The following is a 232,500-nucleotide window of genomic DNA, read 5'->3' on the forward strand; positions in this document are numbered from 1 at the left end:
GTATTTCACGTCTGTGTAGAACCTATTCAGTGTTGCTGATCTGACAGAAACCGCAGTGAAAAAGCACACACGGAAGGCAAACACTACTCTGCCTCAAAGAAGAGGGCGTGCGAGAGCCCACGGGTCGGGTTTATGCTTGTTCTGTCTTTGCTCTTCTTCTATTTTTAATTCTATATCCAAGCTTAAAAATGTCTCAAAAAACAAGGAATATAAACAAATCAACAGCAATTCAACGTCGGACAGGTAAAGTAACCTTTTATGTGTTTGTTGTTCTCTTTATACGTCCGTGGTTGTTACGCAGATTATCGCGGAATCTCACGATTTTCGCGGGTGGCGCCTGCGAGCGCTCCGCTTCTGAAACGCTCCCGGTGGGGCAGGTCGCGGCACACACGCTCCCGGTGGAATCAAATATGTACCTGCAGTAGAAGACATTAAGGTCGTCAGCCAGTTGGTGATTCTCCTCAGTGTGGGGGGATGGTCTCCTGTAGTTGGTGAGGTCCTGCAGGCCTCTCCACACTGACGCAGGGTCATTGGCTGAAAACCTATCTTCCAACTTTTCAGTGTAGCTCTTCTTTGCTACCTTGGTCTCCTTTGTCAGTGTGTTTCTGGCCAGGTTGTACAGGATCCTGTCACCACTTCTGTAGGCCTCCTCTTTAGCCTGACGAAGCTGCCCCAGTTTTGCAGTAAACCAGGGTATACTGTTGTATGTGCAGAAAGTTTTAGTCGGCACACGTGTGTGATCGTGGCAGCTGAGCTTGCAACAGGAAGTGCCGCTGCCACAATTTGAGCCTGCTCTTTCTCCAGGCGGCTCCCTCAGTGCAGTTACGAAAGGTCTCACTTCCCTCTTTTTCCAGCTGCTAAAAACAGACAAATTGCAAGGCAAGCAGATGGACAGACATGCAGATGGATATGTGCAGTGAGCAGAAAATTACAGGAAAAAAAGTAGGTAACTGTGGTTGGAGATCACACAAGGACGCCAGAAAAACAACAAAACTGCTTTATATGGGGAAGTAATTTTGTAAAATGATGTAAAAAATTACCCCAAAAAATGGAACGATATCAGTAATTTGACTGGAAAATAGTTGCTAATTGTGACCAATGTAGGTAACCTTTATTTTGCACCACATATTTTGTCTTCTATCATTTAAAGTCACTCAAATATATCTGAAAGATCTACATTACCATAAAAACCCAGACAAAAAAAAAAAAAATTGGATTTCTGATTTACTGCCGTATCCACTGTATGGGTGTTGACTGTTAATAAGAAGTGGGCCTAGTTGCCATGAGGTCAACCATTGGCTTATGGAGTACGGTTTTTGAAGCCTCAATTTTGGCATTTTGGCCATCACCATCTTTGTTTTTGGAACCAGAAGTGACACGATAAGGTGCGAGCTAAGTACAACCAAATACTGACTAATACATTTTAAGTCGACCAAAAGGTTTCCATTAACTTTCATACCCTGCTTAATGGTCTATTTGACTCTAAATGAACAACATGCTGTATTGAAGACTTGAAACTAGAGATTAAGAACATAAACTCATGTTTACAATGTTTACTGAGGTAATAAATAAAGAGAAGTAGTCATTTTCTCATAGACTTCTATACAACTAGAGTCGCCGCCCCCTGATGGCCAGTAGAAATAATGCAAGTTTAATGAACTTCCACATTGGCTGAATATTGTGGAAATTTTCCTTTGTTTTCTCATGATAACAAATAAATCAATTTAGTGATATCCCACAGTTGAGGTCTAAAAATAAAATCAACTAAGTACTCTTTGGAGACTTCGACCATACGGAGTAAAAATTTGTTCAATTCCGAGATGAAACCTTATAACAGTGGCCATGAGACCAGGATCGATCTAGAGTACTACAACAGCTGAAAAGAGTGCAAACAGTCCGACTTTATGACGTGAACATAAGCAAAACCAAAAGTTATGAGGGGCAGAGACAGTGAACACAAACAATTTCTAAAAATTAAAGCTCTGAACAACCCAACGTAATTAAGAGACAGCTTTATTTCCTTTAAAGTGAGTGCAGCCGGTGAAATTCAACTTTTACACGCTCCAACTTATGAACAACAAATTCAGCTAATTTCAGGCAGACTTCCTCTACAACTGCCATTGGAAAACACTTGTTGGGCTTTCTTCTGTTTCCTGATGCTATTGTGGTTTTCCCAGAGAGCTGAGCCAACACACTCATGCCGCTCAAGACAAAGACGTATCTGAAAGTCACATGGAAAAAAAACAGGGGGAACAACAATAGGGGGCAGGAATAATAGATCTGCATGACCCCTCGTCACCAGCACAAGCTGGCAATGCTAAGCACATGGTCAGTCTTATTATAAACAAGGGCACTGGTACAGGACATTGATCTGTACGCACAATGGTAAAGGCAACCTCAACCCTCCACTTTGGCCACCTTGGGCGCCTGTGCGTCCTGGTCTTCGGCGACCTTCGGTCCCCTCCTCTTCCTCAGGCCCTTCATCTTACGCGTCTGCAGCTTGGACAGATCCTGCTTCTGCATGTGCACCCGGCCAAACTTGGTGCCAAATGCGTCGCGGGAAATGTTCTTCTTCTTCCGGACCTGTGTCGGTGATTAAGAGAAGCGTTAACGACATGTCGGTTTGAGAATTGAACTTGAGAACTTTTTCAGAGAACTTATTTTTTTTGCCAGATTTTGTGTCGCACTTTGGTCATTTTGGGGACATTCAAATGACTTACTCAACAATACACCAACAGAAATACTGACAAAGAAACAGTCAATTTGTACCACAAAGGTACAAGAATCCCAGGTACCTCTCTCCAAAACATCCAACCTCATTGTACATCATGACATATTTGTAAACTTCAGGATATCTTCAAGAAGCATTAAAAAAAAAAAAAAAAAAAAAAAAAACTGTGCTCATTGTTGGGCTGCACAGTATAGAGACTGACCCAATGGAGGGTCGGTCGGACGTTTAATTTTAGCATTAACCTTCAACACATAAGTAGAGCCCAGCCTGGTTAAAAGGTGGACCAAGCCTGACGATGTAGAGTGTTGGATGTTGTAAAATGGTAACTGTGTAGAGGTTAAAATCTGTTTATGCAACATGCAACAATGTGGTCTCTCCTCTGGCGCCATCCTCAGGACAAACTTTGTTTTTTTTAAAACGCACTGATGGCCAGGATCGAACAACAGCAGAATTACCTTTCTATTTTTCAATAATACATTAGATTTTTGGTGTTTAATGAGCAGAACAGCTTCATGGGGGCAGTAATGAGGTTATAAGAGACTTTTAGTATCAATAACTTGGTCATATATATAGATGACCGAACTTAGTGGAAAGAAAACCCCAGTTAGGTCATCCAACAATTTCCCAGAGCGCACACCTCATTTTAACTTCCTTCTCATGTCCCATCAAAGGGCAGTTGAGAGAGTCAGAGAAAGACTATCTTTACCTTCAGAGCTTTGGGCCGTCTGTGAGACAACTTGAACAAGTCATCTGAAGCCAGATGTGTTCTCCTTAGGACCAGGTCGAACGACGGCCCAATCTCCTCGAGCTCTATCCGCGGTGTGCGGCACCCGGACTTCTTCAACAGACTCCTGTAATGATGCATGACATCAATATCTCTGTAGTGGGGGGATGCTAGCTTGGCTCTTTTAGATGCAAACCAATTCTTAACATAATTTTTAACCAAATCCAACTGACCTGTAGCTGCGCATGTAGATTTTCCCCTCCAGGGCTGTGAAGTGCAGAACATGTTCCAAACCCGCCAGACGCACCGCAGTAACGGCGGGACCTCTGAAGAAGTCTGACAGAGAGATGGACGAGGACTGATGTTAGCAGTGGGATAAAAAGAAAGGAAACGTAGAGACACACAGAGTAGAATGAGTGCTCACCTATGAACAGACTCTTCAGACGTTTGTGTTCGTTGTCAGTATCGAAAGCCTCTCCAGCAAACACCAGCATCGGCTTGGTCCCCTCGGGACATTTGCTGGTCTGCAACAAAAAACAAAAACTAGATTTTAGCAGATCATGTGATATTTTTTATTATTTCGGTTGAGTGAAAAAAAGAAAGAAATGAGGTCGCCATTTAAAAAGAGGGTTTTTTTGGAGAATGTTTGATGGCTTGTGATGATTTTTTCTGACCAATCAGTGGTCTGCAGTGTTTTAACTCCACCTTCTAGTATTGGCTCAGCTCGCTTGGAACCTTGACCGAGGTGGTATCAAAAAAAAGTACCAGGTACTATAAACGACATGTGTTCATAAAACAAAGAAATCAACCGTTCTAATGTGCAACGAACTGAACTTCTTGGTGGAAACGTGGCTTTGGTGACCAGATTAAAATCTGTGTTAATTAGTGAGCATTAGAAGCATATTTATTAACTTTCAACGGAGCCAAGCTAGCCGTTTCCCCCTTACTTCCATTCCTTATGCTAAGCTAACATGCGTTTCCCAAAATTCCTTTCTCAGTTCAATCTGTTGTAAGACTCCATGTGTAGTCTCTGATTGGCTGGTAGGCCGTCTTCTAAAGCAGTGGTTCTCAACTGGTCTGGCTGCGGGACCCATCACTCCTTAATGACAAGCCGTGACCCAAATTTTCAACTTCTCAAATGTATTTAATGAAAAAATGGTGCAGTTTGAACCTGAGCTGAAAATGTCCTCTGCAGTCGTAGTAGTAGGAGCTCTCTTGTACAGAGAAATTGTTCCTATCAGTCCCTGTCCCACACGTTTTACGTAAACGAGTAAAACTGCTGTGTTTGTTATGTCTGTAGATTATCCATTTGTAATGCAAAATGACCACTTGCCTAATATTGAGCTGTGGTCTGTTTGATGTCATCTGACATGTCTTCAATTCACCTACTTATAGTGTCATTTGACAGAGGAATAGTTTTCAGTTTATCCGCTGCGGGTTGATCCAACAAATGCCACTTCAGTTTTGACGGCTTCATGCTTTCTTGTGCCAGAACCTCGCTGCACAAAACACACTGAGGTTTTTGCCCTCTTTTGTCCTCAATGTAAGAAAATCCATATCTCATGTAGTCGGTGTCGTACTTGCGTTTCGCTCAATTAGCATGAAAACAAACTTTGTGGGTGTTCTTCTATACTGTGAAATGGCGGGTGTGTATTAGCATTTCAAGGCATTAACGCCAAATACTGTTAAGGAGTGTGAATACCTCTGCTGCATAAAAAATCCCCCTTAAAAGCACAAGATTTTTTTTTTTTCCCCCAGGCAAAGGTCGAAAACGGGTCCGGGTAAAGTATACTGGGATGCCTCCAACAGCTGTAACCACCGCTCTAATCAGTGCTCAAGGTAAGTCAAACTGCAAGGTAACCATAGTAACGTCACAGATGCTTTTTGCCGTGTGAGCTGATGGAGAATTTACAAAAAGGACCGTTTAAACATGGCGGTCATACATTACCTTGATTTCACTCAGAGAGACGAACTTCTCAATCCCAAGTTCAATCATATCGAGCACGTGAAAGTCAAACAGACGACCTGCAGACAAACCAAAGGAACAATGACACAGTGTTTGGCCTGCAGTCCCAAATATTTTTGGAAGGTGAACATAATGTTTAATAAGTTTATGTGACACATCGATACATGATGTTGACTAGACCCCATACAAATCTACAGCAGGTGAGTTATTACAACATTAAATATATACAGAAACGCTGGCAGTCAAATTACAGCACATGCGTAGCATTGTGGGAAAAATAAATGGCTACACTACAATTCAAGTATGATTTATTGGAAATGTTCTACTGGGAATATGTACAGAAATTACATCTAACTGGTCTCTCAATGCTTATTTAAAACTGTGAGATATGAAGAGGAAAAAGAGTTTACCAAATATGAGGTTGTTGGGCCGTTTCTTGTTGTGGGAGCCGAACAGAAACAGAGAGCAGTCAGACTTCTTGGAGAAAAATTCCTGATTAAGAGAGCGATGATTAGCAAAAAGACTGGATGACGGACTACATTGAAATAAAGCGTTCGGGGTGCTTCTTGCACACTCACCAGTGATGTTGAATCCTCAAACGGACGTGTTATGTTCTTCCTGAAAAGCAAATATGCAGCAGTTAGCTCAACACTCAAAGACAGTTAACTTGCTCCGACAAATTTATGAATGATTGCTCGATCATGTAGGAGTCCCTTCCTTTGCGTCAAAACATATTTAAATAATTTTTAAGAAGATTTTTGGTCTACATCTTAAAAGGGAAGAAAACACCAATAATCAGAAAGGATAGGAAGTTCAGGAAAGTGTCATTGTTGCTCAAATAAATACTGTTAATTTGATTTCATTCCATTCTGTTTGTTTCATTCTCAGCAGAAACCAGGACATGAAATATCGACTGTGAGCCAACGAAATTAGATTACATGGAATAGTCATTTAAAATGCTCAGCTTTGAACTGAAGATTGTGATTTGAATTGTGAAGTATAGAATGTTTTTTACGAATGTCAAGTCAAAAGTATTTATTAATTCAGACTTAATATATCTTCTAAGTTATTTCACTTACTTCTTGTACAGCACAGCATTGGGCTTCTTCAGGGAATACTGCAAAAAAAAAAAAAGATTTCTGGTTTTAATTCATAATTGTTTTAGTGAGTACTGTAATGGTAATTTTTTACGTAGTATATATATATATTTCTACTCAGTATATTGTATTCATGCATAAGTAATTTTGCTCTGGACTTTGTTGAACTTCACCATGTCTCTGTTGTGCAGAAGAAGGACTCTCACTCTCTGTTCACAAAGATAACTAACTGTGTTGTATGAGAATGTTCCATGCCAAGGCCTTTGGGCCGCTTGTTTTGGTTGCTGGCCGTTTGCTTTTGAATGTTGTTCCTATCAGTCTGAGACCAAAAGTCTGAGACCGAGATGTCTGTAACGTTAGCCATCGGCCCCCACCTTTGCTCATTCTGTATAAAGAAAGCTTGTTCAGTTTTTTCGAGGTTCTTCCTCACTGAGACTGTACGCATTCTGTTGTGATGATTGAACCTTCTCTGCGCAGAGAATAAATACTTAAAAGACAACCTGGTTTTTGGTATTATGTATTTCAGCATGAAAAGACTCACGCAAAGCGGGTATAGGATTTTTTTCCACCACAATTGGCGTCACGAACAGGATCCCTTGTAAGATCGTCAGGAGCCAACAGGGATCAGTGAACTGGCCCTTCTGCCTCTGCGTACCTCCAGACAAAATTAAGAGAGAGAGGCCCGACCCCTGTCCTGATCGTCTTCACTGGGATCCTGAAGGACCCGTTGAGTCCAAATAACTACAAATTCTCATTTGGTGAGTCGCTGAAATTATTAAAAATAATCGTATGAGTGAAATTGATCCTGGAAGACCATATCGTGAGACTGAAAAGCAAATATGTCTATTATTGTTCACATTGGGGTTTTTAATTTTGTTTTGTGGGTTTTATTGAGGACGTTGGCGCAACTCGTATTTTAGTATTTTAGCGTTTTTTTTCTGAGCAGTGACGATTGGGTAGCTGGAAAACAAGGGTGAGTGTTTGGGATTTGGAGCTAAACACTGAAGTTCTTTGACCCGTAGATAACAAGGCAGGGATGAACTGAACTGTATTTTGTTATTTTAAAGATGTATCTAGAGTCCTCAGTAAACCATGTTTCTGATAAGCATGAATTTGCATTTATTGCCCTAAGTAAAGACAAATAATGAATTAATTTGTCATAGTTGCTCGGAAAACTTCTTATATTCAGATGACAAGTAAAGAATGTATTCCCTAAAACCGTCTGTGTTTTGAAATGTGATGCTCACACTAACGCTTCTGATCTCATTTCAACAGGAAATGCTGCAGCTGATGCTACGACTAAGCAAGCGTTTTTTTTAGGTTACTCTTTTTAGCTCACAACACTTATGCTAGGTGTGCCTACAGAAATATCCCTCACTTATGAAATTCAATTATTGCAGACATTTGCCACATGCTCTTTTCCAGTAGTACGCTAAATTAGCTCACAGCAGAGATAACATGGTACAGGGGGAATATGTAGTTTTAAGTATATGTGCTATCCACATTTTGTACAGAATTTAATATTTAGCAACATTGTTTAAAACCACAACCTTTGTCTAAATGACTACCAAAATCCCAGTCTTCTAACACAGTGATAAGAGATTGAATAAGATTGAATCTTATACTTTTACTTTGTAACTGTCCCATGCAGGTTATAATCCCTTTCTTCAACTGGTCATCAAAATCTTGATGTATCATCAAAGCAAATAAAAACACCACTTAAATACAATGAGTATAAATGTTTTAGAACATTTTGCATCTCTTATACTAAATCTAAATCTTTGCACTACTGTTTATTTTAGCTTAGTTAATGATACCATTCTATTTCATTGTATACACTACTGTGCATGTTTTTTTATATTTTATACTTTTACTCTGCTATTTTTATTGTATATAATGTGCATTTTTATACTTTAAACTTTTATTTTTTACTCTGTTACTTTAATTGCTTTAGTATATTTTCTGCTGCTGTAACAAACAAATTCCCCCTTGCAGGACGAATAAAGTATCTATCTACTATCTAAACTCTCAAGATAACATGATGAGCTGAGCCTCTACATTAAATAATATAAACATCACTGTATTCAAATTAGTTGTTAACTGACATTAAGGAATGTAAAAGAACTGCAGCGATAAATATTTGTGTTTTATTAAGTTATTATTTTAGGAATTACAATACAATACGTTATGATGTATCACAGCAGGGATTTATCTGAATAGACTGAAGTGGACAAGTAGCAGTAGTAGCATCATTCATCTGTAGATTTCAGAATTTTAAGACTAGACTTAAAGTAATGGTCAGTGGAAACAAAGCAAAGAAATATGGTATGTTATTTTATTAATTCAGCATGGTACACAAAAGAGTGCAGTTTTTTGGGTATTTTGTAGAAAATGTATTTTGTTTGCTAACAACGCATCGAGCACCCAAGTAACGGCGATGGAAGGCAGATCTCCAGCACCATAGCACATGGTCCGGGGGTGTGTGGCCTAAGAGGTTCAATGTGTTTTCTGTACCTTTGTGCAATAATAATTGTGTTTCCTAATAATTGATGCATGAGAAACCATGGCAACCAAATAACATAGAACCAAAAACCAGCAACCATCAGATTAAAGAAATGATTTGTAATTTAACTAAATGGCAAATAACATGTGACTTGTTTTCAATGCCTGACTGTTTTCCTCCCTTAGATGAGTAGTACTTTAATAGTGACATTTCTGTGTAATACTTATATTTATTATTACAGCTTGTTATCTGAGAAATAAGATCTCACAAAACAGCTAGTGCTTTTGTTTAGTTTACCTGATAAAGTAATCGATTAAACTGACACTTGATTCTGAATGTGCATTATGGTAATATGATATAATTTCTTACAAATCGTTTAAGTCGTTTGATTATTGTTTGTTATGAAACTCACTGATATGTTGTCTTATGATACAGTTCAACAGAGAGGTCCAGTGTCTGTTTCACATCATCTCAGGAGACTTATCTTCCCATGTTCATGTTAACATTCCCTAGCTTGCTACAACATAGAATTGCCTACAATTTGGAAAAAAAAAAAACAGCTAATGCCTTAACCTTATTGATTAATGATGTGCATGTGTAAACCATTTTGAGTATTATGTGTTGATGTTTTGATATGCCCCTGATTGACGACAGGCTACAACGAAATCTGTTTCAACACCTTAATTATTCTGTCCACACGTCAGTAAACTTCTCTAGTTTCGCCTGCCAATGTTAACCAAACTAACTAGTGAAATATCCAGATGATGGTACGTGTCAATCCTTTTGTTAGACTGTCCTTTAGTGCGAACCATCAACAAATCAGTGTCCCATCAACTCCTCCTGTATTCCCATGAGCACTCTGTTCAAACGACTGCACAATTAGACACTTTTTCCATGATAAAGATTTTGTTTCCTCCACAGGCTTGGTGTTTTCACAACACAAAAACAGCCCACCAACACCTAACACAATTAACCTATGCTAGGGGTTAATGATATCCTTAACTAAAATATTATTGACTTATGTTCTCACTTCTAGCGGGGAATATATACTATTGTAGTGATCTAATGTAATGATCAAGGGGAGGATTGTAATGGTAATTTTTTTACGTAGTATACATTTCTACTCAGTATATTGTATTCATGCATAAGTCATTTTGCTCTGGACTTTGTTGAACTTCACCGTGTCTCTGTTGTGCAGAAGAAGGATTATCACTCTCTGTTCACAAAGATAACTAACTGTGTTGTATGAGAATGTTCCATGCCAAGGCCTTTGGGCCGCTTGTTTTGGTTGCTGGCCGTTTGTTTTTGAATGTCGTTCCTATCAGTCTGAGACCGAGATGTCTGTAACGTTAGCCATCGGCCCCCACCTTTGCTCATTCTGTATAAAGAAAGCTTGTTCAGTTTTTTCGAGGTTCTTCCTCACTGAGACTGTACGCATTCTGTTGTGATGATTGAACCTTCTCTGCGCAGAGAATAAATAAACCTTCTCTGCGCAGAGAATAAATACTTAAAAGACAACCTGGTTTTTGGTATTATGTATTTCAGCATGAAAACACCCACGCAAAGCGGGTATAGGATTTTTTTCCACCACAGTATGCAGTTTTATAAATAAAAATGAATAAAAAAAGATTTGATATTTCAATTAAAAGGGTCAGTTTATCCAACCCCCCCCCCCCCCCCCAATAAATAATTACATAAAATAAAAGGGCTCTAAACAGCTATAGATTTATTATGATGTTAATACTGAATTATGTTACTATACACTGTCATTGTACACTGAAATAATTAACAAAAGGCCCCCAAAGCACTTAAAAAATATGCAACTCAACTGTATACTACTTACTGTGTACTTCTACTTCAAAGCAAAACATTGTACTAACACATTTACCAACCAGGCCATGGCAGATTCAAATTTTACCCCTAAAACATATAAAAACCAAATAAATATGATGAATCATTTTCCATTTAACTATCCAGTATTATGAAACTAAAAGCTCCACCTTGAACAGCCTTTAAGTACATTTAAGCCTCTGTCACTCTGCACTTGAAGCAAAAGGTGAGGTTCTTTTTTTTCTTGTATGTCACATGCGATATGTTGCATGAGTTGAAATATGTACTTGAAGTCTGTGTGTAAAGTAGCTGAATAATAAAATGGAGAGAACTGTTTTTTAAATCCTACCCTATTTGAATAACAAAAAAAAGGTTGATAAAAAGCTACTTAAAGAAGTGTAACAGAAGAACACAGTGTGATGTCATCATGTCTGCAGTCACCTTAACATCTGGACTATTAAACCGTTATAACTGCCCGTGTATCTGTGTGAAACAAGTCATGCCTGGAAGGTCTTGCACACCGAGAGCACCTTCAGGTCACTTACTATGTCTTTGAGGGCCTGAGTGACGGTCAGACTGGAGTTCCCCCCTTTCATGATCATGGCGGTCTTCACGTCCTCGGTCAGCTTGGGCGCTCTGCCCTCCAAGAAGCGCTTGGAGCGCTTCGTCTTGGGTTTTCTGAGGATGAATACACAAACAGAGGAGGGGAAGATGACAGTCTGCACACAGCAGTTCACCGCAACACAAGATCAAATAATAATAATAAATTAAAGCTGCAAGCAGCATTGATCGGGCCCTCGCAACTTCACGCACGTCGAGGGTACTGGCAGGACTCTAGTTGACGCTGCCATGCATTTCTGTGACCATCATACATTGCGTGCACGAGTTAAACAGTATTTCCTGCCTCAACCAGCAGCGTAGCAAGATCATGTTGCCAGGTCTTAACCCTCAAATGTTTTGAGTGTACCTCCGATACAATCATAAATGTAAGCCTGTTAAGATCATTAAGAAAATGAATGTGTGAATGTGTTTCACTGTTTATAAAATAACAGACCGTCAGTTTACTGGGATGGGGTTCAACTCCCTGCAGTGTCCTGCTGATTGTATTTGAACTTACATGAAAGTTAACAGAACAGTATTGTCATTTGCTTTTACTTGAACACTTTAATTTAACACTGTTTTCATTTTAAGCTCTTCTATAACTTTAGATTGTAGTGTGAAGCATTCATTGTAACATTTAACGTGATTTTCATGTAGAAGCTCTGGACAGATCATTTATACTATTGCCCACTGACATGGTTTGAGAACCACTGTTGTCTAACTTTTGCTCTCCATGCATCTTAGTTTGCACATATTTAGATCAGAGAAGTCTTTTTCTCATGGTGTGCACACGAACCCTTTAAATAAATTCAGTGTTTGGGCTGCTGTAATTAAAGAATCCTGCTTACTTCTGTGGTTGCCAGTAGGTGGTGCTATGACTATGAGTTAATATTGGCATGCAAAAGTCCTAAAATCATGACGGTAATCAAGCATGTCAAGTTTGGGACAGTTTTGTCAAAGTACAGTTGAGTTACAACAGCTTGGTGGATGATGGCGAACCATGTAAAATGGCTGCTACACCAAGTCCATGTTGTTTGATGGAACCTCAAGCTTTTAGTAACTTTTAATCGCTACGGTCTTTAGATTGTTCTGACCAAATTCTAAGTTGATCGGATTAATTCCCTAGGAGGAGTTTGTAGTACAGCACATGGAAATGGAAAAAAACAGGAGAAATTCATACAAAATTCAAAATGGCTGACTTCCGGTTGGGTTTAGAGCATGAACCCCTAAGACTTTTTGTTAAGTCTACATGTGATACATCTGCTTACCAAATGTTATACAGCTAGGTGAAACGTACTGCGAGGGCTGCATCGTCAAAAAATTGTAGGGGGCGCTATCGAGCCGAGTTGCCACTCTGAAGCATTAAAATCACATCAGATAACTACATTCAGGATTTTAAATGTGTGTGACAAGTTTGATTTTGTTTTGAGTATTTTTAGCCCCTCAAAAACACCTTTGTTTTTTTAATGGCGAGGAATGCATCGCCACGGCAACGGCATTTCACGAAACAACAAGCTTTGAGTAACTTTTAATCACAAAGGTCTTTACATTGTTCTGACCAAATTCTAAGTTGATCTGATTAATTCCCTGGGAGGAGTTCGTTAAAGTAGAGCGCCTGGAAATTGAAAAAACAACACTAGAAATTCAGACTAAATTCAAAATGGCTGACTTCCGGTTGGGTTTAGGGCATGGCCCCAAGAGACTTTTATTTAAGTCCACATGTGATACATGTGCCTACCAAATTTTGTTAATCTATGTGAAACGTACTGCGAGGGCTGCTTCGTCGAAATTTAGTAGGGGGCGCTATTGAGCCGATTTAACACTGATTGAATAAAATCATATTATAGAACTACATTTTGGCCTTGTGATCTGTGTGTCAAGTTTGCTTGTGTTTCAAGCTTTTTTAACCTCTCCAAATGACCATCGTTTTTCACGGCAAAGACTGCGTTACCACGGCAACGGCGTTTGACGAAACATCAAAAGCTTAGAGAACTGGCATTATGAATTTCTTACATTTGTGTGGAACAAATTTGATGTTGCTCTGATTTTCCAACTAAGAGAAACATGCCAAAGTATAAAGACTTTAACTTACTGTTGCCAGTAGGTGGCGCTATGACTATGATTCAAAATTGGCTTGCAGATGTCTTCAGGCCTGGAGTTTAATCAAACATGTGAAATCTGGTAAAGATCTGATGATGCGGAGTTGAGTTACATCAGTTTATTCGTTCATGGCGAAGGATCGAAATTCGCAGAGCCGCCACGTCGCCACGCTTCGACAACTTCCTACAGTTTTCACAATGAAGCATTATCAAGGTCTTAAGGCTTTTGTGACAAAATTTGAGAGGGATCCGATTAATCTGTGAGCAGTAGGGTGTCAAAGTACACAACCTATGACTTCCTGTTGCCACTAGGTGGCGCTATTACTATGATTCTAAATTGTCATATACATGTGTTCAGGGTCAGGATGTTATGACATATGAGAAATTTGGAGCAGATTAGGCAATGTACAGCCGAGTTACAACAACTTCCTGTTTCATGGCGAATGGTGTTTTTTTGCCGCCACGCCACGGACACATAGTTCGATAACTTTTTGATCTTTGAGTATCGTTTCACCGTCAAGGTCTCAAGAGCATACTGACCAAATCTGAAGGCAATCGGGTTTAATCTCTAGGAGGAGTTCGTTAAAGTACGGCGCCTTGAAACGGTCCAAAAACGTCATAAAATTCAAAATGGCCAACTTCCTGTTTGGTTTAGGATATACCTCCTTTGACTTTTTTGTACGTCCCATCACGTTCCACATACCTACCAAATTTCATACAGCTAGGTGAAACCCAGAGTTGGGGCTACTCTGTAGGGGGCGCTATTGAGCCAAAATGTCATGCCGCAGCTGGACACCCCAATAATACTGGAATTTTCACCACGATTGAATTTTGTGCCAAATTTCAAAAGATTCCCAGTATCCCAAGCACCTCCTTTTTGCGATGAAACTGGTACGATAATAATAATAATAATAATAATAATAATAATAATAATAAAAAACATTAGAATAACAATAGGTCCTCCGCTCCGACTACGTCGGTGCTCGGGCCCTAATTAAAGCTGCAAGCAGCATTGATCGGGCCCTCGCAACGTCACACACGTCGAGGGTACTGGCAGGACTCTGGTTGATGCGGCAATGCATTTCTGTGACCATCATACACTGCATGCACAAGTTAGATGATATGTCCTGCGTCGACCAGCAGCATAGCAAGACCATGTTGCCAGGTCTTAAGCCTCAAATGTTTTGAGTGTACCTCCGATACAATCATAAATGTAAGCCTGTTAAGATCATTAAGAAAATGAACGTGTGAATGTGCTTCAGTATTTGTAACATAACAGACTGTCAGGTTACTGGGATGGAGTTCAACTCCCTGCAGTGTCCTACTGATTGTATTTGGATTTACATGAAAGTTAACAGAACAGCAGTGTCATATGTTTTTACTTGAACACTTTAATTTGACACTGTTTTCATTTTAAGCTCTTCTGTAACTTTAGATTGTAGTGTGAAGCATTCATTGTAACATTTAACGTGATTCTCATGTAGAAGCTCTAGACAGATCATTTATACTAATGCCCACTGACATGGTTTGAAAAACACTGTTGATTAACTTTTGTTCTCCAAGCATCTTAGTTTGCACATATTTAGATCAGAGAAGTCTTTTTCTCATGGTGTGCCCACAAACCCTGTTTGGGCCGCTGTTATTATAGAATTCTGTTTACGTCCGTGGTTGCCAGTAGGTGGCGCTATGACTATGAGTTAATATTGGCATGCAGAAGTCCTAAAATCACGACAGCAATCAAGCATGTCAAGTTTGGGGCAGTTTTGACAAAGTAAGGTTGAGTTACAAAAGCTTGATGGATGATGGCGAATCATGTAAAATTGCCGCGACACCAAGTCCATGTTATCCGATGAAACATCAAGCTTTTAGTAACTTTTAATCGTTAAGGTCTTTAGGTTGTTCTGACCAAATTCTAAGCTGATCGGATTATTTCCCTGGGAGGAGTTCGTAGTGCAGCACCTGGAAAAGGAAATAAAACCACAAGAAATTCATACAAAATTCAAATTGGCTGACTTCCGGTTGGGTTTAGAGCATGGACCCCTAAGACTTTTTTTTAAGTCTACATGTGATACATCTGCTTACTTAATTTCATACATCTAGATGAAACGTACTGCGAGGGCTGCATCGTCGAAATATTGTAGGGGGCGCTATCGAGCCGAGTTGCCACTCTGAAGCATTAAAATCACATCAGATAACTACATTCAGGATTTTAAATGTGTGTGACAAGTTTGATTTTGTTTTGAGTATTTTTAGCCAAATCTGAAGGCAATTGGGTTTAATCTCTAGGAGGAGTTCGTTAAAGTACGGCGCCTTGAAACGGTCCAAAAACGTCATAAAATTCAAAATGGCCGACTTCCTGTTTGGTTAATAATACGATAATAATAATAATAATAATAATAATAATAAAAAACATTAGAATAACAATAGGTCCTCCGCTCCGACTACGTCGGTGCTCGGGCCCTAATAATAATAATAATAAAAAACATTAGAATAACAATAGGTCCTCCGCTCCGACTACGTCGGTGCTCGGGCCCTAATTAAAGCTGCAAGCAGCATTGATCGGGCCCTCGCAACTACGCGCACGTCGAGGATACCGGCAGGACTCTGGTTGACGCAGTCATGCATTTCTGTGACCATCATACACTGCGTGCACGAGTTAGATGATATTTCTGCGTCGACCATCAGCGTAGCAAGATCATGTTGCCAGGCATTATGCCTCAAATGTTTTGAGTTTACTCCGATGCAATCATAAATGTAAGCCTGTTAAGATCATTAAGAAAATGAATGTGCGTGAATGCACTTCAGTGTTTGTAACATAACAGACTTGTCAGTTTACTGGGTGCAGTGTCCTGCTGATTGTATTTGGACTCACATGAAAGTTAACAGAACAGTAGTGTAATTTGCTTTTACTTGAACACTTTAATTTAACACTGTTTTCATTTTAAGCTCTTCTGTAACTTTAGATTGTAGTGTGAAGCATTCATTGCAACATTTATTCTGATTCTCGAGTAGAAGCTCTGGACTGATCATTTATACTAATGCCCACTGACATGGTTTGAGAACCACTGTTGTCTAACTTTTGCTCTCCAAGCATCTTAGTTTGCACATATTTAGATCAGAGAAGTCTTTTTCTCATGGTGTGTCCACAAACCCTTTTATTAAGTTCAGTGTTCGGGCCGCTGTAATTATAGAATCCTGCTTACGTCCGTGGTTGCCAGTAGGTGGCGCTATGACTATGAGTTAATATTGGCATGCAGATGTCCTAAAATCATGAAAGTAATCAAGCATGTCAACTTTGGGACAGTTTTGACAAAGTACAGTTGAGTTACAACAGCTTGATGGATGATGGCGAACCATGTAAAATGGCCGCTACACCAAGTCCATGTTTGATGAATTCTAAACTTTTAATCACAAAGGTCTTTAGATTGTTCTGACCAAATTCTAAGCTGATCTGATTAATTACCTAGGACTAGTTCGTAGTACAGCACATGGAAATGGGAAAAATACCCGAGAAATTCATACAAAATTAGAAATGGCTGACTTCCGGTTGGGTTTAGAGCATGGACCCCTAAGACTTTTTTTAAAATCCACATGTGATACATCTGCTTACCAAATGTTATACATCTAGGTGAAACGTACTGCGAGGGCTGCATCGTCGAAATATTGTAGGGGGCGCTATCAAGCCGAGTTGCCACTCTGAAGCATTAAAATCACATCAGATAACTACATTCAGGATTTTAAATGTGTGTGACAAGTTTGATTTTGTTTTGAGTATTTTTAGCCCCTCAAAAACACCTTTGTTTTTCATGGCGAGGAATGCGTCGCCACGGCAACGGCATTTCACGAAACAACAAGCTTTGAGTAACTTTTAGTCGCAAAGGTCTTTAGATTGTTCTGACCAAAGTCTAAGTTGATCTGATTAATTCCCGGGGAGGAGTTTGTTAAAGTAGAGCGCCTGGAAATTGCAAAAACGACACTAGAAATTCAGACTAAATTCAAAATGGCTGACTTCCGGTTGGGTTTAGGGCATGGCCCCAAGAGACTTTTATTTAAGTCCACATGTGATACATATTCCTACCAAATGTCATACATCTAGGTCTAACGTACTGCGAGGGCTGCTTTGTCGAAATATTGTAGGGGGCGCTATTGAGCCGACACTCCACTCTAGAGCAATAGAACCATAACATGTAACTAAACTTTTGGCTTTAAATCTGTGTGCCAAGTTTGCTTATGTTTCAAGCATTTTTAGCCTCTCAAAAGCATCTTCGTTTTTCACGGCGAAGACTGCGTCGCCACGGCAACGGCGTTTGACGAAACATCAAAAGCTTCATGAACTGGCATTATGAACTTCTTATATCTGTGTGGAACTAATTTGATGTTCATCAGATTTATCTACTAAAAGAAACATGCCAAAGTATAGAGACTTTTACTTCCTGTTACCAGTAGGTGGCGCTATGACTATTATACAAAATTGTTCTGTAGATGTCTTCAGGACCACAGACTCATCAAACATGGGAAATCTGGTAAAGGTCTGATGATGCGGAGTCGAGTTACATCAGTTTATTTGTTCATGGCGAAGGATCGAAATTCGCAGAGCCGCCACGTTGCCACGCTTCGACAACTTCCTACAATTTTCACAATGAAGCATTATCAAGGTCTTAAGGCTTTTGTGACAAAATTTAAGAGGGATCCGATTAATCTGTGAGCAGTAGGGTGTCAAAGTACACAACCTATGACTTCCTGTTGCCACTAGGTGGCGCTATTACTATGATTCTAAATTGTCATATACATGTGTTCAGGGTCAGGATGTTATGACATATGAGAAATTTGGAGCAGATTAGGCAATGTACAGCCGAGTTACAACAACTTCCTGTTTCATGGCGAATGGTGTTTTTTTGCCGCCACGCCACGGACACATAGTTCGATAACTTTTTGATCTTTGAGTATCGTTTCACTGCCAAGGTCTCAAGAGCATACTGACCAAATCTGAAGGCAATCGGGTTTAATCTCTAGGAGGAGTTCGTTAAAGTACGGCGCCTTGAAACGGTCCAAAAACGTCATAAAATTCAAAATGGCCGACTTCCTGTTTGGTTTAGGATATACCTCCTTTGACTTTTTTGTACGTCCCATCACGTTCCACATACCTACCAAATTTCATACAGCTAGGTGAAACCCAAAGTTGGGGCTACTCTGTAGGGGGCGCTATCGAGCCAAAATGTCATGCCCCAGCTGGACACCCCAATAATACTGGAATTTTCACCACGATTGAATTTTGTGCCAAATTTCAAAAGATTCCCAATATCCCAAGCACCTCCTTTTTGCGATGAAACTGGTACGATAATAATAATAATAATAATAATAATAATAATAAAAAACATTAGAATAACAATAGGTCCTCCGCTCCGACTACGTCGGTGCTTGGGCCCTAATTAAAGCTGCAAGCAGCATTGATCGGGCCCTCGCAACTACGCGCACGTCGAAGACACCGGCAGGACTCTGGTTGACGCGGTCATGCATTTCTCTGACCATCATACACTGCGTGCACAAGTTAGATGATATTTCTGCGTCGACCAGCAGCGTAGCAAGATCATGTTGCCAGGCATTATGCCTCAAATGTTTTGAGTTTACTCCGATGCAATCATAAATGTAAGCCTGTTAAGATCATTAAGAAAATGAATGTGCATGAATGCGCTTCAGTGTTTGTAACATAACAGACTTGTCAGTTTACTGGGTGCAGTGTCCTGCTGATTGTATTTGGACTCACATGAAAGTTAACAGAAGAGTAGTGTAATTTGCTTTTACTTGAACACTTTAATTTAACACTGTTTTCATTTTAAGCTCTTCTGTAACTTTAGATTGTAGTGTGAAGCATTCATTGCAACATTTATTCTGATTCTCGAGTAGAAGCTCTGGATTGATCATTTATACTAATGCCCACTGACATGGTTTGAGAACCACTGTTGTCTAACTTTTGCTCTCCAAGCATCTTAGTTTGCACATATTTAGATCAGAGAAGTCTTTTTCTCATGGTGTGTCCACAAAACCTTTTATTAAGTTCAGTGTTCGGGCCGCTGTAATTATAGAATCCTGCTTACGTCCGTGGTTGCCAGTAGGTGGCGCTATGACTATGAGTTAATATTGGCATGCAGATGTCCTAAAATCATGACAGTAATCAAGCATGTCAACTTTGGGACAGTTTTGACAAAGAACAGTTGAGTTACAACAGCTTGATGGATGATGGCGAACCATGTAAAATGGCCGCTACACCAAGTCCATGTTTGATGAATTCTAAACTTTTAATCACAAAGGTCTTTAGATTGTTCTGACCAAATTCTAAGCTGATCTGATTAATTACCTAGGACTAGTTCGTAGTACAGCACCTGGAAATGGGAAAAATACCCGAGAAATTCATACAAAATTAGAAATGGCTGACTTCCGGTTGGGTTTAGAGCATGGACCCCTAAGACTTTTTTTAAAATCCACATGTGATACATCTGCTTACCAAATGTTATACATCTAGGTGAAACGTACTGCGAGGGCTGCATCGTCGAAATATTGTAGGGGGCGCTATCGAGCCGAGTTGCCACTCTGAAGCATTAAAATCACATCAGATAACTACATTCAGGATTTTAAATGTGTGTGACAAGTTTGATTTTGTTTTGAGTATTTTTAGCCCCTCAAAAACACCTTTGTTTTTCATGGCGAGGAATGCGTCGCCACGGCAACGGCATTTCACAAAACAACAAGCTTTGAGTAACTTTTAATCACAAAGGTCTTTAGATTGTTCTGACCAAATTCTAAGTTGATCTGATTATTTCCCTGGGAGGTGTTCGTTAAAGTAGAGTGCCTGGAAATTGAAAAAACGACACTAGAAATTCAGACTAAATTCAAAATGGCTGACTTCCGGTTGGGTTTAGGGCATGGCCCCAAGAGACTTTTATTTAAGTCCACATGTGATACATGTGCCTACCAAATTTTGTTAATCTATGTGAAACGTACTGCAAGGGCTGCTTCGTCGAAATTTTGTAGGGGGCGCTATTGAGCCGATTTAACACTCTGATTGAATAAAATCATATTATAGAACTACATTTTGGCCTTGTGATCTGTGTGTCAAGTTTGCTTGTGTTTCGAGCTTTTTTAACCTCTCCAAATGACCATCGTTTTTCACGGCGAAGACTGCGTTACCACGGCAACGGCGTTTGATGAAACATCAAAAGCTTAGAGAACTGGCATTATGAACTTCTTACATTTGTGTGGAACTAATTTGATGTTGATCTGATTTTCTAACAGAGAAATAAGCCAAAGTATAAAGACTTTAACTTACTGTTGCCAGTAGGTGGCGCTATGAAATGATTCAAAATTGGCCTGCAGACGTCTTCAGGCCTGGAGTCTAATCAAACATGTGAAATTTGGTAAAGATCTGATGATGCGGAGTCGAGTTACATCAGTTTATTCGTTCATGGCGAAGGATCAAAGTTCGCCGAGCCGCCACGTCGCTGCCCTTCGACAACTTCTTACGATCTTCACAATGAAGCATTATCAACATCTTAAGGCTTTTCTGACAAAACTTTAGAGGGATCGGAATAATCTGTGAGGAGCAGGGTGTCAAAGTACAAAACGTACAACTTCCAGTTGCCACTAGGTGGCGCTATTACTATGATTCTAAATTGTCATATACATGTGTTCAGGGTCAGGATGTTATGACATATGAGAAATTTGGAGCAGATTAGGCAATGTACAGCCGAGTTACAACAACTTCCTGTTTCATGGCGAATGGTGTTTTTTTGCCGCCACGCCACGGACACATAGTTCGATAACTTTTTGATCTTTGAGTATCGTTTCACTGCCAAGGTCTCAAGAGCATACTGACCAAATCTGAAGGCAATCGGGTTTAATCTCTAGGAGGAGTTTGTTAAAGTACGGCGCCTTGAAACGGTCCAAAAACGTCATAAAATTCAAAATGGCCGACTTCCTGTTTGGTTTAGGATATACCTCCTTTGACTTTTTTGTACGTCCCATCACGTTCCACATACCTACCAAATTTCATACAGCTAGGTGAAACCCAAAGTTGGGGCTACTCTGTAGGGGGCGCTATTGAGCCAAAATGTCATGCCGCAGCTGGACACCCCAATAATACTGGAATTTTCATCACGATTGAATTTTGTGCCAAATTTCAAAAGATTCCCAGTATCCCAAGCACCTCCTTTTTGCGATGAAACTGGTACGATAATAATAATAATAATAATAATAATAATAATAATAATAATAATAAAAAACATTAGAATAACAATAGGTCCTCCGCTCCGACTACGTCGGTGCTCGGGCCCTAATAATAATAATAATAAAAAACATTAGAATAACAAAAGGTCCTCCGCTCCGACTACGTCGGTGCTCGGGCCCTAATAATAATAATAATAATAATAATAAAAAACATTAGAATAACAATAGGTCCTCCGCTCCGACTACGTCGGTGCTCGGGCCCTAATAATAATAATAATAAAAAACATTAGAATAACAATAGGTCCTCCGCTCCGACTACGTCGGTGCTCGGGCCCTAATAAAAAACATTAGAATAACAATAGGTCCTCCGCTCCGACTACGTCGGTGCTCGGGCCCTAATAAAAAAACATTAGAATAACAATAGGTCCTCCGCTCCGACTACGTCGGTGCTCGGGCCCTAATAAAAAAACATTAGAATAACAATAGGTCCTCCGCTCCGACTACGTCGATGCTCGGGCCCTAATAATACCCCATAGAATTTCAATAGGGCCTTCGCTGGCCCGACGTTGTCGGTGGCTCGGGTCCTAATAAAGAGGCAGTCAGAGTCACAACATGTGACAGGTTTTTAGAATGAGAGTGTTGAACTGGATTGATTCAGAAGTGCTTTTAATTGTGTTTTCTATATTAAAGCTGGCTATTGTTGGTCATTGTCCTTTGCTAGTTTAATATAGTACATTAAATATAAAAACTTTAAGAAAGGTTTATTGAGCTCGAGAGAAAGTACAATGTGGTTGAAAAGGCAGATATATTGAACGTATCCTAATTGTGATCATTATTGGTCTTTAATAGAATAATCATAATAAATATTATAGCTTCACAAATTAAACAAAATTAACAGGATTTTCATAATACTGTTATGTTATTTAGGCTAAATGGCATATACAATAACTTAGATACAGTCCATATTAACATTATTACAAGACGGTAATATCTAAAGATAATTTACATTTCATACCTACCTACAAACAAATTTCCCCCTGGGGATGAATAAAGTACATATCTATCTATCTATCCATCTATACTAACCTGAACATGAGAAAAGGAAGCCATATTCCTATGATGCTCCTTCGTCCTCTCACCTAACAAATTATTGATATCTACCTTTTTTATTTAAATAAAATATCGACAAACTTTTTCCCCGCTATTAATTTGACCTTTATTATAACAATAGGATCATAGTTTTTATCGGACAGGTGAACCCAAACTCTGGATAACAGTGTATGGATGCATCTGAGCTAACCCATGTAACGTGTTACCGCTAGTTAAATCAGTTACGTGCTCACGTGACTGACATTTTAAACACTAGCTTGACATGATGTAGTTTGCACTGAATGTAGAATACGACCCGTGATAAATTCAACCTCACGTTATAAAAAGCTAAGTGAGGTAGCTTCTGTCTAAACGTTAAGCTAACGTTAGCTAACTTATCGCCACGCTGGGCTAACGTTAGCGGTCCTCACACAGTCAGTTTCACGAGCACTGAACAAAGGCGATACATACGGACGCTTAAACACAGTGAATTCAAAAGAGTACGTTGTCAAACTTACACTATACCGTCTAACTGCGTCATTTTTTAGTCTTTATTCGTCGTCCTGTCGGCTGCACGAGCGCTTACGCTGCGGTTCCTCCACGTGAATGCGAGCGGCGGAAAACAACATTGGCGATGTTCTTCTTCTTTGGTGGCGCGGTGGTTGATTTCCTGCTTCGAGTGAATTACTGCCGTCCAGTGTCAAAAACTCCACTGCACGTCTTAAACTGTCCACTAGGGGAGCTACGGAACGAGACAGACCAAAATAACTACAGAACCCCATCAGTAAGTCAAAGCGTTATAAGATTCTGTGGCCTGCTGGGAAGGGTAGTACTTTACAAGCACTGTGGACACACCCCAATTCTTAATGGCAGTTTAGCATGGGATTGTAGATTATGTAAATATTATTTTAGGAGACAGTGAGGTATTATCTCTTTTTCCATACTCACTGGTGTACTTGTACATAGCATTATTGTAAGAAACTGGAGTGTGCCCTACTAAACTACTAAGGATTGGGTGACAGAGTGAGAATAGAAAAGGGATGACATCGAATCAGGTTTAAGTAATCAGATTACAATTGGGGAAAAAAAGTTGCAATCAGAGTAGTTACAATAGTTACATGATTTATTGTCTTATTGCATCTTTAAAATATATGTTTATGTCATCATGTTTTTGTACAGGTTATTTGATTTGACCAATTTTAAATGCTGAATACATTCAACTGTTACTCCTCTGAGGCTCACAGTTTTGTTAATATTTGCTAATACTTGTTTATGTTTTAATGCTGATTTATGGAGTTTTTATTTCATTTCTATTTACAGTGAAATTGGGAAATGGAACATTTTGATTAGGTGCTTCGCCTGTATTACAAGAGCAAAGTCCTCAAAGTGACCTTTGACAAGAAAAGATGGCAGCAAAAAAAAGTGCACTAAAGAAACACCATCCCACGTGTTGTAGAATACACACAGTACACATGTTTGTGCCAGTACTGCATTTGTAAGGGTCAATAGTAATCCAGAAGTATTCAGATTAGATTATGTTTTTTTTGTGTTACTGATTACAAAAATTGTCACATAATTTGTCAGTAACTGACTACATTTCAAAGTAAATCAAACCGAAATCTGTGTATATAGAAGCATGTCATATAATATCTGTTAATTGGGAAGAAAAAAAGTTCCCTTTAAGGTAGAATCATTAATGACAATTATTTCCATGTGGGATTTATGTCTTTGAACCTTCTCTGGGGTTGTATTGATTATTTTTTTCTTTCCAGCAAAGCCACTTTTGGTCGACTCTTCTGTGTGTCTGAGGAAAACCTTTTTTTTAAATGAGCCTCTGACACTACATTTCATTCAAAGCAGCGCGTAGCTCTGCTCTGCACTCTGAGGGTAAACTCTCTGTCCACCAGGTGGTAGCATGTCCACATACATATAAGTGAGATGTCACAGCGACATCAGGGTTCACTCTATGGGGCTGCTGCTGCTGCTGTGAAGGAAACTTAGGACAGTGTGGTAGTGAGGTGAAATAGTGGGATATAAACAAACTAATTTGACCTAAAAATTACCTGACAGCAGTTTGATCGTCGCGATCAAACTGCTGTCAGGTCATTTTTAGGTCAAATTAGTTTGTTTATATCCCACTATTTCACCGGAATAATAACATTCATGTTTTGGTGGGGGTTTCTGTTTTTTGGCCCTGAGGTGATCAGAATCAGAATCCGGTCTTTTGCCATGTAGGTTTTCACATACAATGAACTTGCTGTGTTGCACAGTAGGAGAAAAGTCAAGGAACATTTAACAAACCACAATAAAACATTGAAGAAAATACCATAAAAATATGTAGGATACATGAGTTTTTTTAATGATGATTGAGTGCTTTTCTCTCCACTTGCAACAAGTGTACAGAGCATGATGCATTGACTTTGGTTCTTCTTGAGTGAGGAGCTCAGGTGAGGCACAGGTGTATTGATCTTGTTGGCATTTGGTTTAGTAACTATTGGCAGTCATGGAAATGAACTGGGTACATTTGCTCAAGTGCTGTACTTCAGTTCAACTTTGGAGTACTCATACATTCAAAAATAAATGTTTGAGTACAATAGTATAAATGTAAAAATAAATGTATTATTATTATTATTCATTTTCTGCTACTGTGAAGAATTTAAGTTTAGAAACATGTTTAGCTAATTAGTATGATTAGAAGCAAATCTTGAAGAATGTGTTAAATACTACAATGTATTAAAATGTCACAAGATATTGATTTATGGAATGTATAATATGTTTACAGTATATTTACATGAAGAAGATAGTATATGTGTATCATATGTTTACCTATTGAATGTATTAAACTAAGAGTATAGTGTTGAGCTGTAAGGGAGAGACAGGGACTTTTGATTGTAAGCTGGACCCAGCTGATTTTCTGGCCCTGCTCTGCTGACAAAAGACGCAGCAGTAGGAGACATGTGAGAGAGTTGAGACCCCAAACACTACTTTATACTTTTTCTCCACTACATTTTAGTAGCAAATATTGGACTTTTTACCACATTTATTTGACAGCTGAAGCTACTAGTTTGAAATTAATTAACTAATTACAAATATAAAATATGAAATACATGTTTAAGTAAGGAGTCACCTCCTTTAATGGGACTAAATTGTCAAAATTGTGTAGATGGAGATCCCCTGTGTGTAGTGGAGAAGTTTCAGGTGATTGTTATATAGAATAGTATAGTATAATAAAGTATAGAGTAGTATACTATAGAATAGTATAGTAAAGTATAATGTAGTATAGTGTAGAGTAGTATAGTGTAGTATAGTAAAGTATATAATAGGGTAGAGTAGAATAGTATAGTATAGTATAGTATAGAATAGTATAGTATAGTAAAGTATAACATAGTATAATATGTAATAGTAAAGCATAGTTAAGTATAGAATAGTATAGAATAGCATAGAATAGTATAGAATAGTATGGTATAGTAAAGTATAGAATTGTATACTATAGTAAAGTATAGAATAGTATAGAATATTTATTTATTTGTTTATTTATTTTGCAGGGACAATGCACACCAATCAACAGTGAAACTGTAAGTGAGCCAGAGTTAGCCAGAGAGGCTAGGTTTCATCTGCTGTCCCCGGCCAGATGTTCGAAGGCTGCCTAAAAATTACAAAATTTAAAATAAAATGGAATTAAAATTCATAGATAGACAGTAACGTATAGACAAAACCAATACACATGTAAGCAAAAGAAAAGTGTACGACACTAGAGCAGAGCAGAACAAACCCACCTACAGTACAAGCACATATATAACACTGAGACACATAACACACATCAAAAATAGAAAATAGCAACACTGAACAAGACAAATGCACATATAGGCAAAACAAGCAGGCAGGACAGACAGTACATCAATGCTTGCACACCTGATTGGCAACAAGCCCTTCCTTAAGGCTGTGTTTGAATGTTGTGTACATGTTTTGTGTGCGTATATGTGGTGGCAGAGCATTCCACGAGTGAGCTGCCTTCACAGAGAATGTAGATTTGCTAAAAGAGCTTGACCTATGTGAAATGATACAATAACCTCTTGAAGCAGATCTAGTGAGTCTGCTGCTTTGAGTGCTTTGTTTAATAAAATCACTAAGCGGAGGCGGGGCCATACCATGTAAAATTTTAAAAACCAGACACACATCAGTGAATTTAATGAGGTTCTCCCAACTGAAGATATGATGTTTGATGAGGATATTGCAGTGATGGTGACTTCTGGGTTTTTTATCAAGTGTTTTTAGAGCTTGTTTATGGAGAATATGAATAGATGTTGTGCTGCTGGCTGGTGACCAGCTAGTTAAGCAGTAGGTCAGATGGGGGACAATCATCGCATTAAAATACAGTTTCACAGCCTGCATGGTTAGACTGTTTCTTATATATCTGAAATTCATGACATTAAATTTTAAGACCTTTGTCACATGTTTTACCTGCTTTTTAAAAGAGAGATTAGAATCAATAAAAATTCCTAAATATTTAAAATCTGACACTACCTGTAGCCTCTCACCAGCAACATAAACATCTGGCTCCGGTGACACTTTGCAAGCCCTCTTTGTGAAGAACATACAAACAGTCTTTATAACATTCAGGTGAAAGCAGGAATCTGCAAGCCATTTAGTTACATTTGTCATTGTGGACGTGAGTTTAAGTGCAGCTTGTTCTTTGTTCTTTGCGTGCACATAAATCACTGTATCGTCAGCGTACATTTGAATACTACACCCATTGCAGACACCCGGCAAATCATTACTGTATAAACTGAATAATAAAGGTGGGGTACTCCCACATTAGATCTCAGAGTAGATGATGAAATATCACCCACTCTGACACACTGGGTTCTTCCTTCAAGGTAGGATTTCAGCAAGGCAAGAGACTCTCGGGAAAAGTTAAAATTTGACAGTTTATTAATCAGGACATTGTGATTAACTGTATCAAAAGCCTTCTTGAGGTAAAAAAAAACTGCTGCTACTACACCCCCTGTATCCATTTTAAGCTTCACATTCTCTAAGAGGAAGCAGTTGGCTGTTTCAGTCGAATGATTAGAATTGCTGTTATGTTTGTCTGTTAACTTCTTTAGATTATCCCATATTATTTTAGAATTACCTCCTGCTTCATCAATGATCTTAATAAAATAATTAGCTTTTGCTTTTCTAAGTTCTTTTGTTACCTGGTTTCTCAGCATTATGAATTTCTGCCTATCATTTCCTAATTTAGACTTGAGTGCCAGTTTTTACGCATAGTCCCATTTTTTCATTAAATTCCAGATGTCAGTATTTAGCCATGCAAGTGTGTTCTTTTGATTTTGTTTAATTTTGGCTTTTTTAAGGAAACTGTTAATTGTGGTCTGTATTGTGGATAAGAAGATGTTGCTGTCATCCTCCACACTTGCACCCGTTAAACAATTGCTCCAATCAATTCCTTGTATAGCATCCTCAAATGAATTTTGGTCACCTTTCGGTATTCTTAATTGATAAGCTTTTCTGATAGAAGAGATATTAAAACGTTTCTTTGTAAGTTTTCTTGTTAAAAGTATTAAATTATGGTCAGACATACCAGTTACCATATTGTGTGTTTTGATAATTCTTTCTGGTTTATTACTAAAAATCAAATAAATCTGGGACTGAGAAGAGTGGGTTATCCTTGTGGGTTCATTCACCAGCTGAGTCATATTAAAACTATCAATTGTACGTTTTAGGGATTTTCTTCCAGACTTATCCTCCCAATTTACATTAAAATCACCCATTAATATAACCTCTTTGTCAAATTCACATTCCTTTAACATGGAATTAAGCTGATCATAAAATTCACATTTGGACGATGGTGGTCTGTAGAGACAGATAAGAGTAATAGACATTTGAGATGATAGCGACACTTTCAGACCAATACATTCCAATTTGACATCACTTGACCACTCAATCTGGCTGCAGTTAAGGTGTTCTTTAACGTAAAACATTACTCCTCCTCCTTTACCACTAGATCTATCTCTTCTAAATATATTGTATCTACGTTCAAAGCAACAGAGGGCGAGTTTATATGTAGCCACGTTTCTGAGAGACATAGAAAGTCCAGGTTTGAATCCACAACAAGATGTGAATAGAAGAATAGTATAGTAAAGTATAGAATAGTATAGTATAGTATAGAATATTAAAATATAGCATAGTATATAGTATGTAATAGTAAAGTATAATTAAGTATAGAATAGTATAGTATAGTATAGTAAAGTATAGAAAAATTTGAATAGTATAGCATAGAATAGTATAGTATAGAAAAATTTGAATAGTATAGTATAGCACAGAATAGTATAGTATAGTCATACATCACTCTGACTGAACTTAGAGATGCCATTGCGGGGATGAAAAGGGAAAAATCACCGGGATGGGATGGTATTCCCCCTGAATTTTAATTAATTTTTTGGGATCTGTTAGGTCAGTTTCTAATGGACATGATTAACTGTTCTATTGAAATGAATTGCTTTTTAGACAACATTAATTTAGCTTTATTATTGGTATTACCTAAATCTGGCAAAGATCCTACCCTATGTAGCAACTACAGACCCCTGTCCATCTTTACTACCGAGATTAACGTGTATTGGCATCACGTCTTGAACCATATATGACCAGATTGGTTCACTGTGACCAGACAAGCTTTATTAAGTCACGATTGGCTTCTGATAATATGCGCCGCCTTCTGCACATTATTCATGCTACGAAAGATATCGCGTCCCCAAGTGCTGTCCTTAGCTTGGCTGCTGAGAAGGCTTTTGATAGGGTTGAATGGGATTATTTGTGGGAAGTGTTGGGAAGATTTGGATTGGGGACAAAATCTATTAAACTGATTCAGCTACTTTATAAAAACCCTATGGCTATGATTGTTACTAATGGGATTGCCTTAACAGATGGACTCACAGTTCAAAATCGCTATGGACTCGGGTTTCAATTGTGAAGCTGGATATTCTACCGAGGGTCATTTTCTTTGCATCTATGTTACCCCTTTCTCCACCATCTAATTATTGGAATAAACTTAACTCCTTAATTTCAAAGTTTATATGGGGAGGGAAACAACCACGGGTTAAAATGATTACATTACAAAGACATAAATCTAAAGGTGGTCTTTCAGTACCAAATTTTAAACACTACTTTTGGTCTTTTGTTCTGAGACTACTTTCAACCTGGTTGAATCCAGATTCATCAGTATCTTGGAAACCAATCGAAGAAAATCTTGCCTCACCACATAGGTTAGAGGACCTAGTTTTCTCTAATATTCCACTCAAGGGATCTAAACTCTGCCTTGGCCCAATTATATAATTTGTATTATCAACATGGCGCATTGCTGAAAAGGAGACCAAAACAAATCTCAAATGGCATCTCGATACTCCAATTTTAATAACTGTCTACTACTTACTGGTGGGGTCCCATTTTCATCAACAACATGGCCAAGCAAAAAGGTACATAAACTGGCAGATATCTTTAATGAGAATGGTCTGAGGTCATTTAGTGATATACGTAGTACCTTCAATTTACCTGGTTCATCATTTTTTCTATACCTACAACTAAGATCATCACTCAAAGCATATGGGGTACCATGGAATGATCCTTTGGGATCACATCACCTACATTCCATCTTGAATACACAAGGCCAAATGAAGGGATTAGTATCAAAACTGTACTCCTTCTTTTCTGTCTCTTCTTATAAACCTCTGTATATCGAACGGGTCTGGACTAAAGACCTCGAACACCTGACGGAGAACGTGTCATTGGACTGGGATTACATTTGGAAAACCATAACTGAAACCTCTAAAAATCCTAATCACCAACAGATACATCTTAACCTTCTTCACCGAACTTACCTCACACCAAGGAAAAGTTTCTTAATGAAAGTAATTCCATCACCAATATGTACTCTTTGTACAGAAGGACTTGCTGGTTATTTTATGCATATGTTTTTGTTTTGCAAAGATGTAACTCTCTTTTGGAAAATGGTATGCTCCTTTTTGACAAATGTTCTGAACTATGTAGTTCCATGCATTCCGGCTGTACTGCTCCTAAATGACATGTCCCTGCTAAAATTATCACAGCAACAAAAACGCACCTTACTAACCGGCCTAACAGCCGCAAAAAAAATGCTGGCAATGCGATGGAGTCCTCCACATACTCTCACAAAATCCCAGTGGTTAGCTAGTTATCTCGATGTGGTAAGTATGGAACTCTCAGAGTACATAGACTTACAGAGTAAAAGCATGTATGTGTGCATTACTTTGATTTTTTCTAATTTCTTTATTTCTTTATTATTATTTTTTTATTTTGTATGTGTATATATATGTGTGTGTATGTACATGTCTATATGTATATATCTGTATGTACATACAGTTGTGGTCAAAAGTTTACATACACTTGTAAAGAACATAATGTCATGGCTCTCTTGAGTTTCCCCGTTATTTCTACAACTCTGATTTTTCTCTGATAGAGTGATTGGAACAGATACTTCTTTGTCACAAAAAACATTCATGAAGTTTGGTTCTTTCATGACTTTATTACGGGTTAACAGAAAAAGTGATCAAATCTGCTGGGTCAAAAATATACATACAGCAGTGCTAATATTTGGTTACATGTCCCTTGGCCATTTTCACTTCAATTAGGCGCTTTTGGTAGCCATCCACAAGCTTCTGGCAAGCTTCTCGTTGAATCTTTGACCACTCCTCTTGACAGAATTGGTGCAGTTCAGTTAAATTTGATGGCTTTCTGACATGGACTTGTTTCTTCAGCATTGTCCACATGTTCTCAATGGGATTTTAAGTCAGGACTTTGGGAAGGCCATTCTAAAACCCTAATTCTAGCCTGATTAGGGTTCAAAGCAGCTGCAGGTCCCAAGAGCAACAGTGCAAACAATTGTTTGTAAGTATAAAGTGCATGGCACTGTTTTGTCACTGCCACAATCTGGAAGAAAACACAAGCTATCACCTGCTGCTGAGAGAAAATTGGTCAGGAGGGTGAAGAGTCAACCGAGAACCACCAAAAAGCAGATCTGCCAAGAATTAGAAGCTGCTGGAACACAGGTGTCAGTGTCCACAGTCAAGCGTGTTTTGCATCTCCATGGACTGAGAGGCTGCCGTGCAAGAAGGAAGCCCTGGCTCCAAAAGCGGCACCTTAAGGCTCGACTGAAGTTTGCTGCTGATCACATGGACAAAGATAAGACCTTCTGGAGGAAAGTTCTGTGGTCAGACGAAACAAAAATCGAGCTGTTTGGCCACAATGCCCAGAAATATGTTTGGAGGAGAAAAGGTGAGGCCTTTAACCCCAAGAACACCATGCCTACTGTCAAGCACGGTGGTGGTAGTATTATGCTGTGGGGCTGTTTTGCTGCCAATGGAACTGGTGCTTTACAGAGAGTAAATGGGATAATGAAGAAGGAGGATTACCTTCAAATTCTTCAAGATAACCTAAAATCATCAGCCCGAAGGTTGGGTCTTGGGCGCAGTTGGGTGTTCCAACAGGACAATGACCCCAAACACACATCAAAAGTGGTAATGGAATGGCTAAATCAGGCTAGAATTAGGGTTTTAGAATGGCCTTCCCAAAGTCCTGACTTAAAATCCCATTGAGAACATGTGGACAATGCTGAAGAAACAAGTCCATGTCAGAAAGCCATCAAATTTAACTGAACTGCACCAATTCTGTCAAGAGGAGTGGTCAAAGATTCAACGAGAAGCTTGCCAGAAGCTTGTGGATGGCTACCAAAAGCGCCTAATTGAAGTGAAAATGGCCAAGGGACATGTAACCAAATATTAGCACTGCTGTATGTATATTTTTGACCCAGCAGATTTGATCACTTTTTCTGTTAACCCATAATAAAGTCATGAAAGAACCAAACTTCATGAATGTTTTTTGTGACAAAGAAGTATCTGTTCCAATCACTCTATCAGAGAAAAATCAGAGTTGTAGAAATAACGGGGAAACTCAAGAGAGCCATGACATTATGTTCTTTACAAGTGTATGTAAACTTTTGACCACAACTGTATATATATATATATATATATATATATATATATATATATATATATATATATGTGTGTGTGTGTGTGTGTGTGTGTGTGTGTGTATATATATGTATGTACGTATTCATTATGTATGGTTGATTTTTAATGCATATCTTGAAAATCAATACAAATTTGATCACAAAAAAAAAGAATAGTATAGTATAGTATCGAATAGTATAGTATACAGTAAATACATTTACTTCACTTTTAATAATAGGTAGAAATTTAAAAATAGGACTTTTACTCTTTTTTTACATTAATATACTTTATTAATTATTAATATACAAATATTTTTTAGGGAAAGGATTTGAAAACTTTCAATCACTGGTTAAACCGAATGGAAAGCATATGACACGGCTGTAAATCTGCCCAGAACAGGAGGACAACAGAGGCACATGACGAGTCTCAGAGTCTCAGACTGTAGCTTTATGGGAGACGAATAAAAGACACCACAGTGCTGTGAATACATTACAAGAGGAGAAACAACTTCTACAAACAAATCTTCAGACGCTAATCATCCTTATTCATAAATCACTGAAAAAGCATTTACTATAATGGAAAAAAAGAATCAACCTTGCGTTCTTTTCCAGGCGTTTGGGAGAAAGCTAGCGAACTTAACTTTCAGTTTTATCGAGACATGTTATAGAAAATTTACAATTGAAAAGAAAATGGGACAATCTGTGTGACCTCCGTGACCAGAGGAACTACAGATTTTTAGCTTAGATGAATGAGATACAACATATGATTCAGGGCCAAACTTGTTTAGTATACATATATGTCAAAAAGAGTAGAGCTTTTTGTTTTTATTCCCCATGGAGAGCTGGGTGATTGACTTTATTTTAATCTCTGCCATGTTGATCAGATGATTCAACAACTGACCCTGGTACAGGCAACATCACAGAAGAGGCTTCTCTGCAGTAGCCTTTGCATTGTGGGAAATGTAGATTTAGTGTTTTATATTTTGACACATACTATAGATTATTTCTCAGCTTCTGCTGCTTTAATTTTGATCTGCTTTTTTTAAATCTGCCTTTCACAACTCCTTTGACTTCATTGGAGTGAAATAATAAACCTCTGGAGGGCTATTTAGCTTTTTTCAGACAAGAAAACATCCCAAATACACATTTAGGAGTTTAGTTTATTTATTTATTTTTTTATGTTCTCTTAAATTCACCTAAAGTTATTATTAGATAGTGCCTCATTTGCACGTTAAACAAAATTTCAGAAAACATGCAATACAAAAAATAATTGCCTCAAAGTGACTGGAGTTTCATGGTGAAATCTACCAGTTATTTCTTTTTTAATCCTATTCACCTGTAATGTTTCCCCTTTAGAGGAAATAAATTAACATGTCATTAATTCTACTACGTTTCTATTATTCAATATGCAAGCAGACTTTGTATCAACAGGCTCTTGCATCTTTCCTCAATAAAGACGATCTTCACTTTTCAATAAAGAACACGGCCAGTTGCACATATAAGCATCTTTTTTTATTGAAGCATCAAGCTCGTAGCACAGATATATTTAGCACATCTTGACCATTCAAAGAACAGCAAAAGAAAGAATTAGACAGCAAAGTTTCTCCTTCAGTACATCCTGCAACTGCACCCCCTTCTCTGACTCGAAGGGGGGGCTTTCACTCTCCCTTTCTCTGGAGAGAAGATTCACAGAGCAAGGGAGAGTGAAAATGAACACAAAAAAAAAAAAAGAAGAAAAAAAAAAAAAGAACATGAGTGAGTCAGCTTTGAAAAGGTCATCCCGTGACTTCAGAACAAACTGGTTTCACGAAAAAAAACCATTTGGACAAAAAAAAAAAAAAAGGGAGAAAAAAAAAGAAAAAAAATTTTTTACAAAGAAATTGGTCCGCAGCAAAAAATACAAAATATATATTTTTTTATATAAAATTCTATTACCATTCAACTGCAAAAAAATGCATTTTGAGTTCACTGTATAAAAAAAATAAAATAGCATACTGATCCACACCAACGAGGCTAAAATGTATGAGGCTTCATCCAATAACTGCTTTAAACCACTTTGCGTAATCTTGAGCAGTTTTAACATGTGCAACTTAAAAAAAAGAAAGAAAAAAGGAACCAGTAACAGTCATGGCGGATCACCTCAAGTCATTTGACAGCAAGTTGAGAGCAGGTTATGCAAGAACAGAGACTGGCTGTCAGGAAAAAGAATGTAACCAACTCAAAAGAAAAACTCTTCCAACTTCATCTACTGGTCCAACTGGTTCAAAGAGCGCCTCCGGTAAAGGACGCACTGCCACGGAAGTTGATGGAACCGTACGCACGTGCCTTCAAGAACAATGACGGCGTTGAGTCCAGAGAGCAGGTTAAAGGCCCCCTCCCCGCCGTGTCGTCGTGGTCCGACTCAAGGTTCAAAACCGCATTCTCTGGCAGGAGAAGCGTTGTGAACCGCACGGACCCCAATGCCAGACGAAGAGGCTTAAAAAGATAACTAGTAAGAAACCTGAACCTGCCTTCAGCACTCGTCCGCAACTTAAGTTAAACTTAGGGGAAGAAAAAAAAAAAAAAAAAAAAAAGAAAGAAAAAAAGTTCATGCGTATTCCAAAACATCAGGATACGCTTCAGCTGGTAAAACAAACAAAACAAAAAAAACATTTGGAGGGAGGTGAAGCACACAGACCTACTGACGAAGAGGAGGAAGAGACGGAGCTACGCTACACTGTCAAGCAACACGGCAATAGTAGTCACATGCACCATAGTGTCACAGGATCCCCCCCCCCCATGGACAAAAATAGCGTCAATCCAAACAAAGACAAAACTGCTAGGGGTGTCACATTTTGACCAACTCACAGCAAAAAAAAAAAAAAAAAAAAAAAAGTATATATATATATATATATATATATATATATATATATATATATCTGGGCACAATAAATGTAATTAAATGGCAGCTTATGCAGCGGTTACAAGTGGAATGATCCAGGATCACCCTGGCATGCTCAGACCGGTGGGCGTCTATTGTGCGCGTACAGATTTCTGTATGGGGGTGGGGGGCGGAAAGAGACAGAGGATGGATATTATATGTGAAACGCTTTGCTGGGCTAACTAAGCAAAAAGTGTCTGATTCGTTACTCCCCCCCACCTCCCCCATTCAGAGCTGCCATGGTCTCGTCACGGTTCGGGGGGGGGGGCAGACATGCTGTGAGCCTCACAATGATTGGTTGGCAGAGGGCATTGTGCGTGCTGTGTGAGGGAGGTGGAGAAGGAGGGTGTGCTCTACTGAAGTGGTACATTCAGCTCAAACCTGGTCCAGGCTATTCTCTAGGTATGTATACATTCGAAAGATGTGGGGGGGTAGGGGGTGCTACATTCAGTTTGAACATTTCATGTGAATGTGGAAACTAGAGTGCTGAATATGACTGTAGGGAAGACGGGGGACAGGACGGGGGACGGGTAAGACCCAGAGGCTTCCTATAGATACAGCATGCTGTAAAAAAGAAAAAAAGAGAGAGAAGCCTGGGTAAAACAAAGTGCGCATGTCTTCAATGATTCATACACATACATTTTCCAAGCTTTTAAAAGCCTGTCTATTGGGGGGGGGGGGGGGGGGGGGGCGGCAGCACATGATTGATTGTCTGTTTCTAAGTAGGAGCACAAAAATAAGTGAATGCTGGTGGGAGTCGGCATTAGAAAAAAAAGCCCAGCAAAGCGGAACGTCTTTTTTGTTTTGTTTCTTTCCCATTAGTGCACTTTGATATTCGACCAAATGAGAACCTTTTATCAAACAGTGCAACATTAAACAGCAAGTATGGCGATCGAAGGGACTCGAACGTGTCCTGACAAAGTGACGACGATTAAAACGGCCAAAAGCTTACCACGACTTAATACATTCAATCAGACAAAAAGAAAGAAAACTGAACAAAAAAGGTCGGCCTTCTGTTCTTTTTTCGTACCGTGAGCAAACAGGTTTTTAAAGTGCATTCAAAAACACTGGTCGTGATTCATAAATAAATAGATGAGTGAAACAGGTTGGTTTGGTCGAATTTTTAAAATTTAGGGGGCGGGTGGGAAACGGACGAGCTGAGCGCAGACTGTTTAAGGAGGGCGCGCCGATCTGAGCGTGCCAGGGGACCCGGCCTAGTGCGGGCGGAAACCTTGTCTGTGGGGGATGAGGGGGGACACCTGCAGGAGGGGGCCGTCGTGCTTGGCGGGCGGCCGTGAACGGAGCATGTTCAATTCCTCTACATGCACCTCAAGAGCACGGCAAGAGTGAGCTAGAATATCGAAACGGGGAGAAGAGCTTTCATGCAAGAGATCTAAGTCACGGGAACAACAATGCAAACAACTCAAGCTGGAGGTTAAGCCGGGGCAGAGGGCGGGAAGGGGGAGAAAGGAGGAAAGCCGGCCGCAGGAGGGGAGTGGCCCCGAGCGGCCACCTTTCTTTTTACGCCTCTTCTTCATCCTCGACCCTCAGCTCTGCTGGTTCTGCTGGCGGCTCTTGGCGTAGCTTGTGAAGACGAAATTGTACTCGTTAAATTGAGCCAGCTGGCGGTCGAGGCGCTTGTAGCCGTCCACTTTCTGGGCGGGAGAAAATACGCTGCGACATTTGGAGCTCTGCGTGGCCACAAAAAACAAACAAACATACTTTTTACTCAGTGGCAACTTTAATTTAAATCCCTCAATGAAAGCAGGCTTGTATTTAAAAGAACAAACATCACCACCACTTACCTGATTGACAAAAAGCGTTGTCACAAACTTTCCCGGCTTGAACACCTCCACCACCTTGCTGACCAGATCATCGTACGCCGTCTGGGAGAGGTTGGTTTCGAAGCTGACGTAGGAGAACTCCGGCTCCGGGGTGATGTGGATGGTCCAGTAAGTTCCCTGGAGAGGACGGCGCAAGCAGAGAGAGCCACATTACAGAGACGTTTGAACAGCTTGGCGCGATGAAGGCGACGGGAACTCGAGAGACAACTCACGTCAGTCTTCATTCCATTCATTGAGTATCCACATGGGTTGAACATTGTGGCATCGATCACAGAACCTGGTATCAGGTCACGAATTCCACTCATCTGCAAGCAGAGACAAGCACGTCTATAACCATGTTTCCATCACAGCTCCGGAGGGCTTCTGTGTGATGGTAAGGATCTACTTACACGAGTGACATCACTTGCAGAAACACCATCTTTCATATAGAACTGGTCCATAATGGCTGGATCGAGGTCGCTCATCAGAACTTCCAGCGTCTGATCCGCATGCTTGTTCTCCCAGTACTCTGGTAAGTCCAGGGTAAACAGGTACCTGCGAGTGGCAGACAGCGAAAGGTTATTGATTTAAAAAAGGGGGGGCTTTTATATCATGCTGTAGCTTCCCAGTGGTGAATGAAAAACATTTTGGTTGAAGTAGGTAAATGCTATTTTTCCTCAGGCCCTTCAAAAATAGTTTTCCCATGTGACCTGACGTAGGTTCCTGCATGATAACGTTCTACATGTGTCCTTATCCATAGTCAATGTGCATTACCTACAGTAACATGGCAGCCGCTAAATGGTTATAATTCAAGAGCGTAATGCCTCATCAATACATTGTTGTCAAAACGTAGAAAAAGCACGAGCGGCAACTTTGTTCGCCTCATTTTCTGTCACCGGTGTAGCACTAAAGCATGGTGGAATTAGCAAGCTAGCTAGTTTGTAGAAGCAGACGGAACCGGTACAGTGGCACAGCAACTTACTGCTGTGTGGTGGCCACAATAGTTTGGACGCGAAAGTCACAGCAACACAGACGTGTTGGTGGACCAGCAGCTCCCGCGTTTTGAGAGCTAAAATTACAGTCCCGCGGTCAAAATATTCTAAATATAGCATATACTGAAACTGATATTAATAATTGAGAATTTTGGCATCACCCTCTTCAAAGCCGTGTGTGTGTGCATGTATATACGTACAAACGTATTGATTTAAAACATAAAGCCCAATCTTTTCCTAATCCTAATTGCGTCAGTAAACCTAAAACCTAAGCAAACCTACGTTGAAAGTTTATTTTGAAAAGACACTGTCCCCGACACATCCAAACTGACGCTAGAGGGGACCCTAGAGCGTCGTAGTATGAAGCGTAGAGCCACTGATCAGGCGTAGGTGTTTGACGAGTTGAGAGTGAGAAACTAGCTAGTGTACGTAATGAGCTATCTAGCCGCTAAAGAGCCATATACACTCATGTATGTGTGTGTGTGTATATATGTATATCTATACATATACATACATACATACATACATACATACATACATACACACAATTGTACCAACAGTCATTTTCGCTTTCTAGAATGATATATTTATTTGGAGTTTTATTCAGAGAGAAACAAGAAAATTCTTACATGTTTCAAGGATAAAAATCAATGGAGTCCACAAGTTAGTCCTAGTTCCTAATGCCAAACCATCTAGTGATGATAGCAACAATGTGTGGACAATACATGAAGTTTCAACCAGTGCGGGAAATTGTGTGAAGCTTACCAGCAGTCACAGTTCAAACGTCCCATACAGTAGGCTGCACCATCTGGAAGAAAGAAAAGGGTTTGCTTAACAGAAGTTGGCCTTATGAAGGCCATACACGACAATCTCAAATATGGGATTGCATGCAGCTTCAATTAGACTTTCTTTGGCACAAGGCAGCTTCATTATTTTACACCACAACAGATATGCAAGAGGCTAAGGTCGGGCATTGAGAAATCATTCCAAAGGAAGTGGCAAGACATTTATATTTTGATTGTGGTTATTGGTTCCGCAACAACTAAAGTGTCGTACGACATGGATTGATTTCACCACAGGAGTGATATGCAGTTAAGATAATAAAATTTATTTTTGCCTCACTGTGGGGTGAGGGAGGCAATTGAAACAATTTACAGACTGCATCAACAGTCAGACTAACAATTGTCTGTAACATTAAAGCAATTCTCAGGGATACAGTATATGAAAAAAATAAATAAATACATTCTTATTGAATAATTAACAGGTTCCATAAACTTTATAAAGTGAATTGTGAATATGAATTTTGTAGCCATTATGTAAAAAAATAAATAAATAAATAAAATTCTTACAACCAGCATTGCTGTGATTGGCATATCTGGTGATAGCAATGTGCTTTCCTATGCTGTGACCAGTGTGTGTGGATGAAGCATTGAGTTGTTAAATTTGACTAATTTAGCAGCTGGCTAGTTAGCCATCTACCTAACCAATCAAAGCACAGTAGGACGGGATTGGTGGAAACTCTCTCTCGAAAAAAAAAAAAACAAAACCAAAAAAGCAACCGTAGTGTTGCTTACTTGGGAAAATCTGGCTGAGAAAGTCCACTTCCTCCTGGAAGTTTCGATGAGGGAACTCTTGTTGGGTTGGCTTCATAAAGTTCTTGCGGGAGTAGAAGAAATTCTGAAAAAAAAAAAGCATGTGAGAAAAATGTGAGAGATGAACAGCTGCAGGCATCAGGTAATAATACAATCTAATACTTTAGTGCTATGTCAACACAGTTGATAACAATTTGCCTCAGGGAAACTCTTAAAACAGACTTTAAAAACATACTAAATAAAAACTAAGATAAGAGCAGTGAAGACAGTTATCACATTTATACATTCAAACACATATTATAGTTACAGGATTTTTGCATTTAAGGCTCCAAATGAAGCGCCGTTTTTACATTTACTCAAAAAAGGGAGGTGTACCTCGATGGCATCGAAACCGCAGTACTCCCTGGCGAGTTCCAGCAGAGGCACCAGTGCTTGCAGTAAGAGGGTGGTTCCGCATGTCTTCAAAATGAAACGTCTCTTGGAGACAAACATGCTACTCTCACTGTGGAAGCAAATGCACAACATAGGTGTGAAACGTCTGTACCTGCCATCTAATGGGTTATACAAAATGATCATTCCGCTCATGTGCTGCTGTTTTTTTTCTTTGTTTTTTGTTTTAGGTTCACTGAGCTTACAGAAAAGGTCTCATCAATGGACATATGGATGTCAGCGAGAGGAGCTCAAACTTGCCACATTGAAACTTTACCACACAGGAGCAGGAATTACAGGGCAGGTGCACTTCGAGCACTGTTGAGCAATATGCTTGTATAAGATGGGTAACCCCACCCAAGTGTTTGTGAATACTACTTCACCCGTAGCATACGGTTTGTGGTCTGTGCGTGACATAAGCGCAGCCGTTTTAAGAAATCACATCCTCTTCACTAGGCATGACATATTTGAGTGGATGGTCACTTAACTGTACAACTGTTACAACCACCTTAGATACAATTCATACAATGGAGGTGCAGCATGTGAGCGCCTGTGACCGTCTCGTCACTTTGATGCGCTATCCAAAGCAAGCAGTTTACAGGTGGCCGCTGTCTAATCCCGCCTGTCGTGTACTCGGTTGGGAAAACACAGAAGACGTACTGCATGTAACAGACCCAGCACTCACCTGAGTATATAAGCTTCCTGCTTGTCAGACTTTGTCACACTTATGATCAAACAATGCACATTCTCCAAAAGTTTGTCCCACTCAAACCTGAGAGAGAGAGAGAGAGAGAGAGAGAGAGAGAGAGAGAGAGAGAGAGAGAGAGAGAGAGAGAGAGAGAGAGAGAGAGAGAGGAAAAGTTAGCACTTTGACTTTCATTTACTAGATTTTAACTGATAAATACATGGAATTAAATCCCCCCCCCCCAAAAAAAACCCCAGTCCACAAACCAATGGGTTTGGTACGTCCACTTCTTGAACACAGTCTATGAATGCAAGCCTAATTAAGGAAAATATTAAGTTGAAACCTTTGTAATTATGCTATTGCACTGATGTACATCAAGCTGGTTGGAAACTTAAAAATAAGGTGAAATGTCAACTCTTAAAATGTGCAATTTCTGTGTCAACCGTGTCACTCCTCCGCAGTCCAAATATGGTCACGTCATGTTTTTTGCTGTTTAAAATGTGCATGTAAAGACAGGAAATGGAGGACACTGTGGCAAATCCTGCCGCCACTCATTCTCATAAGCCTCCACTCCACCAGAAACACCAAGAAAAGGAGGAAAAAAATAATAATAAAATCACAAGATTATGGGAGCTTCGGGTAACCATGTGACATGAAGTGGAATTCGTCGCTGTGATGTCACTCATTGGTTAGGGGACTGCCGTTTTGAAGCCTCGAGTTCGGCATTTTTGGAAGTAGCCATCTCGGTATTTGGACCCTACAGTCTTGTTTTTTTAAACCAGAAGTAACACGAGAGGGAGGAGCGAAGTACAACCGTATCCTGAATAAGACTGTTTTTCAGTGACCAAAATGATACAATTAACTTTCACGAGCTGAAAACACACTGTGAAAAGGGTTGCAGTTGTCAGACAAAAACTGGGACAACAACGTGGTAGCGACCTGTCAATCACGAGGTAGCCACGCCCCAATAGCATTTACTTGAAATCTAACAACTCCCCACTTCCAGCCTGGCTAGGGACCCTAGATGTTGACTTGTCAGTAGTGATGTAACGGACCATTGTTGATCCTTGATCCATACGGATCCCCCCTCACGGTTTGGCACACATGTGAACTGCGGATTAATTACACAGTTTACCTTAACCACCACAGTGTGTAATAAAGTTTTACCGACATCATTATCTGCCAATATTCAGCAAAATATACGATATCAGCATTTATGCTTTCTTTTTGCCGATTTCTGATGTTACATGTAAACAACCAGTCAGTGTTTAAATTGACACGAGGAGAGCTGGTAAAGTGGCTAACGGACAAACGAACAAAGGTAAATTATAACATTATCATGATGTGTTCACATGTGATCTTGTAAAATGTAGTGTTGGTGAGAAACTTTAATAAATTCAGTTGTTTGAAGGAGACGTTTTCACAGCAACATAAATAGATATTAGATTATAATTATGACCCGTTTACATCAGCTCTAAGCAGCTTATTATACATCATTAAAACTACCAATGACAAGATTTACTTTAATCAATGAAAATACAATCTTTTATTTCCTAATCATTTGAATTGTGTACCTAAACACTAAAAAACACTTAATTTCTGATGGTTTACAGACTTCAGAGCGGTTGAAATGATTGATGAGACGTTGGCAAAATAGCCTGGAGCCATTAGACCAGCTGCTATAATCAAACAACAATGGGATCTCTATCTGACAATATGGATCATCAATGATCGGCAATTAGTATCCGCGGCAAAAAAAACCCATCAGGGATGTCTAAAAGTTATATTTGCTCCCTTTTTTCTTTGTGCCGATTGATTTTTTTTTTTTTATATATAGATCCTCGAGTTTTATAAACCCTTGCACCACTACTTGTCAGTGAATTCTGGCCTCTGACCTTTAGGAACACCTCAGACAAATGACTGTGTCAGCTGGCTAAAAGCAAATAAGATAGCTTTATAGTCCTAAATCTTACTTATTGACCGCTTCTATTGAAAGATTATTAAGTGAACTTATTTTTTACATTTACAGGGCTCAACAGTATCTTTTTAAAAAAAGACATCAGCTTTTTGTAGCTTACAACTACATTTACATTTTTTTCTGTCCAGTTCAACAGATGCCGGGACATTTCGCTTCCCCATTTTCCTTTTTGTTTTCTGGTTCACCTGGTTCTCTGTCAGTTGAATCACTTTGAACATTTGTTCCTGATGTTGGCTGGTAAGTCGGGACTTTTTACCCTACAGTCAAACAACTTTATTTGCTTCCCCATTATTATTAAAAAGTGTGCCTATGGCTCAACACTTCATTGTAGCCTGTATGTTGTGCTGCAATTAGGATGTGGCATTAGCATGGTGTCTTGTTATTATTGAATATTAAAACTACCACGTCCAATTGTGACAACAGCAAAGCATGCAGCCTCTCCTTTCTTTTCCAGCTTTAGCGAAATTAGCTTAGAGTAGAATCAAACAACACCGCGCCAGACTGATCGGCACTATAGACCCCTCAAGCATTTGACCCTCACTAGTCCAAATGTGGTTAAATGGTACACGTTTTGCCAGAGGAAAAAAGTACAGAGCTTAAACCCAAAGCTGAGTGAGTTCTACAAAATGTAACCCTTTTCTTGCCCTTCATCTTCTGGAATAAATCAACGTGCTGCCCCTTTATACAAACGAGAATAAAGCCCCCCACATGTACTTTTTTTTCCTACTCCTTGATGACATCAGAGCTGTTGCAACATGCTGGATCATACCAGAAGGACGACGTTACCGGAGACCTGGGTCCACTCCCGTTTCAGTGTGAAATGCACACCACGGCCTATTTCTGGTTGCTCAGAAGGATCAGATTCTCATCTCAGAGACAAGAGGACCAGAGAGTTTTTCATCCATACACCAGAGAAAGGAGGGGGGAATACATGGGGCAACAAGATGACAGATTCATGGAAGAGAGAGCGCTAGTAGCATAACTCTAAGTCACCTCAGATAAAATAAAACTCAAGATGAAGTGGCCTTCAGGAGCGGTTACCGACTGCTGCAGGACCCCGGAGGAAGGACGGCAGAGGTAATGTGAGCACGCTCCACATTTTTGAATCGGATGCCCTTGTGGACTTATTTGGACATTGGCCGACGTCCAGCGAGAGTCTGATCCACCCGACAGCGTCCCTCTTGAGCCGTTAATCTGCCCTCTGGCTGTAAATTAATGCCGGGCCTCATTCACCCGAACGGCCACACACTTTTCTTAAACCCTGACCTCTAGTGATCTGGCTAATGGCCACAAGTCACCCGTAGGCTGAGGCCATTTGCGTAACAATACAGTAGCACTGTAACAGGTGGTGTCAAGCGATTGCAATAAGTTCTTTGCAGATGACGTCACACATCAGAGTGCTTTCCAGATGGAGGGCAGGAAACTGGAGGCAGGTTCAAAATCTCCCGGTAGATAGCTAACTAGCATTCCCCTGCTAGCTTTGCTAAAAACCATGCAAAAAAACACAGCCTATGGTGGTGATATCGCTGGAAACTTAGCCAGACACATCTGCGATATTATCACCTTGTGGTGTTTGATCTGTAGTTAATGTTTCACAGTTTTAGCTAGCCATCACCTGGCAGCTAACTAGCTCATTGTTTTTAAGCGGGAGAAAGCTAGTTGGCCATCAACCGGGAGACTTGCTACTTTGGTTCAGAGGTTGTGGACCCAGCCGCTCACGAAATAGTAAGCCTCTAGAATCTTGTACACCTTCGTCTGGCAAGCCGTGTAGTAGGAGGTCTAGAGGACAAGGTAATTTTGCCTCAACACTGGGCAAATCGGTGAAGTTGTGGAAAAAATAAATAAAATATTCACTCTTTTTCATTTTGTAGGGATCACATCCAATATGCGTTTCTATTTTCTGGCGATACCTGCTTCAACCAACCCTTTTATTTGGTCAATTTCCTCCATTTCCAATTTGCGCGATATAGACAGAGATCCATCCATCCATCTCTCTTCCCTTTCTGGCCTCCATCTGAATTCTGGGCGTCATAATAGTCACGTGATTGCAAATAAGCTATAAGAGAACATTTTTGACTGCTTTTTAAAAACAGCCAACAAGCTGTTCCCAGTAACACATCTCCAGTTGCTCTACTCTCACACCGAAGGAACAACAACAACTACCCTCAGTGGGCATGTTGTTAAGCAGCAAAGCACCAAACAGTGACATGGCCCGCCATAGTAATTGCAATCCACCCACTCATGACTGACTTTGTTCTTGGTTTAGCAGAGAGTAATAAATAAATTACAACAGCGTTTTTAACCATTCATTTGTCTGAATGTCCCATCGCCCGGGCCAGACATGACTGCAGCCAAGTGCCTCTAAGCAAATCACAGAAGGGAAACCCTCTAACCAATCAGAGGGACTGGGAGGAGAGTGCTTACATGGCCGGGAACGTGACCAGAACGGGGGTCTTCATGCAATAGCGTCCAAAACCTACGGCTGCAGGTCTAAAGGGCCGCCATGCCACTGGACTGCGTTAAGACAAACCTCATGATAAAAAGAGTCACATTACAATCAGCCACGTGATCTCAACCCCCCCCCCCCCCCCCACCACCACCACACACACACACACACACACACACACACTCACTCACTCGGTGTTGTAACGTTAATCATAGTGATCGTGTGAATTCAGCCAAATCAACTATTGGTTGCAAAACAAGTACCATCTAGTTGGCACAAAGTAAAAATTGTTAGAGACCCGAGACTTGTACGAGTGACCCGTTGGAGTGGCCAGTTTCGCCGCAAGTCGAGGCAACACGCGGTGACGGCCACATGCTTGACATCTTTAAGCGAGCCCCCCCCCCCCCCTCGTAGTTGAATGACGCAGAACATAAAATTCCCCACGCATTTACAACAAAAAAAAGAACACAACGCAATCTTATCGAAGACCCATTGGACGAAGTACATAAAGTTGCGTCTTATATATTTTAGCACTTTAATGTAGCGTTGACGTAACGTAATCAAAAGGTGTCCCAACACCAATGCGGGGGCAATAAAAAACGCGTGCGTACCGATAGGGGGAAATACAATACGAAAAAAAAAAAAAAAAAGAATATAACCCGCCTAACGTTGAGTTAAAGTGAGTTGATAAACAATGTTAATAAAGGGTAACGTTACAGCCTTGTTCAAACAATAGTCGTGCAAGTGAGAAAAGAGCAGATGACGGCTGGATGAGTGTATGTTTTCTCCCTCGAAGTAGCCATAGTTAGCTAGCGTTAAGCGTTAGCTATAAACGGGCTGCCAACTAGCTGTCAAGAGGTTTGGGTTAAACGGTTCACCAATGCGCCTTTGTTTACCATAACAGGTGAGGGAGCATGCCGACATGTTTTAACTGCCATATAACGTTTTCTCCTTCGATGAAGAATGAATGACTCAGCTTGGAGGTGCCGCTGTTAAAGGGGGAGGTGGCCATTTTTGAGTGACTCCGTTAGCTAGCTCCCTGGTAGTGGCACTGGTGTCAAAATGTGGTTCCATAGCTAGTTAGCTAGCTAAGTGAGTATGAGCTCATGACTACATAGAATAAATTATGTCTGGATAAAAACAAACAAACCAAGTTATCGCATTAAACTGGTTACATGTCATTAATGAATTGCGGGAATGAAGCGAAGCATGTGGCCGGTGTTTCAGCCAACATGTCCATGAGCTGCTGAGGACTGATGCGACACTTTGAGAGACGGTCAGAGGACACAAACCTCGGGATGGTACGGAGGTCCCCGGTTCCTTTGGTCTCATCCTGCCGTGAGAACCACACCTCCAACAGCTTCTCGGTCCCCTCGAAGAAATGTGCACCATTATCTTCCATCATGAGACAACAGACACCCAACAACAAATATTAAACTTAGGTTGTAACGTGTACAACTTTATTAATCCTTCTTCGATCCGTTATAATTTATTGAGGTGCAGTCCTTTAAGCAATCCAGGTGTTGATTTTCTTGAGTTACCGTCTTCCCTTTTGCAGAGAATACCGTTAGCGAGTGCTAGCTAATATCGCCGGCCATACTGTGTAGAGCACTGAATAGAGATGGCGCTGTGAATTTATATGGTAGTCGCCATTACGTCACCCTCGCATTAGGCCAATCAGGTCGCAGGGCTCTGGCTTGTTATATGCGATTGGTTTAGGGCCCTGTCACTCATTGTAAAAACAGGGGTTTCCTCACGTGACGTTCTATTTATTTTCTTTACAGCCTGCACTGAGTGTGCAGTGGTTTTGTGCAAACAAATAGAGTAGACCAAATTACATTTAAGAGAATTATATTCACATTAGATCATTATATATTATATCAACAATAAGCGATGTTCATTTAAGACCCTATTTGAAAACGTGGGACTATTTCACCTGTTTTTCGCATGAATACAGTACTATAATTCAGAGCTTCAAAATGATTGGGCACATTTTTATGTAAACGTGCTTATCTGACGCTTGTGTACATGTACAATGTATGTTTGAATGTTATTACTGCCATGTACCGTTGCACGACTGTAATGCATTCATTTATTGTTTGTACTCCATGTTGACATTTACAAATACACAATGTTGTTGTTTTCACATGTGCATATAATATTACCACACATAGAACAGACATAACTGTTGTAAAATGAGCATATTGCAGTTGAAGAAAAATACAGAATGTGAATTTGGGATAATGTGTATTGTGTATTATATAGTCCATTGTAACTGCACACGTCCATAAGTAACAAAAATACTTTTGTGATGGATCTTGTGTTGGAAATTGTCATTCATGATGATAATAAATAAATAAATAAATGACAATTAAATCAAGTAACCAGGAGGGCGGTAGCACTGTATGTGTTAGTTTGCACCGTATCTGCCAATAATACACAACAGTATATTTTATATTAATTTATATATTTTCTGTAAGTATGTAATGAATGTATACTACACACATTCAATATATATATATATATATATATATATATATATATATATATATATATATATATATATATATATATATATTTTGTGTTATGAAACAAACATTTCTAAAAATGTATAATGAGTATAAAGTATATACTTTGAACAAACTGCCCTGTTAGTACACCATGAAATCCAAACCACTGTTCATGAGCGTTCGTGAGTACGCAAAGTACAACAAACTGCAGCGAGAAACACGGGCTGTAGTTTCCTATTTCCCCGCCTGAAGAGCCAGCGAACCGCGGCGCCTGCTCAAAAGAACTACCCTTCCCAGCGAGCCCCGCGCGCCAATTAGAAACGTCAACGAGCCAGTGAACATTAAGCGGAGCAGACCAAAATCCCAAACAAGGAAATGGTGGGGGAATAAAACGACCAGATTATTTAATTAATGCATGTAATAATTAATATTTTATTTTATTGTAAATTAAGACGTATTTATGGGTTGAAATGGACTACGACTTCAAAACAAAGCTGGCAGCCGAGAGAGAGAAGGTGGAAGATCTGTTCGAATATGAAGGTTGCAAAGTGGGTCGAGGCACCTACGGGCACGTTTATAAAGCTAAGCGCAAAGACGGGTAAGATAACCGTGAACGTTGTTGTTTGTACTGACAGGAAGCTGACCGCACGGCGCATTTTCTCCGGACACCGTGGCTGTGTGTTAACCGGGGCGTTAGATTTGGACCTCCCTGAAGCGATAACCCGTGTGTCTCTTATGTTTTTGTTTTCATGTAACGCACTCACTCACTCACTCGCCAACGGTCCCCCCCCTCCCGCCTCCTTTTCCTCCCCTCCTCCTCCTCCTCCTCCTCTCCCCCACACCCCCTAAACAACACTGTAAAGCAGAGGTGCTAACGTTACTTTATTTTATTTTGTGTTGTCTTTGCGGTGCCAGTGAACACAGCGTGATCGTAATGTCATGGGCAGAGCTGCCTCCCCCCATTTGTAGCACCGTGTGCTGACAAAGTTTTTTTTTTTCGAGACTCCTAGTTTAATGTAACCTATTTGCCATTCTATTTTGTATTTATTTACACTGCTACCGTCAAGCACGAGACAGTGCAACACAAGTGTGAATACAACGTAAATACCAGCAGCAGGAAGACGGACAGATATGCTCTCACATTTCTGCTCTGCTATGCCAGCAGTGTCACTATTTGTTGCTACAGTGGTACAATTGGCAAGTACCCAGTTGATAATGGTGTTTAATACTGACATTTGCCAATGTAGTGCATGCATTGCTCATATATATTTTTTTTTAAAACACATATCTTAGTTTGTCTTGTGCTGCTGGTCAAACAAAGTAAGAGATAGTGTGATAGTCTGAAATAGTGATGCACTAATCCTACATTCTAGATTGGTTTTGGCGCCTTTAATGACCTCAATACAGGGATCAGGTATTGGCCACATGTGGCCAATCCCCATCCACGTCACTGTTGTTATAAAATTGCAATTTTGTCATAAAATTGTAACAATGTTATTTAGATTTTCACAAGTTTAAAAGACAGGGATCGGGCATCTGCCAAGTGTGACTGATGAGGTTATGTGTAGTTACCACCTCATCTTACCTTACACATACTAGAATACTGTGTAAGGTAGGTGACACATAACACAAAAAAGAAAAAAAACAAAAGATCACTACTCAAGATTAGCGAATAGCCTTTGTTTAACTTTTTGTATCGGGAGGGAAAGAGTGGGGTTTGGTACGGCCATAAATTAGCAATTTGCATTAGTCATATCTAATCTCTGTCTCAGATAAGCCTTTCCTCTATTCTTCATTGACTCGCTGAGTCAGTGCTGCAGGCAGGGTCTCATCGTGTTCACCTCGACAACATTGGATAATAGAGACTTGACGTGAGGTCAAAAGGTGAACACAGGCAGGCAGTTGTCTCCACCGTAATGCTGAGAGCTTTGTTTAATGCTGTGAGGTAATAACATCCTCAAGGGTATTATAGATTTAGTGCCGGGGATACGATGTAATTAGCGCATCCGAGGGCTTCCTTAAAGGACGCTGAACAGATTAAAGAGGAAATACAGTGAGATGGTTTAAATCTTCCAACACAATCTCATTCCAACATGTCAAATACAGATTTTTTTGTTAGCACTTCTAAGTCACTGGGTGGCCCCAGCACACGGTCAAAGTAAACATGCGGTCAACGTTGTGAATCCCAGCAAAAACGCTTGCTTAGGTTTTGACAGCAAAATCTTTTAGTTACGTTTAGGAAAAAGTTCATTGTTGGACTTAAAATATGTACCTAAATTTAGGTTTAGGCAACAAAACAACTTATTTGGTTTAGGAAAATATCATTGTTAGGCTTAAAAAACATACCCAAACTTAGTTAGGTTTAGGAAAACATGTCCTAAGAAGAAAGTGATTAGCTATTAGCTGTAGCAGTGTTTTACTTCTTCATGCTTTTTCACGACACTACAAAATTATATATAAAATGCATAAAGAGATCTACTCTTTCAATTTGAGGTGACTGCACAGAACATAAAACACAAAACTTTGTAAAGACAGCAAGTAGATAACTTCACTTTTACTGCAGCGATGCAAATTCTTTTTTTTTTTGTTTTCAAAGTAATGGCTCTGACAACTAGCTGCTTGACCTAAATACTGTTGACACAATACTGCATCTTGTTACATGTTACATGTAATATTATGGTTGTTTCTGTCCTTGGCACTATACAACTATACAACTGTAAGTGGAATGTGGAGAGTTGCTGCTGTCAGCCTGTGTTTTTATTCTCAGAGGCTGTAGGCAAGGCCCTGGGGATGAATGGCATCCCATATTACTAGTGAACTTAACCTGCGGACTTTATTTAAATGAAAACTGAAAGGCGGCAAAACCAATTTCTGTCCCCAGAGCATAACGGTCCAGAAATGAATTATCACACATGCACGTTTTTGAATGTTCTCTGCTTCACACCTAGGGGATGTATGCACTTTAGCCAGTTAGTCCCAGCTGACAGTAAAAAGGAGAAGTGTGCCTTAGACAAGATGTGAACATGTATTGTCAGTGTTTTAAAGGAGTGTTTCCATATGCATACAATCCTAGTGCCTATGTAGGAAACAAAAGCACCAGTGTGGGTGGGTCTCTGCTGCAGACATGACTTCTGCGCTATAGTTGTGCACTGTTATCAGCAGAGTTGTCGTCATCTGAAAAAACCCCAATGCGACATATAAAAATCCTATGTGCTTAGCTTTGCGAATGAAATAATGCGCTGACTGTGGGATTTTGGTTGCCCGAGTTGAGGTCAGTGGTAACTTGGTATGTGAACTTGTTGTTCCAGAGTGAGTTGAGAGGGATCCACTCGTTTAACGTTAGCCGTTTGCTGTTGAGTTAAATAAGTCTTGCTAAGGGTGCTCTCAGCCTGTGTTCTCCCCGAGTGTTGGCATGGCATGGTCCAACTCTTTAGGAGTCAGGGTTTGGCTAAGTCTGCCAATGCTAATGTTAGCAGTGTGCCTTTTCAATACTTTCTGTCTCAGTTTATTTAGGTACGTTGGAGGAAGTCTCGGAACCCATTCGCTATCAGTCTGACGACGGATAAACTAATGCTAACGTTAGCGGTGCACCCGTACACTACTTCTTGTCTCCATTTAAATTGTTGCGTCGGAGGCAATCTGGGAACCCTTTGGCTATCGGCCTGATGACGGATAAGCAAATGCTAACGTCAGTGGTTCGCCTTTACGCTACTTCCTGCCTCAGTTTACATTGTTACATCAGAGGCAATCTCGGAAACCAACGGCCGATAAGCCTCTTGGGGCAAGGGGCTATAATTCTGGGGTTCCGGTGAGGCCAGCGGACGTCCAGGCCAGACGTACTTTCCTGCATGCTGGTTATTGTCTACAGTCTGATTACCAATTTCGCAATCCAAGTTGGAGTTGAGAGACAACTACAACCGGATTGCTTTTGAGGTCAATGCGTTCCTCCTCTATCGCTGTTCCACACAACTGTTTACCTGAAATATGAATGATAAACATTCACACTGCAGAATGAATGACTGTTTTGAGTGGCAAAAAATAACTTTCTTTGATTATATTTTCAAGTTTAGTTGCTTTCTATTAAGTTCTTTAAGTTTGAGCCCTGTCCATGTGTTATGTAGGTGTGCACTACAGTAACACACAAAGCGTTGCGTCGTCTGCACAGGTCCAAAGCAAACTTTGTTCAGACAGTTACAGAGCTGCTTGTCTCTGGTGGTTGTCTTAAGCATAGGTTTGTGATGCCAGTCACCAGTGCATCCGCAGACGAGAGTGATCCAAAGCTTTTGGAACAGGTCCGTGCTGCTTGCGTTGCTAGCACGCACTAAACCAGCAAAAACAGGCACGCTATGGGCTGACCCACCACGCCGACCGATCTCTCAGCAGCTGTTCCAGCATGTTGAATCGGCATCAGAGGGAGTCAGCGAGAAGGAGTTATCTGATTGGTCGTTTAGCCATCATGGTCGTTTTCTCTCCAACAATCAAGATGACAGACTGCAAAACCTTTACGGTGCCACATGAAACATTATTCTGAGAGATTAATCCGATTCGCACACATTTTGGTAATCAATAAAGCGTTTAAGAAGTTTTTCAAGCAAAAATGCCATTAATTCTCTGGCTGCAGCCTTTCAAATACTAATAATAATACACTTTATTTATATAGCATTAAAGACAGAAAATACACAGTGTAATTTCAAGCTATTGGATAAAAGACATTGTGAGGATATGCTGCTTTTTTGTTTTATATGATATGAAACAAAACATCTTCTGGATTTAGACTGTTGTTTTGAGAAAACAAGCAATCTGATGATGTCTCCTTGGACTTTAGGAAATTATGATCGGTATTTTTTAGTATTTTCTGACAGTTTAAAGAGCAAGAAATCATTAATTGATTAGTGGAGAAATGAATTGGCAGATTAATTCCGAAAATGAAATTTAACATGTGAGACGACGCAGCCGTCAAGACTCTTGAAGTTGGCTTCATGGTTCCCGCCTTAAAGGGGAACTACACTCATTTTCAAAATTCATACATGTTATTCCTCTGGTCTTAGACAGTCCAAACATATAAGTACACATAAACAACTCTCTCCCACATCCAAAAACTAGAGAGCTGAAACTCAAATGTGCTCAATGTTCACAGATATTGATTGAACGTTCCCACGCCATTGAGATGTTGGCGTTCTTCATTTAGGTGGTGTTCCCCTTTAAGAGAGCAGCGCTCAGCCTGTTAAAATAGCTGTAGGATTTTTGTGGAGGAGTTAGTTTTTTGCCATTTTTTTGCCCCTCTGCTTTTGCACAGCGGAGCTCCTATTTTATTATCTGAATTTGACTAAATTCATACAAGGACATTTTATTTGCAGACCGAAAGATGAAGTGTTATGAGCTCTTCTGAGCGTCTGTAAACTCAGTATTAGAGATGTGTGCCTGAGCGCTCCGTTAAATCTACGACCGTCTCCAGTGCAAATTAGGCTGAAGCGGGTTCGATTTTAGCACCGCAGGGACCTGTTTGAACTGTGCGCTGAATGAAGTTGTTATTGTATGCCAACAATGTTGTTATGCCGTCCACAAATTGTCTTTACATTTTAAAGTTTTTGTTTAAATAGAAACAGTTTCCTTTTAGCCCATGTTTCTCCACTGCTCTCTGCTCAGGTTGTATTTCACGAATCAGAACACTGCTTATCTCAAATAATCAATATCTGTCTGCCGAACATGTCTCACTTTTCACTTATGGATTGCTTTTCATGCACGAATGTGATTCACCAGGGCCTGGCCAGACGCCAGAAAGGGAAAGCAATGGCCGAAATGCTGCCAAGCTAAGCCGCTGTGTACTGTAGTTTTAATCATTAGCATCCGTCTTTGCATCAAGGGTGAAAATGATTCACACGGGGGGCCGTGACCCGGGCAACAACTGAGCACGTAAGATTGATGCTGAAAAAGCCGCAGAAAAAGAAAATCTGTGACGCCTCCAGTAATGTTGCTCCCAATTTTCTCTTTTCATCCCTACAGGAAAGATGAGAAGGAGTACGCACTGAAACAAATAGAAGGCACTGGAATATCGATGTCTGCCTGTAGGGAAATCGCTGTAAGTTCCAACTCCTTTTTTTAATTCTAGTTTTTGTTTGTTAGATCATAGTTTTTAATATTAAAAGAAAAGTTCAACACTTTGCAGAATATTCTACTTTGCTTTCTTTCTGAGGTAGAGATGATTATTTCATGTCTGTCTGTTTAGTCCAGAGGTTAGCCTAGTTTAGCCTTAAGACTGGAAAGCTCACGAATTAACACGTTGTGTCTCATAAAGTGCTATAGGGATTATGTACTGCCCTGATTTACTCCTCGAAAAGCTAATGAGTTTTTTCCATTGGAATTTTGCAGAAAATAAGCTCTGTCACAAGTTAAAAAAGTTAAAAACTAACATTAGGCTAAAAACAAGCTCCATACTCAATGCACAGACATGAGAGTGGTATCAATCTTCTCATCTGCCTCCCAGAAAGAAGCACACACGCGATTTATTTGCAAAACAAAACTGGTTTTGAAACCTGGTGATTTGTAGAGTGACTCAGAGGAAAGTGTTACATTTCGAGAATGTAGCTCTCACTTGTGCTATCGTTTAATGGGACTGCTGAACCTAGTGTTTCTTTCATTCGTATTTAATCAATTAACAGTACTGTACTGTATAAAGGAATCTTAAAAGCTCTACGCTCCATTGACTGTCTGCCGATGGTGGACGTGTAGATCAAGATGCGTTAAGCTGCTGAATAAACGGAGAGACAGCTAAAGCGTTACACTTAATTATCCTCTAAATGCACCACTCTCAAGGTCTCAGGTCAAACCGTTGGTGTTGGTGAGCAGGTCAAATCAGCAGGCCGAACGATAGCTGACTTCTTCGTTTTAGAACATCGGTATGCACCTGTCTCTCTGCCCTCATTCAGTATCTTTGCTTCATCGCGGCCATTAATTAAGGCCTAAGTGGCAAAATCCGTTTTGCACAAGACCGTCTTGCGATGTGATCACACCAGCCATAACGCCACATCGCGCCAGGGGTCGTAAAGTGTGTGTGGGAGGGGGGCAATGGCCCCTCCCCCACTACCTACCTCATACCTCGGACAAACAGACAGAAATGGAAATGCCAAAAATCCATCCGCGACGTAGCCCGACATAGAACGTAGCTTCATATCACAACTGTGTCAACTCGCTGCTGGAGACCACTGGTACCGGTGTCAACTATCACTTCCTATAACTGTCTTGTCTGAGAAAAAACCATAAAGAACATTTAACTGTGCCTTCTGTTGAATGACAAAAAGCCAGATAGTTGAAGACAACAATGTTCCATGCATGAAAGGGGCATTGCACCGAACCACATGTTGTTTTTGTTATGAACCCTAAGACTTTCACATGGTTTCCAGCTAGCACTGGAGTTTGAATCCATAGCATTTGTGGTTGGGGGGTGCTTGGCAAGTCAGCACACATCCAGTCCTCTGCAGCAAGAGAAAGAATGTGGCCCCCCTTAGACATGTCGACAGTCTCTGGTTTCCAGTGTAACATGTTCACCTGGAGCCAGGCTATGGGCCATAACACTGTCAGTGACACCGCGCAAACACACTCAGTAGCACTGAGCAAACCTCGCTGCAGTTTACCTCAGGAGTATGTTCCGTGACCTCGAGCCAAACATTAACATTTCTTTGTTGTACATTCAACAAGCTGACAAGATCTTAGCAGTTCCTCTTTTTTTGTTGCTGGCAGGTTCTTTAAACTCAAGTCATCCTTCAAGCTAAGTGTGTGCGAATTCATCGGGCGGTGGGGGCGCAGCTTTTTTTACTTTTTCGAATGGGCTTAAAGGAGCGAACCAGTGATTTTTTGCATGCTCAAGCCGGTTTAGTTTCAAAGCCCTAAGTCTGCAGGCTAATTTCCTCCAGAGTAAACCAGCGGCTGTCTGCAAAACACATTTCAGAATTCCCCCCAAAACATAATGGTATGCTTCAGAAAGGGATTGGCAGTAAGGTAAAGAATACTTGCAGTGCATGGGCTAAGGTATGCAAAGACACATTCCTGAATTTCCAGCATTAGAGCCGACCAGCAGAAAAAGGGGACAAAGGTCAGATGCACAGCTGGTCACACATGAAGCGACAATGTAGCGAGTACAGATACGACTCTGCATGTTTAAAAGTACTTTCTCAAGGGAACGAGGATCATTTCTCAAGATACGGTAGCAAAACAGACAAGTATTATGTAGACCTCTTTTTCTACTTGCCAGACAACCGTGTCAGATCAACATAGCGGCACATTTGTGGTGTGATTTTATCTTTTAATGTAAAAATAGTTCTTTTAAATGTAGCCCCAAGCGGTGATTCCGGGGGGTTCAAGCTCACACACCATCTGTGCTGGGCCATGCCCTTCGTTGGCAACACCGTCACCCCCTATTGGTCAATTTCAAAACATTTTCGGGACATGTTTCAATAGCTTAATTAACAATGTACCCACAAGTTTGGTGATGGTTGGACAAACTGACATTGATATATGGCCAAGTTTGTGTCGGGCCTATGCACATGTTTGGAACTGGTGGCGTCCCCTATTGGCCGATTTGAAAACAATTTGGTTCAACGTTGTTATGTAACATGTCCTGCGAGTTTTGTTATGATTGGACAAATACATTTGTGATTTATAGTCGAGGAATAATTTGGTACAAATCAGACTTGCGGTTTTTAGCAGATGTCAAAAAAATCTAAATGGCGGAAAATCTAGTCAGGGGGAGTTCAGTGGTTTTTGGTGCAAATTTGTTGAGTGAATAAAGATGAATGTCTCCGACATTAATTTTACCTTTAATTATAGCACCCCCGTCCCACAACCCCTGATCATTGATGAAAATATCATCTGACAGGAATTTGCGCAAACCTCTCTGAAGAAAAAATACTATGTCAGCACAAAAAACATTATAGTTTCAGTCTCTTCTGGGCTTGAGTGCCTAATAAAGCAGAGGTACTGTCACACAAGTTCAGAGTAATCTAAGGAAGGCTTTGTACATTTTTTTGTGACCGTCTAAGCTGAGTTAGAAAAGAAAAAAAGAAATCAGCTAGAGAACAAGATCAATCAGAAAGCAGATGAGGCTACAGAGACCTGCTTTTAATGCACTTGCATTTATTTATAGTGCCGTTTCGTAGGGCTCAGTATGCTTTACAGAAAACGGCACACTTAAATGGAGAGTAGAGTGAATAAAAGATAACATCATAAACACTGTTAGAGAATGCTTTTGCTGGGGTGGTATAAAGTTAACTCACTATTTGCTGCAGCTTCTTCACACTGAAAACCACAAGGTCAGAATAGACCTTTTCAGACATACCGACTCATCATCGTAGGAGAAGCGCAGGTAACACTGACGACTGCGCAGTGCTGTTAAGCGGCTTAGTCTGTGGTATAACTTGTCTTTTCAACGCCACTTTTGTCACCAAATCATGCCGGGACACATTAACTGTCAAGTCCATGCCCTCCAAGGTTGGATCTTATTCTCATTGGAAACCCGATCAGTTTGTTCAATTCAAATTGATCAAACGTGGGTCTTGATTCTCTTCCTCTACCGAGGAGAGCAACATGAAGAAAGGAGGAAAAAACAAGACTGAACCACCTACTTTTGGTTTTCAAATAGTTCTTTTGGTTTTGTTTGCTTGGACGAAGTTAATTGTTTTAACTACCACATTATTGGCTTAGCATCAGAATCTGTAATGCAACCACAGAAGTGATCAGACAGGTTGTTAAGCCTTGCATTCGTTGTTCACCTCTTGCACTTGGCAACAGGTTGACATTGAAATGGACAGTTGGCTTAACTTCCATGTGATGATTAACCTCGTAAAAATCCACTTTGAAATGTCAGACTTTGACCGACTCCTGAGGTGGTTTTGACACGTCCTTTCATTTTTAGGGCCCGAGCACCGACGTAGTCGGAGCGGAGGACCTATTGTTATTCTAATGTTTATTATTATTATTATTATTATTAGGGCCCAAGCACCGACGTAGTCGGAGCGGAGGACCTATTGTTATTCTAATGTTTTTTATTATTAGGGCCCGAGCACCGACGTAGTCGGAGCGGAGGACCTATTGTTATTCTAATGTTTTTTATTATTATTATTATTATTAGGGCCCGAGCACCGACGTAGTCGGAGCGGAGGACCTATTGTTATTCTAATGTTTTTTATTATTATTATTATTATTATTATTATCGTACCAGTTTCATCGCAAAAAGGAGGTGCTTGGGATACTGGGAATCTTTTGAAATTTGGCACAAAATTCAATGGTGGTGAAAATTCCAGTATTATTGGGGTGTCCAGCTGCGGCATGACATTTTGGCTCGATAGCGCCCCCTACAGAGTAGCCCCAACTTTGGGTTTCACCTAGCTGTATGAAATTTGGTAGGTATGTGGAACGTGATGGGACGTACAAAAAAGTCAAAGGAGGTATATCCTAAACCAAACAGGAAGTTGGCCATTTTGAATTTCATGACGTTTTTGGACCGTTTCAAGGCGCCGTACTTTAACGAACTCCTCCTAGAGATTAAACCCGATTGCCTTCAGATTTGGTCAGTATGCTCTTGAGACCTTGGCAGTGAAACGATACTCAAAGATCAAAAAGTTATCGAACTATGTGTCCGTGGCGTGGCGGCAAAAAAACACCATTCGCCATGAAACAGGAAGTTGTTGTAACTCGGCTGTACATTGCCTAATCTGCTCCAAATTTCTCCGATATTATAACATCCTGACCCTGAACACATGTATATGAGAATTTAGAATCATAGTAATAGCGCCACCTAGTGGCAACTGGAAGTTGTACGTTTTGTACTTTGACATCCTGCTCCTCACAGATTATTCCGATCCCTCTAAAGTTTTGTCAGAAAAGCCTTAAGATGTTGATAATGCTTCATTGTGAAGATCGTAAGAAGTTGTCGAAGGGCAGCAACGTGGCGGCTCGGCGAACTTCGATCCTTCGCCATGAACGAATAAACTGATGTAACTCGACTCCGCATCATCAGATCTTTACCAGATTTCACATGTTTGATTAGACTCCAGGCCTGAAGACGTCTGCAGGCCAATTTTGAATCATAGTCATAGCGCCACCTACTGGCAACAGTAAGTTAAAGTCTTTATACTTTGGCTTATTTCTCTTAGTTAGAAAATCAAATCAACATCAAATTTGTTCCACACAAATGTAAGAAGTTCATAATGCCAGTTCTCTAAGCTTTTGATGTTTCGTCGAACGGCGTTGCCGTGGTAACGCAGTCTTCGCCGTGAAAAACGATGGTCATTTGGAGAGGTTAAAAAAGCTTGAAACACAAGCAAACTTGACACACAGATCATAAGGCCAAAATGTAGTTCTATAATATGATTTTATTCAATCAGAGTGTTAAATCAGCTCAATAGCGCCCCCTACAAAATTTCGACGAAGCAGCCCTCGCAGTACGTTTCACATAGATAAACAAAATTTGGTAGGCACATGTATCACATGTGGACTTAAATAAAAGTCTCTTGGGGCCATGCCCTAAACCCAACCGGAAGTCAGCCATTTTTAATTTAGTCCTCATTTCTAGTGTCGTTTTTTCAATTTCCAGGCGCTCTACTTTAACGAACTCCTCCCAGGGAACTAATCAGATCAACTTAGAATTTGGTCAGAACAATCTAAAGACCTTTGTGATTAAAAGTTACTCAAAGCTTGTTGTTTCGTGAAATGCCGTTGCCGTGGCGACGCATTCCTCGCCATGAAAAACAAAGGTGTTTTTGAGGGGCTAAAAATACTCAAAACAAAATCAAACTTGTCACACATATTTAAAATCCTGAATGTAGTTATTTGATGTGATTTTAATGCTTCAGAGTGGCAACTCGGCTCGATAGCGCCCCCTACAATATTTTGACGATGCAGCCCTCGCAGTACGTTTCACCTAGATGTATGAAATTAAGTAAGCAGGTGTATCACATGTAGACTTAAAAAAAGTCTTAGGGGTCCATGCTCTAAACCCAACCGGAAGTCAGCCAATTTGAATTTTGTATGAATTTCTTGTGGTTCACACTACAATCTTAAGTTACAGAAGAGCTTAAAATGAAAACAGTGTCAAATTAAAGCTGCAAGCAGCATTGATCGGGCCCTCGCAACGTCACACACGTCAAGGGTACTGGCAGGACTCTGGTTGATGCGGCAATAAATTTCTGTGACCATCATACACTGCATGCACAAGTTAGATGATATTTCCTGCGTCGACCAGCAGCATAGCAAGACCATGTTGCCAGGTCTTAAGCCTCAAATGTTTTGAGTGTACCTCCGATACAATCATAAATGTAAGCCTGTTAAGATCATTAAGAAAATGAACGTGTGAATGTGCTTCAGTATTTGTAACATAACAGACTGTCAGGTTACTGGGATGGAGTTCAACTCCCTGCAGTGTCCTACTGATTGTATTTGGACTTACATGAAAGTTAACAGAACAGCAGTGTCATTTGTTTTTACTTGAACACTTTAATTTGACACTGTTTTCATTTTAAGCTCTTCTGTAACTTTAGATTGTAGTGTGAAGCATTCATTGTAACATTTAACCTGATTCTCATGTAGAAGCTCTAGACAGATCATTTATACTAATGCCCACTGACATGGTTTGAAAAACACTGTTGATTAACTTTTGTTCTCCAAGCATCTTAGTTTGCACATATTTAGATCAGAGAAGTCTTTTTCTCATGGTGTGCCCACAAACCCTGTTTGGGCCGCTGTTATTATAGAATTCTGTTTACGTCCGTGGTTGCCAGTAGGTGGCGCTATGACTATGAGTTAATATTGGCATGCAGAAGTCCTAAAATCACGACAGCAATCAAGCATGTCAAGTTTGGGGCAGTTTTGACAAAGTAAGGTTGAGTTACAAAAGCTTGATGGATGATGGCGAATCATGTAAAATTGCCGTGACACCAAGTCCATGTTATCCGATGAAACATCAAGCTTTTAGTAACTTTTAATCGTTAAGGTCTTTAGGTTGTTCTGACCAAATTCTAAGCTGATCGGATGATTTCCCTAGGAGGAGTTCGTAGTGCAGCACCTGGAAAAGGAAATAAAACCACAAGAAATTCATACAAAATTCAAATTGGCTGACTTCCGGTTGGGTTTAGAGCATGGACCCCTAAGACTTTTTTTAAGTCTACATGTGATACATCTGCTTACTTAATTTCATACATCTAGGTGAAACGTACTGCGAGGGCTGCATCGTCGAAATATTGTAGGGGGCGCTATCGAGCCGAGTTGCCACTCTGAAGCATTAAAATCACATCAGATAACTACATTCAGGATTTTAAATGTGTGTGACAAGTTTGATTTTGTTTTGAGTATTTTTAGCCCCTCAAAAACACCTTTGTTTTTCATGGTGAGGAATGCGTCGCCACGGCGACGGCATTTCACAAAACAACAAGCTTTGAGTAACTTTTAATCACAAAGGTCTTTAGATTGTTCTGACCAAATTCTAAGTTGATCTGATTAGTTCCCTGGGAGGAGTTCGTTAAAGTAGAGCGCCTGGAAATTGCAAAAACGACACTAGAAATTCAGACTAAATTCAAAATGGCTGACTTCCGGTTGGGTTTAGGGCATGGCCCCAAGAGACTTTTATTTAAGTCCACATGTGATACATGTGCCTACCAAATTTTGTTAATCTATGTGAAACGTACTGCGAGGGCTGCTTCATCGAAATTTTGTAGGGGGCGCTATTGAGCCGATTTAACACTCTGATTGAATAAAATCATATTATATAACTACATTTTGGCCTTGTGATCTGTGTGTCAAGTTTGCTTGTGTTTCGAGCTTTTTTAACCTCTCCAAATGACCATCGTTTTTCACGGCGAAGGCTGCATTACCACGGCAACGGCGTTCGACGAAACATCAAAAGCTTAGAGAACTGGCATTATGAACTTCTTACATTTGTGTGGAACTAATTTGATGTTGATCTGATTTTCCAACTAAGAGAAACAAGCCAAAGTATAAAGACTTTAACTTACTGTTGCCAGTAGGTGGCGCTATGACTATGATTCAAAATTGGCTTGCAGATGTCTTCAGGCCTGGAGTTTAATCAAACATGTGAAATCTGGTAAAGATCTGATGATGCGGAGTCGAGTTACATCAGTTTATTCGTTCATCGCGAAGGATCGAAATTCGCAGAGCCGCCACGTCGCCACGCTTCGACAACTTCCTACAATTTTCACAATGAAGCATTATCAAGGTCTTAAGGCTTTTGTGACAAAATTTGAGAGGGATCCGATTAATCTGTGAGCAGTAGGGTGTCAAAGTACACAACCTATGACTTCCTGTTGCCACTAGGTGGCGCTATTACTATGATTCAAAATGGTCATATACATGTGTTCAGGGTCAGGATGTTATGACATATGAGAAATTTGGAGCAGATTAGGCAATGTACAGCCGAGTTACAACAACTTCCTGTTTCATGGCGAATGGTGTTTTTTTTCCGCCACGCCACGGACACATAGTTCGATAACTTTTTGATCTTTGAGTATCGTTTCACTGCCAAGGTCTCAAGAGCATACTGACCAAATCTGAAGGCAATCGGGTTTAATCTCTAGGAGGAGTTCGTTAAAGTACGGCGCCTTGAAACGGTCCAAAAACGTCATAAAATTCAAAATGGCCGACTTCCTGTTTGGTTTAGGATATACCTCCTTTTGACTTTTTTGTACGTCCCATCACGTTCCACATACCTACCAAATTTCATACAGCTAGGTGAAACCCAAAGTTGGGGCTACTCTGTAGGGGGCGCTATCGAGCCAAAATGTCATGCCGCAGCTGGACACCCCAATAATACTGGAATTTTCACCACCATTGAATTTTGTGCCAAATTTCAAAAGATTCCCAGTATCCCAAGCACCTCCTTTTTGCAATGAAACTGGTACGATAATAATAATAATTAAAGCTGCAAGCAGCATTGATCGGGCCCTCGCGACTTCACGCACGTCGAGGGTACTGGCAGGACTCTGGTTGACGCGGCCATGCATTTCTGTGACCATCATACACTGCGTGCACGAGTTAAACTATATTTCCTGCGTCTACCAGCAGCGTAGCAAGATCATGTTGCCAGGTCTTAAAACCAGATACACCCGTAGGTCCCCCATTTGGACGCAGAGTACATCAAAACTTAGAGAGTTTTGTGTTAAAAGTAACTGGCAGAGAACCCACGAAGAACGAATATAGTGATGTTATAGTTCTGCAGAAACCTCAGCGTCCTGGGAACAACATGAACTAGGTCACTTCTACATGAGACAAACACATCTCCCATCAGCCAAGCAAACAAATAACAAAATATCATAAATCATACTCGATATGACTGGGACAGACCGGAGAAAAAGGCTGCTACACTCCGTTAGCAACGTGCTACCTACGAACATGCAGCATGAAAAAGCACGAGCGCCTGACGGAGATTACGGACATAGTTTCCATTTCTCTCCCCGGTAAACCATCGCAGAGATATTCAGCTTCGAACACAAAAAGTCACACAGCTTTCATCGAATATTGTACTTACTTTTGGTCGAATCTCAGCGAAAAAATGGAATATCTCCGTACTTCCACTTCATGTTTGTCCAGCTGCTGGTGCTCCGTGTGAATCCGTTCGATTCGTGTCTCTCCGACACTCCTCGGATTCTTGGGAGGGTTGGAAGCTCAGCAAATCAGATTTCAGAGCTGGACCTTTTTGAGCTTTATTGGCTAATAGTGCTGTCAATCATCTAGCTTTCAATTCCAGGCAATTCTATTGGCTCCTACGGTTCGAAGGATGTCTCAATGGTGAAAATCGGAGAAGGGGGGGCTGAGATACAGCCCTGAACAGAGAGTCGAAGCAGGATTTGACCTTAAACTAAATAACTAAAAAGGGCATAGAAAGAGCTTAAAACACTCAAAAAAGGTCCAATCTTCGGTCTATTGATTCAATGAACATCATGAGTGATACATAGAAGTGATATAGAGTGTTTTTGAATTTTAAAAATACTTTTTTATTCAAATATTGGAGTATTTGATCAGTTTTCTAATTTGAAATGCTCTATATTTCATAAATGTTTCACTGTATCTATGTATAGCTGTGTATATAGAGCCTATATCAGTTGTTCTAAGAGCCCAGCATATTAAAAGTCTTGGATACCCATACTTTCCAAAAAACAATACCCTAAAAGTGCTGTTTTTCAAGATCGAGCTTTTGAGTTTTCCAAGTTCTGCTGTGTTCCATCCTTATCTTATGTGAACCAGTAACATGTATTCTGATAGTTCCATGATTTTTCTCATCTCAAAAATATATATTAAAAAAAATATATATATATTTTTATTTTTTTTTATTTTTTTTTATACAATTAATTAGGTATTTCTTATCTTTATTCGAGCTGAGGCCTGCAAATAGGCCTCGTTTTTAAAAGGTAAGCCTCAAATGTTTTGAGTGTACCTCCGATAAAATCATAAATGTAAGCTTGTTAAGATCATTAAGAAAATTAATATGTGTGAATGCGCTTCAGTGTTTGTAAAATAACAGACCGTCAGTTTACTGGGATGGGTTCAATACAAATACTGAAGCACATTCACACGTTCATTTTCTTAATGATCTTAACAGGCTTACATTTATGATTGTATCGGAGGTACACTCAAAACATTTGAGGCTTAAGACCTGGCAACATGGTCTTGCTATGCTGCTGGTCGACGCAGGAAATATCATCTAACTTGTGCATGCAGTGTATGATGGTCACAGAAATGCATTGCCGCATCAACCAGAGTCCTGCCAGTACCCTCGACGTGTGTGACGTTGCGAGGGCCCGATCAATGCTGCTTGCAGCTTTAATCTTTAGATTATAATCTTTATTTTAATTTTGGTGACTATATTTTCTACAGGATCTCCTGGACATATTTTATGGCAAAAGCTGTAAAATCCAAACGGGACACAACTCAAATCACCTTCCTAAACTTAGAGAACAATTCATGCCTCCATCAAATCATCTGTATAGGAACCTTCCCTCCAAATAAGACACTATATTACAAGTCATAAAAAAAGAGAAACGGTCAGTGAAAACCCAAAGGAAATAGAGGATGACTTTAGTTGCAGAAAAACACTTTCCAACTAAAAATGACTGCCATCTCACAAAATACCTGGAAAATCAAGGAATTAGAGTTAAGTAGTATGATTGAAGATAACACATGGGAAGACAATCAAGCTGTCATAAAGGAATTAATAGCCAACTATGTAAATATTTGGACTGGAAATCAAAAATGTGATATTTTAATACATCTCTCATCACTTATTTCATGTGTGAAATAACAATCTGTGGAGTTATGTTGGTGAAACTGGGGGAAGATTGGGGACCAATAACCCAATCATTTAAGGCTTCTGGAGAAGAGTTAAAGAAGAAATTGGCAAAATTATAGACGCAGATGTCCCCTTAGATCCATTGTTATTTTTTTGTAAGGATCTTTAAAAAAAAAAAATACATATACATACATACATACATATATATATATGTGTGTGTGTGTGTGTGTGTGTGTGTGTGTGTGTGTGTGTGTGGCACAGATCAGAAGACTTTTATTTATTGCCAATAAAACGACTGGAAGGATGCAAAACCACCAACCATGAGTCAGTGGTTGCAGAGACCCAAACAGGTTTGCACAATGGAAGGAATAATTGCAAGTCTGCAACTGAAAGTGGACACTATTATACAAAAGTGGACTTGTGTTACACTAAACATAGGTATTTAACCAAGTGAGATGCGTTTAGGTAACAGAACTGTGGGATTATAATGGAGAACCACTGAAAAAGTCACTGTTTTGGTCTTTGTTATTATTATTTCTTAATTTATTTATTTTTAAAAAGGTCCGATGTCAGTGAATTTCCTGCTCTGTTGCAAGAAAAATGTTTTAAAAAAGCTATAAAATGGTTTATAAAACAATGTTACTGGGCATTCAGACCAAACACAGCTTAGTCATTAAGACAGATGATGAGTCAGGAGTCTCACATCTATTCTCTGTGTACATTGAGTCACTAGGTGTTGTCATGGATTCAACAAGGATGGGCTGGTAGCAATGCAGAGCTCTTACTCTTATGCCGAGTTACCCGGACAGGCGGAGAAACTCATGGCTGTTGATTCACTTTGGCTCTGAAGCTTTGGGGGAACAATCATCCCTTTCTAAAAGCCTCTGTTCATGGAAAAAGTCAGCCTGCTTTTTGGTATCTGGCTGATCCGCAGGGGAGCAGAAAATGAGACGGGATGTGTTTTTTTGTCGTGGCATTTTGTTGCAGCATTCCTTTCCCAAATAATCAAATCAGACCATGACGGCCTCTCCCGGGGGTGAGCAGTCAGAACAGAACAGGCTGCTAACAAATATTCATTATCTACTGATATCCACGAGGCCTACAATTCGGTACAGTAGTGGACAAAAAAACCCGACAACTTCCGTGTCCTGTTTCAGCTTTTTAAGAAAGATGGATCGGAGAAAACCTTGCAATTAGAAAATGAATTTTCTGGCCGAGGCTTGTGGAACGCTGACTTTGAAAAAGGGAGCGGAGCTTTGCTTCTGTGTATCAAGAGCCATTTGGTGTTCTGCAAAATGTTTGTGTGTGCTCGTCTCTGGTTCGTCCTTGAATTGAATTAAACACATACTCCAGCCTTTGCATAGCAAAGTGTTTCCATGGACGCCACTAATCTATTCATTGGGCGTTCAGACCAAAAACCAAATAGAAAAAAAGAATGCAACAGGCATGTTTGTTCAGACGCTGAAATACAATCTAGCACGTTATAGATAGGGATACACGCTTAACAATGCATCTCCTACGCAAGTGTTTTAAACTGGAGCTGCTAAAAGCTCATTGAGAATGAGTGCGGAAGCTCTACCCGAAAATGAATTGCACCGCTTTTTAGCCGTGTGATATTCGTGTTCTGTGTTAAAGTACTTCAAGGGTCATTTATTGTCATTGTGCCATTCCCACCCTTCCTTTTCAGATGTTGATGAATGTATTCTGTCATATGCCATGAGTGATTAACACGAAAAAAGCAAGTAAAGACAAAAATATATTGTTTTCGTACTTATGACGAAAACAATGAAAGAATTAATGGCACGGGAAAAAAACTCCCCCAGTGTTTCTTTCCCAGGCCATGGAAATAACTCCAAAACCAGGTGTCAGAACTACATGGAACCACCTGTATTCCACACCTATACTGTGCATGAATTTGATGACTACAGATAGGAGTTGGCCCTCCCGTCATTGTTTCCCCAGCAGAGATCGCCTCACCGCGCTTGTCTCCCCTGAACATTACAACCACCAGAAATTGTTTTTGCTAAAAGAAAAGAAAAAAATAGAAAGAAAAAAAGAACTTCTTGCCAAGCAGGACAAAGGACTCTTTGTGCCTCCCAAACCGCCACCTCGCTTCGTTTAGCAAACTGTGGAGTTCAGCAACTGGCATGCCACATGCAGTAGAATTGAGGCGGGAAGGGTGGAGGGAGGTTGGTTTGGCTGCAATGTGTTTTTGGTTTTTTTTGCAACATGAAATGGCCAGGGTCTTTTTTGATGTTTCCATGTTGATGTGCTCCTTGCAAGGAGTGCTGAAATATAAGGCACGAGCATTAAAGTAAATCAACACAGGTCCCCTTTACAGACAAGGTTTGTTGTTCTGATGACGTCGGAAATGTTCATCATTGAGCGAGAGCGGCATCAAATACGGTGGTGAAACTAGTAAGCGATGACTTTTGAAATGGTTGCAGTGTTGCCTCAGAAAACAGGGATTCATTTTCTATGTGATTTTTATCGAATAAAGATCACAAATTTGGTACTTTGTTGTTACCACGCATTCAAGTGCCTCCGCTGCTTCTGAGACGAAGCCTACCTTCAATTCTATTTTGGATGTTTGAGCTTGGATGAGGATCAAAAACAGACATAACTCCAGGTCTCGGAAAGAAAGTAAGAAGGAAATTAATATCTGAAGTAGCGAGTAAACAAGGCAACTATTTGCATCACTTAACTGATCCAGCTCATGATGTTTAATTTATTTTGCTCATTGTCCATCCTGCATTCTCTGTCAGCTCAACCCGGGCAGCAGGTTGCATAACACGGCCCACTTATTGCTTCACACGCCTTTAAACCTCCGCGACGGAAGCTCTCTGTGTTTTTAGATAATGCTCAGGCAACTTGGGATAAATCCTCTGCTGGACGGTTGTAGGAGGTCAACCGGCCTGTGTATAGGTTGAGTTCATCGAGTTGGAGCTTATGGATGGAAGGAGTCCAGGTAGTGTGGAAAACAGGAACTTTGTTTTTGGAATTTGAAAATGAGCTCCAGGTTGTTGGCTGCATTCGTTTTGAGTAGGTGTCAGTAATTATTGACATGGACAAATGATTATGAACAGGAACAGCAGATAATGACATGATGAAAAAAACAACATAATGTACCTTTAGTTAGTAATTGCTTAATGAATAAAGCCAATTTGTTATAATTGGGCCATCATTTATACGTGTTAGGATCACATTGTTCTCAGCAACATTTCTACATCCAAATTAGAAGGAGAGATCACGAGAGGTCAGAGGATCACCCAGATGATCTAGATTAGCTATGGGTAAGATTTGGAAGTGACGGCACCCAAACGCTCAGTAATAATCCCTAATTGCTGTGCGAACAACTACAGTAAGTACGGCAGGTCAAAGTTGGAGCAGCAAGTGATCTGTAAACCGGGGAGAGTCTCAAGCGAAGGTGTCAGTTGGCTACTTTACGGTGGCCTTGGACTTGCTAGCTTGTGTAATGCTAAATGGTGAATGTAAAATGGCACTTGTCCTAGTCTAGTGTTGTTCTAGTCTTCCGACCACTCAAAGCACTTTCACGCTACTTGTCATTCACCCATACGTATAATATATAAAGAATAATAGTAAGTTAGCAAATAGTGGTCAGCGGACAATAAAAATGCTAGCAAATTAGGTCGCTAACAGTGCTGCTAACTTGACTACTCCAATTGGTAATATGACCCCTTGCAGGGTTGTAGTGTCACGTAAACGTAGACTCTCATGGACCCAGATTGAGCTGCGACGTGAGAGACACGTGAAAGATAAAGAAAGCTAAAGGCTTCAGTTGGCTGCTGTTTGAATGCCGTGCTAGCTTGTCTTCTTGTATCGCAATAAAGTAGCCTAATTAGGAAGCAAGCCACCCACCCCTATCAATATGTTTTTGTTAAAGTTAACGCCATGACTTCATGAAAACCACATTCAAGGATCCTCTCAATAGAAATTATTGTATTATCACACATATTTTACTTCTAATTCTTTAATGTGCAGGTCCGTTGCCCAGCTAAAGACTTCCACCAGCTTTGTCCAGAATTTCTGTTGCAAAAAGACATTAAACATCATTTTCAACAATCAATTCCAACTGAAATGTACCCATTTTAACCTTTTTAAAAATACAAACACTGTGATAATGTAAGAAAATAAAGCGGTAGCTGGGCATAAAATTTGCCGGAAGATTAGCTCGCTTGCTAGCTTGCAGTGCTAGCTTTGGCTACATTTTTCTGTTTGCCTTCTGACCTCTCATTCATCCTTTAAGCGATGTCAACATGTTCCTAGCGCTCAGCAGTCCACCATAGTGATCAAAGTATTATTATTCACAGCACCAATGATACCAAAACTATGAAAAAAAAAAATTAAATCACTTGATGACATTGTTTCAACAGAATGTGATTCTGTTGAAAGACTTTAAAGGGTCCAAGACATTCTGCAGTGGTTTTAATTATTTTTGTGGAAAGTCCATTCATCCACCTGCTCCTGTTTCACATCTGTTCACTCCATTACGTTTGACCTCCCTGAATTGAAACATTGTTTGTGGCTTTCATTACTCCCATGAAATGAGTCTTGTTTTCCCTGTCGGTCACAATGCCTTTTGTGTGGCTAAATGTCCCCGACCTCATAAATTATTCCCTTTCTTCCTCTCTGCCATGTGGGCAGATATGGTGCGAATCATCATTTTGTTTAGGGTGGCCTATTTCCATGTGAGTGTGCAATCGTTCCCTCAGTAGTAATGATTTCCTGCAAGAAAAGGAATTGGCCGAAAGGTGCTTCCACCTCAGAGGTAGAAACATAAAATTACAGTCCTGCTCTGAAATCAGACTTCATTTTTTTCCATCCCGGTCTGCATAAAGGCGGCCTTCGTTTCCTGGCCTGCATCAGCCATTCTTCCCCACCACGCTGATCGCCGTGCAAGCAGCAACATATTTGCGTTGTATTTGCAGAGGGTGTAGGTTGAGAAGCTTTAACATACGGTTTCTAGTGATCAAATGATCGCCGTCAGTTCATTGTTTTTCCGGCATTGTTTGATTAAGACTCCAACAAAAGAAAACCTGCTAAAACATACAGTACATACGCACTAGTCAATCTGCTCCAACTGGTGTTGCAGTAAAATAAATGTAACTACGGACGATTCGTTCCGATCTGATGGATCCTGAACACTGAACCACGTCGTCTGTGAAGCTGCAGCCTAGTCATTTGTCACCAAATGGCTGCCCCTGTCGTGCTGATCTCTCGCCGGTGCCAGCGGCCGTCACTTTGTGCATTTTAGACGGGATAAGGCTTGTTGTGCATGCCACCCCGGCCGACAGCAGTGGCAGGCGGAGCCCTGCACAGAGCGGGCTGCAGCAGGTTTATTGACCCGCAGCTCCCCAGATACATGAGAGAGGCCATCAATCAGTCCTCAGGAGCAGGGTGATCCCGGGTAGAGCTGTTTTTCCTCATCCCTCTGCCAGTCTGAGGAGTCGGGGAAACAATTCCGAACCGTAAGAAGTGGGCTAACTTACACAAGTTATTTAGGGTTGTTTCTTAGAGCTGAAACCCCCTTTAAACCAGATATAATTCGTACACATTTTTATAAGTCATATTTTAGTCATTTTATCATAGTAAGTTTTAGACTAGTGGCTGTGAATGTAATCTAAACACTTTAATTGAACACTATTAATTTTATTTAGTGGATGTTGCTACAGTACTCGTTACAGCTGTCTCAGGTCGGTGGGAGGAAGGTCCAGCGTTGCCAGATCAAATTTCCAGACCTAATTGCAAATTAACCAGCCCAATTCAATAAAAACCAGCCCAAATAATAACCTTGCCAGAAACCATGTAAAACCATTAAAATAAAAAACATATCTTGAGCATGAGAAGCTTCATATCGGCATCAAATAACCAAAGATAAAATGTTAGATAAATAGGATATCGCGACCCACACACAATTCCAATGTCAGTGATGATGACATCAAGTTAAGCAGTTCCTCCGTTATTCCCCAACGACGACAAGTCACGTCAATCAAATATTTTCTCTATCAAAATGAGTCAATAATATGAGTGAATGGACACAACGGAGTTAACGGAATTTTTGCATCTGTGTTTATAAAATTGTTTCACTATATTTGAAAAGAGTCTGTAGACAAGTTTGCAGTTTAGCGGGCTTTGGTTGAATGCAAGTAACAGTTGGCATTGGTCGAAATGCAGCCTCGGAACCTGACGACAACTTAGCTTTTTATTAGCTCATGCCGACCTCCTTAAAGGTGGACTGGCCTTGAGGACTCCGGTTTAGCTGAAAATATTTGGAGCCTGTCCAGTGGGTGCTTTCTCTCTCGGGCCTTTACAAGAACATGACCTATTTCACTCAGAAGGGGAACAAACAAGCCTGTTCTTTTTATTCCTGCCATGTTTACAGTCTCGCCTCTTCTTGCTGATTTGAATACTAATTTAAGCATATGGATCAGTATTGCCGTATGGTGTTCTACACAGTTTTGGATTAGGTTTTTCAGCGGTTAACCTCGTTGATGATCAACATCTTTTTTTGCAGCAGGAAACAGGTCAATATGGTGCCAACGTTCAGAGGTCTGCCCTAAATCCTTCGCACTAGCTGGCCTTTACCTAATAGCACATTAAAGTGAGTCACAAGATTTTCTGCACATGGGACATTTATCTACAGGACACAGGGATTCCCATGGCTCAGGCCGGATTACAGACGTATGATAAGTGCTCGCAGTGTTTCCCAGGACTCATTGTTTGATATTATTATACCAGCGGCTTAAAAAAAAAAAAATTGTTTACTTGCGGCCGAGATAAGTACATGTTTGACATACAGTAATGCATCAGATGGCTTAAAGGAACAGTGTGTAGCATTTATATATGGAAGATAATATTAATAACTATGTTTTCTTTTGTGTATAATCAGCTAAAATACAAATTGTTGTGTTTCCGTTGGATTAGAATGAGCTGTTTATGTTTCTACAGTAGAATGGACAAACAGTAGAATGGACAAACCAAACACTGGCTGTAGAGAGGGCCATTTGCGCTTTCCCGCTTTCCTACACGCTCGGCTTTTGGGAGAAGTTTCAGTGGGTTGCAATCTGTGAACTAGGTTCCCGCAAATCCTACACACTGCACCTTTAAGCAAATAATCAGCACAACCCAGACAGCACGATAAGGAGTGTGTATGGTGAAAGAATGTGGTCAAGAAAAAACTGGCAGAGATACCAGGAACATGAACACTAGGGCAACCACTGGAACGTAAGACACAGAGGACGAAGACAAACTGGCACAGAGAAAGGGGAACACAGGGTTTAAGTACACTGGGAAGGTGTGGGTGATTAGACACAGGTGGGATCAATCAGGGGTGGGGCAGACAACCACATTGGCGTGAAAACATACAAAGGCAGAAAGTGAAGTGATCTGAAATGAGAGGAGAGGTGAGTAACACAAAATAAAACAGGAAATACTATAACTAGGGAACAGGACGAGACACGACAAACACAGGTGTTGCACAGAAAAAAAGGAGGGAAGACCACAAGACAGGAAGTCAAACAAACACTGGACACAAAAACTTCAAAATAAAATAGGAAACAAACTAAACCAAGATCTTGACAGGAAGTGGTGTGTACTGTATTTTCCGTACTATAAGGCGCACTTAAAAGCCTTTAATTTTCTCAAAAAACGACAGTGCGCCTTGTAATCCGGAGCGCCTTATATATGGATCAATTGGTTAATTGGTTGATCCATACTGGTTGTACACGGCGCTCTGTCAAAATGTTTCAGTACGACTGGTAAACTACAAAGCCGCACCACTTGCAGCATTACGGCTACCGTAGTCAGGGGCGTCGCCGAAGTAATAGCGGTAAACACCGGTACTGTGCTGTAGTAGCTTCTATTCTATGCGCCTTATAATCTGGTGCGCCCTATATATAAAAACAGTTCTAAAATAGGCCATTCATTGAAGGTGCGCCTTATAATCCGGTGCGCCTTATAGTGCGGAAAATACGGTAAGTAGAGCTAGGCGATAAATAGATTTTATCAATTAATTTGGATTCAAGGTTAAGGACGATTATGGAAAAATTAAAATTGATTTCTACTTAAAAGTTGGGTAGTTACGATATGAAACCACCACCGCTTCTCTGAGTTCTCGAGTCACGCAGGCATGCAACCGAAAAGAGAAGCACTTTGCACCACGAGTTGGGCGCCAGCTGAAGCCAAAGAACACTTTTGAGGTCATCCCCTTGGGCACTGGGAAATTGTGATGGCCTTTTTTTTCACGGTTTTCTGACATTATATTGACAAAATGATTAATCAATCGGTCGAGAAGATGATCAGCAGATAGCTGTTAGTTTCAGCCCGAGGTGATAAAGAAAAGTGTCACTCAAAAAGTGATGACATTGAACATCACTTCTTAAAGCTTATCATTTCAGTAAATAAACAAGCTTTGGTCAACCGTGTGATTAAAGGACGACCCGCCGCAGGCATTAACCCGTTACAGCACTTCTACACTGTATGCAGTAGATGCGCATTCAGGATCGCACGTCAAACGTGTGTGTGTGTGTGTGTGTGTGTGTGTGTGTGTGTGTGTGGCACTCAGGGTTGAATGTGGTGCCATAGAGCTGGGGGTGTATACAAGCCCTAAGACCACGGCTCATTATCACAATGCCCCATTATAGTCTGTGGATTAAGGTTGTGATGAAACACAAATCTCATTTCCACATCCAGAGCTCAAATCAAGCCGGCATACAATTCCCGCATTATTGCCCTCAGTTTGTCCCACTTTCCATTTTATTAAAATGTGAAAGTGCAGGGGTTCAACTTTATGTGTTTTGGGGTTTCTTTGCACTTGTGCAAGCAGGTCAGATCCTGATTCGGAGACCGTAAATTATTTACACGACTTTAGTTACTCTTTGAGCGTGTACGAGAATCACCAAGCTGCAGGTTCACGTCGCTATCCGATTGCCAAAACCACCGACGCCAGGGTTGTGTTCACTGCATTTCTTTTTGTCATTCAGTCCTCCTAATGCATTACTCGGTTACTAGGAAATAAAAATATAGGACTTGAGTCAGCCAGCATGTGTCTAAATGTGAAAAAAGGTGGAGCCAAAAAGCAAAGTGCACACTGAAGAACAACCACGTAGGTGTCACAGCGGTCGGTGCAGCTTACCGTGGGTGTAGTACAGTGAGACAGCCTGTGTAGGTGAATAATTCATTCGATGGGACGGCGTTCACTGCGTTTCCGTTGTGTTTGCCCCCCCGACTGAAACACCCTGCAGACACTGAGGCCCGTCTAAAGAGCACGATTGATTATGATGGTGTTTTAGGTAGGTCAGAGAATGCCACGTGTGTGAATGGGAGTGGGTGAAAACGATGAACAGTCACTGCCAGACTGTGTACAAAGGTTTTTTTTTTTCAATACACAAGTGTAAATATGATTTGAGAGATGTTTGTAAGTTTACTGTACATTTTTGGTTTTCATGATGATTGTTTACAAAGCTATTTTTGAGGGTTACAAGTGGGAATGAAATATACAGTATATACATATTTTCTTTTTTATATATTTTCTTTTCTTGAGGGTAGCTTAATTGAATGTAGAATAGGCATATATAAGCATTATGCTTTTGCCATTGCCTTTTCAGTCAAATTGTACAGACCATATTGTATTAGCTGTGATGGCTGAATAAAAAAATTGTTACAATGCCAGAGAAAAACCTCCATTATGTATCTGTCTCTCTGCTTACTTCCATTAGGCCTTCAGCTGCTGTGGGACTCACAGACAAATGAAAAGGAATCACATTTGATCATATGTTTACATGTGGCGTTCGTTGACATTATGACAATTATCAATTGAATAAATATGATAATACCACTGAGCAATTCAAAGCCTAAAGCTCTGGATTGCATGCATTGTAGGCTGAGGGTGTGAAATGTAAATCAGTGTTTCATTTAATTTGACTAATCTCTCAATGTCTTATTATAGCACGTCATAGTATAGTTTGTTAGTGTTCCACATTAGCATGATTTATTAGCTTTAAGTACAGCCGACAGAAATCGCTAGTTTTTTTAGGTACTGTGTTATTGAGAAAAATGACAAGATAAGTAAGATAAATGTTTATTTTTATTTTTATTTTACGATATATTATCCGAGAAATAACACACACAACTAAAACAATACGTAAACCCGAATCCTGGGCTATATTAAGCAAAAATTGCATTGAAATAAATATTAAATAACAATGTCCATCCCATAGTAATAACATATTTCCCTATGGCTCAAAGTGTTTGACCGACACAATGACATCTCTATTCCTTGGAAATGATATTCTCCATGCTTTTTATTTCAGTTTCATGTGTCCATCCAGGATGTATTAAAGAAACATGTTTGAATTGTTTGCAGTGATATATAATTAACAAAGTCAAGACAAAGAGCAAAACTCCCAGCAGTACTGGCATGTTAAAGTAGACATTCATCAGTTTTACATATTAATGTAAAACTGATGAATGTTTATGCGAAGTATGTATCTGTGCTGTAAATGGAGTAATTCATAAGACGCCTCCAAATGGCGTGTATTTCTTTACAGATCTCACTATTCCTTATCATTTGTGGCTGCTGCACAGTTTCATTATCAAGCAAATGTACTTGATCCGTCTGCATATTATATTATATGTGTTTGAGAACAGTGGACGTTGTTTGGGCTTGTGTGAAATTGTATTTTTCCTCACATTTTTGAACATCATGTAGAGAAATATTTTTGGATTGGAAAGCCTTGTGTGGAGTCATCTCCGTCATGATAACGTAATGTAAATCATGGCATCCTCCGTTATTTACCTAAGCAGGACTGTGCACCGGCTGCTTACAGCTAACAGCTAACATGAACTAGCAAAAAACTAACAAAGAAGAACTAGCTCTCCTCCTGCTGATTTCAACATATATTTGTTTTTTCACAATGTAGAATTATCAGGGTACACAAGAGTATTTAACCACGGGTGCGTAGTAATAGTTTACACGTGTGCTGTATCAATCGGGCCGGATGTATGATTGGGTAGCGAGTGACACTTGTTGTTCCTGTGCAAATGAGCTGATAAAGATCTGATTTTTAGGCTGTATCTGAACAACCCTATACAGGAATGTCACACGTCTGCTGTGCTAACACACACAGCTGGTGTTGAATTCAAATGTTAACACATACCTCGTCTCGTTTTAAAAGAGGATTCACGCGTTTATGTTCGTGTCTTTCAGCTGTTACGTGAACTGAAACACCCGAATGTGATCGCCCTGCAGAAAGTGTTCCTGTCCCACAGCGACAGAAAGGTTTGGCTCCTCTTCGACTATGCCGAGCACGACCTATGGGTGAGTCTCTCTGTGCCGCATGCAACGCTGCACGTGTGTATACACGATGTAACCCAATATTTTCTAAATAAAACAGATTTTCTCTGCCACATTAGAATTACAATAAGCATAAATCACAGCATTACAGTTTGCCTAATTTACCAGACACCACCAAGGTGTGGAGAGGTTTTTTTTGTGTGAATGTTGTAGCCACACAGTCAGAACTGACGTGCCTCACTGCCCTCGTAGCACATCATCAAGTTCCACCGCGCCTCCAAGGCCAACAAGAAGCCCATGCAGCTGCCCAGAGGGATGGTGAAGTCTCTCCTGTATCAGATTCTGGATGGGATCCATTACCTCCATGCCAACTGGGTGCTCCACAGGGATCTGGTGAGCTGCTATATTAGCTGCGCTGCTACAGTTTCCCTTCACAGACCCAACACCTCCAGCACACACTGCATTGCATCCCGGAGCCGTTTCTGAATGGGACAACGTTAACGCCACGGACACACCTATTTTGACACACCTATTTTGTCTATTTTGGCAGCCATGTGTGGCGTCATTACACCAGGCCACAAAAAGGAAACCTGAAAAATAATGGAGCTTTGTGAATGTGGTTAAATTATGATGTGTAACCATTTTAAAAGATAGATGTTTCTTAATTAGGTTAAATAACATTGTAATTAAAACTGTAAGGACTCACTCAAACAAAACAAAGACCTGGGTCTCAATATACAAACTCATGTTCCAAAGAAATAAGGGGCAGCATTTCACCTCTACTACTGGGTCGATACAATCTAGATTTATGTATTCAGTCATCACTTAAAAAATAAATAAATAACAGCACTGCAAGAATACGTTAAATTTGACTGCTGAAACTCTGAGAGCAGGTAATTATAAAACTGATATCATATGATCTTTACGTGTGGCGTTGGCCTGTAGTTTATGTTAGCCGTCTTTGTGTTTAGCATGCCACCAACCAGGGGGCTGTACGGTCTGTGTGCTTTTTTTGACACCCAGAGGTCTACCCCAGAGCCCTCCTCCCAGGGAAGTGGTCTCCTTAAAGACAAAGCAAAAATACGAGTCGTTTAATCGTATCTGCCACTACAATAAGCAAACTATCTAAACTTACATGGAGCCTGTACGTTCAACGTGAAGTGCCTTCGTAACACCTCCACTTCTACGTCCTCTCATGCTGGACTGAGGACGGGTCCTGGACTATGAAGGCAAATCACTGTCAAAATTCGAGAGCGCAAATGAGATTCACGCTCGCGTGCGCAAATCAAACAGCCACGCGCGTATTTTACTTTGTCGAGCGCTTTTACATCACTCTGCGAGCGAAAGTCCCTCTTGCGCGAGCGAAAGTCCCTCTCGCGAAAGTCCCTCTCCCTCGCACGCACGAGAGGGACTTCTGCTCGCTCGCGAAACTTTACTCTGCTCGGTCGCTCGCAGTTTTTCTTTTTGACAGTAAATGGGCGGACCCAGTCTCTACATCTAATTGGTTACAATCCTCATCTTTGGATAGACCGGATATCACTGTTACAGAGACTCAGACTTTCGCGAGCGCAAGAGGAAATTTTGCTTGTGCGAGAGGGAATTTTGCTCGCGAAGTGATGTAAAAGCACTCATCAAAGTAAAATTTGCGCGCGGCTGTTTGATTTGCGCGCATGCGTGAATCTAATTTCCGCTCTCAAATTTTGACAGTGATTTGCCTTCATACTGGACACTACTCTTTCCTTAATTACATTTTGGAAAGTACTTTGAAGTATTCCAAGGATTTGTTTACTAATCTAATTCCTAATCTACTAATTGTTTACTATAACACTAATAACAATTTAATGTCATGCAGCTCACGTTTTCTCTAAACTGCTACTTATGCTAATGTCTGCAAATTAGACGTTTAAATAAGAAAGTGATGGTAGGCCAAATAAATCAATAAATTAGCACACATTCTCTGAACACAGAATTAATCAGAGTTTAAAATGATAACATTTGAAGAGTTCCCATCACATGCTGAAGTTCATTTTGTTGATATTTCTCACCATGATAGTGGCTGAAAACCGAAACTAATTCTAAATCTTTGCCCCACTTTGGTCACACTGAGCCATTCCAACCAGCAGAGCTGTGTTATTTCAGTGAAGGTGTTGTTTTGACTACCTGTGGTGTATTATTATGAGTCTGATTGCAATGGCCAAAGAGCAGAACGTCCTGATCTCTGAATGTTGTCTGATTCTTGTCTAGCCTTTAACCTGGCTGATACACACTGCTGGTTCCTGTGAGATTCTCTCCACCTTGGTTTTCCCACAGTGCTTTGGTTTGAGGGAGCTCCATTCCGTGCAGCTGAGAGTCAGACTGGAGGCAGAAAACAGGGCCTCTCATTGTGTGTCTTCAAATCTCTGTTTAGATGGCAAATTGGCAGGAATTAAAAGAAACCGTTAGCCACTAAGACTTTAGCTAGTCGAGATAACCTTCGCTAAGCTAGTTGAAGTTTTAGCTCAATGGCAATCAACACTCTTATCTGGTAAATAATATCAATAGAAATATGAGGCATGTTTTTCTTTGTTATTTTCTTTGTTCATTTCTTCTGAAAATGCTGAGCAATGATAATAGTATTTAAAAAATTAGACCTTTTGGCAAGTGCATGCGAGCATTCCCCACTGGCTAGCTCATGGCCGCCGCTCTGCACTGCTCTCATGCGGCGGTTACAGCTGATAACGCTGTCCTGACCAACTACGGTATTGTGGAAGCGTAGCTCCCATCATCCGGTCCATCCTCGGTTAAACACTGTTAGCTTTCTCAGCACCGTCGTTGTTGTTTGCACTGTTAGCGCTGTTAGCACAGTGAGCTTCTAGCAGCTGGCTCAGCCGTCTTCATGTTCAGAGCCGTGCGGAGGCAATAGATATGCTCTGAATTTCGTATTGCGCACCTTTAATGTTTTATTTTAATTACAGCACAGACAAACTGTGATTTGAGTGCACAATTACAATGACTTGATGGAGAAGAGCTATATGAGTACTCCACTGATTGAGCATTGCACTACACTGTCAGACTTAGAACCAGAGATATTGACTCTTTCATACCACACATTCTTTTTCCTTGTCAAAACTTGCCGCTGAGGTTAACCACAATGCAACCTTGACAGCTGACCTTGTGGTTCAGAGATTTATTAGTAGCATATATTAGCATGATTCAGGTGTGTTGTGCTAGTAGCGGCTAATAGCCTGATTCAGGTGTGTTATGCTAGTAGTGGCTAACAGCATGATTGAGATGTGTTATGCTAGTAGTGACTAAAAGCATGATTCAAGTGTGTTATGCTAGTAGCGGCTAACAGCATGATTCAGGTGTGTTGTGCTAGTAGCGGCTAATGGCATGATTCAGGTGTGTTATGCTAGTAGTGGCTAACAGCATGATTGAGATGTGTTACGCTAGTAGTGGCTAAAAGCATGATTGAGATGTGTTATGCTAGTAGTGGCTAAAAGCATGATTCAGGTGTTTTATGCTAGTAGCAGCTAAAGGCACGACTTAGGTGTGTTATGCTAGAAGCAGCTAAAAGCATTATTCAAGTGTGTTATGCTAGTAGCAGCTTAAAGCAATTCAAGTGTGTTATGCTAGTATCGGCTAATAGCATGATTCAAGTGTGTTGTGCTAGTAGCAGCTAAAATCATTATTCAAGTGTGTTATGTTAGTAGCAGCTAAAAGCATAATTCAGGTGTGTTATGCTAGTAATGTCTAACAGCATAATTCAAGTGTGTTATGCTAGTAGCGTCTAACAGCAGGATTCAGTTGTGTTATGCTAGTAGCGTCTAACAGCATGATTCAGGTGTGTTATGCTAGTAGCGTCTAACAGCATGATTTAGTTGTGTTATGCTAGTAGCAGCTAATAGCATGATTCAGGTGTGTTATGCTAGTAGCGGCTAATAGCATGTTTCAGGTGTGTTATGCTAGTAGCGGCTAATAGCATGTTTCAGGTGTGTTATGCTAGTAGCGGCTAATAGCATGATTCAGGTGTGTTATGATAGTAGTGTCTAACAGCATGATTCAGTTGTGTTATGCTAGTAGCGGCTAATGAACCAGGAGCTGATGTAGTCTGATGTCTCTATAATGTCACTTGAGTCAGCGTCCTCTTGTGACACTAAAGGATGGAAGGCCTTGATCTACTTTATAAATGTGCAGTACCCAATACCTGAAAACAGACACTGATGTGTAGAATCAGTGGGGTTCTCCATTAAGATGTTAAAATGTCTTCCTTATTAATGTGGGCCAGATCAGAACTCAACCAGTGTGACTCCATTCTGCAGAACCATCAGATCTTTCTCATGTGAGATTCAAAAACAAACAGAGCTGGAACAATTTCTATTCTCTCATATCTGACTGTGTGCTATAAAACTCCCACAGCCCATCTGTGTGTGTGTGTGTGGCTCCCTCGCTCTTATCTCTCCCTGCATCTGTCACTCCCAGCGAGGAACATTTGTGCCTCTGCTTGAAAGTATAATCAACCAAACACATCCAATTATGTGGCAAAACTTTAATTTGATTATCGCGGTCAGTGCTTTTGATGTCAGATGATCCGGAGGGAGGCTATTTCTAGAATGAAATGAGAGAATGAAAGAGAAAGAGAGAATGAAAGACTTCAGATGATACGGTCCGACTGAAATGTAGATGAGACAACGGTTGATTTCTCTGAATAGACTGGCTTCAGAAGTCAGAAAGCAGTCACACAGTTCAGGCGTCTATCCATCTACGGGGTTCTATCTTCTTTGAACAAGGTTGTCCACTCTTATGCAATCCCTGGCAATCCTCAGTGATCATGTGGTGGCTGGACATCACATTACATAAACCTGCAGGGATCAGGGAGCGGGCTTTCACCCTCGGCCTCTCTCTGGTGATCTACCAGAGAGATCTCTGCAGGCATCAAATGCTCTGTCTGTACAGCGGCGCCAAGGAGGCTATTGTCGAGCTGAAATGACAATGTGTTGAATACAAATGTGCTGACTCTCCGCTTTTGAGGGATTCAGTCCGTTTTAAATGGTGAGTCAATCGAGTCATTCCCAGAATCTGACGTCAGAGAGTAAGTCCAGTAAATGACCAAGGTAACATACACTGTAGTCCTGTTGCACAAGTTGATCTCAAACCACTCTCCCTCCAGACTGGAGTTTTACATTGGCTGTGCTACTGCAAGTCATTTTGTTCACTCACTGGCTTTGGCACAGAATTTGATCACCTTTTAGGCTCAACCAGCTGTATCTGTCTAAATAGAGGGTCCAACATGAGTGACCAGCGTTGCATGCACGGGTCATCTCATGATCTTTAAATTAACTCAGGTAACAGTCTAAAAATGATAAAAGATATTTAGTTTATTCAAGGGCCAGAAAATATTCACATTTGAAAAGTTGGACCCAGTGAAGGTTTTGCTTAAATAATGACATGAATGATTATGTACATTGCCATCTTTTTTTTTGTCAGACGCCATCCTGTTAATTTATGGAACCAGAAGTGATATAAGAGGGAGGAGTTTAGTACAACAGAAGGCTGAAGAAGAATTTCTTTTGTCTCGCGCCAACTTGGTTTTCGGCTGTCGCCGTCTTGGTTATAAGCCATCACCATCTTGGTTTTTAGCTGTCGCCATCTTAGTTTTTTGGCCGTTGCCGACTTGGTTTTTGGCTTTCGCCATCCGGAGCAAAGTACAACTTAACTCTGAACAATAATTCTTTTTAGGCGACCAAAACTTTACAATTTCCTGTCATGAACTGGAAACAAAGGGTCAAAGTTATAAGATGAAAACGAGAGTTACGAATGTAACTACGGTTCTATGAATCCTGGATGACCGTCAGAGGCAGTGTTTAACACTGGATTTCTTCTGTCGAGTCTTTATATCAACAAAGTCACCTTTGACCTCGGATGACCCCCCGTCGTCTATAAGTTCCGGTGTCATCCTGAGATCAGTCCTACGAAATCTTCTTGCGAGCTCACGGGATTCCGAGTGACCAAGAACTCTGGCGGTCATCCAGGATTCATAGAACTGTAGTTACATTCGTAACTCTCGTTCTATTTCATCCTTACTGACCGCCAGAGGCAGTGTTTAACACTGGATGACTTATATCAACAGAGTCACGAGGAAGCACAAGTACCTACCTCATATAGCTCAGGCAGAGGAACTTGGCCAAAGAACCCTCCCCAGTGGGTGAGGGGTGGCAACGTTGACTCTGTAGTGTTTGGTAAATGTACTCGGAGATGCCCATGAGGCCGCAGCACATATATCCTCCACAGGCACACCTCTCAGGGCTGCCCATGACGTGGAGACACTCCTGGTAGAGTGGCCCTTCACTCCGGATGGGAGAGCACGGTCGCTCGCCTTGTATGCATAGGCAATGGCCTCCACTATCCAGTGGGACAGGCGCTGTTTTGAAAGAGCACAGCCCTTCTTAGGCCCACCATAACAGACAAAGAGCTGCTCCGTGCGCCGTATGCACACCGTGGCTTCCTCATAAGCTCTGAGGGCCCGCACTGGGCACAGCAGCCTTGAGCTCTCCTCTCCTGATGGGGGGTCAAACTGTGCAAGCTGGATAGGCTGGTTGATATGCGAGCGTCTCAGCACCTTTGGGAGAAACACTGCATTAGGCCACAAAGTAACCCCTGAACCATCCGAGTTCCACTTCAGACAAGATTCACTCTCCGACAGGGCATGCAGCTCGCCTACACGTTTAGCTGAAGTGATGGCAAGGAGAAAAAACATTTTGGTCGCCAGCCATCTCAGCTCCGCCTGTGCCAGGGGTTCAAAAGGCGGCAAGCATAGGGTGTCCAATACCAAATGTAGGTCCCATGCAGGGTCCCTCGGGGCGTTCGGGGGACGCAATCACAGAGCCCCTCTTAGGAAGAGGGACACCAGTCTGTGGCTCCCCACTGTGTCATTGTTGACCATAGCATGTTGCCACGAAATGGCTGCCACGTATACCCTCAGGGTCGAGGGAGACCGGCCCTTATCTAGGAGGGACTGCAGAAACTCAAGTACAGCAGGCACGGGGCACTGTACTGGGTCCTTGTTCCGAACTGCACACCAGTCAGAAAACAGCCTCCACCTGTTTTCGTACTGGAGACGGGTAGATGGTGCTCTGGCATTCAGGATAGTTCTTCTGACTGGTTCTATGCAGCCAGGCAGCAGCCAGTCGGGCACTCCAACGGCCAGACCCATAGTTGGAGGCGGCTGGGATCGGGATGCCCAATCCGGCCTCCTAGTTGCGACAGGAGGTCCCTCTGTCGGGGAGGCGCCAGGGTGTCCTGCAGCAGAGTCTGTGCAGTAGGGAGAACCAAGTCCTGGCTGGCCACAGGGGGGCCACTAGCAAGAGTCTGTGGCCCTGTTGAAGAACTCTGAGAAGCGTTGGCAAGATCAGAGGGAACGGTGGAAAGGCATAAATAAGCCCTTCTGGCCGTGTGAGCTAGGGCATCCTGACCCAGAGGACTGGTCCTCTCTGTCAGGGAGAACCAGTGGGGACAGTGGGTCGACGTCTCCGAGGCAAAGAGATCCACCTCTGCTCTGACGAAGAGACCCCAGATGTTCTGTACCACGTCTGGATGAAGCCGCCACTGGGAGGCTTGTGACGGGACAGGAAAATCTGCGACCTGGTTCCGCTCTCCGGGCAGGTACATTGCCCGAAGGCTGGTAAGGCGAGGGGCAGCCCAAGTCAGAAGGGCACGTGATACCCGTAGTAACTTTTGGGATCTGGTACCCCCTTGATGGTTTATGTGGAACACAGCAGAGGTGTTGTCCGACCGGACAAGCACATGCTTTCCCCTCAAGTTTGGTAGAAAATGTTTGAATGCTAGGTGCACAGCCCGTAGCTCTAGAACATTGACATGCTCCATGCAGTCTTGAGCAGACCACTGCCCTCGAGCAGTCCTGTTCTGCCACACTGCACCCCGTCCTGAGAGGCAGGCATCTGTTGTGACCACCTCTTGGTGGAATGGGACCGAGCCCATGGGGACACCGTTTGCAAGATATGCTCTCTCCCTCCATGGGGATAGAGCGAGTAGGCACTGTTTTCCTACTACTATTGCCCTGTGTCTGTGCCACTTGGCGTCCAAGTGAAGGCTGTTCAGCCATCTCTGCAGGGGGCGCAGTGACAGCAAACCTAAGGGAATGACAGCTGTCAGTTTGCCCAATAGGCGGAGAAAAAGAATGTAGGGCAACCGCCTGCCCCCTCGGAAGGAGGAGAGACTGTGGAGGATGTCGTCCACACGATGGGGTGACGGACAGGCACTCATAGTGGCTGCATCCAGGGCCACACCAATGAAGGCTATGCTCTGGGAAGGGGTCAGGGAGCTCTTCTCCATGTTCACCCTGAGGCCCCACCGGGCCACGTGAGAGAGGAGGCGAGCAGTGTCCTGTGCTGCCTGAAGACGGGATGGTGCACAGATCAGCCAATCGTCCAAGTATGGCAGTATTTTCATGTCCTGTGATTGCAGGGGGGAAAGGGCAGCAGCAACGCACCTTGTGAACACCCGTGGGGAGAGGGAGAGTCCAAATGGGAGCACCCTGAACTGGAAGTGACCGCCTTGAAAGGCAAAACGCAGAAACTGCCTGTGGTGAGGCACAATGGGAACGTGGAAATAGGCATCTTTCAGGTCAACAAACGTGAACCACTCTCCCCTGGAAACTGCCCGAAGGACGTCTGCTGTGCTCAGCATGTGAAATGGTAATACCTTCAGGAAGTTGTTGAGTCCCCTCAGGTCTAGGACTGGGCGCAGTCCGCCGCCTTTCTTTTTTACAAGAAAGTAAGTTGAGTAGAACCCCCCGGGTTGTGACAGGAGGTCCACCCTCTCGATTGCACCCTTGGCCAGGAGCGCGGCTAACTCCTGGTAAAGGGCTAGGGATTTTGCCGGGTCGGTGATGCTGGTCATTTTGACCCGGCTGGAGGCTGGGGGCCGGCGTCGGAATTGAAGCTTGTACCCCTGGGTTAGGGTGGACACCACCCAGGGGTCTGAAGCATGAGCTGCCCAGTAGCTAATCTGCTGCTGAGAGAAAAAGACGACGGCCGGCCCGGAGACATCATCTCCTGGCCCCCCTGTCTCTGTAGGCTCTGGGGGGGCGACTGTTAGTCCCCAAGTTCGGAGGTTGTCTGGGGGGGACGTAAGTAGGGTTGTCTGGGTAGCGAGCCGGCCTCCCAGCGGGACGCTGAGGCCTGTGATGGCTACTGGTGTGAGCTGGGGGCTGAGCACGGCCTCGGGGGGCCGAAGTGGGACCCCTAGGTCTGCGGTGTGCGGGCATGTCTCTGCGAAGACTAGAGAACTGCTGCCTGGTCTGGCTAGCTTCAACGGTCCGCTGAAGCGCCTGTATAGCAGATGCCCCAAACAGCTCACCAGGTTCTACTGGGACAGTACGGAGGTTCCTCCTACATGTCTCCGACAGGGGAGACTGCACTAGCCAAACCTGGCGGCGAGTCTGGACCAGGGTGGACATCAGACGTCCAAGTTCCCTTGACATGAGCGCAAACGCCTGCAGTGAAGCATCACTGAGGCTGGTGGGGGAAGCGTCGAAAGTAGCCTGCTGCAGAGAAGCTGAGAGGGCAAGCATGAGGTGGGAGAGGGAGTTGCCGATACGGCCCATGTCCCGGTGTCTCTCCAGCATGCATGCAGCTCCCTCAGATATTCTTCGGAGGGAGGAACAGAGAAGGTGGTGGGGACGGGAACGCCCCTGAAGAAGGCACTCGCAGGCGGAGGTTCCGGCTGCTGAGTATCTAACTGCAGGCGTGCTAGTGCCATGCGAATGACAGACCCCATGGAGCTATTGACTGCCCCCTCTGAAGAACTCTGAGCTGAGGAACGGGAGCCAGGCCTCGAAGCATGGGAGGGCCGCCCTTCACTGTACTCAGTAAAGAGATTGGCTGACGCTGCCAGTGAGATAACGTCCTCTTCTGGACCAAGCTCAGCCGTGGATGGATCTGGTGCTTCAGACCCCCCTGCACTAGGGTGGAGGGTCAGGAGAAGCGACTTAATTTGAGCAAGCTCAGCAGTCAGCAGATCCACTCTAGAAGACAGCCTGCTGGGCTTAGCCCTCTTGGAGGGAGCCCCTGCAGCTTCTGTAGCCCGGCGTTTGGAATGGGTAGGTTGGGCTGGATTCAGCTGCCCTGACAGGGGGAGGTCGCCCTCATCCATCAGGTGTTCCACCTCGGCGAGTCTAGCAGCCCTTACTACTCGAGGCATGATGCCACAGTTCATGCATGAGTTCTCCGAGAGGCCCTCCCTCAGATGCTCGAGGCCAAGGCAAGAGGGGCAGAGGTCATGGCCGACCTCCGGCTGAAGAGGAGCCATACAGGTCCTACAGCCGAGAGAGTTAAACATGGCCGCAATTCTGGAGGAACCCTTGTCCCACTAGTTGGTGTGGGCTGCTAAATCAGTTTGAGCGGGAGCGCTCTGCCGACGAGAACAGGCAGGGGACAGTCAGTGAGAGGGGAGTGAGGACACTCTCCACTAGGACAGTCGTCGCAGATATTGGTGTCCCACCAGTTAGCCTGAGCGAGAGCACTCTGCTACTGGGAAAAACAGGTCAAAAAAAAGAAAAGAACAGTCCCTACAGTGAGAGCGGAGCGAGGACACTCTCTTCACTCGTACAGTTGTTGCAGATATTGGTGTCCCACCAGTTAGCCTGAGCGAGAGCATTCTGCCGCTGTGGAAACAGGCCAAAGAAAAAAACAGTCCTTACAGTGAGAGGGGAGCGAGGACACTCTCTTCACTTGGACAGTTGCTGTAACTATTGGTGTCCCACCAGTTAGCCTGAGCGAGAGCACTCTGCTAACTTTGATAGCCGTAATGTGTTTACAAGACCAATGGACACCATCCGAGTATTAGCTTAGTCTAGTTAGCACCAAGGTAGCCGGAGCGAGGACGCTCTGCTCACTGTGACAGCCGTAATGTGTCAAGTCATCAATGGACACCATGCCAATGCCGATATAGTCTAACTAGCATCTCACCAAGTTAGCCTGAGCAGGAGCGCTCCGTTAACTGTGAAGGGCGGCCCGACAGCGTAACTCTATGCTCCCACTAGCACGCCGCCACTGGATTAGCTAGAGCGGAAGCGCTCTGCCAACCGTGGAAAAAAACGAACAATGGTTATAGAAACAATGTTAATCGATCTCACCGATTGTTGTCTTCGCGATTTAGGTGGCCCGTATCAGACTGAGTTTGGGGCCGAACGGCGAAACACACCGTTCCCTCCTAAGACGGACAGCTTGTCGCAGCCTTTGGAGGGCGAAGATCCGCAACTCCGACCGGTGGTCACAAGGCTACCGCGACAAACTCTAATATGTCTTGATCATAGACAAATCATTTTCGCTTTAAGCTTCTACTACCATGGTAGCTAGCCTGCGTAGCGAGAAGATGAAAAAGGACTGATCTCAGGCTACATCCACATTACTCCGTTTTCGTTTGGAAACAGAGTTTTCAAACGAAAACGATCTACGTCCACACGGCGTTTCAGCCATCGTTTCCGAAGTGATCTCCGTCCATATTACACGCCTGGAAACGAATATCACGTGACTCTTCACGTTCACTGGGCATGCGCTGATGTAAACAGGAAGTAGATTGTCGCATTTTGTAACTAAGCAACCAGAGTAATAAAGTAGTCTTTAATGATCGTAAGTATGTGTTTGATACTGAAGATCTTCTCTCAAATCTTCCTCTATAAACTCAAACAGATACAGTTCGTGGAAAGTTTAATACGTTTTATTTTTCAGACTTAAAGTTAGTTACAGCGCTGCCTCTCTCTCTCTCTCTCTCTCTCTCTCTCTCTCTCTCTCTCTCTCTCTCTCTCTCTCTCTCTCTCTCTCTGCTCACTGATCTCTCTCTCTCTCTCTCTCTCTCTCTCTCTCGCCGCTCACCGATCGCTACAATAACAGCTGTTTCCTCCGCAGACATGCAGACTTTAACTGGACAACAGCTGCTAGTAAAGACAACAAGGTCAGCAATGCCTGTAATCAGTTGTCAGTTAACCTGGTAGTCGATCGCGGGTGTTACGTCATCGTTTCCAAACGTATGCGTTTCCGTCCGTCCACATGAATACGCTACCCGGAGTTTCCAAAGTTATCCGGCTTCGGGATCGTATCTAAACTCCTCCGTTTACGATGCTCCAAAATGTCGGCGTAGTGTGGACGCTCAGTGTAACCGTAGTAAAACATATGCGTTTCCAAACGAAAACGGAGTAATGTGGATGTACTCTCAGGATGACACCGGAACTTATAGACGACGGGGGTCATCCGAGGTCAAAGGTGACTTTGTTGATATAAAAACTTGACCTGCGCATGCGCGAGACAGAAGATATCCAGTGTTAAACACTGGCGGTCAGTAAGGATGAAATAGAACACAACATGCAGGCACTGTAAATTGTGTTTAGAACATTTTTTATCTTAAACGATAATGACGCACTAATCAAAAATGGGCCAATCTACAAAAGGATTGCATGATTTTTTGTTTCAGGATTGTGCAAAAGAACAACAAAAAACCCCAAAAAGAAACCTTGTAACTCTCAAAGCACCCTCAAAGGGTGAAATGCCCTCGTAACTGTGCTGCCAAGCTAATAGCGTCTCAGTGCTCCTGTGCAGAGCAGAGTACTACGAGTGGGAAGCCCCCTCTACTTCACAACAACATAAACTCTCCCACAGGAGCGGTGCGGTTGTTTTGCTCCCTGAAGGTCACACCACATCTTATCCGAGCACCAACTCTTCCGGCCCCTTTATAACTATTTTCATTGCAGGCGGATGGAATTCTCCATTGTCACACTCTTATCTGACTCTGTTCTGATGTATGACAGTCGGTGTCGCTATTTTGCTGTCTCATTGCCAGGGCTTCCTGCCATTGTGTCCAAAGAGCTCCCTAAATTCTCCCCCTTCTATAACTGGGCCTTTTTTGGTTGTTGTTGCTGGTCAGATAATCAATCTCTGTGCAGGTGCCTGGCTCTTTGTCAGCTCTCTCTTTCTCTCTCTGTTAGTGGATAACAAATCAACATTCATAGTGAGCGCTTTATGGAAAATTCCCCCAAGGCCTCATATTGCTTTCAAAGTTTATCCATGAAAGCTGCACATCTGGCATTGAGTTATGATGTTAATGCATGTGAGAGGAGGAGCGTAAAGACAGAAATGTAATCTGCTGCTGTCTGTTTGAGCTGTGGGGAGAGGTGGCCGTACCAGCTCATCCTCCCGTGGCTCCGCTGCTTCTGCTGTTACGTAACTGCTGGTGTGCAGCTTGCTCTGCGTCTCTGCGCCACAGGTACCAAGCATGTGGTTTGCGTTGCACCACTGCATAGCTCTCCCATTCCCCCATTCGTCCTGCCACTCGTCCGCTCCCTTTTCCCCTCCCCGTCCCCACCCACCGCTACCCACCCCCACGGGGCTTATGTAACAGCCTCTAGCTAGTGAGCCAAGCCCACCGCCCTGCCTGGCTAGCTGAGTCAAGATACTGACTTAGCAGCTCTGCAGGCCAAAGCAGAAAGCTTCTCAGCAGACTGTACCAACAAATCTCTGCCCGGGGGGGGGGGGGGGGGGGGGGTGGTTGCGGTAAATCCAGACTATACTATATTTACTGTACTGTATACGTAGAGTACTCTATGCCTGCCGGTCACATTAGGGAGCACAGGACGGATGCTGATGCTGCTGTTATCAGGGCTGATGTTCTGTGCATAGCAACAGCACAGCTTCTCGGTGATGCATCAGTGCATTTTAGTTTCTGTTCTCAATGATTGAAATGAACAATGAGCATTATTTTCTTCATTTAATTTGTATGGAGAGAGAATGTTATTCCAAGTGAAATTACCGTCAAACATCATCCCAAGGACAATCATGTCTACCAACCGTAATTTTTTGGATTGTAAGTCCCTCCTTATACAGGAAAAACTGTACGAAAAAACAATAAGGTCATTAGGGTGTTTATGTCTGTCGCTATTTATTAAAACATATTTAGCTGATGCTGTTGAAGACTCCTCCAGTTGGGTTCACTTGGCCCAGACTAAGGAAAACAACGATACCTTGTTGCCTTTTAGTTGTAGTTTGCGTCATGGTCACACTCACTCATAACCAAGAGGAGTAACAAGTCACATGACTAAGAAAAGAAGAAGGTTTTATTTCCTTTCCATTATGTTTTTGGACGCTTCTAGCAGAAACAAGCACTTTTAGTGGAACGTTTATTGATGGTGAGGAGTTGCCCCGAGCGATGAGGGCAACTCCTCACTCCTCCTACAGTGTTCTTCCTCAGCACTCGACCAATTTCTAAAATCGTTGTCCCCATTAGTCACTTATACACCGTTTCCACTGAAATTAGTGCTTTTAGGGTTTTTAAACACAAGGAAGCCCACTAAAAATAGGCAATATATTCCTTTCCCAATGACAAGTATGACTTTCTGCTTTTTATCTCTGGTGTGTCACATTCAATGTCACGGCCACGCCGGCCGGTGTTACGTCAAATTCTGTTCCCCCGTCGTGTTTGTCTCTTGTTGTAACCTTTCCCACAGAAGACAAAAGCCAGATGTTAATACGTTTTTTGTTCAATGGGAAAGGAGCTTTATACACACAAAAACATGGTAAAAATAGGGTCCAGGTTGTCCAAGTTACTCCTTATTGCGAATGAACAGAACCAAACAGGTAAACACTTCAGAGTTGGTTTGAACTAAGAACAAAGCCTCAAGTTCGGCATTTTGGACGATGCCATCTTGGTTTTTTTTTGCAACCAGTGAATGGAAGTGACCATATTTGGACTGTGGAGGAGTGACGTAGAGACGCCATATACGGCTCTGGTAGTGTAGTGACCTGTCAATCACAAGGTAGCCCAGACCTAAAGCATACCCTGCTCTATGGTTTATTTTACTCTAAATGTACCATAATTTACTAAATGAATAAAACTAGCGATTAAGACCATAAACTCATGTTTACAATGTTTACTGAGGTAATAAATCAAATGAGAAGTAGAGTCATTTTCTCATAGACTTCTATACAACCAGAGGAGTCGCCCCCTGGTGGCCATTAGATGGAATGCAGGTTTAAGGCACTTCCCCTTCAGAAACGGAGGTTGCCGCCTGATAATGAGGCAAACTGCAAATAGAGCTGAAGAAAAAGACCAGTGCCAACTGGCTTTAGTTCAACCAACGGAGTTGGTATTGAAGGTTTCAAAAACAATTCGTCGCTGTCTATGTATTTATGTTAGATGTAAACAAGGGCAATGCTCTTGGAAGGAACTGCAGACGAAGCACCACATGTCGACGTGATCTTTTTAGACGAGGTTCAGAAAGTCATGCAGGAGATGCAGCATGATGAAAAATGAGTGCACCGCTGCCTGAACAGCGCACAGGGGTTCATTGTGACACTTGAAGTGGACCGGCGATTGTTTATGGCCCTGTCGGCCTGTTCAACAACAACTTGCCCAAACTGTTGTATAAGTGTGCCTCTGGCTCTTGAACTGGCCCAGTTTGTGGGACAAAAAATGTAGATGGTTTTGTAAAAGCGGGCCACGTCCCTAAAGATTGAGTTGAGCATACCTCAGGGGATGGAGTTTATTTCCCCCCCGGCTCCTGATCCATTTATGAAACTAATCAACTGTAACAGATTGATTTTAGCCAGATGAAGTCAAAAGGCAGACTCAATTTTGGGGGCATGAAACACAATTTGGTGCATATTTCCAAGTAAAAAGCTGCAATAACAACAGCAATATGTATTTTCGCTTCCTTCCCCTGACTGTAATGCTGCATGCTCATTTTGCATTTTGAAGAGGCATTGACGCTCACTTAGGCCTTTGACTGGACATTCGAGAGCTAATAACTTGTTGTTTTATTTTTCAAACGGCCAATATGGCGTATTAATTCAGTTCGGCCTGTTTACAATATGAAAGAGGAGCTGGTGAGCCTGAACTCCTCGGGCCTCTTAAGAGCCGTCTGCCTTTGTGTTTGCCATTCGCGGCGTGTCATGTTGCGGGCACGAATAATAGACCTCATTATTGCCGCGGTTTCCATTGGCAATGGGACGTGTTTGCCAGGCAGATCTGAAATTTGCCGAGCCAGAGGCTTCACGTTCGCACGGGCGCCCCGGGAGGGTCAACCAGCCGGTTGGCAACGAGCAGAAACTGCATCTGACCGCATTAGAATGTAAAACATCTCCCTCTGATTCAATGCGAAGCAAGCTGTGTGTGTTTGTTTGATGCCCATTCAGTGGATAACAACACAGACTGTACTTCTAACCCATAATCATATGTAGGATGCCTAATTGGTGCTCATTTCTTTATCGATCAAAAACACAAATATTCTCTGGTGGGAACCTGTGGCTAAAGCTGAACTCATTCATTATGTCTTTATTGTGGCAATAGATGAAATGATTGTGTAAATTAACTCAAATTGTGCTGCCCGTTCAGCGCCTTACCATGGACAAACAAAGTTTTGATGATGACACAGTGAAGCATTTTTAGCGATAAAAATGCAGATATTGGACTTGACATCAAGTCAAGTAGACAAAAGCAATGCTCATGTTGCTTTCTGTGTGCAGGATGTGTAAATGGAGTAAACGTAGAGCTTGTCCAGAGGTTTTATCAATCATATTGAACGTACAGGATTGGTGTTCATTTTGATAGTTTGTTTGTTTGGTTAAATTTAGGAATGCACCAATCGCAACTTTTTCTATCCCAATACCAATACCTGGGTGTTTTGTGTGTCGGCCCATACAGATTATCGATCTGATACCAGCGTTTCATCAATAAGCTGTGTGCCTCACTGTGTGGAGGAGACTGGGATCATTCTCTTATGTGTGAGGAAACATCAGACTTGACTTCAACATTCCTGACTTTGTCAAACAAAATGCAACAAATGCATACACAGATAGTTGGTATCAGAGTATCAGCCCAACATCCAATATCAGTGTCGATGCCTTCCTGATTCAATCCAAAGTGTCAGAAACGTGAAAACGACTTGTATTTTTCCTTTCGTCCTCGCCGACTCCAGGACGCGGATCCTTCAGTCAGCTGCAGCGACTAGCATTCAGCCCCCTAATTAGTTTGGATGTCTGTACCGTACGTGTTTCGTCAGTCCCTTTTTTTAAACACTTCTTCCTCCCTTTTCTTTTAGGTCAGTAGGCTCGCTCTCTTTCACACGCTTTTACTCCCATATGCATACTTTTATTTGTTACAAACTCCTCTGTGTGCCTGCGTGGGCTGATTCCACCGTAGTTTAAAGTGCACTTTCACAAAATGGCTAACTGACTGTGCACTCATTTACTTCAGTAACCAACTGGGGAAGCCAATGCAAGCCGCTGTGCAGAAGTATAACACGTGTAACAATAAGTGAGCACCAAAAGGTTCTAATACTTCTCTTCTCTGCTGCAGAAACCAGCCAACATCCTGGTGATGGGGGAGGGTCCCGAGCGAGGAAGAGTTAAAATCGGTAAGGAAGATTTCCGTGAACAGCTCAGATTTAAGAAGTTGTGCAAATTAGAGACATCGCCAGTTGCCGTGGTGACAGCAGATCCACGAGGCCGTTGACCTGTTTGAGCGTCCTGTGGCTGCAGTGTTTAACCTACTGGCTCAGAGGGAGCTCAGATCAGTGCTGTTGCATAAGCCGACTGGCCAGGGGACTGTTGAAGGGTAATGCTGCAACGCCCGTTGTATATTTATAAACCTCGTGCACACTGTGGTAGCACTAAGTTATTGTTTCAGTGCTATTACAGGCTCACATGATATTATATCTTACTTGTATTTTACATATTTTAGCTGCTGCACTATTAGATTTGTTATTACTGAAATGCTGGCTTTATTATTTTGACTTTAATAAAAACATTTTTACATTTTTTTTTTAAAGACATAAAAAGTTGACCTTTTCTCTGTATGACTCACTCTTACTTCAGTTCAGCTGAGAGTTTTGAGCTGTGACTTCTTGGCAGACAAGTACACATTCCTCTAAACAAGGCCGGTATTTATCAAACTGCTACAAGCGAAAGGACTCCAATTAAATATCAAAGAATTAAAGCCATTCATCAAATGTCTTATTGCTTGAAAATGCTCTTAAATTAAAGAGAGAGGGGGAGAGGAGAATTCGGGAAATGACAGACAGACCAGATCAAGCGAAAAAAAGGTAAAGAAAAAAACGCTGTTGATTGAAGCTAGTTTTCTTGCTGTCAGCTTTAGCTGTTGTGGTAGTTTTGATGGTTTTTGTGCTCTCTTGAGTGATTCAGTATCAGTAGGTCAGTATCTGGGCTCCGGGCGCCTCCTGAGCCGGCAATCCCCCGACGGCGGTAGCCCCCGCCACTGTCTTTGTTTTCGCTAACGTCCTCCGTCTTCTTCACACTCTTCCCTCAGCTGACATGGGTTTCGCCCGACTCTTCAACTCTCCCCTCAAGCCGCTGGCGGACCTCGACCCTGTGGTGGTGACGTTCTGGTACAGGGCCCCTGAGCTGCTGCTGGGGGCCCGGCACTACACCAAAGCAATCGGTGAGTTGTAGCACGTGTCGACCAAGGTCTCACAGTGTCAACAGGAACACACATTCCTTCGTGGCCAGCCCATGTGATCTATGGTACTTAGCAGGTGTGTCTACACATCTATATCTGTCATTCCTGGAACACGAGACAACACTGTGCCTGTGTGTGTGTGTGTGTGTGTGTGTGTGTGTGTGTGTGTGTGTGTTTGAGATTATCTCTAAATGTGTGTGAGGTGTGAAAGAGACAGAGAGACGTGTCGGATATGAAAAGGAATCGTCCAACGTTTTACACAAAATGACACAGAAGATCGATACCACTTTCAGATGTGAGAGTGCTATCGATTTTCTCATTTAACTCTCCGAGCCAGAAAGCACACGATCCCATTTCCCAAAATGACAATTTTTTTGCTTTAAAAGGTTAACCTCACCTGAAATTAAAAATGCCAATGTGTTATCTCCACGTTAAAACGTTCAATCAATATCTGTGAACCTGAGCTACTCTCTCCCAGAGCCAGAAACCAGAGAAGTAATTCTCATACTAAATGTCAACAAGGGTATAGTCTGGTGCTGCTCCATAGACAATGAATGGGAGACTGATTTTGTCTTCTTTTTTTTTTAATACCCAAATGAGCTTTATTCTATTGTAATCTTCTCAGTCAGAACATTTTCCTGAGTGCTCTGTGTCATCTAGAACAGTGTTTACCATAAACTTTTCCCAGGAACCAGCTTTTTAAAGATGAAAAACCATCGCAACCCAAGTCACAACATGCCTTATGTATGAATTTGATTAATCACAACTTTGCTTGATGCATGTGTTGAAAATATATACACATGTTCAATACTTAATAAATGAGACAAAAACTCAATTATCAGAACCATACGAACAGTCAGGCTCTCTCTTGAGGCATAACAGTGTACTGCAGATGTTAATATATATATATATATATATATATATATATATATATATATATATATATATATATATATATATGTGTAATAAAAGACAATGGAAGAAATTCTGCAAATTTATTTGGCGACCCTATAAAAAAAAAACTCCAGACCCAGTCTTTGGGAAGGACTGATGAAGAACATATTTCCCAATTCATCATCTTTGGAGCTGCTCCACATTTCATACTTAACATAATGTCCCACATTTGAGTTTTAACACTGTAGTTTTGGGATTTGGAAGAGAGAGATATTCATGTGTTTACTAATATTTTGTGGATGTTTTAGGCCAAAGGAATAACATATATGAGTTTTGAAAAATGGGCGGCAGTTCCCCTGTTAAATGTTCCTGAACCTTCATAGTTCAATTAGATTAATTAATCACTAAGTGGCATTTGTGTGTGTGTGTGTGTGTGTGTGTGTGTGTGTGTGTGTGTGTGCGTGTGCGTGCACCAGATATTTGGGCAATTGGCTGCATCTTTGCGGAGCTGCTGACGTCCGAGCCCATCTTTCACTGTCGCCAGGAAGACATCAAAACCAGTAATCCCTTCCATCATGACCAGCTGGACCGGATATTCAGTGTCATGGGGTTCCCTGCAGGTCTGCACACAATGCACAGAACCACAACCACACACAGGACCAGCGTCAACCACCGGCATCGCATCGGTGTTCACACTGATATCATTTTATTTTGTGCTGAGGGGATATGGTTTACAACTGCCACATAAATGTCAAGTGCACTAAAGACAAAGCCTTACAATTCTGCTGAATCCTTGCGGAGATTCTTGAAAGTTATGTTTAGATTCCATTTGTGTAAATTTGTCTGGATCCTAGAGATCTAACAAACATGTCGAGTACATTTTCCTCATTTGTAAAACACTTGCAAAGCAGTTGCAAACATTGCTCCATTAGTGGTCTAAAACTCCACAATATAGCTTTAAAGGACGGGTCCTTTATTTATTTATTTATTTAAATGACCCGTTAAGTCAAACAATAACACAAACAACCTAACCGATCGATGCAGTGGTAGACCAGCAACTCCGGTGTTCCGCGAGGTAAAATTACTGTTTTTGTCAATGGAGTCTTATGGCTTTGAAGACAGCGTTATAACGGTTTCAGTTCCCCCGACGGAAGGAGCTGTCTGACGGCAAGGTAAAGCGATGAAAATATTCTAAATATAGTGTTCACTTAAACTGATCTTGATATTTATAGGTGGGCTTGTTTCTTAGGTGGTAAAAATTTGTATTGCTGAGTAACATTGCTTACGGGTTTCTTGCTGACAGGACTCCGTTGACAAAAACAATGATTTTACCTCGCAGAACACGGGAGTACAGTAAAAATCCTTTCAGATATTTCCAAACTTAGCACAGCTAACGTTAACTTGGCTAGTGCTCGCATTCGCATTGTTCATGACATTATTGATTAGCTTACCTTGGTAACCTGCATCGCTGCTTCTTGCTAAAGGCTGAGTGGGCGTATACATTTGAAAAACCCAAAAAAGGCCGCACATAGAGTTGACCTTCAAAATATATAGCAATAAACATGTAAAAAACAAATGCTTGTAAAACAAATTCAGCAAGTGTATCTTTAATGCTATGTTACTGACATTGTATAGTGATTATGCTGTTTTTATATAATGAAGAATGATACCAAAGGAGCCTGGTTCAAGGCTTTTGGAGCTGCATGTGACTTCTACACACACTACAAAGTCAGGGCTGAGTGATGACGTTCCTCACAGTTTAGATTCAGACATCATTAGCTGTCTCTCAGCACCAGCAAATCAAGCACAGGGTCTTAAGACAAGCACAACTCTGTGTAAGCTTCAGCTTCACACACACTGTATATGAAAAATGTGCAGAGATCTCTACTTCCAAAACAAAAACGTCTTATACATATAGTTTATGAAGTTGTATGTTTATTGGAGCTATGAACTTGGGTGTGTGCCTTTGTGTTCCACAGATAAGGACTGGGAAGACATTAGGAAGATGCCCGAGTACCCAACGCTGCAGAAAGACTTCAGGAGGACAACGTGAGCAGATGCTGTGATGATCTGAAACTCATAGAGCAACAAACAAAATATGAAATACAGTCAAATTTTTTTTTTTTTATGTATCGTTGTGTTTCTCATCTAACAGGTATGCAAACAGCAGCTTAATCAAATACATGGAGAAGCATAAAGTCAAACCGGACAGCAAGGTTTTTCTCTTGGTAAGCACACAAGATCACCTGCACACATCTGAAAAGAAATCTTGAGTCTGTTCCAACATTTTGGAAATCCTGTTTGGTCCTTTCAAACTTTGCATATTGTGTAACAACCATGAGGTACGATAAAAGATAGATTAACCTTGTTAACAGCTCTGCTTCGCCTCGGGCTGCAGTCACTCCACATCAGCAGTTGAGGCGATTAGCGCAGGGTTGTGTGTGGTGGTGCCGCCTAAAGTCAAGATTAAATAAAAAATTATTTTAGATCATACCCTGTTAAACAATACATGCATAACATTTTTTATGCTTTATTAAGCATAACTAAGCATTCTTTTTTGATAGTTACTCTTCACTGTCATTTAAAGTCACTAGTTATGCAACATTGCCAGGTGCAGCTTCAACTCCAAAGGGGCCTCAATCAATTAACACATGCTTTTTTAGAAAGCTTGTTTAGTTAAGGAGGTTAGAAATGTGAATGTGGTCCAAACTCTACAGTGAGTATGTATGGAGTTTATTTTAGCATTCTCCAATAAAATAAATTGCACATACAATGTGTTTGTATGTACGCCTGCTGCATGAGAGGCCCATTGTGCAGCTAAACTGTTCCAAATTTGAGCAGTGAACATCCTTAAACTGACTTGGAGTTGAACCGAAACAATGGAGAACATGTCCTAATACTTTCTGACGACACTGTGAATTGAAAAGTTTTGCAGATGCTGAACTACCTCTTAACACTGTGTTATTGTTATCTGCTTTCAGCTCCAGAAACTTCTCACCATGGACCCCACCAAAAGAATCACATCAGAGCAATCGCTGCAGGACCCGTACTTCCTGGAGGACCCGCTACCAACCACTGAGTGAGCCCTATTACACTTTTACAAGAGCCTTTTCTTTTGCCTTGATTCAGCCAAAGTAAAAAAAAAAAGGCCTGTTAGTATAAGGAATTTGCTCTTTCATTTTTAACCTACGTACCTGTGTTTTGTCCTGTGTTTTTTGGTTGGTATGTAGGTATCTGATTGGTAACATTACATTAAATAACGGATTCTCTGCGATTGTCTCTAGTGTGTTTGCCGGGTGTCAGATCCCCTACCCAAAACGAGAGTTTTTAAACGAAGACGAGCCTGAGGAGAAAACAGAAAAGGTAATTATACAGCGCTGTTGAAAACAAGTCAAGTGTCTACTCAATTTCACGTCATTACTTCTAACCAGCTTTTATACTCAGGACACATGCTGCAGATTGTTGTTGTTATACTACGGCCACAGAGAATATTCAATTCTGATGGCTGGACCATTTTCAAATCAACCCTCATTGCTGGAGACAACTTTCAAATGTTACTTGTGATCTTGAATCTATATATTGCGAGCACAAATGTTATGTTATGGTGTGGCCCACTCTATAAAGCTGGGTAGGCAGGTTATTTTTGCCGTCCATGGGTAAAAATTCCATCATAACCATAGGCCTTTAAAAAATGTAGCCTGTGGCAGGCCAGGCAGGGACAGTGGCTGGTCCTGAATCTGTTGAGTCTGTTTCCCACTGTCTCCTTTTGGGAGGTTGGTGCCAGGGACCCGTCGAGCGGGGTCTGACACCAGATGTTTGTTTGGGACATCCTTGGTTGTCTAAATGGGAGACGAGCAGAATGTGGATTGAAGATGTCTGTGTAGATTGGTAGATGTGGGGGGGGGGGGTCTTTGACCTTTTGGAGCATCCTTTTGTGTTGGTCAAATCGTCCCAGTTTGTATGGAGTGACCCAGACCAGACAGGTCAAGTATCACCCTCAGAGAGGTCGGGTCGTGGGTGTGCTTCAGCTTAAGTCTGCTCGGTTGGATGTTAATGTCCATGGCAGCTTTTGCGCTATGGGGGTGGAATACACTGGAGACCGTTTTTGCTGAGCTTGGTTTTAAGGCACCAGGTTTTGCTAGAATTGGTCCAGTTTGAAGGTCTTCATAGAGCACATGCTATAGCGAATAAAAATATGGTGCTCGGGTTGCCAGGTTGGTGTCGTCGGCATAGATGAATTTGCAGGATTAAGTGTTGGGTAAATCGTTCGGATAGAGTTTAAACATGGGTCCTGATCCTTATGGGACCTTGTTTGTCTGTGTTCTCCATGTTACGTTTAATAAAATAGCGTTACATTAGGATGGTTTATGCTGCTTGTTTGAATCAACAGTGTCCTCCCTGTTCTTTGAACTATTTTTACAGTGTAATAAATCCCTATGTGACTTTGCCAGAGGCAGCAACGAGCCAAAACATGCAGAAGATAAGTGTCGCGGGATTGATTGCTACAGTTACTTTTCATATTCTATCACTACAGCTTTGGGTACTTTACATATTAACAATCAAACATCTGACAAGCAGACATGACATGATAAGCTTATAGAATACAACACATTGCTAAAAACTAAATAAAAATTCAGACAGGAGTTGCTCACTCCATCTGGTGAGCTGTTCCAAATGTTCCATCACTTATTGAAAAGATTTAGAGCCAAACCGAAGCAGTGTTTGGCTATTTAGGCATGACCTGATGCTAAATAGTTAACACTGATAGCAATGTTTACCCACATAAAGGGACAACTGTTTTTAAGTGGGGTTGTATGAGGTATACATAAAAAGTCAGTTTGGAAGCAAAGCAATGTACTGCTGTGGACGGGGGCAGTAGCAAAACCTATTTCAGACACCTAAAAATGCCCATTAAAAATCTCAATACCGGTACACACTATATTTAGAACATTCTTACCGTTAGTCTACATTTCTGACCGGGAACTGAAGTCGTTATCTATGCTCTTGCCAAAGCCACAGGACTTCATTGAAAAAAAACTGTAAATTTACCTCGCAGAACACACAGAAGTGTGTGTTGTCACTTTGGTTAGTTTAACTAACCAATTAGCAGACTAGCAACTACCGTGTTCTACGAGGTAAAATTCATGTTTTTTTTAATGGAGTCTGGTTTTTGAGAGCATGGATGGATACAACGGCTACAGTTCCCTGTTGAGAATTTTGGCATGGGTAACTGGTGAAAATATTTGAAATATAGCATAAACTTAAACTGATCTAAAAAAATGTTTAGGTGGGCCTTTCTCTTAGGGGTCTAAAATACGCTTTGCTGCTTCCCCCGTTGCTCCTGTCTGTTTCTCCAAACTAGGGGCGTACCATCATCTACACTGACTATGGATAAGCACCTCATACAACTCCACTCCAAAACATCTGCATTATCCCTTCAATGATTAAAAAATTCCTACTCCTAAATGGGTTCTTTTATCGTAATCCAAAATCTAGCATCTTATTTTGGACCATTAGTCATTTTTACTATAAAGACCATGGTATTAGAAATAGTTCACTAGATGAGGCAAATCAAATAAATTGTGTTGTAGGCAGTCGGAGCGAGAGTCTGTTGTCCTCTTATGGTTCAATCACATGGAAAGCTTAAAGGGCAGATTCCTAAAAAAACATCTCCAGGCAACAAATTCTGCAGCGTGACCCCGTCAGCTAGCTTCTTTTGAGAACGTCAAAACATTTGTGTAATAGACGGTGGGCCTGGGAACTTTCTGTTTAAACACACAAGCAGGTGGTTCTGAACCGAGTTACTGAGTCTTTCTTTCTTGTCCCATCAGTTGGAAAGTCATTCCTTTTGTTCAAAAGTTTCTCTCCACTGTGATTATGTTACTATTATGCTGTAAAGTTATAAGTTAGTATGCAACGGCCGAGTGGCACTGTTCCCCGTAGGTCATTAGTTGACTCCTGGGAAGTGAAGAAAAGTTTGGTTATTCAGAATTCCTGTAGCGTTAGTGTGCTGTACCCGGCATCCAGCAGCCAAATTGAGCAGCAGTCAATGAGCCGGACTGCAAAGTCTGCTTGTTTATTAATTTTTTTTTAATATCGAAGATATAGCCTGTCCAAATTGCACCAAATGCGACACTGCACTCCTTTAGGTCCCCAGTAATACACCCGCCAAGTGTAAAGTAGAACAGATGAGCGGCTATCGAGATATGCAAAGGACACACACACACACACACACACACACACACACACACACACACACACACACAGACAGACAGAGAGTCCTTGCTTTATAGTTAGTGATGTGTAGATAATAATAAGTTAGATTGCATTTCAGTCATCTCAGTGGTAAAGCAGAAACGAAAAGCTGACAGATAAAACTGGAGCGAGCCGACAGTAGAACAAGACTATTGTAAGGAAAGAAATAAACTGATTTCACACATGCTTCATTTTTTTTGGTTTCCTAATCAGCCAGACTCTTAATCACTTTTGCTACACTTTTTATCGGTTTCCATGTGTGTCCGTTCCCAGAACCAGACCCAGCAGCACCAGCAGACGACGGGTCAGACTCAGGCCCAGAACCAGCAGCAGACGGCAACCCAGCAGGCGCCCTCCCAGCAGAACTTAGCCCAAACCAACGGCACCGCTGGAGCGACGGGGGCCACCGCCGGTGGCGGTTTACAACACGGCCAGGACCAGGGGCCCTCCAACAAGAAACCTCGGATCGGGCCCTCTGGGGCCTCCTCAGGCACTGGGGTGCTACAGTCGGACTACCAGGTTAGTGGGATTTATTCCACAGAAGAAAGTCGTTGGCTGCAGATATGCTTTATTTCTCTTCTTGACAACAAATCCCATGAAAAAACCCAGACCAACAATGAATGTATCTACTTTTACACAATTGTTTGTGTATCAAATCCAGATCTATTTTCTTCCTCTGTTTTCTTCCACATCAGGGAGACAATTTTTTTTTTTTTTTACAATTTTTGGGCTATTTATGGCAAAATTTGACTTTTGGATTATCAGATCATTTAACAGAGTACAGGTGTTAAACAATGAAATCTTACAAGAACTGCAAAAATGCGGAAGTGTCTTAAACCTGCATTCTCTCTACTGACCATCAGGAGGCGACTACTCTGGTTGTATAGAAGTCTATGAGAAAATGACTCTACTTCTCACTTGATTTATTACCTCAGTAAACATTGTAAACATGAGTTTATGGTCTCAATCTCTAGTTTCAAGTCTTCTTCAATACAGCATGATGTTCATTTAGAGTCAAATAGACCACAAAGCAGGGTATGCTTTAGGGCGGAGCTACCTTGTGACTACCACGGTGTTGTTCGGACCGGGAGTTGTCCGTGTTTTCTTACAACTTTCACCCTTTCACAGTGTGTTTTCAGTTCATGAAAGTTGTTTATAACATTTTTGTTTGCCTAAAAATGTCTTGTTCAGCGTTTGGCTGTACTTGGCTCCACACTCTCCTGTCACTTCTGGTCACTTGAACCTCAAGGCTTCAAAACAGCAGGATCGCGGACCCATTGTCAGTGGTCTTGTGCTTTTATTTTGAAGGGGATTTCTTATGTGAATTTTTATTTATTCACACTCCTTAACAGTATTTGGCGTTAATGCCTTGTAATGCTAATACACACCCGCCATTTCACAGTATAGAAGAATGTGCTAATTGAGCGAAACGCAAGTACGACACCGACTACATGAGATATGGATTTTCTTACATTGAGGACAAAAGAGGACAGAAACCTCAGTGTGTTTTGTGCAGCGAGGTTCTGGAACAAGAAAGCATGAAGCCTTCAAAACTGAAGCGGCATTTTGGCTCAATCCGCAGCGGATAAACTGAAAAATATTCCTCTGTCAAATGACACTATAAGTAGGTGAATTATAGACATGTCGGATGACATCAAACAACAGACCACAGCTCAATATAAGGCATGTGGTCATTTTGCATTACAAATGGACGAATCTAGAGACATAACAAACAAAGCAGTTTTACTCATTTACGTGAAACATGTGTGGGACGAGGACTGACAGGAACAATTTCTCTGCACAAGAGAGCTCCCTACTACTACGACTGCAGAGGACATTTTCAGCTCAGGTTCAAACTGCACCATCTTTTCATTAAATACATTTGAGAAGTTGAAAATTTGGGTCGTGGCTTGTCATTAAGGGGTGATGGTGGGTCCCACAGCCAGACCAGTTGAGAACCACTGGACTAGACCATCTCGTTATTTTACCCACAGGATATATTCAAATGTATTTACCGATGGTATTATATATTATAAGTACATGATGATAATACATTTTTGAAAAAGTAATGATAACAAAATAACTAGGTGATAATAATATGGAAGGAATGAAAAATTAATGAGATAAATAAATAAATATTTAGAAGTGTCAGCTATTGCAGTACGGAGGGACCTGGCAGGGCTTGAGAGCGGCCTATTACGGTATGTGGAGTTGGCAGTTGGGGAAGGTTAGCACTGTGGTGAGGATATGTCCATGTGTGATTGTTTGTGTGAAATATGTAGGTGAGTGATATTGATTAGCGAACAACAACTTTGAATATCAATGATTTAAGTCATAATAGTCTCCAGCTTGAGGTTATAGATGCAAATTTTTCTTTTCCTTGGCTGTGTCTTTTACCTGCCAATGTGACAGATGGGGAAGATTTCTTCAGATGCATGCGGATGTTAAGGAATGTCAGCAGTGTAATCTACAGTGTGTGTGTGTGTATGTGTGTGTGTGTGTGTGTGTGTGTGTGTGTGTGTGTGTGTGTGGCAGCTGCGAGGAAGACATAGACACACCAGACAACAACAGCTAGCTGATAAGAACCGCACATTCCACATTGTCCTGCTGACAGCTGTAAGCGAATCGCTGTGGTGCCCGGCCGCTAGCTTCTGTTTCGTACTCTGTTCTATCTTTGGCTCTTATCATGGGAGATTTCTCAGGAGGGAGAGAGAGAGTGCGATGAAATGAGGGCAGCGACGGGGGAGAGAGCATGTGTCAATGAGAGTAACTGTGCAAAGCACAGTGGGATAGAGGTCACTGCCCAGCCCTATAAGTGTGCTGCATTGGTGAGGCCACATGAGGGCGTCGCTATCAGGCATACGCGTAAGTATATATATCACAGATAGGGGTGTGTGTATATATATTTATATATATATATATATATATATATATCAGTGGCTGAGACTGCATGTGAGACAGCTGCTCAGGCCTCAGCACATGTATAAATAAACCGGTGGAGCGGGCTGCCGACACACCAGGAGGTTCTTTAGCTGTCTCACTGCGCCGTCACTGTCAGCGTCCTACTTCTTTCCGACCACCACGCATCACTCTCCAATCATTCTCCTGAATAGATGCAGTGTACACTGTGACCAGGGCTGGGTAGTGCAGACATGTGATGAGTTCAGCTGAGGTCCCGGCTTCCTGTCGTCCTGTGACTCAACTGATTTCAGATGTCCGGCTTTACCCTTAGTTGCTTTGTTCTCTTTGCTGGTAAAAAAATAAATAAAAAAGGTTGGTAACACTCTTTGACGTTTGTAATCCATTATAAACATATTTTTTATTTCCTTCTGTGTGGCATGAAAGCATTGTGGATGGTTTAATCTAAAATGAGTTGGAAAAACAATCAACCCTAACATGACAAAGTATGTCAATTACCTTACATAGCATACTGTTGTATCGTTTAAGATGCTCACTGTCCTGTTTTCTCCCCTCTGTCTTTCCGTCAGCACTCTGGCTCCCGCCTCGGTTACCAAAGCAGCGTCCAAGGTTCCACTCAGCCCCAGGGCACCATGGGATACTCGTCATCGTCCCAGCAGAGCTCCCAGTACTCCCACCAGACCCACCGTTACTGAGGCTCCCCGTCACTCCTGAACTAGCAGGGAGGAGTCAGCTCCTCCTCCAGCCTTTCATCAACCTCAGCAGACGTCACCGTGCACCCCCCCCGCATGACCCGGTTCCTACCGTACCGGGTCGGACCTCCCTTCGTTCATTACATCATTCCAACTTTCAGCCCTCCCTCACCTTTGACCTCTTTCCCCGACGGCCTTCAATGGCACTGCAACATGAAGGCAAAGCAGACATAGGAACCGAAACAATCTTAACGAGAAGTTGCGTCTTGTTGGGCTGGTGAATATAATGTAAGATAGATGTGAAGGCGTCGCTCTTACACAGAGTCAAAACCATGGCACTTACAAAAACACCGTTCCTCGCCAGGAAGAATCGCATCTGTGTTCATATATGTACATTATATAGCACCTTTTTTCTATTTGATTTTTTTTTTTCCTCCCGTATTTGCTTAGTTTACCTTGATAGATGTCATTGTAAATGTTATTACACGTGAAACACAGGAGGAAGAGCCCTTTACCGTCATCTCTAGTGTAATATTTACCTCGGATAATCAAAAGAAGAGTTTGAGCTAACCCGGTCCTTTTGAAGGAAAAACACGGTCACATGTTTCTACACATAAAAAAAAATAAAAATCAGCACTTTAGCTGATGCAATTGCAGGGAAATAATAAATGCGCAATTTAACTTAATCTTCTTATTATAGGGTTTCTATAGTTAGACCTCTCTATATCTAGATTTGGGAAAGTGAGAAAAGAGGTAGTCTTTTTACAGCTCTCAGTTCTGCATATTCTGATTCTCTTGATAAGATATGACAGGCCGGTCTTCCTTTCCTTCGACGACAGCAGCCTTTTCTCTTTTAAGGAGGTTGGACTCTTCTCCTTTGTGGCCAGCAGCTCCGGACTGTTTTTCTTGTTCAGGAGCTGCCGGTGGATACTTTGCTCTGACAACCGTCTTACCGTGGACCCTCCTCACTTTCAAGGTTTCTGAATACGAACGTGCACATTTAAACGTACAGGGCAGCTAACAGTAGCCCCCCCTCCCCCTACTTATATGCTTCTTGCGACTGTTACTGCCTGATGTCAGATTGTTGTTTTTTTAAGGTTTTAATGATATCATTGTTGCCCTGTGTGTGTGTGTGTGTGTGTGTGTGTGTGTGTGTGTGTGTGTGTGTGTGTGTGTGTGTACACAGTATTTTTTTTTATGCATGGCGTTTATCTTTTGTATTACTAGAACTGCACTGACCGCTGGAACAAATGTGGTGACGAGTTCATCCTCTTCCACTCCGATCCTCCGGCCGAGCATTGGGCAGACAATTTGGCTGAGATAGGAGCTCACTCAAAGGCGATATGTGCGTTCTGTGATACATGCCAAAGAGGCGGGAGCAACAGTAATGACGTAATGTCGGGGGAAATCCTCATCACCTCCTTGTATGTTGTATGTCAATCTCTAAGAGAACCTTTAAAGGTTCTCAATCTGACATTCAGAGCATTAAAATAGCATCAAACTACTATTAGCTATGTTAAGGCAGGACCCGGCCCATAGACATGCTCTGAATATTAGCGCTAGCGGGATGGCTTCGTCGCAGAAGCGTAGCACCCCCCCCACTGTGGTTCCCCCACGACTAAACACTATGATTTCTGACTGCACTGTTGCCCTTGTTAGCACTGTTAGCACAGTTATCACTGTTAGCGGCCCGGCTCAGCCGTCTCCATGTTGAGAGCCGTGAGGAGGCAATCCTGGCTCAGACTGTCAATCACAGACATGCTCTGAATAAAGAAAAGCAGTTGCGAAATGTAATTAAGCATACTTACTGAAGTACTGCACTTAAAAGGAATAGCTTGACATTTGGTGCGCTGAAACATGAAGCTACAGCCGGTTCGCTCAGCTTAGCATAATTACGAGACACAGAGGAAGCCAGGCTAGCAGTTTCCAGGTTTCCAATGTTTGTGCTAAGCTAAGCTAACGGGCTGCTGGCCGGTACAATTTTGATGGTACAGGTGTTTTACTTGAGTATCTCCATTTCATGTGACTTACCTCTACTACACTATATTTATCTAAGATATTTAAGATAATTACTAGTTACTTAAAAAACTAAAATTGTATTTTTTCATTAAAACATCATTAAATTATGATTTATAATTTATTTTTCCCCGCAAATATCTCCTCAACGAGTTTATTTAGAATAACCTATTTCTTTTTTCAAATAATCAAGTTTTATTTGATTATAATTCTAGTGCAGAGACTGCTGCAGTCAGTTCTTTAAACATGTACATTTGAATTAAAAAGCAGTTAAAAATACTCTTCGTGCCCTAACAGTTTTTAGGACATAGTAATAACCAGAATTGTATTTTAAAGATTGAGGCTTTTATGCCGTTTGAGATTGAACTTCCGACAGCATATAAAAGTGTTCTGCACCTCAAACAGTTAGTTTGAAATAGTTTTCATTACAGCACTTTTACTTTTAATACCTTAAGTAAATTTAGCTGAAAATAACTCGTAAAGAGTACTTTTGTACTATTCTTATTGAGGAAAAGGTTGTTGTTTTTTACCCCTCCTCTATCCTTTTTTGTTTCCCCAAAACTTGCTCCATCCTCACTGGCCCTGCTCGGTCACGTGACCGGCCATCGTGCAGATTGTATTAAAGAACGCACCCATTGACTCGACTGTAACTCTTACTGCTTTGCTCCAGTACAGAAGTGGACACAGCAGGATTGGGGGTTAGGGGGAGCTGTATTCGGCAGATGTGTGGCCTGCAGTAGGATAAGTAAGCACTGACACCTTGTGGCTGAAAAGAGAACTGGACCTTTGTCCTTTGTAACACTGCAATTATACAAGTTCACCAGAACATGCAAGACATGGGTGTTGTAGTATAAAACTGATAATATTAGTATTATTCTGTCCAAAATTCGCTGATGCTGAGAGTAGCCTCCTGCTTTGCTCTTAGTGAGACAATACTGATTACTATTTCATGCATTAATGTTAAGATGTGTATCTAAATCTCTTTAGTGACTCCTCAGTGTGCCCTGCTGTCCCTAACTGGGTCCTTCTCCGAGGCAGTTATACAGTCCATGTTAAGGGTTTGGGCTCACTTCCATCCAAAAAAAAAGAAAAAGAAATTTGCATCCCAAAAAAATAAGTTTATTGCACAAATTGAAGAATATTTTCTTTTAATCATGTCAGTGTTTGGTTGACAAATACATATACAGACTGGATCTTGTATATTTTAAACACATTTAAAGCTGCATTAGGTTTTTGTTTTTTTTGGGCCACCAAGGTTCAGCAGTAAAAGCTGCAAACAAGTAATTAACATATTATCATCTTATAGAGAGCTGATGTCACCACTGGTCCTTCTGTTCCACCATTGCTTCTGTGAGCTCAATGGAATTTCTTTCATCCGTCTTTCTAAGAACATGAAGCGTGTTCCTGCTGTTCACTGCTTGTATTGTAACAATACTAATCTGCTTAACAACAGCACTTAAAGGTTAAAATGTTGGTGAACTTAAAGTTAAACAAAGATTAATTAATTCATACACAAAATAAACTTAAACTACAGCTGAAAAGTCAGCAGCATGTTAGCAGCGTATTAGCAGCACGTTAGCAGCGCGGCAACAGCGTGTTCATTTAGTTTGTAAGGTTATGTGGCACGGCTGCATTATTAGTAATTTGCATTATCTGAATTTTTTCTTATGAACAGAACCCAGAAGTTGTGGTTTCACGTCAGCTTTCTATAAAGTTGATATGGCCCATGTATTAGCAAATAAGGACGTGTTTTTACAACTATTAGACATGGAGTCATATTTCTGTCTAATATTCACTCTCCTTTTAGCTCTGCTTTGGTCTCCAACTCCTCAATATATATATGGCTCTTTAGCAGCTAGATAGCTCATTACGTACACTAGCTAGTTTCTCACTCTCAACTCATCAAACACCTACGCCTGATCAGTGGCTCAACTCTTCAAACTACGACGCTCTAGGTTCCCCTCTAGCGTTAGTTTGGATGTGTCGGGGACAGTGTCTTTTCACAATAAACTTTCAACATAGGTTTGCTTAGGTTTTAGGTTTACTGACGCAATTAGGATTAGGAAAAGATTGGGCTTTATGTTGTAAATCAATACGTTTGTTACGTAACTGGCATCAGTCAAGAATGACAGTAACGTAACAAAAGTAAGCTATAATAAGTGATCTTTGTCTTGGTTTCACACAGGACATGGACAGCGGTATCCTGGGTGAAAGTCCTGTGTTTGTTTGACTCCTCCAACCACCCTTCCCACACACTTTGTGTGGACTTTCTCGCTATTGATACTATGTCAGTTGCTCTGACTGTCTCATAAGGATGTGAATGGGTTTATATTTAGTTGAAAGCCGGGTGCGTCAATATCGGACGCCAAGTGGGCACTGGCCAAGCGGCGGTATTTGAGTTGAGAGTGAGATTGGGAGTTGACTTGACAGCTAGTTTTTTTCACTGAAAACAACTTCCTGCTGCTGGATAAGAGCAGAGTTTTGCGGGCTTGAAAACCAAAACAATGAACTTAAAGAGGCTCAAGATGCTCAGTAGATCTGAGGTGGAACTGCAGAAACGGGTGATAGTTTTGTGCGGATTCCTCACTGTTAGCGACCCCCTTGACATCAGTGATTTGATCAATTGTTAATAAAAAAACAATCAATGAGTGCAGTTTTAAAGCCAATTTTTAGGTAAAATGGTGTAGACATAAAACATTTTGGCAGGGAGCTCTTCTCAGCGTCTGTCGCGTTAGTTGTAGGCAGATCCAGAGGGACGCGGTCTGCCCGCTTATATATTGACAGGGGATCAAAACCAGCAGCTATTCAAAGGTTTTCTCCTCCCTTTAGTGTGTGTATTTGAAAGTCAAACTGAGTAGCAGCGGGGAAGACACTCTGTCGTCAATTTCTCTCTCTGCGCGCAAGCGAGGTGTCACGAGTATTATCGAGTGCGAGGTTCTTGGTGGGAGACAAATTACTGTCAAACAACTCCTATGCAAAAAAAAAATGTCATTCAAATAAAATCCCTCACTAAAGCTTTCACTTGGGATGCTTAGGTTTTTTGCAGTTGACGGGTTTTATCATATTTTGATGGGTGTATTGTGTTAAACTAATGTACATTAGCCCAAGACGGCGCTCATTTATGTTCTCTTTTTTCACAGCATTTTAAAGTGTACTCTAAATGAAACTATTGTAAAAGAAATATTATATATATATATATATATATATATATATATATATATATATATATTTATTGTAAAAGAAATATTATATATATATATAATATTTCTTACAATAGTAATAATATATATATATATACATATATATATATGGATAGTATACAATCATATTTATTATTTCCATGCATCTATGGATAATACACGTTTTCTTAACTGTCCTCTGCCTTAACTATAGTAGCTATAGAAAAAGGGACCTCTGCCAGACAAAGCAGGCGTCACTAGACCGTATTTCTTCTTCTTTCCTCTCTAAACGCTCACATGGAATTATGTCTCGTTACTGAATGTGTTAATGCCACCTCAATGTACAGTAGAATGAAGGTGATGCCGCTGTTTTGGGATCGCCCGCCTGCTTCTAGTGTCGTCGGCAGATGTTCCACGGTGTCTCACTGCTTTTTTCTTTTTACAGGAATGATAATGATACACGTTTTTATTCGTGTGGATGGTGCCTTTTTTGTTTTCTTTTTTCTTTATTTTGTAATCGTTTGCCTTCTGAAGATGTCATGACAATTTGTTCAGTTTTTTTGTTTTTTTTGTATATTTTCACGCCCTCCCCGTGTCAGCTCTTTGGTTCTATCTAATGTCCTCTTCTCTCCTCATTACTATGTAGCATATTGTTATCTACGGAATGTGGAAAGCTAGCAGCTAACTATCTGTGTTTTATTCCAGTCTGTTGTGTCACAACCTCTGATAGAAATTGTCCTCACACATTACCGACGCGCAAGTATGTTTTGAAATGCTATACATAAAAAAAACGCATTTTAGAGAATTCCTCATTGGGATACAATAACTGTCTTTTTAATGCACTGTTGTTGCTCAAATATTTAGTGGTAAATAAAAATAAGTATTTAATGTTTTGTTTTTTTATGTCTTGCTTTAGACACTAAAGTTCTGGCAGTGCTATGAAAGTTACAATGCTCTTAAGTGTGTGTGTAGTGCTCTCCGCTCACACTGCCTCCTTTTGCTAGTATTGCATGTGCCTGTCTTTTTTGTCCCCAATGGAGAACATAAGCGACAGAAACTACGTGTTCCCAAAGACCCGAGAAGCTCTCAGTGAGCTGCATCGGCAGAATGCTTTTGCAGGTTGTCCACTCCTTGTACAACCTGCAAGCATGTACAATACAGAAAGCGTGTGCTTTCTGTATTGTGTTTGTGTGTGTGTGTGTGTGTGTGTGTGTGTGCACACGTTTGAAATATACACACGGCCTAAATGTATTGTCTTTTCATAGCATTTATAAATAAGGCAGCAATAGCTCAGCGCAGGAAAATAAAAATAGAAAACGTTTATTTAGCTGCTTTTAACAAACTTGTTCAAATTTCACTGTTAAATGAGAAAAAAAGTAATGTATATTTATTTTTTATCGTCTATTATAATTAAAAAAATCTCTCTTTTTTTGTCTCACTCACTTTCTACTACAGCTAACCAGAGTGTTAGGGTGACATCAAGTGGTGAATCTGAGTCAATGAAGCACTGTCAAGCAGACCACTGCATGTTTGTTTTGTTTTGTTTTTTACATGTAATATTTTCAACTTAATATCAACTTACTAGTTTTTTTGGAGCTTTCAACTGCTGACTCAAGTCGTCACATGAGCCTCCACCACTCCCAACACCGAAAGGGGCAAATGGAATTTAGTTTGTGGTGGCCACAGCATTGAAAAGTGTCATTAAGAATACATCATTTACAAATGAAAGGGCTATATCTTAGTCCAAAAAAAAAAATGCATCCCTGTTACTCTCTATTAGTAACAAGAGGCAGATGTCATCAAATAATTATCCAGAATAACCAGGACATTTTTAAAACATGTTGCTGCTGATTATTCTTTTCAATTCTAAAAAACAAATAATGCTAAAATAAAATAAATATTAATATTTCTTTACTGATCTGTGCTATAAATGTAATTTCTGTATGATTCCAATCATTCCAAGCATTTCTTTAATCAAAATCGCTGAATTAGCGCATGTTCAAATGCTTTCAGACAGTTAAGGGGATTGGAATACAAATACAACACACTACTAGAGGAAGGTAGTCCATTAAAGGGAACATTTAGTCTTGTTTTGGTTAAAGCACATAAAGGGTAACAACATTTTTTGGAATTGGTCCAGTATTAAGTAAGTCAGTAAAATGTATTTATATAGTGCTTCTCACAGACTCACAAAGTGTATTGAAGGAGAGCGCTGCAGATGGCAGACGCTTCACGGGCGACAAAATAATTGCTCATGGCAATTCCTCACCGCCAATGTACGTCTACAAAAACATGCTTGTTTTGCCACTGACGGGCTCAGATTGTTCTTATAAGTGTCTGACAACATTAAAAGGGCCCCACGGAGAAATAAAACCCGTTTCTTTACCTTTCGCTCGGAGAAGTCTCATTCTGAAATCTCGCTTCGCGACCACATATTCGAAATCGGCCAAATATTTAGCCACGCCACTAAAAAAATCTTTCCATACTTGGTGATGCAAAAAAACTCTTGACGACACCCTCCCTCCTCTCTACAACTAACTAACGTTTCCGCCGCTGTCTACAGGCAACAAGACACATGACAGAATAACAAACAGACCGGATGAAGGGAAAGGTAAAAAGAAAAAGGTTTTATCTTCTCAGTAGGGTTCTTTGCATAATGTTGTCAGACACGTCTAATGACAATCTGAGCCTATCAATGGCAACAGTGGATAGTGAATGCACATTGACGGTGAGGAGTTGACCCGAGCAATTACATTGCAGCCTTCTACAGGGTTCTGGTTAAATTACACTGCTGTCCCCTTTAGTCACTTAGAATAAAAAACAACATGGGAAAGTCGGGTTGAAGTTACCCTTTAAAGTGCTAAACTTCAGAAGCAAATATTCCTTCAGATGCAAAAAACGGAGACGCAAGATAACAAAGATATCAAAACAACATCACAAACGCAACATGTAACAGCAGAGCCTGCACATAGCTGTACATTCTCAGAGACTTAAACACTGTGTCTGCACCCTGCTATACTGATCCTATTGGTGTCTGAAGGTTACACACACACACACACACACACACACACACTCATTACACAGGAGTGCCATGTGTGCGGATTCAAGCACTTATATCCACCATCAAGACATTCCACAGGATGCGTCAACTCAAGTGAGCGCTACGTTCAGTCCTCTTTATGGGGCTGGCGGTTTTGACAAGTGAAACCAGTGCGGGCAAGCTGAGACTTGGCGCCGGCCTCATGAGTACTGGCAGAGCTCGCCGGATCGACGGGGCCTCGGCCCGCAGCGTTGCTGCCGCCACTTGAGGGAAAATGTATTGACTTGGAGGGAGCTCAGCAGAACATGTTAACGTAGATGATCCCATTTCCTAGTCGGGCTCCCGAGGAACAAGCACCCCAGGCGTATAGACCTTAGCCCTCACCCTGACAGGCAGCCGTGTCATGCTGGACGATCCCCAGCAGACAGAGACCAGGGTGTCTCTGCACTTCACAGTTTGTCATACCAGCACTGTGGAAGATGAATGGCTCTCAACACGTCCTGAGGTTTCCATTTGTCCTGGAGAGAAAACGCTCTGGTCTAATTTGAATTAATGGCATGATTTTAGTTTGGTTGCTTTTATTCATATCTCCATTTAGCACTCCGGCATGCAGGTACATGCAACTTACACAACGTAGCATGACATAACATTTCATGACTGAGGGGTAAAAAGCATGACATGACACAACCTGATGTAATATGGCTTCAAATCAACATCATTCCAACAAAACATACTTAACCTAAAGGGTTAGTCCACTCAAATACTAGAAAGAAGAACATGCACCATAACAGATGGATAAAGGGCCCCAGACCACCATTAAAAGAACCGTCTGGCCGCATTCTCCATTCTTCTTATTGTCAACAAATCCCCTGACAAAACCGAAACAATGTGTTACTGCAATAATGAAAATCTTACCAAAAAAAAGTTGATAAATACTTAATTCATGTTTTTTTAAAGGCTCAGTAATTTCCTAAGACAGCTGGGCACTGTAGTTATTAGCAAAATATACTCAAACAGGAGGAAATTTATTGGGGACTATTTTCACCGGCAGATTCATCCATGTCCTGTGCTCCAGTGAGCATTTGTGACAGCAGGACGGAGAATGTGGGATTTAGTCACATTAAACTACAGTGTGTGTAAATGAAAAGGGAGGAACATGTCACCCAGTGCAACAGTGTGGCTCGCTGATGTGTTGTTAATAGTTTTTGGACAAAAATGGAGCAGTATGGCTCAGAGGAAGAAGATATATCAGCCTTTAATACATGCACATTCATTGTTAGTAGATACATTTGCTAGTTTGGGTCTTTTCATTGGATTTTGTTGGCAGAAGAAGAGGTAAGGTAGAAAAAAAGCTTTATAAGTGCAGTCCGTTTACTTTATCCTGTAAAGTATACGCACATTAGCGCAGTAGTTTCTGATCCCTGAACTAAAGGAAAGTTACTGTCCGTCCACACTGAGACGCTACGCATTCCATGAACAGGGAGAACCTGTAGTGTAAGTAGGCATCAGACAGACGGATGCCACCATGACAACAAAATGTTCTGCATATCACACATAGTGGGGGTAGGACATGAATATGGGTGGTTCTATTGATGCATGGCTTATTTAATGCAAAATATCACGCTAAAGTGAGAGTAGACATCCATATTTGCATTTAACATTAGAGATTTAAGATAACAAAATAACTTCCTCTATCATGTTTCATTATGAAGCTGTTATTATTTTCTGGGATTTAATGAATGTTATTCAAACAGAAACTACTCTGATTTCTTTTGCATTTGAAAAGATTTGAACATGGGTTATTTTCTTTGCTGGAGGGGTTATTTTGGGTACATTGTGTGTTTACAGTAATACAGTACCAGTCGCCACTTCTGACTCTTGGCGTGGGATGTTAGACTGATGTCTTGTTCTCCTCCTCCTCCCCAGACTCAGTTGTGTAGTGGAGTCGGTGTTTGTGCCAAAGTATAGAATCTGGATGAGTAGAATGGTGCAATTATTGTCCTGGAAAGTAAAATCAATCAGTCATTGTGTACAGTCACTGGGAGAGAAAAGGGGGCTGACTTTTTCCCCTCCTAAAAAAAAAGAGAATGAATGTCAAGCCGATTACAAATGGCTTTTGTGTCCTAGTTCAAGAGGCTCAGATCTAAATATCTGCACTAAAGTTAAACATTTACCACATTATCTACCATATGTTCCCCGGTGGCAAAGCTCAGGGTACTTGTGGACTCTCGCTGCCTTCAAACGGGGTCGCGTTTACCGTGTCACAACCTCGTAAGAGGAAAAAGCTTACTTCACTTTGTCATTCTTTAGCTTCATCCCTTTCTCTCTTTCTCTTTTAGTTTCATTTGCTGTCCAACTTTCCTCGTTTCCTGTCATGTTTCGCTGACCTGAGCAGCCCTTTTAGACCGCCACTGCGCTCTGAAACCTATGCGTTCCAATATCTATACTACCATACTATTTAGTACGTCAGAAAAAATTTAAATTGTAAGCCCCAATACATACTATGTAAAATGCAGTATGCCAACAAAACCAGCAACAATTTTTCTTGCTAATCTGACCCACATATATCCCTGCGCAGCCAATGTGTGAGCAAGAGGGTCAAACTTCAGGGTACAATATTATGATGAAGTAGTATGTCTCAATCGAATGCATGCCACACGCAGCAGAACATAGAGGATCACCAAAGTTCTAACGATAAGAGAAAGGGGAGCATGAACGTCCCAACCATATTTCACTGAAATTCATCAAATGTCACTAAAACGCACAAAAGTCAACCTCGTTCGTGACGGTGCTAGAGGAAAAGTCCAGCGCTCTCATGCTCTCCAGAGGATCTGGAGAGCATGAGAGCGCTGGACTTTTCCTCTGGAGAGCATGAATGTCTGTAGCAAATTCCGTGGCAATCTATTAAATGGTTGCTGATATATTTTGGTCTCTGCACCAAAGCGGTGGGCCACAATGAGTCATAGAGCTACGCTGCTAAAAAAATACTGTGAAGAAAGTTCATAAGTTTCTATAATAATGGTGTGAATGAAGATAAAATCTTTTTGACGAACAACGAAAACTACCTCAAGCCCCGATCCACACTCTCTAATGTCATCCGCATACATGGTCACCATTTTTGCTTCTGCCACAACACATTTCTGAGCTGCAGCTCCGCGCGTCCTTTCTATCCACTGCAGCTCTAAGCGGGAAAGTGAACGGGCCCATCCGTGGAGTGTCAGTTTGACCTTAAGGGTAGGAGATCGGTGTCTGGAGCTCCGCCATCACACCACTCACTCCCAGTCGGCCCTCAGAGCAGCCTCCAACCGCAGCTTGATGCTTACACTCCACAGACCTTGACATTTCAATTGCCTCTCAGTAATAAACTCTTTTCCTGGATCTATGATAAATAGCCACAAGATTACCATGACAGTTCTTAGTGCATATGCAACGCTTTATTATATCCATAGAACTTTCTTTCTATGTGAGCATCATCAGGTTTGAGTGCGGCATTTGATACAATTGAAGATAAAAATCTTAAAAGGCTTGAGGAGTGAGTGGGTCTCTCTGCTTCTTATCTGACAAAATTGCTAATATCAAATGAAACAATAGACATAATGATATGATTTAAAGATATATAACATACATAAATAATATATGCACGTGACACTCCTCCCTCCCCTGAGAGCAGTAACGCAGCATGGATGGAGTTCAAAACGTTTAAAAATCAAACATATTAAGTACATAAAATATATTTTATCAAAAAATACATGAAACGGTAATATTTAAAAATGTAACATGATTACATTTTTTTTTATATATTTCATAAGAAAATGTTATCATATGTTTCTTTTAGCATAAGATAGCTTATATATAATCAAGAAGCTATACTATAAATATATCAAAATGTACAAGTCTAACATTGGATATTTTTTTTTAATGTTTCATAAACTTTAGTTTTGATGGTGTACTTATTGAATTATTCATATATTTTTTTTATTTTTTTTTTTATCCCCCTTGGAAATGTATGGTTACAGCCGAGTCAGTGTGAAAAGAAAATCCATGCCTTCATATGTCACTTTTGTAACTCCGTGCTCTCTGCTCCCCCTGTCCCTTCACAACACTGTGTCGAGCTTGTTAGCACTGGGTGCGTGTGGCCACGCGGGCGAGCACAGTTAAAGTTTGCTTTAAGAGGGAAATAATGACCGGAGAACCAAGCTGCAGAGCTAAATCTAAACTGCTGACCCATGACAAGCTGTCCTCGGACCGTGAGAAACGGGCCTCTTTCCATGCCAAGAATGTGGGTGGCCCGGCGCTTCTATCTGACAAGTGAGGGCCTGTTGCAGCACTGGAGCGCAACAGCAGATTTTTATTTTTTTTTAATGTCTGATTTGTCTGCTGCGCAATGTCATTCTTGTAATCTTGTGTCTATGTGTGGCATGCACACGGGGAGAATGTCCACTTCCACTTGTTGGGCATCTTCAGGTTCAGTCACTAGAAATTCTTGAGAATTTTGATTCCCTTGCCTTTTTTTTTTTTTTTTGCTGATTCACTGGCCTGACACACAAAGTGTGTAAGGCATTGTGCAAAGCGATGAATACTCTGGTCACAGAGCATAAGAGGCTGCACTGTGCTGTCAGTTCGCCGCTCGCACTGAAGGGGATTTCAGCTCCCTCCGGGGCTTCAAACCCAGAGGGCCAAAGGGGTCAGGGTCTGTGCGAGATAGCAGGGGGGCCACGGTTTTGTGTGTGAGTCACTGCATTACGCCGACACACGAGACACCATATGTTTTCCCACCCAGGTCAGTGAAGAACGAATGCACCGTCCCTTTTTTTCCAGAAGAGTTCCCACAAGCGTGTGTTTCTCACTGCAGAGCAAGAAGCAGTTAAATTATGTCCTAAAAAGAAAAAAAAGAAATGGGTCACCTGTTGATGATTAAAACAATTTGTGTCTAATTTTAAAAAGTGGGAGCAATTTTGCAAGAGGAATCTGGATGGTTCTTCTTGGACGACATGGTGATTCCTTGGTAGGCAGAAAAAGTCTCGACCTTTTTTGATGTGACACCAAAACCCCTCAACCGATACCAATCCCATAACTCTGGAGGCACAGCAATTTATTACCAAAAACATACTTTTATGGTATAACAAAAATGTCATCGTTGTAGGGCTTTTATTCTCATAACAATGATGGCGCTTCTCATTCCCATCAGATTTCCACTTTAAATGTGTTGCAGAACTGTGTAGTGTATTTTAATTGTAATATGTGAGAAACATTAAAACATAAAACAAATTTCAGATGAATCTGGGAAGTTAATGCATGATCTTGGGATATTTTACAAGAAAAAAATCCAATAACTCAAAGTCCACTTACTAGCTTTCTTTGTTGCTTTCAACCGCATCTCATGGGCATCCTCAGCAAGTGTTTAGCAGGTTTCATGTTCACCATGTTCACCATCATTTCAATCCATCTTCACAAAAAAATACAATTGTGGTAGAATAAAAGGCAGAGGATCACTAGAGTCAGTATTACACAACACATATTCACTTTACAGGTGTGAAAACAAGAGTCTTTGCCGGATTTACCACTCCCGATCCCCCAGCTGTACTAAATGGTGCCACCTCAGCGAGAATGCTAAAGTTGCCATAAATAGATTGCTAATATTTAGAGTTTTTTTGTAACAAAACTGGGAGCTGCTAGATGATATTTCACCACCTGAATACCTTTTATTTTGGTCTGGTCCCCATATGAGGACAATTTGTTATACGATTCGGGACATTTTTTTATTTATTTCATTCATATTTCGGTAGCTATGGTCAACGACGATTGGCTGCACCCACAAAGGTTGGTGCAGCTCAGGGTCAAAGTTCAAACAAATTTTAACTTTTGGCACAGCCTCGCCTGTGCTTGACCTACCATGCATCCGCATGCAGTTCACTATCATGGAGGAACCGCCCCCAAAAAAGACCCAGTTTAGGGTTAAGATTCATCCTCTGGGAAACATGAATGTCTGTGCAAAAGTTTATGGCAACCCATCCAATAGCTGTTGTAGCAAAGTGTTGGACTGAGAGACATTGCTATGCTAATAGAACCACGCCGCTAGCGTGGTTAAAAATACAAACTGAAAAAAACAAACATATAATGATGGAATTGTAAAAACACACTCTGCGCTGATGCACTTTCAATTGCTACCTGACAGCCCTTGCTCTGCCTAAGTGGTTGAGCAAAGTGTGTTTACGCTTCTCTGATGAGGGAACACATCGTGATTGGTCTTCGCTTGCCAGATTTCGAACACTCACCCTTTTAGTCTCGCCTTTAACACTCGGACTACAGCACTCGTGCACTGCAGAAAGCACCGCAGCAAGTATTATCCGATTAAATAGTTTCAATGCAGACGACAACGACATGCAGTCATGCACACAGTTAGTTTTTAAGTCTTGTTTGACCATGATCTGTTTTCAGACCTCTGGAGGCCACAGTGATCCCAATGTGCAGCGTCGTCTCTTAACTGCCTCATAACAGACGAGTTAGAGAACACGACAGACTGAACTTTAGAGACCACATGTTCATGTTTTACCAACCGATCTCCTAATGTCAGCATCTTACAGAAAAAAAGGACAGCAAAGGAAAAGAGCTCTGTAACGGTTGGTGAAATACTCCCATGGACGGAGCGCCAATAGGCTGCTGTAAATGAGACAACTTTGTATTTCACACTCAAGTATGAAATGTGTTGTTTCCTTTTGGGTGGGGAAGTGTTCATACCCCGACACTCAAATTTAATTTGGTCAAATGTAGCTTATCTGTGAGGTGTCAACAAGTGATAAGAGGAAGCTGCTTTCTTACAGGTAGTTTAGGGAGGGAGACACATTGTCTCATTAATTCCTGCCTTCCCTCAGCATTTGAACGCATGTCAATGTGAATAACAGTGGGGTAAAAAAAATTCCAGCTATAAGAATGTAATAAGGTGGTAATTTATTGATTCAGGTGGGGAATCCTATTTTTGCTCACATGTCATACCACTGGATTAGCCCTTCAGCTTGATCAATAAAGAAGCAGACAGCCATCACACTTCTAGCATAGTTTTTCCATTCCAGAAACCTTAAAAAATGTCTTGTTAAGCTTCTCATTTTCTAGCATCTTCTGCAGCAGCAGGGTTTTGCTCAGCTCAGTTTTTGCAATCTCAACTCTCTCCTCCCTCTGCACAACTTTGTGAAACTTAAAAAAGAAAAAAGAAGAAGAAGAAGAAGAAAAAAAAACAGCTCTTCCTCTCGCGATAGTAGCTTGCATATGCAGCCGCCATATTCTGTGACAGTATTTTGATTCGTATCTGCTGGAAGTGAGGAAAAAGAGAAAAGTGAAGGGCTGTCGAGGGGAGGGGAGGGGGGGCTGAAGAAGAGGAGCTGTCAAAAAGTTGTTCCCGAGTCTCTGTCAAACGGCGGAGAGCTGAGGCTCGGTATCCCTCCCCTAAACGCTATTGCGAGGACACTCAAGGCCCGGGGCCTCGGTGCAGTTGGCTCTTCGTCTCCCTGGTAGTAGCTGGACTCCTCTCGGCTCATCCTCTCCCAGCTCCGCGGCCCTCCGGAGGTCCGGCGGCGGTCTCGGGTGTTAGAAGGCGGCCCAGGGAGCGGAGACGGAAAGGTACGTTCCAGTAAGTTAACGACACTTTGGCCAGTTAGCAAACAGCCGGAAGAATGCCGTTTTACTTGCGGTACTGTGAAATTAAAATTAAAATGAAGCATTTGAGCAGCTCGTGCGGTACGCGCTTTTATACACCGTCACATTCAGTTTGAAAGAAAACTGAGTGGAAAAAAAGTTTTCAGATGTGGAAAAAGTTTTTTGTCTACAGCCAGCAGCTAGCTAGGCTAGCGTTAGCTCAATTGGAAGTGTTTGGAGACTGTTTGCCGTCTCCGCGGAGTTGTTAAATCACTATCTTCAGTTTAAAACACATTGGGTTACTTTCCTCCGAAGTCCGCTTTAGTGTGAATATCTGTAAATGGATGGTATGGGTGTTTTTGTGCTTTAGCATAACGCTGGCTGACGCTACATGTTTTGTAGCCCATGTTAGCTTCTTTTTTTCCACTGAGCTACCCTCTGAAACGTCGCAAGACTTGTGGATGGAAACGTTAAATCAGAAAGCTGTTGCTTCACTTAATCTCAGATACGGATACTTTTGTATCTCCAACAAGCCTCAAAATTAAGCCGTTACACCTCAATTATTATTATTTCTTACCCCTATGCTATAACACTATTTTTTGCGTAACGTGGAAACTTTCTCATAACTTCAGCAACGTTGAGCTAACGTTGCCAGTTCTGTAAAGTTGTGCGTCACTGAATGTATCGTACATGTAGGCTACGTTAAGCCCATGTGTGCTTCACTATAGGCTTCCTGTCGTTTTCATAATAAGACGATGCAAGCAGAGCTCACTGGTTGCGTAGTTGGACAACTAATGGAGACACACACGAAACTCACCATTGTGTGTTTGGTTGTCTTTTAGTGAGTCACCTCACCTGTCTCAATAACTTTATCACACACATCCTGGATCAGATGTTCCTGGTAGTTGTGATGGAAACGGGGGGGGGCGCTGAGCCTTTGACAGCCAAAATGACAGCTCAGTTGTTTTTTGTATGTATGCTTGGTAAAGTTAACCAGTCATGATTTAGACTTTTCTTTCCTGTTCAATTTATTCTGCTGAAGCCAGATGGGCAGGGAGGCACAGGTTGCAACATTTGCTCTATTTATAAGTGTTTGTTTGTAAGGCAAGAGATGGGTAATTGGGGAAACTGGAGACACTGAAATCGTTTCAAAAGTTTTGACAGAACATGGTTGAGCGATTTGTTTTTCCAAAGAATCATCTGTGGGTTCACAGAAGATCTTTGAGATGTTTTTTCCTAAGCTTTGCATCTACTTTTCGGTTATTTTCATGCAGTCTAAATTCTATTTAGCCATGCTGATTGCAACTAAATGTAACACTAATACTACCGTATGGTGACAGGATTCTTTTTATTTTTTTTTGTAATCACGTGTGATAATTCATGTTAGCGTTTGGGCCATTCTGGTGGTCTCCCTGGAGAGAACCCCTTTGGGTGTGTTGAGAATCTGTCTCTCCACGCTGTGTCATCAAGGTTTTCATATTTACATCACACCAGTCAAATGATGCAACATGTTGTTTTGGCAGGTGATCAACCTTTGTCCAATTATTGTTTTTATTCTAAACCTGACAGCTGAGGAATGTGAATTGCACTTCGAAACACCATTTATGATACTGGTAATGAACAACTCTATACCTGACTGTTTTTTTTTGTATAATCCAGGCTTTCTCATTTTTATCCCCATTCTCAACGCACGTCGACTGGCTTCTCCGTTACGCTTCGAGTTTATTCGCAAGCGGTAAAGAGTCTGCCTCTAAACGCCTCCAATCTAAGCCGCGTTGTCTTCACAGCCAGAGTGTTTGGAGTGTATATCGTTCATTAGCAGCTTGTGCCTGTCTTGACTTGCAGTCAACATTGCACTTCCTGACCAATAAGCTGCAGTGGCCAACTGTTTATAGGTGCAGACCCCTAACTGAAACCATGTGTGCCTGTAGCAGGGCAAATATGTTGCTAGGAGGCCTCGCTGCTTTGCCACTCTTTGGAGACTAGGCAGCGAATACTCTGAGCCTGTATGATAAGTGCCAAATCAGGATTTTTTGGTGAGGATCCGTCACACGTACAGGCCCGTTAATTGCTTTGTTTCGATGTCATTTGGCACATTCTAAATCAACACGACTAAAAGCGAGGGCAAACAGATCATAGATCTAAACTCTCTAGAGTGTGTTACCTAAGTTGCCTCGATGCTTGTTGACAGAGTCGGAGATTGAATTGGGCTCCCTCGATGTGCTTGCTTCTGTACAATAAACAAGCAGTACTAACACTTGTGTTTTAAAGAACTTTTTTACAACAAGCCGGGGTTGTGGCATGTCGTTCGCGAGGCCCGTGCCAACACTCAAATCTTCTTTCCTGAAAAACCTGTTTCCTGATTTATCATTTGCGGTTTGCGCAACAACTTATCACCAATCAGAGCAAAGGGGTGGGGGGGTGTAGTTTTTTTTCTTTTTCACAAGGGGAAGGATAATTACTCCATGTGAGTGTGTTTGGATGGAGCACAAATGCTTGTTGTTTGAGTCAGTTTAGCCCAGGAAACGGTATTGGCTTACCTTTCTGTGTGTCGGAACACATTCTCTTCCTCAGAGCAGTGTGTTGTTTTCATCGGAGTAAAAAGTGTCAAGGTAAGACGGACCTACAATGCCAAATGGGAATGAAGTAGGTGGTTAGGGAAGGATCCATCACATTATGCCTATTGCTGCAGACTCAGGAAGAGGTTTTGGTGTTTTTAACCCTCCCCCACTCTTGTGTGTGTGTGTGTGTGTGTGTGTGTGTGTGTGTGTGTGTGTGTTGGTGTGTGGTGTGTGTGTGTGTGTGGGGGGGGGGGGCTGTCAGGAAGAGAGGCTCTCATTGAAGCCCCCTCCCCCTGTCGAGCTCTCCCGACTTCTCCGCTTTAAATGGAGTCCTCCATTACACATGCTGCTCGTGGTCCTCTCTGGTTCAGGAGTTAAACTGCACGCATTGGGGCTGACGCTGCACAGTCAACTGCACCTCTAGCTGTCGCCTGCTCAGAGCTTGTTCATTTTGCAGAGTGCATTTAAAAAATAAAAATGTTGCAGCGGCTTTTACAAATCGTCCACAACCATGATAACTTGTGCATACCAATCATTTTAAGTTTGCTTATCTGTTGCACGGTGAAGTTGTGCATGATTTAGGCTTTTTTATTCAACCCGATAAGGCTGCACAAATTGATTTTTATTCTTTGTTGTTGGCCACTTGAAAGCAGAAGAAGCCCCCAATGAGCTGTCAATTCCACAGCCTTGACAAGTTCTGACTATAATTGCCTGTTTGCACATCCACAGGACCCTGTGTAAGCTTTCATTCAGAGTTGTGTTTCTGGCCCCCATTATAGTCCAATCTTACCTCACCTTTGAGCTTTAGTTGTTACATGCTAGGCTTTCTTGACCAGCTGGTCTCTAACTTAGTCTGTCCATGCTCGTCTCTGCTGGGCAGGTAGTCTACGTTTGAAATTGAACCATACGGTGCATTTGTGTGCTGCAAAATCGAAACACTGTGGCTGAATGAGGCTAAAAAGCTCCATAAAGATAAAGTAGTTTGGTGATAATTCTCAAATTGGAACTCAGAACATAACCAATAATTCTGTGTCCGTTTGCATTAAAAGGCCGCTCGGTTACTCTCCTGGACCAAATTTGCATCGGGCTAAAAAACCAGACCATGAAGATTTATTAAACGGAGCAGTGATGTTCCTATTGCCCCAGGTCATTTTTATTCAGCTAAAACTGACCAACACATGTGTGCAGTCTTCCATTCACTTGTAAAATAAAGACAAGTGCTGGACACATTAGTGTTTCTCCTGAGCTCTTAGTGCCTCTTGTTTGTTGTCATTAATGGCTTTTCTTAAGTTGTTTATACTTGCGCTTGGCATTGTAGCATGAGCCTCCGCCGACGGCGTACAAAAGCTCCGAGCATGAACGCAGGCGTTTATACTCAATGCGCTGTGCGCTGCATTATTCTCCCAAACGTCAGAGGACGTACAAACTAAAATGAAGTGTGAAGAATCAAAAAGACGAGTGTAACTCCGAGATATACCCACAGACTGTAGGTGAAACTGGCAAAAAGCCCTAAACCAACCGTAACAATGCAGAGGGGGGATAATATCTGTAAACTCATATCTCATATTCATGCACTACTTTATTACCTTTGTTCAAGCCCTGTAAAGAAGGAAGTCATCTATTAAATGCATCATAAGGAAACAAAGGTTGAATATCCAGTGGACAGTTTAATTTGGCTGCAAAATATTTACTGAAATGAAGATTTTTATGATCTCCTGTTTCTAAAGCATTTAAAAGTGACCTTTTTTGTATAATCCCTAGACGTGTAAATAGTGCTTTTATCAGTGAACTATTTGTGACAGTCACGCTTTAGACATTCTGGTGTATTAGACCGTTTGAGATGTTCCAACAACAATTGAAAGGATGTAAATGGCACTGATGTGGTCATTTTAATCACCGTTTGCATAACAAAACCAAAAGGACCGGGATGGGCTCAACTTGCTCATGTTGTGTGAAAGATACTCGGGTGATAATTTGCGTGCACTCTCGCTGCTGTTGACCGATTTGTCGGGGCCTTTGTAGCCTACAATTTACAGGTCCCTAGCAGTAACTCGAGCTTCAGTGTGTAAACTGCTCACATTTTGGTTTTAGGCTTTTAAACTCCTTGAACTTTACCATGCTGCACGATTCCGGGCAGTTGGTTATTGCAATGCTGTGTGCGTGGGATTCAGTTTCCCACTCTGTTGGCCTTCTGTCGTTGGGCCTCACACTCCACAGTCACAGGTGACTTGATTGAAGCTTGTTGTTAGAAAGAACCGTTTGTTTCAGTGATGAATACAAGCAAAAGACATCAACAAGTGCAGAAACTCTTCCATGTCAACGGAGTATAGAAATGAAGAATTACTGAGTTGAATTGCTAATGTCTTTATTAATTTGCTTAAGTTTGGAGACATTAACCCTGGCATCACTGAGGTGCGCAGACTGGCGAATTGTTCAGTTGAATAAGTGAACTCAAAATAGACATCTTGTGTAATTGGCACTTGTAAAACAGGCTCCAACGCGGCAGAATAATTAAAGAGCAGCTTTTCATGCTAATGAAGTGCTTTTTGAGTTCTCCTTTGCAGAAACTCTGGTATGAAATAGGATAGTAGCGCAACCGTCAATTAAAGGAGTATAGTGGAGCTTCTCCGCCGGTTTCTAATTGGAACCATAACCGCTGGTGTGTTAAACAAGCATGTTTGGAAAGACAGTGGTGCAGCTCTGGAGACACTCGGGCATTGTTAGTGGGATCAGTGTTGTGCTTCAAGCGTTCATTTCCACCCTTTTTCTTCTGATTTGTTGGTCAATAGAAGCAGCAGACCAGTAGGACTACGTTGCCCTATATTCTGAGTGACACAGCAGCTTTACATTAACATGCACAAAACCTGTTTGCTTCCTGTTGTCAGGCTTACGTTTTCAGTGTCGTTCACTTTCACTTAATGTGCCAGAACCGGTTTGACAAAACGAAAGCAGTTAAAAAAAGTATGTCAATATTCATATGCTTGCAACTTTGATCAAGATTAGTTTTTTTGATTTACAATTACCACTTCTTACCATTTTACCTTTTGATTACTGTTCATTATTTAATATCTTTAAAATATAGAGGTTTTGAAGTCCCTCTGAGTTTTGGTCCGCTCTTTTTTTATATATTTAATATTTCTTCTTATTGTCGGTGAACGGTCAAACGGTTAATTATTAACATGCCCGCTACTAAAAGTTAATGTTCAGTCCTCATGATAGTTTATCACTAAAAGGTCAAGCTGCCAGCGGTGTCACATTGTTCCACATCAGTTAAAGTCCCAGTGAAATGGAAGTTTGAGTGGCGTACTGAGGATTAAAAAAAATGTCTAGCTAGTTGCCCCAAAGTCTCATTTGATTGGATTATTTTTTTTGTAAACGCCCGAGTGCCGGATGAGTCATCCAACATTTTAAACCTTAATAGATTCTAAAGGCCTCTAACCTTCCTTTCACAGCCTTTCAAACTTGAAAGGCTGTTTTTAACTTTTTTTTTCAGCCGAAAACATCTCTCGAATTTCAAATTGGCCGCCTGAGACTTTTCCTAGACCATTCAAACAAACTAGGAATCAAATATTAAGTGTAATTACAAGCATCCCCTCCAATGGCTTGTTGGCTTTCTCTTGCATCTACAAATCTACAGGCTTTTTTCTACTGTAACGTGTCACCAGTGTAACCCCACGAGTGACGGCGAAGGAAGTCACAGGAAGACGGTTTAGCGGTTATCTTCGGCCGCCGTGCTCCACGGAGTCGTGCACGTCAGTCCTCTGCATCAGGATATGTGTGTGTGTGACACAAACACTTCCTCCCATAGTGCATTACCCTGAGAAACACCTCAGTTTGCATTTTCACATTTGGCCTCCCATGCTTCAGTTGACTTTTTTTAGGAGTGCAGAGGCCAACTGCATAGTGCCATTTAAAAAAAGAAAAAAGAAAAAAAGAGACATGCAGGAAGTAAATGCAGTGCACTCCATAGTTTGCAAGTTTCTTTGAAAGATACAATCTGACCTTGTTAAGCAGTTCACACTTAACAGGACCCTTTGTTGGTGGTGAGACATGCAGAGCAGACGCAGCAACTGGTCAACACATTTCTTTTCTAGTGTCTCCTTTCTGTGCCATGTGACAGGATGTGCATTTTGAATTGACAGCCTGATAAGATGAGTGAAGATATCTTAATCCTCATTGGTGTACCTGTCACTGCACGGGCTTTGGCCTGGTTTGGTGTGGTGTGGTCCCCTTATTGCCTCCCTTTTAATCTTTATTACAGTCTCTCTGTCTTTTCTCCGCTCTGAAATAAATACTTGACTACACACTGACTGCACTGATGTCCACCGGAGCGTTTCCAGACCTTACATGACATCCTGAACATGCATATTGGTTTGGGGGAGGTTGGCGTCCCTGGTTTTTGTGCAGCTTGTTTTTTGAAACACTCCAGCCTGCTAAAATGACAGCTTCCTATAGGGGCGGACACATGATTTTAGTTTGAATGAGAATCCGGTTTTATTTTTGCATACAAGGAAATTAGCTTTTGGTGTGTTGGTGCACAGACAAGAAACAAAAAACACAATTTAAAAATTAAGAAAAATATACACTGTAACTGTTGAAAAAGGAAGAGCTAAGCAGAAATGAAGAATATATTGTATGGGGTGTGCAATGGTTTATTGTATTAAGAACATGACGAATATGCAGTGTACTGACATACTAGTCCAGAAAGATGTGTATTATTGTTAAGGGAATAAGAACCCACTGAGCTGATCAGATTTCTAAGTAAATCAACGTGGACGAGCGTTTACTAGAATAGTTTTGCAATGCATCCATGGTGTCGGATGTCATGTGACTAAGCAGATTGTCAGCTGACCTGCTTGTTTTCCATACGATGGACGTTGCAAGCTGCCGTCTTATCTCTTCCCCTGCTTATTCTGCAGGTTCTGCCCCCCCAACTTCTCCCTCGCAGCAGACATGAGGACAGAGAGCTAGTCTGATTCTGTGCCGTTTGTAAATGCCATACAGGGACTGCTCTGTCCTTCATCATTTCTCCCACAGTCTGCTGACAGTCTTTCATCTCCCCTCAGGTTTTTTTTGTTTTGTACTCTCAAACGATGGGTAGAGGTCTTTCATCCGGTGTCCTATCAATAACGATGTGGGCCTCAGGCTCTCGTACTCCCTCGCTGTCTCACTCTGAAAACATATTGTCAGGGCGTGGTGGACAGCGCGGTCCACCCCAGCTGAAAAGCCTTTGTTTGTTGTGGTTCAGTGTAGCTTTGCCAATGGCAACTGTCTGTGTGTGGGTCTCTATGAAATTCTTGCAGCAGCAGTGGTCCGTTAAATGAAGACCCTGTATTCGCCGTGTGTTTTGCAACCGTTTGCATCTCGGCACCTGAGCTCCGGGGGGGAGAAAACAAACCTTACTTCCCATAACACCCCCCCTCCCCTCCTGTGCTGTATATTGCACAACAGCACACTGAAAACATACAGCTTGTGGGGCCTTCATCCTCACATCCGCAGTGTGCAAAGATTTAAAAAAAAAATAAATAAAATGTATGCAGAGACTGGTTTATGGAACTAACCAGATCCAATGCGAAGAGAGATGCATGTTGGGTAAAAGCTTGTAAAAGTGGAATCGACTAAAGAGGACGGGGGCTTTTGCACTTCCTCCCAGTCGCCCAAAGTCTCCCTTTGTTTGAAATGTTTCTGATAGTTTCCCTGTTCTCAGTCACTGATCCATGGAGACTTCTCTTCAATTTAAAGAGGGAAGCGGAGAGCTTAGTTCAGGGATATCCCTGGGTTAGCTAAGTCCACGCCGCTCCCCCTAACCCCTTTTCTCTCTCCCTCTCTTCCATGGCGCCCTTTGGCCTCACAAACCCAGCGGCCTGCCTCCACTCCTGGTTAGAGATGTCATAAGCTGTTCTGCTGTGGTGTGTGTGTGTGTGTGTGTGTGTGTGTGTGTGTGTGTGTGTGTGTGTGTGTGTGTGTGTGTGTGTGTGTGTGTGTGTGTGCACGCGCACCGTATCGGGCCAGTTCGGCGCTGGCACACTCCGAGGCACACCTGTCGGTGCCAGTCTATGGAAAACCAGCTCTGTGTTGTTGTCCCCCGTCCTCTGAAGGCTGCATTAGCATGGCCAATCACTGCGCACACACACAGCACCTCCAGGCATGGGCCAACAGTGGGTGTGTTGGTAAAGAGAGCCACGCATGCAGACATAAAAACATGCCCATCCTGCCCGATAGAACACGGATGATTGATTGATTGAGCATCTTAAAGTTCACTGATATTGGCAAAAAGTATGTCTTCCACTGCTATATTGTGCAAACCCGGGTTGTTGATCAGTGACTTAATAAGTTCTCAGGCAGGTGCTGACATATCTGGCCTCCAGATCTCACTGTGCAGGCCATACTTGGTTTTGGAATACAAATTCCACAGCCCTTGTAATCTCCTTTAGCATTTGCATTGTTTGCTTTACAATGGACCACAACACATTTCAGATACAAACTATTAAATCCGTATTCAAGACAAAGGGAACTAATGCATTTTGATACATTTATTAAACATTTAACTAAGAACAACACTAGAAGGGTTGCAGAGTAGAACTGCTTTCAGATCCGTTTAATACAGGGCCACATTTACTGTCTTCAGCAGCACAAGGCTCAGACAACTTGTGATGATATTAAACAGAGTTGCATGACGGGTCAATTACCCCGATGTAGGTGAAAAGGGCCTGCACACACCGAGGGAGACCAGCATGGCTCGAATGTTTTGAGAGGGCTGGAATAAGACCACATGGCATCTCAGCCAGCAGAGGAGTCATGTGACCTGGCTGCTATTTGTCTTTTGGTTGGCCTCAAGGTGGAGAATGATACTCCTAACAGCTGCGGGAAGCATTTCCGGCAGAGGGTTTTTCCTCCTCGGCCGAGCACACGTCCAGTGAACACACACACTGCAGCAGGGATGCATCGATGGCTGCTTCTCCACCACCGATACGTGTTCTCAGCATGGTGTGGATTTGTGCTGGTTATGAGGCCTTACTCTGAGTGAACCATGTCATGTTAGGGCCACTCTGGAGAAATCTGAAAGTCTTGTGTTTGCAATAAAGGTGGAAATTCCTTCAGATGGATTAGAAAAGTTTGTTAACCTTAATATCTGACCTTTTTATAGATAATTGTTTTATCAGATTTAAGTACTCATTGCCCTATTTTAGCTTAAACCAAAACCTGATGCAGCTTCTGTTGTAAGGACTTGTTGGTGTGGTTAAACTGCTTCATAGAGACCTCTTTTTATTTTTTTGTTCCTGTGTGTAACACCCTGAGCGGTGGAGTGAACTGATGGAATGAGCTGACCAAAGACAGAAATGCTGTTAATGTCCCGCTGTCTGTGCGCTTCAAAGAGCATGATGACATACAGTAAGTGCATTTCGTAAGGCAATAAAGGGTGAAGATTTGGCCGGTGCATACTTGGCGTGTCATCGCTAAGCGCCTGAGTGCAGTCGCTCTCTGTGTGTTCAATCGCCTCGTGGTGAGTGCTGAGAGACGCTGCTGCCACCCAAAAAGCTCCGGCTGCAGCGGGCCGGAAGGTCACCGTTTTGAATCCCGGGGCCAGCTGAGTCTGTGGAGTTGGAAGTGGATGAGAAATGCTTTTTCCCACACCAGTAGCTGAAGTGGAGGGGCCTTTGAGCAAGGCACTTGGAGCTACTTGAACAGTAGAAAGCTGTGTGTCGAAATGGGGAAATAAATCATGTAAATTAAGATTTTACCTTTTATAAACCATAGCAAAAGTGATTAAGTATCAAACTAGATGGTTGGTTTAATAATTTAGAAAATATATGACATTTCCAAAAGTATTTTTGTTGTTTGTTGCAACATCTTAGATGTTGCAACAAATTTTTATTTATAGATCATCAGCTGATTATTTCCCATATTAATCATTTATTAACCGTCTATATAACATTAGAAAAGAGTGAAGAATGTTCATCACAATGTCCTCGAACTCGACTTCATCAAATGTCTTGTTTTGTCCAATCAACAAATCAAAACCCTTAATTTTCACTTTACGCTAATGTAAGCAGCCAATTCTCACATTTGAGAGCCTGGAGATATGATATATTTTTGCTTCATTGACATTACTTCTGATACCTGACTAAATGTCATTTTTTTGGCAGATGAATACAGGTTTAAAAAAACAAAAACAATTATAAATCTCTTATAAAAAAAAATCTGTTTTGTTTTGCAGGAAATATTGGGTGTGATCTTTGAGGGAGATGGCATGCTCTGTTTGCGTGTCTACATTGTTGCTGTGTGTGTGTGTGTGTGTGTGTGTGTGTGTGTGTGTGTGTGTGTGTGTGTGTGTGTGTGTGTGTGTGTGTGTGTGTGTGTGTGAGAGAGAGAGAGAGAGAGAAAGAGACTTCCTCTTGAAGGTGGGGCTGTACAATGGGATTGACATGGGAGTTATGTCTGGTATTCATGGCTTTTTCTATGCAGCTTTGTTATCTCAAGGACAAGGCATAGAAGGCTGTCTAAGGCACCAGGCTACAAACCAGGCAATAGTCAACCTTTAGTGTGTGTGGTGGGGGGGTGGGGGGGGGGGGGGGCGTGCGTATGAGTCAACATGCATGTTAACCACGGATTAATGACAGAGTTTAACATCGTAGTGTGAAATTAAGTACACGGATAACATTTAGAATCTTTAATGGTTTACACTGACTTCAGAGCAAATTAACAAAAAAAAATTTGGGACATGTTGGAAAAGAAATTGACCGGAGCCTTATAGCAAAACAAAACAACAAAAATTATCTGTATGTATGATCCATACTGGATCATGAACCATGTTCCCCTGAATCTGACAGATATATATCTATATAGATAGATAGATAGATAGATCCTTTCATCGGATTAAATAATATGAGGCATTATTAGAATTATAACCACAACAAACTTTGCTAACTGCTCAATTTCTCCAACTTCATTGGTGCATAACTGTTGACGTGATTTAAATACTTACTACCGTGCTAAAGCTTCAACTGATGACTTCTGTCAGATCCTGATTTGTGTGGGTTCGATGCCAAGCTAAAGATAACCCAAATGAATCCCAGAGCTTAAGCAGCCCTTAATGAGGCCGACGGCAGCAGAAGTGGTACGCGGGGCTGTAACCGACAAATACATCTGCGTTAGTGAATCATGGAACGTAGGAATCCGGTGCTGCGCAGCTGGCCAGCGACGCTGAGCGGCCCACAGAAACTCCTGGCAGAAAATCTGTTTCTGAACCTTTTTTTAGCCCACTACCCCACTGCAGCCCATGTGTTCCCGACCCTTACTGGTATCAGATCAGTTTTCACGTAACAAAAAACAACAACGAGCAGTTGTGTTGTTCTAAGCGAGGCAGTGACCAGACACTCCGTTTAGTAAACCTGAAACAGGATCGGAGGGTTTTGTACCCGGTGATTGTAGCTCACGGGCTGCTCGCTCAGCGCTCCCTTCCACTTAATAACTCAGCTGGTATTCGGTTGTTTTTAGTAGCAGCCAGCAGGTTCACTGCGCCACATGTCAATGAGTCACCGTATGACTCGTTGTTGTGGACAGACTCGGGAGCTCGTCCTGCACAAGTGCAGCGTCGCTGTGATCAGTGAAAGCAGAGCTCCTCTGTGCGATCAATGTGCAGTTAAGTAACTTTACCACCGGCTTGGCTGCATCTCAATATACAGCACGTTAGCTGTTAAACCACCATTTTAACTGAATTACCCTGCTTCCACGCCCCACTAGAAACCCTTTTAAATGCAAGTTGTCGCTGTAGAAGTTGAACGTAAATGTTGCTTATAAGTCGCACATACAAGTTTCTGAGTCATGCTTTATCAACCTGAAAACTGACATTAACAGAACGCTAGTTGGAAGTGAGCAAAGGGCCTGCTGCCATTCAAGAGCTGCTGTTTCCTCTTGACCTCCTCTGTGTTTGTGACTCAGAGGCCGAACACAGTGGCTTCATGATTGCTACTTGACAGCTGGTAAATGGGAGCCTTGGACACACACATGAAGGCAGCGTTGGTCCTTCCAGTGATTGACGGCTAACTGCCCAAAACCTCTGGCAGAGTCAACAAACAGACCAGCCGTAACCTAAATTTACCAACAGTATGGTTAAATCTGGTCAGTTTTTCTCACTTGAGGCAGCCCTGGAAAAAAACATTAAAAAAATTCTAAAACGGCATACGTTCATACATTTGGTTCACCAGATGTTCTTAATTTGGAATGATGATGGTGATGCTTGTACAGGCCTTGTTTTAAGTAATACCTCTGGAATCCTTAACTGCTCATCATTAACATATTTCAGTTTTTAAATTCTCAGCGTGGTAATATATCTAAGACTAGAGAATGAAATATCTACCAGTTATCTCAGTGTCAACAGCCACATAGAGTGGAAATAGTGGCTTTAGCCTCAGAGTCTGACTATTGTGTACAATGAATTTTAATTATCAATTAACTCTTAAATAGAGCCAAAACAGAAAACATTCTCTGGTTCCAGCTTCTGCAATGTGATGTATATTTGTGTATTTATTACACAAACAAAAAAATGTTTTGAAAGCAAATTTCTCGCAAAAATCAAGTTTGTAAGTGAAAATATATAAACTGAGAATAAATTATTTGTTAGTTTTGCTTATGAAACTAGAATTTTTGGCTGCAAATCAAAAACCTTTTCTTTCAAAAAAAGCTTTGCTTTAAAAAAAACAAACTACACTTTCAAAACGAAAACCTACGCTTTCAAAAAAAACAACCTATGCTGAGTTGAGTTTGGACGTAGTGGGCAGGGCATACGCTGCTGAATGAGCCAGGAGTTTCTATTGGTGGGTTCACTTGGATCCCGGCATCTGCCTCCACTGTAAACACTGACGGGAGGTTTCTGTGATGAGCGACATGGAGGTAAGTTGACATTATATTGTTCTGTTTTGTCAAAATTATTTTAAATGTAGCAGCACTTCACTTTGTTTTCATGTCGTGGAGTATGAAGGCAAATCACTGTCAAAATCCGAGAGCGCAAATGAGATCCACGCACGCGCACAAATCAAACAGCCGCGCGCGTATTTTACTTTGACAAGCGCTTTTACATCACTCCGCGTGCGAAATTCCCTCTCGCGCGAGCGAGCGAGAGGCATCTTCGCCCGAGCGCGTGGATCTCATTTGCGCTCTCGGATTTTGACAGTGATTTGCCTTCATAGTGGAGTCTCTTTTTTTAAAGAACGACATGGAAGGCTGCTGTGTTGACATGAAGCCTCACTTTCTCGGTCGGATAAAACCAAGCTCAGGATTTATTTTAAATTGCGCCATACATGCGTAGCTAACCTTAGCGAACATAGTCATGCCTCAGGCATACGTTACTCCCTTACCGGGAGCTTATAACATCACATGTTTGTTTAAATGATTGGTTAAGTTACGTGACATTTGTAGTTGACAAACGAGCTAACGTTAGCTGACAAGCTAACTAACGTTAGCGGGAGCTCATCTGCCTGCATCCGACCGTAGTTGGTCTTGGAAAGTTACTTTTAATGCCTTCACTTTAAAACTTCAGATGTTGACTAATATCTCACAGAGATTGTGACGATTTTACTGATGATTTATACTTCATATTATGTCCATAAATGGACCAACAAGAGCTCAGGTCGACCGGTTATGAACCTGAAATATCACTTTAAGTCCGGTAACGTTACAAACGTTGAGATTAATTACACGGATAAACTGAATTTGAGTATTTTGCTCCTTTTTGTTTTGTGAAATAAAACTAACTCTACGTTTTGTTTTGTTACAGGGAGCCAGGAGCAGACGGCTCAGTTCATCAAGCTGAGGGGGAGAATGACGGCCTCTTCACCGGGGCCAAACATTCAGCAACCATAGCTTGGAATTAAGACATTAGTCCTTTTGTAAATATCTCCATTTGACCATCCTGTACTTAAGGTTACAGTTACATTAGCTCTCATCCAATACAAAGCTTTTACTAATAGGACAAACAGTAGAGAGGACAATACACTTCTGATGTGTTGTTGTTGCTGTCACACAGATGACAGTTGTGACTGTCACCTTTTTCTTTTATTTATTTAATTCCACAATAAGACATACACGTAAATGATTTCTGTGTGAATTTGTGTATATTCTGCTGTGTAAAATGTGGCAATCTTCTAAATTTGTATCCTTGTGTTAACATTATTGTAATCTCAATGTGACAATTTTGGAGAAAATAATCCTGCAAGCAAAAAAAGGGACAATTTATAGAAAAAAAGTAAAGTATGTGCATATGTGTTACTGCAACTTAATAAACACGTTTGCTGACATTTGTTTTGCTGCTGTTGTTTTTGTTAACTGTCCTCTGCTAGGATTGCAAGTATCCAGGCTCTTTTCTCCACTAGAAAGATTCATTGAAAAATAAATATATGTATATATGTGTGTGTGTGTGTGTGTGTGTGTGTGTGTGTGTATATATACATATATGTATATACAGTATACTGATTATATACAGTATAATCCTTCTGAGCAGGCATTCTAGGCACGGAAGCCTATATTGTTTCATCAATATATAGGCAGCTTAAAGTTAGCTGGTGACGCAAACAGGAAGTCCTCTGTAGCATAGGCCATCTCATTTCGGAGGCCGCTCGGTCCAGCCTTTGTGGTCTTCATAGGACGCGGCCGACGTGGACCGCGAGGGCTGGGTCCACCGAAGGATGCAGCTGCTGGATTGGGACATATGCAGTGTTTACAGTGGAAGCAGATACCGGGATCCAAGTCGAACCCACCAATAGAAACTCCTTGCTCATTCAGCAGCGTATGCCTCGCCCACTACATCCAAACTCAACTCATAGGTTTTCGTTTTGAAAGCGTAGTTGTTGTTTTTTTTTGAAAGCGTAGGTTTTGTTTTTGAAAGCAAACGTTTTTGATTTGCAGCCAAACATTCTAGTTTCATAAGCAAAACTAACAAATAATTTATTCTCAGTTTATATATTTATATATCAGTTTATATACCCCAATAAACTACAGTAATGTCAAACGGTAAACTCTTAAGTAGTATTATGTAGGTATTTTGATAGAATAAGAATTTTCTACGGAACATTTTCTTACCGTGTAACTATTTGAAAACTACACATTCACTATTGTTTGGCATGTGTAATTTTATTTTTCTTGTATAGCCATCACAATCCAAAAAGTTTGGCCACATCTGCCTTGGACCATAGATAACTGTAACAGACATTTTTCATTATTGTCAGATATTAAACAGACCAAGTGTTTATCAATTAATAAAGAAAAGATTATCAGAGTAATGAACAATGCTAATATTTGTCAGTTGTAGCCTATTATAACTCTAATTAAATTTCCTCTATCTTGGAAAATACACTAACTTTTCTGTTAATACACAGAAGTACAAACCATGACTTATTTACATAAAAAAAAAAAAATGCAAACTGTGACATTTTAATGAGTTATGTTTGTTGATATACTCATTGAAAAAGATGACCGAGTTGACAGTTATCACTTTCAGTGAAGCAGTAGGCTGACTGCTTGTTTTAAAGAAATAGGAAGAGCGGGGGCTTTTTGTGACTTGGGGCCGCATCATTGAATCTGTCAGGAAAGACAGGAAAATGGCTTTATCTGTCTGGTCAGCCCCCCTCCCCTTCCTGGTGCTCGCCAACAAAATCTGTCTCATCCGCATCCTGCATTCTGCGTTTCTCATCATTTGCTCGTCCACACCTCGTCGTTGGAGCGTGTTGCTTTGGACAGAGATCTGAAGGGCTGTTCTCCGGACAGAACGAGAAGCGGTCCCAGAGGCCGTCCAAACACAACAGGGTCCACCCAGACTTGCAGAGACGGGAATAATAAATAACAATATGTGGAGCAGAAAGCCAACAGCGGTGGGGTGTTTGGTCAGGCCAGAGCCCTGCTGCTGCACTGAGCTGACTCTGTGCTGCCCTGAGATATAAAGTGCTCAGACATACATCCAACTGCTTTACATTCCCATTTTAAAAGGTTTGCATTGTCATTCTCCCATTTTCTCAGCTTGGATTGGTGGGGTAAAAAAATCTCCACCCTCCTCTTGGCCCGTCGCAGTATTTGGAATAATAATGCACCAGTCTCAATGAATGCCAACAGTTTGTAAAATTGTTGCCTCCTTCCACGCACGCTACCCCAATAAGGTGTGAAAGTACGGTCACATGGTTTAAATCCTGCTGCGTTTGCTGAATGTTTTATGGCTGGAAAAAATACCTTCTATCATATAACCTATCATTCCTGGGAGTTGTGCTATACCTGCTTAGTGAGTCTGTGTTGGGGCTTGTCAGCTGGCAATTAATGTTTCCACAACGTAAGGAAAAAATGCTGCACAGTGCCCTGCTGAGACCGCCATTGTTCACGTTCAGTCTTTCTTTTCACTTATTCATTTTTTGCTTTGTAGATCAGTCCCACCCTCTTTTTATTCAAAATTTCTTTAAAGAAACCATGCAGAACTATTAGTGGTTTGCGATAGGTCTTTTCATGTGTCTATGGTTTCTATTTTAAGCCCAGGCTGTGGTCCTGACATATAATGCCCTGAGGGAAGTAAAGCAGGGAGGCGGGCCCTTAGAAACAACTGTTGTGCAGAGGTGGAGGATTCTTGCACAGCCTCTCACTAAGCAGCTGTAACTTTTGGCTAAATTCATACCTTTTTTTGTTTCTGTTTTTTAATCCATGTGATAACAGGGGGTTCGGCACACATGTGAACTGCGGATTAATTACACCGTTTAACGTTAACCGTCACAGTGTGTAATAAAGTTTGAATGACTATTGTTATACAGTACAGTCATTCAGGACATCAGTATTTATGCTTTTCTATTCGCAGATCCCTGATAATGATAATGTGTCAGGCGGCAACCTTCGGTTCTGCCGAGTGAAGACAATGCGCAAGTGTCTTAAACGTGCATTATCTCTACTGACCAGCAGGGGGCGACTCCTTTGACAAAAAGAAGTCTGGTTGTATAGAAGTCTGAGAAAATGACTGTACTTCTCACTTGATTTATTCCCTCAGTAAACATTGTACACATGAGTTTATGGTCTCAGTCTCTAGTTTCAAGTCTTCTTCAATACAACATGATGTTCATTTAGTAGATTATTGAGTAAATACTCCTAATTGCACCATTTAATACTTAAGTAAAGTGCAGCACACCATTTTTGTTAGAAAACTCATGAAATAGTTATTTAGCAAAACAGAGGACTTATCATATCCCTGCTTGCCTAAACCAGCACGAACCCCCCCGCTGACAGCGAGCAGTGTGTTTTATTTATGACCAGCCTGCTTGGGAATCACTTTCATGGTGTTGCAAAATGTTAATGTTAATTTTCAGCCAGTCACTACGGTAATCTAGACCAGACATGTTGTTGACAATGCATTTGCATCTTTACTGCAGTGTGTTTACTTAAACTGTGAGTGCTTTAACTCTGCTTTAGCTCTTTGGTACCACAGAGACGACGCAGCTCTGTGAAGATAAGCTCCTTTATGTGGTTTTGGATAGTTGACCCACTGGTCATCCGTTTCCATGTGGACATGGAGTTGGAAAAGTGGTAAATTCATCTGATTCTTTTGAAGGACCATAATAATTAGGTCAGTGGTTCTTGGAAACCTTTTTAAGTGAAGCGCTGTCTACACACGAATCACGATGACCCCTCTTGTCTGAGTTGTGATCAGTTCAACCAAAGAGTGATGTTCCCTTCTCATTTACATAGCAGAAGCCCGAAGAAGTAAAACTATCCAATAATTCACAACATAAAAGCAAATATTTGAGAAGATGTGACTGTCAACAGACAGTCACATCTTCTCAAATATTTGCTTTCCTTAATTTCCTTTATTGTTAATTATTTTGTCTTTATTGTGAGCCCCTTGACTGCTATTCTCGGCTAACAGCGCTGCCTCAGTTGACAAAGGGCCCCGAGAAACATTTTGCTTGCGGTCAAGGTGACTGCAGGTGAGAAGCGGCTTCAGGATCTATGACGCAACGCACACATTTGTACTTTAAGGAGCTGCTGCTGGGTAAGCATTTTGTTTGCCCACAATATCTTGTGTTGAAGAGGTGGGAGGAGGAAAAGGGAGGACTGAAAAGTGGGAGGGAGGTCGGAGTCGACTGGTGTCTGAGCCCAAGAACACACACACACACACACACACACACACATTCTGACACACACAGAAAAGCAAGCTGCAGCAAGCGCCCAACAGCTTCACCTACTTGCCACTTCTAAATACCCCCCTCCTTTCCTCCTCTTCTTACCTTATACGGCCAAGACAGACACAACCGGCCGGGCAGCTATTTTTTTTTAACGGATACATTTACAGTGTTTACAGGGGAAAACAAAACAAAAAAAAAGGTTGGATTGGTCGGTCCATTGACTGCGCAGAGAGCTCAAGGAGAGAGAGAGGTGCTCCACCACGTTTCTGAGACCTCCCAGTTTCCCACAGTGCCTTGGGAGGGGTTGGTCGACCTGGGGAGCTGGTGCCCTCGCCTGCTTCCAATAAACCACCAGCTGCAGGCTGTGGCGCTGAAGAATTTTTTATTTCCTGTACCCCCATCATCACCAACGCACACTAAGAACTCCCGAAAACCTTGTTTTCAAAAGTGGGCAACTAAAAGCTGAGCAGGCCCGTCCTGCAGAGCTGATCCCTCTCTGTGTGCACCATGAGGCCCAGGCTTTATGGCACAGTTGAGTGCAATTTGGGTTCTGCACATAAAGTGTGGTTTTGTTTCTGTTCTCGAGTCGTTGCCTGGAACAAAAGAACCGCTTCATGTGTGGGGCTTGTGTGCTTCACAGTAAATGTGTTGTCTTCTAGTGTCGTCGTTATTATGATGAATTTAAATGAATACAAACGTATTTTAAACTTTATTGCAATCCTTGTATACATACGGGTACACGCATGACATTTAACCTCTGCCCCAAGGAGGTTTAAGGACAGTGTTATTGTCTTAAATGTATTTTATTTCGATAATGTGGAGAATTTGTCATTCTGAGCACATTAACTGGTAATAATATTCCAGATTTACGCTCTCTGTCTGGCCTGACATTTTTAGAGATGAAGTTTCAGGATATTTTAAGGCAATCTTGTTGAAGATGCACAACCGTTTCAAGTTTCCATTGATGACACAATCGCAGTTTATCTTGAAGGTTTATTTTAGTTGGACTGGTGACATTAATACGGTGGGAAATCACTTTGATTCAGCGGGTCACAGCTTTTTTTGTGATGACTCGAAAAGCTCTACCGTTAAGACCACTCTCCACGGCAAAGTTACCATGCAGGCCTGCGCGTTCCTACGCTCCGGGGGAGGCAAGGTATGGCCTGTGGTTCTTCACAGTCATTGAATCAGAATGAAATAAAAAAATACAAATCTAGGAATCAAGTCGCATTCTTTAAGAACGTTGTGCATATACGAGTAGCTCACAGGAGAATGAAGAAGGAATGGCATGAGGGGAAGTGCAGCACACACTTGGGACTGCTGCTGTTTGACTGTTTCCATCAGGGCTGCAATCTGAGGCGAACCACACTGCGAGTGCATTACGACAAATCCAACCCATCCCAGTGCATTCTTTGCATCATCGGGCGTAAATTGCCGTCTGATATTTGACTTATTGACGGCTGTTTTGCAACGCTCAGGTGGAACGTTACTCACTCGGATATTAGGTTTGTTGCAACAGCAAGATCGTGGCTCATGCACGTGACTGGATGTTGGTCCTTTTGAGTACTTTCAGCAGTTTTCTTATGAATGTGCGTGTCAGTGTACACACACACATACACACAAGCATGTCCATAGCTTCTTTGGAAGACTGGGGCGCCTGCCAGCGGCCCTCAACTGCGTCCACTGCCAATTAGTCCCTTTTTTTTATTTGTTTAAATTCTGCTGGACCAAGACGCAGCAGTTAGACATTCCATGCAGTGCCTCTGGGCCGCTCCTTAAAGCTGCAGAGGATGTTCCTGATTGAAGTTCACATGGGATCCCTACTGTTTCCACTGTGTTCAGTGTTTACCAAATTTGAACCACCGAGTCGTCGGAGGCTTCGGTCTGACGATGATCAGCGCAGCCGCATACGATCTCAATCGGAGCATCATCCAGTCTCTGCACACTGAAGAGAGAATGGTGTGTGTGTGTGTGTGTGTGTGTGTGTGTGTGTGTGTGTGTGTGTGTGTGTGTGTAGCCCCTTTGTTTACACCAGCTTGTTTTGTGTGGGCTATCTCAGCGGCCCCAGAGCCAGGTGCTGGGGCCGCTATTTCTGCCAAAAAGGCTCCCGTTGATTATTTGTACATTTTTATTTAGGCTTTAATGAATTTTGACGTTTTTAAGGTGCATTCGCTCTGGCAGAGTGAATGAGCCCATTGATGGAGCATGGCAGGCCTTCTACTTGCAGAAATGAGTGTGGGACTGCGGGTCAATGCTTTGGCACGGCGAATAACAGCCTCAGCAATAGAAGCTTTGTCTCTATCTCTGCTGGCAGCGCTGCGCTGCCCTGGGCCCTGTTCCACCAGCTCCTCCAGGGACCGCAAGGGCTAATCTGCCCCCCTTGGAGCCCCCCCCCCACACACACACACACACACACACACACACACACACACACACACACACACACGGACCGGCCAAAGGTCTATAATTCCCAACAGCTAAGAGGTGTGGACCTTTTTGTTTTTGAAGCCAGGAAACAATCTAACCACACTGTTGACCTGTAATTGGGTCAGCAGCCAAGTAGTGAATTTCCTTTCCCACAATGGCTGAGCGGCCCGAGCATAGCCTGAATGGCGGACTGTTGTTCTCTGGCTCTGGTGCAGTGACGTCTCATCCCGGGTCTGTAGTTAGTACACACGTAGATGTATTGGGCTCCAAAAAGTGGTGTGTGAAGTATGGGGTCAGATCAGTCTCAATAATTGCAAATGCACACAGAAAGATTCACAAATGCGCACAGAACAATTCACAAATATATTCAATTTACAAATGCACGCAGAACGATTCACACATATATTTCTGCATTTGTATGTATTTGTGTGTGGATTTTTTCTATTTGTTTGTGGATTTGTATGTATTTGTTTGTGGATCACACTGCATTTGTTTGTGGATCTCTCCACATTTGTTTGTGGGTTTTTTGAGACTCCCCTGCCATGGCCGGATTCACAAATGCATTTTTTTCAACATGGACCTATCTGTAGCCAATCAGATGTCAGCCTCATTTTCAACCAATCACATGAGCGCAGCTCCCCCCTCGCCAGCGTGCTGTGTTCACACCAATCATTTGCACCGCCGGTCTCGCCGGGGACCATTTGTGTTCATTCGCAAGAATCACGCTTGACGCGCCGGAGAGGGGGCGTGGCTTATCGTCCTGGAAGCCATCAACCATGGACAAAATAACCTATATTTCTGTTTAGTACTTGTTGTGGAATTCCCAGATATCCCGGGAAACTGAACGCTGTCATGTCTGGGTTCATAACATAGTCCGGAGGAGCTCCGTGAATTTTATCGAGCTGTATTCACTGTGTCTAGCAAGCCACCCGTCGGCTGGTTTACTACAGCTGTATGAACCCCAAATAAACAGAATAAACGGACAAATAGGGATGCCGAAATAACTACGTAATGATTCGTAAAAAGTCTGAATTCATGGTTTGTTTCTCTCCGCAAGACGACAAGCAAATAACTTTTAAAATACTTGTTTTCTCAATGGAGCTCGGATCGATCAGTGCTAGGCTATGCTAAAATTGTAGCAGCTCCATCAACACTCAAAATAACATCATCTCAGCATAAATACGGCAGCGTCTTTTTCATCGTTTGTACCATATGGTTTACACACACACACATTTATACACATAGTTTGGTCCGGTCTCTATTAATATGAGGATCGTGACTGGTGAGGCACTCACTCTTTCAGAGTCAGATTTACAAATATATGAACCCAATAGAGTAGCTTAAATCTCCATTCAATTGGCAGCTTGCACATTGACTACTGGTTGTTTTTCATATTTCATATCAGCATTCTTTACACACACATAGGTAAAGTACATATTTGATTCCACCGGGAGCGTGTGCGCCGCTATCCGGCTGCACATAGTGTTTTATTTTGAAAAATTACCGGATGCTCTATCCCTTATCGGTGTCTAACTTCTTGTCTGGGTCGATCTGCTCTGTGTAGAATGACGCGATAAACCCGAGCCATGGGCTCCCGCACGCCCCCTTCAGAGGCAGAGGTACTGTTTGCCTCCCCTCTGTGCTTTTTCAATGCGGTTTAATGTCGGATCAGCAAGACTAAATAGGTTCTACTCATATGTGAAATACCGTACCTATTCTATGGAATGAAAGGACATATAATAAAAGTGTCTACAAATATTACAGTGTGTGCAGGAATGAGACAGCAAAAGGCATGCGCTCAACCCAGTTAGTGAGGGATTCACAATCTGAGGTGAGGAACGACCTGGGTATAGGGGCGAAAGACCAATCGAACCAGTAGCTGGTTCCCTCCGAAGTTTCCTTCAACGCGAATTGTTTGGTGTGAACACAGCACACTGGCAGCCATGTGGGGAGGGGGGAAGCTGCGCTCATGTGATTGGTTGAAAATGAGGCTGACATCTGATTGGCTACAGATAGGTCCATGTTGAAAAAAACGCATTTGTGAATCCGGCCATGGCAGGGAGTCTCAAAAAACCCACAAACAAATGTGGAGAGATCCACAAAAAAATGCAGTGCGATCCCCAAAAAAATACATACAAATCCACAAACAAATAGAAAAAATCCACACACAAATACATACAAATGCAGAAATATATTTGTGAATCGTTCTGCGTGCATTTGTGAGTCAAATTTATTTGTAAATCCTTCTGTGTGCATTTGTAAATCAAATATATTTCTGAATTGATCTGTGCACATTTGTGAATCTTTCTGTTTGCATTTGCAATTATTGAGACTGATCTGACCCCATAGAAAGCGCTTTACTGAAGGCAGCAAGATTTGCCCTAAACATGTAATCTGAGATGTGACAAACTGTCCTCTGGTTCGCATTTAGAGGCTCTCCATGCTGCGTTTTGTGCTTCTTATTTTTAAACGAAATTTATCCCACAGTCTGGTGGCATAATTGCAAAATTTTAGCTTTGCTTGTATTGTAAAAGACCCCCCAAAACAGCATCTACTGATCCAAAATAGGTTTGTAACAGTATACCGGTATCACCGTAGTCTATAGTATTCAAATTGACGGTTATAATACCATGTACATTTGGATATCCAAGTAATTGAAAAGAAGCTGACTATGTGAGAGAGTTAAAGGTACAGACAGGACCAGTGTGGCTGGGCTGTCACGCACCTACAGTATGTCTACATTGTTAATAATTAGGGGACTTTATTATTTTTCCTTTTGTAGTTAATTTAACATGCTACAGTGGCGCTAACATGTTTTTGTTATATCAAATGTTATAGTTACATGCTATTTTTATGAGGTTTATAATTCTTTCCGTTAAAGGGTCATTTTAACTCACTAATAATATTGATAATAATAAGTGTAGTACCGTTGGTTATCGTACCGTGAAAATCATACTCTTACATACATGCGAAATACTTACTTGCAAATATTTCACATCAAAACTATTCTCATTGGCAGCGAAGCTAACTTGTAACAGTTGCAACACTTTTTCAATAAAAGTTTTGAATAGATTCTCCCAGGCAGAGGACCAACCAGCAGGATCCTATTGACCCAGAGCAGTGTCTGGCAGTCTGTCTGAGGTCAATTGTGGAATAGCCTCAACTACTGTAAGATATATATTTCTTTTATTTTCCTTTTAGCGAGATTCGCCGAGTGAATTTGTTTCTGGTAAACCGTTAAGCAGTGTATATGTCTAGGGCTTTTATTGTGAAAGGTAAGAACGGAAGGAGTGGATCTGGTCTGCATTGTCAAGGTTGAAAAGAATAATAAAGTTTGTTGTCTTGGTTCTCGGACTATGGAGCCTCCCATAGTGAATGTTTTGAATACGTTCGTGATTGGTTGATGCCTTTTTTTTCGCAGTGCGAGAGCTTGTTCTGTAAAAAATTATTCTGATGCACGAAAAAGACGACCCCTGGTGTTTAAAGGCCTCAATCCACATCCAGATGAGTTCTTTCTTTCACATAGGGGCTTGATAGTAGCTCAGAAATATATAATGCCTCTCGATATCTGAGTTCTGCTTGGCGTTACCTTCCTACTACCTGCTGAGGGCCGTTCGGGTTCAGTCAGCCCCTCGGTAGCTCAGGTCCGGCTCTCTCTGAGTTCAGGCTCCTCCTTTGCAGCTGGTGCCCTACTATTGACAGTAGCCGAGTGGCTAAGCCGATTTACGACTCCTCAGTTATGGCATTATACATCCTCACAGCTTAGATAAGACAGAAGCGCAGCTGCTCGGATAAACACTTTGTCTTCCTGGTAGAAATCTCGGCCGGTGGGATTTGAAGCTCACTTCCTTCATCATTAAACTGTTCCTTCAGGTATTTCAGACTTCAAAATGTACTTCCTCTAATGCGACGCAATTGTCGTCGAGAGGCTTCTTACTTGTTTCCCTCACACTGCCTTGATCCCCACAGAGCAGAACACAGGGCGTGTGCTTTGTGTGTCACAATGTTTTAAATGGCAGATCTGAGCCTCCCACAGGAAGATGTTTCCAAAGAGTGCGGTCAGAAGAAATGTGTGGAATAACACAAAGGCATGGCTGTCATGCACTTGGGCTTTCAAGTTCTCGTGGCCGCTCTGTTCCACGACACTTTTCTGTCTGTATTCCCTAGGCCCTTAACGTAGTCTGGTAACGGTTGGAGAAGGGAGCTTGTACCTGGAGGCGTGCCAGATGGAATCCCTGGACTAGCTTCTTTTAAAAACTGGGTCTAACGAGCAAATGAGAGACAAACTCAAGGCAAGTGTCTCGAGCAGAGCCTCGGCTGCTGCAGTGAAGTTGCGCGGTGGCTAGCAGTATAATAGTGCGGTTGCCTTGGCCAGCTCCCAGGTGTGAGTATAGGTTATGCGTAAAATATGGAGAGGAAACAGTCGAGCACAACTGTCAGTGAACACCTACCATTCACTAATTTATTCTCACCAGGCAACATTTGAAACATTTTGACAGTTTTACTTGGTAAAAATGAAAGCTGTGTAATACAACAGCCCTGCGATAATACTACCTTGTTCTAATATTTTGTCCATCCAGTCAATTTCAAGGAGGTTAGACTAAATATTAGAAATGCATCTCAGCATAAATCATAAGATTATTAATCAACAAGCTTGTAGATTTTACATGTTGGAGCAGCGGGTCACAGCAGCACATCACAGGAAGGGAGGTTTTGGTGGTTGGCAGTTGAACAGACATCTGTTCAAATTGGGTATATAACCTGGTTTAATTTCAGTGGGTATGGAACACTCTCCTGTAATTGTTGTTGGATTTTCTGATGATTAAGTTGATGATTATTTGCTCATTTATGGTCCAAAAAAATAATCAGAAAACCAGTGTTAAGTCGTTCACATCACTGGTGAGCACTGGGCTTATCTGAATGCAGATGTGGGGGCAGTTAGACATGGCAAAAGGACTTTGGTCACCTCAGTAACCCTTTTCATGTGACATTAAGGGAAAAAATTCTGGTAACAACAGTCCCCGTTATAGCTCAAACATCCACAAAATGATGACAAATGAAAACGCTGAACAAAGAATTTTGTAGAGCTCGAACAGGAAATGTTTTCTTGAATTAAAATGCTGCACACAAGTCCACAGGGCCCCACTTTTGTCTTGCTTCTCAACATGAACTCAATGTATTACCGGGATCCACTGTGTGTGCAGAAAGTTTGCTGGTAGGCCCTTTGGAAAAGCCTTTTCTCTGGTTGATTCAGGGTTAAGGGATAAATAACGTCCCACATACCTGTGTGAGACTGCGGCAAACACAGTTTATAGCCCTGAGACTCTATCTTCGTGCAGTATCAGAAATCATTTCAGATTCTCAAGGATCAACTGTTCTACAGATCTGCCTTATGCTGGAGCTCAACAGATCTTACGCTGAGATTTTCCTCCAGAGCACACTACTGTTCGGCCCCCCCTCTGTCCTTAATACTCGAGTGTTGATGTTAAGATCAATTAGAAAGGCTGGTTTCCAGTCATCAGTCAGAGGTGGTTTCCTCCCTCTGCTACTCTTTTATTAGGGAGCTCTGTGTGGAGGAGGGCTTCTCAAATGAATGCCATGTATTCTCGTTGAGGATCCGTGAACTTTTGTTTTGAAAGCTCCCCAACCATAATGAAATCGACAACCCTCAAATGTCTGACGGATGTCTTGTTGAGTGGACTTGCAGTAGACCATATTGGCTCCTTCTCTGCTACTTGGAAATTTTTTAGTAGTAACAAAACACAGACTTCTCCAGCTCATATTACTTTGTGAAGATTCCCTTCCAACTAGAGGAAAAAATTACATTCTGCGTATGTTTTTTTTTTTACAAAAGTCGTATGGAGGAAACTTTGTCATCGGATGCTTTCCTTTGCTTTTAGAAGATGTTCAAGATGAAGGTGGTTTGCTGCCACGACTGACGCCCCAGCGCGCTGAACAGAACGAGCATTCCTGACCTGGCAACATACGAATGGCCCAGGGAAGCCACCAGATTGACATTCAGGTTTTGCATGACCTGCGCCAGAAGTTCCCTGAAGTCCCAGAGGGTGTTGTCTCCCAGTGTGTTCTGCAGGTGGGCAAGTTCAAACATCTTGACCCCAGAGGTGTATATGTGTAGATAGTACTAGTTAGAAACCATGACATATTACAACCATTTTTTATAAGATCTGTTAAATTGTATGGGTTTATGTAAAAACTAAAATATATATATATATAGCAGATATATTTTTGAAAATTGACATCAATATCAGACTGGGCTCTACTGCTAAGTAGTGGTGTAATGGACCATTGTTGTTCGGTACGGATCCCCCTTCACGGTTCGGCACACATGTGAACTGCAGATTAATTACACAGTTTAATGTTAACCATCACAGTGTGTAAAGTTTTACTGACAATCGTTATCCGCCAATATTTAGTAAAATATGTGATCAGGACGTTGGCATTTATGCTTTTCTATTCGCCGATCTCTGATAATGTTACATTGTAAATGACTAATCCGTGTTTAAACGAAGAGAACGAGGATTCCGTTCAGTCACATTCTGATGCGTTCAGGCTTTGTTCGGTGACAATGAGTATTGGGCGAAGGTAAATTGTGTGATCTCGTAAAATGTAGTGTTCTTGAGAAACTTGAATAAATTCAGTTGTTTGAAGGAGACATTTTCACAGCAACATAAATAGATATTAGATTATAATTATGACCCGTTTACATCAGCTCTAAGCAGCTTATAATACATCATTAAAACTACTAATGACAAGATTTACTTTAATCACTAAAAATACAATCTTTTCTGACTTGAAGCAGTTGAAATAATTGTTGGGACAATGGCTAAAAAAATAAATTGGTCTAGAGCCTTGTAGACCAGCTGCTGTAATCAAAGAACAAAGGGATCTGTATATTGTGCCAATATGGGTCATCGATGATGACAAGCCAGTTGGAAATGTTTTTATTCAATGGTAAAACAGTAATAATTAAAAACTGAATGAATTTTAGCCTTGTCACCTTTTTAGAATTGTCATCTGAAACACAAATATTGCATAATAAACTGATTTCCTCTCTGTCTCTCCTTCAGAACAACAACAATTTAGACGCCTGCTGTGAATACTTGTCCCAGGTCAGTCCAGGCTACCTGTACAGCGAAGAAGGAAACCTCGGCTTCTCCGACGACCCCGGCTTCATCAGGCTTCGTAATCACATGACCCAGCTGAACCTGGGCCTGCAGTCTCAGAATGTGCACGTGGCCCCGCTCCGGGACGGCCTGAGAATGAACGGCAGTCGAACTCTGGCCCACAGCCTGAGCGACGGGCCCCTCCAGAAAGGCCAGGCCCCCAACAGTGACTTCTTTCAGCAGGAGCCCCAGTCAGCCCCAGTGCAGGTGCCCTCCAGCATCAATGTGTTCGGTGGGATGGAGCCCACACGGAAACCGCAGCCTCCACAGCACCTTGGACTCTACCCTCTGGGTGTCAAAGGGTCCACTATGGGTGTCCAGCAGGCCCCGCGCTTCAAACCCATCACCGTGACGCTAGCGCCCCATATCCAGACGGGCCGCAACACACCCACTTCTTTGCACATACACGGCGGTCCGCAGCAGGGCCTCGGCAGTCCACAGGGTAACTCTATCTACATCAGGCCCTATGTCAGCCAGTCTGGTACGACCCGGCAGAACCAGCAGCAGGGAGGCAGGGCCCAGTACAGCCCCACCTCCCAGCCCCAGCAGCAGATCTACCAGATCTCACACCCCTCCTCCCTGTCCGGCTCCTGGTCCAGCCCTCAGCACGCCGCTTCCTTGCATACCTCACAGCACCAGACACAGGGCCACCAGACCTCTCACGTCTACATGCCGATCAGCTCCCCCACGAATCCCCAAGCACCCTCCATCCTCCCCGCTGGAAGCCAGGCCTCTTCCTCCGGCGTCTCCTCGTGCTCCTCTTCCTCCTCCTCCTCTGTCATGCCCACCTCCCTGTCCACCATCAGCCAGTACAACATCCAGAACATCTCCACTGGCCCGCGGAAGAATCAGATAGAGATCAAACTTGAATCTCCCCAGAGGAGCAACTCCACAACCACGACTGCCGTGCTGCGAACAAGCGGCGGGCCCCGGTCCTCCTCCACGTCCTCCTCCTGCCCTTCCCCTTCCCCCTGTTCAACCGGGGTGGCCACTGTCCCCACCACCCCTCTCTCCATCGGAGGCCCAGGTCTGAGCCGCAGCCAGCCCACTGTTTACATCTCTGCCAGCCCGCCTACTGCTGCTCCCGCTCCCTCCGAGGAGGCCATCGTGGCCTCAGCTGGCTCCCGCTCTCAACCCAAGTTTTACATTTCTGCCAATGCCTCCAGCGACGACAGTGGGGGTAGGAACCCCCCCACAGTCTACATCTCAGCCAACCCTCCCTTGCAGGGGCCCTCAGGGGCCAGGAACATGGGGGGCCAAGTGAGCATGGGCCCCGCGTACATCCACCACCATCCACCAAAGTCCCGCGCCTCTTTAGGAGGGGGAGGCACGGCTTCTTCCCCACGTGTGGTAGTGACACAGCCCAACACCAAATACACTTTTAAAATCACCGTGTCCCCCAATAAGCCCCCGGCTGTGTCCCCCGGAGTCGTGTCCCCTACGTTTGAGCCCAACAACCTCCTCAGCCTACCCTCAGACCACCACTTCGTGGAGCCAGACCCCCTCCACCTCTCAGACCCGCTGTCGCCACACAGGGAGAGGCCGAGCGAGCCGCGCCGACTCAGCATGGGCTCCGATGATGCAGCGTACACACAAGGTGAGCAATGCCGAGTCATCACTCTGATCCTTATCCCAGTCTTTGTGCCCTGAGAGAGACAGATGCAGATGACCAAAAATAAATAAATAGAAATAAAAACACCACTTTGCAAAAATACATTGCAAAGCTCTCAAACCTCTGTCTTAAGAGTGCACAGTGCTGAGGGAAAAAGACCAGTTCTAAGACCTAATAGTATGCAGGGGTTTTTTTCTTTTTTTTTTTTGCTACCAGCAGTGGGTCAAATGCTTTTTCCATCGCTTCCTGCCAAGAAGGTAATTTTACTACAAAGTGTACTGTGTGATTTACAAAGTCTCTTTCCACAACACTGACTGTAATGTGCTTCTTGAGCCAAGCTGTGTGTACTTGCCGTCACAAATGTTCAGTCGCTGTAGAAAACACCACTCCGCATGTCCGTCTCTGTGAAGTAGACAAAAACTTATGGTGACTCGCTCGCTGAGGGCCGGAGCGATGACGTCGATATGAGTCCTCCACGCTAAATGACGACCCCTGAGACTGCTGGATTCTGTGGTGTGAGTCAAACGTGTCAGAGCACACTGCCGTTTCCTTTTTTGGGCTTTCAACTGGATCACGTGTGAGTCACCGGCTGTGGCTCCTGCTTGGCAGTGACTACCACCAAGAGGGGCTTCACACCAGCCTCTGCTACTGACCCTCATCAGCACACTCCCCCCCTGACTTTACCTGCTTTGGCTTGGAAAAATACATATTGACACCCAAAACTGCACCTGGTAGAGACACAGCTGTCACCACTTAACTGTTAATTACATATGAATTGCTGATGTTAACCTACACCAAGTCCCCGTTCACACCAGGTCTGTAGCTGTTTGGCAGCAGAATAACGTTATTATAATTACATAATGTTAAAGGCCCCGGTTCTGTTTGGCGAGCGAAGACATTTGTTGGAGCAAAGGTTAAAGAAAAAGGTTTTAATCCATAATGTTGCCAGACACTTAGGCTCAGATTGTTGTTGTTCTGTTAGTGGCAAAAACAAACACTGTTAGTGGATGCACATTGATGGTGAGGAGCTGCCCCGAGCGTGTCATGACAGCATGTTTGGTGGCTGCCGTCTGCAGCGCTCTCCCTCAATACCAAACCAAAATCAAAAATAGTTGTTGTCCCCATTAGTCACTAAGACACAAAAACATGGGAAAATAGGGTCCAGGTTGAACAATACTGAAGTTACCCTTCAAGCCAATTTGATGAATCAAATAAACTGTATGTGTGTTTGTTATTTGTTAGTTAGTAACCTCACACAGCCAGACAACATGTTGTGAGCTAAATTTAATTTTAAGTTTTTAAAAAACAAAAACAAAACATATGGTCATATGTTTACCTGATCATTCAGTGGACCTTTGGATGATAACACCACTTTGTGCCTCCCCAAATTCCTAAATCTCAAAAAACAATAATAAAAGTAGGAGTTACTGATATAAAATTAAGTGGTGGTCTCTAACTGCTTCACCTATTCAGCCTAATTTTGTGGCAAGTTTAGGAAAAATTAGACCCGTTGATCTACTCGGGTAAGAGTAAAGAAGAGAACGGTTGGTCATCTATTGTACAGCTTACTTGAAATAACAGAAAAATATGGGGATGGGTTTGCCAAGAAGGAGGAGAAGCTCAAAACAGTATTGTTATTGCATAATAAACATGACAATATGTCCAAAAAACAAATCTATTCGACCCCAGCGCCTGTTTGATCAACAGAAGACGATCTTCCCATAAGTTGAGAGGTGGCCTGTGTTTGTGTGTTGCCGGACAGAGAGTGCTGTTCGTCATCGAGTGTCTGCGTGGGAGGAGTTACGACCTGTCAAACGGATGCTCTAATGAATTATGGGAAATGTGCTGTAGAGACTTGAGCAGAACATGTGTGGAAGGTTCTGTATTAAACACCGCTTGCCTGCAGCATTCCTCTAACCAGGATACGTCTGATCTCACGCTCCCACAACGCAGGTCGATAGACAACAGAGAGGAATCTGATGTGGTTCCCCCGTCTCCCCTTACAAAACAATGTTTTTGTGCTCCAAACTGGTTTGACTGGTGTATCTGAAGATATGTCAGTACTGTATGTCCACAGCTATTATCCTCAAAGAGATTTTTACACACCGATTTTCAGTTTTTGGTTACAGGGAGGTTCTCCATATCATATTCTTTGAATTTCTTTGTGAATGTAGTGCAGAGGAGACAGCTGATGTGTGTGTGTGTGTGTGTGTGTGTGTGTGTGTGTGTGTGTGTGTGTGTGTGTGTGTGTGTGTGTGTGTGTGTGTGTGTGTGTGTGTGTGTTTTGCAGCGTTGTTGGTCCATCAGAAGGCCCGCATGGACAGGCTGTGGCACGAGCTGGAGCTAAAGAAGAAGAAGCTGGAGAAGCTAAAAGAGGAGGTCAACGAGATGGAGAACGACCTGACCAGGAGACGGCTGGAGAGATCCAACTCGGCCTCCCAAATTCCTTCTGTAAGTTCAGTGATCTTTAAAGATATACGTTTGATTATCTTTTGCTTTCATTTGATAATGACAGTTGCATACAGACAGGAAATGGTAATGCTACAAAGGTTGCTGTTATATGGTAAAAATGATAATAATAAAGAAAATGTCAAACTGATATTTATTGTTGAAAATGGTAATCATCAGCTTTAGAGTTGGTAGTCATATTTCCCAGCTATCACCAGCCAGAATGTAGAAAAGTTTGGACATTTTAAAGGGAAACTATCAAGGAATTCTAACCAACATCTTTCATTGGCAGCTCAATCATAAAAAAACAACAATAATATGATTTTATTAGCAGTCATTAGAGATGTTCTTCATAACTGCTAACAGATGCTTCACTGGTTATTACTGACAGATAAAAAGCTGAGCAGACAAAACAACACGATCTGGGTCACATTTCTTGGTCCCTGCTCATGGCTCATCAATACACCCCGACACTATGTTGATTACAGGGTCTGTTTATGATTTTGGGCTGATATAGTTCCATAGTTTTCAGACTTTACTTCACAGTTCACTCTGGATCTGCACAGCTGAAACGGCGACGGGGAGAGTTCAAAAGGAAACGGTAAAAGTGAACATGCCTCCATATTTATCGCCAGCGCAACGTCTAAGTTTATGTTGAGATTTGCGGCTGTGAGTCGAAAACCTCTCTGGTTCAGATCAAGCGCCGCTCTGAGCTTTTTGCCGAGTCGGCTGTTTTTCTCGGCTGTTAAAGATTGAGTCAACAGAGGGAGGGGGTGCGGAAGGTCAATTGGCTGGTGTTGCTGAGCTCAGTAGCTCCTTGGTTCTGTGTTGTTTACTGAGGCCAGCCAGCTCCAGATCTGCTCCACTCACTCTGAGAACTGTGTGTGTGTGTGTGTGTGTGCGTGTGTGTGATGGTTAGCCGGCTGATCCCCTCCTGTCTTATTCTTTTTCAGATCGAGGAAATGAAGCAGCTGCGATGCAAAAACAGGTCACTGCAGATCGACATTGACTACCTCACCAAAGAAATTGATCTCGTTCAAACCAGAGGTACGATTCTCTCTCTAATACGTAATCACACATATTCTTCTCTTAAAACTCAGCCCTCGGCTCATGTACGTGTCAGGGTTGAATGATAATAATGGTAACAGTCAACAGTAAGTCACTGAGTGAGGGAGACCAGATTCTGATCCAGGGTCAGCAGCTGCTCACATCCTCTCCACACACACACATACACACACTCAAGGTGCTGCCATTGTGCTGTTAACTACCAGCTCTTCCTGAATTGCGTCCGGTTGCTGGTTGGTAACGAGGGATTTATTGGCCCCCTGGCAGCACTCCACCGCTGACAGAACCCGAGCCGCTGACCAGCAGCTTCACACAGGTGAAGGAGAGCCAAGAGGCGGCTCACGGGAATCAATGGCAGCCGTCACACACCTGCTGATTCCTGGGGTTTAATGTCAGATACAAACCGTGGCCAGCTAGGATGTCAAGTCACAGTCAGTTTAATTGTTTGTGATCTCCGCCAGGTGTAAGCCTGTGATGTCATGACCGAAGTCATGCTTTCGGTCGTGTGTATCTGTCCGTCTGTCCACGGCTAATCTCACATACAACTGGATTCATCTGACTGATATTTTTGTATGCTCTTTTATGACCGTATGCTCAAGGACCTCTCGTGGTTTGCGGTGATTCACAATTTTTTAAAGCCCTATGTTATTAAATGTTTCATGCCGTCGCTGACTCCTCACTACTCTTAACCAGCTTGAAGGGGCCGCAAGTTATCAACAAACGCTTCTGTAGCAAAAGGCATTGTTTCGGTAATCGGAGAGGCATAAAAACAACCTACCTAGTCTGGTGCACGCCTCATTTTAGAGGCGTGCACCAGAAAAGTAGAAAAGTTTGGTCTCCTTTTGTAACAGAGTACGTGCAGATTAAGTCAGAAAATACCCCAATCTATATGAGATGAATAAACCGGGGGGGGGAACAACTGAGTGAGATTCGACTCTTCATTGTTTGGGAGGGGAGAGGGAGACTCACCTAGCGGGGGTGGTAGATGGAAAGAGAGCTGAAGAGGTATTTGATCCAAGGCAGTGCTCAACACTAACTAAAATGTGGTTGCCAGGTTGGCAACTGTTTGCTGTCCCTACTTTTTAAATGTTAAAAGCCAGGAATTGGTTGCCAATTTCTTAAAATGGTTAAAATCAAACTTTCAACACTTACTGTTGAGCCCTGAAAAGGCCAGAGAAGTGCACCTCGCTATGTTTAAGACACTACAGCTTTATATTCTCACTTTGATGTTATTACAGTACAGACAATCAATACATTACATTACAGTCATTTAGCAGACGCTTTTATCCAAAGCGACTTACAATTCAGTATCTATCTACACACCGTAGACGCAGCTATGGGAGCAATTTTGGGGTTAAGTGTCTTGCTCAAGGACACATTGACATGAGACTAGTAGAGCAGGCGATTGAACCACCGACCCTCTGATTGAAAGGCAACCCTGCTCTCCACTTAGCCACGGTCACCCACCCAATCATCAGTTGTTTCAGATATTCTATGTAGTCTTGTTGGCGTGTTAATCAGACCACGTGTCAGTGCAGTGTGTTGAGTTGGGGTGTGTATGTATGTGCTTGCTCAAGGTGCTGACCGCATAGCTGCATAGCTCAAATGTCAAACCACTTTTCTTTTCCTTCTCCTTCTGTTTTACAGGACCACACTTTAATCTTAGTGCAAACCATAATTTTTACGACAACATGGGATCTGTTGGTCCTCTCCCACCCAAACCCAAAGGTACTTTATCTATTGGTAAGTTTAGAGGAGGGTGCATGGTTCTGTCTGGACTTTCCTTGCTCCGTTGGACACTTTCCTTAAATTTACAGCATCAATATTGGCCCCTGTTATAATCCTATATATTCCTTCCATTTGTTACCTTATGTGCTGAAGGCCAGGCATAAGGTTGTCATTTCATTAATATATGTATTGCATGCTGTCTTGTAATTTTTTTAGACTGTACTTACTGACTTAAATGACAGTGGTTGCATGTTTTAATAATCGAAAAATTCTTTAAAAATTACATTAGCATTGTTGTATGACCAGTGTTGCGCTCACAAGAGCGAATGAGTAGTTTGCTTTCATTTCTTCCTGTTTTTTTTGTCTTTTAAACTGTTATGATGTTATGACCTTTTAGTTTTTTAGCATCCGGTCCCAGACCACCAGGCTCAGGCACCGCTTCACACCACAGGCCGTAGTTATTGTGCATATTATAATAAAGAACCGGAAACTAGTCTCAAAACTAGAGTATCATGAGACAACATTCCTATCAGCTGGTAAATACAGAGTGAACAACTTTTTTTTTTTTTTTCACCCATCCATCTATCCTACCCCTCATCCGTTCATCACTCCCTTTGTTTCTGCTCGGCTCCATCACTCCCTGGGCCAGATGGGAGAGGATGTAGATATAATGTGACCTCTGAGCTCATGATGGAGCCCTCCTCTGCTCCTTCCCCTCCTCTCCCACTTGGTTGGTATCTCTGTCCTTTCTCCTCTTGTTTCATTTTTCCACCTTTCATCGTCAACCATGTATCTGTGTCTTCAACAAGCTCTGTATGCTTATTTATGGGTAGGACGTTTGAAACAGGGTTACCCCACTAACCCCCAAATCCTGCTCTGTAATACAGGCCCCTGGTGATATTTGATATTGTATTCACACCACGCACCAACTCAAAAAACTTTTCTAAACATTTTTGAGCCAATATGTAGCTGTGTTATCCTTTAACGCCAAGTGACTGATAATGAGATGGCTGCAGTGCATGTTAACACATTTTTCGTGAATTGCACTTCTTCTTCTTCTTATTCTGTTTCCTGACCTCCTCCTCCTCTTCACAGACCCGGGCAGTAAAATTGTGAAGCCCATCGCAGACCAGGAGGAGGACGAGGGGCTGCAGTGGAACTGCACCGCCTGCACCTTCCTAAACCACCCCGCCCTCAACCGCTGTGAACAGTGCGAGTTCCCACGGCACTTCTGAGCCAGCGAGGCCTCGACGTGCCACTGCCACCCGGCCAGACCAGAATAGAAAAAAAGGGCCTCTCTGTTTCTTCTGTTTCGCTCGTCGTATGAAAACTCGGGACGCCGTCGGGCATCATTCGTCTCGTTCTGTCCCTTTCTTCCCTCCTCTCTAAGGTTTGTAGAATGCTGTCCACTGAAGGCTTGACCGGACGGTGTTTACGGCACGTGTTTTTCCACAAAGGCCGGCAGAGTCGGATGATACCTCACCTTAGAGACTCGGATGCCGTGGGGTCGAGTCTGCTCGACGGGTGACACTTTTCCCCCGGGGATACCTCGCTGCTGCCACTTCCAGTATTACGAGTGTTGCCCTGCAGTGTGACGGCACACATACACACCTACACCTACACACACACACACACACACACACACACACACACACACACACACACACACACACACACAACACAGGTGCAAATGTGCCTTTTTACTGATTACATTTTTTTTGTCGTTTTTTTCTTCCTCTGTGGTGGCATGATCGGGGAATTGGGAACTGTGTTCAGCCACTGCTCTTCACCTGAAGGGAAAACTAACAGACGAATCGTGGAACTTTTAAAGTTTGTTTGCTGTTTCTAGAGGATGTCAAAAAGGGGGAACCAGCAGTGTTGCTGCCACTCAAACGTGCCTCTTGCCCCCCCCCCTTCAGTGTCCCCTTTTCTGTGTCCTCAGTCATGAGTTAATGAAAAAGAAACTAAGTTGCATGCTTTGTGTACAGTACACGGAGGCAGAAACTCCCCTCGAGCTTTTTACTGTACATAATTTTAGAATGTGCCTTGAAAGCCTTCTTCCTCACACTATGAATCACGTGTATTTTCTGTAAGTATAGCTTTATAGACTTTATTAACTTTTTTTTTTTTCCTATGTTTTATTTCCCTCTTTCAAACCAATAAGCACCGTGCTCCCCAGTTTGTTTGTTTTTTGTTTTTTGGGTTTTTTTTTTTAAAGCTTTTTGACTTGATTTCTGTGAGAGTTGAAGCCTTGCAGAAGGAGAGGAGCAGAGCAGTTTAAAAAGCCCTTTGCAGTCATCATGAAGCTACGTCTGACCCGGTCCCTTCATCGCTCGTGTGATTGCTGAGTTGTACAATCAGAAGATGCAGCAAAAAGGAAGGCGATGGAGGAGTCTTTTTTTTCTTTTTCTTTTTCTTTTTTTTCAGGACGTCAAATATGTCAGGACTGTCGGGGGGAGGGGGAGAAGTGGTCATAAAGCAAAATTACAAACTGCCAACTTATCTGACAACTGGAATGTAGGTTTAATGTTTTAGGGACAGCTACACCTCTTTGCAAAGAGACACTCTGTTTCCAGTTCAATCAGGATGTCACTGCAGATGGAGCGTCTGATTGGGTTAAAGGTCTCCATGTCGCTGTGCACACCTGAATCAGGTTGTTTTTTTTAGTTAAGAAAGATCAAAGTGAACACGTTTTAGTTTAAAGTGATGTAGAAATATTCATATGTGTCCCGTGCCTTTCTATACAACCGGTCACAATAGTCACAACACCATGGAAGCAGACAACATGACTGTCCACTTTGTATACTCTTATTTGTATTCGGCTCGTTTCATCCTTCTAAGCTTTTATTGATGAGGGTGTTTCTAAAGTTTACTTATTGTCATTACCTTTTAACTGTGGAGTAGTTACTTTTTTTTTTTTTTTTCCCCCACACTTGTGAAACGTTGCCTTGCGTCAGTACCTTAGAACTATTGAATTTGTATCTATTCTGTCACATCCGAGTGCCATTTTTAAAACTGAAATTTTAGTAATGTTTAAACCCATTTAAAAGTAGAAGATGGATTATTGTCTCTTAAGCACTTACGCCATACTTTTTTCCTCTTTTTCTTTTTTCCAATCCAAAGAAACCAGTTTTCATCTTTTATCTGCACCTTGGTGTGAAGAGGCAGTTTATTCATGTTTTATTAAATGGAAAAAATAATTTGGATATCTAAAGTGTTTCTTTGATTTTAGCTGGGAAAACTGTCTTTGTAACAGATAAGTTATTTGTAAAAATAATTAAAAAAATCTATTCTGAGTTTTTTGTCTTTGTGATACTGACATTTTGATCCACTAGATGACAGTAGAGACCAACATAGGTTTGAGGAGAGGCAGCTTGTCTGACATGTAGAGATATACTGTTTACTGTGTATATACATACCACCACCTTAATGTTCCCAAATCTTTACAATAGCATAGTGTGTTTTACAGGCCCTCATAGTAATTGAAACTATCATAGCACAAAAATTGCAGCTAGAAATAATTGTTAACAATGGCTGCATTCCATTTAGGTTTTATTAAATTGCAGGGCTCTAGTATTGTACATGCTGTCTTATTGGGACACTCAATATAATTGTACCATTGTTAATGTCATTTACAGTATTTGTTTAGTATAACTGTTATGACAGATAAAAACATGTTGACCACATGGAAACAGCGCCGGTTTAAGCTCCCAATATCCTGTCAACATTTTCTAAGTTAGCTATCTTAACTTTACAAAATTAGTTTGTAGGCGTCTTAGTTGGCTAGCAACAGAAAATGGCGCTGAATTTCTGTTATTTCAAACCACTAGTCAGTCCAACCCTGTTCCTCTTCACTCAACACATTTAGAAAAAATTAGAAATGATATGAGGTGGAAATGACACGACAGGAGTATTATAAAGTTTTGCTATAACATCCATTAGGTTATGCGTTATATATTCAAGATGACTTTTGTGGGCAGAAATAAACTGACGTCATGTGTATGGAGCCTCTATATTAAATTTTCCCAGTCAAGTGTTATCACAAAATGTTACATTAATATATTGAGACTTTTAAAAAAAACCTGTTCTTTGCTTGTTTTCTCCTATAATATTGTCATTTGGCTAATCATGTGCATAAGAGGCCGTGTTTGTTATGTGAAACTCAATATAAAGAGTGTCAACATGTTGCATGGTTCCTACACTTTGGTCATTCAGATGTCCTCAGACCCTGTTCCCATCACAGACAGATGCCACAGATCACATCCATGTCTCTCCAATCACATGAAGACAATAGCATCAGCGAGGTGGAAGAATCGGTGTCAAATGAGTCACGTGTCATATCACGTGACTCATTTAGGCTTTGAACTGAGGAATACCACTTGTGGTTGAAACATATCCGTCATGTCCACATTAAATTCAAGTAGTTTGTCTTTGTGTTCATAATCTGGTCTCTACCTTTCTCTCTTCATCAGATTACGACTTGTTATTAATTGCATACCGCTGGCATACCATGAGCTTGAATGTTTACATTATTAAAGCAGAAAGCTGAAGTAGTAGTAGTTTTGAAGCATGCTATACTGTATTTACATGATATTAAACTTGCATTGACACAACAGCGCGGTTGCGGTAGGATATCAGAGCACCAGCAGACCTGAGACCAACTGGCCACCTCCCTCTTAAAGGATCATGAATGCATTAAATAATCAAAGTTGCGCAATGAATGTATCCAAACGTAATGGTGTAAAAGTAATGCCTTTTCTCTAAAAATCTGCTCAAGTAAGAGCAAAAATGATGTCGCATTAAAACTACTTTGACAAGTACGAAATACGTAAAAAAGTCACTTGAATACATATAACAGAGTAAATATAATACGTTATTACCCACATCTGTGTCGCTAATGTGAGTTACTGTACAGTACATGTTCATACATGATTCTGTTTGTTATATTTTTTCTTGCTTGAATATAGTTTACGGTAATTCATCTCTGTGTGTGTAACATGTTCAGCAGCAGTTATAATAGGCTTGGCGCAATTTTAATTTACGTCACAAAATGCTCTCATTTCTGTCATTTCCTCACATAACCAGCTGCTTAAATACTGTAACTTTACTCTTGTAAGCAGAAGAAATATGCTAGTAATGGCATATCAGTTTACTCAATGATTTTAATATTTGATGGCTTCTACGGTAGATAATTGACCGGTGTGATCTGTAACCCTTTTCATATAGCATTGTGATTACTGGAATAATTCTGGAAAATTTTACACACATACAATCAATATATATTATATATATTATATATACTGTGTATATATTATAGTGTCTCATAAATAAATTCTGTCATAAAGAGACATAGCATAATATGCCAAAAAAAAATTCTTAAAATATGTCATAGAATAGAATGCCATGATATACTATTATATAGTATGGCATAATACAAAATGTCAGTATATCGGGGACTAAAAGTCAGGATATCTGCTGCTTTAAATTTCACCTTAAAAATAAAACTCATGCAAGTCCAACACATTTATGGAAATGCAACTGGACTGCCTCTTTAAATGTTACTATTTAAAAAAATCTGTCACACAGGGCTGAACTCCACTGGCCCAAAGATGTCAGCATAATGATGGAAAACACCTGCTGCATCAACACTGAATAGATTGGAGCAACACTTGAGAGGTTTAACCAGCAGAGAGCAGTGCAGCAGGAGCAGCTCTCAGTTTGAATCAGTGTTCATTTAAAGACATGAGAGAGATTTATTTGAGTGCTTTTATTTCACAGGGACAGCAAAAACACACAATTCATAGAAAAACAAGTCAACGGCATTTCTTTACACAGAATAGTATAATAGAGTTCCTCACTTTGAGGCAACATGAGAAAACAACACATGCTGCTTTAATAAACGATTTCCGCTGCTACAATAAGTAGCATGTATGGAGCGTAGTGCATTGCACTTTTATTTTAAAGAAATAGCATTCGGTCTGCTACGTTTTCAAGACTTCATCAGATCAAGTCACTTTTAATGCTGAAAATAAAGGGTGAGTTTGGAATGTGGTCAAGTACGAGTCATACTTCTTTCACGTAATAATCAAGAGAACTAAAAACGTTCTCTCTTTTTTATTTTGTTGCAGTTTTCACTTTGCTTCTGGGATGAGAACTCCGGTGTGGACTCAGTTTGAGTCAAAAAAATGTAATAAAAAGTGCCTTTCTAATCTAGAAGGAGATGTGGCTGGTCCTGTAGCTCTGGATGAGAGAAATCAGTTCGGTCATGTCTGAGATGTGTGGGTAAGCGTTCATGACTTGCTCTACCGTGCTCTGAGGGAAGAGAGTGCTCAGCTGGCTCCTCAGGCCCTTCCTCTGCTCGCTGGTCGGGTTCTTGGCGCCGCACTGCGCCCACGGGTACCTTGGTAAGCTGTGGGTCTGTCTGTAAGAGGGCTGTCTCAAGTACTCCTTCTCTGAAAAGTGGCCGGGATGCTCCCCATTATGTGGAGGCAGAGCAGGGCAGGAGCCCCATGCTGGGTGTTGGCGGTGGCACATTCTCGTCTCCTGGTGGCTGCACCTGCACTGGCTGCACACGGGCCGTTCGCAGGGCACCGAACCATTCTGATGAGGGTAGTAACCTCCCCCGCCCAGGCAGGGCCTCTGGGCGGTTCCGCCGAAGGACCCTGAGAATGAGTAGTCGTCGTGGCTCAGGCTGTAGCTGGCCACACCGCTGCTGTAGCTGTGCAGAGGACGCTCCAGGCTGTAGGGAGTGTCCTGGATGTAGAGCCTGGACATGGAGCCCTCCATGGATCCGAAAGCCTCGTCCACTTCCGGGCTCGGGCAGAGGCGGAGGCTCGTGTTGGCTTGGCTTCTCGGGCTACCGCCATCTCTTTGGTAGACAAACTGTTCGCTGGGCGAAGCCCTGTGGGATTGATCTTCGAAGCTCAGAGGCGGAGGGGTAGACGAGGTGTATCTGAGCTCCGGCTGATACGCAACAGGGCGGCAGTGCGCGTCCTGCGGGCTCGGTTTGGGCGAGAAGTTCTTGGCTCTGTCTCTCAGCGCTCTCAGCTCATCGGCCACAGACAGCTGCGATTGGTTGGCCCGCTCCGGGTGGTAGAACTTGCACTTGACTCCATAAGTGCACTTCTTTCCTGATAGAAAGAAAGAAAGAAGAGGTTATTTATGGGCCGTAACCAACAAAAACTGCGACCCCCTACTGACTCTACTTTACTCTGAGAGCGGCAAAAGATTACATTACGTTGAAATCATAGTTTCAATGAAGGCAGATGAAAACTTTGTAAGGAGTCTGCAAAGAGGTAACGCAAGGACAGAGATTTGGGAACACAGCTTCTACTTCTCAAAATCTCAAAACTGTCGGGACTTTAATACTTCCTGTATGGGATGAGAAAACATTCCGGTCTTGTGAAATCTTTTCTAAACTAGTTGGATAATTAAAAATAAATCCACTGTGGCCAATCAGAGTGGGAAAAGTCTGCACACTAGATTTAGGTTGACTCCTAATAACTTTGACCAAAAGGGTCAGCATTCACTTGGCCAATGAATAAAATCCTGGAATGGCACACAATTTTGTACATTTGTTTGTTCCCAGACGATGTGTCCTCATGACTTCTGTGATGCCCCGACGACTTTTCATATTATTACGTCTTATATGTTTGGATTACTTTATGACCAACAGATATAATGACATTCTCATCAGCTTCAGCTGTACTCTGTGGAAACGCGCTAAACTAAGACAATCATTGCAAACATTATACCTGCTAAACACCCGGATGTTCATCGGGAGCATGTTTGCATGCCAACATTAGCATTTATCATAAGGCAGAGCTGTGCCTTTTAGTGCAGCCTCGCAGTGGACTCTTGTTTCCAGATGAACCGCAGGTTGATTCAGTGGAATGTAAAATGCATTGCTGGTTGTCATGGTGTTGGTTTTAATCCCCCAGGACAGGACAGGGAAGTCTAACCTGAGTGCTAGTGTTCTTCTGTCGGGTGAAACAGAAGAGTAAAACCAACCGTAAGGACAGTGCTTGTTGTCCAGGGTCCATGACTTCTTCCGCAGGAAATCATCGATGGTGGGACCATTTCTACCCAGAGGATCGTCTGGAGGCATAAACCTGCACCAACACGGACACACAGTTAGGATCAGGTGACATCAGTTACAATGCATGGTGTTATTTTGGTGCAAAAGGGAACCCTCTCTTAAAAGATGTTAGCAGAAGAGCAGCCCCTACATGTGCACAGAGGCCTTAAAGCCACCATCAGGCTTACTTGTCATTAGCGAAGGTGTACATCAGCAGCCTTTCCTCGATGAACTTCTTCCACTGGGGATTCTCCGTCTGCAGGTCGCGGTAGTTGTCGTTGGACACGATGATGCCGTCCGAGTCGAAGGCCAGCTTGATGATGTAGCGGTCGTCGTAGCACACCACCCTCTTGCCGTTCACGCAGCGAGACGGCGTGTACACCAGAATCTTCCTCCTCTCCAGCTCGTGGAGCACATGTTGATCTAGGAAACACATGAACACATTTTTTTAGAAAGTCAGTCCGAAGAAATACAAAAAAAGCGCAAAGCATTTTGCATTTTTTTTCTTTCTGTGTGGAACCACTACAAGGTTGATATATGAATGAGTCCCCAGCATGCAGCACTGTTCTATAAGCAGAAGATAACGGCCAAAATTATTGCTGTGGAAACATGAACTACTCTGGTGCTAGCTGAACGGTTTCCATGGATAATCAACAAAGGTGCACCTGTACCTATCGAGGTTGGCGCTACATTTCAAATGAGCAGCCAACATGCTCGCTGATAATTTACTGAGGCAGGTGACATGCACGTGGCAGCCCACTTGAGCTTTCATCTTTATCTGTAGTATCATTGTTGTGATAATGAGCTTTACACCATGACCATAAAAGGGTTGGAACTGCACTTGGCCTGGAGGATGCTTCCTTGTAGTCTGATAATGATCACTTTCAGTAAAAAGACATTTGTAGCTGACATGAACAAAATACTTGATTTCAGTTTTGGTAGTTCCACTTCCTTATTGTTTGATAAGTTAACCGTGAACAGTTAGAAACTTGTGCAACCCATTGGATGGACTCCAATGAAGGATCAGGCTGTCAAACAGGATGAAAGATAGCAGCATATGACATGCCAGAACAGATGATATTTTTTCTCATTTCCTTGACTTCGGTGATGAGTAATCCTAGCTGGGAAATTTCCGGCTCATGTCCTCAATATTGTGAAAGATACTCTTCTTCTTTTACATCCGTGTATTCAAATGAATCTGATTGTTTTGCTGATGCGAGTTAGTGGACTGATAGTATTCATGCTCAGCACAACAATTCATTTGTGCTTCAAAAGTCTGAGTGTCAGACTGATTTTCTTTAAAACACCCTTCATATATTTTGAATATACTAAACATACAGTATGTCATTACATCTGATGGTGAGATGATGCTCAGGCCAGTGAGCAACTGTTCTGGGTCATTATTGCGAATACAGAACTATGGGAGCAAGTTAACTCAAGTTTAAGTTACGTTACAAGCGTGTTTATTTTAGGCCAAATGTTTCTTTTCTTATCCTAACTAACTACTTTTGTTTCGCTTAACCTAACTGGTGTCACTTTCATGCCCAAGTAGCAAAACTGTGACATAGTGGAGCATTTAGCAGCTAAAGAGACACCAGAGCTAAAACGGAGAGTGAATATTTGACTTAATAGTGGACAGAAATGTGACTCAAAATGATTGGTAGTGCTGCTCCGTGCCTGCTGGATGATTTTATTTTTGTCAACATGTTTGCCGAAACGACTTTGTATGCTTGTTGTTACTGCCCACAAATGGCTGAAGATCCAATTATTGCAGCTTTAAATTGGAAGTGACATCAATGATGTATCGCTTCAAGCAGCAAGATGGAGAGCTGTTCAGCGTTGGCAGAGGTTTGTGCTCTTGAGGCACCTTGAAATGTCTGTTAAATTTCCCCGACAGCACATAATGGATTATGGGTTATGACTCCCACATTAAGAATTCGTCTCTTCGCAGATGAACTGAGCCTGTAACACTCTGTAACGAAGCTTGAAAGCTGCATTAAAAGCCTTCATAATGAAATATGGCGTTGCTACAAAGACTGAATTTCTGACCACATGAGACTGTAGTGTCAGTTGGCGCAACCATAACTGAGGCTTAAATTCTGGTCGGTCCTGATTGGCAGTGCTTAAATACGACGGTTATTGTGTTTGTCTTTCGGCACAACTTCCTCAACCAGAATCTCGTGGCACCACATGACAGGGCCACGCTCAATCCATCGTCTATAAACCACCTGCAGCTGTTTCAATACAACATGACATCCCGATTGGGTGAGGTCGGCAAAGAATGTGCACACAAACCTGAGGAAACTGAGCAAAAGCAACATGGGAGTTGTCACAGGTTTGTGGTGTCTCCCCTTTTAACTGACCTCACCACCTTATCAGAGAGAGAGTGGTCGGCGGCACCTCAGCCCGGTGACGCAACCTCACCTGTGATAGGCGCCTCCGGCCGCGGCTGCTCCTTCCTCCACAGGGGAACGAACACGGTGATGTCTCGCAGCCCTTTGTCCCAGAACCAGCTCACCGCCAGCTGGAGGCCCTGGCACGAAAACACCTTCTTGTCGCCATGGCTACAAAGACACAGAATCCAGAGTCAACAAAAAAAACGACTTCTTCTTTTGTGTTTCCGTGCACGCAACTGTATGCACACACACACACACACACACACACACACACACACACACACACACACCTCCCCTTTTCAGGAAGTAGATGTGTCGCAAGGCATGCGCTCACAGTTCTCTAAAACAAAATTGCAATAGTAAGTTGATGCAGAACAGACTGTTCACCTCCACTTTTTCAAGGCACTTTCTCTCTTATTAAAAATATATAATTGTATTATATTTTTTTTTTTGTATTGAGAAAATACATAAAAGAGCACAAGTAACTTGAAAATCATCACCAGCAGTTGAGTAAAGTCTGGCATGCTTTCTGGTTCAATAGTACTGGATCGCCTTACAAATGTCTCTTCTCTGAAATCCAAACCTCACTGTAACACAAGGCCGTTCTAAAGAGCTACTGGTGAAGTAAACAGGGTTGTTTTGCCCGCCAGCAAAAGTAAAACGTGTGTGCGTGTTTATGCGCGCGCGTTCATGCGACTGTAGTTCCCCTTCTCCCTGTCAGCAGGAAGTGGTAAAGCACTTTGAATACAACAGGTCTTTTTTGTTTTTTTATATCTGCCTAGTCTTAGATAAGAGCATGCCTCTACTTAAAATGTCAGCTCTAGCTCAAACAAAAGCAGTCTATTTTCTTTTTTTTTAATTTAATATTTATTTTTCATTTTTTCTTTTGGGTTTGTTTGTTTGATACATCTCTGTTTTTTTATTTTAGAAAATGCCTTTTGAGATTGCTTCATGTTAACCCAATAATAATTTGGTACCAAAGGCCAGGCCAGGCTTGGCGTGAGTGTTTGGAGTCTGAATGCAGGTATATCTTACATAACTTTATTGGCGCGTCATAAAGATGCCTTTGAATGATGTTTCCTTGATCCTTTATACTTGCAGCCTGAAGCACTTTCCTTGAGTTGAACTATAAAACCACAGGAGACTCATGTCAGGAGCAGCGCCTTTAATGTAAACAAGCTATCACTGACTGTTCATTCATCTTGAATATGTTTTAATCTAATTTAGTTGAAAATTAAAGTTAAACTACTTCTTCTGAAGGCTGCGTCCTACTGCAAAGTATTCTCCTGTTTTACGTGGCGATATAAGGTTGGCTAGTATAAAACAGAAGTTTTCTTTCTTCCTTTTTTTTTTAGCCAGTTGGGGGCAACGCATCAGGTTGTAAACGCTGATATATTGAGTGGCATTATGGGAAATGTAGGAGCCAGGTTTTTTGGGGGGGAGGTTGAGCCATAAGATGGGCTTAAAGTCATGCACCATCTCAACCTTTTTTAAATCTGTCTCTCAATTCAGTCCAAATGCTATACTATAGGGAACCGTCGAGGTGACTCAGCGAACGTCAGTTCTGACAGCAGAACCGGATAACCGAGTAACTCTGAAGAGGCGCGTACAGGGAAGTGGAGCCCGATGAGAGACTCCGTGCCTGAGGCCAACCACAGTTACGCGCCCGCCTCTCCTGGGAATGAAGGTGTTACAGTAAACCCTCTAACCCTCTTCTTCCTGTGTCCTTACAGGAATATGTGTTGTGAAAACATTGCTCTTTTGTTTCCCCCTTTTGAATTTACAGCATGCCCTCTCTCCTATTGACGCGTTATTTGTTTGAGCAAATTCGACTCAGAACTTCCACGTTTACCAACAGGTAAAAATTGAGATTAGATGACGCGGCAATTTCACGCCGGTATAGAGTTATATGCACATTGCAGAGTCACGCGAGATGAGAGTATCATCTCAAACGGCTTGAATCTGACTTTTTATTTTATTTGAGTGGACAGAGGATAATGAAAGGAGCACATCATGTTTTCACTTCCCATATTAAAGAGGAAGTGTGCCGCGATCGATTCTGTGAAGTGAAACAAGATTTGACACAAATAAGGGACGCTGTCATGTGAACGGAAATTCATTTTTAACACTAAAATAGTGCAGTTGTAATGTTCTTTTTTAAATTCAATTACGCACATGAATAAACATCTGCGCTATTTGTAAAAGCGTCACACCTGAAGAAAGTATTTTTTTCCAGGAAGTAAAGAAAGATAAAAAAAAATTCTCATTGTCATGTAAAATATGTATTTAATGTTTGGCTTGGCCTAAGATTGAAATTCCAGCGAGACAGTGTCTGAAAGAAACTGCGTGCACACTGCATTTACTCAAGTAGCATACTTAAAGCACAACTTTGAGATACCACCATTTTTACTTTATACGTGTACTTTTACTCCACAACATTTCAGAGGCATATTTGTTTTACAACTCCAGTTGCAGATTCAGATTTTTGCAAATCTCGATAAACCTCTAAAATATGTATCATGTATCAATATATATTCAATTACATATAAAGTAATTACATAGAGCTCCACCCTGACAATAATTTAAATCTTGCAAATATATAAAGTAACTAGTAATAATAATAATAATAATAATAATAATAATAATAATAATCAGATAATGAGGAAATAATACAACGCTCTTAGAAGCACCATTCTGCCCAACAACTACTGTTGATACTTTAAGTATTTTGCTATTAATACTTTTACTAAAACTGTACTAATAAAATGACAGCAGAGTATACAAAGTTGCATATTTTTACTGAAGTAAAAGACATGACTACTTCCTCCACCGCTGCAGCTGAAGATATGCATACAATAAGACAAGTATTCTTAAATTGTGAGTGGACTCACCTCATGGCCACGTTGCTTCCATCTATAACCACTGGTCTGAAACCAGCGACGGGCTCTCTGTCCGATCCGGGTCTGGGTAGACCGGGACCGGGGCTGCAGCCTCTGGACACCAGCTTGGGACTGTTCGGGACGCTTCCATTGCCGCCGCGAGTGTGGCAGGTCTTTATCAGCTCCTCCAGGATGTCGTTGGTCTGGGCGTCGTGGCGGAGGCTCTCCAGCACCCTCAGGATGTCACTGTGCGAGTACCCCAACTTGAGGAACCGCTCCACCTTGGCGTGCTGCTGCATCTGGTGGTCCATGACGGACGCCTATTCGGAACGCGTGTGAACCTCGGCCCTTCACTCGGGTTCTGTCCGGCCGGGGACTCCTCGCCTCCTTACTTGTCAGCGTCTCCGTGGCAACGGGCCTGTGTTTTTTTTGACAGGTGAGAGAATGGAGGCAGAGTCAAACCTCAGTCACTGTAAACACAGGAAGCACGAGGGGGGGGGTTACCACAACCTCATGACTGCCAACGCAAGCACAAACACTGACGTCACGCTGGTTAAGAAAGCCCCCTGTCTCTGTCTCTCTCACGCACACACATACACGCACACAAGAGACGTACCTGAGGGGTCTGCACTGGGCTATTTTGACCTCCAGTGCCACCGAGGTCCCGTGCCAAAACACACATGAATGAAATGATGTGGGCGCGAGGGCTATTAATACCACGGGCCTCACTCCATTCACACTTATTGCTCGTTCTGGAACCTCCCCACCCCCCTCTTGGACTTCATGACCAAAGAGAAAGATCACACTCGTGCATTTTGAGGGCTTTATTTTTTTTTTCTCTCTCTCTCTCCCCCACCAGCAGAGCTATTCTGAGTACAGAACTTGGAACAGGTATCACACCTGACCCGATGAAAGCGCCACCGGTACCGGGCGAGAGAGAGAGAGAGAGAGAGAGAGAGAGAGAGAGAGAGAGAGAGAGACTCACTTTGAAGCATTTCTTCTTTGTACAGTCTTTTAGATCCTCGCTACGCAAGATGGCTCGGTTAGCGTTTGCTGCAGTTTCGTGTGTCAACTTGACATTTGAAGTATGAGGAAAAAATATGTTTGTTTTCTATTTATTTTGTTAAAAATCCGAGGCATCCTCTCTTTCTCTGCATGGGGCTTCGCTTTGCACAGCTTTGCTACAAACCACATCCTTCTAATGTTTCCCCCTTCCTGCGGCAAAAACACCTCGGCTTCATTGCCTCTCAAACTTCAGCAACCTTTGCTCTTTGCAACGCCGCACTCAAGTCAGCAACACGCAACCTGCCCCCCTCCCCCCACACACACACACACACACACACACACCGGCAACTACCTGTCTCTTACGATCTATAACAAGTCTGAACAAGGCAAAGACCGCCGGCTTCAGCCTGAGAAATTCATAAGGTAAGATAACAAACACTAAAGCTAGACATTGTCACGTGGCTCAGGTTGTCTGGTTCTGTACTTACACATTAAACAGGTGCTGGATCGGAGCCCCGAGTCTCTCCCCCGCTGTCTCTCTCTCTCTCTCTCTCTCTCTCTCTCTCTCTGTGAGTGAGTGGCTCTGACAAGCAGCCGGTCTGTGTGAAGCTGCCCTGACTCATTGGAGGAAGTTACTGCTCGCTACTGAGAAAAAAAGAGCAAGGAAGAGAACGCTCTGTGAATTAGTGACTACTTCCTCATCAGGGCTGATCTGGGAGCCTGGGGGCTCATTTTAATCTCTTCTCTTGTTTTTTTATTTTTTGGAGAGCTTTTTATTTTGTGTCGCGGTGAAAAATAAATGCTGACCGAATGTCTGTGACAAAGTATGTATAGCACCAGACAGCAAGCAATCATTTGTGCACTTTGTGCAGATAATACAGAAAAGACGTGTTAATTAGTGAGCTTTAGAAAAAATCACAATTATTTGTGATTTAGAAATAATGTCATGTCAGCTAGCCCGACTGAGCAAAGGGGAACCTCCTGGACAAACATAACACAAAACATCAGCGGTGACGTTCACAAAACCACAAGGAGACGCAAAGTGACATTTTATTAAGGGTAAACTCAAAACTGGGGTAGAGTTCACCAGAACTGCCTCTAATTCTGAGAAGTGTTCTGAGAGTGTTCATGCTCACACAAAGCAACCGAGGAGCTCCCTGCACACCCATTCACTAGATCCAACAGCCTTTGGATAAAACTGCCCTATATATGCATACAAAGACAGAAACAGGGGTGACATCATGACAACAACAGGAAAGGAAAATATGAATAAGACTAGAGACCATATAGACCAGTCGTGGGGGGGGGGGGGGGGGGATTGGGCCCCTTGCTCAGACCACGCCTCATCTTCGAACTCGGCCTTCATTTGGATCTCACCTACACAACTGGAAAGTTTCGTGACAATATCACGTTGATTAAATTCGTCAACAGACAAGACAGAGATACCTGGCAAAGTACTCACAACCGCCTCACACACACACACACACACACACACACACACACACACACACACACACGAGTTGAAAATAATACCAGCCAATACACACTAACTAGGAACAAAGGAAAATAATTACTCACAATGAAACAGCATTTTGATGCTGCCTCTATTACTGATGTTTGCCAAACCAGGATGTTGGACAATATTAAACAATGTGCTATCAGTGTTTGTGCGTGTGTGTGTGTGAGAGAGAGAGAGAAGGCACATGGGAGGGGAAAGAAAATAATCTGTGATGAAATTGCTGAATGGAATTAATACGTACACCATGAGCTGACAATTAAAGACGGTACAGTCCAACGTCTTTCAGGAAGGACAAGGGACAATTTGATATGAAAGAACAAGGAAGTAATGTGCTGTGCATGATGACAGTGTAAATCTAATCCTGGAGACAACATATAAATAAACAATAAACATATTGCTGCAATGGCAAAAGAAGACACATTTTCCAAAATATAATAACACAGCAAATTACTTAGTTTTAACATAACTTGTTATTAAACAGCATATCACTTTATCTTGTTAAATCACAAAGATGTATTTCTCTTTATCAAAAACTACCGCCTTAACTTAGCACATTACAATAAACTTTTCTTGTTATAACATCAAAGCTGTGCTCTTCCGAGAAAAGAATCCAGTCAATGGCAGAAGACACTGTAAGCTACATCCTTTAGAAACAATGACAATGACTGGTTTACATGGTTTTTAAAACTGCATAATTTGGGAAGTAATAATAACGAAAAAAATATATATATAACATGGAAATATCTTGATAGGACTGTAAGAGTATTTATTTTAGCCACACCAGTGCTGTGGATAGGACCACAATGTTGATGGATTGCCATGAAGTTTGTTAGACATTCATGGTCCCGAGAGGATGAAATAAAATTTGGTGATCCTCTGATCTTTCTTCTAGCGCCACCAGCTGGTCAAAGTTTTCACTTATCAAATTAAATATCTCAACACCTACTCCTTGAGCCGGAAATCTTATACAAACATATACATTTGGTGACATTTCCCTTTAGCCTCAGCTGTACTTTGTTTTCAGTGCTAAATTAACAAATAGTGCATGCATGCGTGCATGCTAACAGGCTATACTGACACGGTGAACCTGGTAAACATTATACCTGCTAAACATCAGAATGTTAGCATCACTTTTGTGAGCATGTTAACGTGCTAACATTAGCATTTAGTTGATGCTGCGACGCTGTCGCAGTAAGTACAGCCTCAAAGAGCTTGTTAGCATGGCTGTAGACTATATGCAGTCCAATAATCCAAAAACTTACGTCCTATATCTTTTCCGAGACATTTCTCCTTGACCTCATGATGTTTTTCATCGAGGTCAAGGAAAAATGTATCGAAAAAGATATAGGACGTAAGTTTTGTGTGAAGGAGAATTCATTCGGATTTAGGAAAAGAACAGAATCCGACTGCACTTCTGCTACAGCAGATGTTTTTGTTTTTTTAAAGCAACTTTATTTAACACCCATAGAAAATGTGTACTTGATGCTGTATAATTAAATTAAAGATTCCTGTCCAGAACAGAATCACATCGTCTAAGCTTTCACTTTATCGTACAATTAAACAGCAAAGGGGAACGTTATTGCTGCCAAATGGTGCATCGCTTTAACTGTTACTGCCGCAGAGAATTGTGGGACTGCATTGTCTTTCCTTCCTTTCATAAAGGGTGGTACAGTGTATCCTAAAGGAGATAAGAAAGGAAGCATTCTTTCCTTAGCATTTAAAGAATTCGACCAGCTCTTAGAACTTATAGGTACTTTACTCAGTTAGGAAGCTAAGTATAGTAGCAAGTATTTGACCGCAGCCTGAGTATTGTGTTGGCATGGTGGCTGCAATATGCTGCTGTGGAAATCAGCTTCCTTTGCCTGATATCAGACAGAACCTGTTGAGGAGTGGGCGGATCCAAAGGTCTGCACCCGGGCGAGGCATTAGTCGGACTGTGCAGTGATTTTGCTTCCAGTCGAATGATTTGTTTTAAAGATTAGTTGCAACACTTTTCTGCCTGCAGCTCCACTCTCCACTCATCTTATTGTTTCATAAAGAGTTAGCTGTCAGTCAACCAACCCAGCTATCACCATTTTAAATAAGGAGTGCCTACAACATGTACAGTTCAGTGCTATCAGCTCACACATTCCATTATAAGAATTTTAGGCATTTAACTGATGCCAAAAGTAGATACAACCCGCACAACAGCTGATACTCTACTATATAAATAGTTTAATTTGAAAGTAACAAAGTACAGTTACTAAAATACTGTTTGTGCAATTTTGAAGTTACATTCTTAATTAGTCACAATAATCCAACGGTAAAATTAAATAATGGACCATTCCGTGTAATGAGCGTTTTTACAATTTTACGTTAGTAAGATAAATAATGGTGTTAGACTTAACAGAGACACTTTTGTAGTGTACTGTCCCATTGCAAATACTGTTGCTTTTATTATATGTTTTTAATGTTAATTAATGTCAAATCTATTCATGTTAAAGGAAAAAACAGGAGTGTATGACAGCATCATGTACAACATTCCCACAAGTATCTTAGTGGGAGGATAGAGTCATTAGAACCTTAGAAGGTCATATAAATTTATCACAGGTAGAACTGGTTTGTCATGTGAAAAGGAGCACATCAATTGATGTGACCTGTATTCTTAGTTTATTAATATATCACTATGCTTTCAATGTTTAACATTGCGTTCATATGTGCAGTAATCAAACATTGTGTGAACAAAATGTCAACATAAGCCAGTATACAGTACGATCATATATAAAATCCAATATGTGATCTAAATATGACTGCATGGAATGATCATATATGATTTTCTCATACTGTGTGCTCAACCTAAATGTTCAACTACACTCAAATGCTTTTAGTGCTCACACTTTAACTGTATTTAACTCTGTATAGCTCTTACGGACACTCACTCGTCTACAGCGCACTTGAACCTGAGACCTGGAACTGCTTTTGCAGATCACGCTTCCACTGATTTCCCAGTGTTCAATTTTATTCCAACCGAAACCATCAGCCCTTTTCAGTACTTACAATTTAAGTGACACGCCAAGTGCTTTCATTGTTGACATTTCAATGGCCACTTCAAACCCTTTTCCGTGCTTTACGCTCAACTAACACCTCAACTCCTTTGAACTTTGGCCGTAACTCGCATTCATTTCAGGATATGATTAACCTTTCATGAACGTATTTAGATATTTACAGCGATTTTCAGCATACTTATTTTTAGGCCTTTCCTAGTTTATTTCATTATAGCTTGTCGTGTAAAATTACATTTATTAAAATACAATGTATGGTCTTATCCTACAGTAAAGCTTTTATTCTTTCTCTCCATCCTTCTCTCAAAGCCCAGAATCAAATCAGACAAGATCAAAGTGAGTACTACTGCCCGTGTTGGCATGTAATGTGTGTGTGTGTGTGTGTGTGTGTGTGTGTGTGCGTGTATGAACCCGTCTTTGACAGGTGTGTGACAGCATGCCAGACAAACCTACCATTCAGCTTTAACAACAGTTCATTTCACCTCCTTTCATTCTTTAGGTTAACATACTGATGGCATGACTAAGTGAGCAAAGCAGCAGATAACAACGCTGACACAAGTCAGGCGTAACACACGTAACAAGCCATAACACACACCCAAGTGACTCAAAATACTAGTTTGTTCTTTTTGTGTTTGGTATTGACTTCACGGGTCTAAAGTCGCAGGAAAGAACTATCAAAAACAGTGCAGCGTGTGCTCTTTGATTTTGCAGGTTGCATGCAGCATGGGCGGCTGGGGAAGTCTCTGTTCCACTTGGGGGAGTGAAGCTGTGCAATCCCTTTTTTTTTTCCACGCTGCCCAGTGCAGTCACCTTTCACAAGTTGTTCAGCTTCACTCCAGAATACTTCTTTCCATTTCTGCCTAACACCACACATCCACCTGCACTATGTATTCTCAGAAAGATCAAAAAACATTGTGTGGCGACTCTTTTCTAGAGAATGACATATTCGATAAACAGTGACTGTGTGCTTGTGGTTAGGTATACTAGTGATCACAGACAGAATTCAAGTTCATTCTTGCAGCCACAGTCCGATATCACCTAATACAGACTTTTTTTAAAGTTTACTCATTGTGGATAAGTTCTTGGTATGTCTTGTACATCATGTTACAGACGCTTTCCTGCAACTGAGCCTGACATGTTTGCATCCTGTGGTATCAGTTATTATCTAGCTTTGTTTATAAGATTACTTTTGTTGTATTTTAACTTATCATCTCACACCTAAACCTTCCTCTAACCATTTGCCTTGAACTCTCAGCCAGAGACACATTAGCTTTGAGTTAGTGGAAGGAGAGGTTAGGGTGTTTCATCACCCCATCTACGAGGTGGGTGGAGGGAGACACCAGTGAATTCCCTCAGTGTTTTGGAGACAGACATTTTCCATGCCCATATTTTATGAACGCAAACCCCCCCCGCAAAAAAAAAAGACTTGTTAGAAACTAAAGTCAAAAGGAGGGGTATTAATCATCTACCACATTTGAGCAGTGTGTAAGGGGAAAGTGGAAGTAACTAACAAGACGGGGAAGTCTGTTGTGGAATTCAACATTAACAGAGGTGGAAAAAATGACTCGATGATTCTCTAAAGTAAAGGTTTTATTACCACAGTGCAGGAATGCTGTTACAAGTCCTGGACTCATAATATTACTTTAAGGTTAACTTCAGTATTTTTCAACTTGGACCCTATTCTCCTATGTCTTTGTGTCGAAGTGACTAATAGGGACAACATTTTTTTTATTTGGATCAGTATTGAGGGAGAACACTGCAGACGGCTGTTGCTAAACGGGTTGCAGTGTAATCGCTCGGGGCAACTCCTCACCTTCAACCAATAAAAGTGCTTCACTTCAATATATCTGGCAACCAACATACTATGTACCGAAACTGATGCAGTCATTCCAATAGTATGGTAAACTATCAGGGTACAAGATTAACGTAGGTAAAACCCAGTTACTCTCATATAACTATAGCCCACCAAGAGAGATTGAAAATAAATACCCCTTTGCATGGCAAACATCCTTCAAACATCTGGGCATCAATATTACAAAAGATCTTACAAAACCTGCAGAATATAACTATGTGCCAATAATTTAAAAAAAATGAAGGAAGATACGGCAAAATGGAACTTAGTCCCTTTCCTAAATTTCAGGGTGAGGATTGAATCCATTAAAATGAATATACTGCCAAGAATACTTTATCTATTTCAGACCCTACCAATAGAGATTAACCAAAACCAATTTAATGAATGGGACAATATGTTATCTAGGTATATTTGGACAGGTAAAAGACCCAGAGTCTGTTACAAAACCTTGCAACTACCTAAAGAAAAGGGGGGAAGGGACCTAAAGGGGGGATGGGACCTACCCTGTTTTAGAGATGATAATTTTGCAGCACAGATGAGAGCAGTAATATGCTGGTGCAACCCAGCATATTACTGCTCGGATAAGGCTCAATGGAAAAACATTGAAGAGAAATAACTTCCACCCCCATACAGGCAATAAACTCTTAAAGAGAAACACTCACTAGAAAAACAGGACTTCTATCGATACTTGCAGATGAGACATTATGTTAATATGAAGATGACAAAGAAAAGTACATATCTGATAGAAGTGTTTAGAAAAGCAAATTTTAAAACACATTCAACTTATATTAAAACAAAATGGGAGAAAGAGGGAGGAATAACTATATCTGAGGAAGAATGGACAGCAATATGGAAAGTTCAATGGAAGTGTACCAGCTCGCAGACATGGAGAGAGTTCAGGTGGTGAAATGTGATTTTATTACACCCTCTCAGAAATGCCACTATGATAGAAACCCTGGAGAGGATGTGGAAACCAAAATGCAAACCTTTACCATACTTTTTTGGATTGCCCTGTTATCAAAGACTATTGAAGAGGGATACACACTGCCCTACAAAACATTTTAAAGGTAAAATACCCCTAGAAACCATGTATTTTGGATATTTACCTAAAGAATTGTCAAAAAAACCCACAAATTAATAAATGTACTTCTGGTGGCCGGCAAAAAGACTCTTACAAGAGAGTCCCACTGAATACATGGATGGACATTTACAAAATGGAGAAGATAACGGCATCTGTCAACTACAAATTGGAACAATTTTTGTCATATTGGGAATAATGGGTTACATATGCAACACCCCATAAACCTGACTTTATTTTCATAAATCGATGAATGTAACGTAGAGAATGGATCACTCCCATGTTATAGTTGTTCTTTTGTTCTTGTTTTTTCCCCCGGCTCCTGCTCTACTACTCTCATGTCAATGTGTCCTTGAGCAAGACACTTAACCCCAAAATTTCTCCCGTAGCTGCGTCTACGGTGTGTAGATAGATGGATAAAAGCATCTGCTAAATGACCGTAATGTAATGTAATATGTGTATAACTAAAATGGGTATCATCTGTATACACAGTGTACATTGTCTGAAAGACATCTGTAAATGTTTTTTTAAATAAACAAGGGCTTCACTTGAGTAAATGTAACTAGTTATGTTCCATCACTGGAAATAAATAATTAATGACAATAAAAAATGACAGCAGTCACATTTTGGGGAAATTTCTTTTAATATAGAGTTAAAAAAAAGCAGTTCGCAATATGTTTTTGTTCTTCAAGACAATGTGACAAGGACTTAAACATCATTCATTTTTTTTTCCTAAACTCAAAGTGATGTTAAAGAAAGCCAGTAGTTAGGGCGGCCTGTGAATATTTAGACACAATATAATTCATGCTGAATATGGTTGACCTGTCTGTGGCTCCATTTCCTGTCACAGAAAGATCAGTCCCTCACCTGTACCTACTCCTCTCTTTCTCATTGGACCTCTTGGAGGAGCCGCTGCGGCTCAGGTCCTTGTGGCTGTGGCCTTTGTCGCGGCTCTCTTTCCCGTGTTGGTGCTGGGATTTGCCGCGTTTGTGGTCCCGGTCTCTGGAGCGGGACCGTGAGCGGGATTGAGAGCGCTGGCGTCCCGTCTTTCTGTCTCGCCGGCTGTCCCTGTCGTCCTGGAAGTGTCACAGTAGATGTCGATGGTCAGTGATGGAATGTAACTGAGTACATTTACTCAAGTACCATATTTAAGTACAAGTTCAATGTACTTGTACTTCAGTATTTTCCATTTTATGCTACTTTATACTTCTACTCCACTACATCTCAGAGACAAATATTTAGACTGCACTAAATTTGTCTGACAGCTTTACTTACTTAGCAGATTAGTTTTTTCATTCCATTCCCGTGATAACCACGTACCTCTAGATGTGTCGATGGTGAATGTTCGCAACAAACTGAAGGATGAAGTTTTCCTTTATGTGTTGAGAAAACTCCCCTTAAGCTAAATAAACCTTTAGATCAGCTGGAAAATGCATCGTCACATTAAGGCTGTTTTTCTGAGCACATGACGTTTTAGAAATGCGTGGTTCTCACAGGACAGTGGGTAGGAAACTTTGAAGAAACCAGCAAGAGTAAGCTAGATTTTGAAAGTATTCAACTGGAAATAATCCCAGCGCACTGCCTGACTACTTCAGGAGGACGAGTCCACGATGGAGCGTTGGAGAGAGGAGCGCATCGTAGTACTGACCCTAGACTAACCATCTATTTCTATTGTAGCATTTGAAAAAGTGCTTTGCTAAAGCAACACGTTGCCAGCTTGTTGGCTGCATTATTGTGCACTTGACAATTAAAACCAGAACCTGGTTCTATTCGACTCTACACACATTTTCATGCTAAGCTTCCAGTTTATGTTACCAATGACCGGTGATGTGTTATTCTATTCTTATTGAACTGTGGCGCCGAGGAATCTTTGTCCCTTTTTGCCCTTTCACATGTCAGTCTGGTTGAACCATCTGCAGCGTTTTTGTTCTCCTTTCACAAAATTAACCACAAAATCTATTTGTAAAGACAACAATCTACAACCTCAAAGCATGACGGAGCATTCAAACATATTGAGTAATGCTCTCAGACATCTGACTGAACCCAATCAAGCCTTTATGGCAGGTGATTACTAACTTTTGAAATGATATGATGCAATACTAAACCTAAATTTGCAGACATTTCGAGTGGAACACTGATGGGCAACTTATCAGTGGGGCTCTTTCTATGAAGTTGATACACCACTCAAGGATCAGTTGATAAGGGATCTGTATCTATCTTCAGTGGAAAGCTAAAGAGACTGCTGAAAATAGGCACTAGACTCCTCCCATCGCCAAAAGACTGGTATGTCTTTTAGACATCACGAAAACACTGGAAAACAGAATTAAAAAAAGAGGTAGAAAGCAGCATGGGGAGGCCAGTGAAATGTCACCGTGGTTACTGGTTTTTGTATGTTACTTATTCATCCTCTCTTTAAACACGGTACTGACTGATATGGAACAACGTTCGAGTGTTGCTTCGACAGAGACGGACTGAATTTGTGCCAGTGCCAATCGGAGCTGGAGCCTGAAACTACTGCGGAATTATTCCTCCCATTCCTCTCAATGATTCAGATTTTAACCATTTCCCACTGAAGACAAACGCCAGATGTTAGAGGGTCATTTTTTGTTCTTGTCCAGTGGGAAAGGAGCTTTGGTCAGTTAGAGCAAAGACACTGTAGACCTGGTGACCTTTGTGTAATAAGGACAGTTAGAGGAGAAACATTTGGCTAAAGCGTTTTGTTGGCTCCGGCGCTGTTGCTTGCACCTTTAGTGCAGTTAGCACCGTTAGCTCCTAGCAGCCAGCTCTGCCGTCGTCATTTTGAGAGCCATGTGGCTAGATGTGCGCTGAATTTCGAAATCCGCACCATTAACAATGCATATATGTAATGCATACAATTAAAACGCCCCTCCCAGGCTGGTATCTGGACTTGTGTTTATTAAAAGTCAGAATATACCTTTTTTTTTGTGCACATATTCCGATGTACACATTTAGAAACAACCTAATTGTCGATCAGGTTCCCTCTAAGATAATACCACTTCCCTGCAGTAAAAACAGAAACTGTACTGCACCCTACTAATACAACCAAAGAGAGAGTATAACACAGTATTACAATATTGTTGTGTTGGCTTGAAGATACCTTGTGTTTCTTGGACTTCCTGCTGTCCTCATCATCTGAATGATGATGGTGCCTCTTCTCCTTGTGCTTCTTCTCGGAGGACCGGTGGCTCGCCGCCTCCTCTTCCTCCTCAATTATCAGGTCATACTTGGAACTTTCGGTAAAGTTATGGAAATCTCCAGGAAGTTGAGAAAGTCAGTGCTGAAAGGTTTCGCCAAATCAAACGGCCGGCGCAACCGAGGCGGTTAGAATACTGCAGACTGATACGTTATGACATGACAGTGGAGAAACCGGAAAATGAAAACCCTTCCCATTAACACACAAGGATACTCTTGTTTCGGCTTCACTTGATCCTTGAGGGCCAGTTTGGATCGGGTCTCCACATCCTTCTCGTAGGCGTTGAAGTCATCTTTAGTATACTTCCCACCTAGGAAACAGATGGCTATGATCCGTGCTTATGAAACGGTGTCAGATTTAACTGCATATGGAAACTAGGTTTAGATTGGCGTTAACATGTTCACCCTTCAGAAAAAAGAGAGAAATATTCACAACTTGCAAACTATAGAGGCTTCAGTACGAGTACCTTTGCCTTTCCATTTGATCTTTGAGACCGACTGGCTGAAGTCTACGTGAATGCGTCGATCGTCGATGAGCACGTTGTCCATTTTGAAATAGGCCTTTTCACAATCTTCTTGCTTTGGAGACAGAAAGCATTAAAAAAAAGTGGTAAGAGAGGAAGTGTAATAGAAGTAAAAGTCATGTTCTTTAGCAACAGATGATGTAGTGTTATTAACAAATGGCATACTATCAATGGGCAGGAAGAGCAATAAAACCAGTTTAGGTAATAACTTAAATTAATATATGCTGTTCTGACTGGTAGTTATCTTTATGAGAGCTCAAACTAATAGCTATTTCCATCATCAATTAATCTGCAGACTATTTTCTTGATAACTGTTTAGAAAAGTGTTTCAGAAACTTTCCTAAACTGAGACCAATTAGACCACATTTGATAAGATTTCATCCAAGCTTCTCTTATTTTGCTTTTACATGCTTAATTACAGAAAATGTATGAAAACCATGACCAAAGCAGTCATGCATTTAGTCATTGTTTTATTTATGGATGGAAATATAGTGAAAATAAATGAATCCACTTTTGCTGCGGACCCCCTGGAAACCACTGATTTAGTCTTTAAAATTGACATTTCAGTCACAATTTTTCATAAGTCTTCATAGGTTTTGTTTTGTCCAACCGACACGCCAAAGAGAATCCATTAACAAAGATATAAAATCCTGGCATTAGAGGTGTTGAAAGTAAGTTTTTGTTTTAAAAAATGACTTCAATGATTAAATAAACAGTTTTCTGTCGGGCGACTAACAATCAATTATGTTTAAGTAAACCAAAGTGTGCAGCATGAAGTCAACACATCATGTTTCAACATCAAAAACTAAACTTGTGTCATGCTACAAACAAACTTACTTATTCAAACTTCCTTCAAACATTTTTAAACAATACTAAAGGAAAACAAGCTCAGCATTTTTATGCAATTCATTTACTGGAGGAAATATAATTCACTTGTTATCTGCTAGATATCTAAGAACAAGAAAGGCGTTCATTGAATGTGTTTATAGGGTACATGTTTGATGTGATTTCTCTATTAACATAACATACTGTTTGAATGTGTGTTCTATGTTTTTAGTGTTTAGCTTTTTTACGATGATTTTAATATTTACTTTGTAAAGTGTCTTTGAGAATTTTGAAAAGCGCTATATAAATAAAATGTATTATTATACTATTTATCTTTCATATTCATAATGACAGCTATTTTGGGCTCAGTTACAAGGACAAATAATTATATTTCACAAATAATTTCACTATATTACTGAATGTCATGTCACTGGTAGAAGTCGGTTTATCGCCAACAACTTGCCCAGCGCCCTCTAGTGGTTAAATGTTCACTTCCAGCACTATCATTCATGATGCTGTTGCGAGGCCTCATATAAAGGGTTGTCTCCTTTGATTTTACAGTCCGTGGTTGAAGGTGTTCAGAGAGCTGAAGGCCGGTGGCAAAAACCTGCCTGACCGAGTTCACAAGGTCACATTTTTACTTCCACAGTGGACAGCTAGGGAAACAATGTACCAAGTTCTAGGTAAATATAGTATACTCCTCTAACTTTCACATCTCTATAATATTACTTCTCTATCATTATGACTTCAGCAGCCCATGTAATGATTATTAACACGTCATAACAGGAACAAACAATGGAGGGGGTTTTCTCCTTCTGTCACTTTCCCTAGATGATATACTGCTCCTGTCCTCATGAACGTTATCGTGTCATGAACACCATTAACAAGTGACTTAAAAAGGGGACCTTCCCTACAAATACATCTATGTATTTTTAACAACACATCACTACAGGAAGTGTGACATATTGTAAGCTATGCAATATAGTTCATTAGTGTTTTGTTAAGTTGCCCTCAATGCACATACTCTCGTAGTTCAACAGTTTGGGAAATACGCTTGCTCCCTTTCTTTCAGAGAGTGAAATAAGGAGATTCAACGTCAATCTAGTGGCATCATAGAGTCTGTGAGTACACGCACAAGCTTCTGTATAGTGTCACAATGGTGCAAAACCTGGCAACCCGTGACAACAAAACTCAGTAACTGTAGTTATCCGGCAAGTAACTTTTCCAGCGCGTAACACATAAAACAACAAACGGTTGCTTTTATGTGTTATCTTTGTACAGTTCAAACAAACGAGATACATGTTGCCAAGCATTTCATTTCACTTTGGACAAGCTAGGGTAAAGTTCGGACTCCAGGTGCATATTTAACACTCAGTAATGTATTCTATTCTATTAATATAATATCTCACTCTCAAAAAAAGAAAGTGAATAAAGTATATTTCCCAAAAAGTTTAACTATTCCTTTAACGGTCGACTACATCCTCCATCTTTTCTAAAAAAAAACCAACATATTTGAGCCACCTAAGAATCTGTGCTCCAGTCCAAGCCACAAGACTTCATTGACAAAAACAGGAATTTTACCTGGCTGAACATCAGAGTTGCGGGTATACTGCATCAATCGGTTATTTAGTTTGTGTTGTGTGACTTTCGGATCCAAACTAACGTAGCAGTACATTGCTTAGCTACTGTAATGATTCCCTTGTGTGCTTCTCCAAACGTCAATACATATAGGGAACATTGAGAAGCTACAGAATGATCTAAAAACATCGCCCTTTAAAATGTAAACACATCCACACATTATGGAGACTACACTAAAGTGCACATACGCAGCTTTCATTAGATATTGTGCATCACGTAGAAATACAAGATGCTCACCTTATCAAATTCAATGAAAGCGTAACACAGGGAATCTCCACTTTTCCAGTCTCTGATGATCTCACAGCTACACACAACAGAGAAACACAAGAAATGTTTTAGACACACACGCATTTCCACATGTACAAATCCAATACAAACATTTTGAAAACAAAAGCTAGCATTATTTAGAACATGGATGTTTGCAGTGTCACCTTTTTATGGTCCCAAAGCGAGAAAAGATGATTTCCAGGTCCTCGTCGGTGGTCACCGGATTCAGTTTGCACACAAACAGCACGTTCTCTGGAGGCCTCATGTCTGCATCAGGTAGGTCACCCACCTAGAGGAATGTGACAACAGAGAGTGTATAAACGTCTCAGACTGCACCTATGGTACATTCTCAGTTGAAGGCTGGGAGCCTATCTCTTCTTCTCACCATCTCCAGCAGGATGGCCTGAGTCTTGGCTTCTTTCTCCTTCAACCTCTCCTCCAACTCCTCTGCTGCCTTCCCATCCGTATCGTCGATCACTTCGTCCGCTCCGATTCGTCCGCTCTGCACAGAAACGGCTGTAGTTATAAAGGCAGTAATTCAATTTATTGTATACATTTTGTCATGTTTATGCATCCAGATAAGGTTTCTGGTGTGAAAATCTGTTTGTGGGTTATCTTAAGTCAAGACAGTGTTGTGGCTTTATATTTTTGTCTGAGGTGAAGACGAATCTGAGAACTCTCAGAGCTTAATGATTCAACAGCATCACTTGCACTCACATCCAGCTGCTCTTTGGTGGGCTCAGGCGATCGATCAGGTACTGGCAAATCAGGAGGGTCATCAATAGGGTCCTCCAGGACCACCGTGTGGTTTATCCTGCAGCAAAATTACTTATAATTTTTCTGAGAAATAATACATGCATTGTTTTAACACATGGGATACTACTACATGAAGTGCATAGGCTGTTTATCCTGGGCTGTAACTATTTGTGCCTAACCATCACGGTACGGGGGAAACGGTGCAGTGCACGCAGAACACACGGTATGTAGAATGATGAGCGTAATGTGGAACCAACCGCAAGTTCTGCCCGGAAACTTTCAGCCGAGCTGATTGGTCACACTACGGCGAACGCAAATGAAACGCTGGAGCTGGAAGAGCCTGCCTACGGGTTCCCGGTCAGCTACAACAGCAATGCAGAGAGAGCTGCGTGTAAAATGGGCAGTGTGTCAGTATTGCTCCACCGTTGTAGAGGATGTGAATGGAAATCCCGCATGCTAGCGCACATTCGTCCTCTATCACCCAGGCGTGCTGATCACCGGAACGAGAAAAAAGCTAACTGCATTTAGTAATTTCAGTTTCATAGCATTAGAGATGCTTTTCAGTTGTATGGCCTATTGTGACCGGTTACCTTTTTGGAAAGTTTTTGTTCAGTGTAATAGAGAAGAGTTATTTATTCTTATAGTTGCCAGTGGGTAAAATGCTCTATTAGTCCCCGGACCAGAGGATTTTGATCGTCTTTGACACTTATACTACGGTCTGTTCAAAATAGACAAACATAAACCAAACCGGGACTCCTAAACCGGGATATGAACCAGACCGTGACTTCTGTGTACCGTTACAACTCCAGTTCACCTGATATCCTGAAATGGGACAAAGTCTTTGTCCACGAAGGTCTCATTGATTTTGTCCAAGATTTCCATGCCTTCTGTCACCTCCCCAAACACAGTGTGGACTCCATTCAGGTAGTCCAAGTTTTCACCCGTGGTGATAAGGAACTGAGGACAAGAAGAACAGATCACGCACATCATGTAGCGTGGAGCAGGGAGCATTTGATCTGTAAATTTGACATGATTTATGCTGAAAAAGCAAAAACACTACCGTACAACTAGCCACAAGATCTATCACTCCAGGAATTGGTAAGGCCAGACAGGGTTCAATATAACATTAAATTCAATAGTAGACGTGATCATTTTGGAAGGAAATTATAGTTGGGGCATTCTTCAACTAATCAGCTGATTTATACAATAAATTATGCACAAGTTATTTTAATCTTTGCTGATCAAGCGAAACCATCAAACTAGTAAAAGGCATTTAATGTTGCTTTTGCTCAGGAAGCTTTTTACAACTTGCAGGGCAAGGGACAGCGTGACTGCACATCGTATTCACCTGGGATCCATGCTGATCGTTTCCATTGTTCACCATGGACACCGTCCCCTTCTTCCTGTGTTTGATGCGTGGCGCTTTCTCTGCATCGAAAAAGCGGGCCTGGTCCCCATAGATTTTGCTAATAATCACACGCAGGAGAGAAAAAATTTGTCACAGTGTTCAACTCCTGGTGTCAAAAAAAAAAGGTCAACCGCGGTAGTGAGGATGACTGACCTGTAAATAGACTCTCCACCACGTCCCGTCCCAGTGGGATCTCCAGTCTGCACAATGAAGCCTCTCTGAAGAGAAGACAAACACAGCGTTACAACATCCAACACAGTGTCCACCTTCAAAGCTGGACAGATCAATTAGGAGAGCACAGTGTCTTCACCAGAGCCTGATCATTAACAGAAGATACACTTCACGTCACTTTTGAGACAAAACTGCCTGCTGCTTTGTTAGGATCTGCTCACTAAGTTGTGAGCACTATGTGATGATAAAAGCCATGAAGTCAGTGCTCACAAAAAAATTTAAATAAGGTGTATATAAAAGACACTTACTCTAAGCAGCCTCAATACAAGCCAAGTTTAATGGTCGTCGTTTTACTTTTAGATTATTGATATATGGAACCTGAGCACGGCTACATCAAGTTGCTCCAGAGACCCAATGCAACAATGTGTGTCCTCACTGTACACTGCACTGTGTACAGTCAAGAGTTTAAGGACAGCAGTGTGCACCCTCGCTTGTCATCAGAGTTTGGTGAACAAGAGCTGCAATAAAAATAATAATAATATAGCAAGTTGTGTTGCAGCCATAGTTTGGATGTGCACCAGGGGTCCTCGAGCCCAGTTTCTAACCTCATTTTACTTGCATGGGCAAATGCTTGGACTGAACTTAAAGTGTTGCAAAATTATCTACATGGGAAACTTCTGCTTTGTGGCGCTAGGGTCGGCAGTTTGCATGGCGAGTTTGCGCCATGGTCCACCTGATATTGACCCACACCGTTATTACAGAAGTTTGCAAGGAACCATTTAGTTTTACCTGAACATTGTGGATGAGGCAGTAGTTGTAGTACTTTATCTTGCATAGTTTCAGGAAGTTTAGGCAAGCTGCGAAATAAAAAGAGCACAGACGTTAAATAGACAGTAATTTCAACGACAGTCAATCATGGCCAAACCGTTACTGACACTTAGCGTCTATTCAGCGTAAATGAATGAAGGACACATAAGGGGTTCACTCCGGCTGTGTTGTTAATTCTGGTTTACTGTTTGCAAGTGTTAAATAAGCAAATACATAGACGCAAGCAAGCTAGCAGCCTTAGCTAGCAGCCACGTACACTGTGCATCAACTTGTCAATGTCTGACGTTAACTCAACCAGCAATATGTTCACTAAGTGCACTCCCGTTACGTGCAAATCACTTCATTTCCTTACTTTTGGGTCTTTCTTCTGTGAACAAATCAATAACAATATCGCCTAACGTCGTTTCAAGGAGCACCGCCATGCTGACGTCCCTGGTCTCGCGAGAAGAGTGTTTGGAAATTCCCCGCGCGTGCGCAGCTCACACGTCTTGCTCAATGTTTTTGTTTTAAGTAACGCTGTCGTCTGGCTGTTATCGCAAAATGGAAACGGCAGGTCTAACGATAGCAATGAGCGTTGTCTCGCTTCTTTTTCCCTCGGTAACGTGCACAGAGTCGTCGCTCAGGCAACTGAATACGGTAAAGTGTCAGCAACAGCAAATTGAGCTAACGTTGATGTTAGCATAGCGTTAGCTTAGCGTCCCCCATCGTCCATTGTGCTGCTAACCTCGCGTCTGTTTATCTTTTATTTTTAAATATTGATCTCTAGGAGAATATCCTGATCAACGTGACGGCGGGGACACTTGCGGATACACAGCTGCAGGACTCCAACAACTTACAGGTATACAGTGACGTTATAAGACAACTTTTCTAACGTAAACGAAGGTACCGAGGCGGGTCCACCAATCAGCCTTCACGACGTTATTTCTCTTTTCCAGATCAATTTAAACATATCGGTAGGCGAAGAGCAGGTGCTGGTCAATGACATCCCAGTGGAGCTGTCAGGGGTCACCAGGTTCAACTGTCAAGCACTTCTCTGTGAGTTTTCCTCACGTCATTTGTGAACAATTCAAGTATTAAACCATGATGACAGAAACCAGAAGAAAGTACTAATCTAACTCTCCAGAGTACACATTGGCTGCTTGTTAGAAATGAATTAGTCTATGGGGTTGCTTTCTTTTCTCTATATCATGCCATTCATTTGTGATTGTTTTAAAATGTATGGCAAATTATAAAGGCACTCTATACATCAATCAGCAACAGGCTTAAAAAACACCCCTTAACTCTCAAATATGTTTCTTTTGTTAAGCATATTTTGTTCCTCTTTTACCTTAGATTGTTGCCCTTCTTTATTAAAAAAGATACTTCAATTCTGTCTGGCACACTTTCACAGCCCCTGCTGTCCTTTCAAGGGTGGCAACTAATATTAAAAATGATTCCCATCACAAGCAATCTGACTGGCAAAAAACAATAAATGTTTGTGATTTTACATTTAATTCATAATCAAAAATGTCACTGACAAAGATTCTGCTGTTAAAATGTAAATTGTTGGCAGAATGTCATAAGTGTATACATTGAATCATATTTTTCCAGTAGACGGCATCAATGGAACCAGTGACTTTGAGTCTGGGGACCTGGTGTCCACCGTCACACGGGTGATGGTGAGCCAGAACCGGCTATACAGCGACTCAGAGGAGGTGGTGGCTCTGCAGGTGTTCAGTGAAGTGATAGAGATGGAGGGCAAAGAGGTAAATATCTCTTGACCACAATAAAACTATACAGTACCTTGTTTGTTCTTTTACCTCAAAACATCAACTTTACAAATTATATAAAATCTTTTCAGAACTGATGAATCAAAGTAATACCCTAAAGAAAACATGATTTGGAATAGTAGTATTTGGATATAACTTCACACCCTTTGGGTTTGTGTCCTGTAGGTCCAGCAGCCTGACATGTGTGAGGTGAAAATCCTGATGAGCCCAGATTTCCAGAAGCTGGCTCAGTTTACCAACATCTACCCCATCGGACACAGTGAGATCTTCAGGGTTCCCAGGGAGAACGACGTGGTTGTCACAGATCCGCCAAATCCCAGAAAAGGTATGAAAACACGGCCCTTTTTCTGAGCCTCATTATTATTGTAATGCAGATACTCTATAGCAGTCCAGTTAATTGTGTGCTCTAAAACTTTCCCCGCATTTTGTAAAAATCAGACGAAGAACAGCTGATGTCCCAGACCACCAGCCAGTACCCCCTGAAGCACACAGAGACCACACAGGAAGAGATTGCAGCACCGGGAAAGCTCCCGGAGACTCCGCTTCGCATGGACCCTGACCTGCTGTACGACGTCAGATACGATGATGATTTCGATGTCCAAGAGCCGAGCCAGCCGGACCAGATTCAGATGGAAACTCTGCCTAAAGAATCTATATCCTCTTACTCTGTAAGCCAAGTCTGATGCTAGACCTACTTGATGACGTACCGTGTGTACTGCCTTAGAGGGGTCTAGCCATTTCATGTTAGTAGTGGGTGTGGTTTGTTATGTAGGAGGTAGAGCATGACAGGCTGTTGGGGGTTCTCTTGAGACAAATCGGGAATAGAAAGTCAGCTCATTATAACATCCAATATTTATCCTCTAGCATTGACTAGTATGGGCACTCACATAATTAATTGTAAAACTCTGCAAAGGTAGGAGCCAAGGTAAGTTTGCCAGAGCTCACAGTAGTGGCCCTTAATCTCAGTCATTCTGGTTTGTTTCCTAGCCTTTGCTTGGAAATGTATTTTATAATATGCAGTACTGGTCGAGTGCTTGTACCAGCAGGAAATGCTCACGACTCCGTGTCCGTCCTCCTCAGGCCATGTGTCAGTGGGTGGAGGGAGTGAGGGAGCGTTTGAGGCGCTTCAGCTCCGAGTCGCTGCCTCTTTTCTTCCTGGTGATGTGGGTGGTGGTGATTGGCGTCGTCGGATCAGCGGTCATCGTCAAGATCTTGGACATGTTCTTCCCGACTTGTGAACCCAAGTGAGTTTGTGTCGGGGGAGGTTTATGAGTGAGCAAATAATCTGCTGGAAGGTGTACTTAACCGTGTCATCCGTGACCAGCTGACCTTTCTTACTCGATAATCTTGAAAATGCTTAACTTTTTGTGCCCCTCCTTTTTTTTTTTTTTTTTTCACAGGCACATTTTTCACGTAAACCCTGTGACTCTCATGCCGGAGGACGAGAAGCACATTCTGCTGGAGAGCATAGAATTAGAGGAAGAGGAAGAAGAAGAAGAGAATAAGCCTTGAATGAGAGTTGACTTGGCCGGCTCCTTCAGCTTCAGGTTGTTCTTATTTGTTCTTTAACCTTGGTTACTGTCTTATATTATCAGCATTTGTCGCAAGCTTGTATTCAAATTTAGTTTTCGCCTCGGTTAACCCTTTTAAGCACAATAGCCACGGAGCAGTGAGCAGGCCACCAAACAGACTGCTGGTTTCCTGCTAGTCCACATCAAATTTAGTTCCATGATCAAAATGGCAAAGAAAGTGAGCAATTCATAGCACTGATGTCAGCCGTGGAGCATGATTGAGGCGGCAACATTGCCGGTCATGGGTCACCAAAGTTGCACTCCACGCTATGTGATGATGCGAATTTTGCCCATGTGTGTTTGGTCAGATAGAGGTTATGGAAAGCCGCTTTTATTGAGTCACCAATGACTCTACTTCGTTACTTCCCCTTTAAAGTAACATGTTACTTTTTACTAGAAATGACCTAATTCAGTACAACGTGCAACGTGGCTCCCTCCAAATCGGTCTTCATTATTGTATAAAATGTAACGCAAGAAACCAGTTTCATATATGTCGCTGAAGGCTTTGAACTTAAAGGAATAGTTCAACAATTTGGAGAGTGCATCGGCTTATTGATTGATACCAACATCATGTCACACAGCTAGCTTGCACGTTATATCTTGTGCGAATAATATGTACGAAAGTGTTACCATGTGGTTGCCAGGCAACCAGCAGAGACGAAGTCAGGAAGTCGGTGCTTTGACTCTTTCATCCAACACTGAGCAAGAAAGGAAATGAGCACACATTCCTCAAATGTCGAACTATTCCTTTTAAGCGAACACGAGATATCCTAAAAAGTGCTCCGAAAAAACAATGGCCGGCTTAGAGGACACAGAAGACATGAGCAGATATGAGAACTGTAGGTTTAACAAATGAATACGAACAAACTGGACATTTCAGGGGCTGCACCCAATAATTTCAAGTCTTTGTGTTCACTGAAAAGACGTTCTAGATGTAGCAGCTCTGTACAGGTCACACTTTATTCTCACACAGGCTTTTTCTCCAAAAATAAAATAAATAATGTGAAGAAAACCAAGGCAGCAGATGCACTACGATGAGTTTCCTCAATACATTATTTAATAGGAAGCAGCCGATGCCTCCTGTCTGTCGTCCTTGTAAGTGAAGCTAGAGAAGAATAGACATTACATTTTGAATCTGTTGTTACGGATAGCTCAGATGAAGTAAACTAATATTTGACCTCAAAGGAAAAAGATGCAGCTTACTGTCTGGAAATGTTGTGACAGATCTTGTGTCTGCACATTCAGTGAGGCCTTTCAAACCCTGAATGTCACTACTGAAAAAACACCTCCCTTTAAGGCCTGTTTTCCACTATTGAGGCTCATATAGTGATTGTGTTTCTTCACAGTGCCTCTGTGACTATCAGTTAAGGGGGGGGATCTGCAATTCTTTGATTGATTTGATGTGTGGTTTCCCGGTACTAATAATGGAGAGGGGGAAGTGAGGTTATTCAGATTGTCTATGCACTCTAAGTGCTGAAACTGGACCGATGTAAAATACATTACCGCAAATTCAGTGTGTAAATTATTGTTAAAGGAATTGAATCTGCACTTAGTTTTGACTTTTAGAGTGAAAACTGGACTTGACTCTGCATGGATGGTTTTTATTTTTGTATTTTTGTTGGAGATTATGGGCAAAAATGACGTGTGAGGGACCATGGAGGTGGGCACAAGGCTGATTATTGGTTGAAAAAGTGGGTTTAATTAATCCAAAACTCCAAGTGTTTCAACATGGTTTTTGTTTTGTTTTTATTTTAATTTTCATTCTTTTCTTTAAAAACACCCGTAAAACATCAGCTAGTACAGAAAAGTATTCGGGCAAGGCATTAAGGGAAAAACAATTTTTTTTTCAGTCATTTACAGAATAAAGTTACACTAGTATTTCAATTTATTCTCAAAAGTTACATTTTTATGCTTGATATTTCAACCTAATTCTCAAAATGGTATTTAGACTTTATTCTCAATATTTCAACTTCATTCTTAACATTTCTACTTTATTCGCGAAATGCAAAAAAGAAGAAAAATCGTCCCCCCCTCTTATACCTGGCCTTAATACTCCTCCTAACCCTTGTGATATTGTCTCCCCGGAGCAGATTGCATGATGTACTGCGTTAGCAAAAAGGTGCATGTGTAGTTTAGCTAGTGAATGCAGTTTGCTGTTTTATCAGCAAGTTCGACAGCAAAACTAAGAAGCTGCATGACGACTCAAAGCAGCTCAACCTGTCTTTGGGTTCAGCCTCAAATTCCAAATTAATTAACTCAAGACAACCAAGTGCTGTAGGTGACACTAAATTAGCCTTCAAGGCAAAAAATGTCAGGCATGAATCCAGATATGTTGCTGAAGAATAAAATAACAAAAATATAGTTTGATTTGCTCTTTGTTTAAATGGGGGTAGACCCCATTGTGTTACTATTTTGAGACATTTGTGTGCATACATTGTATGAATTACAGCTGGACTGTGTATTTGGGTCTATAATCCTGCTGATTAAATGCTTTCCTTATGACCATCAAGCCTTCATCTTGTGTGATTATTATGGTTGAGCATACTGTGAACACTCGCTGCATTGTTCTGTCCCAGAAGTGTGAGTATATTAGATGAGGACTCAAACTATTAAGTTTGAGTGAGCTGCTGGATTTCCTTTTCCTGTTGTGGATCTCCAAAGTTGCATGCTCTCAGTTTTGGCAATTTTGACATTGCAGACATACTGAGAAACTTGTATGTATTAGATTTGACATGCAGATAATGCTTTTAAAACGTTGAAAACTATGCATATACGTATGTGTCCATTTGCCTAGAATAAAAACCGTTCAATGGCAAACTAAGTTTTCAGCGTCAGGGCCTTTAAATCCCACCTTAGGCTTTTCAGTGTGGTCTATTAGCTTTCTTGTTCATCGAAGAGCATGATGCATGTATCTCTAAAACATTGGACAAGAAGAAGTAAGTGCCCTCTCACATTTTCAAATACTGTGAATCTACCAGAGCAGGTGGAGGGAACTGAGACAGCACATTTTAAACTGGGCATAAATTAAATCATCGCGAAAGCATTGTGCGCTCAAAATTTGCATTGCAAATGTGTGTACCTCTTTGTTGGACAAGATACAGAAGAGATCTGACAGAGAGAGGGAAAGGAAGGATGTCATGCAATAAAGATCGAGCAGCCGGACCCAAACTGGGTCACCTGGATACCTCACAATACTTACTATATAATTACTATAATTACTATAATGACTATCTGCAAATATAATTGCTACCAGAAGTCCTTTAAACCATCATTAACATTTATAGATACTCTATATTGCACATTGGCAACATCTTAAAACGAAAGTTACGAATGTAACTACGGTTCTATGAATCCTGGATGACCGCCAGAGGCAGTGTTTAACACTGGATATCTTCTGTCTCGCGCATGCGCAGGTCGAGTCTTTATATCAACAAAGTCACCTGTGACCTTGGATGACCCCCGTCTATAAGTTCCGGTGTCATCCTAAGATCAGTCCTACAGAATCTTCTCGCAAGCTCACGGGTTTCCGCGTGACCAAGAACTCTGGCGGTCATCCAGGATTCATAGAACCGTAGTTACATTCGTAACTTTCGTTCTATTTTATCCTTACTGACCGCCAGAGGCAGTGTTTAACACTGGACGACTTATATCAACAGAGTCACGAGGAATCACAAGTACCTACCTCGTATAGCTCAGGCAGAGGAACTTGGCCAAAGAACACTCCCCAGTGGGTGAGGGGTGGCAACGTTGACTCTGTAGTGTTTGGTAAATGTGCTCGGAGATGCCCATGAGGCCGCAGCACATATATCCTCCACAGGCACACCTCTCAGGGCTGCCCATGACGTGGAGACACTCCTGGTAGAGTGGCCCTTCCCTCCGGATGGGAGAGCACGGTCGGTCGCCTTGTATGCATAGGCAATGGCCTCCACTATCCAGTGGGACAGGCGCTGTTTTGAAAGAGCACAGCCCTTCTTAGGCCCACCATAACAGACAAAGAGCTGCTCCGACTGCCGTATGCACACGGTGGCTTCCACATAAGCTCTGAGGGCCCGCACTGGGCACAGCAGCCTTGACCTCTCCTCTCCTGATGGGGGGTCAAACTGCGCAAGCTGGATAGGCTGGTTGATATGCGAGCGTGTCAGCACCTTTGGGAGAAATGTTGTATTAGGACACAAAGTAACACCCGAGCCATCCGAGTTCCACTTCAGACAAGATTCACTCACCGACAGGGCATGCAGCTGGCCTACACGTTTAGCTGAAGTGATGGCAAGGAGAAAAAATGTTTTGGTCACCAGCCATCTCAGCTCCGCCTGTGCCAGGGGTTCAAAAGGCGGCAAGCATAGGGTGTCCAATACCAAATGTAGGTCCCATGCAGGGGCCCTCGGGGCACGCAATCGCAGAGCCCCTTTTAGGAAGAGGGACATCAGTCTGTGGCTCCCCACTGTGTCATTGTTGACCATAGCACATTGTTGACCATAGCATGAAATAGCCGCCACGTATACCCTCAGGGTAGAGGGAGACCGGCTCTCATCTAGGAGGGACTGCAGAAACTCAAGTACAGCAGGCACGGGGCACTGTACTGGGTCCTTGTTCCAAACTGCACACCAGTCACAAAACAGCCTCCACCTGTTTTCGTACTGCAGACGGGTAGATGGTGCCCTGGCATTCAGGATAGTTCTTCTGACTGGTTCTATGCAGCCAGTCAGCAGCCGGTTGGGCCCTCCAGCAGCCAGACTCATAGTTGGAGGCGGCTGGGATCGGGATGCCAAATCCGGCCTCCTAGTTGCGACAGGAGGTCTCTCCTGTAGGGGAGGCGCCAGGATGTCCTGCAGCAGAATCTGTGCAGTAGGGAGAACCAAGTCCTGGCTGGCCACAAGGGGGGCACTAGCAAGAGGCTGTGGCCCTGTTGAAGAACTCTGAGAAGTGTTGGCAAGATCAGAGGGAACGGTGGAAAGGCATAAAGAAGCCCTTCTGGCCACATGTGAGCCAGGACATCCTGACCCAGAGGACTGGTCCTCTCTGTTAGGGAGAACCAGTGAGGACAGTGGGTCGACGTCTCCGAGGCAAAGAGATCCACCTCTGCTCTGCCGAAGAGACCACAGATGTTCTGTACCACATCTGGATGAAGCCACCACTCCCCCGGTGGAGGCTTGTGACGGGACAGGAAATCTGCGACCTGGTTCCGCTCTCCTGGCAGGTACATTGCCCGAAGGCTGGTAAGGCGAGGGGCCGCCCAAGTCAGAAGGGCATGGGATACCCGTAGTAACTTTAGGGATCTGGTACCCCCTTGATGGTTTATGTGGAACACAGCAGAGGTGTTGTCCGACCGGACAAGCACATGCTTTCCCCTCAAGTTTGGCAGAAAATGTTTGAGCGCTAGGTGCACAACCCATAGCTCTAGAACATTGACATGCTCCATGTGGTCTTGAGCAGACCACTGCCCCTGAGCAGTCCTGTTCTGCCACACTGCACCCCATCCTGAGAGGCAGGCATCTGTTGTGACCACCTCCCGGCGGAATGGGACCGAGCCCATGGGGACACCATTTGGAAGATATGCTCTCTCCCTCTATGGGGATAGAGCAAGTAGGCACTGTTTTGCTACTACTATTGCCCTGTGTCTCTGCCACTTGGCGTCCAAGTGAAGGCTGTTCAGCCATCTCTGCAGGGGACGCAGTGACAGCAAACCTAAGGGAATGATAGCTGAGGCAGCTGTCAGTTTGCCCAATAGGCGGAGAAAAAGAATGTAGGGCAACCGCCTGCCCCCTCGGAAGGAGGAGAGACTGGAGGATGTCGTCCACACGCTGGGGTGACGGACAGGCACTCATAGTGACTGCATCCAGGGCCACACCACTTCCCTCTGGGAAGGGGTCAGGGAGCTCTTCTCCATGTTCACCCTGAGACCCCACCGGGCCACGTGAGAGAGGAGGGGAGCAGTGTCCTGTGCTGCCTGAAGACGGGATGGTGCACAGATCAACCAATCATCCAAGTATGGCAGTATTTTCATGCCCTGTGATTTCAGGAGGGAAAGGGCAGCAGCAACGCACCTTATGAACACCCGTGGGGAGAGGGAGAGTCCAAATGGGAGCACCCTGAACTGGAAGTGACGGCCTTGAAAGGCGAAATGCAGAAACTGCCTGTGGTGAGGCACAATGGGAACATGGAAATAGGCATCCTTCAGGTCGACAAACGTGAACCACTCTCCCCTGGAAACAGCCCAAAGGATGTCTGCTGTGCTCAGCATGTGAAATGGTAATACCTTCAGGAAGTTGTTGTGTCCCCTCAAGTCTAGGACTGGGCACAGTCCACCGCCTTTCTTTTTTACAAGAAAGTAAGTTGAGTAGAACCCCCCGGGTTGTGACAGGGGGTCCACCCTCTCGATTGCACCCTTGGCCAGGAGCGCGGCTAACTCCTGGTAAAGGGCTAGGGATTTTGCCGGGTCGGTGATGCTGGTCATTTTGACCCGGCTGGAGGCTGGGGGCCGGCGTCGGAATTGAAGCTTGTACCCCTGGGTTAGGGTGGACACCACCCAGGGGTCTGAAGCATGAGCTGCCCAGTAGCTGATCTATTGCTGAGAGAAAAAACCGCCGGCCGGCCCGGAGACATCATCTCCTGGCCCCCCTGCCTCTAGAGGCTTTGGGTGGGACTTTGTGTTAGTCCCCAAGTTCGGAGGTTGTCTGGGGGGGACGTAAGTAGGGTTGTCTGGGTAGCGGGCCGGCCTCCCAGCGGGACGCTGAGGTCTGTGACGGCTACTGGTGTGAGCTGGGGGCTGAGCACGGCCTCGGGGGGCCGAAGTGGGACCCCTAGGTCTGCGGGCATGTCTCTGCGAAGACCAGAGAACTGCTGCCTGGTCTGGCTAGCCTCAATGGTCCGCTGAAGCGCCTGTATAGCAGACGCCCTGAACAGCTCACCAGGTTCCACTGGGACAGTACGGAGGGTTCTCCTATATGTCTCCGACAGGGGAGACTGCGCTAGCCAAACCTGGCGACGAGTCTGGACCAGGGTGGACAACAGACGTCCAAGTTCCCTCGACATGAGCGCAAACGCCTGCAGTGAAGCATCACTGAAGCTGGTAGCGGAAGCGTCGGAAGTATCCTGCTGCAGAGAAGCTGAGAGGGCAAGCATGAGGTGGGAGAGGGAGTTGCCGATAAGGCCCATGCGCGCTGCTGTGTCATAAGCCCTGGATAGCAGGTCATCTGTGACCCGACATTGGGGTCGAGGGCACCTGGCATCGGGCCTCAGGGTCTCCTCAGGGGAGACTATGAGGGCCGCAATAGTCGGCTCAACGGCTGGCATACGGGCAAGGCCAAATTTTGCCGCGTCCTGCATGGCCGCCAGGGTTCGTCCATCCGATGTAAGACGGGACAGAGTCCCGGTGTCTCTCCAGCATTCATGCAGCTCCCTCAGATATTCTTCGGAGGGAGGATCAGAGAAGGTGGTGGGGGCAGGAACGCCCCTGAAGAAGGCACTCGCAGGCGGAGGTTCCGGCTGCTGTGTATCTAACTGCAGGCGTGCTAGTGCCATGCGAATAACAGACCCCATGGAGTTATCGACTGCCCCCTCTGAAGAACTCTGAGCTGAGGAAGGGGAGCCAGGCCCAGAAGCATGGGAGGGCCGCCCTTCACTGTACTCAGTAAAGAGATTGGCTGACGCTGCCAGTGAGATAATGTCCTCTTCTGGACCAAGCTCAGCCGTGGATGGATCTGGTGCTTCAGATCCATCCCTGCACTAGGGTGGAGGGTCAGGAGAAGCGACTTCATTTGAGCAAGCTCAGCAGTCAGCAGATCCACTCTAGAAGACAGCATGCTGGGCTTAGCCCTCTGGAGGGAGTCCCTGCGGTTTCTGTGGCCTGGCGTTTGGAATGGGTAGGTTGGGCTGGATTCAGCTGCCCTGACAGGGGGAGGTCGCCCTCATCTATCAGGTGTTCCACCTCGGCGAGCCTACCAGCCCTTACTACTCGAGGCATGATGCCACAGTTCATGCATGAGTTCTCTGAGAGGCCCTCCCTCAGATGCTCGAGGCCAAGGCAAGAGGGGCAGAGGTCATGGCCGTCTTCCGGCTGAAGAGGAGCCATACATGTCCTACAGCCGAGAGAGTTAAACATGGTCGCAATTCTGGAGGAACCCTTGTCCCACTAGTTGGTGTGGGCTGCTAAGTCAATTTGAGCGGGAGCGCTCTGCTGACGAGAACAGGCAGGGGACAGTCAGTGAGAGGGGAGTGAGGACACTTTCCACTAGGATAGTCGTCGCAGATATTGGTGTCCCACCAGATAGCCTGAGCGAGAGCACTCTGCTACTGTGGAAACAGGCCAAGAAAAATAGTCCTTATAGTGAGAGGGTAGCGAGGACACTCTTCACTCGGACAGTTGTTGCAGATATTGGTGTCCCGCCAGTTAGCTTGAGCGAGAGCAGTCTGCCACTGTGGAAACAGGCCAAGAAAAAACAGTCCTTATAGTGATGGGGGAGCGAGGACACTCTCTTCACTTGGACAGTTGCTGTAACTATTGGTGTCCCACCAGTAAGCCTGAGCGAGAGCACTCTGCTAACTTTGATAGCCGTAATGTTTACAAAACCAATGGACACCATCCGAGTATTAGCTTAGTCTAGTTAGCACCAAGTTAGCCGGAGCGAGGACGCTCTGCTCACTGTGACAACCGTAATGTGTCAAGTAATCAATGGACACAATGTCAATGCCGATCTAGTCTAACTAGCATCTCACCAAGTTAGCCTGAGCGAGAACGCTCCGTTAACTGTGAAGGCGGCCCGACAGCGTAACTCTACGCTCCCGCTAGCACGCCGCCACTGGATTAGCTAGAGCGGAAGCGCTCTGCCAACCATGGAAAAAACGAACAATGGTTCTAGAAACAATGTTAATCGATCTCACCGATTGTTGTCTTCGCGATTTAGATGGCCCGTATCAGACTGAGTCCGGGGCTCGATGGTCCAAACGGCGAAACACGCCGTTCCCTCCTAAGAGGGACAGCTTGTAGCAGCCTTTGATGGGCGAAGATCCGCAACTCTGACCAGTGGTCACAAGGCTACCGCGACAAACTCTAATATGTCTTGATCATAGACAAATAATTTTCGCTTAAGCTTCTACTACCATGGTAGCTAGCCTGCGTAGCAAGAAGATGAAAAAGGACTGATCTCAGGATGACACCGGAACTTATAGACGACGGGGGTCATCCGAGGTCACAGGTGACTTTGTTGATATAAAGACTCGACCTGCGCATGCGCAAGACAGGTGTTAAACACTGTCATTAAACACAGGTGTTAAACACAGTCATCCTTACTGGCCCATACATGGGCCAGTAAGGATGGCCCATGTACGATTGTAAGGTTTTGACTTTAGTTTGAAAACTGACCTACAAACTAGGCCCATGTTGACTCAAATGCAGTCATAAACAAATTACAATGCAAACCTACTGTAAGCAACACAAACAGAGATAGACAGACAGACTCAGTTGTCTCACTGTTTAGCTGCAGCTGGTTCAGTCTGCACGGCCCAACAGAGTCCCCTACCAGGCCTCAGAATTCCTCCTCCTGTTGTTCACTGATATGCCGGTCCGGTGATCCGTAACCAAGGACAAACGTGGAGAGTTCACCTGCTTGGCCCTGAGCTTTATCTCCCAACAGCAGAGGCTGCATGGTGTTAAAAGCACTGGAGAAACCAAAGAGCATGATCCTCAATCTGCTCCTGAGCCTCGTCCAGGTGGGAATAAAACCGGATTGCGTCATCCACTCCAACGTCTTCCTGGTAGTCAAACTGCAGGGTCCTGAGGTGGGAGGCTAGTATCAGTCTCTCAAGGGTTTTCATCACGTGGGACATCGTTTTAGGCTTCGGGTTGCCTTTTCTTGGTTACCGGGATCCGGCATGATGTCTACCACAGTGTGGTGATCTTTTCCAGTCTCAGGTCGAAGATGTGCTGTCAGCTCATTGTTGGGGAAACAAGTTACAGTCCAGGTTGAGTTCAGTGATGCAGATTGCGAGCCCCTCGTTGTCCTCTAAATATTGCTTTCAGCACTTCCTAATTTTTGGTCTCAAAGCAGCCCCTCAAAGACATTAACACAAATTCAGTGGGTAAATTATTATTAGGAAAGAATCTGGACCTATGGATGGTTTTTCTTTTTTTGTTTGATGAAGATCTCATCGGGATTTATGGTCAAGAATGACTTTGATGATAAACCTTTCGGGTATCACTACCAATGTGTTCCTAGGCTGTGTGAGGGACTATGCAGGTGGGCACAAGGGCAATTACTGGTCAAAAAAGTGGGTTTAATGTATCCAAAACTACTCCAGTGCAAGATTTTCAACATGTATTTTTGTGTACTTTTTAAAATGTACTTGTCAGTCTGACCTTTCAAAAACACCCTTAAAACACCAGGTATTTTTTGGGCTCAAAACAAACCCTTTATCTCTTGCATACTTCCATACTAAAAGTTTGATGCCCGGGCTAGAGACACGTTCCTTGACAGTTATGTCCAGGGTTGCACCATCTTTTGTTAATGAGAACAGCAACTGCAAGCCTCCCTCCTCTCCTCTCACTCAGGTTAAGAAATCTGTGTCCTCGGTATCTATGGTTCAACAGTAGTTCAGCCACTTATAATTGAAAGTGAATGTTTCAGCATGTCCTCTGAGTGTTATTTTTCCTCCCGCCAGCAGATATATTGTAAATAAACTTACACGCAAGACAATGTTAATATCAATAATCAATAACTTTATTTATAGAAATGTCTTTGTTGGTGTTATCTCCAAAAATGTGAAGAAACATACATTTCACACACTTAAAATGAAGTGTGTTTAATAAAAAAAACAGGACAGGAATAACATTTGATATGATTAAAAATAATGGTACAAAACAAATATGACACTTGGGAAAGCAAAGTAGCAGTAAAACATCTCTGGAAATTAAATCAACTGTCAGTGTGTTGCAAGAAAAATGACATCCTAACAATTGTCAGTTTTTCCTCAAAGCTACGGTTGAATTTGTCTTAAATGTCAATGATTTAAGGATCATTAAAACAAATGTAATTTGTGAGAAATAACCATTTTCCCTGAGAGTCCCTGTTTTGCATAACATTAACATAATGTACAATATGAAGAGGTGCGACTTTTAAAGAGCATGTATTGACCTTAAATATAAACCTACTCTTCAATATCACCTGAATGATTCAGAAAAATCCACCAACACAACCTGCCACACACAAACTCATTATCCTACAACAATAGTTACACATTTCGGATACTGGTGTTTTTCAGCAGGACCCAAACTCTTCGATCCACTTTTCATACTTCTCCAGGTCAGTGGCAGACACGGATTTGGACACTTTCTTCATAGCGGACTCAAAGTCCTCCATGGTGGTGGGCATGTGCATCTCGTCCCGGGAGATGTTACGGATCTCCTCTGGTGTGAGACCCTCGATTCTCCGCCTCATGGCCATCAGAGAGGCGTCCCTGTAGCATAACAACGACGGTTTTCATTTGAACACTTTCAGCAAAGATTTCAAGAGAGGCTTTTTTTTTTTTTTTTTTTTTTTTAAATCACACAAATGACTTAAATTCCTACAATAATCCCTTCAGCCTTTGCTTTTATTGTGCTCTTAAATGCAATCTTAAATCAATTTACTATCTTGAATTACGAGTTTTTCCAATCCATACATTTGTAATCTCATGTTCAGTAAAAAATCTCATTTAAGATTTGTTGCCAATATATTTCAGGACCACCTCAACTTTTTCGCTTCCGGGATTCCTATAAATACCAGCCTAACCCTCCTTCTCTTCCTCTATCAGTTTCTGTGCCCCTCCCTCCCACCATGTTTCTCTATTCCCGTTTCTTCCGTCTTGAGGGGGGTCTGTCATGCCCAATCCTTATTAAATGGGTTACATGCATCATGTCGACAGTGTTGCCCTTGCTAGTGAATAAAGAAATGTAAATGCTACAAATTTCCAATTGTGTTCTAAAATTTTGCTGCAAATTACCTTCTAATTTTCCCAAAAAGCTACTGTATTTTATTTCTTAGATTTCTATTATGACATTTTTGCTTTTATTTGACAGTGAATAGGATACAGAAAGCAACCACAGGAACAACTGTGTTTATATGGTATGATCCAGTCGGTCACTGGTGGACACCCAACCCTTATTGTGTTTTATCTATTGTAGCAATGACACATATTTTAGCAACGATCATATTCTGTGAATACATTTGTTGTTTAATCTCTGTTAAAAACAGAAACTACTGTGAAGATCAACATTAGAACTGTGAAGGATGGGAAACAGTGGAGGTGGCTGACCTGCACACATTGGTAATGTCGGCTCCTGAGTAACCCTCCAACTGCTCTGCAATCTTGTCCAAGTCCACATCGCTGGCCAGCTCCAGCTCTGTCAGGTTGATCTTGAGCAGCTGCACTCGCCCTTCAGCTGCAAACAGTAATGCAACAGTGAGTGGAGCAGGCAGGAAGCCCACAGCCTACCACATATACACCAACCAGGTAACATGAATAAAGAGCCCACTCGGACTGCCGACCGGGCAACACAGACAACTGCTCTGGGGCTCTGGGAGCGACCTGTCAATCACAAGGTAGCACTCCCCAAAGCATACTCTGCTTTATGGTCTATTTGACTCTAAATGTACCATGATTTACTAAACGAACATCATGCTGTAGTAACAAAGACTTGAAACTAGAGATTGAGACCATAAACTCATGTTTACTGAGATAATAAATCAATTTAAAAGTAGGGTTTATTTTCTCATAGACTTCTATACAAATCAGACTTCTTTTTGCAACCAGGAGTCGCCCCGTGATGGACATTAGACAGAATGCAAGTTTAAGGCTCTTCTGTATTGCTTGCACCCTGGAATATGCACCACTGAAGCCCAACATTAACAATGATGATAAGGGCATGTGGTCCTGCATTACAATCTGATCTTGAGGCCCTGTTTTGTAGAGGGGGCTTTTGTCAAAATTGAGTTTTAAGACTCTAATTAATGGTTATATTGTACTCACATGTTGCACTTTCCTAAATGATTATGTTTTTAGTTAAAATACCAGAAACTGGCATACAACAAACCTTGAACCAGGTAGTATTCCAGCATAAGATTATTGGTGTTAAAAACTAAACATAATGAAGCTGTGTGCACTGTACTTGAAGGTGACAGGATACAGAATGCAAGGTATGCAGGGCTCAGTGGGGGCTAATTTTGCCCTCAGGGCCTCCCAAGCGGGTTAATCTGGTATAAAACCACATTGTGCAGTTAATAACCAACATTATGAGAGGCCTTTCTGTTTGAACATGTGTAGTCTGTCTGTTCGCTAGTTGTTGAACAGTAAAAACTCACAGGTCACATAAGTCTGCAGTAACTTTGGTCACGCTATCTTTGCTAATCGTGAGACTTATGGAGACCGCACTGTCAAGAAGTAAAAAATTAAAAAAACTAAATGAGTGTACTTGAAGGCAGGGGGATGTAGATCCTCTTCTCCAGCCGTCTTCTCAGAGCCTCATCGATGTCCCACGGGAAGTTGGTGGCAGCCAGCACCATCACCATCTTTGATGGATCATCGTTTTCTGACGCTCCACCAACACCTACACAAAAGCCACAATAATGGAAAAAGCCTTAGAAAAACTAATGCTATGGAGCTATTAGCTTCTTTCCACCATTTTAGACTTAAAAAATTTCTAAGAACAACTATAAGATAAGCAGTAAATGATACAATTATGGTTGTGTTATGTCTCATTGTCATTATACCGTCCATCTGCACCAGTAGCTCTGCCTTGACTCTCCGGCTGGCCTCGTGTTCCTCTGAAGTCCCTCTACGGCTGCACATGGAGTCAATTTCATCAATGAAGATCGTAGTGGGAGCGTAAAAACGAGCCTGACCGAGACCACAACATGTCAATGTACAAATGTCAAATAAAGTTTAACAGAATGTGAGAACAGATGCCTAATTCAGCTTAAGTCTGCAGAATGTACCAGTCCTAATCATAATACAGAAATTTACATCCAAATTTGGACCACTAGAGGCAGAAAGATTCACAGAAAACATTACTTATTACGTTATGGCTACAGGGTAGTACATCACATTTGCCACCCAACTAGTCCAATACTTTTCTCTCCGGAAACCTTAATGATGCCCTGGATACCAAAAATGCCCAAACCATTTGATAATCCTAGAAAAACATGACTTGGTTATCATCGGTGCCAAGCCCATATGGAAAGTCTCACCATTTCAAAGAGAAGGCGAACTAGCTTTTCAGACTCCCCTCTGTACTTGGAGGTGAGAGTGGACGAGGAGACATTGAAGAATGTGGTTCTGCACTCGGTGGCAACTGCTTTGGCCAAAAGTGTTTTCCCCGTGCCAGGAGGTCCCACCATAAGCACTCCCTAAAGTTAAAAAAAAAAGCTTTAGTGAGAGATATATATATATAAACAAATACAACCTAGATTTTTTTTAATTCACACCTTCCACGGCCTTCGTATGCCTTTGAAAAATGCTGGCATCCACATCGGCAAAACGACCGCTTCTTTCAGGAGTTTTTTTGCATCTACCAGGTCTGCAATGCTGTCCCTAAGAAACAGTGAACAGTGATTAAAGCTAGTAGGAAACAAGAAGGCAGGTGACCATCACAACCAAGCTGCTTGATAAACAACACACTAATTACGGTTCTTGTTAAGTTTGTGTTTAATGACGTGTTTTTCTGTCAGACAGTGAAATCTAAACAGCTGTCCAAACAGCAGTCCTTACTGTATATTACTGATGATGAAACACTGGACGATTTGAAGAAAATGTCGAACTGAGATTTGTAAAGCCGTACTAAGGCTGCTGAGTTTTGAAATCTTAACCGATTTTGAAATCATCATCACACGCATACAGGAGAAACTTCACAACTACATGGTTTTGCAAAATGATGCAGGGTGGAGTTAATGTTAATTAGCTACAGTTGAGTGAATTTTGCCAATGACAGATGTCATCTGAAGCTCGAAAAGCAACAGCTGCTTACTAATACTTTCACCTCTATTAGCTTACGGTATCATTCATTACAAAGTAAAGTCTAATTAAACTTGCAGCTCTCAGAATTCAAAAATTGCAGTTCTTGAATTTGCACTTCCAATTTCAAAACAATGTTACGTTCAAGTGTTCGGCCAGTGATTTTTGTTAAATTTGTTACAGATGTGGCAGGAAATTTTTAGCTTTGTGTCTTTTCCCAAGATCACTTGTAGGCGTTGGTTCAGTTTAAGGTAGCTTTGTATTAAGTGGTTATTAAATGACAAATATTTCATAAAAAGGTATGAATCTTTTTTCTTTCTTGAAAAAATAAAATAAAACAAACGATAAAAGGATCCACCATCTTTGGAAATTGCTTTGTTTGCTCTCACACATAAGAAGACTAATATGATTTCATTATCTCTCGGCATCCAGTACAGAGGCACATCTGGGACATATTTAGCCTGGCTTACTACAAAGACTGGAAGCAGGAGTTAACTGCCAAGACAGAAAACAAGTATATTACCCAAAAATTCCACCCACAACTCTAATGAACACGTACCATTTGACATTTGGATTCTGAGATATAATATCTCTCTCCAAAGCTTCCACAAGGTCTTTATCACATCCTGCACCGTCGAACTTCTTCACTTCTTTCTCCTGGACATCTGCTTTGTTCTGGAAGGCAGAAATAAACAAAAACATTATTGCTCTTCCAGACAAAAAACTGGAATTATAGGCTAGGCATGGCTACAGGGAAGCAGACTGTTTAATCAACAATGCAAATAGATGTTCCTAAATATATGTTATGCAATATAATGAGGGACGAAGGTGGTGTGTCGAATCCACCGACACGTTGCTCACCTTGTCATCCTTTACTTTGCCAGCGGCCTCCTTCGCCTCCTTCTTCTCTTTGCCTTTGGACGGTTTGCCTCTGTCCCCGTTGGCCCCACGGGGCGAGTTCCTCTGCTGGGCCCTCACAGCCACGCTCAGCCTGTTGTTGGGAGGTTTGCTGTCTTTATAGGGGTTGGCTGGCCGTCTGACGGGACAAGGAGAATGTCTGCGGAAAAAAGAAGCCATTGTCAGTCTAAAATCAAAAATAATAAAAACATGTTTGAAGCAGAAAAAAAGGAAAAGAAAACAAGAACAAAGAGGCATTATGAGGTTTACGGGCCATCTTTCTAGGGGGCAGAGCAGGAACAAAACAGGCTCACATCAGGAACTCACATTCACTAATATCAATCATATGACTACATCAGAGCTATTGTTAACAGACAAACAGCTTACTCAACCTCAGATCACAGATATGTGCTCTGCAAAGGTGAACAGTTAAATAGGCCTGCACAGCCCAAATTGGTATCACAGCACAGAAAGAAAACTGACTTAGGCAAAGAATGAGAAAGCTTAAAGAAAACAAAACTAATCAATACCGCTGCTCCACGGGCACAGGCCTTATTTCGCAATCGTCGTGGATACTGGGTTTAGCGGGCGTCGTGTCCAGTTGAAAGTTCTCCAGAGTCGACATTATGTCCTGAACTTGTCGATTCTCTTCGCTGATTTCCTGCCACAGCTGAGAAGCAAACACAAGGTTGCACATCAGAAAATAGATTGGCCAAGCATGGATATCTCTCTCTCTCTCTCTCTCTCTCTCTCTCTCTCTCTCTCTCTCTCTCTCTCTCTCTCTCTCTCTCTCTCTCTCTCTCTCTCCACAAGAAAAAGAAATAACAGCTAAGTACAAGGACAACAAAGCTGGACAGATAAAGAATGGACAGGAATGCTAGGTAGTTATGAAGTGTAAATATAAATATTATTTATATATATATAATAAAAGCACCAAAGACGAACAATAAAATAAGAAACAATGTATATACACAAGTCACATGCTCTGTAAGTTGTAAACAATGAAAACAAATAAATATAAATATACGTAATACTGAATGGACTGAATGATTACGTACAGTATGTACATCTTAAGATATATATTGTTTATACAGTGTGTTCGATTTATATTGAAACTGACAGATGATATGTACATATTAAAATAACTAACTGTACATTCAATAAAATCACAATCTATAATTGGAGCAGTGGATATTTTGGTGTTGGAAGGTTATTGACAGTGTATGAGTGATGTAGTGTTAATCAGTGACAGCCTGCAGAAGAAAACTATTCTTGTGTCCGACTGTGTTGGCGTACAGTGTTCGGTACAGAAAGAGAAGGGTTTGCATTGACTCTGGAGGCTGCCATCCGCAGCTCCATCTGGCAATGAACATGTGCTTTCAAGTTTTGTCTGATGTGTTTTTTTCAAGCAGTATTTACCTGCTGCCATCTCTGCTGAAAACTGCTGTCCCGCACAGTGTACACATACTTCTTGATTTGTTCCAGCAAGCCGTGGTACAGAACGCTGGCCGAGCTGTAGTTTCCCAGCAAGGCGTATTCGCGGGCCAGCTTCACGTTTTCGTTGATCTCTCGAAGACTCATGGTGCTGCGGGAGGACAAGACAGAAAATCCATGCACAAAGGTTATTGCAGCTGCAACATTGGCAAGATATTGGCAAACATTAGATTTTTTATTTTTATGATCACATCAGGAACCAGAGGGTGTTTTATACAAATAGCTCAGAAATTCTGGGTTTATTCTGAAAAGGTCCGACAAGACTAACAAACTGAACCAGGATGATGCTGTCTCATAAAGCCAACATAGAGCTAATGTGATCAGGCAGAGATTTTGTCCCCAAATCACTATGGAAATCCCCCCAGAAAGGGATCTCTTTGAGGCCTGCATGGACAGAAGGAATGATAAAAGTGACCAATAACACTTTAAATGTATGTAAATATGTCAGTATTGCTTTAAGACAGACTTTACTAACTTTTTAATATATTAAGATGTTTTCTCTCACCATGTTAATACACCAGATCAATATTGGAGTGATACTGATTTCATAAAGCGGAATCTCACCAGCCAGATAATACAGTGTTTTTAACACTGTCAATACAAAACTATGTGTTTCCACAATTGGTTATACTCATGGAGTCAGGAAACCGACTTGATTTTACTTTACCACATGGTTCCTCAATGCATAATATTACCTTTATTCATCACTAAACACCAGGCATCAGTACTACAGATCCGCGGATACCTTCAGTTTAGGTATTTGGAGAATAAAAAAAGTGTGATTGGTGCATGATCACTGATTTTTCCAACAAAAAAATGTGGCTGACTGTGAATGAAAATCCAAACTTATCAGAACGATCCATCCTTCTCTAAAAAGACGCAGACCAGAAATGCATGTTAGTGGTTACCTTTTAGGTTTTAAAATGTTTTATGAAAATGCGAGGGTGTATTGTTTTAAAATGAACAACAAGGAAGTATATTTATATATCTAGTATCATCTGATTATAACTAGAGATCATTTGAAACTAATTACCCTCTTGTTGTGTTACTTAAATTTTTAAGCTGTGCAACTGTCAGATCATCCAGCCAAAGAAAAACACATCAAAACTCGCAGTGTTATCCGGATAGAAACGGTAAGACGTAAACGTGATGCAATATTTACCAGCTAACTTATGTACAGTTTTAGGGCATTTTCCACCGCATAGTGTGATATATATACCAACAGGGTGGCTATTGTGCCTCTGTTTAACACTTGCTGTATGGATTAGCCGGAGCTAACGTTACGCCCAAATGAAACACAACTGTTTGTGTGGAAAAACGCGACACGAAAGTCTGTCGTACAAGATGTTAGCAGTTCAGATAAGTGACTGTTAGCTTCTCTGTTGACGTTGCAGGAACACATAATAGCTGTCGGGCAAAATGCCTTGACGTTAACTACAACCGATGAGTTAAGTTAAGTTAAGTTAAGTTAAGTTATCTGTCAACTAGCAAGACCAGCCTTCACTTTGAATTTCAAGCCCCGGTAGGTTGGTTGGTTTCCCTTCTCTCGTACAGACAAAACGTACCAGAGCACTGCTAAAGTTTGTATTTACAAAACTTGACGTGTTCATATCAATCGCCGTGGATTGTTATGAGCCATAAATCGTACACAAACTGGTTTGTAGTGGGTTTATACTCAACTTTTCAGATGTACACACACAGTCCTCGCAGTGGCAGGAGGTCAAAGTGAGTCTACGTAAATTAAGACAACCAACCGACACGCAACTAAACGACCTGTCGACGTTTGTAGTTCAGTTTACATCACGGAAGTGATCAGCGCGCGTTCTGCATGCAATAAAACCAACGAGGGCAGTACAGGTTTGCACTTCCGCTCATGAACTTCAAAATAAAACCGAGTTACTTTCAAATTAGACACATATTACAAATCCATAATAACTTGCAGGACAGGAGTAACGTTAAAGAAGTTAAAACCTCGCCTAGAAGTTGGACGTGAGCAGCAACGGTAATTGACAAAACTGTAGCATTTTGGTCAGTTTTCAGCCTTCCCAGAATATATCACAGATTCAAATCCAGTGTGTTTACAAGCTCAGACAGTCAATGAGACCTTACTGTTTCTTTTCTGGATATAGGACCAGAACGTAATTCCCTTAAAATCGAGATGAAATGAAACAATTAGCTAGGCTTTCTGTTTTCCACCTGTTGCTCCTGAAGCTGGCTGACGCCACGTCATTGTCTACCTAGAGCCAAACGCTTTAATGGAGATGGGCTTCAGAAGAAGCACACTCCTCTCTGGCGAGATGTTGAGGGCTATCAAGACCAAAATCTTACGCCACAAACCAAACAGTGACACTCTGCTCATACAGTTGACACAACACACACTCTACATAAACACTTGTGTATAGACACAACACCCACACATACTATACTGCAATATGTATCTAGCCAGCCCCATATATATTATTAGCTGCTACATTCTATACTCTATCTGCACATTTAAACATGTATATATTTTTATCGAAAGCTTTTTATAAATATCCATATCTGTACAGTTATTTTATTGCACTCCAGAGTACCTACTCTATTACTTTACCGTTATCACACCCTATCTTGTACCTATTTCAGCTTATTTTTCTATCTTATCATATATGATATGCTTATCTCAACTATTTCTTATTGTTTGAAAAAAATCTCATTTTTTTTTCTTAGCATCATACCACAAGGACGCAAATTCCTTGTATTTTGTGATTCTTACATTACTCTTATTATAGTTTTATTACATAATGTAATAAATAAATTATATTACATTACATGTATATAATGACATCCATGCAAAGTTATCCTTCAATGTTGGCTCCATCCTATAAATCTACACAATACAAAAAAAGTGTTTTAAACTTGCTGTATACAAGCTCTAAATAAGGTTGTAAAAAAAAGGAGAGACAGCGAGATCCTCCTTGTGGCACTGGTACCTCAGTGGCACTACAGCGGCAAGCGTCAGTCAGGTGCCACAACTGTGGCAAGCGAGCGGCACTCGTTCGGCACCTGTCAATAAGCTGCCGAGTTGAGCGGGTGGAGCCACATTTCCTGAGAACACCCATTGTTGTCACGATAGGATTTTGATTAAACTATATTACGAACTGTATTGCATCAAACAATCCACAGATTAATCGAAAAGTTGATTATTGCTGTGTACATGGATCAATTAATATTAAATCGCATGTAGTCAACTATTGTTGCTAACATACTCCCATCGGCCCACGTTTATTTATTTATATTTATTTATGTTTCCTCTAATGTTACCCTGGTATGTGCTTGCATCACAGTTGTCTTGCATACGGTCATTCTATTGCCTTGACTTTTATTTTGACATTTTTTTACTTCCGGACTAACTGTCTTACTTTGCGTCGCTCTTCAAAAGAATAAAACAAGTACGTACACGGACCAGGGGGGCACACTCTGACTACTGGTGGCAATCCTCTGATGCCTGGTGGCACTGCACTGACTACTGGCGACATTCCTGTGACTAGTGGTGGCACTCCTGTGACAACTGTTGGCACCGGCAGCTTGTGGCACCTAATGACGCCTACATATAAGCAGAGGAAGAGTGAAGATATTACATATTTAAAAAAAAAAATATTCGAACATTTAGGCATAACCACTTGTCAGGGTAATTTGGCACTCTGTAGATGCTTGGATGTCTTGACAGGTGTCGAACGAGTGTTGCTCGGATGCCACAGCTGTGGCACCTGACTGACGCCTGACTGACGCTTGCCACAGACTAGCCACTGCAGTGCCAGTGCCACAAGGAGGATCTCTGCCTTGAAAATAAGAAAAAGAAAAAAAGTCAGAAACCACTCTGCACCTTTATAAAAAATAACTGGACCTCTCACCCATTCTCTTCTTTCTCCACCGAGATATTGAGGTAAGTACAAGCATTATCAAATTGTTCAAATACGGTGGGAGATGTATATTTCACACATTTAGATATCAAATACTCGTTTTTGAAAGAAGCTCAATTCGTCCACCTGGCCCGTGTATATTTAACATTGAATGTTAACCGAGCGTGCAGCAAGCTAGCTACTAATGCTAAGGCTAGCTAGCTAACTTTAGTATGAGAATACTTGGACCCGATAAATGCTAGTTTTAATTATTCTAACGTTAGGTTTCGAATTGAAACTAGCTAGTACAGTGGTTTCCACAAAAACATAATTGTATTTAGCAGGCTTGATTCATCCAACTGATCAGCCTAAAGTCAGAGGAGGTCAGCACGTTAGCTTGAAAACCAGTATATGGCTGTTTCGCCTACAGTAATGTTATCAGACTAGTCTGTAAAGAAAGAATATTTTTTGTATTTATCAAGCCATTGTAAGCTATTATGTTGAGTATGTTAAGAAGCAGTGTTCCGGTGTATGTGTTTTGTGCCTTTATTGTGGAGGAGGAGACGGAAGGAGGAAGAGAAGTAAGAGGTTCTGAGAAGGGTGTGAGAAGGATTAAAGTGGCTGTCATCTTGGCGCCGAATGCGGAGCCCCGTGTCTGCTATTTTATTATTATTCTAAAGTATAGGCGCAATATAAACCCTCGGCTACATTGGTGGCAGCGGTGGGATCGCTTTCCTACTGAAAAGACCCATCGGCAGGTAAGTGTAGAAGGCAGTTCACCGAAGTTTGAGCTAGTTAGCTAACGTTAGCCACTGCTAACACCCGCTTAGCTTAACTTTGTACAGTGTTTAGCTAACACGGCACGGAGATTCCGTAAAATAAGAAAAGACAGAATGTGGAAATACGAAGAGGACCCGCTGGGCTACAATGTGAGGCGCGGAGATCGGCCGTTCGCCAGCAATGTCAGGATTGAACTTCCACCGCCATTTGCCGGGGAGGAAAAACAAAGTTTCCCCTGCTGGGCCAGACGGTATGAAGTAGCTGTGAAGGCGCTGGTAGGAGGCAACGGAGGTGACTATGATTATGAACTTGCTAGGATCTTGCCAACGCGGCTCACCAAGGCTGCCTTTCTCCTGTGGGATAGCCTGCCAGAGGCCGTGCAGACCGACTATTCTGCAGTAAAGGAGAAATTACAGGAGGCTTTTGGACAAAGACATTTTCTGGATTGTTTCAGAGCGAACCTCTCTGCCCGTGTCCGTGCTCCATGTGAGAGTTTGGAAGTGTATGCAGCAGATATAAGCAAGCTAGTTCAAGAAGCATTCCCGGGCTACGGTGATATAGCTCACAGAGAGGAGAAATTCCGCAGATTTCTGGCAGGGCTCGATCCGGTTCTGAGAGCTAAATGTCACGAGCAGGGGGCTACTGATGTGGATGAGGCCCTGGTCATCGCTGGCCGATGTGAGATGGCCAGAGAGACTCTAAAGATGGACTATGTCAACACCCATGTAAGCCAGCCGCTTACAGGAAATGGTACAGCAACAATGGTACAGTCCATATCTGATGGAGGTGGCTTGTACAAAACAATGGACAGAATTACTGAAGAAATGAGGATGGAAATGAGGAGAATGTCAGAGGAAAACAATCGACTGAGATCCAGTGGCTGGAAGGACGACTGGAAAACCTCTCATTCAGTGCGTGGAGGTCAGTGTCAGTGTGTATGCAGGGAGCAGGGCTGCCAGTCATGTCGCCTGCGGGGTGAACAGAGAGGACGTTCCCCTGACCATGCATGGCGGGAACGTGGAGCAGAAAGAGGTTCCGGAGAGAAACAGGATTACCGGTCGCCTTACGATAACCGAGCTGGCTCTCCAACTTGGAGGGGCCCTAGATCTACCAGGGGCCCCTTTAATGAGGAAACACAGAGGACGAGAGGAGTGCGTTTTCTCTCTCCCAAGAGAGAGGACCCAGCCGATTGGTCGGGAAACAGAATGTAGCTGATGTTGGGGCCCAAACACCAGCTACCACACCTATGGGCTCAGCCAGTAATGCATCGATACAAGACGCGATAAAGTGACAGAGTACCTCATATGTGAGGGGGAGCATTGAAGGGACTGAAATCAACATATTGGTGGACTCAGGAGCTACAGAGTCCTTTATCAGTGCTGATTTTCGCATGTCAGCTCCAGCGCTGCGCGAGCGACCCATAAATGCTGACTTTATTGCTGCACGCGCTGTGAATGGCCAGATGCTTGACACATTGGGCACCATAACTACCACCCTACATCTGGGTAATGAATCCTGGCAGCATGTTTTCTACGTACTTCGGGGGTCTACACAAGCAGCACTGCTGGGCCTGGATTTTCTGGTCCCTAATCATGCCCTCTCGGATTTTTCCCGTGGCAGACTGCAGTTATGGGACACTGATATTCCTTTTTTGAGCGGCAAAGACTTGATTCCTGAGTGTTGTAATGTCTCAATCGCAACTGCTATGACATTGCCACCCCTCAGCGAGATGATGGTGCCAGTGTGTGTGTCCCCGGCTGGGGCCATTGACCAGCTGCCTGACGTCGTGGGCTACTTAGCGCCTAACCTCCAGAGTAAAAGTGAGTGTGTCGTTGCTCACACAGTGACTTCGGTGAAGGATGGAGTTACTACCGCCTGTGTGTTAAATCCTACAGATCAAGACATGATACTGAGAAAGGGCATGCATCTAGGGGAGTTTTTCTCTGTGAATGAGTCTGAGTTGGTGTCACTCCCTCAGATCCCAGTGGCGACAGTTTCTGCCAATTCACCCACTGAAGTGCCTTTTGTGTCACTGGAAGAGTCTCCGGCTAGTCAGCAGCAGAAGGCACAATTGGTTGCGTTGCTGGCAGAACACCAGGAGATATTCAGCACATCCAGAGGAGTGACTGGGAAATGCACGCTTATTCAACATCACATCAAAACGGGCAATCATCCAACGTTTCATGCAACGTTTCAGCGGATGATGGAGCTGGTGCTCAGAGGGCTGCCATGGCAGGTGTGTATGGTGTATCTCAATGATGTTCTGATATACAGCCCCACCTTTGAGAGCCATCTCTCCAGTCTGCGTGAAGTTTTCTCCAGGATCCAGGCGGCAGGTCTCAAACTAAACCCTAAAAAGTGCCACCTAGCTCAAGATCATGTGGTGTAACTGGGGCATGTTGTGTCTCGCCACGGCCTACAGCCAGACCCTCGAAACACCGACAAGGTCAGAACTTGGCCTACACCACGGAATCCAACTGAAGTGAGAGCGTTTGTGGGTTTATGCTCTTACTATAGACGTTTTGTGAAGGACTTTGCCAAGCGTGCAGCCCCTCTGCACCACCTAACGTGTAAAGGCACGCCTTTCCAATGGACCACTAAATGCAATGAGGCCTTTGAGTATCTTAAAGGGGTGCTCTCAGAGGCCCCAATTGTCACTATGCCTGACTTCAACATCCCCTTTTAAAGTGTACACAGATGCCTCCATGGAAGCAGTGGGGGCCGTTTTGGCTCAAGACAGGGAAGGACTAGAGAGAGTGGTGGTGTATGCTAGTCAGTCGCTCACTCCCACTGAAAGGCGCTGGTCCACGTTTGACAGAGAACTGTGGGCAATAATGTGGGTTGTACGCCAATTCAGACATTACATCGGAGCGGCTGCCTTCACCGTTGTAACTGATCATAAACCTCTGTTGGGCCTCCGCAGCAAGTCTATTGACAAAGATCCCACTGGAAGAAGAGCACGGTGGATATTGGAGCTGGATCCTTTCAACTGGGTCATTCAACATAAGGATGGAAAACAGCATACTAATGCTGATGCTCTCTCACGGCGGCCACAGGGTCCTGTGGCTGGTACGGTGAATGACACCACACAGGTGAATGCAGTAGGCTCAGACAAGGAGTCAGGTGTTCCCCAAGCCGGCAGTCTGTTGACACCGCCATCTGCGGTGAACCTCCCGACCTCTGACCTCATCACAGGGAGGCAGCCGTCGAAACCAGACAGTGAGATAAATGACCGGTCTTTCATTCATACACTTTCACATGATGGGACTGGACTGAAAGAACTACAACAAGCTGACCCAGATATTGCTACGGTGTTGGATTGGAGGGGTTCTCGACCACCTCGAGGGCAGATGAGAGGCAGCTCCAGGTGGCTGCGAAAGTTATGGACTGAATGTCCTCGTCTTTCTGTGGTGAATGGCCTACTCTGCCGGAGAGTGACTTCCTCCCTCACAGGGGGTGCTCAGTATCAAGTGGTCGTGCCCTCATTGCTTGTCCCTGATGTGCTGCACCATCTTCATGGAGGCCCTGTATCGGCGCATTTCTCAGCAGAATGAGTTTGGGAACGAGCAAGGCAAACATGTTACTGGCCCTCTGTTCAAAGACATTCGACAGTGGTGCGAGCAGTGCCTCCCGTGTCAGACCCGCAAAGCCCCTGTGCCCAAGCACCGGGCACCAATGGGTGGGTCCCAAGTAACTCGACCATTCCAGAGAGTGGCAATGGACATTCTTGAATTACCAGTGACTGCTAAGGGCAACAGATATGTGTTAGTAGTAGAAGACTACTTTTCCAAGTTTGTAAACCTGTATGCGCTTCCTAATCAAACGGCCCAATCAGTAGCACAGTGTCTGTTTGAGGATTACGTGCTGGTACATCGCGTTCCAGAAGTGGTTCACAGTGACCAGGGCCGGCAGTTTGAATCTGGGGTTGTTCAAAGACTGTGTCAACTTTTAGGGATTAAGAAAACACGCACCACGCCGTATAATCCCAAATCCGACGGCATGGTTGAAAGATTTAATCGGACTCTCATCGATCAACTGGCCAAATCACTGCTTGCCTGCGGAGGTGAATGGGATGAGTATCTGAAACAGGTGGCTTTTGCATATAACACATTTGTTCATGCTTCCACTAACTACACTCCTTACTTTTTAACTCACGGACGGGAAGCTCGTGTACCGGTGGATGTGTTGGTGCCATCGCAAATGGCAAAAAATTGGACTTGCCCTCTTTTTCATGCTGACTTTGTGTCTCCGTCGGAAAGGCTGGAGACGGCTTTTTGTGGTGCCAGGCAGTGTGGTGCTGATGCCCATGAAAAACAAAAACTGTACTATGATGGAATGGCCCGTCATCAGCCGTATTGAGAAGGGGACCTCGTATGGCTGCATAATCCCACGGAGGACCGCATGAAACTTGCTCCCCACTGGAAGGGACCCTTCAGGGTCCTGGCTGTGTTGGACTCTCAAGGAGAACAGGGACTCATCTATCGCATTGGCAGTCCTCTGGACCTCCACGGACCGGAGCAGGTTGGTCATTATGACAGACTAAAACCGTACACTTTGCTACGGCCTGCTGGTTCTTCAAGTAGCCTCCCAGCTTCTCCTCACCATGCTCCTTCGCTGCAGGACGAGGGGTCTCGAGAGGAGGACTGTGGGGTTGAGGAGCCATGGGTCACTGGTGGCACAGAGACTGTTCTGGTGACGGGCACCAGTGAACCACAACAGACTGTGTCTCGTTCAAAGAGATTTGTGAGACAACCAGCATATTTAAAGGACTTTGTCACATATCGCTAACTGATTTTTTTGAGTGATAAATGTGTGAATATGTCTGTTAACATGTTTCTTCATTGTAGCAGCACATGCTTTATACGGATGGTGTGTCCAAACGCTATGGGGTATCAGCTATGTCTGGTGTCTATTGGGGTTAGTGGGGCATATTTTCTGGAGGCTGTGCAGTTGGGTGATAGAAGGATGTATAAAGTTGTTTACTACCAAATGTTGTGTTATAAAGACATGTTACTAGGGTTGGAAAATGTGTTTGTTTTTTTTTTTAAATTTGTTTGCATTCAGAATGTTTAGAAACGAGGACGTTTCTTTATGGAGGAGGGGAGATATGTAAGCTATTATGTTGAGTATGTTAAGAAGCAGTGTTCCGGTGTATGTGTTTTGTGCTTTTATTGTGGAGGAGGAGACGGAAGGAGGGAGAGAAGAAAGAAGTTCTGAGAAGGGTGTGAGAAGGATTAAAGTGGCTGTCATCTTGGCGCCGAATACGGAGCCCCGTGTCTGCTATTTTATTATTATTCTAAAGTATAGGCGCAATATAAACCCTCGGCTACACCATGATATTTGAGCACAGACATCCGATGCAACAACGTCTAGCACTGCATAACTGTGTTAACTGAGCAAGCTGGTTCACAAAGGCACGCAGGGTTGGAGGCACTTCAATTTGAATTTAATGGAAATGTGGCGAGTTGCATTGCAATGTTTTATCTCCTGATAAACATTTTTTTTTATTTACGATCTAGCAAATGTTTTTTTCGCAGTGAAAATGTTGTTCTTGTACGCCATGGATTGAAGCAGAATATTTTGTTGTGAATTTTATAAATTATTACATTTAGACTATATTTGTATTACTTTTGGACTGAGGACTTAGGACTCAATGTTGCTGTAGTGATTTTAGTCTTTAGTAGTTAAATGTTAAATGTTAATGCTTAGTTTCTCTGTTCTACTTTGTTGTCTTTAATGTCCTTGCTTTTATATTTTTCTTGTTTATTTGTGTTTTCCATGTATGTACATTGAGAGCAATGTGAAAACCGGAGTCAAATTCCATGTATGCGCACACATGGACAATAAAGCTGATTTTGATTCTTCTGATTTTGTCAGAAAAGCATTGGCAGGGCACTGTGGAGCGCACAGCCTAAGGATTTTCTACTTGAAAGGCTCGGTGCCACCGCACAAAACAGTCGGAGCCTATTCAAATGGCCAATACATCAATAATCCAATAAACAGTGTATCAACTTTGAACACACGGACAGCACATTTACATTGACTAGAGTGCAGGAAACTTGCAGGAGAACAGTTAAATTCACCCGGGACATGATGAAAATGTCACTCCTTAAAATTTCACAATTTAATGACTGTTGATATGTTAAAGATAGCACAGTATTATTGATGCACACATGTGCTCAGTGTTCCACCTTGATAGCTTTCAAATAAAACAAATATATGCAGTAGCTTTATACAAAAGCTCAGAGACATATTATGAATTGTATAAACTGTGTAATATCAATTTTTCCTGAGAATGCTTAATTTTAGAAATTAAAATCACAAACAAGATTTTTGTTTTTGGACTAATACTCTGTCATTTGTGTCTTTCCAGACTCTACAGTTTTGCAGCTGTCTTTATAGAGTGCCCAGTGACCACCTTCAATCAATGGTCTTCTTACGGTTTGGATTCTGTTTGTACTTGTGTCCTTCCACAATGACTGAGCATTACTCTGACTACATTAAGTCCTCTAATCTGCGTAGAAAGTCAGCATCCACCGTCAATAGGCATCTGGAAACACTCTGTAACTTTCAAAGCTGCCTTACTGAGGCATTTGATCCCATTGACAGTTCAGAGAAAAATGTTGTTGACAGTGATCAGGTGTTTGAAAATATGACTTGAGTGTGGAGCAGAGACTGTGATGGAAACTAATTGTAGAGGTAAGACTCTGGAAACTGAGTCTAGATGGAAGACTGTGATGGAACATGTATGTAGAGCAGAGACTATGATGGAAAATTTGGAGCCCATTTTCAGGAAGAGCCATAATACAGAGAGGAGGCTGATGGTGATAATAGTCAGCAGCCAAGCCTCAGTGCTAGCTTGGTTAATTGGGCCTTGCAGTATGGCAACACATTGGTTGCATTAACTGCCTTGTTGTCTATTTTAAGGTGTCACCATCTATCACTGCCTAAAGATGCCAAGACACTCCTTGGTACTAGAAGGGACTACAAGATAAAGCAAATTGCAGGTGGTTTATACTTTTACTTTGGGATCGTGAATGCATTTACCAATTTCTTGACGCAAAATTGGAGAAAAAAATTCCAGATCAGCACACAATTACTAAAACTTAATTGTGTTGGTCTTCCTCTGTTTAAAAGTTCAGGTGTCCAGTTATAGCCAATTTTGGGGTTGGTGCAAGGGTTTGGATTCAGGAAACCTTGCTTGATTGGATTGTTTGGGGGCAATTCAAAACCATACCCTCTGGGACAATACCTTGCAGATCCAGTGAGGGAGATTAAAATCCTATCATCTGGGTTTGCCTTGAATGGAAAAACTTTGTTCATAAAAGTAACATCAGTTATCACCAAATCTCACACTGGCTATGCAGGCTGTGATAAGTGCACATCATATGGTCTTCAGATGGGTAGCAGAATTACTTTTTTTGACACTAGTAGCACCTTAAGAACCGATGAGAGCTTTAGGCTTCAAACAGATGAGGAACATCACAAAGACAGCTCCCCACTCACTGAGACAGGCATGGGGAAGGTGTCTATGGCCAAATCCGAATGTCCCCCCTTACAGACTCACAGACTTTGAGGCGCGCTCCCGCAAAGTCCGTGAGGGTTTAGGGATGTCCCACTGTCAAATCTTCAAGTGTTTGAGGGCTCTCTGGCAGACATTTTGAGCCCTTTATGAACCCTTTCCGTAAGTCAGCATGGTATGCTGACTTAGCCTAAGGGAATTACCCACAAGTCATAGCAACGTGATGTAACCAGTGGACGCATGGAGACGTTAAAAAAAAAGGTAAACAAAGAGGACGGCTCATGTGTGTTCAGCCTGTCTTATTATATTTACTCAGAAACATTAAGGGTTAAAGATGGAACAAAAAATTAATTTTGAAATCAGAGGATACTTATTTATTTATCCATCAAATATTTGATTTTGTCATCGAAGATGTTTTGACAAAAACAAGTAAATAGAGAAGTGACCTCATCTTGTGAGGAAGAGCCTGGAAGACATTCAGGCTCAGACGAGTACAAAGTATAAAATAAATACACACAATTATACATCTTATTTTTTGTCGTTTTCATGGTAACGTGATATGTTGCAGCAAAGTGATGTCCCATTCATATTTACACCATTTCGAGCCCTTGCAGCCTCTCACACTCAACCACTTACCAGGTGACGTCAATTAAGTCCTTGAGGGTTCAGGGCTTAGGGTTTAGGCAGGGCATTGGGATTTTGCCTATGTTTCCCCATGGTCTGTTTGGTGTGATGAGAAAGCTCCTAGAGCTTTGGGCAGGGAGCAAAGGTCCACTAAGTTGCTGTTTGCTATCCAAGAGAGTAAATCAGTTGTCAAGCACTCTGTTGGCTTTAAAATGCCACATTCCTTCTGAGTTTGCCAGAAAGCCAAGGTCTGTGGAAGAGAGACACAGGTGGAAGACTACTGAATTTAGGTAATTACTACTGTATACTGGGCGAGTTGTACTGCTAGATGTTCTTACCAGTTTACCACCAGTTTACAATAAGTTTATGTTCCTTCATGTTGCCATATCATTTTTGATGTGCCAAACAATTTGTCCAGTTCTCTGTAATTTTACAAAAACACTAGTCTCTTTTGTAGAACACTTTGTCCAGCTTTAGGGCAGGGATCATCTTGTGTACATTGTTCATGGTCGTATTCATCTCAGTGATGATACTAAAGAACATGATTTCTGCTTGGAAAACGTTTCCTGCTTTCCTTTTGAAAATTTCCTTGGCCAAATTAAGAAAATGATCCGAAGCCCACAGTTCCCAGTTGTACAAGTTGTGAGACATATCTCAGAGTTTGAAAATTTGACTTGCTGCAGAGATGCAAGAGATGGCTAAAAACTGAAAACCTCTCACAGTAAAGGCCCAGTGCTATCGCATATACGTATATCCAGTTGCGCAGTACAAATAAATAAGTTTTCCAGAGTTTTGTGTCAAGTTATGCACTGGTGACAACTGCATCAGGAGTAATGTCAAAATAGGCATGGTCAGAAATATAATTGTGGTCGAGGGGGATCCATGTTTGGTGTATATTGAGTTCACCTAGTCTAAAGACTTCTTTGACTATTTTCAGTATCATCAGGCTGGTGGTACATGAAGTTAAACGCTTAAAGCCGCCCTGAGCCCGGCATCCCTCAAAGAAGATGGTTCGGACGAAGGTAATTTTTGGGGTTAGGTAGTTAGGGACTGGGGTTTGCTCTTCGTGAATATCAGCTACACTGCATTTGGATTTGATTATAATGTAATACTTTTTTTCCTGACTCATTTTCTAATTTTTAACTGTCATCAGCTGTCGAGTTCATGGCTGCACATTACATGGTGAGACTTATCACTTTGTCAATCAAATTTGAAACACATGTCTTTAATTTACAGAAAATGTACCACATCGTGGAATTCACTGACACTGGGGACACAGAGGTTGTTCCTGACCAATGGGTAAAAAATGGGAGAGCTGTTTGGCCTCCTTACAAAAAGAGACGAAGATGCGACAAGGCTGTGATCAAAGCTGACCCCCCCCGATGTCTCATGGGAAAGCTTCCCCATACGAATCAGGGCAACTAAAGGTAAGAATCAGACATAACATTTTGTATATCAAAATGACATTAACTAACATGCTTGCCTCTGCAAAAAACACTGACACATGATTCTTTATTTATCATCATGCACCATTCTAATTTTGAAATGTGTAGCTTACTGCCCATGACTTTCACCGTTAAATGCTTTTAACATGCTTTGTTTGTCACAGCTCTGCCCATTCTCTCCCATCACTCCACACTCTCCTCACTCTAGTCATCAGCACAACTCCCCTCACCTGCCTCCTAATCAGCTCATTCAGTGCACCTGTTAGTCACCCACCTCATCAGCTCTATCACTCTCACCTCCTCACTCTGCTGCACGTACTATATAAACCCCTGCCTCTCAGTCACTCTTTGCATTTTTCGGAAACGATTCCTGTGTTGTTCAGATATCATTAAAACCCGCTTTCTCACTGCATCTCCATATGTCTGCGTTTGAGTCCTCCACCACACACCGTGACCAGTGGTGATAATAACGAAGTAGAAATAATTCGTTACTGTACTTAAGTTGTTTTTTTGGATATCTGTACTTTACTATTCATATTTCTGTTGACTTTTACTTCATTACATTTTGCAAAGAAAACTGATACTTTGACTTCGATACATTTCCCCTGAAACCTTCGTTACTCGCTACAAAATCAAATCTATCTTTAGAAAAAAAATTAATCATGAGGCCAACGTCGGGGACTGTGGTGGAACACAGACTGCAAGCAAGCAGGTTTGGCGAATCAGTGGTCCTAGCTTGCAAGTTAAATCATTGGTTAATCACGTTAATGCGCAATTGCAAACAAGTGCTCTCAAAGCCACGTTTTTTTGATTCCCAGTGATGCCCAGGATGCTAGCTAGCGAGTGACTACTTGAATAGAATTCCACTCTACGATGACTGATTTCATGATGGAAGCAGAAATGGAAGCACCTGCTACTCCCACAACAAACGATAGTGGTGAAGAAGACCAACAGCCGTGGCCATATTTGCGAGAAATGTTTTCTTATGTTGGAGTGAAATCCTTCCCAGCTGTGCGCAAGCTGTCTGTGAAGCTGAACACCCCTCTACCTGGCTCAGCGGCTTGTGAAAGGCTATTTAGCATCGCAGGACTAGTCTTCAGCCCAAAAAGAGTGAGATTGAATTCTCGCAATTTTGAAAACCAACTTCTTTTGAAGATGAACTGTTGTGAATTGTTTGATTGTATGTTGATTGCTGTTCTTCGAGAAGATAAGGTGACAAACTGAGGGTTGTATTTGATGCATCATCACACAAAGAGAGTTGCCCCTCCCTTAATGACTGTTTACTGGCTGGGCCCAACCTGAACCCAAATCTGTTAGATGTGCTGATAAAATTCAGACTCCACCAGATAGCCTTTACGGCAGACATCACCAAGGCTTTCTTGCAGATAGAACTAGAAGAAAGCGACAAGGATGCTGTGAGGTTCCTGTGGCTACATGGACCTCCAACCAAAGACTGTAAAAATGAGCTGCGCATCATGAGAATGAGTAGAGTGGTTTTTGGAGTGTTACCCAGCCCGTTCCTGTTAGCTGCAACAATAAGAAAACATATTAAGCAGTATGAAGCGGAACAGCCTAAAGCAGTGAAGGCACTGAGCGTGTCCCTCTACGTAGATGATTTTATCTCCAGCTCATATGATGTGGATGAAGCACTTCTGCTTACCACAGCAGCAAAGGAGATTCTGTCTCACGCCGGCATGAACCTGTGCAAATGGGTGACATTCACCAGACCTGAGAGACAAGTGGACAGAAAGGGGAGTGGAGCACACAACAGACACAGCCATTTGTGGAAATGTACTGAAGGTGTTGGGGTTGGTATGGAGATCGGAAAAGGACAGTTTTGTGTATGATTTAAAGGGATTACTGGACATTGTAAAGGACAAAGAAAACACAAAGAGAAGTGTGCTACAGACATCAGCCAGAGTCTTCGACCCCATCGGTTTCCTCACTCCATTCACTATTAGAGTAAAGTGATTGTTTCAAGAATTATGGGAGAGGGGAATCGGTTGGGATGAGCAGTTTCCCCCAGACTTGGCTGAAAAATGGGATCAGTGGTGTGCAGAGCTGCCACAGCTCCACCTGGTGGACATTCCAAGATGGTACCAGATCGAGATCCGACCAAACTGCACGTCTTCTGCGACGCCAGTGAGAAGGCATACAGTGCTGTTGCCTATCTACAAGGACAGAACAAGGAAGGAGATGTTGTGACCAGCTTTTTGGCTTCCAAGTCAAAGGTAGCTCCACTAAAGAAAATTACTTTACCACACTTGGAACTCATGGGTGCACTGATTGGAGCGAGGTTAGGAAATAATCTCCTCAAGCCACTCAACGTGGAAAGAAATCAGCTGCACATGTGGACAGATTCTATGATTGTTTTCCATTGGATACGCAGCACAGCACAAAGGTGGAAGCCATTTGTCGCCAACAGAGTGACTGAAATACAAGGACTCACAAATCCAGAGTTGTGGTGTCACTGCAATGGCAAAACTAATCCTGCTGATTTACCTACCAGAGGCCAGAGTGTCGAAAACCTCATCCAGAGTGGTGGAGCGGACCTGCTTCACTGTTATCAACTGATGGGAAAAGGGACATGGATGAAGACTGTGTTGAAGATGAGGTGAACACTGAGCTTAGGCCTAAGTTTCAGGCTGTAGTACAACTGACCAGCACTGAACAAGCTGAGCCACTATTGGACTTGGAGAAGTACAGTAGGTTAAAAACTGCATTAAGAATAACTGCATGAGTGAAAAGATTCATAGCTAATGCCCGTTGTAGTCAAAGGATTCAGGGAGAGCTAACTTCAGAGGAGCTCACTGCAGCAGAAGTGTATTGGGTGAAGACGACCCAAGAGCAGAGCTTCAGCCAAGAAATTGTCCAGCTGAAATCTGGACAGCACACGAGATTCAAAAATCAAAGTCTTGAAACCATTCTTAGATGAGAATAGCCTTATTAGTGTAGGAGGCAGGCTACAGTAGTCTGATTTCAGTTTTAGACAGCAACATCCATGGGTGCTACCTAAAAATCACAGATACTCTGAGTTACTTGTTCAGGACTGTCATGAGAGAGTGATGCATTCTGGAGTCAGAGACACTAGTACAAGTAAGAGAGAGGTATTGGATTCTAAAAGGGAGACAGCTAGTCAAGAAGATGGTATCACATTGCTACATCTGCAGGAGACTGAAGGTAAAACCAGCACAGCAGTCCACAGCTCCATTACCCAGAGACAGGGTGACAGAGTCCCCTCCCTTTGAAGTTATTGGGGTGGATTTTGCAGGGCCATTATATGTTAAGTCTAGTGGTCAGTCTAAGAAGGCATATATTGCGCTTTTCACTTGCGCTGTCACCAGAGCAGTGCATTTAGAGTTGGTCTCTGATCAGACTACAGAAAACTTTCTGTTGGCCTTAAAGAGGTTTATCGCAAGGCGAGGATTGTGTAAGGTTGTTTATTCAGACAATGCCAAAACGTTCAAAAGAGCAGAACAAGATCTAAAGGAACTATGGCAGTCATTCAGAGGATCAGAGCTCAGAGTTTTTCACTGACGAGGGGATCACCTGGAAGTTTATTGCAGAGCGAGCTGCTTAGTGGGGTGGCTTCTGGGAAAGACTTGTGAGATCCGTGAAAACCTGCTTAAAGAGGGTCCTGGGGAAGGCCGCACTGAACTTTGAGGAGCTGACAACCATGCTCACAGAGATAGAGGCTGTGTTGAACTCCAGGCCGCTTTCCTATATACATGAGGATGCATCAGAGCCACAACCACTCACCCTCTCATTTCTTGGTTGGGAAAAGACTAACTTCTCTACCGCCAAAGACTATGCTGCCACCGTCTCAGGGAACTAACGTGAGCAGAGAGGACATGGGCAGGAGATGGAGGTACCGGCAGAGACTCTTAACCAGCTTTTGGAACCGCTGGAGAAAGGACTACCTGATGGACTTGAAATCAGCTCACAAGTGTGAGACACCCACACCCACTGTGCTGAAGGTAGGAGATGTCATCCTGATTGGAGAGGACAACACGCCCAGGCAGAACTGGAAGATGGGCAGGATAAAAGTACTGTTCCCTGGGAGGGATGGACTCATTCATTCCTGTACTGTTCATACCTCTACAGGCAGTTTGTTGAGGAGACCTGTTCAGTTGATATATCCATTAGAGATAAGTTAAAGTAATGGGCTGAGTAGTAATGAACAACTGTTCATCGGGCGGGAGAATGTTGTGAATTGTTTGATTGTATAATATAATGTTAAGCTGTAAATTGTGAAAAGCATAAAACAGGAAGTGCTTTTACTTTGAAGAGCCAGGAAGTAGCATGATATGTGCTTCTTGACGCTAACCTAGATGATGATACGTAGAAAGCCACGTGTTGAGTGTTCACTGTTTCTAATACTGCAGTTCAGACAGTAAAATGGTTCGTTCAAATCAGACGTGTCTTGGTCCTCATTAGAAGCTCCACTTCACAACATGAACAGGACATGTTTCAAGTAATGACTGGGTTGTTACTTTCGGTGCTGCTTTAGTATTGATCATGTTTTGATATTTGAGTCATTTTGTGGATGATCAGATCGAGTTATGATGGTAGCAGTCGCCCAATTGCAGATTCAGCTTGAGCAAAACCTTTGCCTATTGTGTTCAAATCAGGCCCATAGGAGTTTACAAGGCAGGTGTCCTTTCTCAAAACACTGACCTGATGCATCAAGTTGATATTTTTTGCAGAACACATTATGCATTTGCCCTCTACATCCTCTAGTCAGAATGAGCATACTTATAAACACACTGTTACAACTCCTTCATAGTGTCATATTGCTTTTCGGAGAATTATGATGATAAGTTCATAGTAGATGCAAAAGTATACTTATGTACAATATATTATGTTGAACATTGTTGCTCCTGGATGGATCACAGCCAATCCAATTATTTTCAACACAACTCCTTGTCCTTAGTCATGGTGGCCACAGCACTTAAAAGAATGAACTTCATAATTCTCAAAATTTTGACCCTTTGCTTTGTTATTACCAGCATTTACTTGTACTTTTACTTTCAATACTTAAGTACATTTAATATCAGAAAATTACTTTTGATACTTAAGTACAGTAAATGTCAGATACTTTAAGACTCTTACTCAAGTAGTATTCTAATAGGTGACTTTCACTTTTACTGGAGTCATTTTCCAGTAAGGTATCTTTACTTTTACTCAAGTATGGATTTTGGGTACTTTATACACCACTGACCGTGACACCGTTAACGTGAACACACTACTGCTTTATATCTGTTCACTGCAACTTTGCATTGATATTCGCGGACTTGTTACTTGAAAAGGAACAGCAGCACCCCTCACGATCCCAACTTTAACAAATGTGTAAATTGGAATTATGTAATTTCATTTTGCAGAGAGTTCAGTATTGATTAAGTTATTTTTAGTTTTAAAACATCGTGAACTCTGTCATACCTGTAGTCACCCTGGTTAGATAAACACTAAAGTCATATAAAGCTACTTGTTAGTCATTACATTCCTTACAATAGTTCTTTTGTTCAACAGAACCACAAAAAGATGGGTCTCTGACAGTGAAAGTGACAAGGAGCACACCAGTATGTCTGATTTACTTGAAATTTGACACATGTCCAGCTCCGCCAGCTCTACAAAAAAGACTCTTGGACCCCTAAACTCTTGCTAACGTTAACCTGGGCTTGTGATATGCTGGTGCAATCCCAGACAAAAGTAGTCTATATCAGGCAGAAACATTGTTTTGCTGCAAGGTTGTCAGCGAGGTGGAGAAAAGTAGCTGCGTATATCCACGACAATGCACGTAAAGGCGTGGCTGCTAACTGTAACAGATACTTGAACTCTGTCATTTGGGGCAGCAACTCACTCCCACCAAGGGGTGAGCAATCCTCCACTTTCTGGCAGAAAACCACAGCCTCATACTTGTAGAAAACTCCCTGTCAAGGAATCGAATGCTGGTCTTCCGCATGACAAGCAGAGATACTGTCCACTATACCAGTGATTCTCAACTGGTGGGTCGCTGACCTTTGCCTGAAAAAATAAAATAAAAATAAAATATTGTGCTTTTATTTTGAAGGGTATTTTTTATGCAGCGGAGTTATTCACACTCCTTAACAGTATTTGGCGTTAATGCCTTGTAATGCTAATAGACACCCATTTCACAGTATAGAAGAACACCCACAAAGTTTGTTTTCATGCTAATTGAGCGAAACGCAAGTACAACACCGACTACATGAGGTATGGATCTTCTTACATTGAGGACAAAAGAGGGTAAAAACCTCAGTGTGTTTTGTGCAGCGAGGTTCTGGCACAAGAAAGCATGAAGCCGTCAAAACTGAAGCGGTATTTGTTGGATCAATCCGCAGTGGATAAACTGAAAACTAAACCTCTGTCAAATGACACTATAAGTAGGTGAATTGAAGACATGTTGGATGACATCCAACAACAGACCACAGCTCGAAATTAAGGCAAGTGGTCATTTTGCATTACAAATAGACAAATCTACAGACATAACAAACAAAGCAGTTTTACTCGTTTACGTGAAAAGTGTGGGACGGGGACTGACAGGAACAAGAGAGCTCCCTACTACTATGACTACATAGGACATTTTCAGCTCAGGTTCAAACTGCACCATCTTTTCATTAAATACATTTGATAAGTTGAAAATTTGAGTTGCGACTTGTCATTAAGGGGTGATGGTGGGTCCCGCAGCGAGACCAGTTGAGAACCACTGCACTATACTAATGAGGACTGCGCCAGTAGCATTTTTGGCTAGTAAAAAAAAAAAAGGTGATGTTGTTCCAGTGTGCGAGTTTAACTGGTGTTTGGATTAACTGGTTTAACTTCTGATCAGAGATCAGAAGTCTGTTGTCAACTAAAATGTAAAACCTTGAATCTGTATGAAATGTCAAATATCTGAATTTAAAAAGATCAATGCATCCTCCTTTTTGTGTCTATACATTCCCATCTGTTTTCTAAAAGGCATGCACCCACCGGGTCCTTCATTGGCAAGACCCATCCTGCCCAAAGACAGGGGAGCCATGGACCGAGTCATTGAATACCTGGTCGGGGACGGACCACAGAACAGATGAAGACCATTCTGTTATTTAGGAGTCTGCAGTCAGCCAGCAGTCTGGTGTTCAGTCATTGTCAGACCTCCTCTACCCGCACAAACCTATAAGATTGGGAATCTTTAACAGCAGAATGATAAATATACTTCTCCTGCCTTCAGGACTTGTGTGGAGCCCTTGATCAAACCCCTAATGTGCTAGTTCGCTGTACCTATTGAGCTTTATGTTTTTTTTATCATAACTATACACTACAGGTGTGTTGTACGATGGGCAGTGTGACATGCATTTGTTGGCGGGTGGGTAGCAGTCTGTGCATGTATGTATGTATGTATGTATGTATGTATGTATGTATGTATGCAATATGTTATTTTGTATTGTTTTAACAGCAGACACCGTATGTATGTTTCCAAGACAAATTTCCTTTGGGACAATAAAGTCTATCTTATCTTATCTTTATCTTATCTATGATTGAGGAGTAAAGTACATGTCTCCTGGGGTTATCAGAGGTCCTTTGGGAGACAGGTCCTCACTGACGAAAGTAGACGAGGAAGATTAATGGAAATTAACTTTTGCTAAATAACTCCTTGAATGAAATGAACATTGCAAAAGTATTTTATCAAACAGCATCTGCCTCAGTCCCTCCCTCGTTCCTTCCATTAGATACCCTTTGGTCTGCCAGCAGTTTTTTTCTCATAACGGCATGGCTCTGAAAGAAGAGTTTGAATATCTCGGTAAGAACAGAAACGCACCATTACATTTAATGAGAAGGACTCTCCATTAAGAGGGAACACAATGTAATTTTTTTTTACAATCTCCTTCTATTCTCTCTCTTTCTTGTTTCCTATCTCCCACCCGCTCAGTGTTCCATTGTGCATACTGCTACTTCCTGAATCCGGCCAAGAAGACGTGCCCTCAGACTCCCAGGCTTCCAGAGTTCAGCTTCGAGAGGAGGCTGCGAGCAGAATCACGTTCCTTGGACCAACGCTGCGTTCTGGGACAGACACAGAGGAGAGTGTGTACCCCTCTAGAGGTACTGGGAAAAAACACACAGATGCACAGACAAGCAGTCAGCAAGGCAAGGTCTTCTCCCTGTTCTGTGCATCTTAATGTCACTGACTCATGCCCTAACCGCTCGTGTCAAAGGCTAGTCAACTCTAGTTGACCTTTTTTCTCATTAGTTTGTGTTTGATTCTTTTCCCAACGTTAATGATGTCAACTTCTACCCTTTATAGTTGTTAGTGAGCAAGGAGCCAGCAGAGGTGACACCTCCACCACCTTCAAATATCACCATCCTCTTTGCTCCAGAAAGCAACAGAGTTTTTAAGAAACTGTAACGTTAGAGTTGAGAAACACAACTGACATGAGGTTATCTCTCAATATCTTCTATTCATATTTTTTACCAGATGAAATCAGTTGACACAATTGAATTGGTTCGTTCTAGGTGCAGGCAATCGTTTGTTGTCATGGTGGTGCAACACAAACTAATAAGCAGAAAAAAGTAGCTTGCAGAGTGGCATACCAGTTAAATGCTAGTTAGTATCATTTTTACAAACGAACTTCGTCACATTTCCTTTTGTCAGACCTGTGAGCACACTAATCGTGTTGCGTTATAGTGACCAGTGGGTGTAACAGTGTGATCTTGCCTCTAGCCCAGGGTCCAGCTTAATTAATTTTAAATTAATTAATTAAAAAACTTCTCAGATTCTGCTTTGTCTCATACACAGAATCTCTTCATATCTGTTTACTTTGCATTGGTAGTTTAGTTTTGCTCTGCTAGATTTATCGGTTACCCTTCTGCCAACGTTGGTTGTCATTACGTGGGCGCATGGCACGGAGGAAGCCCATAGTTGCACAGAGAACCGGCTTC

General features: G+C 42.2%; 8 protein-coding genes and 2 long non-coding RNA genes across 18 annotated transcripts in view; 4 read left to right on the forward strand and 6 right to left on the reverse strand.

Annotated features, from left to right (window-relative positions):
* Positions 1-1,997: 1,997 nt before the first annotated feature.
* On the reverse strand, positions 1,998-23,503 carry rpf2 (ribosome production factor 2 homolog). The gene is made up of 10 exons (XM_068708582.1): positions 23,378-23,503; positions 11,397-11,529; positions 6,501-6,538; positions 6,000-6,039; positions 5,832-5,913; positions 5,404-5,480; positions 3,880-3,979; positions 3,689-3,791; positions 3,438-3,582; positions 1,998-2,583 (listed from the first exon to the last, which is right to left on the reverse strand). Exons 1-10 carry the CDS (start codon positions 23,398-23,400, stop codon positions 2,398-2,400), a joined length of 927 nt encoding a protein of 308 aa, XP_068564683.1. The 5' UTR covers positions 23,401-23,503; the 3' UTR covers positions 1,998-2,397.
* A 12,999-nt stretch (positions 23,504-36,502) lies between these two features.
* Positions 36,503-47,361, reverse strand: amd1 (adenosylmethionine decarboxylase 1). Its single transcript, XM_068708583.1, has 9 exons — positions 47,056-47,361; positions 41,340-41,426; positions 40,601-40,727; positions 40,208-40,310; positions 39,399-39,441; positions 38,052-38,196; positions 37,875-37,967; positions 37,624-37,779; positions 36,503-37,509 (listed from the first exon to the last, which is right to left on the reverse strand). The coding sequence occupies exons 1-9, from the start codon at positions 47,166-47,168 to the stop codon at positions 37,366-37,368; spliced, it is 1,011 nt and encodes a 336-aa protein (XP_068564684.1). The 5' UTR covers positions 47,169-47,361; the 3' UTR covers positions 36,503-37,365.
* Positions 47,362-48,613: 1,252 nt separating this feature from the next.
* cdk19 (cyclin dependent kinase 19) lies at positions 48,614-111,283 on the forward strand. The gene is made up of 13 exons (XM_068708584.1): positions 48,614-48,871; positions 54,277-54,352; positions 76,788-76,898; positions 77,127-77,267; positions 94,218-94,275; positions 95,187-95,318; positions 96,707-96,850; positions 98,210-98,279; positions 98,386-98,458; positions 99,212-99,309; positions 99,515-99,593; positions 102,759-103,004; positions 105,974-111,283. The coding sequence occupies exons 1-13, from the start codon at positions 48,744-48,746 to the stop codon at positions 106,097-106,099; spliced, it is 1,482 nt and encodes a 493-aa protein (XP_068564685.1). The 5' UTR covers positions 48,614-48,743; the 3' UTR covers positions 106,100-111,283.
* Positions 97,842-105,993, reverse strand: LOC137871035 (uncharacterized). Of its 2 annotated transcripts, none has more exons than XR_011102774.1 (4): positions 105,908-105,993; positions 105,689-105,734; positions 99,425-99,573; positions 97,842-98,684 (listed from the first exon to the last, which is right to left on the reverse strand). It is a non-coding gene; the product is annotated as an uncharacterized lncRNA (long non-coding RNA). The 2 variants fall into 2 exon arrangements; XR_011102773.1 differs by having other exon boundaries at positions 105,903-105,988.
* Positions 111,284-121,318: 10,035 nt separating the features above from the next.
* Positions 121,319-160,426, forward strand: tab2 (TGF-beta activated kinase 1 (MAP3K7) binding protein 2). 6 transcript variants are annotated; one of them, XM_068708591.1, is made up of 8 exons: positions 121,319-121,945; positions 148,994-149,184; positions 150,182-151,874; positions 154,180-154,340; positions 155,291-155,384; positions 157,050-157,145; positions 157,780-157,860; positions 158,226-160,426. In XM_068708591.1, exons 2-8 carry the CDS (start codon positions 149,083-149,085, stop codon positions 158,363-158,365), a joined length of 2,367 nt encoding a protein of 788 aa, XP_068564692.1. In that variant the 5' UTR covers positions 121,319-121,945; positions 148,994-149,082; the 3' UTR covers positions 158,366-160,426. The 6 variants fall into 6 exon arrangements, with proteins under 6 accessions (XP_068564692.1, XP_068564687.1, XP_068564690.1 ...); XM_068708586.1 differs by lacking the exon at positions 157,780-157,860 and having other exon boundaries at positions 121,319-121,955; XM_068708589.1 differs by lacking the exon at positions 157,780-157,860 and having other exon boundaries at positions 121,319-121,955; positions 148,997-149,184.
* Positions 160,427-162,878: 2,452 nt separating this feature from the next.
* Positions 162,879-172,089, reverse strand: LOC137871037 (probable ribonuclease ZC3H12D). Of its 2 annotated transcripts, none has more exons than XM_068708592.1 (6): positions 171,976-172,089; positions 170,495-170,900; positions 167,632-167,771; positions 165,396-165,630; positions 165,141-165,241; positions 162,879-164,260 (listed from the first exon to the last, which is right to left on the reverse strand). In XM_068708592.1, exons 2-6 carry the CDS (start codon positions 170,791-170,793, stop codon positions 163,341-163,343), a joined length of 1,695 nt encoding a protein of 564 aa, XP_068564693.1. In that variant the 5' UTR covers positions 170,794-170,900; positions 171,976-172,089; the 3' UTR covers positions 162,879-163,340. The 2 variants fall into 2 exon arrangements, with proteins under 2 accessions (XP_068564693.1, XP_068564694.1); XM_068708593.1 differs by lacking the exon at positions 171,976-172,089 and adding an exon at positions 171,468-171,786.
* A 7,512-nt stretch (positions 172,090-179,601) lies between these two features.
* ppil4 (peptidylprolyl isomerase (cyclophilin)-like 4) lies at positions 179,602-189,060 on the reverse strand. The gene is made up of 13 exons (XM_068708594.1): positions 188,960-189,060; positions 188,569-188,636; positions 187,762-187,826; positions 187,549-187,666; positions 187,015-187,157; positions 186,162-186,258; positions 185,830-185,946; positions 185,609-185,733; positions 185,415-185,481; positions 182,658-182,769; positions 182,405-182,501; positions 182,096-182,228; positions 179,602-180,053 (listed from the first exon to the last, which is right to left on the reverse strand). Exons 1-13 carry the CDS (start codon positions 189,027-189,029, stop codon positions 179,841-179,843), a joined length of 1,425 nt encoding a protein of 474 aa, XP_068564695.1. The 5' UTR covers positions 189,030-189,060; the 3' UTR covers positions 179,602-179,840.
* An 8-nt stretch (positions 189,061-189,068) lies between these two features.
* On the forward strand, positions 189,069-194,456 carry ginm1 (glycoprotein integral membrane 1). 2 transcript variants are annotated; one of them, XM_068708595.1, is made up of 8 exons: positions 189,069-189,243; positions 189,374-189,445; positions 189,543-189,642; positions 190,198-190,352; positions 190,542-190,701; positions 190,815-191,044; positions 191,457-191,620; positions 191,777-194,456. In XM_068708595.1, exons 1-8 carry the CDS (start codon positions 189,148-189,150, stop codon positions 191,886-191,888), a joined length of 1,089 nt encoding a protein of 362 aa, XP_068564696.1. In that variant the 5' UTR covers positions 189,069-189,147; the 3' UTR covers positions 191,889-194,456. The 2 variants fall into 2 exon arrangements, with proteins under 2 accessions (XP_068564696.1, XP_068564697.1); XM_068708596.1 differs by having other exon boundaries at positions 190,201-190,352.
* Positions 194,457-202,640: 8,184 nt separating this feature from the next.
* On the reverse strand, positions 202,641-211,100 carry katna1 (katanin p60 (ATPase containing) subunit A 1). Its single transcript, XM_068708598.1, has 11 exons — positions 211,001-211,100; positions 209,246-209,411; positions 208,357-208,496; positions 207,791-207,986; positions 207,489-207,604; positions 206,404-206,509; positions 206,167-206,325; positions 205,690-205,816; positions 205,392-205,526; positions 204,236-204,362; positions 202,641-203,398 (listed from the first exon to the last, which is right to left on the reverse strand). The coding sequence occupies exons 2-11, from the start codon at positions 209,405-209,407 to the stop codon at positions 203,200-203,202; spliced, it is 1,467 nt and encodes a 488-aa protein (XP_068564699.1). The 5' UTR covers positions 209,408-209,411; positions 211,001-211,100; the 3' UTR covers positions 202,641-203,199.
* An 11,750-nt stretch (positions 211,101-222,850) lies between these two features.
* The window catches only part of LOC137870784 (uncharacterized), a 10,809-nt gene continuing 1,159 nt past the window's right edge, over positions 222,851-232,500 (forward strand). Inside the window, exons 1-4 of the long non-coding RNA XR_011102741.1 lie at positions 222,851-223,146; positions 223,361-223,551; positions 231,294-231,364; positions 231,494-231,663. This is a non-coding gene — a long non-coding RNA (uncharacterized lncRNA). The remainder of the gene's footprint in view (positions 223,147-223,360; positions 223,552-231,293; positions 231,365-231,493; positions 231,664-232,500) is intronic.

Source organism: Cebidichthys violaceus, unplaced genomic scaffold (genome assembly GCF_023349555.1).
Source record: "Cebidichthys violaceus isolate CVI_PGR_0920_01 unplaced genomic scaffold, fCebVio1.0.p SCAF_14, whole genome shotgun sequence".
In the NCBI taxonomy this organism is placed as follows: domain Eukaryota; kingdom Metazoa; phylum Chordata; class Actinopteri; order Perciformes; family Stichaeidae; genus Cebidichthys; species Cebidichthys violaceus.

What these genes read in the sequence shown, in the direction of transcription:
- ginm1 (XM_068708595.1), top strand. Translation starts at nt 189,148, where the DNA reads ATGGAAACGGCAGGTCTAACGATAGCAATGAGCGTTGTCTCGCTTCTT. An exon ending in CGCTCAGGCAACTGAATACG is followed by an intron (nt 189,244 to 189,373) that starts GTAAAGTGTCAG and finishes ATTGATCTCTAG; the next exon opens with GAGAATATCCTGATCAACGT. An exon ending in AGGACTCCAACAACTTACAG is followed by an intron (nt 189,446 to 189,542) that starts GTATACAGTGAC and finishes TCTCTTTTCCAG; the next exon opens with ATCAATTTAAACATATCGGT.
- katna1 (XM_068708598.1), bottom strand. Translation starts at nt 209,407, where the DNA reads ATGAGTCTTCGAGAGATCAACGAAAACGTGAAGCTGGCCCGCGAATAC. An exon ending in CTACATCCCCCTGCCTTCAA is followed by an intron (nt 204,363 to 205,391) that starts GTACACTCATTT and finishes TACTGTTTGCAG; the next exon opens with CTGAAGGGCGAGTGCAGCTG. An exon ending in GACATTACCAATGTGTGCAG is followed by an intron (nt 203,399 to 204,235) that starts GTCAGCCACCTC and finishes GTTATGCTACAG; the next exon opens with GGACGCCTCTCTGATGGCCA.
- ppil4 (XM_068708594.1), bottom strand. Translation starts at nt 189,029, where the DNA reads ATGGCGGTGCTCCTTGAAACGACGTTAGGCGATATTGTTATTGATTTG. An exon ending in AGGCCATCCTGCTGGAGATG is followed by an intron (nt 185,734 to 185,829) that starts GTGAGAAGAAGA and finishes ACATTCCTCTAG; the next exon opens with GTGGGTGACCTACCTGATGC. An exon ending in CAAGTGAAGCCGAAACAAGA is followed by an intron (nt 182,229 to 182,404) that starts GTATCCTTGTGT and finishes CTTTACCGAAAG; the next exon opens with TTCCAAGTATGACCTGATAA.
- LOC137871037 (XM_068708592.1), bottom strand. Translation starts at nt 170,793, where the DNA reads ATGGACCACCAGATGCAGCAGCACGCCAAGGTGGAGCGGTTCCTCAAG. An exon ending in TACACCTTCGCTAATGACAA is followed by an intron (nt 165,242 to 165,395) that starts GTAAGCCTGATG and finishes GTGTTGGTGCAG; the next exon opens with GTTTATGCCTCCAGACGATC. An exon ending in CAACAAGCACTGTCCTTACG is followed by an intron (nt 164,261 to 165,140) that starts GTTGGTTTTACT and finishes TCTTTCTATCAG; the next exon opens with GAAAGAAGTGCACTTATGGA.
- amd1 (XM_068708583.1), bottom strand. Translation starts at nt 47,168, where the DNA reads ATGATGGAAGATAATGGTGCACATTTCTTCGAGGGGACCGAGAAGCTG. An exon ending in CTGCAAGTGATGTCACTCGT is followed by an intron (nt 37,968 to 38,051) that starts GTAAGTAGATCC and finishes CTCTGCTTGCAG; the next exon opens with ATGAGTGGAATTCGTGACCT. An exon ending in TGAATGGAATGAAGACTGAC is followed by an intron (nt 37,780 to 37,874) that starts GTGAGTTGTCTC and finishes CGTCCTCTCCAG; the next exon opens with GGAACTTACTGGACCATCCA.
- cdk19 (XM_068708584.1), top strand. Translation starts at nt 48,744, where the DNA reads ATGGACTACGACTTCAAAACAAAGCTGGCAGCCGAGAGAGAGAAGGTG. An exon ending in CTGCCTGTAGGGAAATCGCT is followed by an intron (nt 54,353 to 76,787) that starts GTAAGTTCCAAC and finishes CGTGTCTTTCAG; the next exon opens with CTGTTACGTGAACTGAAACA. An exon ending in TGTCATGGGGTTCCCTGCAG is followed by an intron (nt 96,851 to 98,209) that starts GTCTGCACACAA and finishes TGTGTTCCACAG; the next exon opens with ATAAGGACTGGGAAGACATT.
- tab2 (XM_068708591.1), top strand. Translation starts at nt 149,083, where the DNA reads ATGGCCCAGGGAAGCCACCAGATTGACATTCAGGTTTTGCATGACCTG. An exon ending in TCTCCCAGTGTGTTCTGCAG is followed by an intron (nt 149,185 to 150,181) that starts GTGGGCAAGTTC and finishes TCTCTCCTTCAG; the next exon opens with AACAACAACAATTTAGACGC. An exon ending in CAAAGGTACTTTATCTATTG is followed by an intron (nt 157,146 to 157,779) that starts GTAAGTTTAGAG and finishes TCCCTGGGCCAG; the next exon opens with ATGGGAGAGGATGTAGATAT.
- rpf2 (XM_068708582.1), bottom strand. Translation starts at nt 23,400, where the DNA reads ATGACGCAGTTAGACGGTATAGT. An exon ending in CTCAGGCCCTCAAAGACATA is followed by an intron (nt 6,539 to 11,396) that starts GTAAGTGACCTG and finishes TTTTTTTTGCAG; the next exon opens with TATTCCCTGAAGAAGCCCAA. An exon ending in ATCTACATGCGCAGCTACAG is followed by an intron (nt 3,583 to 3,688) that starts GTCAGTTGGATT and finishes GCATCATTACAG; the next exon opens with GAGTCTGTTGAAGAAGTCCG.